This window comes from Microcaecilia unicolor, chromosome 3 (genome assembly GCF_901765095.1).
Source record: "Microcaecilia unicolor chromosome 3, aMicUni1.1, whole genome shotgun sequence".
NCBI lineage: Eukaryota > Metazoa > Chordata > Amphibia > Gymnophiona > Siphonopidae > Microcaecilia > Microcaecilia unicolor.
Genome location: NC_044033.1, coordinates 408,472,641 through 408,760,998, shown reverse-complemented (window position 1 = coordinate 408,760,998; position 288,358 = coordinate 408,472,641). Strand labels below are relative to the sequence as shown.

Sequence of the window (288,358 nt, the reverse complement as noted above, 5' to 3'; positions counted from 1 at the left end):
TGCGTGCTCATTTGTTCCTGTGCTCCGGGTCTCTGAACATTCTGCACAGGTAAATGTGGATGCGTACAGCACTAATGATCTCTAGCATCCACATTTCTTTTGAGCATTGAGGCCCGAGTGCCTTATTGAGCTCTCTGCATGACAAGCTAGAGGGAAATGAAAAAAAAAAAACCACTGTGCACATGGAGCCAGTTTTGCAGTACTAAAAATAATTCTTTACTAGTTGCAAATATGGCAAACGTCAAATTGCTGGACCCTGGAACAGCACTTAACCCTGACAAACAGCTAGATCATACCCACCAGTACCTTTTACCTCTGAAACCTTTGTCAAGTTGCTTTTGAATTGATGTTCTGCTGTGACCATAATAACTAGCAAAACTGGTTACATCTTGCATCATTTCAACACCGAGTAAAAAGTCCCTTCTTTTTTTAAGTGGTGTAATCTATTTCTCTTTAATCTCAGAGAAAGTCCCAAGATTTGTGTGCAGCCACTTCTGTTAATAGATTATCAGGTCCACTAATGTCTGTGTAGTATAACGAAACACCTTCATTCCATTCATTTGCAGATCCAGCCTTATATAATTCATGATAGCATACACTTAGCTTTTTCTGCCTCTGACTGGGCATGTTCAGGTCTTTTTCCTCGGTAGTATAAACAAGCACAATGCTATTCAAAGTATATTGAGGACAGTTCTATAGACAATAATATTTACATGTGTGTTACATGAGTACATGTTTAGAATACAGGCATATATGTGCCATACATAGGTGCAAAAGTGAAACAGCATGGATAACTAAGGACTAGTGCGGAGCCAAAGGAGCCTCTTGACAAACTTTGATAAATGAAAGTAAGTAGCAAACAACTGTTCCCATTTTGTTATTAAAGTCTGTCTGTTTTTTACGTTTTTACATAGGTTATTTTTACATAGGTTCACTGCTACCATTTGTGAGCTAAACCCTACATTGTGCCTGTGATACATACACATTTTGGTATGTTTTCTCTCTCATATTGATATTTGTTCATGTCTTATACAATTTTATTATATTTTATATTTCATGTAACATTCTAGCTTTGAATTGTTTTATTCACATATATTTGTAATTGCATTTTACAGTTATTATTTTATTTGTTTTTACATATTCATGTTCATATTCATACAAATGTGTCATTCTTTTATATATTCTTATGATTTTAATTTGTACTTCTGTTTTAGTCTAGACCTATGTATTGTGCACTCCGGACATAGGTGCTCTAGCTGAAACATGGCCCCATTTATTAAAATTTGTCAGGAGATTCCTTTAGCTCTGTGCTGGTCTTTGGAGCTTCTGCTTCCTACCCATGGAGACAGATCCTTCTTTTGTTTCTCTCCATACATAGATGCATACATGCTAATATTCTACCTAAGTGCTAATCTGTAGATTTGCGCATATCTTGAATAGCATGTATCTGAAAGGGCATACAAACAGGGCGAGACATGGGTGGGACTCCTAGTTATGTACATAACTTATACAATGCTATACTTCTTCACTCAGCATATAATTACATTCTGGAATTTGTTGTCAGAGAATGTGGTAAAAGCAGTTAGCTTAGCAGGGTTTAAGAAAAGGTTTGGATAATTTCCTAAAAGAAAAGTCCATAAGCCATTATTAAGATGGAGTGGAGAAACTCCACAGCTTATTTCTAGGATAAGCAGCATAAAATCTGCTGTACTGTTCTGGGATCTTGCCAGGCACTTGTGACCTGGATACTGGGCTTGATGGACCTTCGGTCTGTCCCAGTATGGCAACGCTTATTTAAGTTCTTATCGCCTAGGTGCGAGCATTTACACCAATTCTATGACTGGAATAAGTGCCAGTGCCTAAATGCTACCCATATATATATACCCAGTTATGCTGGTATTCTATAAAGGAAAACAGGCATCTACTGTACTTTCCTTTATATAAGGGGCTTCCACCAGGTGCCTTCTGGGCAAATAATTTTAAACACCCTGTTACAGAACTGCCCTGTACAACTTGTCAAAGTTGGAAAATGGTGCCAATTTAAATTATTTTTTAAAAATGACAAAGAAAATGAAAGAGCTTTTTCTTATGAAGGGCAATTTGTGGAATTTATCGATGCAGGGCACATGATACTATTTACCATTTACATAGTGCTGCTGGTCGCATGCACCACTATACAGTGGGGATAATTATTAGGGTATAATTTTCCCTTCATCAAGGAGCCTTCAATCTAAGTAGATTAAAGGAGGTGTTATCAACATGGGCTATCGATAAGTTGAGTTATTTTACTGTTAACCACAGTTATTAATAACTAGATCTTATTGTATAAAATTGGACCTGTGATAAAGTAGTAAAATAACACGTGTTATATTAACCCCCCACGGCACCCCCAAAAATGCCTTTTACAACCAAACAGACTTGAAGAAAAAATAAATATATATCACAGAACTTGAAAATGTCGGTACATTTAGACTGACTGGATTTCTGCATGAAGGCAACTCTGCCCTTATTATTAAATACTAGTAAAAAAGGCCCGTTTCTGACACAAATGAAACGGGCGCTAGCAAGGTTTTCCTCGGAGTGTGTATGTTTGGGAGAGTGTATGTGAGAGTGACTGTTTGAGAGTCAGAGTGAAAGTGTGATTGTGTGAGAGAGAGCGTGAGTCTGGGTGTGAGTGTGTTTGTGAGAGAGTGTGTGTGTGAGAATGAGAGTGTGTGCAAGTGTGTATGTGAGACACAGTGTGAGTGAGAGTGTGTGTGTGTGGGCGAGAGAGAGAGTGTGTGTGAGACACAGATTCTCTGTTTGAGTGAGTGTATGAGACCAAGCGAGTGTGTGAGTGACTGTGTGGCACATAGAGAGTGAATGTGATACAGTGTGAGACAGAGTGTGTGAGAGTGAGAGTCAGAAAGACATTGTATATGAGAGAGAGAGTGTTAGCCGTGCCCTCCCAATCCATGGCCATCTGTCCCCTGCCCCCTCCATTCATCCTTTTCCAGCAATTCCCCTCTGTCCCTGAGCCCTGCCCTCCCAATCCATGGCCATCCATGTTTGTCTGTCACCTGCCCCCTCCATTCATCCCTATCCAGCATTTCCCCTCTCTGCCTGAGGCCTGCCCTGCAATCCATATCCATCCATGCCCATCTGTCCCCTCCATTCATCCCTATGCAGCAATTCCCCTCTCCGAGTCCTGCCCTTCCAATCCATGCCCATCCATGCTCCTCTGTCACCTGGCCCCTCCATTTTTCCCTATCCAGCATTTCCCCTCTCTGCCTGAGGCCTGCTCTGCAATCCATATCCATCCATGCCCATCTGTTCCCTCCATTCATCCCTATCCAGCAATTCCCCTCTCCCTGAGTCCTGCCCTTCCAATCCATGCCCATCCATGCTCATCTGTCACCTGGCCCCTCCATTGTTCCCTATCCAGCATTTCCCCTCTCTGCCTGAGGCCTGCTCTGCAATCCATATCCATCCATGCCCATCTGTCCCCTCCATTCATCCCTATCCAGCAATTCCCCTCTCCCTGAGTCCTGCCCTTCCAATCCATGCCCATCCATGCTCATCTGTCACCTGGCCCCTCCATTGTTCCCTATCCAGCATTTCCCCTCTCTGCCTGAGGCCTGCTCTGCAATCCATATCCATCCATGCCCATCTGTCCCCTCCATTCATCCCTATCCAGCAATTCCCCTCTCCCTGAGTCCTGCCCTCCCAATCCATGCCCATCCATGCTCATCTGTCACCTGGCCCCTCCATTTTTCCCTATCCAGCATTTCCCCTCTCTGCCTGAGGCCTGCTCTGCAATCCATATCCATCCATGCCCATCTGTCCCCTCCATTCATCCCTATCCAGCAATTCCCCTCTACCTGTGTCCTGCCCCTTCCAATCCATGCCCATCCATGCTCATCTGTCACCTGGCCCCTCCATTTTTCCCCTATCCAGCAATTTCCCTCTCTCTGCCTGAGGCCTGCTCTGCAATCCATATCCATCCATGCCCATCTGTCCCCTCCATTCATCCCTATCCAGCAATTCCCCTCTCCCTGTGTCCTGCCCCTTCCAATCCATGCCCATCCATGCTCATCTGTCACCTGGCCCCTCCATTTTTCCCTATCCAGCAATTTCCCTCTCTCCCTGAGTCCTGCCCTCCCAATCCATGCCCATCCATGCTCCTCTTTCCCCTGCCCCCTCCATTCATCCATTTCTAGTAATTCCCCTCTCTCCCTGTGCCCTGCCTCCTAATCCATACCCATCCATGCTCCTCTGTCCCCTGCCGCCTCCATTCATCCTTTTCCAGCAAGTCCCCTCTTGCCCTTCCATGACCCCCCCCTCGCATCCATGCTACTCTCTCTCCCATGTCCCAGCCTGGCCCGCCCTCTTCTCCCCCCCCCCTTCGCATCCATGCCTCGCATCCATGCCCCCCCCCTTCGCATCCATGCATCCCCCCCCCCCCCCCCGTTCGCATACATGCATCCCTTTTTTTTTTTTCTTCTTCGTTTTAACTTTACCTCCGTGGCGGTTCGTGCAGCGAAGCGTCAGGGAAGGAGGCGGCGCTCCCGACGTCTAGCTTTCCCTTCGCTGTGTTCCGCCCGAACACAGCGAAGGGAAGGCTAGACGTCGGGAGCGCCGCCTCCTTCCCTGACGCTTCGCTTCCCGATTTGTTTGGTTTGAGGCGAGGGCGGGGCAGAGACGGCTGGCTGGCTTGAAGGCTTCACTGGGAGTGACGTCAGATGGCTTCAAGGCTTCAAGGCTTCAGGGCTTGAAGCTTCCGGCTTCAAGTTTCCGGCTTCACAGAACGTTGTCTTCAGAACGTTCACGGTGCGTTTTATTATATTAGAAGATCTCTTCTTTAAATAGTAGCCTCTTTAACATTGCTTTTGACTCGTAACCACTTGTAACCACTCCCCTCCACCTACCCTCCTCTCCTCCTTCCTGTACACATTAATTGATTTGATTTGCTTACTTTATTGTCTATTAGATTGTAAGATCTTTGAGCAGGGACTGTCTTTCTTCTATGTTTGTGCAGCGCTGCGTACGCCTTGTAGCGCTATAGAAATGCTAAATAGTAGTAGTAGTAGTAGTAGTAGTATTATAATATACCACTGCATTCCACAAAACAAAAGGAGCAAGTTTTCACAAACCATCTTTCTCTTTTGATCTAGGCACAGGAAAAAAAAAGATTTTAAATGTCTCCAGGCTTCAACCTAATTCAAGTTTAATGTGGGATAGAAATGTCATAAATAATTAAATAAATAGAAAGAAACTCTGAATGTTGAGCATCTGATTCTCATAACATGATGTTTGGTTTAGTGGCCCTTTACCAGGAGAAAAATATCTCTGCACCAATATAACACACGCTAGGGTGTCTCTATAACCAGCCCTTCCAAATTACACATTGATTATGACAGGGCTGTGCCTAGGGTCTCTGGCACCCCCCCCCCCCCCTGCAGACTATCAGTTGGTACCCCCCCCCTGCAGAATATCAGTTGGCGGCCCCTTCCCCCCCCCCCCCCCCCATGAAAATGATCGCTCACCATTTGCAACACTGACAGGAATTGTCAGCAATATTCTTAGAAACAAATTGCTATACATTGCAAAATAAGATAGCAGATGTAAATTCTCAAAGTGGACATATTCCAAACACTAAAATGAAAATAAAATGATTTTTCTACCTTTGTTGTCTGGTGACTTTCTTTTTCTGATCATGCTGGCCCAGTATCTGATTCTGCTGCTATCTGTCCTCTTAACTCCGTTTCCAGGGCTTCCTTTCCATTTATTTCTTTCCTTTCATCCTTTCTTCTTCATTTCTGGACCTCAGCTTCTGCCTAATTTCTCCATCCATGTGCAGTTTTTCTCCTCTCTTCCTTTTCCCTCATTTCATCTCCTTCATCTCTCTTCCCTCCCCTCTATGTCCAGCAATTTCTCCTCTCTCCCTGAGCCCTGCCCTCCCATCCATGTTCCTCTGTCCCCTGCCCCCTCCATTCATTCCTATCCAGCAATTCCCCTCTCTCCCTGAGCCCTGCCCTCCCATCCATGCTCCTCTGTCCCCCTCCATTCATCCCTATCCAGCAATTCCCCTCTCTCCCTGAGCCCTGCCCTGCCATCCATGCTCCTCCATCCCCTCCATTCATCCCTAATTTCCTATCCAGCAATTCCCCTCTCTCCCTTCCATGACCCCCCTCGCATCCATGCTCGTCTCTCCCCTGCCCTCCCGCTCCCATGTCCCAGTTGGCCTGGCCTAGCCCGCCCTCTTCTCCCCCCCCCCTTCGCATCCATGCTCTTTTCTCCCCTGCCCTCCCACTCCCATTGTTCAACTGCCCATCCTCTTCTCCCCCCCCAACATCCCTTTTCTTTTTTTTTTTCTGTTTAAATTTACCTCCGTGGCGATCCAGCAGCGCAGCATCAGTGAAGGAGGCGGCGCTCCTGACGTCTCTAGCCTTCCCTTCGCTGTGTTCTGCCTTCTTCTGACGTCATTAAGGACGCAAACAAACTGGGCAACGCAATAATAATGGGTGATTTCAATTACCCCGATATTGACTGGGTAAATGTAACATCGCAGCAAGCTAGGGAGGTAAAATTCCTTGATGAAATCAAGGACTGCTTTATGGAGCAGCTGATACAGGAGCCAACGAGAGAAGGAAAAATTCTAGATCTAGTCCTTAGCGGAGCGCATGATCTAGTGCGGGAGGTAATGGTGCTGGGGCCGCTTGATAACAGTGATCATAATATGATCGGATTTGATATTAGCTTTGAAGTAAGTAAGTATACATAGAGGCATATTTTCAAAGCACTTTGGGAGGCTAAGTTCCATAGGTTTCTATGGAACTTTGGGAGGCTAAGTGCTTTGAAAATGAGCCCCATAGGAAATCAAATGTACATTAGTGTTTAACTTTTAAAAAGGAGACTATGATAAAATGAGGAGAACGGTGAAAAAGAAACTTAGAGGAGTGGCTGTGAGGGTCAAAAATGTACATCAGGCGTGGATGCTGTTCAAAAACACCATCCTGGAAGCCCAGGCCAAATATATTCTGCATATTAAAAAAGGAGGACGGAAGACCAAACGACAGCTAGCATAGTTAAAAAGTGAGGTGAAGGAAGATATTAGAGCTAAAAGAAAATCCTTCAGAAAATGGAAGAAGGAAATGACTGAAAGGTATAAGAAACAGCATAAGGAATGTCAAGTCAATTGCAAAGTGCTGATAAGGAAGGCTAAGAGGGACTTCAAAAAAAAGATTGCGTTGGAGGCCAAAACACATAGTAAATATTTTTTTAGGTATATTAAAAGCAGGAAGCCGGCAAAAGAATCGGTTGCACTGCTAGATGACCGAGGAGTAAAAGGGGCGATCAGGGAAGACAAAGCCGTAGCGGAGAGATTAAATTAATTCTTTGCTTCGGTCTTCACCGAGGAAGATTTGGGTGGGATACCGGTGCCAGAAATGGTATTTGAAGCTGACGAGTTGGAGAAACTGAATGAATTCTCTGTAAACCTGGAGGATGTAATGGGGCAGTTCTATAAACTGAAGAGTAGCAAATCTCCTGGACCGGATGGTATTCATCCCAGAGTACTGATAGAACTGAAAAATGAACTTGTGGAGTTATTGTTAGTAATATGTAATTTATCCATAAAATTGAGCATGGTACCGGAAGATTGGAAGGTGGCCAATGTAACGCCGATTTTTAAAAAAGGTTCCAGAGGAAATCCGGAAAATTATAGACTAGTGAGTCTGACGTCGGTGCTGGGCAAAATGGTAGAGACTATTATAAAGAATAAAATTACGGAGCATATTCAAAAGCATGGATTAATGAGACAAAGTCAACATGGATTTAGTGAAGGGAAATCTTGCTTCACCAATCTACTACATTTCTTTGAAGGGATGAACAAACATGTGGATAAAGGTGAGCCAGTTGATATTGTGTACCTGGATTTCCAGAAGGCATTTGACAAAGTACCTCATGAAAAACTCCAGAGGAAATTGGAGAGTCATGGGATAGGAGGTAGTGTTCTATTGTGAATTAAAAACTGGTTAAAAGAAAACAGAGAGTAGGGTTAAATGGTCAGTATTCTCAATGGAGAAGGGTAGTTAGTGGGGTTCCGCAGGGGACTGTGCTGGGAAATGACCTAGAGATGGGAGTAACTAGTGAGGTAATTAAATTTGCTGATGACACAAAGTTATTCAAAGTCGTTAAATCGCAGGATTGTGAAAAGTTACAAGAGGACATTACAAAACTGGGAGACTGGGCATCTAAATGGCAGATGACGTTTAATGTGAGCAAGTGCAAAGTGATGCATGTGGGAAAGAGGAACCCAAATTATGGCTACGTCATGCAAGGTTACTACTACTACTACTACTATTTAGCATTTCTATAGCACTGCAAGGTGTATGCAGCGCTGCACAAACATAGAAGACAGTCAGTCCCTGCTCAAAGAGCTTACAATCTAATAGACAAAAAATAAATAAAGTAAGCAAATCAAATCAATTAATGTGAACGGGAGGGAAGAGAGGAGGGTAGGTGGAGGCGAGTGGTTACGAGTCAAAAGCAATGTTAAAGAGGTGGGCTTTCAGTCTAGATTTAAAGGTGGCCAAGGATGGGGCAAGACGTAGGGGCTCAGGAAGTTTATTCCAGGTGTAGGGTGCAGCGAGACAGAAGGCGCGAAGTCTGGAGTTGGCAGTAGTGGAGAAGGGAACAGATAAGAAGGATTTATCCATGGAGCGGAGTGCACGGGAAGGGGTGTAGGGAAGGACGAGTGTGGAGAGATACTGGGGAGCAGCAGAGTGAGTACATTTATAGCTTAGTAGAAGAAGTTTGAACAGGATGCGAAAACGGATAGGGAGCCAGTGAAGGGTCTTGAGGAGAGGGGTAGTATGAGTAAAGTGACCCTGGCGGAGGATGAGACGGGCAGCAGAGTTTTGAACCGACTGGAGAGGGGAGAGGTGGCTAAGTGGGAGGCCAGCAAGAAGCAGATTGCAGTAGTCTAAACGAGAGGTGACAAGGGTGTGGATGAGGGTTTTGGTAGAGTGCTCGGAAAGAAAGGGGCGGATTTTACAGATGTTGTAAAGAAAGAAACGACAGGTCTTGGCAATCTGCTGGATATGAGCAGAGAAGGAGAGAGAAGAGTCAAAAATGACCCCAAGGTTTCGAGCTGAGGAGACAGGGAGAATGAGAGAGCCATCAACAGAAATAGAAAACGGGGGGAGTGGGGAGGTAGGTTTGGGGGGTGGAAATGAGAAGCTCGGTTTTGGTCATATTTAAATTCAGGTGGCGTTGAGACATCCAGACAGCAATGTCAGACAAGCACGCTGAAACTTTGGTTTGGATGCAAGGTGAGATATCAGGGGTAGAAAGGTAGATTTGGGAGTCATCAGCATAGAGATGGTAGGAAAAGCCATGGGATGAGATTAATGAACCAAGGGAAAAAGTGTAGATAGAAAAGAGGAGGGGACCAAGAACAGAACCCTGAGGTACGCCGACAGGCAGAGGGATAGAAGTAGAAGAGGATCCACCAGAGTGAACACTAAAGGTGCAGAGGGAGAGGTAGGACGAGAACCAGGAAAGGACAGAGCCCTGGAATCCAAGTGAGGACAGGGTATCGAGAAGTATGCTGTGATCGACAGTGTCAAAAGCAGCGGAAAGATCAAGAAGAATGAGGATGGAATATTGACCTCTGGATTTAGCCAGTAATAGGTCATTGGAGACTTTAGTAAGCGCAGTTTCGGTTGAGTGGAGAGGGCGAAAACCAGATTGTAGTGGGTCAAGAATAGCATGTGAGGAGAGAAAATCAAGGCAGCAGCGGTGAACAGCACGCTCAAGTAATTTGGTTCCACGTTAGAAGTCACAGACCAAGAAAGGGATCTAGGTTTCGTCATTGATGATACGTTGAAATCTTCTGCTCAGTATGCTGCTGCGGCTAAGAAAGCAAATAGAATGTTAGGTATTATTAGGAAAGGAATGAAAAACAAAATTGAGGATGTTATAATGCCTTTGTATCGCACCATGGTGCGACCGCACCTTGAATATTGTGTTCAATTCTGGTTGCCATATCTCAAAAAAGATATTTTGGAATTAGAAAAGGTGCAGAAAAGGGCAATGAAAATGATAAAGGGGATGGGATGACTTTCTTATGAGGAAAGGCTAAAGCTGCTAGGGCTTTTCAGCTTGGAGAAAAGGTGGCTGAGGGGAGATATGATATAGGTCTATAAAATAATGAGTGGAGTGGAACAGGTAGATGTGAAGTGTCTACGCTTTCCAAAAATACTAGGACTAGGAGGCATGCGATGAAGCTACAATGTAGTAAATTTAAAACGAATCGGAGAAAAGTTTTCTTCACTCAATGTGTAATTAAACTCTGGAATTCGTTGCCAGAGAATGTGGTAAAGGCGGTTAGGTTAGCGGAGCTTTAAAAAGGTTTGGACGGTTTCCTAAAGAAAAAGTCCATAGACCATTATTAAATGGACTTGGGGAAAATCCACTGTTTCTGGGATAAGCAGTATAGAAAGTTTTTGTACTTTTTTGGGATTTTGCCAGGTATTTGTGACCTGGATTGGCCACTGTTGGAAACAGGATGCTGGGCTTGATGGACCTTTGGTCTTTCCCAGTATGGCAATACTTATGTACTATGTACTTATGTAAGTTTAGCAACCAGATAGATCCACATAAATAGCAGCTCTATCTTTGGTCGTTATAACTTAACTGTGCAGCCTATGAACATTGGCTTAACCAGCTATGTGCATTGCAGCCCAAAAAAAAAAAACCCTGGAAATTCAATGCCATTTGCCAGATACAGCCCGGCATTGAATTTCTGGGTTTGCTGCTGACCATGAGCAGCAGCCGGCTAACTCCTGCGGTCTGAATATTGGCCTCTAAGAGTTTATGTAAATTTATCCCATTAACTCAGAATGGTAGAATATTTTGAGTGATCATATAGATTTATTTCAAGAAGGACGGACTGGTCCAGGGATTGTTCTTCCCTATTACATGCATACAATTATGGTTCTGATTTCTATTAGAAAAGCAGCCCCCACTGCCATTTGTACATGTTTGCATTCAGCCTATAATTGGTCCTGTAACCTTTACACTCACGTGACCTCTTCTTGAGACCTGCTTTGCTCATACCTCAGCCAGGTGAAACCTCTGACCTATTGGTCCAGAGCTCCTAGCACCTTGAGCAATCCTCCACCTCCCTTCCCCTACAGACAAAATCTCCATCTCGGCTTAAGCAAGCAAGGCAAGTCTCACTAGCCTCTTTTCCTGACCAATTCATCACGCCTTTATATCAATTCAACATTCATCAACTGCAGCATCCATTTTTATCCATAGGCTCTGCCACACTCTGGTACCAATAGTCTTCATACAGTAAGTCTTACATATAAGTAATGCCACACTAGGAAAAGACCAAAGGTCCATCTTGTTTTTATTTATGTATATTAAAGGTTTGAAATTAAGTATTTGAGTCTCCTCTATGAATTTTGAATTGCTTTAGCTGTACGTCTAATATTGCATTAAAAAAGTATATGGACAGAAAATAGTGAGTATTTTTCCTGTCTCCAGTTGGCTTGCAATCTAAATTTATACCTATTGGGGGTTGGGTTTCTTGGAGATCCAAGTTCCTGTTGAGGAGCTTGATTTGGGAAGCCTTGCTCAGGAGAAACGGCCAAAGGGCATGACTGGGGGAGTGGCTCACATTGGGGGATGGGGAAGTTGAAGGTGTACCTATCATGGGCAGTGGCCACAGTAGGTAGCATTGTAGGTAGCATGGTAACACTTAATGTCCCCTCTTCTTCAGTCTCTACTTCCTCTTCTTTCTTCCTTTGCCTCCACCTTGTCTTTGTCCTCCTCCTCTTCCTCCTCTAACTGCTCTTTGTCTTCCTCCTCTCCTTCCTCCAGAAGCTGTTGGTCCACTCCCACTCCCAAAAACATCCCTGGTGGCTCAAGTTAGATCACCAATCCCTCAACTCCAAAAACATTCCTGGTGGCCTGAGTGAGTCCCTCAGACTAGAGAATGACATGGGGATGGGGAAACAAAGTTAACTGTGGGGTCGGGGATGGGGACAAAGCCCGCAGGGACGGGGATGGAAACAGATTTTGTCCTCATGTCATTCTCTAAAAGCTTGATAGTAGCCTCAAAAAGGCTATTCCAACTAGATGGAATAGCATCTATAAAATGCTAGTATCAATAGGTAAGAACTCAACACATCTTAGACATCTGGCAACTGAATTCAATGATAAAAAAACTGCAGAAGCTGCTTTTGGATTTAAATGAAGCATTGTTAAATAACATCATTTGTGTCTTGTCTGCATTTGATATGGTAACAAGAGTCTTGTCTGCTGATCAGACTTCTGCCATTTGCAAAGTCCTTCCATAATGTGCGCAGTTGATCAAGCATCTTACTGTTACTGCAACAGATTCATCCATTGTTACTGACATCTAGGTGCACTTCCAACACTTAACTTACACTTATTTTCCTGTTCATCCACTACACAGTTTTGGTTCTCTTCTACACCCACATCTGAAAGACAATCCAATTATCTTCCCAGATAATGTAAAAGCACAGGCTACTGTATCTATGAGAAGGTTGTACCAAAACCAGATTGAAATGGAAGGCTTGAGATGATCAACATTAACAACTCAGGATCCTCCACAATCCACATTCCCAGAAGGCATCACATCTGGGAAGAGTCCCCCTCCAAAAAAATGAAAATGGATGTTAGCAGTTTTATGAGCAACTTTTATGGAACAATGCCTCCTTTGAAGGCTATTGTTAATGAATTGGACAGTTATTTATGTTGGAGTGATGCAGACAATGTTTTGATTTTTTGGAAAAACAAGCAAAAGTTCTAACTTGCATGGGGGATCCTGTGCATTCCTGCTACCAGCACGTCTTCTGACATTTTCTATTGTGGGAAGGACTGTGGAAGAAAGGAGAGCTAGACTGACTCCTGAGATTGTTGATGACTTATTATTCATCCACAGATTTTTAAAAATCATAACAGTACTTCATAGGACATATTTCTCACCCACTAAGGCATACAGAATAGGTTGTATTTTGTCCTCCTGGACATTTTAACAGGGTGGATTAGGGTTCCTTGAGGTAGTAGAAGTTAGATATTATTAAGGGTTATTTCAGTTGCTCATTGTTATTATTATTTTCTATTTGTGATTTATAAACAGTTGTACAGAATATTGTTCCTTTTTACTGTTTAAGAAAAAGATTTAAATAAAAGTGTTTGAGGCTTGTGCAGGTGGATGTGGGGATGGGGTGGGGATAGGGACAGAGCTGCGGGGAAGGGAACAAACATTGTCCCCATGTTGTTCTCAACCCCAGTCCCTAGACCTTCCTTCCTGACCCCAAAATGACCCTGGTGATCTAAATAGGCCCTCTCCTTGGATCCCTGATACCCCTTTCCTCTCCATGCACATCTTTAAGTTAGGAGGCAGAAGGAATGCAAATATTCAGACTGACCCTGTGTGGTGTGTCTTGGAATGTATCACGTGGAGTCAGAGGCATGACCATTTTTCAAGATGGTAGCACAGAAGCCTCACTCTTGCCTTCCAACTTAAAGGTACATGGGGAGGTGGAGGAGTGTCTGGAGCCCAGAAGGGATGCCATTTTCATTTGTGGTTTTGGGGATGGGAGATCCGGGGGGGGGGGGGGGGCCTACTTGGGCTACCAGTGATGTTTTGAAGGTTGGGGGGTTGGGGTTGGGGTCTGGTGTCCCACTTGGACCAACAGGGATGTTTTGAGGGGATGGGGGTGAGGGAATCCTCTGTGATCTTGTGTTACCTCTTTACACCAGCTTTAAACTGACATGAATATTCAGTGTTACAAAACAAGTCAAAAACTGTATTGGATTATAGAGTAGTTTTTTAAAACTGAAGTATGCTTGCTACTTATCTAGACTTTTGTGAGATTAGCTAACAGCTTCCCAGGCTTATTTGTATAAGCGAACAAGTTATATTTATAATATAATAGGGATTTCTGCACTTGAATGTAAAAGAGCCTCTCCTTGAGTAACTGAGCTTCTAAGCACAAGATTTCCTGTGCCATCAGTTTTTTCTTCTGACTAATCTAAGTGATTTCTCCATGGAACGCCGCCTTAGCAGTGTGCCAAAATAGCACAGGATCATTAGTATGTTGCAGATTTAAGTCACAATAGTCATTCCATTTTGACACCTGAAAGCCCTCATTGTGATACAGATGAGCAGTGAAACCCCAGCCTTCCCTGTACCAGATTAAATGGCTGTTACCATGAAAGATTATGTCACCCTTATGTTTACTGATGGGGACATGAATCATATAATATATTAGTCTCAGATACTTGTGATCTGGATACTGTGCCTGATGGACCTTTCGTCTGTCCCAGTATAGGAAGGCTTACATTTGTACCACCGGGCCTCATCGTACTACCTTCACCATCAACCCATACAAAGGCATGGTCTGATTTCTCCAGTAGGCTGATCTATAGACCCACTATATGTGCCAAAAGGGAATGGCATAAAAATATATAATCTATGTATGACTTAGTACCATGGGTCTGGGATAAGTGAGTGTAGTCACGGTCCAGGGGATACAAGGTGTTCCATATATCTATGAACTCCAAAGCATTACACAGCTGGGGTAGTTCCTTACCATCACTGAGATCACTCTTCCTTCCCCCCATAGACCTGTCAAATTCTGCATACATAACTTGGTTAAAGTCTCCCACTAGCAGCAATGGAGACCCTAGAAATTTTGAATATCCCTGGACTAATGAAAAAATGCACTATCATAAAAAGTAGGCACATATAGAGGGGCATAATTGAAGGAAAACGTCTATCTCCATGGGCGTTTATCTCCGAGAACAGGTCCGTGAAGGGGCGGACCGAACCGTATTTTCGAAAAAAATAGACGTCCATGTTTTATTCGACAATTTGTGAGCTGGGCGTTTTTGTTTTTCAGTGATAATGAAAAATGAAAGCGCCCAGCTCAAAAACGAATAAATCCAAGGCATTTGTTCGTGGGAGGGGCCAGGATTCGTAGTGCACTGGTCCCCCTCACATGCCAGGACACCAACCGGGCACCCTAGGGGGCACTTTTACAAAAACAAAAAAAAAGGTAAAAGAGCTCCCAGGTGCATAGCACCCTTCCCTTGTGTGTTGAGCCCCCCAAATCCCCTTCAAAACCCACTGCCCACAAGTCTACACCATTACTATAGCCCTAAGGGGTGAAGGGGGGCACCTACATGTGGGTACAGTGGGTTTGGGGGGGTTGGACGACTAAGCATTAAGCAGCACAATTGTAACAGGTAGGGGGGGGATGGGCCTGGGTCCACCTGCCTGAAGTCCACTGCACCCCCTAACAACTGCTCCAGGGACCTGCATACTGCTGCCAGGGAGGTGGGTATGACATTTGAGGGTGAAAATAAAAAGTTGTGACACATCATGTTTTGTGGTGGGAGGGGGTTAGTGACCACTGGGGGAGTCAGGGGAGGTCATCCCCGATTCCCTCTGGTGGTCATCTGGTCATTTAGGGCACTTTTTGGGGCCTTATTCGTGAAAAAAACAGGGTCCAGGAAAAGTGCCCTAAATTCTAGCTACAAACGCATACTTTTTTTCCATTATCAGCGAAAGGCGCCCATCTCTCCTTGGCTGATAACCACGCCCCAGTTCCACCTTCGCCATGCCTCCGACATGCCTCCGTCAAGTTTGTACGCTTCCGCGATGGAGTGCAGTTGAAAACGTCCAAAATCGGCTTTCCATTATACCGATTTATTCGTTTTTGGGAGATAAACATCTATCTCCCGATTTGGGTCGAAATCTAGGCGTTTTTCTCTTTCAATTATAAGGTGGATAGTCCACCTACCACTAGTTCATGGCTTGGCATGTCCAGACAGACTGACAAAAATTGCTTACTAGCATCTATATTGTATTTCTATAATTTTATACTGTGAAAAAATACACTTTGCTAACTGCCTCCCCCATCCAATTTTTTTTTTGCAGCATGCTCCTCTGTAATTAGTTTAGTTTCTTGCAGAAAAGCTATATCTGCTTCATGATGCTTAAGCTCAAGTAATATCATAAATTTCTTAACAGGAGCAGTTACTCCAGTTAATATATATGCGTTTTGTTTAACTATAATCGCCATTCCATGAAACAATAATAAAGCAATAGCCATATACATTCTTCTCATAGTTGAGGTGCCCAGCCTCCACCCCAACCACTTGCCCTATACATCATACTATCCACCCACCAGTAACTGTACTCCTCCTCAAATTATCCCCACCCCCATCCTAACAAATAAATCCTTTCACAAAGCGCTTGGTACCCAACCCCACACTGCATATGCTCTACACTGTCCCCTTAATCCCACTACCCCCCACTCACTCAATCAATCCCCCTCCTTCCCCAAACCAACATCATGAGTACAATCATGGGACTCTGCAGAACCATGTGTAGCTAGGGCATGTTTTCCATTTTTATGTTGACCCCACCTCCACTCCCACCACCTTTTACACTCTGACCCACCAACACTACTACTACTACTACTTAACATTTCTAGAGCGCTACTAGGGTTACGCAGCGCTGTACAAATTAATAACTAAGGACGGTCCCTGCTCAACACACTCATATGCACTCATACCTCAAGTTCCAGCTATTCACACTCTACAGGCAGCCATACTAGCTTACACGGTCCACTGGCTCTAACCAGCTTTGCAAACTCACAGCAGCAAAAAACTTAGGCACTGCCTCCAAATCTGGTCCATAACTCAGGGATGCTATCCCATTGAGTGCCAAGGATAGCCCATGTTTCTGCATGACCAGAGTACCCTAAGCTGCAAAATCTCTGTCAGACAGGGGCCTCTTTGGAACCAACAGCTCAAGGCAGTAATAGGGCAAATCTTCACTGCCCAATGAGCACAAGAGCCCCATCTTTCTGAGATGTTCTGAGAGAAGAGGACATTTATCTGGGAATTTGACCACTCTTGCTGATGTCTCAGGACGTTGTTGTCGCCTACCTGACTTGATCACAATACCCTGAATTTGACGACTCTCACTGGTGTCTCAGAATGCTGTTAGAGTGGAATAGAAAGTCTTGTAAATAAACAATAAATAAATACAAACCAAAGCCTTCCAGAGACAGGGAACTCATAAACATTTATGCCTCAAACAAAAACATAATCAAATACACAGCCAAAGTCCAAGGGTTGAGAATACTGTTATACAAATGTAGAGAATCCGGTGCCATTAACAGCAGTACCATGCTCACTCTTCGAAAAACATGGGGGTAACATTGATCCTGAGAATGGCGCTGCACTGAAGGTGCTGCACCATTCCCCGCAGATAATTGTTTTAAAAGTTTCCTCATGGCCTCAATAGAAATCAAACAAAATAAAACATGGAAAAGAAAATAAGATGATACCTTTTTTATTGGACATAACAATACATTTCTTGATTAGCTTTCGAAGGTTGCCCTTCTTCGTCAGATTGGAAATAAGCAAATGTGGTAGCAGATAGTATATATAAGAGAAACATCAATGCATTACTTTGACAGTCTGACAGAGTGGGAGGGTGGGGGTATGCATGGGGACATCAAAGCATTTCATTGATATTCTAACAGAATGGGTGTTGGTAGGTGAGAGGAGGGTAATAAACAGAGAAATAAACAGAGAAATACAGCTTTATGGTTTATAATGAGTTAGAAAACCCAGATCCTTATTAAGTCCTGTTTGTTGTGTTTCAAAATATTCAATCATTCTTATTTCAAAGGTCTTACGTTCCTGTATTGTTTTAAAATTACCTTTCAGTACTCTTACTGCGAAATCACTGGTGCAGTGTTCTGGTCTCGTGAAGTGTTGGCCTACAGGGGTGGGGGCTTGACTGGTACCGGCTATTTTCATGTGATGTCTGTGCAGATTGAATCTTATCTTAAGCATCTGGCCTGTTTCTCCAATATAGCATCCTTCGTTACATTTTTTACACTGAATGATATATACCACATTGGAAGATGAGCATGTAAAATAGTCCTTTATGTTGAATATTTTTCCTTTGTGAATGACTGTGGGGTCTTGTGAAATGTTTTGGCATAGTTTGCAGCTGGCTGTGTTACAGGGAAACGTGCCCTTTTCTTTTTCCGTCTGTGTTGGAAGTTTACTTCTGATCAGCTTGTGTTTTAAATTTGGTGGCTGTCGAAAGGCCAGCACTGGTGGGGATGGGAATATCTCTTTCAGTAATTCATCTTCCTGGAGTAGTGGCTGTAGTTCTCTTATGATTTTCCTCCGTTTTTCCAGCTCTGGGTTGTATGTCACTACAAGGGGAATTCTGTCTGTGGCTTTTTTGTTTTCTTTGTAGCAGATTTTCCCTGGGTGTTTTGAGGGAGGAGGCAATATTCTTGGAGATTATTTTGGGGTTGTAGCCTTTCTGTTTGAAAGATGCAATCAGGGTTTCAAGGTGTCTGTCTCTATCCTCTGGGCCCGAGCAGATAAGGTGGTATCTTGTGGCTTGGCTGTAAATAATGGATCTTTTTGTATGTGAAGGGTGGAAGCTGGAGTTGTGGAGGTAGCTGCATCTGTCTGTGGGTTTCTTGTATATAGATGTTTGTATACAGTCATCACTGATTGAGACTGTGGTGTCCAAAAAATTGAGAATCCATAGTATGGCCTCCATACTATGGCTATGAGGTCCACTTGCTAATGAGATGGACCTAAAGCACCCTCACAACAAAGGTCTTCTCTTTTGACTTAAGACCAGATCTCCATTTTGGGGGGCATAGTAAAGACAAATTAACTCTTGTTTGATTTTTGTCCAGCTGCTGCCCCAGCCAGTGTGCTTGCTCCTCATCTCCACCATCAAGGAAAGTTCCTGTACAAGTCATACGACTAAGGTATTCCCTTGCTTATTCACAGCTATTCTTTCTGTCAGGCCTACAAATTGCAAATTCTTTCACCAGGAGCGATTTTCCAAGTTATAAAGTTTGTCATTTTGAGCTCTGAGCAAGGCCCACAATGATGCCACATTCATTGCTACTCCCTGGAGGCCATTTTATGTCACTACCACTCAAGTTTCCAGTTCATTCATTCATTCACTTGGAACACTCACTGAGGGCCTGCTGCATAACATAGATTTTATCAAATTTTGAGTCAATTGCTTTTACCATAGCTTGTATCAAATCTGTCACCAGGATCTCACCAGGCACAGCAGAAAAACGCTCAGCTCTGCAGCCTCCGCCATCTTGGCCTAATGTGGTCTGTGCTTCGCCTTGTCTTTGTGCAGCTGTTTAGATGCCAAGTCACCTACAGTTTTAGTCACAAACCCATCCATGCATTAATGAATACTAAATAATGAAGAAAGTTTTTGGATTCTCAAAATGAAATTTAAGGATTGAGGCAGATTAGGGTGAGGCCCCAGGAGCACTGTAGATCTGTGTCATGCTCTGCTCACAGCACAGCAACCAATTTTAGTGCAGTTTTTTTTTTACACTGAAGGCAATTTAATATGATGTGATATGCATGTGTTTTGCATGCTCACTGCACTACCCTTTAGTGGGTTTTCACCTGATTTTCCTACATGAATCTCTCTTCCTGTATTGTAAGTAAGATTAGGACAGGAAAATCAAGCATAAAGTTCTGCAGTAATGGGTGGCACAGCTTACTGCATTGGCCTCAGAACAGGGAAAAACATTAATAAATCAGGCCTTATGTTGTTTTTTTTAATCATCTTTATTGTTACAACAAGCAGAGAACAAAGTCAACATGCAGAGTAAATTTTCAATATTATATCTCTCCCCTCATCCTACCCTCCCCCTCCCTCCAAAAGACTCAGAATAATAGTATCTCCAGACCTGGCTGAATCAAGTCCTATGTTTTGGTTAAAGAAAAATAAACTTATCAGGAAGGCAGAACACAGATATCAGTAGTTTTATTCTATACTACATATGTACAATAGTTCGACTGAAAAACAGTTGTTGTTTAGACATAATCTCTCCATTTTTGCCTAAGCCAATCTATAGAGAGCCAGATTCCTCACACCCTAGTTTACCTCAACCAATGACGAAATAATAGGGTGTATTCAAACAGGAACACTAGCAAAGCTGTACTCTGCTTTTAACAATACAGACTTCCTCTAATTGTTCAACAGCAAAGACAGAAATCCCAGAGCTGTCATTAAAGCATATGGAATGTATCATTATAAAACCCTGAGGAGAGGTATGCTCATACCTTTTAATAAAAGCGATAGTATCAACAAATAGGAAGCCAAAATCTAAGGAGCTAGACCTGGGAATCTGGGAAATAGACAGCAAAATGACTTACTTACAAACAAAGCAATAGGAAATCAGACTAGTTATATTCACAGCCTCATTTCCTCCAACAGCTCAGGGGCAGATTCTGTGACAAGAATGTTAAAATACTGTGTGGCAAATTTGATGACAAATCTGGCAATTACGTGGTACGTTTATTTACCATCTATTTATTTACACTTACATACCACTCCGGTCTAGATATATGCTCTACATGCAGTGCATACACAAAGAAATACAGCAAATTTAAAAAGCAATGGAAAACCCATGTCAGGTTACTCACAAAAGAACACCCACATCAACAAAAGCTTGCAACATTCTTCCTTTCCTAGCAACTAAATTCTAAGTTTTGCTAATGTGGCTCTGGTCACTCAACATGCTGGATTTAGAGTTGGGACCCGTTTCTTTATGCTGATGGAGTCATCTCTTACCTTTACAATGTTTTATAGAACAGGAGACAAACAAAAGTAGAGATTAGATTGTAAGCTCTTTGAGCAGGGACTGTCTTTCTTCTATGTTTGTGCAGCGCTGCGTATGCCTTGTAGCGCTATAGAAATGCTAAATAATAGTAGTAGTAGTAGTAGTAAGACAACAAAAGTAACAGCTCTGGGAGTGTATGTAAGAAAATCCCACGCAAGTAGAGGTCCAGGAAAAAAACCACCTTTATTCACACCAATATGGACCTGACATTTTTTTCTCCACTAAGAATAACTGGAAGCAGACTAAGTTCATGTCACCCCTCCCATGGGACTCTCTGAGGATTTGAGACACAGAAAAACAATTAATTATGAAATACTCACATCCAGACGATCTCTTAGAGGACCAGCACTTGTAACAATTAGCAATCTCCTGCATACTCCCAAGAGAAAGCCTCTGTTCAGCACTGCTCCTAATATTGAACCCCAACCAGGCCCCCCCAAGGTGTGCCCCGGTTAGGGTTCAATATTAGGGGGCAGTCCTACCTCTCAAGGCCCTCCGAACCTCCTGATGGTCCCCCATACCTTAACTTTTCCCTGGCATCTAGTGGTTGGGAAGGAGTTACCCCCAGTCATTTTTGTTATCTCCAGTGCCAAGATCCAAAATGGCACTGGCAATCCCTATATAAGGGTGAAGAAACCTTTATATGGAAACACGACCTCCTAGTGGTGGTACTGTGAGACTACCGCTAGGGGTCACTGGTGCCATTTTGGGTTCTGGTGTCGGCGAGGGCAGAGACAATTGAGGATCACTCCTGCTTGCCCACCAGACACAGGGAAATTTAAGGTATGTGGAGCTTTTCAGATGGTGGGGTGGCGTGTGCTAGTGGGGGGCACCTGTCTATATTTGGGGGGAGGTGCATCTTGGTGGGAAGGCACATTTTAGAAGGCTCAGGTTGGGCTTCAATATAGGGGGGCTTGATTGGGGGTGGTGGTCAAAGGTGCTTTTTCTTTTTGTGGGGATGCATGGGGGACTGCTCATTTTTACAAGTATTGTCCCCTTTAAGAGATGTTCCGGAAGAATTGTGCTGTGACTTGGTGGCCTGATACTCCTGAGAGGTGTAAAATAACTAGCTTTTAGCTGGAGTTATTTTACAGGCTATACTGCAGCTTGCACTATATACCTGGTACACATCGCAAGCCCTGGTAAAATATTAACATTCTAATAAGTTGCTTTACATATATTTGCATGTTTTGCATTTCATTACTTGGCAATTTAAATAATGCTGAATTAGGGCAAGACAACATACACTAGTGCCCTTTAAATTATGTTAAGAGGCAAATAACTTGGTTTCTGCCCTAAAGCAGCTTGATAACTTCCCCCCTTGAATATCAATTATATAAATGTGAACGAGTCACTGCTGAAAGATACAAAAGGCTGTATAATTTGGAAAAGAAATGGTCTCAACTATTTTGTTTTGTGAACTGGCCAGGTGTATAAAGTTTCAGTGTTTTTTTTTCCGCAGCAGTTTTTTCTGTTAACTTGTGTTTGTTATTTGATTGGAAATCTCTTATTCTAATAAAAATTATTTTGAATAAAAAAAAAAAAAGGGGAGCATTGAGGGTGTGCTACCAAAGTATTGGCATATTCTATTTTATTTTTCATTTCTTTTGAGTGGAGTGGCCTAGTGGTTAGGGTGGTGGACTTTGGTCCTGGGGAACTGAGGAACTGAGTTCAATTCCCACTTCAGGCACAGGCAGCTCCTTGTGACTCTGGGCAAGTCACTTAACCCTCCATTGCCCCATGTAAGCCACATTGAGCCTGCCATGAGTGGGAAAGCACGGGGTACAAATGTAACAAAACAAAAAGAATTCTTAGCATTCTGTTTTTTTTATTGACCACTGCTTCACACTGAGCAGAGGATTTCAATGTACCATCAATTTATTTATTTTCAAACCTTTATACCTCTTAAACCTAAGCAGTTTACAAAACATAAACACATCAATAAAAAATGGTATAAACAAAATATAAAAAGCATACAAAAATAAAAGAATAAAAATTCTGCTTGTTAATAGTATAATCTGCTATTACACTCAAGTTACATCTGTCCTCTTCCCAAATTACATAAATACTTTAACATACAGGTATGTCTTCAGACAGTGTTTAAATTGTAAAATCAATGTACATGACTGTAGCTGCCCCTTTAAAGAATTCCACATGGGAATCTCATCAACAGAGAAGGCTGAAAGTCAATGATGACACCTTGATCCTTTTCCTGGATGGTGACTCCTAATGCAGAATTTTACATCATGTAGCTGTAGTTTGGGTTCCTCTTCCCTACACGCATCACTTTGCACTTGCTCACATTAAATTTAATTTGCCATTTGAAGCCCAGTCCCCCAGTCTTGTAAGGTCCTCTTGCAATTTCTCACAGTCACCTTTCCCCCCTGTTTACTAAGCTGTGCTATCGTGGCAGCCGCTAGCGTGGCTTAGTAAGCAGGAGGATTTGTGTCATCAGCAAGTTTGATCACCTCACTCATTACTCTTTTTCCCCAAGTCATTTATAAATATGTGAAAAAGAAGCAGTTCCACAACAGATTCCTGAGGAACCCCACTATTTACCCTTCTCCATTGAGAATACTGACCATTCAACCCTACTCTGTTTTCTATCTTTTCACCAGTTTTTAATCCATAATAGGACACTACCTCCTATTGTTTATCGTTTATGCAAACTTAATATACTGCTTTCTATGCGAACAGCCCCACAGCCTTCCCTCTGATGTATTCCCACCTGTGCGGAAACAGGAAGTTGCATCAGAGGGAAGGCTGTGGGGCCAACATGAGCAGTGTGTATTAGTTGCTGCATGCGAGGGAGGGAGGGAGGGAGGGAGGGAGAATGTTTGGGAGACCAAATGGCATGCAGGCGAGCGAGGGAGACACCAAATCACTTGTGGGACAGGGCAAAGTTATTCTGCCCACCCATCCTGGGCCCAGGCCCACCCAAAATTGGCTGTCTGGCTACGCCCCTGATGCGAAGCATGCCAAGGCAGTGAACAATGTATAGAATAAAGTGAAAAGTGAAAAGAACTCCATAAAATCAACAGTAAAGACTACAGTTAAACAAAACTCACACTCTAACAATTTTTGTTCAGGCCATTACATTTCCTCAAAAGTCATGAGGTAATTTGTCAAATGCTTTTTGAAAATCCATATATACAATATCAACCGGTTCACCTTTATCCACATCTTTTATTCATCACTTTGAGGAAAGATTTCCCTTGGCTAAATCCATGTTGGCTTCATCTCATTAATCCATGCTTAAAGTATTCATACATTCAGGGGTCCTTTTGCAAAACCACGGTAAAAAGTGGCCTGCGGTAGTGTGAGCACATCTTTTGGGCATGTGCTGGGCTGCTTTTTTACTATGGCTGGGAAAAAGGCAATTTTTTAATGGGCCAAGAAGTGGGCGTGTGCAAAAATTAAAACTAGCGTGCGCTTATTTACAGCCTGATCCCTTACCACCAGCCATTGACTTAGCGGTAAGGGTTCACGCCTACCCATATGGTAATCATGCAGAGCACGCCAACATGGGCGCACTGCTGATTATTTCCAGAAACGCCCCCCTGCATTAGAAAATAGAAAAATATTTTCTACTACGGGATTCGGCGCATGCCATTGTCGGAATTACTGCCAGATGCACACGCTACCCTGGCAATAGTGTCGATTTGGTGCGCACTACCCATCTGTTAGCCCTCCAGCACCTTTGTAAAAGGGTCCCTTAGTAATTTTTTCTTTATAATAGTCTCTGCTAATTTGCCCAGCATGGATGTCAGGCTCACTGGTCTACAGTTTTCTGGGTTACCTCTGGAACTCTTTTCAAAAATTGGCATTATGCTGGTTACCTTCAAATCTTCAGGTATCACACTTGATTTTAAGGATATGTTACTGAAATTGATCTGCAATTTCATTTTGTAGTTCTCTCAGGGCGTTGAGGTATATCCCATCGGGTTTAGGTGATTTGTTACTGTTTAGTTTGTCAATTTGCTCTATTACTTCTTCCAGGTTTACACAGATTTGGTTCATTTCCTCTGACTCATCACAATTAAATACCATTTCTGGCATGGATATCTCCCCCACATTTTCCTCAGTGAAGACTGAAGCAAAGAGTTCATTTAGGGGTCCTTTTACTAAGGTGCACTAACGATTAGCATGTGCTAAATAGTAAGGCACCCATTATATTCCTACGGGCACCTTATCGTTTAGCACTAATTGTTAGCGTGCGTTAAATCTGTTTCTCCACTACAATCTTGTCCTCCCCCAGTGCCTCTTTCACTCTCAATCATCTAGCAGTCCATTTGATTTATCTTACTGACTTCTTGCTTCCTATACAGTTTTTATTATGTGTTTTGGCCTCTGAGACAAACTTGTTTCAAAGTCTGTTTTTGACTTCAATACTTTGCATTTGCTTACCATTCCTTATGCTGTTTCCTATTATCTTCATTTGGATCCTTCTTCTATTTTCTGAAGGATATATTTTATATATATATTTTTTAGCTCTAATAACTTCCTTCATCTCACATTGTTAACAATGCTGGCTGTCATTTGGCCTTCCTTCTGCCTTTTTCAATAGGTAGAATATATCTAGTGTGGACTACCAGGATGGTATTTTTGAACAGCTTCCACATCTGATGTAAATTTTTGACCTTTGCAGCTGCTCCCCAAAGCTTTTTTTCCCTACCATTTTCCTCATTTTATCTTATTCTTTTTCTTGAAAATTGAATGCTATTGTAGCGGATTTTCCTTTGTGTACTTACTCCAGTTATTACATCAAATCTCATCAGGGGGAGCATGGTGGTACTTTTGACTCCCATTATGCGCTAATTCTGGTGCTAGAAAATATTTTTTAATTTTCTAGTGCTGGAGGCATGCCCAGTGATAATTGGGCAGCACACAGCGCCGCTGTGCACTGAACAGTTACCGCCGGGCTATTGCCAGAGCCCCTATCACCTCTTAAATAGGAGGCAACGAGCTCCCCCATTTCCTTATCTTTTTTTTTTTTTTAAAAGCCTTTCACCAGTGGTGGTAAAAGGAAACCTCGACGTGTGGCAAACCCGCGCACTGATGTCGCCACAGGGCCCCTTTTACTGCCGTTTGGTAAAAGGGGTCCTATCACGTGTTCTACTAAAGACAATCTAGAACTGTTCTTCCTCTTATCAGTTCCTGAACCAGCTGCTCCATATAGCAGTCATTTACTTCATCTAGGAATTTTACCTTTCTAGCAATTCTCTCTGTAGCTCGGTGTGACTACGGGTAAGTCACTCAACCCTCTGTTGCCCCAGGTACAACAGTAGTACCATGTACTACTTAGATTGCGAGCCCACCAAGGACAGATGCAGTACCTGTACAATGAAACTGTAAACTGCTTAGGTCTATGCAGTATATAAATACTTAAATTAATAAAATGAATGAATAAATTGCTTTATCCATTCAGTATATTAGGGTAATTTGTTTATTGAGCACATGCCTTTCCAACGGTAGTTCAAGGTAACTTACATTCAGGTACAGTAGGTATTTTCCTGTTCCCAGAGAGCTTACAGTCTAAGGTCCTCTTTTATCAAACCTTACTAGCGCTCCCAGGTAACGTAGTAATATAGTAAATGACGACAGATAAAGACCTGAACAGTCCATCTAGTCTGCCCAACAGGATAAACTCATTTTACATGGTATGTGATACTTTATATGTATACCCAGGTGCGGTAAGGCCGACAAAGCAGCAAGTTACCTTACCACTTTACCAGGCAGACTGGATAGACTGCAGTAGTCTAGCTCCTTGTGACTCTGGGCAAGTCACTTAACTCTCCATTGCCCCTGGTACAAAATAAGTACCTGAATATATGTAAACCACTTTGAATGTAGTTGCAAAAAAACCTCAGAAAGGTGGTATATCAAGTCCCATTTCCCCTTCCCTTTCCCTTTATCTGCCATCATTTACTCTTACTAATTTCCATCAGGAAACAAAAGATGTCAGTGCTAGAAAATGACTGCTGAAATCAGAGATATAGCAATTTTAACATGTTTCAAAGCAAAATCATAAAAACTTCTTGATCAGATCCAAAGTAAAACTTTGGAATCTTTTACTTGTAAGGGTGCAGGAAGAATAAACCATCTAGCCAAAGCAAAAGTGGGCTCTGGTTTCCTACAAGCTCTTTTCGCTTGTACACAGAAAAAGTGAAGCCTGCTGATAATAATTAGGCCCTAATACATGAAGCTCCAGTATGTTTCTGGAACTTGTCAAGCTGTATGAAATATTTCTGTTCCTGAATACTGGTTGCTAGGTGCAGAAGGCTTTTAAGTTTTGATGTTTTCAAGAAAGCTGCTCCCGTATCAGAAATGGGGGTTAAGTAAACACTGAACTAGACACCTTTTAGACCTCGTGTTTCCTGCAGAGCTGTCCAGAGCCAGGTTCAGCCAGTGTGGTATGTGTTTTATCAGCTCCCTCAGGGGGAGGTACATGGAAACGATAAGGTCAAACTGACAACCAGCAGAAGGCATCCAATCTCAAAATCATTTGGCTTGCTGTTTAAACAAACAACAGCAGTCATATCTCCCTTTAATCAATATATGAGCTCTCTTTTGATGATTTAGTTGCTAGACAGTTTTTCTGGCATTTATTTCTTTATGTTACAATATATTTAGGAGAATCCAATGGGCTATCACTCAAAAATAGTAGATAATTATCCAGTGCTATAATATTTATAAATCAACCATACATTCACTATTAACACTTTTCTTAAATTATAAAGGTACTAGTAAAAAAGGCCCGTTTCTGGAACGAATGAAACGGGCGCTAGCAAGGTTTTCCTGCGAGTGTGTATGTTTGAGAGAGAGAGCCAGAGTGAATGTGCGGGTGTGTGACAGAGTGAGACTGTCTGTGTGACAGTGTGTGTGTGAGAATGAGAGTGTGTGACAGGGCCCCCTCCCCTGTTCCTAATGCCCCTCACCCCGTTCCCTCCCCTCCTTTTCCTCCTCCTTCCCACACTTTGGGTTTCTTAAGGCTTTCAAAAGTCTATGTACCCCCGTGGCCCTAACGCCTAGTATCCGGATACCCCACCGCTTTCCTCCTCACCCCTCCCCCAAGATGTAATACTTTCACGTCCTTCATTATTTTAAAAAAGTGTCCTATCTACCCTGTGTACAAATGCCAGGCATTCAGATTGTGTTCCTCTCGTAAACTTTCATTTCTTTCATTCATTCAGAACTTGCCCCCCCTGAACACTTTTGGTTCCTTCAGTCTTTTAAAACTGTCCTTTTTCGGCAAACTCAGAGTTTAGAGACTGTTCATATGATTTCAGGTTAACACAGTTACTATACTCCCGATAGCAGACGCTGTGATACTACCACGGAGGTTCACGGCTTGGGATTTAACTCCTCTTATTTAAGTTTATCAATCCTTTGCTTTTGTATCTCTGAATGAGCCGTTTTTTAAAGATTCTGTTCATACACTTGCTTTTTCCAAAGCATATTCCGTGCTTGGTAGTGAGGAAACATTTCTCTAGCCCCTGAAGCAGCCCAGTTGGGCGAAACACGGCCTGTGTCGGGCTATCCACTGTATGCATATTTTATTTTGATTTTTACTATATCAATAAATATATTTTTTAATATATTTTTTGGTTTATCTACGATCTGCTTTGTACAGTTTCCATCTTGGAGTTTGCAGATCGTCTGCCCCTTTGTTTTCTTGGACCCTCCCCTGTGTGCTAATGGCCAGCATTGAGATTGTTTTCCTGTCCCAAATTTGCATGTCTTTCAGTCATTCACAACTCCACCCCTCCTTCTCCAGTTTAACACTTTCGTTTCCTTCAGTCTTTTAAAACTCTCCTATCTACCCTGTGTCCTAATGGCCAGCATTCAGATTGTTTTCCTTTCCCAAATGTTCATGTTTTTCAGTCGTTCAGAACTCCCCCCTCCCCCCAATTAACACTTTCGGTTCCTTCAGTCTTTTAAAACTCTCCTATCAACCCTGTGTCCAAATGGCCAGCACTCAGATTGTTTTGCTTTGCCAAATTGTCTGTCACTGATGTCACTGAGGTCAGTGCGTGCCTGCCTAGCAGACCACTTCCGGCAGGCACGGTCCCAAGCACATCCTGTTGGAGGTGAGAATTATTATATAGGATGGACCATCAGATATGCAAAACTTGCTCAGTGATATGAGAACCTATATGGGAGTCAGTCACTGCAGTTCCTCGTCAATCCCTAATTCACTTACAATTCTTTCTCTTGAATATTCACACGCTAATACTAAAGACACCTATATATTCCTATGGGTGTCTCTAGTGTTAGCGTGTGCTAAAATGATGTCTACAGAATGGCTTAGTAAACAGGACCCTAAATGTGGACATAGGGAGAAAATAAAATTGATGAAAGCTGAAAGGAAAAGGAGCAGAGAAACATGACAAACAGGAAATTCTGGCAATAAGAGAAGACAAAAAGTAGAAACCAGAAACTGGGGCCAACACAATTGAAAAGAAATATGTGGCCAGACAACAAAGGAAGAAAAAAGAATTTTATTTTTAGTTTAAGATAAAGTAATGTGGTAGCTGTGTTAATTTATTGTTTTATTTATAGTTGTTAATTTGTAATGTAGTGAATGGAATATTTCACTTTTTGAAATTTACAACTGCTATTTTTATAACAGTACAAGGGAGAAATATTTTTCTTTTTCTGGTGTTATCCTATATGCCAGAGTCTGGTTTTGGGGGATTTCAGCTTAATTATTGTCTACATATTTTATTAGTTTATGGTCACTATTAGAGGTTCTTTTGTTTGACCTAGAGACTTGTGTACTATTTTCAATGATGCCTTTTTATATGCTCCATGGCTGGTAAAATGGGTATGGCTACTCTGGGGGTGTGGCTACTGTAGAGATGGAGCCGTGGAGGGGCATAATCGAATGGGGCACCCAGGTTTTCATGAGGGCATCCTCGCAGGATGGCCCCGCGAAGGGGCGGGGAAACCTGTATTATTGAAACAAGATGGCTGTCCATCTTTCATTTCGATAATACGGTTAGGGACCCCAAAATCTCAACATTTAGGTTGACCTTAGAGATGGCTGACCTAAATATTGAGATGGTCGACCTTAGAGATGGTCATCCCCGATTTTCAGCCATAATGGAAACCGAGGACACCCATCTCAAAAATGACCAAATCCAAGCCCTTTGGTTGTGGGAGGAGCCAGAATTCGTAGTGCACTGGTCCCCCTCACATGCCAGGACACCAACCGGGCACCCTAGGGGGCACTACATTGCTCCCTTACCTTGGGTACTGAGCTCCCTAAAATCCACTACCCACAACTATACACCACTACCATAGCCCTAAGGGGGGAAGGGGGGAAGGGGGGAAGGGGGGCACCTACATGTGGGTACAGTGGGTTTCAGGTAGGTTTTGTAGGGCTCACATTTACCACCACAAGTATAACAGGTAGGGGGGGATGGGCCGGGTCTGCCTGCCTGAAGTGCACTGCACCCACTAAAACTGCTCCAGGGACCTGCATACTGCTGTGATGGAGCTGGGTATGACATTTGAGGCTGGCATAGAGGCTGGCAAAAAATATTTTTAAAGTTTTTTTTAGGGTGGGAGGGGGTTGGTGACCACTGGGGGAGTAAGGGGAGGTCATCCCCGATTCTCTCCGGTGGTCATCTGGTCAGTTCGGGTACCTTTTCACGGCTTGGTCGCAAGAAAAAATGGACCAAGTAAAGTCGGCCAAGTGCCGTCAGGGACGCCCTTCTTTTTTCCATTATTGGCCGAGGACACCCATCTCTTAATCACGCCCCCGTCCCGCCTTCGCTACAGTGCCGACATGCCCCCGTGAACTTTGTTGGTCCCCACGACGGAAAGCAGTTGAGGACCCCCAAAATTGGCTTTCGATTATGCCGATTTGTGTGACCCTGAGAGAAGGATGCCCATCTCACGATTTGTGTCGGAAGATGGGCGCCCTTCTCTTTCGGAAATAAGCCTGATAGTGACCCCGCCATTAAGGTTGGCCCTGTATCAGTACCAGTACCTTTTTTTCCTACAAAAAACCCCACTGCATATATACCTAGTACTTTAACTTATCCTACTTAATGTAACATGGTCCCTTTACCTTACTCACAATAATGTTCAACATCATACTTCATGGCAATGGCATTTTGCTCTCCTATTTAAAACAGCCCTCCGATTTTTCCTGATGCAAGATATTATGCTTGTAAATATGTAAAATTCAATAAATAAATATAAAAAAAAAAAAAAAAAAATTAAACAGCCCGTCGGGATCAGCTGATCTTATTTACCAATAGCAGTCATGGACTAAACCAGTGCCATCCGTTCTATTTCACGACTGAGTCCACCCCGTAATCGGTATATCCTCATCTGTTGCATATAATCTAATTTAATTTACCACCCTCCCATTACACACCATTGTATATCACTCACTGAATGGTTATATTCCCACCAATGTTGTATATCAAGTCTTGATAAACATATTCCCCCCTCCCCAAGGATCCTTACTAAAGGGGATAATTCAAACAAAATTCCTGTTCATCATGATAATTACATTTTTATCTCGACTCCTCTTCCCAAATGACTCCTCTACACTTTAGTTATTTCCAGGCTTGATTACTGCAACACTATAAGTGCTGGCCTACCTCAACATTCCTTTAAGCACATTCAGACTATTCAGGGTACAGCTCTCAGGATTCTATCTCATGCAACTAGATTCGATTGAATTACCTCATTCTTAATACAACACCACTAATTTCCTGTACAATACTGTATTCAGCTCAAAATCCTTACTGTGATCCATAAGGTCTTACATTCTGGTCAGCCAAGTTATCTTTCTTCACTATTATTCCCCACACTTCTGCATGAGTTTTGTGTTCATGACACCATCTTTGTGTTCCCCCTGTCTCATATGCCCGACTAGACTCTACTCACCAAAGTGCTTTCTATTGCCTTGGCCCCATCCTCTGGAAATCTCTTCCTGTTTCACTTCGCAGTGAACTGTTTCTTCCAAGATTTAGATGCTCACTTAAAACACATCTTTTTTTTGTCTAGCATTTGGGGATCAGGTGCAGCTCTAACCAGCTACAACGATGTGGTTCAGCATTTTTAATTTAACCTACTCCTAACTGTATGCTTCTTTTTAATTTTGTTCTTCTGTCCTATTACTATTCTATCTTATTCTGTCCTATTACTTTCTATCTTTGTTTTAATTGTAAACCGTTTCACTGTCCTGTACTAGAGGCAGTCTATCGTTTATTAAACTGTAAACCATAAAGAACTATGTTATCTGAAAATAATCTTATTTAAAAGAATTGCTTTCTTGTGGACATTGACTAGTGGGAAAACTCAAGAGAAAGAAGAAACCCTTGATCCTGTGAGATCTTGCATGTGACTTGTATTAGGGATTGTATTGTATTGTTTATTAGGGATGCCATATTCTAATGGCCAATCTTTACTGTAGAAACATATTAACACCTATATTCCACAGTTCCAAGTAATGAATCTACTGATCTGAGCAGTGTAACTTGCAGGAGGATTGTAAAAAATTACAAGAGGACCTTACGAGACTGGGAGACTGGGCATCTAGATAGCAGATGACGTTTAATGTGAGCAAGTGCAAAGTGATGCATGTGGGAAAGAGCAACCCGAATTATAGCCATGTCATGCAAGGTTCCACATTAGAGTCACGGACCAAGAAATGGATCTAGGTGTCGTCGTTGATGATATGTTGAAACCTTCTGCTCAGTGTGCTGCTGCGGCTAAGAAAGCAAATAGAATGTTAGGTATTATTAAGAAAGGAATGGAAAACAAAAATGAGGATGTTATAATGCCTTTGTATCGCTCCACGGTGCAACCGCACCTTGAATATTGTGTTCAATTCTGGTCGCTGCATCTCAAAAATGATATAGTGGAATTAGAAAAGGTGCAGAGAAGGGCGAAAAAAATGATAAAGGGGATGGGACAACTTCCCTATGAGGAAAGGCTAAAGCTGCTAGGGCTCTTCAGCTTGGAGAAAAGGCGGCTGAGGTAAGATATGATAGAGATCTATAAAATAATGAGTGGAGTTGAACGGGTAGATGTGAAGCGTCTGTTCACGCTTTCCAAAAATACTAGGACTAGGGGGCATGCGATGAAGCTACAATGTAGTAAATTTAAAACGAATCGGAGAAACTTTTTCTTCACTCAACGTGTAATTAAACTCTGGAATTCGTTGCCAGAGAATGTGGTAAAGGTGGTTAGCTTAGCGGAGTTTTAAAAAGGTTTGGACGGCTTCCTAAAGGAAAAGTCCATAGACCGTTATTAAATGAACTTGGGGAAAATCCACTATTTCTGGGATAAGCAGTATAAAATGTTTTGTACATTTTTGGGATCTTGTCAGGTATTTGTGACCTGGATTGGCCACTGTTGGAAACAGGATGCTGGGCTCAATGGACCTTTGGTCTTTCCCAGTATGGCAATACTTATGTACTTATGTACAGGTGTGAAGACTTTACACTGCAAGATTTACAACACCCACCTCTTCATTGACAAGTGGATGTAAACACTTTTTTCTGCTACTTTAAATATTACTTTAGAGTAAACACATATCAAAATCTGCAATGAGGTTGTTATTAGTAATATAGTTATGGAACAATTTAATACTCATCTTAAGTGAGTGTACTGTGCAATGTCGGTTCGGGGACCATTAAACCTTTGACATGATTCATGTTTTGCTAATGCTGTCTCAAGGTTGTGTCCCCTAAAATCAGGGAGAAAACTGATTAGTAAATGCAACTCTGTATCCCATTAAACCTATATATCTCCCTTAGAAGTCAAATCCTACCATTAGTTTAAGCGCCGGCTGTCGGCCCTTCGTCCTCTTCTTCTCTGGCGCACGCAACTCTTCAGCACATGTACCAGGCACCATCCGCCTGATTTACTTCCTCATGTTCGAAGCTAATATCGCACATATTATTTGCATACTATGAGCTTTGAGCATGAGGAAGTAATTCCTCGGTGCTGTTGTTGCAGTATTTTCCAGTGCTGTTTCGTACTGCACTGAAGTTAAGAGCATTTGGGCATGACTGAGTGGGAGGCGGCAAAGGGTGCTGGCAAATGGAGCTCACTCCTAGGATAGGGGTGTCACCAGTGGTCTATTTTTAGTTGATTAATATTAAACTCTGGAATTTGTTGCCAGAGAATGTGGTAAAGGCGGTTAGCTTAGCAGGGTTTAAAAAAGGTTTGGCTGACTTCCTAAAGGAAAAGTCCATAGACCATTATTAAAATGGACTTGAGGAAAGTCCACTTCTTATTTCTAGGATAAGCAGCATAAAATGTATTGTACTTTTTTGAGATCTTGCCAGGTACTTGTGACCTGGATTGGCCACTGTTGGAAACAGGATGCTGGGCTTGATGGACCTTTGGTCTGTCCCAGTATGACAATACTTATGTACTTATGTAATAATAATCTGGCAGATATTCAGTGCTGCACCCACTGCTTTTTGTGCAATCCTATTTGGTCGCTTAACTATGCAGGTGCCGGCACCCGCTCCTCCCCAACTATGTTTCCAGAATGCCCCTCTCCAGTCCACCTAACCATAGCTGCTCAGAGCTGAAATTCAGCAGCACTGCCTGGGTAAGTGCTGCTGAATGTCAATGCCTGGCCTGCTGAGCGTGATGTAAGAGGGCAGGAGCCTCTCCTGCTTGCTTAAATCATTTTGAATAGCAGATGGTATACTTTTATTCTGTTCTCTTGCCATATAGAGATCCTTTATGTCAGGAGTACTCAAAGGGGTCCACAAGCCAGTTGGGTTTTCAGGATATTCCTAATGTATATGCATGAGAGAGATTTGCATATAATGGAGGTGATATTCTGAAAGCCCAACAGACCTATGCACCCTTAAGACGAGTACTCCTGCTCTATGTTTATCTCGCCCCTTTTCAAATTCCATCATTGTTTTTGTCTCCACTGCTTCCCGTGGAAGAGCATTCCAAGCATCCTCCACCCTCTCCATGAAAAACTATTTCCTGATGTTGCTTTTCTCAGTTTCCCTACTTGCAGCTTCATTTCCTATCCTCTTGTTTTATAGCCTCTCCATTAAAAAAAAAAGGTTTATTTGTTTATTAATGTCTTTCACATAGTAATGTCTCTCCAGGGTATACATGTTCAAGTCTAAGTCTCTCCTCATATGTCTTCTGGTGCAGACCCCATACTATTTTGGTTACTTTCCTCTGTACAGCTTTGAGTCATTTTAGGTCCTTGGCAAGATACAGTCTCCAAAACTGACCACAGTAACTCTAAGGGGCCCTTTTACCAAACCAAGATAAAATTTGTAGTTACAGGAGATGCAAATTTAACATGCTAAATGGGGTCATTGCCGGTATTTTCTACTGCAGGTTGTGCATTAACATTCACGTTAATGTGTGGTACCTGCTCCTAGTTAATGCGGAAGCACTTATGGCCAGATTCTATATATGGCACCTAAAAAGTCCACGTGGAAAACATATTCGACTAAGCATATTCTATAAGTGGTGTCTAGATTTAGGTGTGGTATATAGAATATGCTTAGTTGATATCCTGGTGCCTAAAACTACTCGCTCCATTTACACCTCCCCGGGAACTCCGTTCACTGGGTAAATCTCTCTTATCTGCACCCTTCTCCTCCACTGCTAACTCCATACTCCGTTCCTTTTATCTTGCTGCACCATATGCCTTAAATAGACTTCCTGAGCCCATACGTCAAGCTCCATCTCTGGCCGTTTTCAAATCTAGGCTAAAAGCCCACCTTTTTGATGCTGCTTTTAACTCCTAACCCTTATTCACTTGTTCAGAATCCTTATTTTATCATCCTCACTTTAATATTCCCTTATCTCTTGTTTGTCCTGTTTGTTTGTGCTAATTAGATTGTAAGCTCTGTTGAGCAGGGACTGTCTCTTCATGTTCAAGTGTACAGCGCTGCGTACGTCTAGTAGCACTTTAGAAATGATAAGTAGTAGTAGTAGTAGTAGTACACCAGCGAAAATGTGGTGTAAGTCCCTGCACAGAGGACCATAGTCTATAACAGTGCGTGTAAATTTTGGAACACCCACGAAATACCCATTTCTCTGCCCATAACCATGCCTCTTTTTGCCTGCACGCATTAGAATTTAGGCGCATTGCTTTATAGAATACGTTTAGCGAGTTATGTGTGTAAATTCTAATTATTGCCAATTAGTGCTCGTTATTGCTTGTTAAGTGCTGTTAACAATACTGATTAGCTTGTTAAGCCAGTTATGTTACACACATTATTAGAGAATATGCTTGGATTTCAGCGCAGAATGCTAGCCAGCTTATTTTCGAAAGAGAAAGACGCCCATATTTTGACCCAAATCGTGAGATGGGCGTCCGTTTCCCATGGGTGCCCAAATCGGTATAATCGAAACCCGATTTTTGGCGTCCTCAACTGCAGTCCGTCACGGAGACGAACAAAGATCATGGGGGCATGTTGGAGGCGTGGCGAAGGCGGGACTGGGGCGTGGTTATCAGCCGAGGAGAGATGGGCATCTTTAGCTGATAATCGAAACAAGAAGGGCGTTTTTGACGAGAAGTTGGTCCGCTTTATTTGGACCCATTTTTTTCAGGTCCAAGTCCCAAAAAAGTATCCCAACTGACCAGATGACCACCAGAGGGAATCGGGGATCACCTCCCCTGACTCTCCCAGTGGTCACTAACCCCCTCCCACCAAAAAAAACCCACTTTACAAACTTTTTTCCCAGCCTGTATGCCAGCCTCAAATGCCGTACCCACCTCCATGACAGCAGAATATGTTCTATCCCCTGACAGCCTTTTCCTGGTTCTGATGTGGGTCTCGGGTGAGTGTGACACCTTTTCTGTTAAAGGCACTGCAGAGTCACATCAGCAATGCATTGTGGTGGGTGTAGGGTATTGGGCTCCGTGATTCCACTAGCTTGTGGCAAATGCTCACGATGTTGGTAGTTGGTAGGCTCTACTCCCATGGTGCTTTTCCCTCTGCTTACTGGGTCAGTGTGCCCTGTTTTGTTTCTGGTAGTCCATGAGGTAGTGGCCATTTGTGTAAGACACTTTTAGATCCCTTTCGTGTGTTAGCCACGTTACAGCACTTAGTTCTTACCTTGAATGTTGCTGAAAGAGGGCATTGTACACCATTCTGCCAGCTCGGACCTACTGCTAATCTTAGTACCAGTGAGACTCGTTGCCAGTGGGGCACAACCTCCGATCTGCAGTTAACTGTGAGTAAAGGTGCTTATTCAAATAAAGGACGTTTTCAGCGAGATTAGTCTTCAGGTGTCAACTGATGTGCCAAGGTTATACACCAGCAACAAGTCCTGGCCCTGGAGCACTTTTAGTGGGTACTGCAGTACACTTGAGGCAGGCAGACCCAGGCCCACCCCCCCCCCCCCCCACCTGTAACACTTGTGGTGGCAAATGGGAGGCCTCTAAAACCCACTGTACCCACATGTAGTTGCCCCCTTCACCCCTAAGAGCTATGGTAGTGTTGTACATTTGTCCCTCCCACGACCAAATGGCTTGGCTTGGGACGTTTCTGAGCTGGGCATTTTTAGTTTCCATTATCGCAAAAAAAAAAAAAAACGCCCATCTCAGAAGGGACCAAATCCATGGCATTTGGTCCGTCCAAACCGTATTTTTGAAACGAAAGATGGATGCCCATCTTTTTCAATAATACGGTCTGTCCCGCCTCTTCACGTACCCGTTTTCGGACATAGACACCCATGGAGATGGGCGTTCGCGTTCGATTATGCCCCTCTAGGTGTCCTATATAGAATTTGAGGGTTAGTGCCTCCTAATTAGGAGGTGGTAAGTGGTCCCATATTAGCTCTACATTAGTCAGTTATCCCCAGGTTCTGTATAGGTCACCTAGAGTTAGGTGCTCAATTATTGCTGTGGATCACAGATCCACGTGCAAAGTAATTGGCTTCATTGGTGTTAACAAGCATTTAATTGGCAGTATTTATGAGTTACACACAGATCTGCCCTATGCCCTGTTCTATAACATGCACACCTAAAGTTCATAGCATGTAAGTCCAAAGCGGGTGTGGCCATGGGAGGGACATGGGCGGTTCAGGGGCATTTCCTGAAATTAGACACAGTGTTTAGAATACCTGCATTTCTGCGTCTAAATGCTATCAGTTGAGGGCAAGCATCTACAACATCCTTTTGCAGGCATAAATGCTCATGCCCAAAGCTATAAGAACAGCCATACTGAGCCAGATCAATGGTCCATCTAACCCAGTATCCTGCTTCCAGCAGTGGCCAATCCAGGTCACAAGTACCTGGCACAAACCTGATTAGTAGCACCATTCTATACTACCAATCCCAGGGCAAGCAGTTGCTTCCCCATGTCCATCTCAATAACAGACTGTGGATTTTTCCTCCAGGAACTTGTCCAAACATTTTTTAAACCCAGATATACTAACTGCCATTACCACATCTTCCACCAATGAGTTACGGAGCTTAACTATTTTTTGAGTGCAAAATATTTCCTTCTATTTGTTTTAAAAGTATTTCCATGCAATTTCATTGAGTGCCTCCTGGTCTTTGTACTTTTTGAATGAGTGAAAAAATTGATTTCACCTCCACCGCTCCACACCACTCAGAATTTTGTAGACCTCAATCATATCCCCCCTCAGCCATCTCTTTTCCAAGCTGAAGAGCCCTAACCTCTTTAGCCTTTCCTCTTATGGGAGATGTTCCATCCCCTCTATCATTTGAACCTTTTCTAATTCTGCTATTTCTTTTTTGAAATAAACAGCAACCTGAATTGAACACAATACTCAAGGAGCAATACAGAGGCATTATAATATTTTTATTCTTATTTTGCATCCCTCCTAATAATTCCTAGCATCATGTTTACTATTTTTTGGCTGCCGCCACACTCTGGGCAGAAGATTTCAGCGTATTATCTACAATGACACCTCAATCTTTTTCTTGAGTGCTGACTCCTAAAGTGGACCATAGCATCAGGTAATTATGAAATGCATGCTAAACTAGTATCCCGTAAAGGTCATTCCGCGTATAACACATAACACCCATTACAGAATACTAGCTTGCATGCATCATCTCAGCATCTATCTTCGGCCGCAATTTACAGAATCTAGATCTAAGTGCTTAATACAATTTAGTAAAAGGGCCCCTATTATCCCCAACAACTTGTACAGGTTCCTCTCCAGCAATCCAGCGCTAACCCCCCCCCCCCCCCCCCGCCCCCATTTACCTTTATATTCTCTCAGACCTTTTTCATCTCCCCATTCTCAGATACCTCTTCATCTTTCCTCTACCTTAGATTCATCTACATACATCTACCATCTTATGTTTCTTTACATATCTCCCCCTCCCCGCTAAACTCTGGTTCTTTTCCCTCTGTTCTTTCCCTGCCTGTGGGTGGCAGGACTCAGGTTGTAGATTTTCTTTGCAGATGGAGAGTAATGGAGCCAGAAGAATATTCTGAAGGATTATTTCAAGAACTGGACCCATATCATAAAATTAAGTTAAAATAAGAACATTTCAGGACACACAGGAGAGGGGCTGGAAATAGTGAAGTTATGCTCTTTTCTGTTACATGGTCAGAAAGATATTTGTACTGTAAATAAATTGTCATTTGCATTGATATATTGAGTAATTCATCCAGGAAAAGGGGATGAGATTTGATATACTGCTTTTCTGTGGTTACAGTCAAAGCGGTTTACATATTATTTGCGGGTACTTATTTTGTACCTAGGGCGATGGAGGGTTAAGTGACTTGTCCAGAGTCACAAGAAGCTGCAGTGGGAATAGAACCCGGTTTCTCTAATATTATATTCCTCACAACTTTTTAAGTGCTAGCTATATAAATAATTATGTTTTGGGTGAAAGAAATCATGATCTCGCTGGCTTTTTCCTGAAAGAAGCTGGCAAGCAGTTATCAAAGGAAAAAGGAAATCACTCCAGACCCTGAACTGAACTCTGAGTTCATGTTACACACCCTTACTAGTGAGTGAGTTTTTCATCTCTTGTCTCCAACTTTAGTTTGTGTCCTGTCCATCATCCATTGGACACTGATATTGTTATTTTAAATCAACTCTGTCCTCCTGGCTATCATCTGTTTTCTCTGCCTAGATAATATGAAAGGGGGAGGAGGTTTATTGTTTATAGTAAAGAAATCATTTGAGTTTATTCAGAAAGCATTGTCAGTTTTAGAAAACATTGGTGGATCGATAGCCAAAGTGATTTAACCGGTCATAAACAGCTCCTGGTAGGTTAAATCGCTTGTTTGGGCCTAACCGGTCATTTTAATGTACTTTTACTTACTTTATTTGGATTTTAATCCCACACTATCAGAGTTGAGCACTCAGTTCTTATGGTTTACATTAAAATTACTCAGGTATACAAATATAGGTCAGGGAAGCTTGATGAATATAGGATCAGGGAGAGGACCTAATAGGTGGTAGATAGTTTCTTGGAATTGGCATGAAGCACATAGATAAGTTAACCAAGCTAAGGTAAGAAAGGGGGTATACATGATCAAGTGTCTTATAGCACAGATTTTCTCCATGGATAGTGGTCATCCAGCCACACAGCTGAAGTGATGCCCCGGTGACATCACTGACCCGGCCTTTCTAAAGCACAGAAAACTCAAAGTTCTCTATGCATGTCCCTGCCTTCCCACCACTGACAGCCACTATATATACTGCACACTCAGCCCAACACCTTAATTTCTTTTTGTCTGTAGTATGGAACGACCCAAGTTGCTTTTTATCTATCCTGTCAGTTATTGTTGGTTATTCAGTCATCATTAGTGAGTTAATTTATCACCTTTTATTTGCAATGTTGACAACTAAGACAGGTTTTAACCTTAATTATCAATTATAGATTCTCACAGTGTCTGCTTACATTGTTTAGGCAAGCTGCACAGTATACTAAATTATCTGAATGTAGAAGTATGTTTCAGAAGGCTTCTCGTTCGGATTTTTCAGCTACAATGGACCAAACAATACCTGCTCTCCCTCTTGCCTTAGTGTCCGGGAATCAGGTTTCTCCAGTGCCTGCTCTCCTCCTTGTCTAAGTGCCCAGGGACTAGGTTTCTCCAGTGCCTGCTCTCCCCCTTGCTTCAGTGCCCAGGAATCAGGCATCTACTTTTGAAGCAGCACAGTGTTTGCAGGAGACAGAGCCATTCACTAATGTCATAATGGCATCTCAACAGGTAGGTGTAGCTGCCCACCGAATATTGCATCTTTAGCCAGCACCTCTACTACTTGTCCATGGAGAACTTCAGGATTCCTCCTCGATGTCAGCACCAAAGTACTTGATGTCAAATTGCACGACTCCATTCAGGATATACAAAGGCATCCATATGCTATTATCAAGGAGATTTCCAGGTTATCAGCTCCTATGAGAATTCCCTTTTCGATGCCGAAGATCTCCTAGGACCACCTGACACCGACATCAATATGCATAACACAGTTCAGATCATGTGCTGCTACTCATATTCAAATACCGACTCCTATGAAAATTCCAAATCATGTCGGCACCTAAGTACTCACTATCAAATTGCACAACTCCATTCAGGACATGCAAAGAAGTCCATATGCTACTACGTGTTGTGCTTCTCATATGCTGGTCTACTACTACTACTATTTAGCATTTCTATAGCGCTACAAAGCATACGCAGTGCTGCACAAACATAGAAGAAAGACAGTCCCTGCTCAAAGAGCTTACAATCTAATAGACAAAAAATAAATAAAGTAAGCAAATCAAATCAATTAATGTGAACGGGAAGGAAGAGAGGAGGGTAGGTGGAGGCGAATGGTTACAAGTGGTTATGAGTCAAAAGCAATGTTAAAGAGGTGGGCTTTCAGTCTAGATTTAAAGGTGGCCAAGGATGGGGCAAGACGTAGGGGCTCAGGAAGTTTATTCCAGGCGTAGGGTGCAGCGAGACAAAAGGCGCGAAGTCTGGAGTTGGCAGTAGTGGAGAAGGGAACAGATAAGAAGGATTTATCCATGGAGCGGAGTGCACGAGAAGGGGTGTAGGGATGGACGAGTGTGGAGAGATACTGGGGAGCAGCAGAGTGAGTACATTTATAGGTTAGTAGAAGAAGTTTGAACAGGATGCGAAAACAGATAGGGAGCCAGTGAAGGGTCTTGAGGAGAGGGGTAGTATGAGTAAAGCGACCCTGGCGGAAGATGAGATGGGCAGCAGAGTTTTCAACCGACTGGAGAGGGGAGAGGTGACTAAGTGGGAGGCCAGCAAGAAGCAGATTGCAGTAGTCTAAACGAGAGGTGACAAGGGTGTGGATGAGGGTTTTGGTAGAGTGCTCGGAAAGAAAGGGGCGGATTTTACGGATGTTGTAAAGAAAGAAACGACAGGTCTTGGCAATCATAAAGTGCAGTGTACATTTGGAACTTACACACTATTGATATCAAACCTAACGGAGCCATAGAGAATATGAGGCACACTTTGGAGAATGCTGCTGAACTACTAACTAATGGTATCGCTGATATCAACTCAGCATACCAAACAATGCTCGGAGCTTACTGTGATCTGAGTGAAAATGTCCTGCATCCCTCCTGTGATACCGTCTCGGAGTTTAGAGTATGGTCTATCAATGGGCACACTTTAGGTCTGGCGCAGTGCAAGATGTTGATGTCGAAGCTGTCATAGCAATGCAAGAGGTGCAGCAGGCTGGGGAGGATGCCGCTGCCCTGTCTTCTCATGACAATGCGATGCTGATATCAACTTTTCATATCACACATTCTTGGTATCCAGCTTAAGCAGCGTGTGACTTCCGTATTTTTAAGCACACAGCTTACCTTTCACATCTAGGAGCAGATCAGTGGTGTAGCCAAGGGTGGGCCCGGGTGGGCCGAGGCCCACCCACTTTGGGCTCAGGCCCACCCAGTAGCAACACACCTATGATGTGGCTGGCAGGTATCCCCAAGTCCCACCAGCTGAAAACTCCCCAACAGATCTTCGCCTGCAGCGACTGATACATACTGCTCGCACTGGCCCCACAGCCTTCCCTCTGATGTATTCCTGGAAACAGGAGCTGCATCAGAGGGAAGGTTGTGAGGCCAACATGAGCAGGAGTTGCTTCTCGCTGCCAGTGAAAATCTGCTATCTAAAATCTATGCAGGGGAGGGGGGATATTTGAGAGACCATATCGCATGCAGGCGAGAGAGGGAGAGACCAAATCACTTGTGGGACAAGGCAGAGTTCTGCCCACCCATCTTGGGCCCAGGCCCACTCAAAATTGGGTGTCTGGCTATGCCCCTGGAGCAGATCAGTTCACAAAATTTCCATCACATGGTTGTTAATCTCTAAGACACTTACCTTTTCGACTTCGAAATGGTCAGACAGACATAATGGATGTTGAGAGACTCCTTGATGTTGTACACACGGCTCATTGCTACTAGATTCTGCTTTCACTCCCCTGAGGGGTTACTGGGAGATCAAAATAATGTTAGAGTGCCGTTTACAGTTTTCGGTACACTACCAATTATTGCTGTCAATACGCACAACTTCAATAAGAACGTGCAGGGATGTCAGCAGCAATTTATAAGATCTGGTGAATATCTCAAACCTGATAACCATATTGCATTAACTAAGGGTATTCAAACCTAATGCATGTTGTGTTTTTTCTCCATTTGTTGAACTCAATTGCTAAAAGCAGTTTTTCTTTTTAATAGTGTTTTTGAAGCTAACATCAGAGTTTTCAACCTTTTTTGATGTACCTGTATCTGATTTTTAGGAAGTCATCCACCATACTCTGGACTCTTTCTTTTATTCTTGTTATATTTCAGCTGCTTTGCCGATTCATTCATCAACAGCAGCAGCATCAATCTAATTGTATGACCTGGTATTTCAAAGCCTGATGAAAATCATAGCCCTCTGAAGGTTGGCAGATCAGTTCCTACTATCATTTCCCAACTTCCTAGTCTCATAGATGGACATTTTCAAAACACTCTTTTAACCATAGCCTCTTTTCTTTACACAATCAGAGGCTCTCTTTGCGTGCAATTCAAAATCATTACTTCTCTCAACAACTGGCTATGGCTCTGTTTCTTCCTACAGCCTCTTGATCGCTCACAGAGTATACTCAACTTCTATAAGTCTTCGTTCTAACTGCCAACAGATGGCACATTACAAGTTCACCAAATCACTGTCTGCATTTTTTAAATTATTGTATAATAAACCCAACTTGGCAAGACTTCTTCATGTGATGTTCTAGCTATGTTCCCCCATGTTAAACAAAAATCTTCCCATATTCCTCTGTTTTGAATTCAACACTGAGGAACAATACTGGGCTAAAACTGTTCGTGTATCACTCCTTTATATTTTACTGCTTGTATTATGTTTTCACAGCTGTGATTCAGTATCATTCCTCTACCATCATGGATAACCTGTATCAAGTAAAAAATAAAATAATGCCACAGCTGTCCCCACCTTCTTTGAGTCAGTTCTAGACAGTTTTACCTGATTGCTTAACCATCTAATTTGGTCAGCTACTAATAGCATTACGCTACAATTCAAGGACCTATAGTGGCTAATGCCCATCTCATTAATGCATACTAGAGAACTGGTCCTCTGGACATCTTCCAGTGGGAGCTTGTCTTCTCTATGTCTTTAATTTTTAGACGCCAAAAAAGTCAATCCCAAATAAGAAAATGTGAAAGTCTGGCAAAGCAAGAAAAAACAAATGTAAGCAGAGATCTCTACAAAATCAAGTATATAATAATTAAATAATGATAATTCTTGATTTTTGCAAGAGTTCAAAGGAGGGTTCAGTATAGGCTGCACCTACAGCCGAGCCAAACGTCAGTGAGTCAGGCCACTGAAAAGCGGCTCACTTGAAAGCTCTGGTAGGAGAGTACCCTATCATGTATAGAGCTTTCAAGTGAGCTGCTTTTCGGCAGCCTGACTCACTGAAGTTTGGCTCAGCTGTAGGTGCAGCCTATACTGAACCCTCCTTTGAACTCTTTCAAAAATTATAAATTATCATTATTTAATTATTATATATTTAATTGTGTATTGTGGAGATCTCTGTTTACATTTGTTTTTTCTTGCTTGGCCAGACTGTCACATTTTCTTGTTTGGGATTGACTTTTTTTGGCGATTGATTAGTTTTGTCTCTGCCTTGGGATTTTTTCTAGTTGGTATTGATTTAATTTTTAGACAGCAAATTAATACTGCCACATGGATACTAACATGAACCATGTGGGTTTACACAATTCCAGTGAAAATTTTGAATATCAGATAAGAACATACTATCACTTTTTTCTAGTTTCACACAAATATTGCGCCTGAGTACTTCATTCTATTTTCATTGCACAACCACATATGCACACTGGCTGAAGTCACATCAAAGAACCACCTTCTTCAGAGTGAACTACTCGTATTTCCAGATTTCAAATGTGGTTGAATTTTAGGCCAAACATCGACAGATGCCTTTACAGGCCTTCCATGTGGTTGGGCCTGTCTTGCACCCTATGTTTTTCTCATAAACATTAATAGATCCCTTTTTATGACAAATATACAATGATCATATCATCACTATCTTACTTAATGTACAATTACTATTTTTAATACTACAATCTATCATCTTCCTATTAACATATATCTTCAAACTGTTTTTTTTTCCCAAAGACCGCAGTCCTTCTCCTATTGTTTGACCATTTGGCGCATTGCTTTTTCAAATAACACTTACAATAACTTCTCATGTATCATTACCACTTTTCAGCATCTCTTGATAGTTCAGTTACCACTTACATTTCTCCTTCAATGATCACTGAATCGTGATTCCTCCAGGGCAATCTAACAATAGAATTGTTTATTTGTCACCCTTTGTATTTCTACATCTTACTAATGACAGATACCTCTAAACAAGACTGGAGAGCGCTTTGTATTTTACATATACCCAGGCTAATTGGACGAGATGAAGTACATCCTAAGCATCAGTCTCTTGAAACTGAGGGCCTTTTCTTTAGCTCTATGTGATTTTTGTAACATTACACAACTCCTTTGCCAAGTATTATGTCAATACACAGAGGATGACACACACTCTTGTTTACTCTGCAAACAAGCTATTCAACTTCTCAACACTTAACACTCTTCTAGATTCCTTGAGAAGAAAATCGAGGCTTCATCAATCATTCAGACTTAATTTTTCTACCCAGCTTCAAAAGTACAGTTAGCCCTCCATAGATCTGTATTTTCCTTAACATGGCATATCACAGATTTAATTCAAAGATCCTCAATTTAAAGAAAAAAAAAAACCCTGTTGTTTTTTTCATCACCTGGATTTGGAACTTTATACCTACCATACATTTTCCTCTCCCTAGATAAATAAATGTAATGGAATCTAAAAATTTAACTCTTAACATGTACTAACTTTCATAGCTCAGTATCATACCTTTTCTTTGCATTGGTACTGCTTTTCATACCACATACCTAACAGATCCTTCTCTACTCAGGTTTTTTCCAACCTCAACCTAGCAATATGGATCATTACTCATTCATCTCGACTGATGTTCTTTTTTCTTCATAGATTTGACATACTCTTTTGGTAGAACGTCAATACTTCACCACTTTAATACCTACTTCAAATGCTATTAATTATCTTTCTTGTATGTGGAACATCAGCCTCAACCTGACCACATCTATGTGTTTTTTCAGCTATTGAGTACTTTACTTATCTTTCCAATAGTAGTTTTCTATTTCCTTTCTGAGTGGATATTTAGTTACAATTTACACTATTCCATGCTTCCATAGCTGACACTCCTGTAATTCATCAACAGTTTATTCAGTGTTTTTTTGGGACACCTCTTCCTTTTCTGACTACAGTATGTCCTTCATTTGTGGCTTCGAACTTCATTTCCCTTCTCAATATTTCTTATGATTAGGAAACTATTCTTCAATAGCTATTCAGCCACACTGTCATATTGTATACTTCAACAAATATATCATTTTGGCATATTAGGCTGCACCTGCATTTTCTACTTTCAGCTGTTACTTTATTCCATCTTACCCGCCATTGAATATTACCAGTATGCTGTCCATTTCCCACATACTAGTTTGGATTGCAGACAATTTCATACCTCACTCTATACTCATCCTTTTTGTCTATAATTGGCTGGTACTCAGTTCTTTAGCTGCCTGTCTCACGTGGAGGGGCATTTTCAAACGGGGACGCCCATCTCTAAGGGTGCCCATCTCTGAGGACGTCCCTGAGAAGCGGTGGGGCATCCTGTATTATTGAATCAAGATGGGCATCCATCTTTCGTTTCGATAATACGGTTGGGGACGCCCAAATCTCAACATTAAGGTCGACCTAAGAGATGGTCGACCTAAATGTTGAGACTGTTGACATTAGAGATGGACGACCTCGGTTTTTGCCGATAATGGAAACCAAGGGCGCCCATCTCAAAAACGACCAAATGCAAGCCCTTTGGTCATGGGAGGAGCAGCATTTGTAGTGCACTGATCCCCCTCACATGCCAGGACACCAACCGGGCACCCTAGGGGGCACTGCAGTGGACTTCACAAATTGCTCCCAGGTGCATAGCTCCCTTACCTTGGGTGCTGAGCCCCCCAAAACCCACTCTCCACAACTGTACAACACTACCATAGCCCTAAGGAGTGAAGGGGGGCACCTACATGTGGGCACAGTGGGTTTCGGGTGGGTTTTGTAGGGCTCACATTTACCACCACAAGTGTAACAGGTAGGGGGGGATAGGCCTGGGTCTGCCTGCCTGAAGTGCACTGCACCCACTAAAAACTGCTCCAGGGACCTGCATACTGCTGTGATGGAGCTGGGTATGACATTTGAGGCTGGCAGAGAGGCTGGAAAAATGTTTTTTTTTTTATTTTATTTTTTTTTGGGTGGGAGGGGGTTGGTGACTACTGGGGGATTAAGGGGAGGTCATCCCCCATTCTCTCCGGTGGTCATCTGGTCAGTTCAGGCACCTTTTCGAGGCTTGGTCGTGAAAAAAATTGAACCAAGTAAAGTCGGCCAAATGCTCGTCAGGGACACTCTTCTTTTTTCCATTATCGGCCGAGGACGCCCATCTCTTAACCACGCCCCGTCCCGCCTTCGGTACACTGCCGACAGGCCCCCGTGAACTTTGGTCGTCCCCGCGACGGAAAGCAGTTGAGGACGCCCAAACTCAGCTTTTGATTATGCCGATTTGGGTGACCCTGAGAGAAGGACGCCCATCTCCCGATTTGTGTCAGAAGATGGGCGTCCTTCTCTTTCGATTATGCCGCTGAAAGTGTCCTTTCTCTCAGTAGACTGAGCCTTGCACTTTTCCTACTAGGACCGCAGTGGACGTTATCACTCTATTCAAACATTGTATGTCATGACACATGGACAAGGATCTATATGGAGATCAAGATTTCTTCCACAGCACTGCTTTACTACATAGTTGTAAAGCAAACATATTGGAATGTTTGGCTCGTCTTATAAAACACTACTCCATTGTAGATGTCTATTCAGTTGACTCTGCAACTAATGTTTTATTTCATTAATTGGAGGTGTCAATTCACCATCTCCTCCACTTCAAGGAAATAGTCCTACTATTACTATATTTGTATATGTTTAGTGTCCTTGTATGGACTGTTCCTTCTTATAGCTTGTGAGTCTTGAGCTGTGAGCTAGATGATCACTGTTCAGGGAGAAAGAATAGTTACTTACCTGTAACGGTGGCTCTCCATGCAGTAGATCATCTAGCCACACAGACCCACCCTTCCACCCAGACTTGCCACCAGCTTTTTCAATAACTAAGGTGGTTGAGCTGAGTGTGCAGTATATATAGTGGCTGTTAGTGGTGGGAAGGCAAGGACATGTGCAGAGAGCTCTGTTTAAGTTTTCTGTGCTTCAGTAAGGCCAGGTGAGTGATATCACCAGGGCGTCACTTCAGCTGTGTAGCTAGATGATCTACTGTCCATGGAGAACCACTGTTACAGGTAAGTAATTATTCTAAGTCACATCCATCAGCAGAAATTTCCTGTATAAAAATGTTTTCAGTATTTTGCAAAAGTTTTTATAGGAGGTGTCATGTTGTATGTCTATAGTCAGTGTATTCCACCATTTAGCTGCATTATATGGAAAGCCGGCGATATAGGCTGATTTGTAGATCATCCTTTTGCAGCTGGGGAACTGGACAAATAGGTGGTCTCTTAGCATCTCCTTGAGGTTTAGTATAGTATTTTCAGCTGCACTTATCCGGTTAGTGTTGCTGAAAATGTCCAGTCGGCATCTATCGCAAAACTGGTTATTTTAGGGGCATTCCAGGGGTGGAGTCAGCAAAATAGGACCGCATAAATGTCGGTTCTTTCTTTAGCTGGTTAAGTGCTGAATATTGTACTTAACATGCTATGCTTTACCCAGCTCTGCAAACCCGTAAATTCAATGCCAAAGCCTGTACATGGCAGGGGCGTAGCCAGATAGCAGATTTTGGGTGGGCCTAGTCAGGAAGTGGGTGGGCACCAAGTGTTCTCCTCCACCCCCCCCCCCCCACCCCCAATGCAATGAGGCCAGTATCAGCAGCTTAGGAAGCTTAGACTGCTGAAGTGGAAAGCAGTGTTTTCAGCACCATCAGGGGGAGGTCTTCAGCTGGCGAAGCTTGGGATCCCCACTAGCTAGCACTAAATATGTGCTCCTGTTGGGTGGGCCTGAGCCCTAAGTGGATGGGGCCCGGCCCATCCAGGCCCACCTGTGGTACATGGTCTGGCATTGAATTTACGGGCATAATGTCGGCAGTGGTTGATAAAAATGCTAAGCACCCCTGGCTGAATATCACCCCTTGAATCTTTATGGATTTCTTCCTCTCGTGTTAGTTTTTTTCTGGTTTATGGCAAACTGGTATTTTACATTCTGATTTTCATCCATTTTGGGGGGCACAAAGTGTTTCCCCTTCTAATACTATAATCCTAGGAGACTTCAATTTGCACATGGATTGCATACCCTCTGATGATGTGGTTATGCTTTAGGTTGTAGTCAGTTAATAACAGATGTAACACATAAGGCACGACATTCTCTAGATTTATATTTTGTCAATGAGCAATACAGGATAAATCCTGGAACAAAGGTACTAATAGAACCAGTTCCCTGGCCCGATCATAGTTTGGCTACATGTTGGTTTCCTTTAAACATTCTGAGGCAAAGGATAGTTCAGTTTCCATTGGTTCTTAGGATAATGATCTTCTTAAATCTGTTTGGTTTCCACAGTTACATGATTCAGAGTTGCAAGCTCGTGTGGTGGCAATAGATACCTGGTATAATACTTTATTAGATTCTTTAGATCAGATAGCACCATTAAGGACTCAATGTATTAAATGCCTTCATGTAGTGCTCTAGTTTAATGAAGAGTTGAGGGTAAAAAATCAATTATAGAGGAAAGAATGTGTTTGGTGCCATTACCCTGTTTCTTATTCTTTAGAGGTTTATCAGTTATGTTATGATCTTATGAGGAAGCTACTAAAGAGTCAGGGTTTTGGGCCCATCATAGCACCAAGACCATATTGACTACCCTCCTGAATGATGCACAGTGTTTTTGATAATGGGGACATCTGTCTGGTGGTTTCGCTGGGGCCTTAGCGTTGCATTCGATCTAGTGGACCACTAGACTGTATTCTCTTGGAACTCAAGGCACAGTTCTTGCCTTTTTTTTCTTCATTCTTATCTTAAATAACATTTTCAGTAGTCAATCATTCTACAATCTCATCTCAATATCCTCTTACCTGCGATATCCACTATGCTTGCTCCACTACTATTTAACATTTTTCTTGGCGCATTCACTACCCTTATCCTTTGGAATCGATGTAATGTCCTTAGGAATCAATGCATTCTAAGATTGCTTTTTAAGATTATGCTGATGACATCCTCTCACTTGAAACTATGGATCCTCATAACATTGACCTCACAAGAATACAGACAGGCCTTAACCCTACCACTATTTGTTTATTTGATAATTATCCAGTTATAAACCCTACAAAAACAGCAGCAATCTGGTTTACAAATGGACAATCTGCTCCTACCCTGTTGCCTAATCTTAATAATGCACCCATCTGTTTGGTATCTCAATTTAAATACCTGAGGGTTTTCACTGTTACTATTTAGATATCCCCTCACAAAACAGTTTACACATTGATAACATTTCGTCTAGACTATTGTAATATAGTTTGTGCAGTTTCACCAAATTATGGGCTTCTTTTACAAATCCATGCTACTGATTATTGGTGTGGCAAATGAGAGGAAGCCCATTCAGTTTCTTTGGCTTCCTCTCATTTGCCACATGGGAATCGCTAGTGCATTTTTGTAAAAGAAGCCCCACATCATTTGCCACTTGCAGACTATACAAAACACTGCCATCAGAATCTTCACTAATGCTACTTGTCATGATCATGTCACTCCCTTGCTTTGTGACCAACACTGGTTTCTGATTCAATCTTGTATTCAATTTAAGATCTTAACTATGTCTCATAAGGTACTTTACCATAATGAACCTCTTTATCTTGCTTCAAAAGTCATTTCAAGTTTCACCTAGGGCCTTAAGATCTCTACATGATGGCCGACTGAATCTGCTTCAGTCCAGTCTATACACCTAGATTTCACATGACAGCATGCATTTTTTGTGCAACTCTCCTGTTGTAGAACTCATTATCCTATTCATTACACACTGAACTTTCTTTCTGAGATTTAAATCAGTCCTAAAAAAACACTTTTTCCAATTAGCTTTTCAACCTAATAATACATGGGCAGTCTGCTCCTGATGGTGGTTTTGTACTGGGGCTTTTTCTTTTTAGTTTCCTTGTGTTAATCTATTAATGTCCTTTTAAACCTTTTAATATGAATTTTGGAATTCCTATTTCCTCTATTGTTAAATTGGATTTGCAAATTTTTTTCTACTATCTTAACTGAAATGTAAACCACCTTGTAGTAAAAGTACCACAACTATAATGAATACAACTATTGTTAATGTTTTTATCCTAATAACATTTTATGCTGGGATAAGCAGCAAAAAATGTATTGAACTTTTTCGGGATCTTGCCAGGTATTTGTGACCTGGATTGGCCACTGTTGGAAACAGGATGCTTGGGCTTGATGGATCTTTCCTGGATTGGCCATTGTTGGAAACAGGATGCTGGGCTTGATGGATCTTTGGTCTGTCCCAGTGTGGCAATACTTATCTCTCTATATAAAAGGCAAAACCAATGTTCTATGAAGCCTCCAGCCGGAAGTGTGAAGGGGGCGAGATATCCGGTTTCCCTATGAGTGTCTGCCCCGCCCTCTCTGTAACACAGTCAGTGAAGGAAAACAGCAGAGCATGAAATCAAATCGCTGGCTCTGTAACAGTGAAGGACTCAGAGGGGGGAGGGGAGAGAGGCCAGAGGGCAGGGACACACACACTCCCACATGCACACAGAAGAAAACATTGCTAGCCCCCGTTTCATTTGCATCAGAAACGGGGCTTTTTTACTAGTGTACTTATGTAACTTTATTTGTTATGTTATGTTAAGTTATGTTATATGGTTCTTCTATTCCGCAATAATCAATAATAGTTCTATGCAGGTTACATAAAATAATAAAAAAGAAGAAAGAGAACAATCATCCTCAATTACAATAACATAATCTAAATTCAATATGTTAAAAAAATATTTTACAAATAAGTACATTTTAAGATTCTTCCAAAAGGTAAGATAATGTGATATACCTCAAATCAACATTGGCAACAAATGCCATACATGGACAGCTTGATAATATATAGAGGTGTTAAATACCTTTAATTTTTTGATCGATTTAGGCAATGGAAAACTAAGTAATATTTGATTATGAGTCTTACTATGAACACCATTAAAACAATTTCACTGCTAGTATTCAGAAATCCGCCATTGGTCAAACACAGATTAAATCAAGTAGTTAAAACTAAAACTCATCATCCATATTATTCAATAAGAATTCTGAGCAATTAGACTTAGAAAATCTTTTTATCAACAATTTAACTTCAGCAGAAGTCATGAGTGAAAAATCACTCCGAAACCTATCTGCTGGAATTCCATTTTCACCAATCATTTGCATAGGTTCTTCAAAAATAACAGAATGCAATTGATTTCGAATGGTTGTCACCTTTTCTTCAAAATAAGAAGCCAATGAAGAAGCAGATGGTGGAATAGAATCACTTTGAGAAGTTTGTGAACATCTAAATTACCATCCCCTATTTGCTTAGAATAAAAATCCCATTTCTTTTTAGTAATCAATTGTTTGTATAATGAAATCTTAGAGCGTCAATTCTTTTTATGTTCTGGAGACATAGATTTTCTCCTAACTCGTTCAATTTTCCTACAATCTCTCTTTAAAAGTAAAAGTTCTTCATCGAACCATTTCACTGATTCACGTAGGATCTTAACCTTTGTTTTGTAGGGTGCTATATCATCTAATATTTTTGAAACATAATCATGCCAGTTATTGAAAAGCTCACTTGGAGAGATAGCATTCAACAAAGTTTGTAACTTAATCTGAAATAAATCAACATCTATCTTATGTCTAGTTTTCCTCAACACTTTAGAACTACATTTCTTAGAACATGATTCCCGCCAATTAATAGTAAAACCAAAGACAAAATGATTTGTCCATGGAAGCTGGGAGCAATCATTAAAACTTAAATTAAGATCCCGCGACTTAACATAAGACATCACAAGAACATCAAGGGTATGACCCTTTATATATGAGAACTGGGAATATTAGGCCAATCAAATCCAAGAATATTTAAAAATCCAAGAAACTCTTGAACCTGAAAATCTGATAGATCTTTGAGATGCAAATTAACATCTCCAACAAGTAGAGATGCTGAATGTCGTAACAAATATTTAGTTATAAGTTCATATAAAGAATCCCGACAACTTGCTCATTGACCTAAAGGACTGTAAATGACAACACAACGTGGAGGGGCATAATCAAAAGGGACGTCCTCGCAAAACGTCCCCATCCAGGGGTGGGGAAACCTGTATTTTCGAAACAAAATGGATGTCCATCTTTCATTTTGATAATACGGTCAGGGACACCCAAATCTTGAAATTTAGGTCGTCCTTATAGATGGTCGTCCCTAGACTTGGTCGTTTCTGATTTTCGCCAATAATGGAAACTAAGGACGCCCATCTCAGAAACAACCAAATGCAAGCCCTTTGGTCATGGGAGGAGCCAGCATTCGTAGTGCACTGGTCCCACTGACATGCCAGGACACCCACCGGGCACCCTAGGGGGCACTGCAGTGGACTTCAGAAATTGCTCCCAGGAACATAGCTCCCTTTACCTTGTGTGCTGAGACCCCCAAAACCCACTACCCACCACTGTACACCATTACCATAGCCCTTATGGGTGAAGGGGGGCACCTAGATGTGGGTACAATGGGTTTCTGGTGGGTTTTGGAGGGCTCACATTTACCACCACAAGTGTAACAGGTAGGGGGTGGGGATGGACCTGGGTCTGCCTGCCTGAAATGCATTGCTGCCACTAAAACTGCTCCAGGGACCTGGAACTGAGTATGACATTTGAGGCTGGCATTGAGGCTGGCAAAAATATTTTTAAAGATGTTTGTTTTGAGGGGGGTGGGTTAGTGACCACTGGAGGAGTAAGGGGAGGTCATCCCTGATTCTCTCAGGTGGTCATCTGGTCAGTTTGGGCACCTTTTTGTGGCTTAGTTGTAAGAAAAACAGGACCAGGTAAAGTCGTCCAAGTGCTCATCAGGGATGCCCTTTTTTTTTTCATTATGGGTCGAGGATGCCCACATGTTAGGCACACCAAGTCCTGCCTTCGCTAAGCCTTTGACACGCCCCCGTGAACTTTGGTCTTCCCCGAGACAGAACGCAGTTGGGGACGCCCAAAATTGGCTTTTGATTATGCCGATTTGGGCGACCCTGTGAGAAGGACACCCATCTTCTGATTTGTGTCGAAAGATGGGTGTCATTTAAGGGTAATTTTAGAATGGGGCACCTACCTTGTGCAACATAAATGGGTCTAACCTGCTTATTTTCTAAGGATAAGGGCGCCCATCTTCCGACACAAATCTGGAGATGGGCATCCTTCTCCTAAGGTCGCCCAAATCGGCATAGTTGAAAGCCGATTTTGGGCGTCCTCATCTGCTTTCCGTCGCAGGGATGACCAAAGTTCAAGGGGGCATGTCAGCAGTGTACCAAAGGCGGGACGGGGGCGTGGTTAAGAGATGGGCGTCCTCGGCCGATAATGGAAAAAAGAAGGGCGTCCCTGACGAGCATCTGGCCGACTTTACTTGGTCCCTTTGTTTTCACGACCAAGCATCAAAAAGGTGCCCAAACTGACCAGATGACCACAGGAGGGCATCGAGGATGACCTCGCCTTACTCCTCCATTGGTCACCAACCCCCTCCCACCCCACCCCTCCAAAAAATTAAAACACATTTTTTCCAGCCTCTATGCTAGCCTCAAATGTCATACCCAGCTCCATGACAGCAGTATGCAGGTCCCTGGAGCAGTTTTTAGTGGGTGCAGTGCACTTCAGACAGGCGGACCCAGGCCCATCCCCCCCACCTGTTACACTTTTGGTGGTAAATGGGAGCCCTCCAAAACCCACCTGAAACCCACTGTACCCACATGTAGGTGCCCCCCTTCATCCCTAAGGGCTATGGTAGTGGTGTACAGTTCTGAGGAGTGGGTTGGGGGGAGGGGTTGGGGGGCTCAGCACACAAGGTAAGGAAGTTATGTACCTGGGAGCAATTTATGAAATCCACTGCAATGCCCCCTAGGGTGCCCGGTTGGTGTCCTGGCATGTGAGGGGGACCAGTGCACTATGAATGCTGGCTCCTCCCATGACCAAATGCCTTGGATTTGGTCGTTTTTGAGATGGACGTCCTCGGTTTCCATTATTGGTGAAAACTGAGGTCGCCCATCTCTAAGGCTGACCTAAATGTCAAGATGGTCGACCTAAATGTCAAGATTTGGGCGTCCCCGGCCGTATTATCGAAACGAAAGATGGACGCCCATCTTGTTTCGATAATACGGGATGCCCCACCCCTTTGCTGGGGCATCCTTAGAGATGGGCGCCCTTAAAGATGGGCACCCAGTTCGTTTATGCCCCTCTAAGTTACTCCTATTTCATAAAGAGAATTTATGCAGATATCATCTACCTTTATAAAATCCTTGGAAAGTAGGCTCCAACAGTTATACCTGCTCTAAGGCTTGCACAAATGTCCCATTTTACGTTATAGGCATCTGTATGTATTTTCTAACATAGATGGGTAAGTCCAAACTCTGCCCAGTCTCCTGACCTGAGAATGCCTATGCTTTTATGCATAATGTCTGCATGTGATTTTATAAATACTCCGTCCGATATTCAAAGTGATTTAAATGGCCCAGAGAGGCTCCTGAAAGTTTAAATCGCTTCTCTGGGGCTAACTGCAATTATTCAGTGGCACTTAACCAGTGCTTAGACACGGCCTGGCAATCAAATATCCAGGGGAATATAGCCCATAGTGGACATAAAAACACTGCCTGCTGCCTGTTGAATACTGGCCAGACTTATTTTTACATGCACAGCGCTATTTTACCCACAGGCAAAGCTTATAAAATTGCCCTCAAAGTTTGAAGCCTGTTTAAAGGTTAATTGGCTGTGGAATTTCCTCCCCTTTATGTGACTCAAGGTCATATGTTTGCACAGTGGAAATTTCTAGTACTGGTGGGGGGGGGGGGGGGGGGGGGGGGGAATAGCAAAAGCGGCAGCAGGTACAGCAAAACTTTCCCACAAATTTAAAGCACTGCCAGTGCTTCAAATCCTGTTTTAAATCACATAGGTATGCCTAGGTACCCAGCTCTACCATGGTTTCACTATGGCTTTATTTTTAAGTTTTAGGTTAGTTTTAGGTTTTATGATTTTTTGATTTGTTTGATTCATGCTGGATTTTTCTGCATCTGCAGCACCCTAGTGCCATTCCTCGTTCTTGTTTTCATTTCCAAACTGTGCAAGGAAATGAACTAGCAAAGCTATGTGCAGGCATGTGTGCTCTGGGTCTTCCTGAAACTGGAATCTTGCTGCATTGTGTTCAAGTCACATTTTCTAATCTCTATGCGGAAATTATAATCTAAATACAGGTCTTTCCTGGGGTCCATTTCCCTTTGTTAAAATTAAGACATGGGTTCCTGAAACAGTACTTGGAAAAAAGACTTCTTATTGCACAGATAATAACTGACACTGTTTTACATTTCCCTCATTCCTGATCTCATATGACACAGAGGGGCATAATCGAGCAGCGCCCCGACCATATTATCGAAAAAAGATAGCCGGCTATCTTTTGTTTCAATAATATGGTTGGAGCCGGTCAAATCTCAGCATTTGGGCCGGCTTTAGAGATGGCCGGCATTGTTTTCCGGCGAGAATGGAAACTAATGCCGGCGATCTCAAACCTGGCCAAATCCAAGATATTTGGTCGTGGGAGGAGCCAGCATTTGTAGTGCACTGGTCCCCCTCACATGTCAGGACACCAACCAGGCACCCTAGAGGGCACTGCAGTGGACTTCAGAAATTGCTCCCAGGTGCATAGGTCCCTTACCTTGGGTGCTGAGCCCCCCAAAACCGACTCTCCACAACTCTACACCACTACCATAGCCCTAAGGGGTGAAGGGGGGCACCTACATATGGGTACAGTGGGTTTCAGGTAGGTTTTGGAGGGCTCCCATTTACCACCAAAAGTGTAACAGGTGGGGGGGGATGGGCCTGGGTCCGCCTGCCTGAAGTGCACTGCACCCACTAAAAACTGCTCCAGGGACCTGCATACTGCTGTCATGGAGCTGGGTATGACATTTGAGGCTGGCATAGAGGCTGGCAAAAAAATGTTTTTTAATTTTTTTGGGGGGGGGAGGTGGGAGGGGGTTGGTGACCACTGGGGGAGTAAGGGGAGGTGATCCCCGATTCCTTCCGGTGATCATCTGGTCAATTGGGGCCCTTTTTTGAGGCTTGGCCCTAAAAATAAATGGACCAAGTGAAACCGGCAAAATGCTTGTCAGAGCCGGCCTTCTTTTTTCCATTATCGGCCGAAATAACTACGCCCCCATCCCGCCTTCCATACCCTTCCGAAACGCCCCCTTTAACTTTGACCTGCTATGCGATGGAAAGCAGTTGGAGCCGGCCAAAATCGGCTTTCCATTATACCGATTTGTCTGGGTTCAGGAGATGGCCGGCCATCTCCCGATTTGTGTCGGAAGGTGGCCAGCGATCTCTTTCGAAAATAAGCAGGACAGTAGCCAAAGGTCTAAATTAAGGGCCTTCAAGTAAAACATGGGAGAGAGCCCCCAGAGCAGTTGGGATCCACCTCAGAAGATATCGGTGAAATTTACACCGCTGCGATTACATCATTATAACAACATTGTGGAACAAAAGAGAATCATGATCCAGGGACCTCTGTCATGTACTGTGCAGCCATATCAGAAATTATTTGGCTAGCCTCAGTCAGCAGAGCAGCAGTGATGCAACACTAACAGATTCTACTGTTTTTTATTTTGGGCTTTCCCACTGCAGGGGTGTATCTGGACTTCAGCAGTAGGGGGGACCAGAGCCAAGGTGAGGGGGCACATTTTAGCTCCCCCCCCCCCCCCGGTGCCGTCGACCCCCCTGCCGCCGTCGCCGAACCCCCCCCCCCCCCGCCCCACCATTGCCGACACCCCCTGCCGCCGCCAGCACCACCTCCACGGCATTATTTCAACTGATGAGTTGATTTTGAATTTGGCGGTTTCGTGGAGATCCTATTCCCGGAAAAAGTTTTCAGCTACTTATGTGATTATAATATGGATAATCAATAATTATACCAACAACAGTGGATTCGCTACATCCAGTATGATAAGAGACTTTTTGACATTTGAATTAACTTTATTTTCCAGTGCAAGTCAAGGTTGCCTGAGATCTGAAGGAAGTGGGTTGATTTCATATAAAAAAAACACTGCATTAGACAATGAACTATTCACGGATATTTAAGGCAATCAATATGACTTATGGATAAAAGCCTGGTTAACAAAATACTGTATGCATGTTAAGCTGCTGGTTGTTAGGTGATAAGGGAAGAAGTGATGTTCTCAAAAGTGATAGTGGGTTCAAGTATACAGTATAAAATGTTTTGACATTCAACTTGTTTAAATTGATAAAAATATACGTTTTTCTAATATTGAGTGGAGTACATTTGTTAGTGGATTGCGTTTAGTTAGTATTCTGCTAGTAACTATCTCCCCTACATTTGTAAAATGTTTATGAGGAGCCAGTTCAGCTAAAGTGAAATTAGAGGGTGGATTTTTGAATGGTTCAAATGGAAGCACTCTTCAAGCTGCATGGAGCCATTTAAATTGGTCTATCTTGGGATCTTACAAACAATTGATTTATTTTCAACACATGATCATTGTTGTCAAAATTGACAAGTTAAGATGTCAACAGGAGAGAACTAATCTTTTGGTCAACAAATTGGTCTGTGAGAAATATCTGGCACACAGGGAGTGTGTTCAATATACATTTAATATAAGAGACATTCATATATATGTATATCATATGATGTATATAGGCTACTGGATGAATGGCGAAGTGAAAGGCATGAATGAGTGAGTTCCTTTGAAGTTAGGAAATGTTTGTAATGTATTGATGTTAATCACAAATGTAGGATTAAAGGATCATTGATACTGTATAGTAAAAGGGAGTACCTTTATTTGTATGTATGAGTTGTACTCTGATTTAATCAAAGTTCCCCCTATTTGTATAGAATATTATTTAATTGCCAGACCCTTGACCATTCTTCTAACATTCGGAGATCCCTTCTCAACGTTTCTACTCCCTCCAGGGTATCCACTCTATTGGCTATTTTCTTGTTATCCGCAAAAAGGCACACCTTTCCTTCCAACCCTTCAGCAATATCTCCCACAAATATATTAAACAGAATAGGCCCCAGCAGCGACCCCTGAGGAACTCCACTGCTCACCTTCCTTTCCTCCAAGCGGATTCCATTTACTACCACCCTCTGCCACCTGTCAGTCAACCAGTTTCTTATCCAGTTCACCACTTTCGGTCCTAAGTTCAACCCTTTCAGCTTATTCATGAGTCTTCTGTGGGTGACCGTATCAAAGGCTTTGCTGAAGTCCAAGTAGATTACATCTAGCGCACGCCCCTCATCCAGTTCTTTGGTCACCCAGTCAAAAACGTCAATAAGATTCATTTGGCAGGATTTTCCTTTGGTAAAGCCATGTTGCTCATAAAGTGGGTGCCTAAATTTTGGTATTCAGTTATAGATTTGACCCCCATAGGACACAGCTTTAGTAACATCAATTATGTACACCTGACTGTCCATGGAACAGGTAGTGCTCACCTGCAAGATTTTCTTTATCTATCTCCACAATATTGCTTTGCACTTCATTCTACCGCACTATGCTAGGTGGCTGGGGCACAGGGCAGACACATCCTACTCCCTTTTATATTTAATCGTCACAGTATTTGTAGCGCTCCCTTGAGAGTACTCCTGAATGCAGGGCCTGACCTAGCTGGAGCCTCCCAAAGGCAGTCACTGTCGGTTCCTTACTCTGCATTCGGTGACTCGGCCTAGGGAAGAAAAGTGTTAGTGGGTGGGATTACCCTTTTCTTCCCCCAGGAAAAATCCAAAAAGATTGTTGTTAATAAAGCTGGCTAATAAATTAAACAGGATTTATTGAACTATTTACATAGGCCTCTAAATACACTATCTTATGCACCTAAGAAATGAGGATTTCTTAAACCAGTTACCATAAACAAACACCAACAGTCTTGGTACTGAACCTCTTAAACCAGTATATCAAATACCTTCCAACTTGTGCACTTAAACCAACAGCATTAGTCTGTAACCCAGATCTTCAGAACCAGTAACTTATACCTGTCATACCCTTTCAAATCTCTTTTGTCCCCTCCCTACCCATCTTCAAATCCTTGCTCAAAGCCCACCTCTTCAATGTTGCCTTCGGCACCTAACCTTTATACCTATTCATGAAATCTAGACTGCCCCAATTTGACTGACTGTACATTTGTCCTTGAGCAGGGACTGTCCTTCTATGTTAAACTGTACAGCACTGCGTAACCCTAGTAGCGCTTTATAAATGTTAAGTAGTAGTAGTAGTAGTAGTCTTGATTCCCAAGGTAGTAGCTGTAAGCCCTTCCCAATTTCTATGTGTGGGCATGGCTGTATTGCCTAGGTTTCTCCTCTCTTTTCCTTGCAGTCCATCCTCTCTCAGTCCCCTCAGATCTCACCCCATCGTTGGAGACTTCTTGGACCAATGGCTGCTGGGCTTTCAGGCTGGCCTGACCTATCCCTGCTGCAGCTTCCTGGAAGGTTTCCTTGGGCTCTGAGGATTGCCTGTCCTCCCAAGAGCTATCCTCCGCTGGCCACACCCAGATACCCTTGCCCCTCACTGGGCCCCTAGGCTTCCACATCAGCTGCAGCAAAGCGCTGGCCCGGAGACCGGCTAAAGAGGACTTTGGCTGGCAGGAGCTGGGGATTTGTTTCTGTGTGAGTTGTGATTTGTTTCTGTGTGAACGTGCAGGACGTGAGGACGACTCACACAGAAGAAACAGAATCCTAGGCTTCCACATCAGCTTCAGCAACGCGCCGACCCGGAGACCCTCTGAGGAGGACTTCGGCTGGCGGGGGTTGGGGACCCTCGCCAGCACAGGTACCTGATGGCGGCGGCGGGAGACTCGGGGGAGGGTTGGCGGCAGCGGGAAGGGGGAGTCAAAAGGGGAGGGGCACCGGGGGAGGTCAAAGGTGGCTGGGGGTCTGCGGTGCCGGGAGGGCTAAAATGTGCCCCCTCACCTCAGGCTCTGGACCCCCCTCCCGCCAAAGTCTGGCTACGCCACTGGGGCCAACCAGGCCAACCATACCACAGAAGCCTTTGTCCCTCACTGGTTCTCTCTAAAAGAAGCCTCTGGGGTTTCTCCCTGCTGAGGTTCAGGTTTACCAGCCTTTTCCAGGAATCTTCAACCACCAATAACAGAGTTTTCAACTAGAGGGCTACCTCTGCTCTTCTCAGCCATAAGCACCAATAATGGCTCCACAGGACATTTCTGCAGACCATTTTCTTCTACCATGAGCTGCTCCCAAAGGCTCTCATACCTTGAGCACTGTTCCCAAGGTCTATTGTTTTTCATGTCTTCAGGAGAGCCTCTATAAGTTACCTGCTGGGATTCAGATTTACTTGCCATTAACAGAGCCTCTATACTTACCTGCCATTAACAGAGCTCTACAACCACCAGCAAACGGTTTCTCTCTTAAAAGACTATCACCCACCTCAGCCAAAAGTTAAAATATCAGAGATAGCTTAACAAGAGACAAACTGCTTGCTAAAGGCATTTTTTTCAAGTCCCCCAGAGCTCTCTAAAAAGGCCACCATTCTCCCCCTCCCCTGAACTCATGGGGAGCAGGTTTTCTAATTCTCTTATTTTGATTCAGCTCACTCCATTTAGTGTGTGCACATCATTTATTCTACAAGCTTTATTCCCTTTACTGAATTAACTCCCTCAAAATATGTGGAAGTGCTCCCATCATCCTACCTGTCTGCTTTCATTTGCATGCAGGCAGAGCTGTGGAGCCTATTCTCCCTCCTGCAGTGTAACAATGTTGAATCAGCTATATTCTTGTGCAGTTCTATCAAGGCAAGCCAAACTGGCAGTTATAAACTCCCCAGTACACCACGGAAAGGATAGACCTGTCTACGTTTTATAAGCACTTTTCCAAGATTTCTTCTCTCTCCTTAGTCTTAATAAACCCATCCACAAAGGGGGGTGGGTTCTTATTTCTTTACCTCTCATCCAGTCCTGCCACACAGAATGATTGAGGAATCAATTTCTCCATGCACCTAACATGTGTTCTCACTCTCACTCTTCTTTCAGTGAATCCAGTCTAATCCTTTCGCTATCTTGGAGTCAATCTAGATTCCCAGTTATCTTTACAGCAAATTTCTCAAGTCGTTAGAGCCATTTTCCTTTGGTCGTGTTGCCTACACTCAATTAGTAAGCTTTTGGATTTTCCTTCAATGCATACTCTTCAGGGCCACCGAGAGACTGAGCTAGGCCCGGGGCAAGGCCAGGCCCGGGCCCCCCCCCCCCGAGGTCGTCGTCATCGTCGCCACCCCCCCCCCCTCCGTCCACCACCGGGCCGAGCCTCCCTGAACTCAAATCATAGCGCCTCACCTTGACCTCGCTCCGTTTGAAAGAGGCGCAGCAGCGGCAGTCTGCAGATTGCCTCCCTTCGGGCCTACCCTCCCTGTGTCCCGCCCTCGAGCAAGTTACGTCAGACAAGGGCGGGACACAGGGAAGGAAAGCCCGAAGGGATGCGATCTGCAGACTGCCGTTGCTGCCCTTCTTTCACACAGAGTGAGGTCGAGGTGAGGTGCTATGATTTGAATTCAGCGGGGCCCGGCCCAGTGGTGGACGGAGGGGGGCGGGTGGAGGCAGTGGTGTGCTGGTAAATGTTTAACAACAGGCTCTTTCCCCGGTCCACCTCAGCGCCCCCCCATCCACCTCTGCGCCCCCCCCCCCCCAAATTGCAGAGCTGGCTATAGCCGGGGACAGAGCCTGGGGGGGGGGCAATGCATTACTCCAGGAAAAAAAAATTAAATGATCCCAGGTTCCAATCTAATTCATGTTTAATGTGGGATAAAATGCTATAAATAAGTAAATAAATAAATATAAACTTTTAATGTTGAGCACCTGATTCTCAAAGTGGACATATTCCAAACACTATAATGAAAATAAAATGATTTTTTCTACCTTTGTTGTCTGGTGACTTTATTTTTCTGATCATGCTGGCCCAGTGTCCGATTCTGCTGCTATATGTCCTCTTAACTCCGTTTCTAGGGCTTCCTTTCCATTTATTTCTTTACTTTCCGCCTCTCTTCTTTATTTCTTGCCCTACATCCGTAAGTAAAAGCTGGGTCCTCCGCAGACTTGACTGTCCAGTGGATCCAGCTTCTGCCTATTTTCTTCATCCATGTGCAGTTATTCTCCCCTCTTCCTTTTCCCTCATCTGATCTCCTTCCTCACTCTTCCCTCTCCTCCATCCACCCATGTCCAGCAACCCTCTTCTCCCCTCCCCTCCATCCATCCATGTCCAACAACCCTCCTCTCCCCCTGCCCTCCCCTCCATCCACCCATGTCCAGCAACCCTCCTCTCCCCCCTGCCCTCCCCTCCATCTACCCACCCATGTCCAGCGATTCTCTTTTCTCCCCCTGCCCTCCCCTCCATCCACCCATGTCCAGAGATTCTCTTCTCTCCCCCTGCCCCCTCCAGTCACCCATACCCAGTGATTCTCCTCTCTCCCCTGCCCCCCCAGCCACTCACGCCCAGCGATTCTCCTCTCTCCTATGCCCCTCCTCCAGCCACCCATACCCAGCGATTCTCCTCTCTCCCCTGCCCCCTCCAGCCACCCATACCCAGCAATTCTCCTCTCTCCCCTGCCCCCCTCCAGCTACCCATACCCAGTGATTCTCCTCTCCCCCTGCCCCCCTCCAGCCACCCATGCCCAGCGATTCTCCTTGCTCCCTGCCCCCCCTCCAGCCATCCATACCCAGTGATTCTCCTCACTCCCCTGCCCCCCTCCAGCTACCCAGGTTGTCCAGTGGAGTCTTCAGGGCAGGCAGGAAAGATCCCCAGTCTTTCCTGCCCGCTGCCGGTGCTGACTCTCCCGCGGCGCTACTGCATCACTATTCAAAATGGCCGCTGAGACTTACAAGGGCGGCCTCCAAGACTTCAGCAGAAGTCTCGGCGGCCATTTTTAAAAAGCGATTCGGCAGTGGGGGGAGGGTCAGCGCCGGCAGCGGGCAGGCAAGAGTGGGCATCTTTCCTGCCTGCCCCGAAGAATGCCTTCTTCAGGTACTTGGAGGGACCCTGTAGCTCGGGGGAGGGAGGGAGGAGAGCCGGCTCACCCTCAAGAACAACTGGCTCTTGCGAGCCGGTGCGAGCCGGCTCCAGCACACCACTGGGTGGAGGGGACTGCGGTGCCGGGCCCCCCTTGGAGACCCGGGCATGGGGAATTTTGTCCCCCCTGCCCCCCCCCCCCCTCTGCGGCCCTGAAACTCTTATTCACACATTTATCATTTCATGACTCGACTACTGCAATTCCATTTATGCCAGTCTTCCCCGTAATCAGCTTCACCACCTCCAAACTTTACAGAACTCCGCAGCTTGACTTTTATTGAAAGCCAAAAAGTTTGACCACATCACTCCTTTATACATGGAGCTACACTGGTTACCTGTTCCCTACAGATCCTGGTTTAAAACCTTGATCCTGACCCATGAAACTCTGTACTGTGGTTCTCCCCCCTACTTAGCTTCAGTCATCATCTCCTACACACCAGCATGTGCTCTTCACTCTCTGGATGCACACCGTCTAGTTTTTCCCTCCACAAGATCATCCCACTATGAAACCACTAGATCTGCTTTTAATTCTTGCTCCTAAGTTATGGAATGACCTGCCCCTCTCTCTAACATCAGAACTCTTTCTTCCCAGATACAAATCCTGCCTAAAAACTCATTTTTTTCAATCTGTCCTTTAATGTAACCACAGACAGTGTAATACAGGGGTAGGTTATTTTTTTTACCTGGGAGGACGGTCTCTGGGGAGTTCCGGTGGGGTTCCTGGAAGCTGTCGTGGTTTCTGTGGGACGGGTGTGGCCAATGGTGGTCAAACGCCGCGGGAGATGTTGCCGCCAAAGTTGATGTCCCGGGGGACATTCAAGCCCGTTTTTGTTCCAGCAGGCCTGGGTCCTTCAGGAATCTTCAGGCCACTATTGGGCCTGTTCGTGGCAGGTGGTGGTGACCAGGCTGGGGCTGTTGATTTGGCCAGATCTGGGTGTTGCGGCTGGTTTGGGGCCGTATTGTGGGCTTTTTGGCTGTTTTTGGGCTCATTTTGGGTTGAGTTTTGGTGGGGATTAGGCAAGGGGCTCAGGAGTGCTTTGGGTGCCTGAGCAGTGTCGGGCCGCATATGTTTGCGGAGGCGAACTGGGTGCAAGTAGGAGCACGCAGTTTGGGACTCGGCGAGATAGCGCCGGTTGGGGGGTGGCCTGCCGGGAGAGGCAGAGGACGCAGTGTGCATGTATGTGTTATATGCAGCGTCCATCTCTGGAGCTCCGGTAGGCCTCGCTGAGGCCTGAGACTACATTTTTAAGTAGTCCAAGCTGGAGTCCCAGGGATTTTGCGACTTTTGGGTTTTTTTTGTTGTTGTTGTTATAGCTCCGTTTTTGGAAGAGGACTCTCGGGACAGGTTTTGTTGGTGGTCATCGCATTAGGGGACTCTCAGGAACCAGGTAAGGGGTCTGGTGGCCCAAAGTTTTATTTAGGTTTTTTTTAATTTGTGAGTTTTGGGGGTTTTGGTTATGGGAATTAAGGGGTTAAATGGATTTTAATTTTTTTTTAGTTTTGGGTTCCGGGAATTTTGTTAACATTTTCTGGGGGGTTAAAATTGTAAAATAAGATGTTAAATAGTAGTTTCATTGAGGGGGGCTAAAAAGGGGTCTCCTTGGGGGTTTAAAATAATAATTTTGACGGATCAGGTGTAGAAAGTGTTAATTTAATTTTTGATAGGTATTTACATTTATTTTGGATTTTTGAAAAGGGTTTTAGGTGAGAAAATTCAGGGGCGTCTATCAAAAATAGTTAAATCTGAGAAGTAAGGCCATAATTCCATGGAGAGTGTGATGCTTGACGGTATTAGTGAATTTGGTAGAGTTCGGGGTATGTTTGACTTTAATTTTCAAAAAGATACTATTTTTATATTGATTCCTATGAAAAAATAAATAAGTAAAATGGAGATTTAGCTTGATCAGTTGCAATTCCAAATTGACAGAGAAAAAAAATAGGGTTCTAAAAAGTCATTTTTATTGACTGAGAGTCCTCAAGTGCCCAAGCCAAGCTTCCGTTGGCTTAGCAACAGCTGAGCTGACAGTTGGGGAGTGGAGTTGAAGCTGCTGGTGAGAGAGGGTGTGCAGGGCTGAATGGCAGTGACTAAAAGGAGAGAAGTAATGATTAAAACTACTGAATGAAAGTTTTGAGAGCTGAAAGTACATGAGTGGCTGTACACTAAGAGTAGTGCTCTGGATAGGGAGATTACCTTATGTTATTTGATGAGAGAGTTACAGTGTAACATACATAACATAGTAGATGACGGCAGAAAAAGACCTGCACGCTCCATCCAGTCTGCCCAACACGATAAACTCATATGTGCTACTTTTATCTTGGCTATTCTAAATAGAGAGAAAAATAGCAACAAACATTGTTTCAGTCTTGTCTCCCGCTTATTTGGGAAGGCGATTGGTAACTTTAATTCAGTTGTTTGAAAGGAATCTTGTTGTTAGGCGGTGTAAAAAGAGGAATCAGGCATAAATCATAAGGTGTTCTGTGCCATGGAATGTTGGGTGTTGTGCTGACTATGAATGGCTGAATGAGAGGCAGTGCAGCAGTGTGAAGTTCTGGAACTCCTGAGAAGTTAGAGAAACTAAAATAAAGTGTAGGCCAGGAAGATAGGACAATTTAATTTAATTTTATTTTAAATAGTTTGCTGGGCCAAAGTATTTTCATAAATAATGAAATGTTCACTAGTAGAAGATACCCTGCTAGAATAGGAAGTTAGGGTTTTGCCTTCTAGTTTATTTTATTTAAGTGAGGTTTAGGAAGAAGATTGCTACAAGACAGATTCCTGTGATTGTTTTCCTGGACCCCACGCAAGCAAGACAGCATCATCATCTAACTTCAGAGGAACATACAAGAGAAACAAACTTATCTTCAGTTAAGTAACCCTCTTGGAGCGATTCTTATGAAGCTAACTTAAAAGAAGTCCTTGCAAGATACATACTTACCTGGGTATTTATTGAAGTGAAGCTCTTACTCTGTGAAAACATAAATGGTTCACAAAGGATCAAATTCTTTATAATTATAGAGAGAAGGAAAATACGATTAAAAGGAAGAAGGAGATTTTAACTTTTGGAGTGTCATATTCTAATAAAAAGGGATACTTATTCAGGGGTGTTGCCAAAGAACAGATTTTGGGTGGGCACCAAGTGTTCTCTCCCCCCTCCCCCAACCACCACCAAAAAAAAAATCTCAGCTGGCAGGAAAATGCTTCTTTCCACCTTGGCAGTCTGCAGCACGCATGCGCTGAAAACTAAGCATGTGAAATTGCTGGTATCATGGAGAGTAGCATTTTCATTTCCATCAGGTTTAAGTCTTCAGCTGGTGGAGCTTGGGATCCCACTAGCTACCGCTAAATGTGTGCTACTGTTGGGTGAGCCTGAGCCCTAATTAGGTGGGCCCTGGCCCATCCAGACCCACCTGTGGCTACGCCACTGACTTATCTGATGAAAAAAAAAATCTTCCGATATTTATGGTAATCCTATGTATATAAAAAAAAGTGAATTGTAGTATTTGCATCACTTATATGGTTATTTTTGGTTGTTTTTGTAAATGAATATATTGATAATAAAAGTATATATGTTATAGTTAAATATACTTCATGAACGTAAAAAAAATAAAATTGTTTTTGTGAATTTTGAGTTGTATCCTTTTAAATTCGGGTTATATCCTGAAACTAGTTTTATTTCCTCTTTCGCTCTTCGAGGGCGAGAGACGAGGTTAGTATATTGCACCTCCTCCCTAGTTAGGCTGTGTGTTCCCGGATACTGGTCACGATTGCATACAACCATCTGGCAGCTGAGATCACACACCATACAGCCTTTAGAGGGGGGGGGGGGTACAATAGCTCCCATTGATTGGTGGACCGTGAGGGGACCCTGAGCTCACATGTTTCTGGACTTTTTACTATATAAACTCAAATGACTGTGTTCTTGTATGTCTGCTTTTTGTTCTATCAATACCTGGAGCTCCCTTTCTGATTCCCTTGTTTAACTAGTTTTGTGAACCACTTTGACCTCTTTGGCCACTGTTGGAAACAGGATGCTGGGCTTGATGGACCTTTGGTCTGTCCTAGTATGGCAATATTTATATCAAATAAAAAATAAACATACATAGTTTTTAAGGGGGTGTGTCCTGGCCAGAATGGGTGTTCCTGTGTTATCCAGCTAGGGCATTCACATTAGTGTGTGCTAAGAACATACCAGATAAGTGCTGCCATACTGGGACAGTATAAAGGGGATGGAACTCCTCTCGTATGAGGAAAGGCTAAAGAGGTTAGGGCTCTTCAGCTTGGAAAAAGAGACAACTGAGGAGGGATATGATTGTGGTCTATAAAAACTTGAATGGTGTAGAACGAGTAGAAGTGAATCAATTTTTTACTCATTCCAAAAGTACAAAGACTAGGTGACACTCAAGGAAGTTACATGGAAATACTTTTAAAGCAAGTTGGAGGAAATATTTTTTCACTCGACAAATAGTTAAACTCTGGAATTCTTTGCTGGAGGATGTAGTAACAGTGGTTAGCTTATCTGAGTTCAAAAAAGGTTTAGACAAGTTTCTGGAGGAAAAGTCCATGGTCTACTACTACTACTACTTATCATTTCTATATTGAGTCAGACTAGGGGAAGCTACTGCTTGCCCTGGAATTGGTAGCATGCAATGTTGCCACTAATTGCATTTCTTCCAAGTACTTGTGACCTGGATTGGCCACTGCTGGAAACAGGATACTGGCTAGATGAACCATTGGTCTCACCCAATATAGCTATTCTTATGTTCTTACGACAGACCGAAGGTCCATCAAGCCCAGTATCCTGTTTCCAACAATGGCCAATCCAGGTCACAAGTACCTGGCAAGATCCCAGAAAAGTAAAACAGACTTTACGCTACATATTCTAGAAATAAGCAGTGGATTTTCCCAAGTCCATCTTAATAATGGCTTATGGACTTTTCTGGTAGGAATTATCCAAACCTTTTTTTAAACCCTGCTAAGCTAACTGCTTTTACCACATTCTCTGCAACAAATTCCAAAGTTTAAGAGCTTAATTACACGTTGAGCAGCATGAAAACTGCTTCCTTGAATTTTAAAATATTTTTTATTACATACTACTTTTGTTGTAAATCGCTTTAAAACATATAAAAAGCGGCATATCAAATCAATAAATCAAATCAAATCAAAAAGGATAACAATAAAAAGGAGGTGGTAAGTGTTCCCATGTCATTTTTTTTTTTGCAGGTGTTGGGTGCTGATGGGAACATTAGCACACAACTTGCAAAAGAAAACAAAACAAAAAGAAAATGCCCGCGTTTAATACTGTGTTAAATCTGGATTTACCACCCAGGAAAGTTCCATGTTAGAACATGCTACACCCTAATTTCACCGCCTCTTAGTAAAAGGGCCCCTTAATTACTATCAGCCTAGTATTGGCATTTGCTAGACAATGCTGATGAAAATCTCTATAAACCACCCCGGAATTATTCAGATAGTGTCAGGGCAGTTTGGAGCGGAACCTGAGTGCAGCTGGGAGTTACCTGGAGACTAGCGATATTCAGATAACAGCAAATACACTGTGCTAAGTTATCTGGATGGTTATCTGGGTAATGGCGTTGAATATTTCCATTATTTGGGTAACACCTGGCTTTGACTATTCTGCCTTGATTTTCAGGATTAGCAAATATCCACTTATTGGTGCTGAATGTCTGTGTATACTTTGACTGTGGTGACATTTAAATCAAATGCTGACCACCAAGGCTCAATGTCGAGCCACATATTTTCTAAGCCCACTCATCTTTTATGATCATAACACATACCTCTAATTTTCCTACTTGTACTGAAATCATATTACTCAGCTACCCAAATAAGGATGTGCAGGAATAAAAAAAATTGTGATTCATTTTTGGAACATTTGCATTTTTTCTCAGATTTTCATAGATTTTTTTCTGATCGTTAAGGTGGTTATTTTAGAAACTCTATTCTTGTTTTGGACATCTGAAACCTGGCATATAGTTGTCCATATTGTATGGATGTCCAAATGCCAATTTTACAAAGACAGGATATGGATATTTAACACTGCAGTACATCCATTTGGCAAGGGGGTGTAGTCTGGGTGTGTTCTTGGTGGGACTAGGGGAGGGCCCAATATATGGATGTCTAACTATGGTCACAGAAAGGGAAGGGACATCCATGTCTAAACTGGAGGGATTATGGCACGACACCTCCTTAATCCCCTAGTGGTTGCTGTCTCCCTCCCTTTCCCCCAGGCCAAAGTATCAGCCTGCCTGTTTGACATTGCTGCCTGGATGTCTCACCGCCATCTGAAACGAAACATGACCAAGACTGAGCTTCTTATCTTTCCCCCTAAACCAACCTCTCCTCTTCCCCCATTCTCTGTCTCCATGGATAACACTTCTCATCTTCCCTGTCTCATCAGCTCGTAACCTTGGGGTCATCTTTGACTCCTCTCTCTCCTTCTCTGCACATATTCAACAGACTGCTAAAACCTGTCGTTTCTTTCTCTATAATATCACCAAAATTCACCCTTTCCTTTTTGAGCATACTACCAGAACCCTTATCCACACTCTTATCACTTCTCACTTGGACTATTGCAACTTGCTTCTCACAGGTCTCCCACTTAACCATCTCTCTCCTCTTCAATCTGTTCAAAATTCTGCTGCATGATATATATTCCGCCAGTGTTGCTATGCTCATATTAGCCCTCTCCTCAAGTCACTTCACTGGCTCCCTATCCAGTTCTGCATACAGTTCAAACTCCTCTTATTGACTTATACGTGCATTCACTCTGCAGCTCCTCAGTATCTTTCATCTCTCCCTACACTCCTCCCCGGGAACTCCGTTCACTGGGTAAATCTCTCTTATCTGCACCCTTCTCCTCCACTGCTAACTCCAGACTCTGTTCCTTTTATCTTGCTGCACCATATGCCTGGAATAGACTTCCTGAGCCCGTACATCAAGCTCCATCCCTGGCCGTCTTCAAATCTAGGCTAAAAGCCCACCTTTTTGATGCTGTATTAACTCCTAACCCTTACTCACTTGTTCAGAACCCTTATTTTATCATCCCCACCTTAGTAATTCCCTTATCTCTTATTTGTCCTGTTTGTCTGTCCTAATTAGATTGTAAGCTCTGTCCAGCAGGGACTGTCTCTTCATGTTCAAGTGTACAGCGCTGCATATGTCTAATAGCGCTATAGAAAAGATAAGTAGTAGTAATGTGATAACGACAAGGGATACCAGGCTGTATGAAAACTTCAAGTATTATAGACATTCTTAATAGAACAACTTGCAGGTCTGAGCAGTAGTCTAACAGTGCAGTGGACTGGGAGCCAAGGGATCCAGGTTTAAATCCCAGTTCAGCTGCTAATTTATTTTTTTAATTGTGAGCCCTACTGTACCTGAACATAAAAGACAGTGCAAGTCTGAAGTCTAGTGAAATGGTGTACGTTCAGGCATAGTAGGTATTTTTCTGTCTCTTAAGGGCTCACAATTTAGAAAAAAAAAAAATCACTGAAATGTGATCTGAACTGATTCTCAGTTGACCCGCTCAAACCATTAGGCTACGCTATCTGCTCTGTACAGACGCCTACTACTACTACTACTATTTAGCATTTCTATAGCACTACAAAGCGTACGCAGCGCTGCGCAAACATAGAAGAAAGACAGTCCCTGCTCAAAGAGCTTACAATCTAGTAGACAAAAAATAAAGCAAGCAAATCAATTAATGTGTAGAGGAAAGAGGAGAGGAGGGTAGGTGGAGGCGAGTGGATACATGTGGTTACAAGTCAAAAGCAATGTTAAAGAGGTGGGCTTTCAGTCTAGATTTAAAGGTGGTCAAGGATGGAGCATCCTGTGTGGAAATCGAATAAGATGAACATTCCTTTGCTGCCACACAGGCATTCTTGCCCCTTGTTTTTCCTGTTTACAATCTGGATGTATATTCCAATTAGCACTAAATGGCTACTATCTAGCCATGTGATTAGATCTACACTTCTGTTTACTTTGCTATTGAGTTAACAAGGAATTGCGCCTCCTTCTAGAATAGTTACTATCAGGCTTATTTTTGAAAGAGAAGGGCGCCCATCTTTCGACACAAATCGGGAGATGGGCGTCCTTCTCCCAGGGTCGCCCAAATCAGCATAATCGAAAGCCGATTTTGGGTGTCCTCAGCTGCTTTCTGTTACGGGGATGACCAAAGTTCACGGGGGCATGTCAGAAGCATAGCTAAGACGGGACTGGGGCTTACTTAACACATGGGTGTCCTCGGCCGATAATGGAAAAAAGAAGGGCATCCCTGACAAACACTTGGCCGACTTTACTTGGTCCTTTTTTTTTTATGACCAAGCAACAAAAATGTGCCCTAAATGACCAGATGACCATCGGAGGGAATCGGGGATGACCTCCCCCTACTCACCCAGTGGTTACTAACCCCCTCCCACCCTAAAAAAAAAATTAATATTTTTTACAGCCTCTATGCCAGCCTCAAATATCATACCCAGCTCCATGACAGCAGTATGCAGGTCCCTGGATCAGTTTTAGTGGGTACTGCAGTGCACTTCAGGCAGGCGGACCCAGGCCCATCCCCCTACCTGTTATACTTGTGGTGGTAAATGTGAGCCCTCCCAAAACCACCACAAACCCACTGTACCCACATGTAGGTGCCCCCCTTCATCCCTAAGGGCTATGGTAGTGTTGTACAGTTGTGGGGAGTGGGTTTTGGGGGGCTCAGCACACAAAGCATAGGCAGTTTGTGGCCCAACTATTTGGGGAGGTTAAAGGGGGCGAGGTTAGGGGTGGTGCCTGGGGTGGAGCTTACATCCATAATTGTCTGACAACAGACAGAAAAAAAATAAGTAAAAGTAAAACAGTCACAATTAATACCTTTTATTAAATTTAGATATTAGATATGTATCATATGTCAAAGGATAAAGTGGTTGCTTAAAGCATCTATTAACCAATGTATACTATTCAAAAACATTATCAATTATTAAACACTGTTATTTCCATCCATTTCAAGCACTTACCAACACTAAACCACATACACATCTATGGAACAATTCAGATCCTCCAAAATCTTCTAAAACCATGTCTAATGTTATGACAAACAAACTAAAATTAAATTAAAATGTTGATGTCACCTCAGTAAGGCCAACACACAATCCCTCAACTGCAAACACTATGCACAAACTTGTGCAAAAACACACTCAGAACCGTACTGTATCATAACAGCGCTAACTCCAAGGATCATAATATCACAATTCCTCATGTACAGCCTCAAAAATACCTTTAAGGTTGGTAGTGTTCACAATGAGCTCCTTTTATTAACGACCAGATAGAGATAAGAGTTTTCAATTATGGCACAGTATAAGTCATCACAAGAACAAAATATAAGAAAACCAGTGGACTGCATTAAGGGCTTATAGCCCATTTAGTTATGTTTAAACAAAAGACATCTGCATGAAACAAAATATTTATTTTTACTTTGACTTATTAAACTCTCTCTCTCTCTCTCTCTCTCTCTCTCTCTCTCTCTCTCTCTCTCTCTCTCTCACTCTCTCTCTCTCTCTCTGCCCCAATCCAACATTGCCCCACTGTCTTGCCCCCCACCACTATCCAACATGTCGCCCCATCTATCTCTCCTCCCTTCATCATCCACTGCATCATCACCCCCTCTGTCTTTCCTCCCTCACCAGTCTCTTTCCAAGTTCTGTTCATTTCCTATTTCACAAAAAAAGTCTTAAGAATTGCTAAAAGAAACATCTATATGTTTTCATAACCGGGTGACCAGGCAGTACCATACGTTAATGCATGGCTAAATCTCCTCCTAGGACTCTTGTTTACAACCACCCTCTCTTGTTCAGCAAAGCAATGAGTCCCAAATACTCCTCTCACTCACCCCCCCACAACACATACCTGCTTGCTTGATCCGCTACCTCCCTCCTTGGCTCGGTCGGTGACTGACTAAAAAGAACCGCGTGCTGCAACACTCAGGCTCACAGTCACAGCCCCAGGCTCTGCCGCCGGAACGGACAGTGCAGGAAGTGTGTCACAGGGAGAGGTTCCGACAGAGCCGGAACCGCTGGGGAAGAAGTTGCCTTAGGGAGATAGCGCACAGACAGCTGGTAAGAAAGAAGTGAGCAAGCTTAGCAGGGGGTGAGCACCGTCGGAAGATGCAATTTTGTTCCTGACTGCCCCGGGGCCGAATTCAAGAAGAAGGCAGGCGGGGAAGGTTACGGTTGGGCTGGGGAGGCTTAGCCTCCCCAAGCCTCTTATATGGGGCGCCTATGACACAAGGTAAGGGAGCTATGCACCTGGGAGCTTTTTCTGAAGTCCACTGCAGTGCCCGGTTGGTGTCCTGGCATGTTAGAGGGACCAGTGCACTACTAATGCTGGCTCCTCCCATGACCACATGGCTTGGATTTGGTCGTTTCTGAGATGGGCATCCTCAGTTTCCATTATCGCCGAAAATCAGGGGCGACCATCTCTAGGGACGACCATCTCTAAGGTTGACCTAAATGTTGAGATTTGGGCATCCCTGACCTTATTATCAAAACGAAAGATGACCGCCCATCTTGTTTCGATAATACGGGTTTCTCAGCCCCTTCTGCGAGGACGTCCTCAGGAAAACATGGGTGCCCCGTTCAATTATGCCCCTCCACGTTTTTCTGTAACCACAGAACCAGAGTTATGATTATCCTCATTGTAATTTTTTGTTGTTACTCTGTAAGTCATATTGTATGTCTGTTATTCTGTAAGCCATGTCGAACCAAGCTTGTTTTGAAAATGTGGAATATAAAAACAAATAAATGGAAATGGATGCTTCAGTTTGTAAAATGGATGTTCATGCTGGGTGTTTCCAGCACCTGGACGTCCAACTCACATTGACGTACTGACTTAGACGTCCATATTCTGAAATGGACTTCTTTCTAAAATGCTATTCTATGGGATCCTTTAAATGTGACAAAGGCTATAGGAACTCAATGGGTTTCATCGCATTTGGAATCACTTCCGCGACTTAGTAAAAGGAGCCCTATATGGATTTGTGTTAATAAATGAATTTTAATATGCATTAGAACTTTTTAACACTCGCAAATCAATTGTAGGAGGGTTAATTCATACGTTAGCATGTGTTAAATAAATTTTGCGTGCACTGAATGTATAGCCCTATCGTTCATAGCTGTGGACTGAGCCTTAGGAAAAGGAAGGTAATCAGCCCATCCCTCACCCCCCCCCCTACACCCGCTCTAAGGGGTCCTTTTACTAAGCCACGAAGGTGCCTATGCATGCCCAATGCGCATCAATTTGGAACTACTGCCCAGCTAATGCACATCTGCTACATTACCGCCTAGTTAACATGCGAGACCTTACCGCTAAGTAAGGTCTCAGACCCAAAATGGACATGCGCCAATTTTTATTTGGCTACACGTCCATTTTTGGCAAAAAAGGCCTTTTTTTACAGGCGCGCTGAAAAATGGATCTGAACGTGTACAAAACACACGCCTATATTAGCGCAGGCCATTTTTCAGTGCACCTTAGTAAAAGGACCCCCAAATTTGCTGATGAGACACTATACTCTAGCTCTTAATAATTGTTCTTTAAAATTCTCTGCAGTAACCAAACATCTGCACCTAAATACCTTTATAAAATTACCCCAGGCAAAGAAGGTACACACATGTACACCAGCTCCTAAGCCGGTGTAATTTTGTGTACGTATATACCAGTAAGAATTAGGTGCACATATACTTTCACCCATTCTCCTCCTCTGGGAATGCTTACGCATAATATCATGTAAAAATAGCCATTATGACTTCATTGTATGCGCACACATACACATGAGTTCCTCATAAAAACATCTCCAAACTATTCAAGGTCATAAATCTGAGCAAAACAGCTTCTCAGTTTGTAGAAATATTTAGATAAATATCTATCTAACTTGCAGAGGGGTACCATATGTTCATATTTCTCCTTTTCAGAGGACTGTCGAGGGTCCGGACATTTTTTTCCAGCCAGCCCGTTTGTCCAGGTCTCTGGGCTGGCAGGCTGGTTAGCTGGTGGGTTGGTGGGTGGGTGGGTGCTCAGACGAACGGGCTTGTGGTAAAATAACCCATTTTAATAGTAGCCCATATTGATAACTTCCCCTCTAAATGTTCCATGGGGGTCCTGGGACATGATTCCATGATGGACCGCTATGTAGTTAGAACAGGCCCCCCCTCCCCATCTTACACATGATTTTCTTAATCATTTGAAAATGTCATTTCCATTGCACTGTAAGTAAAACTTGGCCCAGCAATTTACATTTTAACTCCACAAAGTTCTTCGAGTAAAACCTGTTTTTTCTTTGAGACTGTTCCAGATTGCTCAGGCACAGCAGACCAATACTAAGAGGCTTAATCTGGTAGTTCACATATATATGTCAGGATGTGCTGGGGAATGCGGAACAGGCATTGTGGAAATGCAGTACTGAAACTGTTAAATGGCAAGAGGAAATAACTTGGTGAAAAAATAGAAGGTCTGCTGCTTAAGTTTTGAATACTGCCAACTAAAGAGGTTCGGATAGCAATCGCTGACCCTGTAACAGACATGCTCCACCAGGTCTCTGCATTTATTACTTTATTGAACATACTGGAATACTGACACAAACTAAGATGGTTTCCTTTCAGGACAGCAAATAAAGCAGCACTGCAAAATGAAGCTCGATTTTTAAATTGTTTCTATATTTCACTTCTACAACATTAAACAGGTAACGTTATTTTTTTTTTAACTCTATGCTCACCTGTATGCATTCAATAACCACTGGACAGAATGCACAATAGCAATTATTAACAAATTTCCACATGATTTTGAGACTGGTGTGTGGCCAATGTTTTGTTTCATTATTTGAGAATAGCATGTTGTCATTTTATGTTCACACTTAGATGGAAGGGCAACAAAAATGATAATGGGACAACTTCACTATGAAGAAAAGTTAAAGCTTTTCAGCTTGGAGAAGAGACGGCTGAGGAGAGATATGATAGAGGTCTATAAAATACTGAGTGTAATGAAATGGGTAGACCTGAATTGCTTGTTTACTCTTTCCAAAAATACTAGGACTAGGGGGCACGCAATGAAGCTACTAAGTAGTACAATTTAAAACAAACTAGAGAAAATACTTCTTCACTCAGCGTGCAATTAAACTCTGGAATTCATTGCCAGAAAATGTGGTAAAAGCAATTAGCTTACCAGCAATGTTCCCTCTAAGCAGAGCGTGTGAGCGATTGCTCATACATTTTAGGAACGTCCTCACAGATTTTACATGGTCACTCCCAAAAATACCAACCCGACTTTCAAATAAAAATAAACTATAAAACTTAAATAAACCTTAAACTAAATCAATTACCAATCCAATTTAAATGAGTTAGTGCCTAATGGTTAGTGAGGTGGGTTGCAGACCTGGGGAGGTGGGTTGAGTGTTGAGGTCCTGGGGAACTGGGTTCAATTCTTTCTGCAGCTCTGTATGACCCTGGGCAAATAGCCCTCCATTGCCCCAGGAGCAATATAATACTAGATTGTGAGCCCATTAGGGACAGTACCAGTACCTGAAATACCTGAAAAAGAAAATTCTAAACTGCTGAGGTCTAGGTGGTATATAAATACTGGAAATAAATAAATATATGAAACGGACTATGCTGTTGCTTCTTTGTCACTTTCAGTCTCATGAAATGCATTGCTAATACTGGTGCTCAAAGATTGTTGGTTTTTAAACCTTGTTGCTCACATGAAAAAAAATTTGCATGCACCAGGCCACTCCTTAGAGAGAACATTGCTTAGCAGGGTTTAGAAAAGGTTTGGATAATTTCCTTAAAGAAAAGTCCATTAGCCATTATTAAGATGGGCTTGGGGAAAATCCACTGCTTATTTCTAGGATAAGCAGCATAAAATCTGCTTTTTGGAATCTTGCCAGGTACTTGTGACCTAGATTGGCCATTGTTAGAAACAGGATACTGGACTTGATGGATATTCAGTCTGTAACAGTATAGCACCGCTTATGTTCTTATGGATAAGAAATACTTGTAACAGTGTATTCCAGTTTCTGTTTATTTATGTACCTACATTGATATTTATTAATGTTTTATTTGGGAGTGTCAGGACTCATTTAGCTCAATTGTTAGCTTTGTCAGTTTGGTTGGTTTATACTTGCAACCATACGTGGTAGTAACATTCACTCAGAGGATTTCTACCACCCTGTTTATTCAGAGGTCTTTTTACTAAGCTGTGAGAAAAGCTGGCCTTAGCGTGCCCTTATGCGGGTTTATCCCACACACTAAGGCCATTTTTACTGCAGCCAGAAAATGGCCAATTTTCTATTTTTCAAATTAATGGTCATGTGTTAATGTTTTTTTTACCCATGTTCATTATGCACAATACCACAATGCAGAGACAAAGCTAAAGTGAAAATTAAACAATAAAATGGTGGGAAATGGGACTTGATATACTGCCTTCCTGAGGTTTTTGCAACTACATTCAAAGTGGTTTACATATATTCAGGTACTTATTTTGTACCAGGGGCAATGGAGGGTTAAGTGACTTGCCCAAAGTCACAAGGAGCTGCAGTGGGAATTGAACTCAGTTCCCCTGAATCAAAGTCCACTGCACTAAACACTAGGCTTCTCCTCTGGAGAGCTTCAGAACTCCACCTCCAGCAGTAAATTTTTAATTTTAGTGAGACTTTATGGGCAATTACTTCATAGGTATAATTCCACCCCCCCCCCCCCTTAAATAATTCACAGTCAGCTCTGTACAATGAAGAAATTATAATGGAAAAAGCATTAGAAACAGAAATATAACTTATCTGTTTGGATTGAAGACTTGGTGCTATCAATGGTGGCCAGCTAGATTGGTCCCTGTAATTCCTGAAGCAGCAGTTCAGTGAAACACTGGCCACCATTGGTGGGACCAAATCTTAAGTTAAAACAGATAAGTTATATTGTCTGAGGACAAGTAGACCAGACAATTCTCACAAGTGGGTGACGTCATCCACATCGCCTGGTGCGGAACATTTTTACAGTGTGTTATAACTTTAAGAGCGTGTGACAGCATCCCCACTGCACATGAGCGAGTGCCTGTTGTGAGAGCGCTGTACCATCAGTCTCTCTTCATCCACCGTGAGGGGAGAACGTGCTGTTTGTGGCTCCTCACATCATCTGGTGCATAGCTGTACTTTTTTGAGTGTTTTTCTGCCTTCCCTTTGGGTTTGTTTGTTTGTTTTTTGCCCTGTCTTGATTTTTCCTCTTTGGGACTATTTTCTTACATTCCCTTACAGTTTTAGTTGCTTTCCTCCAATTTTAAGTTTCCTTAATTTTTCTCATTCTCACAAGGCCCTCTTAGACCTGAGCCTCAGTTGAGGTATTTTCCCCACTTTTTTCTCGGTGATTTGCCCCTTTTTCAAACATCATCAAGTCGTTTGATTTTGCTATGGCTGTTTTCCCTTCCATGTCATCGAAGGTTCCTAGTGGCTTCAAGCACTGTGATGAGTGCAACCAGACCATCGCTGGGACTGACACCTATTCCTGGTGTCTCCAGTGTTTGAGGCCAGACCACAACTTTACTAACTGTATTCTTTGCTTGTGTATGCAAAAAAAGAACACAGTTATCCAGAGAGGCTCAGAAACAGAAAATGTTTGGAGCCAGGTCCGGTTCATCCACATTGGCATTGGCATTGGCGCTTGCACCAGCATCAGGTACATCAGTCTCCATGGCTGCTAGACCCATGTCCAATACTGGGAGTGGGTATGCATCAAGCAGGTCTCCACCTACCTCAGAGCCATCCACTATGCAGAGCCCCTGGAGCCGGTCATTATCAGACCCAACACCAAGGAGGCATCGAGGCATCGGGCGAAGACCAAGCATCAATTCCCCTCGACGCATGGTGCCAGGAGCACTGGGGCACCAAGGGAGCTAGTACCTGAGAAGCATCAGCACCAGGAGGCACTCCTATGAAGTAATTGCCCATAAAGTCTCACTAACATTTAAAATTTACAGCTAGAGGTGGGCTCTGAGGCTTTTTTTTCTCCATTTTTATTGTTTAATGTTCATTTTAGCTCTGTCTCTGCATTGTGGTACTAAGCATAATGAATGTGGGTACATTAATAGGCCCTGTCATAAGAACATAAGAAAATAAGTATTACCATACTGGGAGAGACTGAAGGTCCATCAAGCCCAGCATCCTGTTTCGAACAGTGTCCAATCCAGGTTACAAGACCTGGCAAGATCTAGAACAGTACAATACATTTTATGCTGCTTATCCTAGAAATAAGCAGTGGATTTTCCCCAAGTCCATTTTAATCATGACTTATAGACTTTTCTTTTAGGAAGCTAGCCAAACCGTTTTTAAACCCTGCTAAGCTAACTGCTTTTACTACATTCTCTGGCAGTGAATTCCAGAGTTTAATTACATGTTGAGTGAAGAAATATTTTCTACAAATTGTTTTAAATTTACTACTTTTTATCTTCATTGCATGCCCCCTAATCCTAGTATTTTTGGAAAAGCAAGTGATTCATGTCTACTCGTTCCTCTCCGCTCATTATTTTATAGACCTCTATCGTATCTCTCCTCAGCCGTCTTTTCTCCAAGCTGAAGAGCACTAGTCGCTTTAGCCTTTCCTCATAGGGAAGTTGTCCCATCCCTCTGTCTAGCTTTCTTTTTGATGACATTGGTAGAGTTTTGTTGGTAGATAGTTAAATTATTCTTTCCCTTCCTCTTTAGTTGTTATTTATTATATGCACTAATAAAGCCGTTAGCATGCAGCCCTTAACAAAAATTAGTGTGTGAGCACTTACTACCATCCATTGTGTAGGCAGTAAAGACTCATGCGCTAATCCTGCGCTAATCAGTTAACACGCGGTAATGTAGCTGCAGTAACTGATTAATTCATAACTGGCCCCACCCCTGACATACCCCCTCCATGGAAAAAAATTAAAACATTTTTTAGCACACAGTAAGTGCTTTCAGATTGGAATCTTACTACAGGATGCCTTAGCATGTCCGATGGTAAGCCCTAGCGCTAGTGCTTACCATAGCTTAGTAAAAGGACCCCTTAATAAATTAATTTCACCATTGCATTAACCACGTAGAAAAAGAACTGCTTTGTCAAGCTGTGGGTCTTCATTGTACATTATCGCTGCAGCATTCACCATGTTCATTGTCCTGTGTTACTATGTGGACAATACTGGATCGTTTCACAAATGTAGAGTCCAGAATGAAAGTTGTGGCAAATAAATACTCTGAAATATCAGCAATAAATAGGGGGATTGTGACTGTGTGTTTAAAATGAGGCTGTGAGGAGAGGTCAAACAGTGGCAAACTGCCAACTAATAAGCATGTAGTAATGGACTTGAGGTGGGGCAGGCTCTGCAGTGCAGAATGTGTACTGGGGCAGACTACATTTAAATGAATCTCTTTACATCTGTGAAGTAGCTCCAATATAAAAGCAAACTCGTGGGTATTGCATTGATCACTACAGGCCATGACAGTAGTACAAACTAAAGGCAAGAAACCATAACATAGGCATTTGCCAAATTACAATCTGAAAAAATACAAAAAGACTTACCAAAGCATGTCAATAACACTACAATATCCCACTGGGTTACAGGGTCATACATTAATCTGGTTAATATCATATAATCCCAGGCATAACCTGCGGTATTGTCAAGTCATGCTCATTCTCAGGATCCTTCCCCCCTCCTCCACTGGTTCCAGAATCATTTTATAACCCCATAAAACATCTCTAACTAAGGATGGCAAAGCCACTCCACTGCGACATCACTTCCCTTCATAACCCCAATTTCTGAAACAGATTCCAAACTGTTATCAAACCCAAATCCCTATAATGATGGGCAGAAGGGATGAAGCCCATCTTCACCCAACCTCCCTCACAAACACCCCTAGAACCTACCAAAACCCTTCTTTTCTTACAGCATTTCCTGATCCAGGTCATCTTGCTGACCACTTCTTGCTGTACAAACGCCTAGAGAATACAGTAGATAGGTATGTGGGCTGAGATGTGAAGCCATGTTAAGACACCGTGGTTTGCTCACATTTTAATCAGTAGCTTTCCTCAACTGTATATTCTTTCCATCACTTATTCAACCTCACTCCATAGAATTCTATAGGGAAAATCCAAGCAGTCTCACACACATGCACCCCCCCCCCCCCCCCCCCCCCACACACACACACACAAACTGGATATTCAATGCTGGGCGATGTACGAGCACTGACATTGAATATCCAAGCATTAGCAGCCAGGAGCTCACCATCAGCACTTATGTGGTCCTAGGCGATATTCAGCCGGGATCTAGATAAGACACTTACATGGGTTCCAGTTGTATATAGCCCATGCATAAAAGGGTCTTTCATGTGGCTGGTCCCCAAACTCCCCTGTTCCAATCCTCTATGATCTCTCTTTCAAATTACCTCCTTCTGGTTCTGATCTCCCCCATATACCACCCCCCCCCCCCCATTACAATCCCCCCAAATTTTCCTCATGTAGAAGGCTGAACCCTAGTGGTAGAACTGAAAGACTACTGCTAGGGGTCAACACCACCATTTTGAACATGGAGCCAGATGGGGCCGGAATGGATGAGGATCACTTCTGCTCCTTCCACTAGACTAACAGGGATCATGTCCATGTAAGTCTTGGGAGTCACAAAAGATCTGAAGGGGGGCATCATGATCAGACCCAAAGAGAGATTGGAAAGCAGGATCAGAACTAGGGGGTATGGAGGGAGGTTCAACTCAAGAGGGAATTGGAGGGGGATCAGGTCTGGGGTGGGGTGGAATGGGATATATGTGCCAACAACACCACTGTGTCCATAAACTTAAATAGTGAATTTATATGAAGGCACTTATCTACTTCTTTGTCGCTTGCTGCACTAATGTTCACTGCTCAGTATGTTAGCCGTTCCTCCTCACAGCTAACTTCTGATTTCCCTCTTATTTCAAGAATGCTCAACCATGGGTTTTGTTCAAAAGCACTTCCTCAAGGACTTGGGTAACAACCTTTATGGCTCAAAGTGTGAATACAGCTTCAGAGCACCCACCAAGACTGGAAGGCCTAGGCAGTCAGAGCAGATATTCAGCGGCACTGCCCAGTTAAGTGTCACTGAATATTGGCGACTGGTTCACTCAGTGTGATTTAAGCTGATAGGAGCCTCTCCTGCCCACTTAAACCACACTGAACATTGAACCCCATATGTTTATCCAGTTTACCCACTGCTCAGCTGCAATACCCTCTTCTTCTTCTGACATCCTTTATCCCCGCCTACTTAAATTTAGATATAGTCCTTGTCTCCAGCACCTTCACTGAGAGTCTGTTCCAAGCATTCACTACCCTTTCTGTAAAGAAATATTTCCTTAGAATTCTCTTAAGCTTATCCCCTTTCACTGTCATCCTATGACCCCTTCATTCCAGAGCTTCATATCCTTTGAAAGAAGCCCGCCTTCTGTGCATTTACATCTAGGGCTTCAGATTTTAGGTTTCAACTAATAAACACCAATAAAACACCCTGATGCAAAAATAAATACATTTTAAAAAATATTTAAACACCAGAAAAACACCACATCCCCTTGTAGTCTCTCATCCTTCTCCTGTCTTGTCCTATATCCTCCACTTAGTTTTTGCACCTTTTCTGCACTGATGCAATCTAAGTGACATGTGTACATATTTTATGAGTAAAGATATCCATCAGTAGCCCCTGAGGTGCAAAAACACTGATAAACATAGATTTTTGTACCCTCAAAGAACCCCTAATTAGCTGGAACATAAACACCTAAATTTACAATATATAAACACCTAAGAATAGAAGTCCTCTATTTAGTATCAGTTACCCAGTGAAACTATCATTATCATCAATAGCATCATTCACCTATTTCATCTGTATAGGAGTGAAGTCTAGATTTTAAAGAAGACTGGACAGAATCCTAGTATAAAATATGCACTTCTAGTTCTGTAGCACACAAAGTTGGCACTTTCATTAATTGAATTAGGTGGTTGCCTGAAGTGTGGACATTTTGGGGACTGCAAAAGAGTGGTGAGATCAACGCGAGTGCTTAAAATTGCATCAGTTTTCTCTGTGGCACTTGTGTGGGGTCAGTCTTACGCTATAAGCCATGAGATTCCAGATCTTGTGACTCTTGTGGTAAGACTGACCACACATGGGTCATGCCTCAGGAAACTAAGAATATACAAAAAAAAAAAAAAAAGCCCAAAAGTAGAAAAAGGGGAGGTTGAATAGATTAAAACTCTGACAAACCTGCCCCCCTAAAAAGAAGATACGGGACTGAAGCTTTTTCAAATGAATCCTAAAAAAAGGACGGTATTCAGTAGGGACTGAATCACAGTCTGAAAGCTGTAAATTTGAAATGGCCTATAGTCAACAGGCTGTAGGCTAAAATTCTCTTCTCACGTCATAAAAACTTTCCCAAATGTGCATGTACTTATATATCCCATACAACACATTCAACAAAAAGATGCACTGAACCACATGTTAATTTTAATGGCCACTGATTAACGGACTTAAGAACCGTTAGCTCCAGATAACATCATTGAGCTAACCCGTTGTTTGGCAGTAGATTGGCCCAATTTTGTTTGTACCGGCTTCATTAGGTGCCACAGAGATCTGAATTTCACATTGTCACCTGTTTTGGAGCGAGTTTTCACAGGGAGCAACTTGCCATCATTGCTCATCGCCGGCGTATCAGTAAACCGGCTGACAGCCTGATTGCATCATCGGCACAGTTGCAGGTGCTGGAGTGTGAAGACCAGCTTAACCTTAGTTCCAGGCACACTACTGTCCCTGTACTTTGGAAGTGTTGCTGTCGGGTCTATTCGCGCCCAGGGCCCTGCCTACATTGAGAGCCGCTCAGCTGTGCGGCCGGGCGTGATCTCTCCTGGCATTGTCGACCTCCAGCTGCTGAGGGCCTGCTGGCCTCCGTTAGCCTCCGGTATCCTCTTCCACTTGGATCTGGCATGATGGCACACGTTGTCGGAGCTGAGCTCACTGCTGCACCTGCGGCTGCTTTGTGTTTGGTGTGTGCTGCACATTGCAGGGGCCCTGTTTCCTCTTGGTCCACCGATTCCAGCCATTGGTCTTTGCCAGCCTTCCTGTCCTGCTGGTGCGATCAGCTTGCTGGTCAGCTGTTTTCGACGAAGATCGCGAGTGGCCGGATGTCGAGATCTGATTATCTGCCATAATATGTCTCAGCGAGTTAAGACCTAATTTTGGACTCCTTAATTTCTATTCTTTTTGCTCTCTTTTCTCTGCCTACTTGTTTGTTTACTTATTTGTTTAAACATTGTATTTGTATTCCACTGGTCTGGTGATCGCCATTCCAGTCTAATGTAAGCCACTTTGAGCCCGCATCCTGTGGGAAAAGGTGGGGTAAAAATGCACTAAATAAATAAATAGTCACACGGAAATGTCATATTCACAACATATATCAAATATGAAAAGGGCCAACAATTATCGTTATCTTTAACCTGCAACTACAAAAAAGGCAGCTGCTCGACAGAGTCACCATTTCAATAGATCTCGTCCTCAGGATCAGTCCACCATAATTCAAGCGCATTTCATGCAGCCAAAGACTGTGGACAATTTCAAATTTATGGCTCTCGGACTAGGATTCAGTCCTTACTGCATACCTTCCCTTTCACTTAATAATATTTTTTTAGGATTCATTTGAAAAAGGTTCAGTCCCATATTTATTTTGAGAGGGCAGGTACTTCAGGGTTTTAGAGAACATAAGAGTAGCCATACTGGATCAGACCAATGGTCCATATAGGCCAGTATCCTGTTTTCCAAACAGTGGTCAAGCCAGGTCACAAGTACCTGGCAGAAACCCAAATCTTGGCAACATTCCATAGTACAAATCCCAGGGTAAGCAGTTGCTTCCTCATGTCTGTCTCAATAACAGACTATGGACTTTTCCTCCAGGAACTTGTCTAAACCTTTTTAAACCCAGATACGCTGACCGCTGTTACCAAATCCTCCGGCAAAGAGTTCCAGAGCTTAACTATTTGTTGAGTGAAAAATTATTTCCTCCTATTTGTTTTAAAAGTATTTCCATGTAACTTCCTTGAGTGTCCCCTAACCTTTGTACTTTTGGAACAAGTAAAAAAATCGATTTACTTCTACTCGTTCTACACCACTCAGGATTTTGTAGACCTCAATCATATCTCCCCTCATCTTTCTCTTTTCCAAGCTGAGGAGCCCTAAACTGTTTAGCCTTTCTTCATACGAGAGGAGTTCTATCCCCTTTATCATTTTGGTCGTTCTTCTTTGAACCTTTTCTAATTCCGCTATATCTTTTTTGAGAAACGGCAATCAGAACTGAACTCAATACTCAAGGTGCAGACACACCATGGAGCAATACAAAGGCAGTATTTTCGGTCTTATTCACCATCCTTTTCCTAATAATTCCTAACATCCTGTTTGCTTTTTAGACCACTGCCACAAACTGAGCAGAAGATTTCAGCGTATTCTCTACAACGACACCAAGATAAGATCTTTTTCTTGAGTGCTGACCCCCAAGGTGGACCCTAGCATCAGGTAAATATGATTCGGATTATTCTTTCCAATGTGCATCATCTTGCATTTGTCCATATTAAATTTTATCTGCCATTTGGATGCCCAGTCTTCCAGTTTCTTAAGGTCTTCCTGCAATATTTCACATTCCACATGTGTTTTAACAACCTTGAATAGTTTTGTGTCATCTGCAAATTTAATCACTTCACTTGTCATTCCAATTTCCATATCATTTATGAATATGTTAAACAGCACTGGTCCCAGTACAGATCCCTGCGGCACTCCACTGTTCACCCTCCTCCACTGAGAGAAATGCCTGTTTAACCCTACCTTCTGTTTTCTGTCCAATAACCAATTCCTAATCCACACCAAAACCTTGCCTCATATCCCATGACTCTTTAATTTTCTCAGGAATCTCTCATGAGGAACTTTAGCAAAAGCTTTCTGAAAATCTAGATATACTACACCAACCGGCTCACCTTTATCCACATGTTTATTCAAGCCTTCAAAGAAATGAAGCAAATTGGTGAGGCAAGACTTACATATTTCTAACAGCAGATCAGTAATTTCATGCTTGAGTTCTTTGAGTACCCTCCTTGGATGTATGCCATTCAGTCCAGGTGATTTACTACTCTTTAATTTGTCAGTTTGGCTCAGTACATCTTCCAAGTTCACCGAGATTTCTTTCAATTCCTCCACATCATCACCCTTGAAAACCATTTCTGGTACAGGCAGATCTCTTACATCTTCTTCTGTAAAGACCAAAGCAAATAATTCATTCAGTTTCTCCACTATGGCCTTGTGCTCCCTATGCACCCCTTTTGCTCCTTCATGATCTAATGGTCCCATGCAGTGCCAGCCAAAGGCAAGATGCCGCCTGAGGTGGAGCTAAGATAATGGCCCCCCAGGATGAGATGCCTCCCCTCTGGGCTGAGATGCTGCCCCCCTCCCATTTGAGGCATTTACCCTTTTTGTCACATTCCAAACCCTGCAGTGGCAATGATTCCCATATCCTACCCTGCCGCGGGCACCCGCCTCTTCCCTTTACTGTGGCTGCCTGAGCCTCTGATAAAACAAGATAGCACCCCTCTTGCTGCTGGACTGCTGTCTCTATCTTAGTCATTTTGAGTTTTTCAATAATTTAAAACTTGCTAAGGTATTAAGGATATTAGTCTAATATAAAAATGTCTTTAGCTTATATGGTATATTGTGTGATTTATTTAGTGTTTTCTTCCACAGGCAGGAAATGAGATAACCCTCTGCTGTCTGATTGAGAATGATTAGTAGGTCAGCAGCTTACAACTCATTCATCTCTGCATGAAGAGCTATGCATTCTGTTTTTCATGATTATAGTAATTTCTGAAGAACTGTTATTGATAAGTCACAGATAGACAGACTGGGAATAATTCTATGTAATCCCCCATTATAATGGACTGAAGAAGCTGTACATAAATACCAAGTGACTTAAGCTACAAATGTAAATACGAGTTGGTGGGAGAATGTGACAGGGATTCATCCTGAAGGGATAACTGACTTATTGGAAGTGGTTGGAGTTTGAAGTCACCAAAATCTGTTTGACTTTCTGAAAACATAAAATGTTTGCCTGCCTGTCGCTGAAGTTCCAGTAAAGTTGATTTTGCATAGAAAAAATCCTTGGAGTGGCATATGGTTCTTTGGAGCGGGAGTGAGGATTCTTGCTCCCTGGACTGGCAGAGAACCCCTGAGAAACATGACTTTATTCCCCAATGCCACATGATCTCTATTCCGGACCTTGACACACTCCCAAGCTCGCCTGGAAAGGACTGTACTGTATGGGAAGTGTGGAGTGAGCGAGAGTGTGGTGAATTAGAATTTTTGCTGTGACCCGGGTCAGACAGTGGGAACTGAGCTAATGGTGGCGGTGAGGCCCAGGTTATGTATAAAGTGGGTACCAACCTTTAGGTGGCAAATAGCATAAATGACCAGTATTCTGGCATATACATGTGTATGTGTGAACACACATATAAATGCCAATATTCCAACTATGTACTATTCTATAAAAAGGCATACACATGGACAGAGTGAACACTGCCTAATTTATGAAATACTATAAGTAATGTGTGTATCTCCGGAATTTAGGCTGAGGCATTTCCACCAAGTCTATGGCTGAGGCAATTCCACCAGGTTTATGGTGACCACATCTTGAATACTGTGTGCAATTCTGGTCACCACATCTCAAAAAGGATATAGCGGAATTAGAAAAGATACAGAGAAGGACGACGAAAATGATAAAGGGGATGGAACAACTTCCCTATGAGGAAAGGCTAAAGCGGCTAGGGCTCTTCAGCTTGGAGAAGAAATTACTGAGGGGAGATATGATAGATGCCTATCATGGGCATCTTTTTGGGGAAGCAAGGGGGGCAGTGCCCCCCAAATGAGCTTCTACCCCATACTCCAATCCCCTGAGTCGTTGGTAGCCTCTGCGAGAAAGCAGCATGCATGTTGCTTTAGACCTGTCCCCGGAAGCCTTTCTTTCTCCTTCAACTTCCTGTTCCTGCGTAAGCGGGAAGCTGTAGGAGAGAGAAGGGCCTCCGGTGCAGGTCCAGTGTGCGTGCTGCTTTCGCTGAGGCTGCTGGCGGTTCGGGGGATTGGAAGACGAGGGTGATACCAGGCGCCACTGGAAGACTCCAGTGCTGCGGTGACAGCGGTGGCGGGGGGGGGGGGGCTCGAAGGAGATCAAGAGAAACACACTCCACCCTTTCCCCCCCCCCCCCCAAATGAAACTGTCAAACTATGCCCATGATGTCTATAAAATACTGAGTGGAGTGGAATGGATAGATGTGAATCGTGTGTTTACTTTTTCCAAAAATACTAGGACTAGGGGGAACGCAATGACGCTATTAAGTAGTAATTTTATAACAAACTGGAAAAAATATTTCTTCACTAACATGTAATTAAACTGTGGAATTTGTTGCTAGAGGATGTGGTAAATGTAGTTAGCTTAACAGGGGTTAAAAAAGGCTTGGATAATTTCCTAAAAGAAAAGTCCATAAGCCATTTCTAGGATAAGCAGCATAAAATCTGTTTTTATGTTCAGGATCTTGCCAGGTACTTGTGACCTGGATTGGCTACTGTTGGAAACAGGATACTGGGCTTGATGGCCCTTTGGTCTGTCCCAGTATGGCAACACTTATGTTCTTATATATCCATATATACTAGGTTATGCTGGTATTCTGTATAGATTAGGTTCAAATTATGTGCCCTCTAAGGGAGGGGGAGGCAATTCTATAACAGGGAGCTCCATTTTACGCACTCCCATACAGTGCAGGGATCACCTATTGTGTAATGGTGTCTGGGCACACCAATTCAGTGATAGAATGCTATCACAAACCTGCATTGGTGTGCCTAAATTTAGGCATGAGCACTTAAGTCAGGTCGAGGAAGGTGTAAATGGGTACGAATAATTTAGACACAGAAGTGGGAGATACGCCCATGCCCCTCCTGTGCTCTGCCCATATGTACACCCCCTTGCAGCTGTTATTTGCCGGCAACCTCCTTCCTGTCAGCTGATCGCTGCTGCGGTTTCGGCGCCTGGGAACTGAGGAAAGCGATCCAGGAGGCCGGTCATTGCTGAGCGGGCGCCATGGCGTGCGATGGGGCCGTTGGTAAAGTGGAGCTGCCAGGCTACGTGTGCCGGAGCATACCAGAGTTGCAGGCCCGGCTGGTGGACATCGCGGCCCGGTGCTCTCCATCTTCATCTTCATCCTCGGCACTGCCGGTTCAACGCGATGCCAATCTGCAAGGTGGATGTTTGACGGCACTCAATCAGTACTTCCCTGGCACCTTTGTGTCCCAATTCTTCACCAGCCTTTCCAATGTCTCCCGCAGGCCACGGTCGTCACCCACACTGCTTGTCTCAGGCATCTGTCACTACCTTCTCGGCTTTGCTGTCCTGTTCGCCTGCCTTAATGAGTCTCAGTGAGTCGAGACCTGATTTTGGCCTTTTCCTTCCTTCCTCTGCATACTTAATTATTTGTTTTAAGATTGTATTTATATTCCCTTCCTTCCTTCCTTCCTCTCTCTGTTCCTTCTACCCTCTCAATTTTCATTGTAATTATTTCATTAGTTTATTGTAAGCTGCTTTGGGGCTGCTAAAATGCGGCAAAAGGTGGGGTATAAATGACCTAAATAAATAAGTCTTACCGCCAATTATTTTGGCGCTTATGTGCCTAGTTATAGAATTGCCCTCCTACGTGATTCAGAGAAGTCAAACTACTTTCCCACAGTGCGTATGACTATCCCAGTACAGAGTACAGGCTAGGGTTCAGGAGTTCTAAAGCTCTGAACTCAGATCTCTCTGTCTAAACATTAAGGGGGTGTTTTACTAAGGCGCGCTGGTGTTTTTTTAGCGTGCGTTACAAATTGGCGTGTGCTAAATGCTAAAGACGCCCATAGGAATGCATTGGTGTCTTTAGCATTTAGTCCACGCCTATTTTTAATGCACACTAAAAACGCCAGCGTGCCTTGGTAAAAGACTCCCTATATCAGCTTTCCCTCACATATAATAGCAGTACATTTCAGAAAACGTTCTCTAATCTGTTGCTTTATGTATCTACTTTACAGACAAAAAAAAATGGAAGCACACTGGATTCTTTTCTGTTCTGCATTTTTTCTGCCAACACCTTATCAAGATGTGTTCAGTCAGGAATCTGAATCATGGGTCTATTCATTGGTGAGTATTTGTTTTACTGATTTCAGAAATTGTAAAGCAGGTCAGAAGAGGTTTAGAACAATGTGAACTGGCAACATAAAATTGCACATAGCTGAAAGTTTAATAAACATGAACAGTGTCATACAGTAAGCCATTGGGTAATTATTGTTAAACAGTATTCTTGGCTCAGTCATATGGTGAGTGTTTGAATTGATGTTTGTGAAGCACTAGTCAAACACTGTCACATGATTTGGCGTATGTTGAGTGCATCCTGGCAGCTCTGTCCTGCTCGCTCTTTGCTGGCTGGAAGGCAACTTGTTGCTAACTCTGTATAATATTTTACTGGGAGAAGTAGCTGCTGTTTTATGTGATTCCAGTCTCACAGTAGGCTGAAGAGAGGAATGCTTGCAGGATTAAAATCATCTCCAGGACCAGGGCTTTTTTTGAGGGGATACTTGGTGGTACTGAGTACTGGCACCTTTTCCATTGTCTGTTAAAATTGACCCATGGTCCCCAAGTTTTAATGAAAGAGCTCAGGCTCTACACACCAATTCTGCCTTGTCATAGATTCTGTGATTGGTTGCTATTGTGGGCGGGTCCCTCAGTGATTACCCCACCCCTGAAGGGTGGCCTGGCATTTGAGTACCAGCACCTTTTTTACTAGAAAAATCACACTGTCCAGGACCCACACTAGATACTGACAGCTATCAGATAAACACATACATCATTATCTACTGTATCTATCTATCTATCTATCTATCTATCTATCTATCTATCTATCTATCTATCTATCTATCTATCTATCTATCTATCTATCTATCTATCTAACTAGCTATCTCTATCTCTATATAAATATACATATATATATCTATCTATCTGTCTATCTAAATATAGAAATCTAAATAACGTCTTTTCCAGTTTCAGGAAATTACATTGGTCATTGGCATGTCAGTAAAGTATTTATCAAATATATAGGGCTCAATATTGAGCGGGTAGTGGGACAGCATGTTTGCTATCCACTGCCAGTGTTAAACCCAGATATTCAATGCTGGGCTACATCTGGCGACCCTGCATTGATATCTGAGTTTATTTTGGTCGCTAAAAAGTTAACCAGCTACGCCAATATTCAGCACTAACCAGTTAACTTTTTTAGCGATCAAAGATAGGCTTTTGTTTAAGTGGCCTATTTTGACCGCTCAACATAGCCAGTTTGTTGATGAATATCCACGCCTCACTGGCTATGTCATGCAATATAGCCGCTTAGGGGAAGATTCTATATATGGCATCTAACAAATTGGTGCTGAAATCAGTGCCGGCTAAGCGTATTCTATCATCGGTGCCTAGGTTTAGGTGCCAATTATAGAATATGCTAAGTTGATATTTCATTGCCTAAATCTATGCGCATCCATTTACACCAATGAAAATGTGGTGTAAATTCCAGCACGTAGATTTAGGACCATATTCTATAACTAGGTGCGTAAATTTTGGAACACCCATGAAATGCCCATTTCCCTGCCCATAACCACGCTCCCTTTTGCCTGCACATTGTTAAAGAATACGCTTAGTGAGTTGTGTGCCTAAATTCTAATCAGTGCAAATTAGGGCTCATTATTGCTTGTTAAGTGCTATTATCAGCTCTCATTAGCTTGTTAAATTATGCACATTGTTATTTCAGCACCAATCTTTAGGCGCACTATATAGAATCTGGGGGTTAGTGGCTAGCCACTAACCAGGATATTCAGTGAAAGATAATCAGTTATCTCCCACTGAATATCCATGGTTAGGCTCTTTAACGCTATTTAACCGGCCATTCCTGGCCAGTTAAATAGTTTTGAATATCGGGGGAGGGGGATACTGTATATGTCAATATACATATTGATATACTGTACATATACAATATGATAAAGAGTTTTATATTCCATTACAGACCACTTGATTCAGTGCAGATTACAATGATAAAAACAACTAGCAATATCTAGGGCCTAGATTCTCAGAATTACAAAATCATACTTCTAACAGAATCGAACTAGATTAACTATATGTTATGTAAGTTAAGTGGCTTTTTGCCAAATAGCACTTAGGCAGCACGTGCACATGCATATACTAATATACTAAACATTTATGAGCATAATATGTGCATAAATGTTAGCACATAATTTACAGAATTCTATAACTGGGTGACTCAATTTAGGTGCCCTGAGGGTGCACGGTAGGAGCATACTCTAGAAAAGAATTTAGGGGCCCCTTTACTAAGGCATGCCAAAAAATGGCCTGTGCTGGTGTTGCATGACTATTGTATGTTTTTTTAGACTCCTGAGGCAGGTGAACAAGCGCCGAAACATGGCTGCTGTGTCGAGTCATTTGATGACCATTAATAAAGACTTTGTAACTACATACGTCTCCCTGGGTTACTGAAAGAGCCAGACCATCCTACTCCTTTTTGCTGCACTACTGTTTCGTAGGTTTTGAGGGTCCCTCCACCTTTGGTGGTCACACCTCATCAACCTCACCTGCGCTGGTGTAGGCGCATATATTGGATGCGTGCAGGTCCATGTTTCAGCATGTCTGCAAAAAAGGCCTTTTTTTGGCCGAAAATGGATGTGCGGCAAAATAAAAATCAGTGTGCGTCCATTTTGGGCCTGAGACCTTACCGCCACCCATTGATTTAGCAGTAAGGTCCCACGCATTAATCGGGTGGTAATTGTCAGTGTGCGTACACTGCCGAGTACTGCTCAGATAGCGCCACATGGTAGAAAATAGAAATTATTTTCTGCCGCGCGTTTTGGGCGTGCATCAAAATTAGAATTACCACCCAGGGCACATGGTAGCCGTGCGATATTTCTAATTTGACACACCTTGTACACACGTAGGTGCCTACGCGTCTTAGCAAAAGGGCCCTTTAGGTGCTTAGGTTCCAAGACGTATGAGGAGAGGCTTGCTGAACTAAACATGTATACTCTGGAGGAAAGAAGAAACAGGGGTGATATGATACAGACGTTCAAATATTTGAAAGGTATTAATCCGCAAACGAACCTTTTCCGGAGATGGGAAGGTGGTAGAATGAGAGGACATGAAATGAGATTGAAGGGGGGCAGACTCAAGAAAAATGTCAGGAAGTATTTTTTCACGGAGAGAGTGGTGGATGCTTGGAATGCCCTCCCGCGGGAGGTGGTGGAAATGAAAACAGTAACGGAATTCAAACATGTGTGGGATAAGCATAAAGGAATCCTGTGCCGAAGGAATGGATCCTCAGGAGCTTAGTCAAGATCGGGAGGCGGGGCTGGTGGTTGGGAGGCGGGGATAGTGCTGGGCAGACTTATATGGTCTGTGCCAGAGCCGGTGCTGGGCAGCGGGACTAGTGGTTGGGAGGCGGGGATAGTGCTGGACAGACTTGTACGGTCTGTGCCAGAGCCGGTGGTTGGGAGGCAGGGCTGGTGGTTGGGAGGTGAGGATAGTGCTGGGCAGACTTATACGGTCTGTGCCAGAGCCGGTGGTTGGGAGGAGGGGCTGGTGGTTGGGAGGCGGGGATAGTGCCCTGAAGAGCACAGGTACAAATCAAAGTAGGGTATACACAAAAAGCAGCAAATATGAGTTATCTTGTTGGGCAGACTGGATGGACCATGCAGGTCTTTTTCTGCCGTCATCTACTATGTTACTATGTTACTATTATAGAGCACTATCATAATTTGCTATCGATATGTCTAATATTTAGGCACGCACACTTGTGCCAGCCATAGAGCTAGTATAAGTGTGAGCACCTAAGTGCATCAGCTACCCATGTAACTTGCAGTATTCTGTAAGCAACACATGTAAGTGCGAGCCTTGCCTATGTCCCACCCATGTTCACCTTTGTGTACACCTCCCCTTCCAAATACACACTATATATGCTAAGCAGAGATTTGCAGAATAGTGCTTGGGTGTCATCTTAGCATTTATCTGTACCTCATTATACAAAGTGATACTTGCCAGCAAGCCTTCTCAGGAGTAGCCCCCACGCTCTGGAATTTACTCCCAGAGGTGCTACGTATAACTCGAGACTACCTCTACTTCAGGAAGCAGGTAAAAGCCTGACTCTTCTCCCAAGCCTTTAATACATTTGGGGCTAAATTAAGAAATGAGTTCTAGGGCGCTAGCAAGCTGCGGAGGAAATGGCAGCCTAATCAAAAACATCCTAATTTTTGGGTCATGCACTCGTGCTCTGTGTGTTATTCTTCAATTGCAATGTCAGCAAGGAAAGGAAACAAAAGACCGAAATTGGATCCAATCTTTCCTTCCAAACAGATGCCAGGTAAATCTGAAGAGAACTGTTCTCAAACAATACTAGAAGAGATCCGCTCCCTGAAAAACTTACTAACGGATACCAGAGAGTGGAGGAGTGCCTAGTGGTTAGGGTGGTGGACTTTGGTCCTGAGGAACTGAGTTTGATTCCCACTTCAGGCACAGGCAGCTCCTTGTGACTCTGAGCAAGTCACTTAACCCTCCATTGCACCATGTAAGCCGCATTGAGCCTGCCATGAGTGGGAAAGCGTGGGGTACAAATGAAACAAAAATAAATAAATAAATAAAAATCTTGCTGTAGTCGAAACTGAAATTGCTTAGTTTAAAAACAGATTCTTTGCAGTAGAAACCAAACAAGCAGTGGAAGATAACATTGGTGACCACAGATGCCATGTTAAATGCGTGGTTGTACTAGAGCGAGAACTTGAGGAGGTGCATAATTGGTGTGAAAAATTAACTTTCACTTAATTGACCTACCCGTTGAAAGAGGAGGCAATAATATCTTTTCTTCGTAAATTTATTCCTGCATTGCTGTGTAGTTTGTTTGATCTGCCTTTTGAGGTTGAATCCGCAAGACACATATCATCAAACAGGACCTCAAAGGACAAGTTTCCTAGACCAATACTTGTCCACCTCCGCTCCACACAAATGGTTGAGATACTGCAAAAGGTTTAGATGCATGCTCCGCAAAAAACATGAAGGGGATAATATATTCTTTGCACCAGACCTGAGTAAGTATGCAGCCCAACTCCAAAAACAACTTCTGGCATACAGATCTAGAATGAAAGAAATCAATGCAAGATGTGGCCTCCTATATCCTGCATCACAATCAATAATAATACAAAAGACTTCACTGATCCTGAACTCCTTGGAAATTACTTAGAAGAAATCTGTCCATCTACTATCAATCATACATAATTTTCTACTTGCTGTATCATGTGTTATTTTTGCATAATTGCAGTCTTATTCCTGATGCCTCTGATATGGCTTTAGTAGAAAATGCACATTTGAAATTGCAATGCTGTGTGTATATGTGTTTGTGAAAATGTGTATGCTTGTATACCTATTGCATACTGCTCTCCTTCACTTTGCTACAGATATATATATATATATTTTTTTCTTATTTTAATTTACATATTTACATGAGTGAGTTTTCTTGTGTGAATGTGTGCTTGTGGTTTACTCACTACTCCCGGGATTCTATATATCGCGCCTTAATTTCCACATGGAAATTGAAGCATATTCTGTAACAATGCGTGTAACTTAATTGTTTAACTCACTAATTAGCACTGTTAATTGGACGTTAGCAAGCAATTATCAGCACTAATTGCCATTAAGATCTACACACACAATTCGCTAAGTGTATTCTGTGTGTAAATTCTCTAATTTGCATAGTTGAAAAGGGGGTGTGGCCATGGGCATGGAATAGGCAGGTTGTGGGCATTTCTAAAATCTATGTGCATTGTTATAGAATACACCCACTTTGCGCCTAATTTAGGTGTCGGGATTTACTAAATTTGGTTACGTGGAGAGGCGTTTGATGTAATTCTATATACTTTGCGGAAATTTAAACCTATTCTTTAAAATTTAGGCATAATTTTTTCCTTGCGGAATTTTCAGGCCCTTATATAGAATCTAGCCCTATATGTGTGTTTAACTCCTAACCAATGCGGTTAGTAATTTGCTAGAACTTAAATTGCCAGCACAGTGTGTCTGATTGCTGAGAAATCATTGCAGGTCAGCATGTATAAATGAGCCCCTAAACACCTGCTTTGCAACTGCGCCCCATGGTCCTCTCCTTACAGTTGCATGTTAACTTTGAGTATCTGCTTTTGACTTTTAAACATGAACATTATAGTAACACGACTGGAGTGTGTGAGTGTAGTTCAGCCTGTATGAGTGAAAGATTGAATTTATCTGCATATTATTAGGCGCTTATATTCTGTAATTACAGGCTTGTTCTCGAGTATGATTGGTTAACTATGTGTGAAAAAGACTGTAAGAGTGCGGACTTTAGTATATACACTAACAATGTGAAGTGATATTTTTCTTCTTTACAGCATTAAGTCTCTGTAATCTAATACACCACACTACTATTTACCCATTAGCATACATGCTAGTTTAATATATAAATGGAATGGTTGATACTGTGCTTCCTGACTAATCTGAAAACTAGTTCTTCTTGTTTGATGCAATATTAGACACAGGATGTTAATTCATGATGTTAAACATTGTTGGATGACATTTTGGTCTCTCTGTTTCAGTTCTTCCTATGTCTGCATTCACTGCACTTGTTGACTCCTATTTCTCAGTTTTCTATGCTGTTGATTATTAGCATGGAAATACTGAATTCCATGAGTGTTCTTCAATATATTTTCCCTTCTTTATTGAATTAATGCATTTAGATTCATGTGTGAATAATACTAATTACCTTGGCTCTTAAATGGTTGTCATTGAATGTCAAGGGAACTAAACTATTATCATATATAAAAAAAAAGTTCTCTCCTGACCTGGTTCTACTGCAAGAAACACACCTTTCTGCTTTTGAATCTGCTAAAGTAAAATGTAATTGGGTTCACACTCCTTTTTATACTCCAGTAATTGTAAAAAAAAAATGGTGTACTTATTTTAGTAAGAGACTGAATATACAAGCAATTTCCCATTAATCGGACACCCAAAGTCGCTGGATTAAACTCATCTTCTCCATCAATCACACTAAATTTCTTCTCAATTTATATGTGCCAAATTTAGATTCACTTGCATTCCTTGATGAGATTGCTGATGTAATTACATATGAAGGTGATGTCCTCTGCATAATTGGGGGGACTTTAACCTACTCTTAATTCAGAAAATCTACTGTGCCTTATAAAAAATGCAAAGCCTGGTATAAATTGTGAGATATATTACATCAACTGAATCTGGTTGATCCTTGGAGAGCTCTTAACCCCAACATGAGTCAATTCACCTTCTTCTCGCCTCTGCATTCTAAATACACACGTGGAGGGGCATAATCGAACGTCGCCGGCCAAATAGTTCGCCGACAATCTATTGTGGCGGCGGCGCTACAGCTGGCCAGAACTGTATTATCGAAAAGATGGCCGGACATCTTTTCTTTCGATAATACGGTTTAGCCTGGCCAAATGCCAGAGTTCGCCGGATTTGAGATCGCCGGTTTTGTTTTTCAATGATAATGGAAACTTAAAGCGGCCAACTCAAACCCAGCAAAATCCAAGGCATTTGGTCATGGGAGGAGCCAGCATTTGTAGTGCACTGGTCCCCCTCACATGCCAGAACACCAACTGGGCACCCTAGGGGGCACTTCTAAAAATTAAAAAAAGCCTCCCAGGTGCATAGCTCCCTTCCCTTGGGTGCCGGATGAATACGGGGAGGAGAGAGAGCGAGCAAGCAAGCTGTAGGTAGACACAGTCAAAAGAGGGAAATTGAAGATTGGATAGAAAGAAGGAACTAAATGTGGATAAAGGCAGAAAATAAAATTGAAGAAAAGGAACTCGGAGTCATTATTGATGATACGTTGAAATCCTCTGCTCAGTGTGCTGCTGCGGCTAAGAAAGCAAATAGAATGTTAGGTATCATTAGGAAAGGAATGGAAAACAAAAGTGAAGATGTTATAATGCCTTTGTATCGGTCCATGGTCTGACCACACCTCAAATATTGTGCTCAATTTTGGTCGCCACATCTCAAAAAATGGAATTAGAAAAGGTACAGAGAAGGGCAATGAAAATGATAAAGGGGATGGGATGACTTCCCTTTGAGGAAATGCTGAGTGGCTAGGGCTCTTCAGCTTGGAGAAGAGACGGCTGAGGGGGGATATGATAGAGGTCTATAAAATAATGAGTGGAGTTGAATGGGTAGACGTGAATCGTTTGTTTACTCTTTCCAAAAATACTAGGACTAGGGGGCATGCGATGAAGCTACAAAGTAGTAAATTTAATACGAATCAGAGAAAAGTTTTCTTCACTCAACGTGTAATTAAACTCTGGAATTCATTTCCAGAGAATGTGGTAAAGGTGGTTAGTTTAGTGGGATTTTAAAAGGGTCTGGATGGCTTCCTAAATGAAAAGTTCATAGACCATTATTAAAATGACTTGGGGAAAATCCACTGCTTATTTCTGGAATAAGCAGCAAAAAATGTATTGAGCTTTTTTGGGATCTTGCCAGGTATTTGTGACCTGGATTGGCCACTGTTGGAAACAGGATGCTGGGCTTGATGGACCTTTGGTCTGTCCCAGTGTGGCAATACTTATGTATTTATGAAAGGAAAAGGATGAGAGAAAAATGACAAACAGGAAATCCTGGCAATAGAGTTAAGAGAAGATGAGGAAAGTAGAAACCAGAGACTGGGACTTAAATTCAGCAATTTTCCCTCCATCCATATCCAGCATTTCTCCTCACTTCCCTCCCTTCTATCCATGTGCATCTACTTCCTCTGTCTTCCCTCCCCTCCATCCATGTCCAGCATTTCTCCTCTCTCCCTTCCACTCCATCCGTGTGCATCTCCTTCCTTTGTCTTTCCTTCTCTCCATCCTTGTCCAACATTTCTCCTCTCTTCCCTGCCCTCCACTCCATCCATGTCCAGCATTTCTCCTCTCTTCCCTCCCCTCCATCCATGTGCATCTCCTTCCTGACTTCCCTCCCCTCCATCCATCCATGTCCAACAACTCTCCATTCTCCCCTGCCCTCTCCTCCATCCATCCATATCCAGCAAATTTCCTCTCTCCCCTGCCCCCTCCATCCATCCATGTCCAGCAATTCTCCTCTCTCTCCTCCCCTCCATCCATGTCCAAGAACTCTCCATTCTCCCCTGCCCTCTCCTTCATCCACCCATATCCTGCAAATTTCCTCTCTCCACTGCCCCCATTCATCCATCCATGTCCAGCAATTCTCCATTCTCCTCTTCCCTTCCCCTCCATCCATCCATGTCCAGCAACTCTCCATTCTCCCCTGCCCTCTCCTCCATCCATCCATGTCCAGCAATTCTCCTCTCTCCCCTGCCCTCCCCTCCATCCATGTCCAGGAACTCTCCATTCTTCCCTGCCCTCTCCTCCATCCACCCATATCCAGCAAATTTCCTCTCTCCCCTACCCCCATTCATCCATCCATGTCCAGCAATTCTCCTCTCTCCCCTGCCCTCCCCTCCTCTCCTGTCCAGCAATCACTTCTCTCCCCCTGCTCTCCCCTCCATCTATCCATGTCCAGCAATTCTCCTCTCTCCCCTGCCCTCCCCTCCATCCATCCATGGCCAACAATTCTCCTCTCTCCCCCCTGCACTCCCCTCCTCTCCTGTCCAGCAATCTCCTCTCCCCCTGCCCTCCCCTCCTCTCCAGCAATCTCTTCTCTCCCCCTGCCCTCCCCTTCTCTCCATGTCCAGCGATTCTCTCTGTCCTCCCTCAGCTCCCTGACAAACCTACTCTCCGTTCCTTCCTGCCCCCCCCCCAAGCATTTAACCCTTTTACTCTCCGTGGCAGCGACGTCAGTGAAGATGAAGGCACTGCAGGCTCGCCTCCAGGTTCTCCCTTCCCTCTTGAGACAGTGTCCTGCCCTCGCCGAAACAGGAAATGCATCATCGCAGAAGGCGGGACACTGTGTGAAAAGGGAAGGGAGAAGCTGGAGCCAGAGGTGAGCCCGCAGTGCCTTCTTCGTCACTGACGTCGCTGCCACGGAAAGTAAAAGAGTTAAAGCACACGGAGGAGGAGGAGGGTCGCCAGTTGGGGAGCCGAGAGTGGGAAGGAAGGAGAGACCGTCGGAGAGGTGCCTGGCTGCAGCGCTGCACCAGCCCTGCGTTTGTCGGGGCAGCAGCCAGGGGAAGGTCACGGTTGGGCTGGGAAGGTAAATTAGCAGATGAAAACCCCAGAATTTCTATCAAATATCTCTTTTATCATATCAATAGAAGACAATAATGGTGACCTAGGAACGTTCAGAAGTCTTAAATTGTTCTTCCTAGACTGGTTTTCCAGATATTCCAATGGAGGGTTAAGTGACTTGCCTAGAGTCACCAGGAACTGCAGCAGGAATTCAACCCAGTTCTCCCGGGTCTCAGGCCACTGCACTAACCAATAGGCTACTCCTCCACTAAGCTCACGATCTTCAATCATTCACTGAACCATTTGGGGTAAAGGCTTGGGCACCAAGGTCCAAGTTTTCTCTTCCCCATAATTGCCAGTATATCGCTTCTCGAACACAGAACTCAGATACCTGCACCTCGTTCGGATGCCATTTTGTCCCCCTTGAGAGCTTATTCTGTATGGACACTTGCAGGCTTATTTTCTCCAAGGGTCGCCCAAATCGGCATAATCGAAAGCCGATTTTGGGCGTCCTCAACTGCTTTCCGTCACGGGGATGACCAAAGTTCACGGGGGCCTGTCGGAAACATAGCGAAGGCGGGACTGGGGTGTGCTTAACACATGGGTGTCCTCGGCCGATAATGGGAAAAAGAAGGGTGTCCCTGATGAACACTTGGCCGACTAAACTTGGTCCTTTTTTTTATGACCAAGCCACAAAAATGTGCTCTAAATGACCAGATGACCACCGGAGGGAATCGGGGATGACCTCCCCTTACTCCCCCAGTGGCCACTAACCCCCTCCCAGCTGAAAAATGTTTTAAAATATTTTTTCCAGCCTGTATGCCAGCCTCAAATATCATACTCAGCTCTATGACAGCAGTATGCAGGCCCCTGGAGCAGTTTTAGTGGGTACTGCAGTGTACTTCAGGCAGGCAGACCCAGGCCCATCCCCCCCACTTGTTATACTTGTGGTATATGTGGTAAATGTGGTAAATGTGAGCCCTCCAAAACCCATCACAAACCCACTGAACCCACATGTAGGTGCCCCCCCCTTCATCTCTAAGGGCTATGGTAGTGGTGTAAGTTGTGGGGAGTGGGGTTTGGGGGAGCTCAGCACACAAGGTAAGGGAGCTATGCACCTGGGAGCTTTTTCTGAAGTCCATTAGAGTTCCCCTAGGGTGCCCGGTTGGTGTCCTGGCATGTGAGGGGGACCAGTGCCCTATGAATGCTGGCTCCTCCCACGACCAAATGGCTTGGATTTGGTCATTTCTGAGATGGGCGTCCTCGGTTTCCATTATCGCTGAAAATCGGGGACGACCATCTCTAAGGACGACCATCTCTAAGGTCAACCTAAATTTCGTGATTTTATTTTTTTTGTTACATTTGTACCCCGCACTTTCCCACTCATGGCAAGCTCAATGCGGCTTACATGGGGCAATGGAGGGTTAAGTGACTTGCCCAGAGTCACAAGGAGCTGCCTGTGCCTGAAGTGGGAATCGAACTCAGTTCCTCAGTTCCCCAGGACCAAAGTCCACCACCCTAACCACTAGGTGTCCCCGACCGTATTATCAAAATGAAAGATGGCCGCCCATTTTGTTTTGATAATACAGGTTTCCCCGCCCCTTCACAGGACATCCTGCAAGGACGTCCTCAGGAAAACTTGGGCGCCCCATTTGATAATGCCCCTCTTGGGCACCCAAGTAACATTTGTATGTCTGAACTTAGTTCACTATAGAATATACTTTTGTAAGAGCAGAGAATCAGATTTATCTCACCATAACGCTTTTTTACTATATGACTCTTTCTTTCTGTACATTGATTGTTTGCTGGTTGCTTTTGTAATACCATGTTAGCTAATTCAGGGGGTGTTTATATATTAATGTTTGCTAAAAGGGATAGCGGGTGGGTGATGAGTGAAGCCATGCTGTTGTTGCAGCGCAGGCCTGGGAACTGCGAGGTTGGCAAGAGGCGGGTGGTTGTGGGATTTGTTTTAATGAAGGGATGGATGGGCAGGTTAGGGGGAGGGGGGGATTTTGGTCTAGCAATTTTAATGCGCAAGTCTGTTACCACTGATGGCACCAGTTGTACGAGGCCTAGTGAAGATGTGGGAACGCTGAATTTGTGTGGAGCTGGTATGTAGAAAGATATGAAAACCCATGTCTTGTCTCTGGTTAAGCTAAAATTATATTCATTGAAAACAGCAGAATGCAGACCTTAGCCTTTTGCAGGAGACTCATCTTAATGGTGGGGAATCCTGTAAACTGCTGGGAGGATATGATTATAATAATGAAACTTAATTTCTAATCCGCTGTATCTAGCACAGTCTAAGTGGGGTACAAAAATACAAACATAATATAATAATCCAATACAATAAATAACAAAAGCACTATTACAAAATCATTAATTATGACATATAATACAAATTATGCACATATAAATTTGATGTTCACCCAATCTACTGAATGTCGATGCGTCCAGCTCCCTATATATAACATCTAAGTGGAAGGCGGTGACCTCAGTGATGCTGCTCAGCGACTAAACTCAAACGCTGAGACTTACACATCTGTGTCGTCATTGGACATCCACCTCCACCCTAACGTTCTATATTTTTTAAAAATTTTGTGCATTACTTATATTCTTTATGTTGCTTAGTATCAAATTAACAAATACTCATCTTATGTCTGTCGACCATAGGGGTACAGTGCTCCGACTCGGCACGTGTTTCGCAATAGCTTCCTCAAGGAGGTCCCCTAGAATTAATCTCCACACGGCCTGCCGACATAATGACCGCGGGGCATTATGTCGGTGTTACAAGAAATGATTTATTTTGGGGAAAATAGCTCTAGAGCAACTCGCCTCTCTTTATAATTTAAAAGCAGGTGCTGTATTTATAAGTTTTAGGATATTAATTTCTCCACCAATCACCAAAGGTGATAATTGCAATAAATTAAATAAATTAAGTATATATATATTCAGAACACAAGGAGACCGTATTTTTAGCTTCAAAAAAGGTTGATTTAATATACAATTGCACACAAGAGGTAGGTTTTAAGAGGATCTTAGAACAGATAATCTGTGCATAAAATAGAACAAAGTAGCAGGTAGGTTAACTTACAAGTCCTTGTTACAAGCATGCTGTGGTCCAGCTGATTGATGAGCACATGTTGAGGAGCAAGGCATCAGGGCTTCTGCAGTGAGTGAATCTGAGTTGCTTGCAGCTGAAGAGAATCTGAGTTGCTGGCAGTTGATGAGAATCTGTCTCTTGGGAAACAGCTTGTCCTTTTATATCTTGCAAGCTGCAGGAGGATATGCCATGTGGATCTTTGTCCTGATTTCCACACGACCCTTGGGCATTTGCAAAGCATTGTGGTATCTTGGTCTCATGTCTGCACACGACCCCTGAGTTGGTCTCATGTCTTATGACATCACTAGACTTGTTGTCTGGATTCCTGCTCAGTCTCTGGGGGCAGATACACATTACAAGTCCTTCCTTTCTGCACATGTCTGAAAGCTGATGGGAGGGGCAGGTATACCTTTGACAAGCAAATGTCCTGTTTATGCTTCCTCTGAGTTCTTTGTTTTATTCAGGTGCCCACCTTAGTCCATCTTTTGTTAGGTGGGAGGGCAGAGGAAGCTCTTTTGTGTTTGTTAAGTGTTTGTAATTAACTATCCCTGCTCTCAGAAGTTCCCAGAAAAAGGAATGGAGAGAGAGGGGCTTGAAATGAAACTATTCTCTCTGCTGCCGTGTCAAATATATATTTTTAAAAGATACACAAATATATTGGTGTATATATAATCCAGCAAATATGCTACATATTTCAGTAATAAACTGATACCATTACATCGGCAGGCTGTGTGGAGATTAATTCTAGGGGACCTCCTTGAGGAAGCTATTGCGAAACACGTGCCGTGTCGGAGCACTGTACCCCTATGGCCGACAGACATAAGATGAGTATTTGTTAATTTGACACTAAGCAACATAAGTAATATAAGTAATGCACAAAATATTTAAAAAATATAGAACGTTAGGGTGGAAGTGGATGTCCAATGACGACACAGATGTGTAAGTCTCAGCATTTGAATTTAGTCGCTGAGCGGCATCACTGAGGTCACTGCCTTCCACTTAGGTGTTATATAGGAAGCTGGACTCATCAACATTCAGTAGATTGGGTGAATATCAAATTTATATGTGCCTATTGGGATCCAGTTGAAGATTTTTTGCCATTTGGAAGTAGATTCATCGGACGTATATAATACAAATTACCATAAAACTACAATGACAGTAGATGTCTACATGACATATAGCTGAAAAAAACAATCACTGCTATTCATCAAAGACCCATATGCTTGAATAAATATATGGGTTTTTAATTCACTCTTAAACTGGACAATATTTTGCACAGTATGAAGTTCTAAGAGCAAAGCACTCCATAATTTAGGGTCCTTAACATAAAATAGGAAGACCTGCATTCTTCTAAATGAACCTGCCAAAAAGTTAGAACTTCAAGCAACTGTTTTTGAGAAGATCTCAGAGAGCGAAAGGGCTGATAACATCTCAGAGTGTCACTGTGTGTAGGGGAAATACAAACATTCAAAATTTTGAATGGTTAAGCAGTGTGTTTATGCTGCTGCACGTATGAAAAAAAAAGAAGGGTAGCCATATTGATCAATCACCTTACTAATGTACTGATAGAAGAACAACAAACAGACCCTCAGAGCAGATGTCTTTTTTAGAAAGAGATTGAGTACTGTATGTATGGCATTGCTTAACATATATGCTCCTAACCAAATTGGAATATATACATTTTTTCAGTCATTGCAGACATTGGTTATCAAACAGGGGGATCTTCCCATGGTAATTGTGGGTGGTTTCAATCAAGTGCTGGATCCAGTGTTGGATTGATCCCCTTGTTTGAGGACTCACTAGTGTAAACTCCGATCTGAAAGCTTTGTTTAGGGGGATTGGTTAATATCTGGTGGCTTTTCCACCCTCAAGGTAGAGACTATACTTTTTGTTCCCAAGTGCATCAATCCTTCTCTTAAATTGATTACTATCTAGTCTTTAAAACTTTAATTCCTGGTGTGGTGGAATTATCTTACCCTACCACAAGATGGGATGCCTTTAAAGTGACAATAAGAGGAGCTATTATGGGCTTTTCGGCTCAGCAGAATAAAGAAGGAAGAGAGGAACTGAAAATGTTAGATACTAAAAAAGGACTGCTTGAACTGCAACTAATAACTAACTGGGATAATAGCATTTTGGATACACTTGTTAAGGAAAAATTTCAATATAACCTTGTGTTAAGTCAAAGAGCCAGAGCGTAGATTTTTGTGCAGCAAACTTCCTACTATGTGGCTAATAATAGACCTGGGAACATTTTGGCAGCCTACTTAAAGGGAAATAGAATAGGGTAACTTACACACTGAACAAGATGCCATCTCTCACCAGTTTACCCGATTTTATGAGAATCTGTATAGTACTGAGGGGCCTGATACTTTAGAGCCTTGCGAGGTATTCTTAAAAGATCTGAAAATGCTTACGCTGGAGGAAAGTGAGCACTTGGAGATGGACAGGGACATCACTGTAGAAATTTTAAAAGAGTTAAGTATGCTTCAGAATAGGAAAACACTAGGCATAGATGGCATTACGGTATAATTGTAGAAAGCGTCAGGAAACAAGTGAAAGCTTGGCTCTTCAACCAGGCCTTTAACTAACTTGTTAGTCTCACTCACACACACAAGGAGTGACACGGGCTGCACATACTGCATCAGGACATGTTTACCCACTCCTACCCTAGCTGAGATAATATTTTACCATCTCTATGACCTCATGTGCAACTTTCTTTAAATTAGTCACCTTGCTTTCTAACTCTTCTTATTCTGTTACCTATCTATATGTTCCATCTTTGCTTATACCCTTCACTATCAATTAAAATATTCTATTACATATTATGTTGACATTGTAGGTAGTGTGCACTTTGGTATCACACTTACTAGCTATGTAACAGTCTATGACCAAGGAAGGTGCAATAACTGATACAATGGTGAAGGCACTTCTTATAGTACTGCTCAAACTTGGTAGAGACCTGCTAGAAGTGTCCAACTATAGATCTTTGTCATTAATCAATGTTGATGGGAAAATTTATGTGAAAGTACCGGCTGTGCAACTGTCTAAGTATTTGCATAAACTGATCAATATGGATCAATTGAGTTTTGTGGCCTGTAGACATTCAGCGAATAATACCAGACTATTGGGCTAATTTTCAAAACAGAAAAACGTCTAAAAAGTGGCATAAAGCAGCATTTGGATGTTTTTCTCACAAAAATGTCCAAATCAGTATTTTTTAAGCCTATTTTTAGACGTTTTTCTTTGAAGTCCGTCAGAAGTGCGCCCAAATATCAAGGGGGCGTATCAGGGGCATGTTCAGGGCGGGACTTGGGCGTTCCTGAGACTTAGACGTTTTTCAGCCATAATGGAAGAAAACAAAAACACCCAGGACTAAAACTAAGACGTTTTGAGCTAGACCTGTTTTTATAATGAATAAGACACAAAAAGGTGCCCTAAATAGCCAGGTGACCACTGGAGGGAATTAGGGATGACCTCCCCTTATTCTCCCAGTGGTCACTAACATCCTCCTACCCCCCCCCCCAAAAGAAAATGTGAAGAAAAACATTACTTGCCAGCCTCAGATGTTATACTCAGGTCCGTCAAAACAGCATGAAGGTCCCTGGAGTAGTCTAGTGGCGGGACAGGTGGACTCAAGCTTCTACCTCCCCCTACCTCTTACACTTGTGGAGGAAACTGTGAGCCCTCCAAAACTCACCAGAAACCCACAGTATCCTTCACCTGTAAGGGCTATGGTAGTGGTGTACAATTGGGGGTAGTGGGTTTTGGGTGGGTTTTGGGGGGCTCAGCAGACAAGGTAAGGGAGCAATGGTCAGATGTGTACCTGGGAGCATTTTATGAAGTCCACTGCAGTGCCCCCTAGGGTGCCCTATTGCTTTCCTGGGATGTCAGGGGGAACCAGTGTACTAAAAATTCTGGTTCCTCCTACATCCCAACGGCTTGATTTTGTGCGTTTTGAACTTGGACTTTTTTTTTTTCGAAAATGGACCAAAAAAATAAAACGTCCAAATCATAAAACCTTCTATTTTCAAAAACAAAAGATAGACATTTTCTTTTTTGAAAATGACCTTCTTTTCTATTCAGATTTTAGACGTTTTTTGTAAAACGTTCAAAGTCGGACTTGGACGTCATATCGAAAATGCCTCTCCACGTCTACAAATAATGCAGATAGCCAATAACATGGACAAACCTGCCTTCTCAGTATCCTTGGATGCTGAGAAGGTATTCAATCATGTGGAGTCAAAGTACATGCTCTATGTACTTGAGTGGTTTGGAATAGTGCCACACTACTGTAATATAGTTAGGGATCTTTACCATGACCCCAGGGCAAGATTATACATTAATAATGTATTGTCTGAACCATTTCACTTGCAAGGAGGCACTAGACAAGGGAGCCTGTTATTGCCTTTGTTGCTTGATCTTGCTCTGGAGCCATTGCTGCTAGCTATCAGACAGCATGTTGATATTGTGGGTATTCCTGTGGGTGAGCGAGAATATAAAACGTCTGCATACGCCGATAATGTGTTGTACTTACCAAACCTGAAAAATCTAATCCAACTCTGCTGTCGCTCATCAACCCATTTGAAGTATTTTCTGGGTATAAAATCAACTGGATGAAATTGGACCTACTCCCACTAAAATGTTTATTGTACTGAGAATCTGATGGAATCCTACCCATTCACATGTCAGTTGAGTGTCATTAAATATCTGGGGGTGCAGCGTTGCTCAAACTTGCAAGATACCTTGGAGGCCAACTCTGCTGCACTGCTATCTAAAGTAAAAGATCTCTGCCTGGGCTCCTAAATAGCTCTCTTGGTGGGATCATATAGAAACTGTTAAAATGTTCATAGTTCCAGTGGTGACATGCTACTTAAGCATGATACCTGTGTTTTTCTCTTCTACAGTGTATAAGTCGATTAATAGATTAATTTCATGCTTTATTTAATAAGGGAAGCAATCTAGAATAGTGTTACGTAAATTGCTACTCCCTAAGGAGTTGGGTGGAATCAATATGCCACATTTCTACAATTACCATTGAGTATATGTTTTGTGACAGGGCATGGCATGGATTTTAGAGACTTCACAAAAAGACATGTCTTCATGGTTTCTTCTGGAGCGTGATCTAGTTGGCAACCCATTTACCGATACATATTTGGCTGAACTGTATAATGTCATCCACTCAGCGCTTAAAATGTTACTCTAAACTGCCATTTTTGTATTGATGGGAACTGCCTATGTTGGTCTTCTTGGATGGAAATATAAATCAAAAAGGAAGAAGTAGGAGAATACCAAAAAGTGAACACTTAAAATACAAAAAATGGTCTCGCTCAACAAAATGTAAGTAAAAAAATTATTAACATATTTATTGTACAATTGTTCTTAAAAATCATTCAGTCCCAGATACAAAATTGTTCAACAATACAGACCCAACACTAACGCATGAAGGAGTTTGTTAATCCTTTTGATGGTAAAAAATACATTTACAACACTTTGTTACCTGTCAAACAGATTATGTTGCATATGTGGTTTCGTGTCCATATATCAAGATTTACGTGGGCATGACCAGTAGAAGTCTGAAGAATAGAATGTTGGAACACAAATCCAATATAAAAACAGCAAGAAATCCTACCCCATTGGTTGAACATTGTAGAGAATTTCAACATAAATTTTCACATCTGAAATGTTTTTCTATCAATCATGAACCAGTTTGGTTGAGGGAGGTAATAGATTTGGAAGGTTACAGTTAAGAGAGGTGAAATGGATCAACATGCCTTGGAACCTAATGGATTAAATCATGAAATAAATTGGACTGTGGTCTGGTGAACGTTTTTCTTTATGATGAGTACTATGTCAATTTGTGAGCTGCATTTCTTATGAACCAGTTGAAGCTGTAGGGGTTTCTGTATAATTGTATAATTATATATGCGTTAGTGTTGGGTCTGTATTGTTGAGCAAGATAGTATTGTTGATAAAATTATTGTAATTCAGTGCTGAGCTTTAAAGTGCATGTCTCAGCGTCTTAGAAGTGCCATTTTTTGAATGATGAGTCTTAATCACAGCCACTTGCAGTATTTGTAAGTATACTTTTCAGATAGTTATTTTGATAAATTTTTAATGTTTATTCTTGGCCTTCATTTCAGCCCTCTTTTTTCTATTTATTGTAGCATTATGCTGTTTTTTCCCTCCTTGACCCTGATGAAGCCTGAATGAAAGGCAGAACAGAGTGGAAGAGTAGCCTAATGGTTAGTTCAGCAGGCTTTAGCCCTGGTAACCTGAGTTCAATTCCCACTGCAGCTCCTTGTTACCTTGGGCAAGTCATGTAGGGGTCCTTTTACTAAGGTGCGCTGAAAAATGGCCTGTGGTAGTGTAGATGTGTGTTTTGGGCAAGCGCAGAATTATTTTTCAGCACACCTACAAAAAATGGCTTTTTAAAATTTTTGACAAAAATGGACATGCGGCAAAATGAAAATTGCTGTGTGCCCATTTTGGGTCTCAGCCCTTACCACCAGCCATTGACTTAGCAGTAAGGTCTCACACTGTAACCGGGTGGTAATAACCTATGTGTGTCAAATGCCACTTGACGCGTGTAGCTAAAACACGCCAGAAATTTAAAAATATTTTGCGGAAGCGCACCAAAATTGAAATTACCGCAAGGGCCACGTGGTAACCGGGCAGTAACTCCAATTTGGCGCGCGTTGGTCACGCATAGGTGCCTACGCAGCTTAGTAAAAGGTCCCCTTAACCCTGCATTGCCCCAGGTACAAAAAAAACTTAAATTGTGAGCCCCCTAGCGACAGAGAAAAGTACCTGTATATAATGTGTACAGTGCTGCATATGTCTAGTAGCACTACAGAAATGATTAGTAGTAGTAGTAGTAGGGTCCTGTCAGCCAAGGGAGTGTTCACTTTAGGAGCAACACAAATTTGTGACTGAAAGCACTTTAAAGCCTATAGCTGACTTAAAGTTGGTTATGAAGACTGAGTTCAGTTTGCTTTGGAATTATCCTTTTTGGTGGATGGAATTTATCGAATACCAGTATGCCATTTCAGTCTTTTTTGTATTTTGTATCTGGGACTGAATGATTTTAAAGAACAATTGTACAATAAACATTTGAATAATTTTTTTACTTACATTTTGTTGAGAGAGAGAGACCATTTTTTGTATTTTGGGTCTTCTTGGATGGACAGAAATATATATACAGTGGGAGACCTCTTAGATCATTCTACACTTCTCTCACATACACAATTGAAAAATAAATTTTGACTGCCCTTTAATCACTGTTTTAGATGGACGCAGCTGTGTCACATGATTCATAACTGGTCTAAGTCACTTGAGCAGCTTCAGGACTCTTCTAGTATTTGTGACCTGGCTATTCAAATCTATAGTATGGGGCATTAAGTGTCCTATTGGTACAAAGTCATAGTGAAGAAACCTATATCTAAGCTCAAAGGAAGAAGCATGTATGATATCTGGTCTAGAGAGCTGAACGAGAACAGGGATAGTGGGTTCCCATGGAAGTGTAGGTGAGTTGAGCTTTGCATTCCCTCCTCCGAGCCTCAGGGTGCCCTGCCCAAATGTACCTCAATACACCCTGGTGGTCTAGTGGCCTTTTCGTGGCAGGAAAGATCCCCACTCTTTCCTGCCCGCTGCTGCTGATCCTCTCACTACTGTCGCTTCTGCCCAAGTCATGGGTGTCGTCGTCGATGATACACTGAAACCTTCTGCTCAGTGTGCTGCTGCGGCTAGGAAAGCGAATAGAATGTTGGGTGTTATTAGGAAGGGTATGGAGTCCAGGTGTGCGGATGTTATAATGCCGTTGTATCGCTCCATGGTGCGACCGCACCTGGAGTATTGTGTTCAGTACTGGTCTCCGTATCTCAAAAAAGATATAGTAGAATTGGAAAAGGTACAGCGAAGGGCGACGAAAATGATAGTGGGGATGGGACGACTTTCCTATGAAGAGAGGCTGAGAAGGCTAGGGCTTTTCAGCTTGGAGAAGAGACGGCTGAGGGGAGATATGATAGAAGTGTATAAAATAATGAGTGGAATGGATCGGGTGGATGTGAAGCGACTGTTCACGCTATCCAAAAATACTAGGACTAGAGGGCATGAGTTGAAGCTACAGTGTGGTAAATTTAAAACGAATCGGAGAAAATTTTTCTTCACCCAACGTGTAATTAGACTCTGGAATTCGTTGCCGGAGAACGTGGTACGGGCAGTTAGCTTGACGGAGTTTAAAAAGGGGTTAGATAGATTCCTAAAGGACAAGTCCATAGACCGCTATTAAATGGACTTGGAAAAATTCCACATTTTTAGGTATAACTTGTCTGGAATGTTTTTACGTTTGGGGAGCGTGCCAGGTGCCCTTGACCTGGATTGGCCACTGTCGGTGACAGGATGCTGGGCTAGATGGACCTTTGGTCTTTCCCAGTATGGCACTACTTATGTACTTATGTACTTATGACTGCTGAGACTTCAAGTGGCGGCCTTGCGAGACTTCCCTCCTCCCCCTCTCTGCAGCCCATCAATTTGCCATTACCTCCAATGATCATGGCAAGGGAAGCAATTTCAAATGCTACCTCTAGCAGACTTCAGATCCTTTCCCTTGCTCCATCCTGTCCCAATTCAACTTTCTATTTCCAGCATAGTGTCAGATGTGGAAGAGAGAAGGCTCTGGGGTTGGCTAGAGGTAGCATTTGTAAATTGCTGCAGTGATCGCTGGTGGTAAAAGTCGAAAGACCACAGATGGAGAGAGAGACGCTGGACTTGGGGAGGAGGGTATAGGTGAGGCAACCAGGGAGTGAGGCAGTGGTAGTGTGGGCTGGAAACAGTTAGGCCTAGAGAGCACCAAGTGAGCAGAAGTAGTGGGTCTGAGGGCTAGTTATGGAGGTGGGCCAGTTTGAAACATTTAAATAGTTGATATTTAAAAGGTTTGTCACGATAAACCCAACCTGTTCTACACGGGCCCTGTTTGCTAAGCCGCGTTATAGGTGCGTTAGCATTTTTAATGTGCATTAACCATGTACGCATGTTAACCATTTACGCGCCTACAATATCCCTATAGGTGCCTACACGGTTAGCAAATGCAGTAATTATAGGCACTTTAAAAATGCTAACACACCTTAGTAAACAGGGCCCTTTGTCTGCTCATCACATTTTATGTGGGCAAATTGTTGCCCACACGAAACTTGTACAGATAAAAAAGGCAATAGTGGAGGCATGCCCAAGTCATGATTACATTTTGCCACCTAGCACTAGTATTCAGACCTGACCGGGTACATTTACACAGGTAACTCTGGTCAGATTTACAATTGTTCTGAGGTTATTCAAATTACTTTCTCGCGTTGCAGCTTTTTAAAATATGAACCTCAAAATGTCTGTTTTGATATTTTTTCTCTTTTAGATAAGTACTGAAAAAGTGAGCAGCACAAATCTCTCAAGACAGAAACGTGCAGGTAAATCAACATTTTCAGAGCATTTTATTTTTGCAGTTTCAGTACTGCCCATTATTTGGATTTGAGGTTTACTTTCTTGTATTTTCCAAATCTAAACTCAAGGTGGTATAAGCAGGTACATAAATTATATACAAAATTATTAAACCAAAATTGGAGACTCAGTGGAATTAAAATAAATAAATAAATAATCACAATAGAAAAACGCAGCTATACTCATACATATGACTCGTATATGAATAAAAAATGAGGAAAAGACCTCAAATACCCAAACACTTATTCTTTCAATGTCTTTCACTGGGGTGGAAGGTTTCATCATTGATCAGAAACCTCATATATTGTCATTTTTCTTGTTCTTTATTGATTCATTACAATAAAATACAAACAAAATCACCAACTACCAACCAGTAGCATCAATCCCACTGGTAATCAAATTGATGGAAAGTATGGTAACCAAGCAACTTACTGATTATCTAAACAAATTCTCAATATTACATGAATCACAATCAGGATTTCGCCCCCTTCATAGCACTGAAACAGTACTAATTAGTCTCTTAGCAAAATTCAAGCAAGAAATAGCAACAGGAAAAAGCATACTTCTTCTCCAATTCGACATGTCCAGTGCATTCGACATGGTAAACCATAATAAACTACTAAGACTCCTAGACTACTTCGGGGTCAGAGGAAAAATACTCAGTTGGATCAAGGGTTTCCTAACCAGTAGAACATATCAAGTGAAATCAAACTCAAACATATCATCACCGTGGAAAGAGGACTGCGGAGTACCTCAAGGATCACCACTATCACCGATCCTCTTCAACCTAATGATGACCTCACTAGCCAAGTCCTTATCCGACCAAGGTCTTAACCCTTTCATCTATGCAGACAATGTCACAATATACATTCCTTACAAACACGATCCGACAGAAATCACCAACAAAATTAAGCTCGGCTTGAACATCATGGACTCATGGGCAAATGCATTTCAACTAAAACTCAATACAGAAAAAACACACTGTCTCATCCTCTCATCCCAATACAATGTGAACAACCCATAAATATAAACACCCCAGACTACACCCTCCCCATCTCAGACAGCCTGAAACTCCTCGGCGTTACAATCGACCGCAAACTAAGAGTAGAGAGCCAAGTGAAATCCACAACTATGAAAATGTTCCACTCAATGTGGAAACTCAAACGCATGAAACCATTCTTCCCAAGAGAAACATTCCAGAACCTGATACAATCAATGGTACTAAGCCCCCTAGATTACTGCAATAGAATTTATGCGGGATGCAAAGAACATCTCATAAAGAAACGTCAAACCGCTCAAAACATGGCAGCCAGGCTTATATTTGGAAAAACGCGATTCGAAAGTGCCAAGCCCCTCTGTGAACATTTGCACTGGCTCCCAATCAAAGAATGTATTGCAGTGGCGTTCCTAGGGGGGGCTGACACCCGGGGCGGATCGCCGATGCGCCCTGCCCCCGGGTGCAGCGCCACCCACCCGGATGCAGCGTGGACCCCCCCCCCCCGGTGAAAAAACACCCCCCACGAAGGAACCCCCCCTGGGTGCACGCCGCTGGGGGGGTGCCATGCGCGCCTGTCCTCCGTTGTTCCATGCTTCTTCTCTGCCCCGGAACAGGAAGTAACCTGTTCCGGGGCAGAGAAGAAGCATGGAACAACGGAAGACAGGCACGCACGGCACCCCCCCCCCCCCCCAGCGGCGTGCACCCAGGGCGGACTGCACCTACCGCCCCCCCCCCCACCAGGAACACCACTGATGTATTGCTTTCAAAATCTGCACCCTGGTTCATAAGATTATCTACAGCGAGGCCCCGGCATACATGACAGACGTCATTAACCTACCAATCAGAAATACAACCGGATCAACATGAACATATCTAAACCTCCACTACCCAAGCTGCAAAGGACTCAAATACAAATCAACTTATGCATCCAGCTTTTCCTATATATGCATACAACTTTGGAACGCACTACCAAAAGCCGTGAAAACAACATATAACCACCTAAACTTCCGTAAATCACTAAAAACTTACCTGTTCAAAAAGGCATACCCTACTGACCCTACTTAAATACCTGAACCCAGATACACGACGAAACCAAAGAATATAATGGACATAACGTAACTCTTCCTCTATATGATTCCCTAATATGTTTGTTTGTTCCACATGAACCCTATTCTACCATAGCATCACTGTGTAACTGTTTATACCGGAATTGGCGAACACCTCTACAGTACTATTGTAAGCCACATTGAGCCTGTAAATAGGTGGGAAAATGTGGGATACAAATGTAACAAATAAATAAATATTTCAGCATTTTTCAAATACTGCACTTTCATCATAAAAATCATTCTGTGTATTTTAACTGCACACACAGCACTTTTCATGTGCTCAATATTTCTGCAGTAGCTTCAAAAAGATGTTTGAGCACTTATCTTATTCCTGACGGTGGCCCAGCCATTTCACCTAAAGGCTTCTTCAGGGGTTATGCTTGAACATTTTTTGTGTAGTCAAAATGGCACCCGACTTTTAACAAAAACGACAATATTTGTTTCAACCAATCGCATGAGGTTACTGCAAGAAGCCAGCAATGATTGGCGCTCAAATTCCTTCATTCAGCACTTAAATTAAGGCAGACACTTAGCAATGAACACTTTTTCATTGTTGCCAATCCTAAATGAATGCTCTCCGTTCAATGCAATTATTAAGCCCCACAGGTTCCAAAGAATTGAAGCAATGGATCCATTTTTGTTCATGTTGTAATAACAATCTGGCTCTATCTCCCCCATGAATGCCGATTTGTATTATTTCTATGACTTCATGCTGGAAGAAATTAATGCAGTCTTGAAATAAGCACAACAGCAAGCAATTTTGAGAAAGTACTAAGGTTTGTTGTGTGAGAGAAATTAAATAAATATGACTGTTTGAGGACTTTTATCCATAAAAATAATAACTATTATACAATGTTATTTTGCTTTTTACTCATTCATGGTCAGTGTGTTTTTTCTAGTAAAAAGGTGCAGGTACTCAAATTCCAGGCCACCCTTCAGGGGTGGGGTGATCACTGAGGGACCCATCCCACAATAGCCAGGCCCCCTGCAACCAGTCACAAAATCTATGACAAGGCAGAATTGGTGTGTAGAGCCTGAGCTGTTTCATTCAAACTTGGGGACCATGGGCCAATTTTAGCAGACAATGGAAAAGGTGCCGGTACTCAGTATTATTATTATTATTAACATTTGTATAGCGCTACCAGACGCATGCAGCACTGAACACCTGACACAGAGAGACAGTCCCTGCTCGATGGAGCTTACAATCTAAAAATACAGACAGACAAGACAATTAAGGGCGAGGAAAGTACTGGGTGAGAAGGAACAAGGATAGGGGAATTGAGTAGTGGTAGGAGCCAAAAGCAGTGGTGAAAAGGTGGATTTTCAGCATAGATTTGAAAACAGGTAGAGATGGAGCTAGGCGCACAGGCTCAGGAAGTCCATTCCAGGCATAAGGTGCCGCGAGGGAAAAGGATGGGCTTTTCAGTCTGAGTCATTGTCTGAGAATAGGTGGAGTTTCACTGTCTTTGGTTAACTCCAGTCTCTGTGATTGCTGTCCATCTTCAGAGTTTTGTTCTTTGGAGATGTGTTGATGGGCTTAGGTATCCACCCAGCTAGTTTTTTTATCAGTAGTTTCCAGGAGGAAGGGGAACGTAAAGTCTTTGCATCTGTATATATTTTACATATACATTTGTATGTGATCCAGCAAAATCAATAACTCTGACAATTACACTCATATCATGCTACAATGCAATGCAGAAGTCTGAAGGGGAAGTTATCAAGCTGCACTAGGGCTCTACATAATGTTACTTGCCCCTTAACACATGTTAAAGGACACTGATGTGACTTAATTTACTGTAATGCAGCAATAACTAAATCACTGCAAGCTACATAGTAATGAAATGCAAAAAAAAAATGCAAATGTATGAAAAGCAGCACATTACTAGGTAAAATCTATAATGTGGCTTGCGGTAAATGCTGCATGCTCTGTTATAGCTGGAAAAATAGCCCCAACTAAAAGATGGGGTTATTTTACCATCTCAAGAACTTCGGGCCTCAAAGTTTAGCTTGATGCTCCCTGGCCTCTTCTTAAAGGGGCTGCAATGCTGTTCCCCACCCCCCAGTAGCACCCATACCCCTTGATCAAAGCCCCCAAGTTGTACCTTCACTCTCCACCCAATCAAAACCCCTCACCAGAACACCCCCCCCCCACCCAATCCAAAGACCCCTTGCCCTTATATGGAAACATGATGCCCTAGCGGTAGTATCATGATAGTACCACTAGGGGCACCATTTTGAGTGCAGAGGTTTGCAAGGGCACAAGCAACTAGTTATCACTCCTGCCCAAGAATCTACTAGACCATCACATAAGGCTGTTAGGCCCCCAGGGTTAGCAGGGATTGTTTGGGGTGTGGGAATCTCATGGGGGAACTTCGATTGGAGGGGTCTTTGGATCGGGGGCTTTGAATCAGATGAGTGATCAGGGATGTGAGTTCTACTTAGGATGTTCTGATTAGGGGTGTGGGTGCTACTCAAGGGGGATCTGATTGGGGGGCTGTGGGTGCTACTCAGCAGGGGAAAAGCACTGCAGCTTGTTGCTGTAAGATGTAACCCAGGAGCATGGGGCAGTGGCTTGGTGGCCTGATGCTCCCAGGCTGATGAACTAACACTGCATGTGAGGTGGCTCATAGACAGTATTAGTTCTTTACCACAGCAGTCAGCAACCTGTGGTACAGATACTGCTGATTAGTGATTCGCTTGGTAAATCAAGGTGCGGTAAAAACTCTCCTTTTACTGCATCTTGATAAGTGCTCTCCCCCCCCCCCCTCCCCAACTGAAACATTTTTTTTGCTATGTTTATACTAGTTGTGAAGTTGCTTTTTTTTTTCTTTTTATTACCTAACCTTTTCTACATCTGAGCATAGAATCCTGAATATAGTTACTGTTCTGTTCTTTCAATGCCTGGCATGAATGGCATGCAGCTAAACCAGAGTATAGATAGAACATCACTATGAGAAGACTCAGAACTCTTAAACCAAAATCTTTAACGTAGTAATCAAACAAGGAAAAAATAACTTACAGTTCAGATGTGCTGGACAAGAGTTTTTGCCTTGCAAACTGGGAGTCTGTTCTCAGCTAGCTGTCTCTCCCTGCAAGACAGAAGCTGGGAGGAATTCAGCAACACACTGAGTAGCGCACCTGAAAAATGGCCTCTGGTAATGTAGACGCGAGTTTTGGGCGCGCACAGAATAATTTTTCAGCGTACCTGTAAAAAAGGCCTTTTTTTGCCGAAATGGACGTGCGGCAAAATCAAAATTGCAGTGTGTCCATTTTGGGTCTGAGATCTTACAGCCAGCCATAGGCCTAATGGTGAAGAATTTGGGCGGTAAGGACCTACACACGTCAGATGCCACTTGGTGCATGTCCGCTATGCATGCCAGAAAATAAAAATACTTTCCAGACGCGCGTAGCGGACGTGCACCAAAACTGAAATTACCACAAGGGCCATGCAGTAACCGGGTGGTAACTTCAATTTGGCAGATGTTGGACACGCATAGGCACTTACGTGGCCTAGTAAAAGGGGCCCTATGTTTCTTTTCTTTTTAACACCATTTTATTGTAAACCACTTAGATGTCTTTACAGATTTTGCAGTATATAGGCTTTCCTGAGCACATGTCCCAGATCCCTATGTCTTATGAGACTCTTCCTATTGGTTTGCCTTGATCTCTGTGCATGCATCCACCAACACATGCACGGGCTATAAAGGAAAACAGGCAGACCACTAATCAGGGGGATATCTCTAGGTGAAGTAAGATTTCAGCGCTGATTTAAATTTACTATAGGCGCTCTCAATGCGAATGTATTTTGGAAGACCATGCACTACTTCCTCAGTATGTAAATCTATCTCATGCATATTCATTGTGAATTTCCAGAAAACCTGACTGGCTGGGAGTGCCCCTATGACTGAGTTGAGAAGCACTGCCATAAAAGTGTTTGATGATATTCTTTTTCTGCCCATTTTTCTTGCACAATTAAGATATTTATGCTCCTAATTTATGTTTCTGTAGTGACAAGTAACACCCTGGAATATGTTGCTGATTTGGAAATAAGTTTCTCAGATCCACAGTTTTTGGTGCTTTTCAGAAATTTCTTAAGTGGTCTAGAACTCCCCATCGCAGATTCATCAGGCGTCACTATTCAGAACATCAGCATTACAACTGGTGAGTACCTTGTAATTCTGGATTGTGGGGAATGTTGAGGTACTTCCCCTGAGGCAGCTACTATATTTGGCAAAATAGGGGGCCCTGTTGGGACTTTGAAAGATCTACGGAAGCCTTATGGTGATATACTGACTGCTTCGGATAAGTTGTGATCTTCTGTATTTTAACTGGGTAAACGTTACATTAGTTCAAAGCACACAAGTGAATAATACAGTCAACCCTCACAATTTATGCAAAAATGAAGGAGGAAAAAGACCTCATAATACTGTGACAATTCTCAAAAAAGAACCCCCGCTTCAGCTTCAGTGGTTGTATTTGCACACAGTAAAAAATTATTAATCATGGGTCTCAAAAAAACCTCCTTCAATTTAACAGTCTCAATAAACACGCACTTATCTAGCAAAATATTTATGAAACTTATCTTTGAAGTGCCATGTGTATAATCAGTGGTTTAATTTCAGTGGAACCGCACTGCTGTTTGCTTTCCCGCTGAAATTGAGCCGCTAATTATACACATGGCATTTCAAAGATAAGTTTCTGACTCACCTACCCACACCCATCCTGTTAGAATATCAATGATATGCTTTGATGTCCCCATGCATACCTCAGACCCACACCCCCATCCTCCCACCCTGTCAGACTGTCATAGTAATGCTTGAATGTTTTCACTTATATACACTGTCAGCTAGCACATTTGCTTATTTCCAATCTGACGAAGAAGGGCAACCTTCGAAAGCTAATCAAGAAATGTATTAAGTTATGTCCAATAAAAAAGGTATCATCTTATCCATGTTTTATTTTGTTTGATTTCTATTGATAAAGATAAGTTTCAAAATTTTAGCCGAAAATGGATGTGCGGCAAAATCAAAATTGCCACGTGTCTATTTTGGGTCTGCGACCTTGCCGCCAGCCATTGACTTAGCGGTAAAGTCTCACATGGTAACCTGGCGGTAATGGCCGTGCATCGAATGCCACTTGGCGCATGCCTGATATGCGCGTCTGAAAAGAACATTTCTTTTTCAGCCGCGCATATTTGGCACGCACCAAAAATGAAATTACCACAAGAGCCACGCGGTACCCAGGTGGTAACTCCATTTTGGCGCATGTTGGGCACGTATAGATGCTTACACGGCTTAGTAAAAGGGCCCCTTAAGCAGTTAAGTACTGACTATCTGAACTTAACCACATACGTGCTGACTTTGCCCCCAGACCACCCACAAAATAGCAATCTTTCAATTTCGCAGTCAGTGCTGATATTCAGAGGCACAAACTAGTAAGCACATAATCCCGCACATATTATTTAAGCACTAGGAGACTCTCTTGGCTGCTTAAATCATTTGGAATATGGACCAGCAGTCATGAACATTTTTTTTCCTTCTATCGTGGAAGATCACGTACTCCATGTATTAAAAAAGGCAGAAGGAAGGCCAAACAAGCACTGCCATGGCTAATATATGAGTTGAAAGAGGTTATTACAACCCAAAGAACATCTTTCTTAAATGGAAAGTGGATCTAACTAAAGAAAACTGGAAAACGCATAAGAGCTAGTGTTAGATGCTAAGGGGGGGAAAAAGTATTTAATAAGAAGTTTTCTTCCTATAGATGCAAAAACTGAAAATAAGAATGCCCCACCCATGGCCATATCCCTTTTTGAGATACACACTATTACAGTTAGGCACCATGCCTTATAGAATAGTGCAGTCAGAAGCGCATGCAAATTCAAATTGGTGCCAATTGATTGTTAGCACCCAATTATTGCTGTCAATTGGCTTGTTAACCAATTAAGTTGCACGTGCATCTCAGGATCAAACCCAAATTTTGGCATTCAGGTTTGGGTAACCCAGGGGCGTAGCCAGTGGCGTAGGAAGGAGGGGCGGTGGGGCGGTCCGCCCCGGGTGCACGCCACTGGGGGGTGTCGGCGCCTCGCTGGTTCCTTGCTCTCTCTGCCCAGGAACAGGTTACTTCCTGTTCCGGGGCAGAGAGAGCAAGGAACCAGCAAGGCGCCGACACCCCCCCAGTGGCGTGCACTCGGTGGATTGGCCCTCCCGCCCGCCCCGCCTTCCAGGTATGTTCTCGCGGGGGGGGGGTTGCGCTACGGAGGGGGGAGGGTGCGTCGCACTGCACCCGGGGGGGGTGCGCAGCGGCGACCCGCCCCGGGTGTCAGCTGCCCTCGCAACGCCACTGGGCGTAGCCATGGGGGGCCTGGGCCCCTGCAAATTTCATCCGGGCCCCTGGTTTGACTGGTGGGGGTCCCCAACCCTCGCCAGTTGAAGCCTTCTTCAGCACGATCTCCGGCACAGCCGCGTTCGTGCCTGCCCCCTGCTCTTCTTTCTTCTTGCTCCTCCTGTGCACGCTGACGCTCAGCGGTCTCCGACACAGCTGTGTTCGTGCCTGCTTGCTCTTCTTTCTTCTTGCTCCTCCTGTGCATGCTTATGCTCAGCGGTCTCCGGTACAGCTGTGTTCGTGTCTGCCCCTGCTCTTCTTTCTTCTTGCTCCTCCTGTGCACGCTGACGCTCAGCGGTCTCCGACACAGCTGCGTTCGTGCCTGTCCCCTGCTCTTCTTTCTTCTTGCTCCTCCTGTGCACGCTGACGCTCAGCGGTCTCCGACACAGCTGCGTTCGTGCCTGCCCCCTGCTCTTCTTTCTTCTTGCTCCTCCTGTGCACGCTGACGCTCAGCGGTCTCCGACACAGCTGCGTTCGTTCCTGTCCCCTGCTCTTCTTTCTTCTTGCTCCTCCTGTGCACGCTGATGCTCAGCGGTCTCCGGTACAGCTGTGTTCGTGCCTGCTTGCTCTTCTTTCTTCTTGCTCCTCCTGTGCATGCTTATGCTCAGCGGTCTCCGGTACAGCTGTGTTCGTGTCTGCCCCTGCTCTTCTTTCTTCTTGCTCCTCCTGTGCACGCTGACGCTCAGCGGTCTCCGACACAGCTGCGTTCGTGCCTGTCCCCTGCTCTTCTTTCTTCTTGCTCCTCCTGTGCATGCTTATGCTCAGCGGTCTCCGGTACAGCTGTGTTCGTGTCTGCCCCTGCTCTTCTTTCTTCTTGCTCCTCCTGTGCACGCTGACGCTCAACGGTCTCCGACACAGCTGTGTTCGTGCCTGCTTGCTCTTCTTTCTTCTTGCTCCTCCTGTGCATGCTTATGCTCAGCGGTCTCCGGTACAGCTGTGTTCGTGTCTGCCCCTGCTCTTCTTTCTTCTTGCTCCTCCTGTGCAAGCTGACGCTCAGCGGTCTCCGACACAGCTGCGTTCGTGCCTGTCCCCTGCTCTTCTTTCTTCTTGCTCCTCCTGTGCACGCTGACGCTCAGCGGTCTCCGACACAGCTGCGTTCGTGCCTGCCCCCTGCTCTTCTTTCTTCTTGCTCCTCCTGTGCATGCTTATGCTCAGCGGTCTCCGGTACAGCTATGTTCGTGTCTGCCCCTGCTCTTCTTTCTTCTTGCTCCTCCTGTGCAAGCTGACGCTCAGCGGTCTCCGACACAGCTGCGTTCGTTCCTGTCCCCTGCTCTTCTTTCTTCTTGCTCCTCCTGTGCACGCTGATGCTCAGCGGTCTCCAGTACAGCTGTGTTCGTGCCTGCTTGCTCTTCTTTCTTCTTGCTCCTCCTGTGCATGCTTATGCTCAGCGGTCTCCAGTACAGCTGTGTTCGTGTCTGCCCCTGCTCTTCTTTCTTCTTGCTCCTCCTGTGCACGCTGACGCTCAGCGGTATCCGACACAGCTGCGTTCGTGCCTGTCCCCTGCTCTTCTTTCTTCTTGCTCCTCCTGTGCACGCTGACGCTCAGCGGTCTCCGACACAGCTGCGTTCGTGCCTGCCCCCTGCTCTTCTTTCTTCTTGCTCCTCCTGTGCACGCTGATGCTCAGCGGTCTCCGACACAGCTGCGTTCGTTCCTGTCCCCTGCTCTTCTTTCTTCTTGCTCCTCCTGTGCACGCTGATGCTCAGCGGTCTCCGGTACAGCTGTGTTCGTGCCTGCTTGCTCTTCTTTCTTCTTGCTCCTCCTGTGCATGCTTATGCTCAGCGGTCTCCGGTACAGCTGTGTTCGTGTCTGCCCCTGCTCTTCTTTCTTCTTGCTCCTCCTGTGCACGCTGACGCTCAGTGGTCTCCGACACAGCTGCGTTCGTGCCTGTCCCCTGCTCTTCTTTCTTCTTGCTCCTCCTGTGCACGCTGACGCTCAGCGGTCTCCGACACAGCTGCGTTCGTGCCTGCCCCCTACTCTTCTTTCTTCTTGCTCCTCCTGTGCACGCTGACGCTCAGCGGTCTCCGACACAGCTGCGTTCGTTCCTGTCCCCTGCTCTTCTTTCTTCTTGCTCCTCCTGTGCACGCTGATGCTCAGCGGTCTCCGGTACAGCTGTGTTCGTGCCTGCTTGCTCTTCTTTCTTCTTGCTCCTCCTGTGCATGCTTATGCTCAGCGGTCTCCGGTACAGCTGTGTTCGTGTCTGCCCCTGCTCTTCTTTCTTCTTGCTCCTCCTGTGCACGCTGACGCTCAGCGGTCTCCGACACAGCTGCGTTCGTGCCTGTCCCCTGCTCTTCTTTCTTCTTGCTCCTCCTGTGCACGCTGACGCTCAGCGGTCTCCGACACAGCTGCGTTCGTGCCTGCCCCCTGCTCTTCTTTCTTCTTGCTCCTCCTGTGCACGCTGACGCTCAGCGGTCTCCGACACAGCTGCGTTCGTTCCTGTCCCCTGCTCTTCTTTCTTCTTGCTCCTCCTGTGCACGCTGATTCTCAGCGGTCTCCGGTACAGCTGTGTTCGTGCCTGCTTGCTCTTCTTTCTTCTTGCTCCTCCTGTGCATGCTTATGCTCAGCGGTCTCCGGTACAGCTGTGTTCGTGTCTGCCCCTGCTCTTCTTTCTTCTTGCTCCTCCTGTGCACGCTGACGCTCAGCGGTCTCCGACACAGCTGCGTTCGTGCCTGTCCCCTGCTCTTCTTTCTTCTTGCTCCTCCTGTGCACGCTGACGCTCAGCGGTCTCCGACACAGCTGCGTTCGTGCCTGCCCCCTGCTCTTCTTTCTTCTTGCTCCTCCTGTGCACGCTGACGCTCAGTGGTCTCTGACACAGCTGCGTTCGTTCCTGTCCCCTGCTCTTCTTTCTTCTTGCTCCTCCTGTGCACGCTGATGCTCAGCGGTCTCCGGTACAGCTGTGTTTGTGCCTGCTTGCTCTTCTTTCTTCTTGCTCCTCCTGTGCATGCTTATGCTCAGCGGTCTCCGGTACAGCTGTGTTCGTGTCTGCCCCTGCTCTTCTTTCTTCTTGCTCCTCCTGTGCACGCTGACGCTCAGCGGTCTCCGACACAGCTGCGTTCGTGCCTGTCCCCTGCTCTTCTTTCTTCTTGCTCCTCCTGTGCACGCTGACGCTCAGCGGTCTCCGACACAGCTGCGTTCGTGCCTGCCCCCTGCTCTTCTTTCTTCTTGCTCCTCCTGTGCACGCTGATGCTCAGCGGTCTCCGACACAGCTGCGTTCATGCCTGCCCCCTGCTCTTCTTTCTTCTTGATCCTCCTGTGCACGCTGACGCTCAGCGGTCTCCGACACAGCTGCGTTCGTTCCTGTCCCCTGCTCTTCTTTCTTCTTGCTCCTCCTGTGCACGCTGATGCTCAGCGGTCTTCGGTACAGCTGTGTTCGTGCCTGCTTGCTCTTCTTTCTTCTTGCTCCTCCTGTGCATGCTTATGCTCAGCGGTCTCCGGTATAGCTGTGTTCGTGTCTGCCCCTGCTCTTCTTTCTTCTTGCTCCTCCTGTGCACGCTGACGCTCAGCGGTCTCCGACACAGCTGCGTTCGTTCCTGTCCCCTGCTCTTCTTTCTTCTTGCTCCTCCTGTGCACGCTGATGCTCAGCGGTCTCCGGTACAGCTGTGTTCGTGCCTGCTTGCTCTTCTTTCTTCTTGCTCCTCCTGTGCATGCTTATGCTCAGCGGTCTCCGGTACAGCTGTGTTCGTGTCTGCCCCTGCTCTTCTTTCTTCTTGCTCCTCCTGTGCACGCTGACGCTCAGCGGTCTCCGACACAGCTGCGTTCGTGCCTGTCCCCTGCTCTTCTTTCTTCTTGCTCCTCCTGTGCACGCTGACGCTCAGCGGTCTCCGACACAGCTGCGTTCGTTCCTGTCCCCTGCTCTTCTTTCTTCTTGCTCCACCTGTGCACGCTGATGCTCAGCGGTCTCCTGTACAGCTGTGTTCGTGCCTGCTTGCTCTTCTTTCTTCTTGCTCCTCCTGTGCATGCTTATGCTCAGCGGTCTCCGGTACAGCTGTGTTCGTGTCTGCCCCTGCTCTTCTTTCTTCTTGCTCCTCCTGTGCACGCTGACGCTCAGCGGTCTCCGACACAGCTGCGTTCGTTCCTGTCCCCTGCTCTTCTTTCTTCTTGCTCCTCCTGTGCACGCTGATGCTCAGCGGTCTCCGGTACAGCTGTGTTCGTGCCTGCTTGCTCTTCTTTCTTCTTGCTCCTCCTGTGCATGCTTATGCTCAGCGGTCTCCGGTACAGCTGTGTTCGTGTCTGCCCCTGCTCTTCTTTCTTCTTGCTCCTCCTGTGCACGCTGACGCTCAGCGGTCTCCGACACAGCTGCGTTCGTGCCTGTCCCCTGCTCTTCTTTCTTCTTGCTCCTCCTGTGCATGCTGACACTCAGCATCAGCGTGCACAGGAGGAGCAAGAAGAAAGAAGAGCAGGGGTCAGGCAGCGAACACAGCTGCGCCGGAGACCGCACTGAAGAAGGTTTCAGCTGTCGGGGACCTCCGCCAGCAAAGGTATTTGTTTGTGAGGGGGCGAGGCGTGGTGGTGGGGGGGGGTGGCACTCAAAATGTGCCCCAGACTCAGGCTCTGGCCCCCTTCCACCGTGAGGTCTGGCTACGCCCCTGGGGTAACCTGTATAGAATCCAGAGAATAGTGCACACTATTTGCAAAGGCAGCCCTCTCTTAATGACCTTGTAAGTTATGCATGTAAATGGGAACCCTGCCTATGTCACACCCCTGTGAACGCCCCTTTGCACTTACAAGCTATGCCGCTTATGCACACCCTTACAGGATATCCCTGAGTCACTCTGCCGTCACTTTCACGTGTATGTGTACACTTATCACAACACTGCTGGCATTCTTGCATTTATGTATGCTAAACATGGTTGCAAATTATATTGAAATGTATTTAAATGATGTAAATCAGGTTAGTTAGGTATTCCTTGCCAATGCTCAGATGACAGCAATGCCATGCGCAGAAGCAAATGATGACCTTTAACGCTGAAAACTTACCACGAGTTCAGGAGGTTTTCAGGAGATCTGTTACATTAAACTGTGGGGTTTGTCCTCTTTTGCAAGCACTGAACGTGAGAAACAAGCAAATGTGTGAGTCTAAGTGAAACTGAAAGTGAAAGCACACAATGGCACTTGTTGCTCTGCGCTTAATTATGAGCATTTCAAACAAGGACAGTGCTTACCCCAAAACCTTTGTGTGCATGTGCCAGGCACGTTCCTTCCCCTACTTTCAGTTCATTAGTGCAAATTAAGCATTCATATCATTTGCATACTGATTCTTTCGAGCATCCCTGAGCTATTTTTTGGCAGTGTTGTTGCGTTGTGGGCTTTGGTGCCCAGCTTTGAGAATCGGCCCCTCAGTTAGCAAGGCAGTTTGACTTATAAACTAATTCTTGCATTAATTGCTTTAAATACAAAACAACTTAAGCATCTAGTTTTTTCTACATAAGCACACAACTGTGGAACGCATTACAAATAGCCTTGAAAACGACGTACAACCACCTAAACTTCCGGAAATCACTAAAAACCAACCTGTTTAAAAAGGCATACCCTACCGATCCAACTTAAATGCCTAATCTCTGCAATACAACCAAACTAACACAACTCTTCCGTTCTCCGATTCCCTAATGTGGCTGTACCACATGAACTTGATCTTACCACAACATCGCCCTGTATTTGTTCACACCGGTGCCTACAAATAGGTGGGAAAATGTGGGATACAAATGTAACAAATAAATAAATAAATAAATAATATGGAACGGGAAGGGTAATGGGCAGGGAATGTACCTTACAGTTAACACCGTCTTCATGCGTTAACAGTTAATGACAGATGAAGAAATCCCAAAGGAGAGACAAAAACTAATCAGTCAACAAAGAGTCAATCCCGACAATGTGAAAGTCTGGCAACGCTATCAAACGGACAGTAGTTGAGAACTATCCAACTAAATACAATACAATAAGTTTCTAAATAACTTTTTAAAGAGTCCGAAGGAGTGTTCAATATAGGCTGTACATACAGCCAAGCAGTACTTTAGTGAGTCAGGCTGCCCCAAAAGCGGCTCACTTGAAAAGCTCTATACATCATGGAACACTCCCCAAACGGTACTCCAATTTTTGATTAAGTGCTTAAATACACAGTGCAATGTGAAATCAAAACCAAATGAAAATAATAATAATGTGCTCTGCTAATGTCCTGCATCACCAGAGTTCACCTTATGGAGGAGAAAAACAAGCTTCTGAATTGTTGAGTGAACATAATCTTTACACTTTATTAACTCAAGTCCACACTGGAAAATAGAGAAACAAACAGGAGCAGACTTGAGCAGTTACTGAGGCAGTTAATAAGGCTGAGTAGTAAACGCCACCTCAGTAGATGTAGCTAATGGCATTGCATTATCTGCAATGAAGTTAACGCATTTAGGGGTTCTTTTACTAAGCTGCAGGGAAAAGGGCCCTGTGGTAGCGGCAGGGGCCATTTTTCCCACACACCAGGGCCCTTTTTACCGCAGCAGGTAAGAAGCCCCTTAAAAAATGGCCGTGTAGGTGGAGCTCTTACCGCCACCCATTGAGGTGGTGATAAGGGCTCCCGCGATAACCCAATGAAAAACCAGGCAGCATGCAGCGATGCCCAATTACCGCTGGGTTAGTGCTGCGCTATTAAATTTTAAAATATTTTCCGGTGCACCAGAAATGGCATGAACTTAAGCTGGAACTACCACTGGCGGCCACTTTGGGCCGGCGGTATTTCCAAGATAGAGTGTGGTAAGCTAGCGTTGGTCTTATTGACGCAAATACGTATTGTCTGTTTGTTAACAATATGGTAAAATTCTGGGTGTGTCCCAACAATTAATAGAGAAGTTTTGCAGTTACCAGGCAGTAATTTTGCTAATTACCATACAGTGAGTGCAAAACCTTATTGCATGTTAGTAAATGGTACCTATAGTTTCACCGAGGACAAGCAGGCTGCTTGTTCTCAAGATTGGGTCGACGTCTGTGGCGGCCCAGGAAACTGGCAAAATTTTGACAGCAAAATAAAAATCTTTTGAGAACGCTCCGGCACGCGGGCAGAGCGCACTACCCATGCATGAACAGCTTCCCGCCCGCGGCACGAGCATATCATCCTCAGTTTCCTTTTTTCCGCGTCTGAGGTGGCACGGTTTTCGCTGTGTTCCTCTAACAAGGCCCAGCAGACTTCCTCTGTTACCGCTTCTTTTTGTTTGTTTCAACAAAATTTAAAAAAATAAACTTTTTTGTTTCTAGAGTAGTTCCCTTATTTCATTAGTTTTTGTCACAAAGTTTAAGTTTTCTTTTCGCTACGGCTGTCTCTTAGGCCACGCGGCCAGATTTTATTTTCCCTTTTTGTGTCTTTTTGATTGGCACAATCACGTCCTTCAATTTCGCAGCCGCCGTTTTTCCGTCCATGTCATCGAGGACACCCAGCAGCTTCAAGCATTGTACTTGGTGCAACCGGACCATCTCAGGTACCGACCCCCATGCATGGTGTCTCCAGTGCCTTGGGCCCGATCATCTACCAGCTGCTTGTAAGCTGTGTCCTTTGATGATAAAACGTACCCAAGTGTCTCGGGAGGCTCAGTGAGAAAAACGTTTTGCGGATCGGTCCGGTCCTTCAACGTCGGCATTGGTACCGAGGTCAGCGACATCGACGTCGAGGGAAGCATCGACTTTGAGAGCACAGGTAATGGCTGCCAAACGACCACATCGTGCTGGGAGCAGGGAGGCATCAGGTAGGTCTCCACCTGTCTCGAGGCCTACTGCTAAGCAGGCCCCCCGGGACCGCCCTTCGTCGGACCCTGCCTCGAGGAGGCGTGAGGATTCCACGTCCTCCTCTCTGGTACCGAGGAGTCTCAATGACAGGCATCAAGCGAAGGCTAAGAAGCACCGTCATCGATCTCCTTCCATGCGCGGTACCGAGAGCTCCGGGGAGCCAAGAGATTCAGCACCCGAGAAGCGTCGGCACCAAGAGGACCACTCACCCTCTATACAGGAGGTGCCGATGCGTCTTCTGGCAGCCTGGTACCGGCTCTCAAGCCCCCACAGATTCTGCCACCGGCCCCTGCACCGGTCCTGCAGTCTTTTCCGATGGAGGCTCTCGACGAGCGCATCAGGGCCCTTCTTCCAGAACTCATGGAGGGATTGCTGCGCCAGTCTTCTTCAGTGCCAGGAGTGCTTGCGCCTTCTGCACCATCTGTTGAAGCGGCATCTGGTCCTTCGCTCGTGGTGAGGTCCCTGACCTCGGTACCGCTTGCGCATCGGCGTCGGCTGCTACCCGGGGCAACTCTTCTTTGACATCGGCGGAGGAAGCTTTGCCACAGTCCAAGCAGGGGTCAACTTCTCGACATCACCCTCAAGGTTCTCGTTCCTCGACGTCAAGACAGGCTCGGGTTCGGGCTGCTCTTAGAGAGCTTTTGTCCGATACCAAAGATGAGCGTTCATGGGAGGATGAGGAAGATCCTAGATACTTTTCTGAAGAAGAGTCCTATAGGGTCCCCTCTGATCCTACTCTGCCCATTTAGAGAAGGTTGTCTCCGCCTGAGAGTCTTTCTTTTTTCTCCTTTGTTCGGGAAATGTCTAAGGATATTCCCTTCCCTATGGAGGTTGTGGATGAGCCTAGGGCCGAGATGCTCAAGGTCTTGGATTATCCTTCTCCACCTACAGAGGTTGCAACGGCTCCCTTGCATAACACACTCAGGGAAGTTCTTATGCGAAACTGGTCGTTCCCTCTCTCTAATCCAGTGGTCCTCAAAAAAGCTGAGTCCCAATACAGAGTCCACGGAGAGCCGGTTATGGTGAAGTCTCAGCTACCTCATGATTCCATGGTGGTGGATTCTGCTCTCAAGAGAGTCAAGAGTACTAGGGACTATGCCTCGGCGCCCCCAGGCAGAGAGTCTAGGACCTTGGATTCTTTTGGGAGGAAAACGTATCAGGCCGCTATGCTCGCAGCCAAGATTCAAACATACCAGCTCTACATGAGCATCCACTTGCGGAACTCGGTGAGTCAACTGTCTAGTTTGGTCGAAGCTCTTCCTCCGGAGCTGGTCGAACCTTTTCACCAGGTGGTCAGGCAGCAGAAGGTGTGTCGAAAATTCCTGGCCAGGGGTACTTAAAACACTTTTGATGTGACATCCAGAATAGCTGCTCAAGGTATAGTGATGTGCAGACTCTCATGGCTGCATGTCTCTGACCTAGATCATAAGATCCAGCAGCGAATGGCGGATGTTCCTTGCTGGGGGGATAACCTTTTTGGCGAAAAAGTAGAGGATGTGGTCGATCAGATCAAAAAGGACAATGATGCTATGGATTCTCTCTCCAGTAGGCGTCTTCTGCTACCACCTCCTCATCCAGGAGGTTTTTTGGAGGGAAGAGGAGTGCTCCCTATTCCTATAACAGGAGTAGGTACAGTCCTGCTTCTCGGCAGCCTACCCAGGCTCAGTCCCAGCGCGCTCGTTCTCGTCAACAGAATGCGCCTAAGGTCTCTTCGGCTCCCCAGCAAAAGTAAGGGACGGGCTTTTGACTGGCTCCAGTGCAGCATAGCCACAGTGAAAGTGTCCATTCCAGACGACTTACCGGATGGGGGGAGGTCAATATTTTTTCACCAAAGGTGGCCTCTTCTAACGTCCGACCGGTGGGTTCTTCAAATAGTCCAGTTAGGATACACTCTCAATGTGGAATCCAAGCCAGTGCGGTCGAACCCGTTCCACCAGGGGAAGAAGGGCTGGGATTCTATTCCAGGTACTTCCTTGTGCAAAAGAAAACATGGGGGATGCGTCCCATCCTAGATCTAAGGGCCCTGAACAAATTCCTAGTTCGAGAAAAGTTCAGGATGGTTTCCCTCGGCACCCTTCTTCCCATGATTCAGGAAAACTATTGGCTATGCTCTCTGGACTTAAAGGATGCCTATACCCACATCTCGATACTCCCAGCTCACAGGAAATATCTTCGATTTCGTTTGGGAACTCAGCACTTTCAGTACTGTGTACTGCCCTTTGGCCTCGCGTCTGTGCCCAGGGTTTTCACAAAGTGCCTGGCTGTTGTCGCAGCATCGCTACGCAGACTGGGAGTGCATGTGTTCCCTTATCTCGACGATTGGCTGGTGAAGAGCACCTTGGAGGCAGGCGCTTTACAGTCCATGCGGATGACTATTCGAATGCTAGAGCTACTGGGGTTCATGATCAATTATCCCAAGTCCCATCTCGTCCTGGTTCAAAAATTGGAGTTCATTGGAGCTCTGTTGGACACATGGACGTCTCAAGCTTATCTTCCCCAGGCAAGGGCAGGCAATCTCCTAGCCCTCATGTCCATGGCTCGAGCGTCTCAACAGATCACAGCTCGGCAGATGTTGAGAATCTTAGGACACATGGCCTCCACAGTTCATGTAACTCCCATGGCACGCCTACATATGAGATCAGCTCAATGGACCCTAGCTTCCCAGTAGTGCCAGGCCACAGGGGATTTAGAGGATTTGATCCATCTCTCCACCGACTTTTGCAGTTCCCTTCAGTGGTGGACCATTTGATGCAATTTGACCTTGGGACGTCCATTCCAAATTCCTCAGCCACAAAAATTGCTGACAACGGATGCATCCCTCCTAGGATGGGGAGCTCATGTAGATGGGCTTTACATTCAAGGAGCTTGGTCTTTTCCAGAAAGGAGTCTTCAGATCAACCTCCTGGAATTACAAGAGATCTTGAACGCTCTCAAGGCTTTCAGAGATCGGCTGTCCAACCAAGTCATTCTGATTCAGACAGACAATCAGGTTGCTATGTATTACATCAACAAGCAGGGTGGCACCAGATCTCGCCCTCTGTGCCAGGAAGCCGTCCGGATGTAGCTTTGGGCGCGCCGTCAAGGCATGTTTCTCCAAGCCACATATCTGGCAGGCGTAAAAAACAGTCTGGCCGACAGGCTGAGCAGGATCATGCAACCTCACGAGTAGTCACTAAACTTGGGCATTGTCCACAAGATCATCTGAGCATGGGGCACCCCCTCGGTGGATCTTTTTGCTACTTAGATCAATCACAAAGTCCCTCAATTCTGTTCCAGACTTCAGGCCCATGACAGACTAGCATCAGATGTCTTTCTCCTGCATTGGGGGTCAGGCCTTCTGTATGCGTATCCTCCCATACCTCTAGTAGGGAAGACTTTGCTGAAACTCAAGCAAGACTGAGGAACAATGATCCTGATTGCTCCCTTCTGGCCTCGTCAGATCTGGTTTCCTCTTCTTCTGGAGTTGTCCTCCGAAGAACCATGGAGATTGGACTGTTTTCCGACCCTCATCACCCAGAACGAGGGGTCGTTTCTACATCCCAACCTCCAGTCTCTGGCTCTCACAGCATGGATGTTGAGAGCTTAGAAGTTGCCTCTTTAGGGCTTTCAGAAGGTGTCTCCCGAGTCTTGCTTGCTTCCAGGAAATGGAGGAGGTTTTCCGTCTGGTGTGACAGCAAGGCCCTAGATCCTTTTTCTTGTCCTACATGGACCCTGCTTGAATACCTTCTACACTTGTCAGAGTCTGGTCTCAAGACCAACTCCGTAAGAGTTCACCTCAGTGCAATTAGTGCTTATCATCAATGTGTAGAGGGTAAGCCTATCTCTGGACAGCCTTTGGTTGTTCGCTTCATGAGAGGTTTGCTTTTGTCAAAGTCCCCTGTCAAACCTCCACCAGTGTCATGGGATCTCAACGTTGTTCTCACCCAGTTGATGAAAGCTCCTTTTGAGCCACTGAATTCCTGCCATCTGAAGTACTTGACCAGGATGGTCATTTTCTTGGCTGTGACTTCAGCTCGTAGGGTCAGTGATCTCCAAGCCCTGGTAGTGCATGCACCTTATATCGTTTCATAATAACAGAGTAGTCCTCCGCACTCACCGTATGTTCTTGCTGAAGGTGGTGTCGGAGTTCCATCTGAACCAGTCAATTGTCTTGTCAACATTTTTTCCCCGTCCACATACCCACCCTGGTGAAGACAAGTTGCACACCTTGGACTGTAAGAGAACATTGGCCTTTTACGTGGAGCGGACAAAGCCCTATAAACAGTCCACCCAGTTGTTTGTTTCTTTCGATCCCAACAGGAGGGGAGTCGCCATCGGAAAATGCACAATCTCAAATTGGCTAGTTGATTGCATATCTTTTACTTATGCCCAAGCTGGGCTGAATCTAGAAGTCCATGTCACGGCTCATAATGTCAGAGCCATGGCTGCGTCAGTGGCTCACTTGAAGTCAGTTTCTATTGAAGAGATTTGCAAGGCTGCAACATGGTCATCAGTCCACACATTCACATCTCACTACTGCCTTCAGCAGGATACCCGACGCGACAGTCGGTTTGGGCAGTCGGTGCTGCAGAATCTGTTCGGGGTTTAGAATCCATCTTCACCCTCCTAGGCCCATTTCTGTTCTGTTCCAGGCTGCACTCTCACTTAGTTGTGTTTTTTTCAGGTCAATCTATGTTATGTCCTCGCCGTTGCGAGGCCCAATTGACCTCTTTTCATTGTTTTGAGTGAGCCTGGGTGCTAGGGATACCCCAATCATGAGAACAAGCAGCCTGTTTGTCCTCGGAGAAAGTGAGGATACATACCTTTAGCAGGTATTCTCCGAGGACAGCAGGCTGATTGTTCTCACAAACCCACCCTCCTCCCCTTTGGAGTTGTTCTAGTTCTCTGTTTTGCTTTTTATTAAACTGAGGATGACATGCTCGTGCTGCTTACGGGAAGCCGTTTGCGCATGCGCGGTGTGCTGGAGCGTTCTCGAAAGATTTTTATTTTGCTTGCAAACTTTTGCTGGTTTCCTGGGCCGCCGCACATGTCGACCCAATCATGAGAACAGTCAGCCTGCTGTCCTCGGAAAATACCTGCTACAGGTATGTATTCTCACTTTATTTGCTACGGCCTTGGCCTATCTTACCCTTCACTCAGCTCTTTCATAGGCTTCTTGCACTGAGTGTGCTTGAAAAAGATTTTGGCACCATTTCTTTAAACAGCAGTAAGTTTTGGTACCTAGCATCATATATATTTAGCTAGCATCATATATGTTAACACATGGTAAATGCAAAGGCTGTACAGAAATTGTTGGAGGAGTGCTCACTGAATTCTCTGCAGTTACCAAACTGAAATGTTATTTACCATATGTTTATACTATTTGCAATTAATGTGGAGGCATTCTGAGCTTTACAAGTAATATGTCTTCTGATGGTACTTTTTACAAGTATGTAATACCAGTGGGGATAAGACACAATGTTCCTGTGGAAGTGGATATGCATGGCCTACTGATATATGTACTGCGAATCCACCCTGCTCCAGTATAGTATCACAAGACTGTTCCTGTATCAGCAAGCTTCCTTTGGAAGGACAATACTGTCAGTTAACTTCATCTAAAGGTAAGTGGATATAGTTTTTCCTCATTACAAGTGATAGGTAATCATTTATTTTAAAAAGAAAATGTAATGAGCGAATTAGAATAGTATCATACAGAAGAGGTCCCCAGGATGGAGCTCATGTTTCTTGTGCTAACGTAACTGACTCGAGATGACCAATATCACCCAGACATGAAGGCAATGGAACCTTACAATATTTCCATGCATTTGTACTTAAAATGTATAGCAAAATCATGTCATAGTAAAATGCAAATGACAAAGGACTGATTTTGGTAAAATAAAGTACCGTCTCCTCATGACTGATAAAGGCCACAAACTGAAATACCAGTATTAGTGTACTATGGAGCTCATTTTCAAAAGTGAAAAACATACAAAAAGTGTCATAAACCTGCATTTGGACGTTTGTCATCACAAAAAAAACCAAAATTGGTATTTTTGAAACTAATTTTTAAACGTATTTCTATGAAGTCCGTCAGAAGTGCATTCAAATCACAAGGGGGCATATCAGGGGCATGTTAAGAGTGGGATATGGGCGTTTCTAACACTTAGATATTTTTCTGCCATAATAGAACAAACAAAAACATCCAGGGCTGTAAGTTTGGACGTTTTGGTCTAGACCTATCTTATTAACGAATAAGCCACAAAAAGTGCCCTAAATGACCACATGACCACTGAAGGGAATCAGGGATAATCTCCCCTTACTAACCCCCTCCCACCACCCCCACCCCCAAATATGTGATTAAAAACATTAATTACCAGCCTCTATGCCGGTCTCAGATGTTACATTCAGGTACATTAGAGCAGCATGCAAGATTCCTGGAGTAGTCTAGTGGTGGGAGCAGTGCACAGTAGACAGGTGGACCCAGGCCTATACCTCACCCTACCTGTTACACTTGTGGAGGAAACTGTGAGACCTCCAAAATTCACCAGAAACCCACTGTACCCACATATAGGTGCCCCCCTTCACCCATAAGGGCTGTTTTAGTGGTATACAGTTGGTGGTAGTGGGTTTTTCAGTGGGTTTTTTGGGGGGCTCAGCAGACAAGATAAGGGAGCAATGGTGAGATGTGTACCTGGAAGCATTTATTTTAAGTCCACTGCAGTGCACCCACCCTAGGGTGCTCCATTGCTCTCCTGGGATGTCTGTGTGGCCAGTCTACTAAGAATGCTGGCTCCTCCTACATCTCAATAGTTTGATTCTGTGCGTTTTTCACCTCAATGTTTTTGTTTTGAAAATGGACCATAAAGACACATGCACAGAGCACAAAAACATCTAGCAATTAGTCATTTAAAAAAAAACCCCAAGATACATGGTTTTCAATTTTGAAAATGGCTATATTCCCCACTTGAATTTTGGACGTTTTTAGTAAAACGTCCAAAGTTGGACTTAGATGTCATATCAAAAATGCCCCTCCACAGTTTTGCTGGTATGAGCCATGTGAGTGTCATATGCTTGCCTTGGATTCTGAGAAGACTGTGGTACCATCTATAGGACCAAGAAAAACATGCTGTGGTACGTAAGTTTTTCAGTTTGCAAAGAGGGCACATTTTTTCAGAAAGAGTGTATACCCTTACTGTTTAATGCATACATGTTTGAACCATTACATGGGTGTATTAATGTGCGCAAGCATTTAATATTGGGAAAGAATGTATACTCTTTCTGTGTGAGTTCACCCTCTTTGCAAATAAAGGGGAAGGCTATAAATGGTGCTCAAAATTCGGCACCAGAAACCAATAATTTGACATCAGCTTATGTCGAAGCTCATTGGCTCCCCATTTCTGCCAGATTTTTTTTTTATTTTTTTTGCATCTTATATAAGTTTCTATTTGGTCTTATTCCTAAGTATTTTCTGGATCTTTTTCAATTTCCAGCTTTAACGAAATCAATGGGAAAGCTGTGCCCGATTGCTTTCCTACCTTTAAAGGGTAAATAAAAGGATTAAATTATTGGAAAACCTATTATCTTTTCAGGCAGCAAGATTAGATAAAGATGTAATTAATTTTTTATTATTTGCTAGGGATTACAGGCATTTTAGGACTAAATTTCTTATTAGGGAAATGGATTATGACCATGGTATTAGCAGTTTTTAGTATGTTTTTAGTTTAGCATTATTATTGTATTTTTCTTTGTTGTAACTGTTTATTTTTTTCTCTGATTATTGTATTTCCTGGTATTGACCGGTTTCTTAGATTGTGATCCGTGTAGAACTACAAGGTCATCGGCAGAATATAAGACATTATGTTATGTTATAAAGGGTGTGCACTCTTTATAGATTCATACATAGTACTGATTCCTGTGCCTCACTTTGGATTCCAGATTATGCCCGTTGAAACCTGCTATAAATGCTGGTGCCTAAGTTAGGCGTACTGAAGCAGTATTCTGTAACAATATGCGTAACTTTTTGGAATGCCCCTGACATGCCTGTGCCCCACCCATGGCCATACCCTCTTTTGAGTTACGCACTATTACAGTTAGGCACCATGACTTATAGAATAGCACAGCCAGATGCACATGCAAATACAAATTGGTGCCAATTGATATCAATAATTGATTCTTAGAACCCAATTATTTCTGTTAATTGGGTTTGTTAACCAATTAAGTTGCACGCACATCTCAGGATCGAGCAATCAGATTTGGGTAACCTGTATAGAATCCGGAGAATAGTGCACACTATTTGCAAAGAGAGCCCGCTCTTAATGACCTTGTAAGCTGTGTATGTAAATGGAACACTGCCTTGGTCATACCCCTGTGAACGCCTCTTTGCATTGTTGACTGCATTCATTATTGAATGAAAAGTTAAATTTTAGTTAGGGATTAGTGAAAATAAAGTTGTAATGTTTTCTCATTCAAATTTACAGACACCTTGAAATTTTCAGGTCTGTTGAACCCAGGTTAAGAAAACATATCTAATGGTTGTGACAGCAAGTTTATTCACCTTCTCAGCTACTGCCAATTCATATTTACTAATGAGGCATAAAATATTCCTCCAGAAGTGGAAGTTTGAGATCCAATTGATTAGGATTGCTTGTAGTGCTGAGGAACAACATATATCAATTTTGAAAGATTCTCCGCTTACATTAAGGACTTAAAAATCATTAAACTGAAGGAGATAGTACTATTGAGTTTAAGAATCTCCTGGATTTAGTTTAAGAGTTTCCTGGCTTACTGCCAAAAGACATTGATTACATTTCATTCAAAAATCATGTGAGGTAAAGTTCCAATGTAACATTTGCAATTCCAGCAAATATTATTGTTTATGATTCCATCTTTACAGAGTTTCCAGGGAATCCAATACGCCCTATGAATAACAAAAATATATTAAGACTTGCTGAAGAAGTGGCTTTATTGATCTTAGACCAAAAATAAGGCCATTTTAAGTTATCCATTTCAGTCCCAACATCCACACTTCCTCTAGGTTTCATTTATTAAGTTAAATAGCGTAGATTCAGACAGCGTATTAGTTGAAGCAGTTTGAAAAAATGTAAGGTAGGGAGATAATATTTATTAAACAGTTTGAAGAATGATAGGAGGTTCCCTTCCCATAAAGCTGTGCTATGGTCCAAAAACCATGTTATTGCTTTCTTTATCTTGATTAAAGAATTGAACCATATAAGAGTTTTCCGAGTATTACCCCGCTGTTTATCAATGGTTTATCAAGGAATTTAATAGCTTTGTAGGTTGCCCCTATAGGGAGCTTGGAATTTAACTGGCTAGGAAGTCTAAAACAAGGGAGAACATTGATACGGATGAGAGCAATCCATTCTTTCTCTATTATATACCAGCTGGAAAGATATGGCTCATTGTCGCTAATTAATATGCACACTGCTCTATACCGTAAGTATAGCCTTATAGTAAAAGCCTTATGGTTAAAGTAAAAATCTGGAAATCCAACCTCACATCTATCTTTGGAAACTTTTAAAGTTTTAAGGGCTATTTTGTTATAGCTTGACCTTTCTATAAAAATCTATCTAGCGATCTCTCCAATTTTGTATAAAAAGCCTTGGGATGTAGTATAGGGAGCATACTGGGAATGCAATTGATCTGTGGGGTAATTATCATTTTGATGATCTCTACTGTGTCCCACCACAAGAGAGCATGGGGTTTCCATTTTTAACCACTCCAGGTGTTATAGGCATTTTTCTTTCCAGAATCTGTTTTGTGTCATTATTAAACAAGACATTTAAGTACTTTAATTCCAAAAAGGCCCATTTAAACCCAAGGTTCCCTATATTATGATCAGCACAAATTTCATTCATGGGCATTGCTTCAGATTTACCCCAATTTATTTAATAGCCTGAATAAAAAAAAGAAAAATGTTGGACCTCCTTCATAAACTTTTCAATAGATTTTCTAGGAAGGGTCAAAAGTATGGGGAGGTCATCAGAATTATAAGTGATTTTAATGTGATACAGTTTGACCACAAATATCTTGGTTATTTCTGATGACTCTTAGGAGGGGTCCTAATGATAAATTAAATAATAATGGGGATAGAGAGCAATCTTGCCTAGTGTTTCTCCCCAAGTGTAAGGGGTCTGATAGTAAGGTGTTCACAATTAACCTAGAAAAAGGTTGTCTGTAAAAGGGCTTCCACCATTCTAATAAAAATTGTTTCCCAACCTTAAACAGAAATGAACCAATGCAGTCAGAAGCCTTTTCACATCGAAAGACAAGGCTAATGCAGCAGTTCATTCAGTTGTAGAAAGCACCAGAAGGTCATGAAATATTTATGCATTATCATATATGCATTGTTCTTTCATAAAACCTACTTGGTCTTTCCTTATGAATTGCTGGATGTGGCCCAAAACCTTTCTGCAACCTTATAGCCAATATTTTTGCAAAGATCTTATAATCCATAGAAATATCATTCTGTAATGTTGCCCTTTAGGCAGAAGAGCTATCAAGGCCTTTGAAAATGATCCAGGTTGAGTTTGTAATATGGTATGATAGTGAAAGACTCAGTAAATGCAGGGAAATGCATTTTTTTTAATCAGTAGGGAATCAATCACAGCTTCTATTTCTTGTTCAGTAATAGGCTTATTGAGAAGGACTCTTTATGCTGGAGTCATCCATCCTGAACAACCATTTTAAAACATTTAAATTATAAACAGGGATATCAAGGCACAGGGACATCTGTCTGGCAACATTCTTATGAAAATGGCCATACAGACACCTTTGCAGAACAGAGGAGTAGCCTAGTGGTTAATGCAGTAGACTATGCACCAAGGGGTACAGGTTCAAATCCCAGTTTAGCTTTTTTTTTTTTTTGTAAATGTGGGCCCTCCAGGAACAGGGAAATACTTACTGTACCTGAATGTACACCACTACAATAGCCTTCGGGCTTGCAGGTGTCTTATTTCTTTAGGTAATAGTATTTTTCTGTTCCTGGAAGGATCCCATTCCCCAGAAAAAAAAATAGCTTTACAGTAGGACTTGAACATGCATCCATTGGTTTACAGTCTACTGCATTAACCACTAGGCTTCTCCACTAACCTGTCTGCTGCTTTCTCCAGAATGGTCATAGTACCTGCAGCTGAAGCTGACTTAGCGCCTGGTTTTCCTCTCCAGTTTCACTTTCAGGAGAAAGGGAGGGCGACAGCAACCAGTAGGGGATTAAGGAGGGGTCATGCCTTAATCCCTTCAGTGTTCAGCTGCTCAATCAGAGCACCTTTTTGTAACTTGGATGTGACTGAAACAGGTATAGATAAAAACATTCTTTTTAGACATGGGCATTTCTTCCCGTTTGAAAATTATTGTTGGATGTCCTCAGGGGCGTAATCAGACACACAATTTTGGGTGGGCCTGAGCCCAAAATGGGTGAGCATGACAACCCTGCCACCCCCCCCCCCAACATTTCTCCCTCCCCCCAGGCAATCTAGGGGGGTCACTTGATTCTACTCCTCTGCCCCCGATACCTTTAAATTCTTTAGGTCTTCGCCAGCAGGGAACAGCAACTCATTTCTCTTGCTTGCACTGGCTCTGAGCATTCCCTCTAATGCAACTTCCTGGTCCCACAAACAGGAAGTTGTGTCAGAGGGAAGGCTCGGAGCCAGTGTGAGCATAGGAAATGTGTTGCTGCTTGATGCTGGTGAAGAACTAAAGGATTTAAAGGTAAAAAGGGGAAGGGTCAAGGGAGTGGAGTTAAGTGACCCCCCCCCCCCCCCCCCCCCCCCACGATCTCCTAGAGGAAGAGATGCCAGGAATCTTCAGCTGCCAGGGCTTGGGGATCCCCACCAGCCACATCACTACTGTACCACTCCTGGGTGGGCCTGAGTCCAAAGTGGGTGGGCCTATACCCACCCGGGACCACCCATGGCTACGCCACTGGATGTCCTATTTTTGGGCCCTCCCTAGTCCTGCCCAAAACACATACACAACACACTCCCTTCCTATTTGAATGAACCGCAGTGTGAAATGTCCAATATTTGACTTTTCAACATTGGGCTTGAACATTTTTAGCAAATGGTCGGGTTTTTTAGGCATCCATCTGCTTTGAAAATGAGCGCCATAGTCTATCCAGTCTGCCCATCTGTGCCATTTACTATCCCTTCCTCTCTCTTAGAGATTCTATATACTTATCCCAAGCTTTGTCTCCATCACCTCCACCAGGAGGCCGTTCCACAAATTCACCACCTTTTCATGCGATATAACCAGCTATCTGCTAAGCGCTAACCGACAATATTCAGTGGGAGATAGCCGGCTATTTCCCACTGAATATTATCAGATAGCTGGCCAGGAGCCGTCTCTGGCCAGTTAAATGATAACCTGCACATGTATTTTGTGAAATACTTACTTGCAAGTGTACATGTTTAAGTTGCCAAGTTCCTCCATTCAGTTTTTTAAACATGTAGCTTTGGCGTTGAAGGTTTGGAGAGAGCAATTCTTCAGAATTCCTCACTTTAAACTGCTGGTTTTATCGTCTTTCAGAAGCGGAAGGAAGCCCATGCAGCCTATAAGTGCTGATAGTGAGAAACAACTGCGTGCGAGTCCAAGCAAAACAGAAAGTGCAAGCACACATTAGCGCCGTTCTTCTGTGCTTAAATATAAGCTTTTCAAGTGAAACCATTTTGAGATGCTTATATTTAAAGGCATAGAAAATTGATGCCGATGTGCACTTGCACTTCCAGTCTTGCCTGGGCATGCGCACAAGAGCTGCTCTTATTACTATGACTCTTGTGTGCATGTACCAGGCATGTTCCTCCCCCTCGCTTTTGGTTTCATCGCATGCATATAATGTGGATATCATTTCTTTTGAGCATTGGAGAGCTTTGTTTCTGCGCTGTTTTTGCGCTATTGGCTTTAGCTGCGGCCCTTTGAGCATCGGCACCTCAGAATGCAGCAGTGATCCAGGCTCAGGCAGAATGAGCCTTGCAGTCACCGTGTAGTTTCCTTCAAATGATGAATTACAGGCAAGCTGTAAATTATGTGGCAACAGGTTCATTATATAATTTTTCCAACGGCGCCGCACAATTGGGAGAGCCTGGGAGCAGTGATTATAATTGTAGTCTTATTAAAATTGTAGTCTTATTAAAATATCATGCTGTCCTAAATCTTTTCTGCTTCCTAGTGCATTGTGCTAGGGAAATTCGTAAGGCATATTAGAAAAGCACTGCTATACTGCTGATACTTTGTAATAAGCACTGGCAGAAATAGTAGTAATAGATTTCCATAAGATCTTTTCAGGGCACAAATTGTAGTTTGGTGCTTTGATCCATCACAGACTCTAGCTATTAACACCCACGTATCCATTTACAAAGGGGCCAATATTCAGACTACAGGAGGTAGCCGGGCTGCCTCCCAGGGCCAGCGGTGAGCTCGGATATTCAGTACCGGGCCATTTCCGATGACCGGCATTGAATATCCGGTTTATTTTTGCCTGGTTCGAACTTAACCGGACAAGCCACTATTCAGCGCTGACTGATTAAGTTTGAACCAGCCAAAGATATTCTAGTTATTGACGTGGCCAGATTTGGCTGCAAAACTTAGCCAGCGATGCGCTGAGTATCGGTGGATAGCCGGTTATATCACACGATATAATTGGCTATCCACTAAGCACTAACTGGCAATATTCAGTGGAAGATAGCCGCTAAGTACCAGTATATTTTCTTACATATTTCCATTATTCATGATGTATTTTAAGCCACATTGAGCCTGCAAAGAGGTGGGAAAATGTGGGATACAAATGCAATATATAAATAAATAAATTTAACCGGCATGTAACTGGTTTTGAATATCTGCTGGAAATAGCTGAGACAGTCTCTTCAATCATCTATCCTTTGTTTCCATTAGATTTTATTTCAGCAAAGGTTTTTATATAGAGTGAGTGCCAATTTATAATAAAAGATTGACTCCTAGGACTGATAAGCCCCTTCTACTTGATCCTACTTAGATAAAATGCAACAAATAAAAAAAAGAACTTCAATCAGTACTAAAAAAAAATACAAATTAAACCCAAAACAAGAGACAAGTGGCAAACAATCCAATGGCATTTTGCACAGATGGAGCAGCAGAACTGCTATGGTTGGTCTTCTAATTTGTATTGAATGCAGCTTTTGAATTGAATTCACAGCTCTATTTCTGCTTATTATATGGGTTACAATTTGTGGTCTGTTTCACTAAAGGTTTACGATAGCTCCTGGCACGGTATGAAGGAAACATGGCATGTTCTTATAGGGCCTGGATTGTTGTCTTTTCTATTCTATGAGCAACCTGCAAACTATGGGGCCCTTTTACTAAGGTCGCTGAAAAATGGGCTGCGCTAGTGTAGGCGCGTGTTTTGGGTACGTGCAGATCCATTTTTCAGCGTGCCTGTAAAAAAGGCCTTTTAAAAATTTTTGCCAAAAATGGACATGCGGCAAAATAAAAATTGGCACATGTACATTTTGGGTTTAAGACTGTACCTCCAGCCATTGACTTAGCGGTAAGGTCTCATGTGTTAACTGTGCGGTTATTGTCTACGCATGTAGAATGATGATTGCCGCCCGGTTTCTGCCACGTGCCAGAAAATAAAAATTATTTTCCGGTGTGCGTAGCGGACTCCTTGTCAAAAATGAAATTACCACAAGGGCCATGTGGTAGCCGGGCGGTAAGTCCAAATAGACACACGTTGGGTGCGCGTGGAGGGGCATTTTCGAATGGGGCCGGCCATCTCTAAGGGTGCCCATCTCCGAGGACGGCGCCGCAAAGGGGCGGGGCCAACTATTTTCGAATGAGATGGTCGGCCAAATGTCAGAGATGACCGGGTTTCAGATAGCCAGCCTCGGTTTTTGCCGATAATGGAAATGCACTGGTCCCCCTGACATGCCAGGACACCAACCAGGCACCCTAGGGGGCACTTCTAAAAATAAAAAAAAACATTAAAATAGTTCCCAGGTGCATAGATCCCTTACCTTGTGTGCTGAGCCCCCCCAAATCCCCCCCAAAACCCACTCCCCACAACTCTACACCATTACCATAGACCTTATGGGTGAAGGGGGGCACCTACATGTGGGTACAGTGGGTTTTGGGGGGGGTTGGAGGGCTCCCATTTACCACCACAAATGTAACAGGTAGGGGGGGGGGGATGGGCCTGGGTCCACCTGCCTGAAGTGCACTGCACCCACTAAAAACTGCTCCAGGGACCTGCATACTGCTCTCAGGGAGCTGGGTATGACATTTGAGGCTGGCATAGAGGCTGGCAAAAAAAGTTTTTAAAGTTGTTTTTCTGAGGGTGGGAGGGGGTTAGTGACCACTGGGGGAGTCAGGGGAGGTCATCCCCAATTCCCTCCGGTGGTCATCTGGTCAGTTTGGGCACTTTTTGGGGACTTGGACCTGAAAAAAAAGGGACCAAGTAAAGTCGGCCAAATGCTTGTCAGGGCCGACTTTCTTTTTTTCATTATCGGGCGAAGCCGGCCATCTCGTACCACGCCCCCGTCCCGCCTTCTATACCCTGCCAACATGCCCCCTTGAAGTTTGGCCGGCTCCGCGACGGACTGCAGTTGAGGCCAGCCAAAATCGGCTTTCTATTATGCCGATTTTGCTGGCCTTGAGAGATGGCCGGCCATCTTCCGAATTGTGTCGGAAGATGGCCAGCCTTCTCTTTCGAAAATAAGCTGGATAGGCACCTACATGGCTTAGTAAAAGGGCACTTATGTGCTCTTTCATCTATAGCCAGACACACCCTTGCCCTCTCTTACAGTTCTTCATAAACTGCTTCACACCCCTGTTCCCTTTAGCTATCACTACTCAGTGTATTCCAGGTTGCTTCATCCATGCACAAATCAGCTGTAAAGTTACTGCAGCAATATTATTCTGAATAGTTGTTAAATAATCAATGCCAAATGTCAGAAATTAATTTTCTTCTCTTTTTCTGTTGACAGTCATCACAGTGAACATGTCCATCACAATTCAGAGTACTTTTACAGAGGATTTTAAAAATCCTTCCTCTAGGAATTATATGGACTATAAAATTAGGCTGGAAGCTGTGGTATGTATTTAATCATAATTTTTATTCTGAAGAATTCAGTCCCTATGCCTGCATTTGGAATCCTTTTCCTAGCTGAGCTAGCAAAGAACTTCTCCCCGATATTCAAAACCATTTAACTGGCGTCGAATGACAACTGGCTGGTTAAATGGTACTTAGCCAGCTAAGCACTAATATTCAGTGTTAGATAGCTGGTTATCTCGGCTGAATATTAGCACTAAGGGCCTTATTCTAAAAAGGTTATGCTCCTAAATTAGGAGCTCTTCAGCTTGGAGAAAAGGCGGCTGAGGGGTGATATGATAGAAGTCTACAAGATAATGAGCGGAATAGAGCGGGCAGATGTGAAGCATTTGTTTACATTTTCAAACAACAACAAAACCAGGGGACACAAGATGAAGCTAGAATATGGTAGATTTAAAACAAATAGGAGAAAGGTTTTCTTTACTCAGCGTGTAGTTAGACTCTGGAACTTGTTGCCGGAGAATGTAGTGACAGCAGCTGGCCTTACGGAATTTAAAGGGGGTTTGGACAGATTCCTGAGGGAAAAATCCATTGAACATTATTAATTTTTTTTTTTTTTTTTGTGGGGGGGGGGGGGGTTGCCGGGTTCTTGAAGCCTGGATTGGCCGCTGTCGGAGACAGGATGCCGAGCTTGATGGACCCTTGGTCTTTTCCCAGTATGGCGGTGCTTATGTACTTATGATCATAATCTATGTTGGAGCATAAAGTATGCTCCTAATTTAGGTGCATAACCTTTATAGAATAAGGCCCTTAGTGGCTAGCTGGATGACCGGCTATGTTGTGTGACATAGCTGGTCAGCACCGATATTCAGCAACTGGCCAGCTATGTTTGACGGCCAAATATGGCTACATCAGTAGATGGAATATCTTTGGCCAGTTCCAACTTGACCGGCCAGCATTGAATATCGGCTTGGCCGATTAAGTTCAAACTGGCCAAAAATAAACCAGATCTTCAATGTTGGTCACTGGAAATGGCCCAGCATTGAATATCTGGGCTCAGGCTAACTCCTTGGTCTGAATATCGGGCCCTTAAGGGTGGATATTCAGCAGATAATTGGGTAGGAGAGTCTCATACCTGGTTATCACCCGCTGACCTGGCCTTGACAGGATCTTCAATGGCACATAACTGGATAAAGGCTGCTGAATATCCTGTCTGACACCTGCAACACTAGCTGGTTAGTGCTGGGACGGTCTGGAGGCAAAGCCAGGAGTTACTTGGGTACTGCCAATTTTCAGTGGCGGTACCTGGATAATTAACCAGTTAATTTAGGACAGCAAAAAGGCCCCCTTAAGTTAAGCTGGTAACTATCCAGGTACCACTGTTGAATATCCTTTCTTTGCTGCTGTAGCAATACTGCATTTGTGAGTGAGTGCGTATTTTGAAGAACTTCAACACAGATCCTAGTGTCGCTTGTTTCTTTTCAGCACTATTTTTGTGCTCATCTTAACCATTGGACTCCTGATGAAGGCATAGGCCGAAACACAGAAAGTGTTGAGTCCATTCTCAGATGGAGCCTATTCTCTTTTAATGTGTTGTCTTCAAGCAAAACACTGGTGTATATATTTATTTATTTTTGATTTTGCTCACACCTTTTTCAGTAGTAGCTCAAGGTGAGATACATTCAGGTACACTGGGTATTATATATTGGGTATACATGAATAAAGGATTTGCATTTTTATCCTGACCTATCACAATGGTCATTCCCACTCCCCTTTTTTTCATTTGGAATATCGGTAGCTCGGGGGTGCACACCTTCTCAGGGCCGCCGAGAGGGGGGGGCAGGGAGGACAAAATTCACCGAGCCTGGGCCTCCAAGGGTGCCTGGCGCCGGGGTCAGGCCGCCGGCGCTGCAATCCCCAGTCTCACCTGCCTGTCTCCTCAGCTCTGGGCCCCTTGCATTCGAAGCGGCAATCGCAGATCGCCTCTCTTCTGGCCTTCCCTCCCTGTGTCCCACCCTCACGGAAACCAGAAGTTACATCAGATGAGGGCGGGATCCAGGGAGGGAAGGCCAGAAGAGAGGCGATCTGCGACTGCCGCTTCGAATGCAGGTGGCCTGGAGCCGTAGAAACAGGCAGGTGAGACCGTGGACTGCAGCGACAGGGGGGAGGGACAAGGGACGGTAGCGGCAGGGGGAGCGACGGGGGCAGGTGCGGGAGCGGTGGGGCAGCTTTGTCCCGTGCCCGGCCTAGTCTCTCGGTGGCCCTGCACCTTGTGCCTAGATATGCAGTGCTGATACCCAGATAGGACCCAGAATTGAATATCTGGGCATAATTCAGCCAGTGTTAGTTGGCGTGTAACACACTGACTGCTACTGGCTGAATACAGACAGGTAAATCTTTTTTAGTCCAAAGGTGAATTAGTTTAGTCCACAGGTGAATTAGCTGAGTTTACTTTAACTTAGTTTACTCATTTAGGCATGAATCCCGTTTATCCCATATCCTTTCCTGATCTACTCGTGCATATACTCTTCCTCACTCGTTACTTTGATCCATACGGACTCACCAGATCTCCACACGGAATTTACCAAGGTCTGGTTTAGATGCAGCTCAAGTTTCAGTACTGGGTTTTACCTAATTTTGGCAAGTCGCCACTTGAAAGTGAGTCTCTCAACTTTATTCAATAAATACTTTCCACGGAGTGAGAAAAAGCTCTTTCTAAACGATGCCGTATGAAGCCTATATACAAAAAGTACAGTAAAATTGGCCATTATGCATTCCTTTTACTGGGTTATTTTATAATTAATTGGTTCATTTATTGATTGTTATTTCTACCTCCTTCCCAGTCAAAGACCATTCAAGACAGTATACAATGAATACATAATGCTGTGACTTGATGTGAATTTCTGGGGCTTCCCTGCCACTTTACCTCTCACCCACCTACCCATTCTTGAGAATTGATGTAAACTTTGGCCAGTTCCCTAAGTAGATACCTAAGGACCCCTTTTATGAAAATGCAGAAGGGATAGCATGGGATTGGCACATGGCAAATTGGGTCTACCCTCAGGCTCCCCCAGGAGCCCAGCAGTAGTCCCGTCTTTGCTGCACGCCACTTCCGGCACTAGAAAATACAATTTTTATTTTCTAGTACCGGGGATGTGCCCGGCGGTAATCAGGCAGTATCACACGCTGGCTGGTTACCGCCAGATTAGCACCAGAGCCCTCACCGCCTCCTAAATAGGTGGCAATAAGGGCTCCAGCTATAAATGGCCATGTGACAATATTTTACTTACCACACGACCATTTACCAGTCCTCCTGAAAAAAGGCGCTTTTACCAAAAGCAATAAAATGTAACCTCGGCGCGTGGCATACGCATGTTGACGCAACTGAGGGTCACTTTTTACTAACGTTTGGTAAAAGGGCCCCTAATTTCCTTATAGCTTTTCTCAAGAAAGGCTGCCTCCCCCCTCAATTATTTTCAGCTGCTTAGTATCTATTGCAGTGATTCCCAAACCTGTCCTGGGGGCACCCCAGTCAGTCAGATTTTCAGGGTAGCCACAATTAATTTTCATGAGATCAGTTTGAATACACTGCCTTCTTGCTATGCAGATCTATCTCACACATATTCATTGTGGATATCCTGGAATCCTGATTTAATTGGGTTCCCCTAGGACAGGTTTGGGAATCAGTGATCTACTGTTTGCAATTGGAGAAGTAATGAAATCCCCAAACACCTATGTGAGAGCTATTCATGATAACTGAGTATGTCTTTTGAAGTAAACTGGTCCATAATCATGTTGTGATATATATTTAGGGCTCATTATCGAAAGAGAAAAACTTCAAAAAAAATGTCATTGTGCAGCATTTGGGTGGATTTCTTCTGAAATTGTCCAAATCGGTATTTTCAAAACCTATTTTGCAAGTGTTTATCTATGCAATTCATCTGCAGTGCGTCCAAATCACAAGGAGACGTGTTGAGGGCATTTTGAAGGCAGGATTAGGGTGTGCCTAACACTCTGACATTTCACAGCCATAATGGAACAAAACCAAAATGTCTAGGGCAAAAACTTCAACGTTTGGTCTATACCTGTTTGACTAATGAATAAAATACAACAAGGTGCCCTAAATGACCAGATAACCACTTGAGGAATTCAGGGATGACCCCCCCCCCCCCCTTACTCCTCCAATGATCAGTGATCCCCTCCCACCCACCCCCAATAATATGAATAAAAATAGTACTCACCAGCCTCTATGACAGCCTCAGATGTTATAGCCAGGTCCATGAAAGCAGCATACAGGTCCCTGGAGTAGTCTAGTGAAGGGTACAGAGCACTGTAAACAGATGGAGCCAGGCCCAACCTCCCCTACCTGTTACGCTTGTGGTGGAAGCTGTGAGCCCTCCAAAACTCACCAGAAACCCACTGTACCCACATATAGATACCCCCTTCACCTATAAGGGCTATTATAGTGGTGTACAGTTGGGGGTAATGGATTTTGTGTCATTTTTGGAGGGCTCAGTAGAAAAGATAGAGGAGCAATGGTGAGATGTGTACCTGGGAGAATTTATATGAAGTTCATAGCAGTGCCCCTTATGGTGCCCTATCACTCTCCTGGGATGTATGTAGGACCAGTCTGCTAAAAATGCTGGTTCCTCCTACATCCCAATGACTCGATTTTATGCATTTTTAACTTGTGCAGGGGTTTTTTTCCCCACAAAAATGGCCTAAAATCATAAACGCACAAAGCACAAAACCTTGTTTGAAATGGCATTTTTGAAAAAAGAGATAGGCTTTTTCCTTTTTTTAAATGGTTACATTAGCTATTTGGATTTGGCACATTTAGCACAGAACGTCCAAAGTCTGACTTAGATATCATATCAAAAATGCCCTTCATTTATGTCCCATACTGTCCTAACAACAGTAGATGAATCTATGCCAACATATGTAACTAGAGCTGTCCTTAAGGGAAAGGGAAATGGGACTTGATATACCGCCTTTCTGAGGTTTTTTTGCAATTACATTCAAAGCGGTTTACATATATTCAGGTACTTATTTTGTACCAGGGGCAATGGAGGGTTAAGTGACTTAAGATTTTACTACTTCTAATCATTTCTATAGGTTTCAAGTTTATTGAGTACTTGCTATCCCACCTATCAGCAATGCCAACTAGGTGGCTTACAGACTAAAAAAGAAGAGAAAGAAAGAAAAAAAAAGAGAGAGAGAGGTAAAAGACAACAGGAGAAGGAGGGAAAACTACAATGTCTCGATAGCAAAAGAGGAGGAAGGAAAATACACATGGAAGGGGAGCCTTGTGATACCAAGGCCTATGCATGGGTTGATTGTTGTGAACAGATGAAGACCTCTAAAAATAGGTGGGGCTTTAGGTCAGTTTTAAACCATTGGAGGGAGGATTGAGATCTGAGATGTTCCAGAAGTTGGTTCCAGAGCTCTGGGTCTTGACAGAAAAAACATAACACCTGTAATCCTAGTGTGCGTAATGTCTCGAACAGTGGGGACTAGCATGCGTGTTGAGAGGAGGAGTGGAGAGATTGAGTGGGAACATAGGGAGACAGTAGACACGCAAGAAATGAGGGATCAACAGTGAGATTGTATTTTAAATATCAGGAGCAGGATTTTATATGTAAAGCGATAAGAGACTGGGAACCAGTGAGAGGTGTAACATGATCTTATTTCCATGCTCCATGAATAAGGCACCATTAAATGTAGGCACTTTCTCTGTCCCTAGTGAGCTCACAATCTAAGAGTTTTGGTTGTTTTTTTTTTTTAATTTTGGTACTTGGTGAAGTGACTTGCCCATGGTTACAAGGAGCTGCAGTAGGAATTGAACCCAGTTCCCCAGGCTCTCAGCCCACTGCATTAACCATTAGGCTGCTACTCCACTACTCCAGTTTACAGCCCCTTCATTATATTTGATGATAATCAAAATCCATCATTTGACTGTACCAGGGGTTCTCAACTCAGTCCTCTAGATACACCAAGCCAGTCTGGTTTTCAAGAACTCAACAACGAATATGCATGAGATAAATGAGTATGCACTGCCCCCACTGTTTGCAAATCTGTCATGCATATTCATTGTGGGTATCCTGAAAACCTGACTGGCTGAGTGTGTCCCAATGAGTGGGTTGAGAACTCCTGTACTACACTATCATGTTAATTGGTTTTCATGTTGTGTCCTGTCTGTCCATCTTGTCTAGACTGTAAGTTCCAATGAGTAGGAATTATCCACAATGTGCTTCTGTAAAGTCCATTATACAAATCATGAAAACAATAATAATCATAATTATTTAGCGTGGATATGTCCAAAGCTAATAATCTGCACAGGACATGGGCACTCAAAAGGCCACAATAAAGTGAGGGTGGCCCTTTGATCTTTAAAAAGTCATATAATACATTTGAATTGTGCTCCCATGCTACTATTTATAAACGGTTACCACACCTTTATGTTTGTGTGTGAGGAGGGGGGGCTGAGTGTATGTGCCTCTGTGTGTGTGTGAGCCTGTGTGTGTGTTTGTGTGCATATGTGTCTGTTTTATTTTTTAACAGTGGATCTGTGTTAGTTCTGTGTGTGTTTGTGACCAAGAGGGGAAATGCAATGAAAGGAGCAGCTCCCTAACTGCTATGTTTCAGTGCATTGATGTTTCTGTGCTTCAGAAGGTAACATAGTAACATAGTAGATGACGGCAGAAAAAGACCTGCATGGTCCATCCAGTCTGCCCAAGATAGGTGAAACTGCTTGTCCCACAGAAATGCCTTGGGCCATTTTTTTTTTTTGTGATACTTTTATTTCTCTAGAACCCACACAACTGTCTTTTGACCCTTTTTCTCTCCATGCCAAATTTGGTCCTGTTCTGTTCAATTTTGGACAGTTATTTTGACCCCAGACACAGAGAGAGAGAGAGACATTCTCAGCCTCTTATGTATAATTTCTTTCAAAGTTGTCATTGGGCTAGAAATACAAAAAAAATCATATGAGACTATCACATACTCACATGCATTTATTTTCTGAATAATAAATGATGGTTCTAATACAATGCGGCTGGGATAAAGCAGTTTACTTTGACTCCCTTTTGGAAGAGTTAGGTGAAAAGACTATTTCATCAAAGGTTGAACCTTATTTTTTACCTATTTTTAACATACTGTAGATGACATGACAAATTAGTACACCAGCAATGTCATCAAAGTGTATAGCATTTATTTATTAGGATTTTTTAAAGAATTCACTCAAGGCAGTGTACAGTAAGAATAAATCAATCATTAGCAATAGACAATTACAGCAGTAAAAATATTCAAATAACAATACAAAGTATCTGAAGGACCATTGTGTTTGTTTCAAAATTAAGTAAGTTTAGCTGCAGAATACATCAAGCAGAGAGGGAAATTATTAACACTGATTAACCTATCCCCACTGCCTCATTATAAATGAAGGGACAGTATAAGCCAGCCATGGCATCTTCTTCTAGGTGCAAAATAAATGACATCTGAGAAGTATGTAATCTCATTTACTAACTCTTCAACATTAATGTCCAGTCAAAAATAAACTAGCACCTGGTCGCACTCTCTGGCTTCTGTTTGGTAAAATATGAACACTGCCTTTAAATTGCATTAGGAAAAATGCCCACCGCAAGAAAAGTTGGAATAATTTCTAATTCTGCTCATGTATTACAGCATTCTGAGTAAAAAGTGCATTAAGAACTGGGTCAGACCAAAGGTACATCAAGTCCATTGGTCTGTTTCAATAGTGGCCAATCCAGGTCCAAGTACTTGGTAGATTTCCAGAAAGTAGATAGTTTCCATACTATTTATCTCTAGGGATAAGCAGTAGCTTTCTCCGGTCTACTTTATAACAGTCTATAAACTTAACCTCCAGGAATTTGTTCAAACGTATTTTAAATCCAGTTATGCTAACTTCTCTTACCACGCCATCCAGCAATGAGTTCCATAGACCAAATGTGCATTAAGTAAAAATTATTTTCTCCTATTTGCTTTAAATATTCTACCTTGTAACCTCATGGTGTGTTTGCTAGCAGCGTAGTAATGTAGAGGGGCATTTTCGAAAGACCATTCAAGTCAGAATTGGGACCCCAGCTCAAAAAAATCATCCATCTCACAGCAATTTTTGAACAGGAAAGAAATTCAGATTTCCTGTTCAAAAATACATATGAAGGATGTGATGGAGACATCCATCCTGAACAAGCATTTTATAAACTGGAACATTTAAATTATAAACAGGGGAAAGCAAGGTATTGTTCCTTCAGTGTGGAATGCACTGTTGATTACCTTCCAGAAATCAATGTTCAGTGTAGCTGGTCCGACACAGTGGAATACCCTTCCGCTATCAATACACTTAGAAGGCTCTCTCCCCATGTTCAAAACTAAGTTGATGCATATTTGTTTTTTTGTATAGAACATAAATATTGCCATACTGGGACAGACTGGAGGTCCATCAAGCCCAGCATCCTGTTTCCAGCAGTGGCCAATCCAGGTTAAAATTACCTGGCAAGATCCCCAAACAGTACTTATACATTTTATACTGCTTATCCTAGACATAAACAGTGGATTTTCCCGAAGTCCATTTTAATAATGACTTATAGACTTTTCTTTTAGGAAGCTATCCAAACCTTTTTTTAAACCCCGCTAAGTTATCTGCTTTTACCACATTCTCTGGCAACAAATTCCAGAGTTTAATTAAATGTTGAGTGAAGAAATATTTTCTCTGATTCAACCTACTCTTTGTGATGACTTCCTCAATGGACAGTTGAATATGTAGGTATACAACCCCACTCTTTGAGAGTGTCAAATAGGCCTGGTTTTCTGGATAGCCAAGCTTAGTAGTCAGACCAAGGGCCTTTACACTAAGGGCTCCTTTTTACTAAGGTGTGCTAATGGATTCAGGGGCCCTTTTACAAATCGATGGGAAGCCCAACGTGGTCTTACTGCACACTAATTTTGAGCTACCGCCGGCCCAATGCAGGCACTGGTGGTAGTTCCAGCTGCAGCATGAGCCATTTCCCATGCTAGGGGATATTAGCCTGCATTCTTTAGCATGGCACTAACCTGGTGGTAATCAGGCAGCACTGCGTGCTTCCTGGTTAAAACTAGGTTAGTGCTCCCCCCGCATGGCCATGTGGTAAGAGCAATCTTACCACATGACCATGTCTTTTTTTCAGCCTTTTTACCTGTTGAAGTAAAAAAGGCCTCAGCTTGCAGCAAAAATGGCCCCCCCCCCACCACTAGCGCAGGGTCCTTTTTACCGCAGCTTGGTAAAAGGACCTCTTAGCACAATCTAATGATTAACATGTGCTAAATACTAAGAAGCCCATTTTATTCCTATAGGCTTCTTAGTATTTAGCATATGCTAATCGTTTGACTGTGTTAAATCCATTAATGCATCTTAGTAAAAGTAGCCCTAAGGCTTTTCTTCCATTTTGGGTCTATAGGAAAAGTCATTGATGAATCAGGCCCCCCATGAACAGAAACCCTTGTGTATGTCCTGAAATTCAGATCAGTCACGTGACTCTCAAGGACCAGGGTTAGTGCACCTCTGCACCACAGTGTAATCATCTATTGAAATATTTTCTTTGCTATTTGTTTTATCTTTCAGTTTAACAAGAATTATAAAATCCTACCTGGCTTTATATCTGCAACTGTTACAGGTTTCAGGTAAGCAAACAAAAAATATTTTAAAGATTAGTCTCCATTTCCTAGTACAGGCTGGGATATCAAGAGAGTAATTGTATAAAGAGAATGCTACTACTACTACTATTTAGCATTTCTATAGCGCTACAAGGTGTACGCAGCGCTGCACAAACATAGAAGAAAGACAGTCCCTGCTCAAAGAGCTTACAATCTAATAGACAAAAAAAATAAAGCAAACAAATCAATTAATGTGTAGAGGAAAGAAGAGAGGAGGGTAGGTGGAGGCGAGTGGATACAAGTGGTTACGAGTCAAAAGCAATGTTAAAGAGGTGGGCTTTCAATCTAGATTTAAAGGTGGCCAAGGATGGGGCAAGATGTAGGGGCTCAGGAAGTTTATTCCAGGCATAGGGTGCAGCGAGACAGAAGGCGCGAAGTCTGGTGTTGGCAGTAGTGGAGAAGGGAACAGATAAGAAGGATTTATCCATGGAGTGGAGTGCACGGGAAGGGGTGTAGGGAAGGACGAGTGTGGAGAGATACTGGGGAGCAGCAGAGTGAGTACATTTATAGGTTAGTAGAAGAAGTTTGAAGAGGATACGAAAACGGATAGGGAGCCAGTGAAGCGACTTGAGGAGAGGGGTAGTATGAGTAAAGCGACCCTGGCGGAAGACGAGACAGGCAGCAGAGTTTTGAACTGATTGGAGAGGGGAAAGATGACTAAGTGGGAGGCCAGCAAGAAGCAGATTGCAGTAGTCTAAATGAGAGGTGACAAGGGTGTGGATGAGGGTTTTGGTAGAGTGCTCGGAAAGAAAGGGGTGGATTTTACGGATGTTGTAAAGAAAGAAACGACAGGTCTTGGCGATCTGCTGGATATGATCAGAGAAGGAGAGAGAAGAGTCAAAGATGACCCCAAGGTTTCGAGCTGAGGAGACAGGGAGAATGAGAGAGCCATCAACAGAAATAGAAAACGGGGGGAGTGGGGAGGTGGGTTTGGAGGGAAAAATGAGAAGCTCGGTTTTGGTCATGTTTAATTTCAGGTGGCGTTGAGACATCCAGACAGCAATGTCAGACAAAGCACGCTGAACTTTGGGTTTGGATGCAAGGTGAGATATCAGGGGTGAAAGGTAGATTTGGGAGTCATCAGCATAGAGATGGTAGGAAAAGCCATGGGATGAGATTAATGAACCAAGGGAAGAAGTGTAGATAGAAAGAGGGAGGGACCAAGGAACAGAACCTTGAGGTACGCCGACAGCAGAGGGATAGAAGTAGAAGAGGATCCACCAGAGTGAACCTGAAGGTGCGGAGGGAGAGGTAGGAAGAGAACCAGGAAAGGACAGAGCCCTGGAATCCAAGTGAGGACAGGGTATCGAGGAGTATGCTGTGATCGACAGTGTCAAAAAGCAGCGGAAAGATCAGAAGAATGAGGATGGAATAGAGACCTCTGGATTTAGCCAGTAATAGGTCATTGGAGACTTTAGTAAGTGCAGTTTCGGTTGAGTGGAGAGGGCGAAAACCAGATGTAGTGGGTCAAGAATAGCATGTGAGGACAGAAAATCAAGGCAGCGGCGGTGAACAGCACGCTCAAGTAATTTGGAGAGAAAGGGAAGGAGGGAGATGGGTCGGTAATTAGAGGGACAAGTAGGGTCGAGTGAAGGCTTCTTAAGGAGAGGTGTGACCACAGCATGTTTACAGGCAGCAGGGACAGTCGCAGTGGAAAGTGAGAGGTTGAGAATGTGACAGATAAAGGAATAAGAGCAGAGAGATGGCATTAAGAAGGTGGGTGGGAATGGGATCAGAGGAACAGGTGGTACATTTTGAGGAAGAAAGGAGAAGTGTAGTTTCCTCAATAGTAACTTCAGGAAATGAGGAAAGGGAATGAGGGGAAGGAGAGAGAGGGGAACGGACTAGTGGAGGGAGAGGTGGCGAAGTAGAGAATGCAAGGTTTATCTTTTGACCTTGTCGTGAAAGAATTCAGCAAGGGTCTGAGGAGATAATGAAGGGGAGTTGGGGGAGGGGGCACCTTGAGGAGAGAGTTCAATGTGGTGAAGAGAAGTCGAGGGTTAGAGCCAAGAGAGTTGGTCAGTTGGATATAATAATCCTGTTTGGCGCGTAAAAGAGCAGATTGGAAGGAGGTCAGCATGAACTTAAAGTTGAAGAAATCAGCAAGGGCCCGAGATTTCCACCAGAGGCGTTCGGCAGAGCGGGTACAGGAACGTAGGTAGCGGATATTAGAAGTCAGCCAAGGCTGGGGTTTTGTACGCCTTATAGGGCGAGTCATCAAAGGTGCAAGAGTGTCTAAGGCAGAGGATAGAGTATTGTTGTAAGAAGAAACAGCCTCGTTGACAGACGTGGATGGTGCCACAGTAGAGAGGAGGTTTGAAACATGGGAGGATAGAGATGAAGGGTCAATGTCATGAAGATTCCTAGATAAATTAGATAAGATAGGACGGGACTGGGAGGGAGGAGATTTAAGTGTGAAAGTTATAAGATGGTGATCAGAGAGGGGAAGATCAGAGGCAAGGAAACTAGAGGGTGAACAGTTGGAGGAGAAGATGAGATCAAGACAGTGACCATTTTGATGAGTGGGGGAGGTGGAGCATAGTTGGAGATTAAAGGAGGATGTTAAAGCGAGTAACTTGGAAATATAAGAGTTGGAAGGATCATTAGCAGGAATATTAAAGTCACCAAGGATGAGAGAGGTGTAGCCGCCAAAACCACAACTATTTGGTGCCTATTCTATACGGAAAATATGTGCCTACTTTTCTTTACAGACTAATAATTATAATAGTACTAATACAGTTTTATTTCTAGCCCACTGTATCTCAATCATTCTAAATGGGGAACAAAAATTGCATACAAAGTAAAAAAATCACAATACAAGACAAAAATACATAATATAAAACCAATACAAAACCATATCTAACTACAGCTTAACAATATACAATACAGTATTAAACTAATGATCCATATGCTTGAATGAGCATGTGTGTTTTTAATTCTTTAATGTACTAGGTGGAGTGCACTAATGGTTAGTGCAGCGGGCTTTGATCCTGGTGACCTGGGTTTAATTCCCACTGCAGCTCCTTGTGTAGGGACAGAGAAAGTACCTGTATATAATGTGTACAGTGCTGCATACATCTAGTAGTGCCATAGAAATGATTAGTAGTAGGTCAAATATGCACACATATTTAGAGATAGTGTAAATGTTTGTGCGTAGAATGTTTTTAAAAATGCACATAGATTGTAGTATTGTATAATCTATGCACTCTACCCATGCAAACACCTACCTGCAAAGTCCACACCATTATATATTCGCACATACCTACAGAATAGCACATATGTGTTCAAATTTGCACATAAATGACTAGAATAATGGCATTTACACATTAAAACTAGGCTTTTGATAGAATTATCCTCCAAGTGTGACTGATGTCTACTGTTATTCTTCCAAAGAAACAGAAGACAAATAACGTGGAAAGCAAATATATTAGTTGAAGATTTCCTTGATGTCTTATGGACTTTTAGGAAGTTAACCAAAACCTTTTTTAAACCCTGCTAAGCTAACTCCCTTTAACCACTTTCTCTGGCAACAAATTCCAGCGTTTAATTACACATTGAGTGAAGAAATATTTTCTCCAATTTGTTTAAATTTACTACTTTGTAGCTTCTTTGCGTCCCCTAGTCGTAGTAATTTTGGAAAGAGTAAACAAGCGATTCATGTCTACCCGTTCCACTCCAACCATTATTTTATAGACCTCTATCATATCTCCTTTAGCCACCTTTTCTCCAAGCTGAAGAGCCCTAAGCCACTTTAGCCTTTCCTAATAGGGAAGTCGCACCATCCCCTTTATCATTTTCATCACCCTCTCTGTACCTTTCTAATTCCACTATCAGGCTTATTTTCGAAAGAGAAAGACGCCCATCTTTCGACACAATCGTAAGATGGGCGTCCTTCTCACAGGGTCGCCCAAATCGGTATAGTGGAAAGCCCAATTTTGGGCGTTCCCCAACGGCTTCTTTCTGTCATGGGGACGACCAAAGTTCCCGGGGGCGTGTCGGAGGCATAGCGAAGGCGAGACTTGGGCGTGCCTAACACATGATCATCCTTGACGCATAATGGAAAAAAAAGGGCGTCCCTGACGAACACTTGGACGACTTTACCTGGTTCTTTTTTCTTACGTCAAGCCACAAAAAAGGTGCCCGAACTGACCAGATGACCACCGAAGGGAATCGGGGATGATCTCCCCTTACTCCCCCAGTGGTCACTAACCCCCTCCCACCCTAAAAAAAGTTAAAATATTGTTTGCCAGCCTCTATGCCAGCCTCAAATATCATACCCAGCTCCATGACAGCAGAGCAGTGCACGTCAGGCAGGCGGACCCAGGCCCATCCCCCTACCTGTTACACTTGTGGTGGTAATGTGAGCCCTTCAAATCCCACCAGAACCCACTGTATCCACATCTAGGTACCACCCCTTCACTCGTAAGGGCTAATGGTAGTGTTGTGCAGTGGTGGGTATGGGTTTTGGGGGGCTCAGCACACAAGATAAGGGAGCTATATACCTGGGAGCAATTTCTGAAGTCCACTGCAGTGCCCCCTAGGGTGCCAAGTTGGTGTCCTGGCATGTGAGGGGGCCAGTGCACTACGAATGTTGGCTCCTCCCACAACCAAAGGGCTTGCATTTGGTCATTCCTGAGATGGCGTCCTTAGTTCCATTATCGCCGAAAATCAAAACAACCAAGTCTAAAGATGAACATCTCTAGGGATGACCTAAATGTCAAGATTTGGGCGTCCCTGACCGTATTATCGAAACGAAAGATGGACACCCATCTTAAGTGCGGTCGCACCATGGAGCGATACAAAAGCATTATACATCCTCACTTTTGTTTTCCATTCCTTTCCTAATAATACCTAACATTCTATTTGCTTTCTTAGTCACCACCATACACCGAGCAGAGGGCTTCAATATATCATCAACAATGACACCTAGATCCCTTTCCTGGTCGGTGACTCCTAATGTGGAACCTTGCATCGCTTAACTATAGTTTGGGTTCCTCTTTCCCACATACATCACTTTGCACTTACATTAAATGTCAACTGCCATTTGGTACCCAGCCTCCAAGTCTCATAAGGTCCTCTTACAATTTTCACAATCCTCTTGTGATTTAACAACTTTGGATAACTTTGTGTCGTCAGCAATTTAATTACCTCACTAGTTACTCCCATCTCTAGATCATTTATAAATATGTTAAAAGCAGTGGTCCCAGCACAGACATGTGAGGAATCCCACTATCCACCCTTCTCCATTGATATTCTGACCATTTAACCCCTGCTCTCTGTTTTCTATCTTTTAAACCATTTTTTAAATCCACTATAGAACACTACCTCCTATCCCATGACTCTCCAATTGCCTCTGAAGTCTTCATGGGGTACTTTTTCAAATGCATTAACCAGCCCTCTCAGGCAAGAGAGGCTGGGGATCCAGCTACATAGCTGGCTGGTAGTGTTGTAAATACCTATTGGTAAAAACAGGATGAATTCACAAGGACTGGGAAAGCTGAGCAGCCAGATCACAGCATAGGGAGATTCTGATTAAGTGAACATGCTACTTCTCTCAGATACCATGGCGTAGGGGACAGAGGGTCTCTGCCTAGCATGCTTGGGAACAAGGCAAGCCAATAAGAAAAGCCCACAAGGCACTGGGAACAGAGCACATGTGCTCAAAAAGGCCAATTACCTAAAATTTACAAATGTACAGGAACTTGTAATCCACAATACAACAGGGCTTAAGTATATAAACTGCTTCTTATGCAAATGGGGGGGGGGGAGGGGGGGGGGCAAAGACAATTATAACCTATTTGTGCAAGTCATCAACATGTAGCAATTGAATTAATACTGTAGCAAAAGTATATACAAAAGTCTCTCCAGCAATTCACTTCTGTATTTCAGTCGTGCTTTACTCCTATAAGTTCCTATGTCCTACCATGAGAGTGGCAGGATCAAACACAGTTCTCCCAGTTTTTCTCCCACTGCAGGGTGCAGATAGAATTATCAATTCCCTTAGCATGATTATCATGCATGTTAGCAGTCCATTATCATTGACAGTTGGTTGACACTCTTGATGGAAACCCAGGGAGACTGAGGGGAAGGGGCACTAAAACAATCATCAATGCCCTTCCCTTACCGATTCCTTAGCGAATCGGTAAGCAACTGGAATGCATCAAGGAAATTGCATGCAAATGAGCATGGTCGCTGCTAGCTCATTTGCATGGGATTTCCTTCCAAGCCAGTTAGCCAGCTGAGCATGCACAGAGCAGCCAAGCGTTATGCTGGCTGCTCTGCGCATGCCAAGGATGTCCTTTACGACTCCTTCACTGAAAGGAAAAACAAAGTCGTCCCCATAATCGGAGGGAGATCAAAGGGCTACAAGGAGGCTCCCAATGCTGCTGGATGCTATCGGTGGCTTCTGCTCCGGCCGCCTTGCTCCTTTCTGTCTGCCCCGGGTGTTAGCAGCACGTCCGATGCCCCTCCTCCAGGTCTCTCTCTCAGCCATCACCAGCGCGTTTAGCTGTCACTGTGTCAGCTAAATGCGCTGTGATTGACTGAGAGAGACCTGGAGGAGGAGCATAATCGAAGAGACGTCCAAATAGTTTTTTGATTTGGACGTCCTCGCACGTCTCTGTTCGGCGTGGTCATTACAGAAGGACACCCATCACAAAAAAAAAAATCTCTGGGGGAAAACTTCCAAGTGCTCATCAGGGATGTCCTTTTTTTTTTTGTTAGTGAAGTAGTCCATGTTAGGCACTTTAGAAGGACAGCCCTGACGAGTACTTGGACGTGGCTAGGCAAAGGTTTCCGGCTGGTTGATTTTTTTGTTGTTGTTTTGAATGAAGGACATCCATAAACGACGTCCCTGACAAGCACTTGGATGTTTTTTTCCCGATTTTTGGGGGGTTAAATTTATAGAAGTTTTTAGAGGCGAATAAATCCCGTGCAGCCCCAACGAGAGGTACAGACCTCCCGTTAGATTTTCCACGGTTAGGCAATCGGAAAACGGTAGTGCATCTCATTACAATACGATTTATACACATTATAATACTAATTTGCTCATCTGCATTCCATTTTCTTAAGCTGCTACCGTGATAGGACAATGCCCTTTTGTGCAGGTCCGGGTTTACTACTTGCACGTCTAACTGGCTAGAACCAGTTTAAACCCCATATTAATGGCTTGTTAAGTTTAGTGCATCTGGCCCTGAGCTCAAAATGGTGACTCTCTGGTTTGGATTCCTCTAACTGTGCTGGAACCCATAAACTCTCCTGCAGAGGTGATGAATACTTTAATCCTTCAGCCTTGAGATGTTCCTGGCACACAAAGGATTGTGACCAGCTGAGATTACCCTTCCCTTTTCTGAGATTAGAAGGGATACAGCAGGGCTTCCAAACCCTCTTGCAGTCCTGACAGGGCAGTGGATCTGATACCTACACACTTTCACTCCTTTAGCCTAATAATTTACTAGTCTGGGTGACTGGTAAAGGCTTAGTATTTCTGAGTTCTACATTTGATAAGGCTTGGCTTGAAGTTCTTCCTTACAGCTGAAGGGTTAGAGATGGGAGATATGAACCTAAGATATGATTTCAATCTCAGTTTTATAGTCAGAGGAGGATTCTGCTGCCACCAGAGCCTTCCCTGATTATACTGGTCACTCCTTTTGTTCTACAAGGTTCTTGCATCTTCTATCTCTTTCTGGAAAGTCAGAAAGTTAGAAAGTTCACCTACAAGACACCAGTCTGCCTGCCTACCTGTGAGGTCAGCAGGTTTTATTCTGTTGGCGGATTGAAGAGATGCACAGACGAGTCAGGAAATACTGTTTATTTCTGAATTCCTCAGACGGTATCCCTATATCTCTGGTGGTCCAGTAGAGGTATCCTGGGCAGGAGTGATCCCCATTGCTGTTGCCCCTAGAAACTCCATGTGCTAAAATGGCTGCTATGAGCTCTAGTGACAGTCTCACGGTACTACAACTAGAGCTAAGCAACAGCCATTTTAGCACATGAAACAACTAGGAGCATAAGCAAGTGGGGATTGTTTCTGCTCGAGATACTCCCACTAGACCATAAGGAAATAGGTAGGTCCTAGGGGGGGATAGTATCAGGTAGGGTGGCCAGTCTCAGGGGGGTTAATCTCAGGGGGGAGCTGATAACAGGGGAATTCTGGGAGAGGGGTCAAAATCAGCAGGGGATGGTTTGGGAGGGGGTGTCTGAATAGACAGAGAGTGGGGGGTGGGAGAGAAACTGACAGAGGCACTTATGCAGGTTCCAGCCAATTTTCAGCCAGGACCTACATAAGTATTTTATGTGGGCCCTGGCTCAATATTAGCTGGGACCCGCAAAAGTGCCAACAACCAGCAAATGTCTGGTCAGACCCAGATATTCAATACCGATGCCTGGTCACAATCCAGAAAGGTCTGATCATGGGGGGGGGGGGGGGGGGGGGGGGGGGGGGGGGGGGGTCATGAGGGGGGATCTAGTCATGGGGGAGGCAGGAAGGAGGAAATGTCAGCCACTACCCAGAAATTATATGTTACTGGATGATATTCAGTGTCAGACCCACATAGCTAAATGACCAATGGTCATATTTGGTCAATTATCTATGCAGGCACAGCACTGAATATTGCTGCTACCCACAAAATTGCCAGCTCCTCTTCAATTGCATCCTCAGAATGCCCTCTCTCCGGTCCACATTATAAACGCTGGCCTGCTATTGGTGGCCAGTCGTAGAGTGCAATTTAGGCAGGTAGGATCCTTTCTTTGAATATTGGATGGTATGTTATATTGCTGTCTATGCTGTTTTAATGTTGCATAAGAATTATCACACACTGAATTTACCATAATGAAAAAAGACTTAAAAAAATAAAGAAATGTTTCTTTTAGAATTCTCTAGCTTTTAAGTAATAATTTTAACATTTTAGGAATGGAAGCATAATTGCTGATTACAGCATTTTAACAGAGAGCTTCAAAATTCAAGACATCGAGGATGCAAACAGCGAGTAGTAGCAAATCTGTCTGAATATTTGAGCTTGGGGATTCACCGATTACAGCAGTACTTTCCCGTAAGATTCCTCTTCTAATGTTTACTTCAGTTTACTCATGTTTAGTGTAGAGGTGTGGAGGTCAAAATTTTTCATTTTCCTTAGTTTTTCATGTTATCTATGGGATTTTCTTAAGGGGGGTGGTGTATTTTTGTTTCAGGAAAATATTGTCAACAGTACACGCTATTGTGAAATAGTATGCTCTTTTGCTCAAATACAGAACAGAACTGACATAGAAACAAACCTCAAAATGTTGGGGTTTTCCCATGTCTATTCAAAGAATGTTCATCCTTAATTTAGTGCAATAACAAAACAAAAGTATTAGAATATCAACATTTGTACAATTAAATTGTAGATACTTGTGCAAAAAAATCTTTGTAGCATGTAAAAGCCCATGTGTGCCTAAAAAGAGCACGCTGTGCAGAAAAACTTTAATGTGGGTAATTCTATCACAGGGTGCTTAATAAAGGTGCTGAGTATGGTGCCTATTCTATAAAGAAAAGTAGGCATCTACTTTTCTTTATAGCATACTAATGCAAGTGGCTAAAAACTTGTTTACATTTAGGCATGATCACTTACATCAACCCTATAGCTGTTAGTATGAATGCCTGTAAATTTATTTATAAGTTCAAGTTTATTAGTAATGTGATATACCGCTAAAAGGAAATCCGTCTAAATGCTGTACAATAAAAGAATTGGAAGGGAAAGTTGGAAAAGAACTACAATATAGATATAATAGAAAAAAAGTTGAGAGGAAGAGGGAAGCAAGGCAACAGAGATGAGGAAAGATAATTGAGGAAGCTCTCCAGAGAATGATGCTGTCAACCCACGTACCTGACGTATGAATCAAGGAGGAGTAGGGCCGAAGGTTTCAACAAAGAGATGAGTCTTCAATTTGGTCTTAAATGTGGATAGGTTAGTTTCTTGATGTAGGGACATGGGGAAAGTATTCCAAAGACAAGGGCCTGTTACACTAAAGATTTTATTGCTTATAGTGGTAAGGTGAATGGAGGAGAGCGAAGGTGTACAGTAAGTTGAGATGATTGATAAGAGCACAGGTCGCTGGGGGCGGGGGCAGTATGGGAGCAAGTATTGAGAAAGGTATACAGGAGATTCTGAACAGATGATCCTATGGGTAAGCAACAGCAGTTTGTAAGTAATCTGGTGCTCAACTGGAAGCCAGTGTGCTTCACGGTTGTAATGGCCAGTATTTCTGAGGAGCATATAGCCACGTTTTGCACCATTTGCAGGTGGTTAAATCTCCTTAGCAGGCTGTTGCAGTAGTCTAAATTAGAGAGTACTAGTGAATGCAGAAGAACCCAAAGGGCAGAGGGTAGAAAGAGGCGATGGACTGAGTACAACAGACAAAGCTTGAAAAAGCAGGATTGAACTAGTTTAGAAATGTAAAGCCTGAAAGAGAGGGTGTTATCAAGGATCCAGACAAAGTGAGAGAGAGGGAAGTGTTGGCTATAAGAAGAGGGAGCAGCTAATGAACGAGTATGATCAAAGATCAAAGCACTGTATTCCCAGAATTAGCAAGAGCATACGATGAGCAAACCAACCAGCTATCTGGGTCAATTTGTCATTGAGAGGAGAGATAGAAGATATATCATCAGGGTCCAGGGGAGCCAGGTCCTAGATATCATCTGTATATGCAAACACAGAAAGATTAAATGATACTACAAAGAACAGTAATGGGGCTTAAAAAGGTTAAAAAGTAAGGGTGCTAAAATTGACCTTGAGGCATGCTGCATGAAGGCATAAATTGTGGGAAAACTGATTTTTCCAGTGGACAGAACAAGTTCTATTAGTCAAGAAATGAACGTAAACAGGCCAGGGCAGTTCCCTGGACCCCTATATCAAACAAGCGGTGGAGAAGTACAGCATGATCCACTAGATCGAAGGCTGTGGATAAGTCTAAAGAAATCAGAACTATAGAATTCTTGCGGTCAAAATGGTGCAGTAGGAGTGTAACGAGATCATATATAATATGATCTCAGTGCTTTGGGTTCGGTGAAAGCTGATCTGCTGGTGGTGAAGAGCCTGACAGAGTTCAAAATGATCCTCTAGTTAATGGTATACAATTCGTTCAGTGAGTTTGGACACAAATAGCAGATGGACAATAGAGCAATAATTTGTAACTGAGGTGGCAGGAATTTTGGGATCCTTAATCTTCAGAATTATACATGCTTGCCTCCAGGCTTCGGGAAAGAGTACTTGAGATAGGGAGTAAATGACCATACTATGTAAGAAGGGCAGCAATGTGGAAGAGAAGTGTTTAACCAAAACTGATGAGGAGCTGGGTGGAGGACAGAAAAGTAGTGAGCTGTTGTAAGGAAGGGAGAGGGGGTAAAGGAAGTCAGGAAGTGCTCAGGTTTACAGTAATACTATAATTTACACAATACTGTATTCTCTACTCATCTTCTGCCTAGACTCCACCCATGCTCATTCATTCCCACTGGAACGGTGCAGGCCATCAAATCATGGCACATCCTTTTCCACTAGTCAGTAATCTATAAGAGATCATTTTTTTTTACTATCCAGATATGCTCTGCCTTCCTCCCTTGTAAACTAAATGGCTCCTTAAAGAATTACCCCCAACATTACCATTAAAGGAGCCTTAGAAGGTATTAGTATGACATGCAAAATTTTGTGTCTGTGCATGCAAATGAGGGGACTACATGGGGATAGTTCTTTAAGAACTGCATAGTCTCATGTGGCAGGAATGCATGTAATGGTAGTATATTAGTCATTTACACAATAAGTAGCTACCAGAGGCATAGCCAGACCTCGATTTTCGGGGGGGGGGGGGGGGCTGAGCACAAATTGGGAGGGGGCACATTTTACCACACCTCCCCACTCCTCTCCACCCCACCATAACCCCATATACCTGGGCTGGTGGGGGTCCCCAAGCCCCGCCAGCAGAAACCTTCCTATGGCGATATTCGGCATTTTCTGCCACTTGCAATACTATTCTATGCAGAAAAGTATTCACCTACTTCTTTTCTGATTATAATAACAGCATTCAACAAGCCAAAGTCTTTGTGTAAGAAGTAAAACAGCAGGGCAGACTTTAAAACACTGTTTCCCTCACCACATAACTTTTACACAGATAGACTTCACTTGGTAAAGCATTCCAGTAAGAGGTGACTACTACAGAAAACATTTTTTCCTTCTCCCCAAGTCTGGGATACTAACTGCTATGAAGCATGCAAGGAAAGCATTAGACAGGAAACCATTAAGGGCCTTACTCTATAATGTTATTCTTCTAAATTTATGCTCCTAAAATTTATGTTCCTAAATTTATGAGCATAATTTATACTCCTTAATTTACGCTCCTAAATTACAAGCCTAATCTATTTTGGAGAATAGATTAGGCTCTGCATTTTAGGAGCATCAATTTAGCAAGCATAAATTCTGCTCATAAATTTAGGAGCATAACCTTACAGAATAAGGCGCTAAGGGGTAAATTCTATAACTTGACACCTCCAGTTAGGCACACTGATGTCGCACGCATCGTTGCGAATTCCATAACTGCATCTGTGCACCAAGATGCCATTATGAAATACCAGCGTAAACCTAAATTGTTGCAACATTTATGCCAGGTGAATGGAAGGCATGAATGGGAGAGCCTAATAAGTGCACTGTGAAATTGTGTATAGCTTATAGCATTTTGTAAAGTTATGCCTGTATGTTGGAGACATGTCCATGCGCCTTCCATGATCCACTCACATGTACACATCTCTTGCTGTTATGCACTTAGGGGCCCTTTTACACAAGCGCGGTAGGGCTACTTCGTGGGTAGCACGTGCCAATCAGCATAACCGCCAGGCTAGTGCAGGAACCCAGCAGTAGTTCTGAAGTTGGCGTGCACAGTTTCCCGCAGTAGAAAATAATTTTCTCTTTCTACTACGGGGAACGTTCCCGACGGTAATCAGCAGCGCACCCGCATTGCCACTCACTGTCCTATTACCGCGGGGTTAGTGCGTGAGCCCATACCGCCTACTTAATGGGTGGCAGTAAGGGCTCAGGCAGTAAATAGCTGAGCGCTAATTTTAATAATAGTGCATGGCCATTTACCGCCCCATTTTTTAAAGGCTTTCGCCCTGCCACACTAAAAGTAGCTTAGCAAGTGCTAATTTCAAGTGCCAAAACTAGCGCAGGCCACTTTTTAGCGCAGCTTAGTAAAGGACCCCTAAGACCCTTATGCTACCTTATAGAAAAGTGTGTAGTCTAAAATAGACTTGGCGCCCAATTACAGATTGCCTTTTAACTATATACAGAAAGATGCAAACCTTACCTCCCAATCCCCATTTCCTATAAATAAATGCATCAAATTACATGGTTCACTGTATCAAAAATACTATTTTATTTATTTTATTTTATTTTTTATTTCAGCGTATTTGATATACCGCTATAGCCTACAAAAGTATAAAGCGGTTAACAATGTATAAAAACAAAGATACAGGTAAAGGAAAGAAATAATCCTTAGATCAGGGAGAAAAAATGGTCAAGGAAGAGGGTGGGAAAGACATAGAAAACAGATAGGCTTTCAGGGCTTGTTTGAAGGCAGGAAATGAGGACTGGTTACGTACAGTGAGTGGGAGGGTGTTCCATAGTTTGGGCCTAGATAGCTGAAAGCTGAATCATGGGTGGTAGTCAGACAGATCTGCAAGGGAGTGGGAAGGGTCAAAAGGTTGTGGTCTGCAGAGTGAAGGAAACTTAGAGGGCGTGTAGGGAATGAGAAGGTTGTGAAAACAGTACCATGCTTACTCTTAAGCCCTTATCCAACCACAGATAGCAGTCATCTAAGAGGGACACTAAGGGCCATGTTTACTGAAGCTTAGCACATGCTATTGGTTCTAAAACAGTTTCTGTTCTATGAAAAATCCTGAAGCCTAGCTGAAAATGGTCTCAGAAAGAACATTCACTTAAACTCCTGTAATACAACATAAACAGCATGCTCTGTTATGTCCCTCAACATAGGAGATTAGATACAGGTCTAAAATTCCCTACCGCTTATGTCAGTGAAATAAGTTTATTTAGCATTGCTGTAATCAATACTCATTTAGTATACCTGGAAATGATCTTACTTGCAAAGACCTATTTACCAAGTGGCTAACTCAAACTACCAAATTCTCCTTAACATGCATCTAACTTGCATGTTATGGGATGAACAGTAGATTGGTCAATATTCAAAAGCCCAGTGAGTGGCAGCATATCCTGATAAAAACAACGAAACAAAAATGGCCTAGAATTTACAACTTTTAATCTGGACAATGGCTGAAAATGCCCAAATAACTACTCAAGATATTGGTGTATTAAAGCCATTAACCAGTGCCATTAAAAATTACATTGGCCAGCTCAGTAACTATATACCTATAAATCTGGTATTGACTGTCCAGCATCCAATACCATGATATAGAATAGATGCAGAACTCTGAATATCTGGATAATGATAAAGGATATAAATGGTGGAGGATACTTGAATAACTGGGTAATGGGCATGGCGTGCCCAGATAATGGTGAAGTATACGCGTATAAATAGCAGCGTATACCTGAGTAATGGAGAGGTATACCAGGTATGGTGGAACACACCTGGATATTCAAGAAGGCTCCTGATTGGTTCCTTCTGTGGACTAGCTCCTTCTGCTACTAAAGTTCATATTCATCCAGAAAGCGCCTCCAAAGAAGAAGAAAAAGCAGAAAGGCTGGTACAGATTATTCTCAAACATGAGGCTGTACTGCATCCTGAAGGGAGACAGAAGGCCAGCATGGTACAATCTACTTCTATATGGAAGTCCATCCAGAGGTGGCTGAAAAGGTAAGAGGTATTTTCCTAAGTTATATGATTATGTTAAAGTTAAAGTTATGTGATTCTCTTACCTTGGTTGTATATGGGATATTTGCTGTTATAGAAAATTTGTCACATGTTGCCTATATTGGAAGGCAATGTCATGTATAGTACAGAGTAAAGAGCAATGGTGTGCACTACTTTTGATAATTACCACGAACTGCCGTGAGAGCACTGAATATAGCCCAGCATTGAATATTGGCAAATACTTTAGCCGGTGACGATCAGCATTTTTAAAAATGCTGATTGCTGATGGATGAATATCAGGAGGAATGAGTTCTAGTCATTCATTGATCACATCTAACTCTGTCTAATTAATCCATTAACTTTACTCCTCAGTCACACACAGGCAATCTTGCAGACTGTTAACCCCATCATAGTACACCTGTTCATACCCATTTCAACCAATCAGGATGATTCTTATTCTCTGTAATAATTGTGGTGCTTTAGTTTCAAGGCCAATCATCTGGAAAGACTTGTCCTATCTGTCATCAGCTTGCTAGTTTAAAACAGGAGCTCAGTAAAATAAAGCAGGAATTGGATGCACTTAAAAGAGCTTCTAGGACTGCACAAAATCATACCAAATTCTCACCACTGCCTCAAAGGATAAAACCACCTAAGAATAGATGGTTGACGGTAGGCTCAGGCAGACTTTGTTATGTGACACAGAAGCATCCGCCCTCACAAGTGTTGCCCCTACAGAATTCTTTTGCTCTATTACAGCACTGTGATGTTCCTGAAAATAGAACTGAGGTGGAAGAAAAAGAAAAAGCAATGAAGGTGGAAGAAAAAGATAAGAAGGTACCCAAAGAGAAAAGACAGCCCAAATCACTAATGTTGAAATACATACCAGGAAATGTAGATGGAAAGCAATGACCACAAAATGCTCACAGTCTAAGCAATAAAGTTCATGACCTTCAAGCCTGATGTTGGAGGCAGACGTAGACGTTGTTGCAATCACGGAGACGTGGCTCAATGGTTCCCTTGAATGGGATGCAAACATACCAGGCTATAATCTTTTTAGGAAGGATAGAGATGGCCGTAAAGGTAGAGGAGTATCTCTGTATGTGAGAAATGATATCGCAGCGACTGAAATGACAGGGACCTGGGGAAAGGAAGAAGTGATATGGATCATCTTAAAAAGAGATGATAGAACCTCTGTCCACATGGGTGTTGTCTACAGACCCCTGACACAATTGGAGGAACTAGATAAAGATCTGATCGCAGATATTCAAAAGTTGGGAAAGAAGAGAGAGGTGCTGTTGCTGGGAGATTTCAATCTGCCGGATGTAGATTGGAAGGTTCCATATGCGGAATTGGAAAGAAGCATGCCTCCTGTTGCTTATAATGAACACACATCACTAATAAATGGCCCTTTAAAATATTTTGGCTGGGTTTGGAGGGTGGCACCTGGCAGAACCATTTACTTCTTGTGAGATGCCCCTACTGGAATGTCTGTTACCATGTGCACACTTCTTTGTAATCCAACAACTCCCTAACCATAATGCCTGTTATAAGTAGTCAAGCACATAAAATAGAAATCTTCAAAAAAATTGTGGATGCTGCCTGTAAGAATTGCAAGAAGTGCTCTTCTGCCAGAGTACTGAGAAAGCATACAAATATGGAATCCCCCACAAACGGTAGGGAAGCACAGCAAGGGAATGGACTTGGAGGGGAGGACATAGGAAAAAGGACAGATGACCCTGAACTGTTTTGGCAAACCCTGTGTGTTCAAATTGTCACATACATTTTCCTGGTTCATATAGGGCGTTCCATGTCCACCATGAAGTAGAGGCCTTAAAGGTCTGAAGCCAGCCTTGCCCAGAATTCATGCAGCCAGGCATCCATGAGTAGTCCTATGGCACATTCAGGACTCATTCTGGACTGAGACAGCACAAAGTGTCACAGCTTGAACCACACATCTATGATGATGAGCCTGGCATTGCAGACCACCTGCATATTTTTTGAGTGATACTACCTGTGGTTCCTATAGGCCCTCTCATCCTGCTCTGGTGATCTCAGAGCTGCATGTGTACAATCAATGACCTCCAATACCGAAGGGAACTTGGCTATGCCAATAAATTCCATCATTGTTCACCCTCCTCTCAGCTGTGTTGGAAGAACTTGCAGGAAGGTGCAGTTGCAGGTGGCCAACTGTCTGATGCCTGTGCTGTCCTCAGTGACATGCTGGAAATTGCTGTTAGAAGGAAAGCCAGGACTGTGATGACCTACATATAAAAGGTAACACATGGGACAGCTCTGGAGTATATCCTCCTTTGTGAGCTGTAAGAAAACTCACTCAGGACATGTATATTCTATGCGGCCTGTTCTTCTATCTTCTGTGTTGGGCCTGGGGCTGTAGCTGGGCCTGCACTTGGCCTGCTCCTGTATTCTCTGCCTCCTTCTCATCAGCACTCTTCAACTCTCCATTTGTTCAAATAATACCACCACATGCTTAGCACAGATGGCTATGGGAACTGCCGAACTAAGCAAAGTGAGAGCTGTGCTTCGACCTGCCAAAGCTATTCCTAGATATCAGGGGCAGACTAACAGTGGTCTGGGCCCTCAGGCAATAAGGGTCATGGGCCCCTAACCACCCTTCAAAGTGATTAAATTAAATGAAGGCTAGGGGAGAATGAACCCCCACTACTGCTGTGGGCCCTTGGGCTCAGTTCTATGGTCCCAGTGGTCAGTCTGCCCCTGCTGGATATCCAGAGCACTGCAAGAAAAACACTGAATATTTCCAGATAAACGCCATCAACTGATCACCATGGTGACACTGAAAATTGTTGTTATCTGGATACCCTCTAGCCACACCCCTGTTATGCTCCAAAGCAGCCCTGTGATTACCCAAGTACCTACCAGCCATCAGAGGAAATATTTTGTGAACCACTGTGGGCTAAAAACTGCATATGATGCAGTGATCGGGATAAGTAGACTTTATCAGGATAGCTGCCACCAAAGGTTTTGAACATCAACCAGAATATTTTAAATATTGGTTCTTCATCACTCATTTTGAGTCCTCTGGAACAAGCTTTCCATATTCTTACAGAGCCCTTCAAGATCTCAAATTTCCCCTTCCACCTAATATGCCCAGATAATTCCTGCTGAGCTATCAACAAATCATTCAATATTCAAACGACAACAATCAACATTTTTTTTAACATGCTGGTCACTGCCAGCTGATTTAGACCCAGATATTTACTGCTGGCCCCTATCTGGGTACCAGCATTGGATCTCTGGGTACTAGGCAGTCATCAGGACTTACTCACGGGCCACCAGTAATTAACGGCAGTACCAGAAAAATACCTGGTTAATTTAGGACAGCCTTTTTTCTAAGTTAACTGGGTAGCTGTCCAAGTACTAACTATGCGCCCAGACTGTCCCGGCACTACAGTGATAGCGGTGAGGCAGTCTACCTGGATTTTCAGCCATAGTATTTGGGTAGGTGCTGCTGAAAATCCAGGTTGGACCTGGTCAGTGTTGATTAACTAGAGTAACCCTGTTAACTAGCTCTGAATGTCAACTAATGAACTTCATAAACCAATGGAACTTCAGAACAGCACAAGCAGTCTCATTGCACACAAAAGGACACCAATTAGACATACTAGCCCACAGATTCTCAACGAGTGACAACCACATATTTACAAACCATACATGGGATGTGGTATCATGGTCAGACCAAAGGAAGCTCACTTTCACACTACAATGGAAAGAAGATGGAGAGAAAAGAGAGTCAAGAACCCAACACACATTCACAACTAGAGGAAAAGTAGACAACCACACATTCTGGACAACAACAATAAATGAACTAAATGGCATACCACCCGAGGATAAACACTTCATGAGAAACTGGGACGAAACAAGTGAAAACACACTAAACAAAACAGCACCACTCAACACAAAAACAAAAATCACAAAACAACCACGACCCTGGTTTAATGACAAACTACTACACATGAAGATACTCTGTAGGAAAACTCAAATGAGCATGGGCCAAAAATAAAACAGACGCAAACAAAACCATATGGAGAAAAGCCATAAGAACAAACACAAACAGCATAAAGAAAGTGAAAGCAGTACACTACAGTACATATATGAACCTCGACCAGACCAATACAAAAAAATATTCAAACTCATGAAAACTACTGACAAACCCAGAACATATTGGCAACAACTGAACACCACCAACTATAGACGAACTTGCACAATACTTCAAAACAAAATAACAAACACAAGATCAAACCTTGCAAAAGCACAAATAAATGTCACAGACTACCTACAGGGCTGCTGTTTTTAGGCCCTTGTACCCCTTCCCAAATTAGCATGTACCAGTCACCCACAATTTGGGGGGGATAAAAGAAACCAGGGCTACGTGCATATGATAAAGTCAATTTTTATTTACTTACCAAGTACAGATACAATTAATAGTTTCTCATGAGAGATCAGTACAGTTACATAAAGAGATGTTCACTGTGACTGCGTCTCTAAAATACTGTTCTGATACGGCTGCTTATATCGTTTGTTTGAGACAATGATTTACATGAGTTTTTCTGCAAATTATCCTTCTCATAGATTATTATCTGGTTCTCACCATCTGCTTTCCTTAACATGTTAAACCACATTTTTCATGTTGTTTATACTAGTTTCTTTCCAAAGCCTGCTTGCCCATAAGGGTATCATAATAGATCATAAATTCCAGAGTCATGCAGGCTCATCAATCTCTGGCCCTTTGGCCTATTCCAAAGTGCATGACTGTGCTCATAGTTCCACACTACGAAACACACAACAACCACACCACAGCAGACAGAATATGGACCACGTTCAAACCACCCCAATTAGACATAGTAAAGATACTATTGCCTACTTGACAAATGCCTCAACTACATGATAAAAAAAACCACCAGACTGGTTCATCAAGTACCTCATCAAACACATCACATATATGTTCGAAAGAGGTCAGTTTCCAACAGACAAAGGCGACATAGTACTCACACCTATCCCGAAAACCACTACCAGTGAGATCAGTGATAACACAAACTACAGACCAATAGCCTCAATACCACTACTGGCCAAACCAATAGAAGGTCTAGTAACAGAGTAACTAAGGGAATACTTGACAAAATTTGGGATTTTATTTATTTATTTATGCATTCTTGTATCCCACTATTATCCAAAAACAAGTTTCGGTTCAAAGTGGCTTAGAATTTACATTTTGGTGGAGAGTGTTGTGCAAAGTGTATTTTGTGTACCTAAATTCTAGAATCCTGACTAGGGGCATTTATACACATAACTGCTAATTAGTGCTAATTAGCACCAATTAACAGCAATTATAGCCAATTATTACTTGTTGACACCAAATAGCAACTCTTTATTAAATTGAGTTACACATAACTGCCTCTATTCCATAACTTGTGCATGCAACTTTATAGAATTTGGGAATTATGTATGTTAACTTGGTATCCCAAACACCAATGAGGGGAATATTATGCAAAACTCTGGGGATAATGAGAAGAACACAATGCATATAATGTAAAAATATCTTCAGCATAAGTACATAAGTAATGCCACACTGGGAAAAGACCAAAGGTCCATCGAGCCCAGCATCCTGTCCACGACAGCGGCCAATCTAGGCAAAGGGCACCTGGTGAGCTTCCCAAACATACAAACATTCTATACATGCTATTCCTGGAATTGTGGATTTTTCCCAAGTCCATTTAGTAGTGGTTTATGGACTTGTCCTTTAGGAAACCGTCTAACCCCTTTCTAAACTCTGCTAAGCTAACCGCCTTCACCACGTTCTCCGGCAACGAATTCCAGCGTTTAATTATACGTTGGGTGAAGAAATATTTTCTCCGATTTGTTTTAAATTTACTACACTGTAGTTTCATCGCATGCCCCCTAGTCCTAGTATTTTTGGAAAGCGTGAATAGACGCTTCACATCCACCTGTTCCACTCCACTCAATATTTTATATACCTCTATCATGTCTCCCCTCAGCCGTCTCTTCTCCAAGCTGAAAAGCCCTAGCCTCCTTAGTCTTTCTTCATAGGTAAGTCGTCCCATCCCCGCTATCATTTTAGTCGCCCTTCACTGCACCTTTTTCAATTCTACTATATCTTTCTTGAGATGCGGTGACCAGAATTGAACACAGTACTCAAGGTGCGGTCGCACCATGGAGCGATACAACGGCATTATAACATCCTCACACCTGTTTTCCATACCTTACCTAATAATACCCAACATTCTATTCGCTTTCCTAGCCACAGCAGCACACTGAGCAGAAGGTTCAGTGTATTATCGATGACGACACCCAGATCCCTTTCTTGGCCCGTAACTCCTAACGCGGAACCTTGCATGACGTAGCTATAATTTGGGTTCTTTTTTCCCACATGCATCACCTTGCACTTGCTCACATTAAACATCATCTGCCATTTAGCCGCCCAGTCTCCCAGTCTCGTAAGGTCCTTCTGTAATTTTTTACAATCCTGTCGCGTGTTAACAACTTTGAATAACTTTGTGTCATCAGCAAATTTAATTACCTCGCTAGTTACTCCCATCTCTAAATCATTTATAAATATGTTAAAAAGCAGTGGTCCTAGCACAGACCCCTGAGGAACCCCACTAACTACCCTTCTCCATTGTGAATACTGCCCATTTAACCCCACTCTCTGTTTCCTATCCTTCAACCAGTTTTTAATCCACAATAGGACATTTCCTCCTATCCCATGACCCTCCAATTTCCTCTGTAGCCTTTCATGAGGTACCTTGTCAAACGCCTTTTGAAAATCCAGATACACAATATCAACCAGCTCCCCTTTGTCCACATGTTTGTTTACTCCTTCAAAGAATTGAAGTAAATTGGTCAGGCAAGATTTCCCCACACAAAAGCCGTGCTGACTTGGTCTCAGTAATCCATGTCCTTGGATGTGCTCTGTAATTTTGTTTTTGATAATAGTCTCTACCATTTTCCCCGGCACCGACATCAGACTCACCGGTCTATAATTTCCTGGATCTCCCCTGGAACCTTTTTAAAAAATGGGTGTTACATTGGCCACCTTCCAATCTTCCGGTACCACGTTCGATTTTAAGGATAAATTACATATCACTAACAGTAGCTCCGCAAGCTCATTTTTCAGTTCTATTAGTACTCTAGGATGAATACCATCCGGTCCAGGAGATTTGCTACTCTTCAGTTTGCTGAACTGCCCCATTATGTCCTCCAGGTTCTACTTAGTGTAACTAACTTTCACTTCAAATAAATTTAGTTGTATGCTCAGAAATGTGAAAGAGATCAGCATGGTATGCAACCCAGGACATCAATGTTTCAATCATTGCACACTGCACTTTCAGCTTCAATGCTTCAGTTTTTCAAAAACATCAACTTGGTATCATTTATCACAAATATTTATTTATTTATTTATTTATTTATTTATTTATTTATTACGTTTGTATCCCACATTTTCACACCTATTTGTAGGCTCAATGTGCCTTACATAGTGCCGGAGGGCTGTTTGCAAACTCCAGAGTAAACAAATACAAGGTGATGTTGTGGAAGGATAATTCAGTCTGCCAACTTATCTTTAAGCAGGTCTTGGGTTCCAACATGGACCACGTTTCACCTATAGCTGCTTCAGGGAATCCAACTTAATATAGTGTTCATTGGATCTTTAAACTGAACACATTGGTCTCTAAAAGTAAAAAACAACATTTAAATACTATTGGGCTCATTTTTGAAAGAGAAGGATGCCCACCTTTCGACACAAATCGGAAGATGGAAATGCTTCTCCCAGGGTCGTCCAAATCGGTATAATCGAAAGCCGATTTTGGACGTCCCCAACTGCTTTCCATCGCAGGGACAGCCAAAGTTCAAGGGGGCGTGTTGGAGGCGAAGGCGGGACTTGGGCGTGCCTAACACTTGAACGTCCTCGACCCATAATCGAAAGAAACAAGGATGTCCCTGACGAACACTTGGACGCTTTACCTGCTCGTGTTTTTCTTACGACCAAGGCACAAAAAGGTGCCCAAAATAACCAGATGACCACCGGAGATGACCTCCCCTTATTCCCCCAGTGGTCACTAACCCCCTCCCACCCTCAAAAAATATCTTTCAAAATATTGATTGCCAGCCTCTATGCCAGCCTCAGATGTCATACTGAGCTCCATGACAGCAGTATGCAGGTCCCAGGAGCAGTTTTAGTGGGTGCAGTGCACATCAGGCAGGCGGACCCAGGCCCATACCCCCCTACCTGTTACATTTGTGGAGGAAACAGCGAGCCCTCCAAAACCCACCAGAAACCCACTGTACCCACATCTAGGTGCCCTCCTTCAGCTGTAAGGGCTATGGTAGTGGTGTACAGTTGTGGGTAATGGGGTTTGGGGGGTTTGGGAGGCTCAGCACACAGTTAAGGGAGCTATTTACCTGGGAGCAATTTTTGAAGTCCACTGCAGTGCCCCCTAGGGTGCCCGGTTGCTGTCCTGGCATGTGAGGGGGACCAGTGCACTACGAATGCTGGCCCCTCCCATGACCAAATGGCTTGCATTTGGTCGTTTCTGAGATGGACGTCCTTGGTTTCAAAAATCGCTGAAAATCAGAAATGTCCATGCCTAGGGATGACCGTCTTGTTTCGAAAATATGGGTTTCCCCGCCCCTGGATCGGGACATTTTGTGAGGACGTCCAAATCGAAACGTGGATGTCCCTCTCGAAAAAGCCCCTCCACGTATGGTAATAAAACATTATTAACTGTTACTACTTAACAATAACTTCTGGCTGTTCCAGAGGTTACCTTGCTCTTCCATTCTATAACAGTCTTTTGAATGTGAACAGACTGCTCACTGACTCTAAAGAGACTGCAAGTGACATTACACATAGATTTAAATTCTGAGTGATATAATAAAAATCTTGTGTCCTTATGAAATTTACTTATTGCATAACGAAATAATGGGAAAAATGTTTAAAGAAATTTTAAAAAACTAATTTAGGCCCTGATGCTCAAAAGTCTGGTGCTGTACAGAACAGTGCTGGAGAATACTACCACAACAGCACCCAAAAAGAACTCCCTAATTTTCAACGCTAAAAGTATACAAATGATATGCGCACTGTTAGCATCGAACATTAGGAAGTTAAGTGTCAGGATTGTGCTGGGGCATGCACACAAGAACTGCACGTAAACAAAGCTCTTTTGCTCATGCCCAGCCCAGCGGAGGGAGAGAGAAGTGTGGCAAAGGCAGAGAACTGGCCCGGTGAGAGCGAGGGGCAGTGACATAGGAGCTAGAGACTGCATCAGCCTAGGTGTCCTCTCTCCTCTCCCACGGCCTCTCTGCGGCACCCTCACATTTCCGCAGCACGGTTGCCATGGGGAAGAGGATTCCCTTGGGAAGCTGTGGGTCTACCAACCCATCCGTCCCTCCAAGTTTCAGCCCCACAGATCCAGCAGAAGAGTTTTCAGGATGGCCGGGCAGTTTCACAGACCTAATGCCAGTTCCAAGCTGGTGTAGGTTTTTGCACAGTAAGGGCGCCCTTCTTCAGGGTGCTTCTTTCTGAGCATCAGAAGGAATGCGCTAGAAACCCTTTGCCTACATTATCATGCAATTAGCTCTAATCACTGACAAGCTCTTGTTTGCCACGATAAGAGCCTTCTAAACATTATGCACTTGCAAACCCGGATACTAGTCTGGCGCTAATGGCCTCTAGTACCTGTGTGTGCTTCTAAACATCGGGGCCTTAGCACAGAAAAACCCACTATTCAACTTCCCGATTTAAACCTTTAGGCATAACAGCCTACCATTGATTGATTCACCATCGTTCTTTCTTCCATATTAACATTGATAAATTCCACCCTCCCCGGTAATTTGGGAGTTTCAAAAACAATAAAAGTCAAATCAGCCAAAACATGGCCCTTATCCATCCAATTTTGAACAAGGGGTCTTCTACTACTCCCACCCCCCAATTGTATGTGACTCAAATGTTCAGTAATCCTTGTATGGATCTGTCTTGTAGTGTGACCGATGTATAACAATGGGCACTGCCCAAACAGTGTCACAATATGCATGCTGAAACAAATGGAATTTATACAAGTTAGTAGTACTGGCATGCAAACAAATCGAACAGTGGCCACATGCGGAGTGCCCAAATGGCAAACTCTGAAGTGAAGTCAAGTTATCTTGAAAATATAAACATGTCAGAAGTTCTCGCAGCATTCGTCCTTTTGAAAAAGGTGAATCTGGGCAATTGCTGGAAAACTGTATGATACGTCACCACATGTCAATGCTGCTTATTTACATGTTTAATCTGGAAAGCCCAATGAGAATAAGGTAACACACAAACCAAAGACAATTTCTGATGTCTTTGTGTAGGCTGTAATAACAATGAATGTGGTGCATATAAGGCTCTTTTGTAAGCTCACTTGATAACAGACTTACGGTATCCTCTCTCTTCCAGCCGCTGCCATATATTATCAAGACTCTTGAGGCTTGTTAACTTAAGGCCCCAAAATCTTGGAGTATAACTTTGGCACACAGTCACACCTAGAGTCTCTATTATTTTTATGAAGTCTCTTTTATTGAATAAATCACAGATAATTTACTCACAGTCAGATGTTCAGAGGTATGGCCCCAGGTCACAGAGACTCCGTAGTGCTGAGGGTTGTATCAATGGTTGGAGATAGAGATATGAGAGAAGGCAGTTCTATTGCAGAAGTGAGAAGTGGTTGAAGCCAGGTAGAAATAGTTCAGCGCTGGGTGACTGGAGTGTGCAATATCTCATTAGGGAGGAGATATATTCAAGGTAAGAACCCAAGTTCGTTCCAGGGAGTCGGGAGCAGGACAAGTACTGGCCTGAAGCGAGATGGTGAAAATGCCTCGTGGCCAGAGAGACAGGGGGATCAAGAGGGCTCACAAGCCCAGAGAGGAGGTGTTAGAGACCAATCGGTACAGAGCCTGCAGTAGGGTGTCAAGGGTGGTCCAACAGGACGGCCCCCGATTAGAGGGAAAGGTAGTGCTTAGCTGACCTCTCAGGACAGAGTTAGTAAGAATGATCAGGAAATAACAGTAGTTAGACAATGGGGCCAAGCTTGGCTGAGAAAGAGAGGAGGTCTAGGTGGAAACCCAAACCAATGGTGACCGTCCTTATACAAACAGGAGAGTGTGGCTGCGTTTACCTGTAAACTACATTACCCACAATGCGTTGCTCACGTAACCTTGCAATGAGAACTGCAACCATGAAAGTCCTTAGACATGAGAGTAGCAGTAAAGGCATTAAACACATTTTAGGATCACATTACGAACTAGTGCAAGGCTATCGGAGGACAGAACATATATCATCTGCCTGTGTTTTAAACTCAGGGGTATCTGTGCACAGCTGCCGCAGTCTCAAAAACTGCCCTACAGGGATGTTCATTCTGAGATGTTTCAGATGAAAACTATGAAATTGAAGCAGTTTGTTCCGAATATGGCGCATGCCAAAAACACGCGGTAGAAAATATTTTCTATTTTCTACCATGTGATGCTTACCCGGCGGTAAATGGCAGTGGATGTGCACTGCATGCCTACCACCCGGGTAGTTTGTGAGACCTTACCTCTAAGTCAATGGGTGGCAGTAAGGTCTCAGGCCGAAAATGGACACGCTCTGGTTTTTATTTTGCCACACTTCCATTTTCAAGCCCCTTAAAAAAGGCCATTTTTCCAGGAGTTCGCAAAAACTGGCCCAGCACACGCCCAAAAGATGCGCTCGCATTGCCGCAGAAGAGATCAGTAAAGAATATTATAGGAGACTGTTGAAGAGATATTGAAGAGTGTATTAACATCATTGTGTGACCAAATCTGTTACTTTTATTTTCAGATCTAACCAATTTCACAGTTTCTCCTGATGCATTTTTTGATGGAGACGATTTGATCCTGAGGTGTGAAACGGAAACTAAGTCAGTCAATATTAATTGGTTTAAGGGTTCTACACATATTAGTGGAAACAGTACCAACTACACCATATATCTTCCAAAAATTCAGAATGGAGTTTCAGTGTCTGTTCTAAAAATAAACCACATCACTTCCTTTGATCAAGGTATGTTTGTATTCCTTATATTACACTTAAATAAACAAATAGAGAGAGTAGGACAATAGAAAGGAGTAATGCAGTTTTGTGAACTATGTTTACTATGATACTCATTTTTCCCCCAGCTGGTTCATTTGGCTGCATTTTTCTGGAACTTGTACTTTGCTGTGGCTTTTCTATGTCTCTTTTTTTCCTTTGGATGCAAATTACCACTGCATTAAAAAGAGTGCCCTGTCATTAAAAAAACAGTACCTACTACCTCAGCAGTAAGACGCAGCCATTGCTACATCACAACTAAATATCTCCTTTCCTGTCAGGCATGGAGAATGGAGATTGGCTCTTACAGTGACAGGAAGGGATATACACACACAGACACAGACACACAGACACAGACACAAACATATACACACACAGAGAGACACACACAAGGCTGGCCTCCTTTCCCGGTCTATGCTCAGCTCTGGTTTCCCCATTCCCAACTCCAAAAATGATCCTCCTGGCTCCCCGGTAGCACCCACCTCCCTCCCCACTGCATGCACTTCTAAGATGACAAGCAGCAGGAGCATTACTCATTTGTTCCTGCATCCGTACCACCATCTTGAAAAAATGGTGATACCTGCTGATTCCTGCAATATAGGCATGATTTCTGCCACTTATGCTACTATTTTATAAAACCACGTGGAGGGGCATTTTCAAACAGGGCCGGCCATCTCTAAGGGCGCCCATCTCCGAGGACTGCACCGCGAAGGGGCGGGGCCGATTGTATTTTCGAAACGAGATGGGCATCCATCTTTCGTTTCGATAATATGGTTGGGGACGGCCAAATCTCAACATTTGGGTCGATATTAGAGATGGTTGACCTAAATGCTGAGATCGCTGGATATAGAGATGGGCGCCCTCGGTTTTCAGCCATAATGGAAACCAAGGCCGGCCTTCTCAAACCCGGCAAAATGCAAGCCATTTGGTCATGGGAGGGGCAAGGATTCGTAGTGCACTGGTCCCCCTCACATGCCAGGACACCAACCGGGCACCCTAGAGGGCACTGCAGTGGACTTCACAAATTGCTCCCAGGTACTTAGCTCCCTTACCTTCGGTGCTGAGCCCCCCAAAACCCATTTCCAACAACTATCCACCACTACCATAGCCCTAAGGGGTGAAGCGGGGGCACCTACATGTAAGTACAGTGGGTTTCGGGTGGGTTTTGAAGGGCTCACATTTTCCACCACAAGTGTAACAGGTAGGGGAGGGATGGTCCTGGGTCCACCTGCCTGAAGTCCACTGCAGCCACTAAAACTGCGCCAGGGACCTGCATACTGCTGCGATGGACCTGAGTATGACATTTGAGGCTAGCATAGAGGCTGGCAAACAAGTTTTTAAAGTGTTTTTTGAGGGTGGGAGGGGGTTAGTGACCACTGGGGGAGTCAGGGGAGGTCATCCCCAATAACCTCCGGTGGTCATCTGGGCAGTTCGGGCACTTTTTTGGGACTTGGACCTGAAAAAAAAAAGGGGCCATGTAAAGTCGGCCAAATACTCGTCAGAGCCGGCCTTTTTTTTCCCATTATTGGCCGACGGCGGACATGTGTTAACCACACCCCCGTCCCACCTTCGCTACACCTCTAACACGCCCCCTTTCATTTTAGCCACCCCTGCGATGGACTGCAGTTGAGGCCGGCAAAAATCGTCTTTCAATTATGCCGATTTCGCCGGCCTTGAGAGATGGGTGACCATCTTCCGATTTATGTCGGAAGATGGCCGCCCTTCTCTTTCGAAAATAAGCTGGGTAGACACCTCTGCTTTGTGAAATAGTGCTTATGTAAGCACCTTTGTGCCCCCTTAAAATAGATTCCCCAGTGATTGGCCACTGTTGGAAACAGGATACTGGACTTGATGGACCTTTGGTCTGTCCCAGTATGGCAACTCTTATGTTCCCATGTAAAATTATCTTTGATAAGCTTTCCTAACAGAGTTCAAATCGGATCTTTGTCATAGTCTTTCAGGTTTCTATGAGTTATATGAAATTTTCTAAGTTCATCAATAAACCATGGAGAATGCTTATTAGTTCCAAGCAAACACGTCTTTATGGGGACAATGATGTCATCTCTTAATACCACATGATCTACAAGAGATTGTATCATGTCTGGGATGGGTTCTCTATATAATGCTTCTTTTAGCCTATAGAAAAAAATGTTCTTAATTCATTCTGTTTTATTTACAGGTATTTACACCTGCAAACTACAAGAAAATGGCATAATATATGAGAAATCATATAATATTTCAGTTCCACTAATGACATTTAATAAATCAATCGATGTTGACATAGTGTGCAATGGTATTGACGTTAAAGTGTTGAAATGTTGCAGAGAAGGTGGAAGTATTGACTCTCTTAATGCCACCTGGATCACTGGATCGTCAGCCATTTTAGGTAAGAAACAAATATGTTGGCAATATCTAAAGTGCAACACTGAGAGTAAGGCATCCCTGTTGGGGCATGCTAAATGGGGCATGCCTCTGTATATACCCCTATAACACCAAGCTCAACAAATGTAATATATAATTAGAGGAATATACAAAGTCCCAAAAATCAGGCAGGTCAATATTCAGGGAGTCATACCCAGATTTTCAGTGCACTTACCCATAAATTACTTTTTAATGGAATTAAAAGACGGGGAACTACTTTTGTCCATACTAGAATGCAGAATCTGGCGTCTGTGAAATATTGCAGGAAGACCTTAGGAAATTTGAAGACTGAGCATCCAAATGGCAGATTAAATTTAATGTGGACAAATGCAAAGTGATGCACATTGGGAAGAATAATCTCAATCATAGTTACCTGATGCTAGGGTCCACCTTAAGAATCAGCACTTAAGAAAAAGATCTAGGTGTTATTGTAGACAATACGCTGAAATCTTCTGCCCAATGTACAGTGGCAGCCAAAAAAGCAAACAGGATGCTAGGAATTATTAGGAATGGGATGGTAAATAAGACCAAGATTGACTCTCATATGAGGAAAGGCTAAAATAATTAGGGCTCTTCAGCTTGGAAAAGAGATGTCTGAGGGGGGATATGATTGAGGTCTACAAAATCCTGAGTGGTATAGAACAGGTAAAAGTGAATCCATTTTTTACTCTTTCAAAAAGTGCAAAAAGACTAGAGGACACTCAAGTTACATGGAAATATATTTTTTCACTCAATGAATAGTTAAGCTCTGGAATTTGTTGTCAGAGGATGTGGTAATGGCAATTAGCATCTCTGGGTTTAAAAAAGGTTTAGACAAGTTCCTGGAGGAAAAGTCCATAGTTTGCTATTGAGATACACATAGGGGAAGCCACTGCTTGCCCCGGGATTGCTAGCATGGAATGTTGCTGCTATTTGGGTTTCTGCGAGGAACATGTGACCTGGATTGGCCACTGTTGGAAGCAGGATACTGGGCTAGATGGACCATTGGTATGACCCAGTATGGCTATTCTCATGTTCTAATAGAAAATAGAAATCAACAAAGGGGACAGCACTTTATAAATGCTACTTCTGGCTTCACTACACAGTAATTTGTTTATTCTTAAACAAAATGATGCATGTGTGAAAGCTAGATACTGAAGAAGGAACAGCAGTTGGGATTTCCTAACACCTTGGGCATCAGACCTGATTACGTACATTTCATACCTAACACTTATATCATTCCAGGAACCCCAGGTAATACATCAAGCTGTTTTACATACACACTTCGTGCTTCTGAGCAGCAATGCCGACCTGAGAGATCTGGTGAAGAAACAACTTATAAATGTGAGATTAAAGCAGGAAATGTTATAAGAACCTTTAAAGAAATTAAAGTGAAATTTTACCGAAATGGTAAGAATTTAAGACTTGTTTTGCACTTTGTATGATGATAAGTATTTATTTATTTATTTATTTATTTATTAGGATTTATTAATGCCTTTTTGAAGAAATTCATCCAAGACAGTGTACAGCAGTAATAAACTGGACATAGAGAATAGATAATTACAGTAGTAAAAATATTCAAATATCACTAAACGTTTTGGCTTATGCTACCTACAATGCTAACACAATAGCATAGGACATAAGTGAAGGAAATAGAACATACATATACTATTGGATAGAATTGCAGGCATTACAAGAAAGGATGACTAATTTAAAGAAAATTTGCATGTGGCGTCAGAAAAGATGCAGGAAAGTGATATCAACTAGAGTAGAAGTGGACAATATGTACAGTTGGTGTTAGACCTTGTATATGTGTCTAGCAACAGAAATTGTACACACAGCTTCTAGAATAACCACTACAGTCTGTTGTATGCGTAACTGCCAATTGGTGCCAATTAACACCTATTAACACCAATTTAAGCCAATAAGTGGCTAAATTAACAGCCGATTATTAAATTAAGTTGTGTGTGCAACTGAACTTAGGGGGTCTTTTACTAAGGATCGCTGGCATTTTTAGCATGCACTAAAAATAGGCTTGTGCTAAATGCTAAGGGCACCAATGTATTCCTATGGGCGTCTTTAGCGTTTAGCACATGCCTATTTTTAACTCTAAAAACATTAGTGTGCCTTAGTAAAGGACCCCCTTATTCTATAAATTTAGCACCCAACTTTGCATGCTAAGCATAATGTTGGTCACCTAGGTTTATAGAATTAGGGGGTATCCCCCAGATTCTATAAATGGCGACTAAAGCTGCACACATAGCTGATTTGTGCATGCAACTTAATTCCTTAACAAGCTAATCAGTGATGATAATTGGTCACTAATAAGCAACTATCTGCACTAATTGGCACTAATTAGAATTTATGTGTGCAGCTTTCTAAGCGTATTCTGTAAAGTGGTGCATGTAAATTCTAATGCACAGATCACAAAAGGTGTATAGCCATGGGAGGGGCTTTGGACGGTCATGGGCATTCCTAAAAATCACGCGCACTGTTATACAATACGCCCGATATACTACTAAATTAGGTGCAGGCATTTACACCAGGTTTTTATTGGTATAAATGGTCATGCCTAAATTTTAGTCATGGAGTCAGGTGCTACGCGTATTCTATAAACTGTGCCTAACTTTAGGTAAGGTTTATAGAACAGCACTAAGCACAGTGTTTTTTCGGTGCCAATCTTCCGGATTCTATATTTCACGCCTAGCATTCCACACTGAAATCTAAGCATTTTCCATAACAATGTTCATAACTTAATTGGCTTTACAAACTAATCAGCATTGATAACAGCACCTAACAAGCGATAAAGAGCACTAATTGGTGATAATTATAATTTATGCGCACAACTCACTAAGCGTATTCTGTAATGATCTGTGCCTAAACTCTGATATGCACAGTTCAAAGGGGGCATGTTTATGGACATGGAAATGGGTGTTTTGTGGGCATTTCATAATTTACAAGCGTAGTTATAGAATATGGTCCAGTGCGTGTAAATCTACGCACAGAGATTTAAGTCACGTTTTTGTTGGTGTAAATGAAGGCATGTACTTTTAGGCTCTGGGATATCAACTAAGCATACTCTATTTACGCTTAGCCTAAATCTAGGTGCCGCTTATAGAATACGCTTAGCTGGAAATATTTACCTTACAGATTTTTTAGGCACCTTATATAGAATTTTGCCCTATATCTATATTTGTGAACAACATTGCTGAAGGGTTAGATTTTAAAGTTTGCTTTTTTTGTGGGTGATACCAAGATTTGCAATAGACACCCCAGAGGGAGTGGACAACATGAAAAGTGATCTGCAAAAGTTAGAACAGTCTAATGTTTGACAGTTAAAGTTTAATATGAAGAAGTGCAGAGTGATGCTGTATGTGTTATTAGGTGAGAGGCTGATATGCACAGACAGAGAGGGCTCTTGGAGTGATAGTGTCTGAGGATCTCAAGGTGATGAAATAGTGTGACAAAGCGGTGACCATAGCCAGAAGAATGCTAGGTTGCATAGAGAGAGGCGTTACCAGCAGAAAAAAGGAGATATTGATGCCACTGTACAAGTCATTGGTGAGGAGTATTGTGTTCAATTTTAGAGGCTGTATCTTACTAAGGATGTAAAAAGACTTGAAACGGTTCAGAGGAAGGTGATGAAAACAGTATGGGGTTTGTGCCAAACGACATATGAGAGTGGAAGACCTAAATATGTATACCCTGGAGGAAAGGAGAGACATGATACAGATGTTAAAATACTTGAAGGGTAAATACAAACAGATCTTTTCCAGAAACAGGGAAACAGTAAAACTAGAGGACATGAATTGAGGTTGTGGTGTGGTAGACTTAGAATGAATGTCAGAAAATACTTTTCATGGAGAAGGTGGTTGATGCCTAGAATGCCCTCCTGAGGGAGGTGATGGAAACAAAAATGGTGACAGAATTCAAAATGGCACAGGATAAACACCGAGGATCCCTAATTAGATAAGGGAAGATATAAAAACAAAATCTAAATGACTGCAGGTATTTTGATGTGTTGAGTGGTACTTAGACAGCAGTTCCAGTGATGGGTGGACTGCTACGGTCTGTGTCCCATATATGGCAATATGGTTTAGGATGGACTGGAGAGGGCTTCGATGGCAACTCTAGTAGTTGAAATGTAAGGACAATATCAGGCAGACTTTTATGGTCTGGGTCCCATATGTGGCAAGGTGGATCGGGATAGGCCAGAAACTCCAGTATTTGGGATGTAAGGACAGCACCAGGCAGATTTCTGCAGTCTGTGTCCTAAAAATGGCAAATAAAGATCAGGCTCAAGTATATGTATTTTATACCACATTCATTATTGGTTTAATTATGAATTGATAATTCATGTGCTGTTGGATGAACCATTCAGGTCTTTTTTCCCCATCATCTAGTATGTTACTATTGGGCTCATTTTTGAAAGATTAAACTCTGGTGGATCCTCTTCCGCTTCTATCCCTCTACCAATCAGTGTACCTCAGGGTTCTGTTCTCAGTCCTCTCCTGTTCTCCATCTACACTTCTTCCCTTGGCTCTCTGATATCATCCCATGGCTTTCAATACCATCTCTATGTTGATGACTCCCAAATCTACCTCTCCACCCCCGAAATCTCAAACAGCATCCAGACCAAAGTTTCAGCCTGCCTGGATGTCTCAACGTCACCTGAAACTTAACATGGCCAAAACCGAGCTTCTCATCTTTCCCCCTAAGCCTACCTCTCCTCTCCCCCCTTTCTCTATTTCTGTGGATGGCACTCTCATTCTCCCTGTCTCATCTGCTCGTAACCTTGGAGTCATCTTTGACTCCTCTCTCTCCTTCTTTGCTCACATTCAGCAGATTGCCAAAACCTGTCGTTTCTTTCTCTATAAGATCAACAAAATCCATCCCTTCATCTCTGAGCACTCTACCAGAACCCTTATCCACACTCTTATCACCTCTCGTCTTGATTATTGTAACCTGCTTCTCACCGGCCTCCCTCTTAGCCATCTCTCTCCTCTTCAATCAGTCCAAAACTCTGCTGCGTGACACATTTTCCGCCAAAGTTGTTATGCTCACATTAGCCCTCTCCTCAAGTCACTTCACTGGCTCTCTATCTGTTTCCGCATTCAGTTCAAACTTCTCTTATTGACCTATAAGTGCATTCACTCTGCCGCTCCCCAGTACCTCTCCACTCTTGTCTATCTCTACGCTCCCCCTCGGGTACTCCGTTCTGTTGATAAATCTCCCTCTTAGCCATCTCTCTCCTCTTCAATCAGTCCAAAACTCTGCTGTGTGACTCATTTTCTGCCAAAGTTGTTATGCTCACATTAGCCCTCTGAAGTCACTTCACTGGCTCTCTATCTGTTTCCGCATTCAGTTCAAACTTCTCTTATTGACCTATAAGTGCATTCACTCTGCCGCTCCCCAGTACCTCCCCACTCTTGTCTATCCCTACGCTCCCCCTCGGGTACTCCTTTCTGTTGATAAATCTCTCTTATCTGTCCCCTTCTCCTCTACTGCTAATTCCAGACTCCGTTCCTTTTATCTTGCTGCACCTCACGCCTGGAATAAACTTCCCGAGCCTTTACGTCTAGCCCCCTCTTTGGCTGTTTTCAAGTCCAGACTTAAAGCCCACCTTTTTACCACTGCTTTTGACTCCTAACCACTGCTCATTTTCCCTGTCCTTTTTATCCTCACCTCTTTATTCCCTTACCCTTAATTGTTCTGTCTGTCTGCCTGTCTTATCTAGATTGTAAGCTCTTTGAGCAGGGACTGCCTTTTTGTGTATGGTCTACAGCAGCGCTGTGTATGCCTTGTAGCGCTGTAGAAATGATAAGTAGTAGTAGTAGATGGACGTCCAAAAAGTGACATAAATCGGCATTTGGACGTCCATCTCACAGAAACGTCCAAATCGTTATAATCAAAATCGCATTTTGGACGTCTTTCTCAGAAGTCTGTCGGAAGGACGTCCAAATCTCAAGAGGGTGTATCGGAGGCGTGTTTAAGGCGGGACTTGGACGTTCCTAAGACTTGGACATCTTTGAGCCATAATGGAACAAAGCAAAAACGTCCAGCTCTAAAACTTCGACGTTTTGAGCTGACCTGTTTTTATTATCAATAAGGCCAAAAAGGTGCCCCAAATGACCAGATGACCACTGGAGGGAATCAGGGATGACCTCCCATTACTCCCCCAGTGGTCACTAACCCCCTCCCACCCCCAAAAAATGTGTTAAAGAACATTACTTGCCAGCCTCAGATGTCATACTCAGGTCCATGACAGCACCTAACCTTTATACCTTTCAGGAAATCTAGACTGCCCCTATTTGACTGACTGTACATTTTTTTAATTATTTATTTATTCATTTCAAAATAAATTCAAGCATTATATCTTGATTACAGATAAAGACGATTTAGTATCTTGGTAAATTCTTAAAAAATACATCAAAGAAAAGAAAAAAATATTATAACAAGAAGATCATTACTCGTCTATAGTCCACAATATAGGGGGAGAATTTCACAATTTTTAGGCAAATATTCCAATTTTTGAAGCTAACTTCAAAATTTAACAAATGGAGGCTGATATAAGGATACCAAGCAATATACAATTATTATGGAGTTGAAGTTATTAATGTTCCTGATAATGGAGGATGTAAGTCTCTCAACTTTGTCTCCAAAAAAGAGTTTAATTGATTAGTCTCAAAAAATACATACTTAATTGAATTAAGTTTTATCACGCACTTGCAGGGAAAGTTCAGCCAAAATAAGGCACCAAGTTGTATTGCCTTAGGTCTCAGTTTCAGAAATTCCTGTCTTTTCTTTTGAGTGTTTCTAGAGACATCCGGATACATTCTTATCTTGCAATTTAGGAAATCAGGTCTCTTATTTAGGAAAAATTGTTTGAGGATCCAGTCTCTATCCGGTTGGAGTATGAAAATCACTTTAAGTGTTGCTGTTGTTAAACCCTCATTGTCTCCTTCAATAATCTGAGTCAAATTTAAGTCCAATGATTGGGTTTTAACTTCCTCCCTTTGTGAAGAATCTTTCTTGCGAAACGGTTCTATATAGAAAATCTTTGAAATAGGTGGATGTGTTTTTTCTGGTATTTTTAAAGCTTCTGTTAAATATTGCTTAAAGGTTATCAATGGGGAAATAGCAACTTGTTTAGGAAAATTTATCAGTCTGAGAGCATTTGAGCGTTGATAGTTCTCCAGTACTTCAATCCTATTTTGAAGGTACATATTCTCTTTTATTAAATTTATTTGTATTTGTTGAGAGTTTTTAATTACAGAATTAGTTTCAACTTCCTTGCCCACAGATTTTAACTTCATATCCATTTCAGTGATCCTTTCATTATCTAGTGTGGATTTCTGATTTAACTGAGTAAATTGTTGAGTGAATGAGGCTTCTAAACCTACAAGCGCCTCCCATATGTTATCCAAAGTTATTTGTTGGGGCTTTTCAGGTAGAAACGACTTACTTGAAAAATCAATCGTTGAGGTTGCAGGCAAAGTTGACTGACCTCCTACCACTCCAAGCTCTTCCACAGGAACAATCTCTCCTCTCTGCACTTCTGCGTCCTCCACAGAAGGAATCCTCGGCTTCTCAAACGCCGACTCAGGGCCCGTGCCAGAAAACCCCGTCGCGACTTGCGCATCAAGGGGTCTCTGGACTGAAATCGACGTTGTAGCCGGCATAGGAGGAGGAAGCCTCGTCTCGGGGCTAAAGGATATTTCATGTTCAAGCTGGGGGAACGGGAGACCTCTCCCTAAACCCTCCAGCAGCGAAGCAGTCCCCGACGCTGTGCCCGGTAAAAGAAAGTGCTCCATCGTTCCAGCTCTAGGTAAGGAGGGAGTAACGGGGCTTGCTCGCGCTTTACCTCTCCTTTTAGGCATAATGTTTAAAATTTCAAGGTAGTTGAGGCAAAAATGTTGCAGGAGTAGAGCGAAAAACAGCGGAGCTTTCTTCCCAACATCTTACTCGGCCGCCATCTTGGAATTCTCCTCGACTGACTGTACATTTGTCCTTTAGATTGTAAGCTCCTTTGAGCAGGGACTGTCCTCTGTTAAATTGTACAGTGCTGCGTAACACTAGTAGCACTTTAGAAATGTCAAGTAGTAGTAGTAGTAGTAGCATGAGGTCCCTGGAGTAGTTTAGTGGACGTCAGACAGGTGGACCCATGCCCATACCCCCACTACCTGTTACACTTGTGTAGGAAACTGTGAGCCCTCCAAAACCCACCAGAAACTCACTGTAGTCACATATAGGTGCCCCCTTCACCCATAAGGGCTATGGTAGTGGTGTACAGTTGGGGGTAGTGGGTTTTGGGGGGGTTGGGGGGCTCTGCACACAATGTAAGGGAGCTGTGTACCTGGGAGCATTTTATGAAGTCCACTGCAGTGCCCCCTAGGGTGCCCGACTGCTATCCTGGCATGTCAGGGGGACCAGTTTACTAAAAATATTGGCTCCTCTTACGTCCAAACAGCTTGAATTTGGACATTTTTGACTTGGACATTTTTTTTTTCCGAAAATGAAAGACGTCCAAATCGCAAACCGTCCAAATCCAAGGATGTTCATGGTATTTTCGAACACAAAAGATGGACATCCATCTTTTTTGAAAGTGTCTTTCTCCCCACTTCGGAATTTCGATGTCTTTGTAAAATGTCCAAATTCTGACTTAGACGTTTCTTTCGAAAATGCCCCTCTATGTCACCACAACTCAAGTCGCACTATATAGAATCTGGGGGAATATGTTCACCAAATAGAAGACTTCTATTTGGTGAACATTTGCCCCCAGATTCTATATAGTGCGACTTGAGTTGCATGCGCAATTCTGGTCATATTCTGTATTGCACATGCAACTTAATTATCTTAAGAAACCAATCAATACCGATAATTGCCAATAAACAAGCAATTATTGACAGTAATTGGCTTTAATTAGAATTTACGCACACAACTCACTAAATATATTCTATAAAGTGATGCACGTAAATTCTAATGCGCGCTGGAATGGGCGGATCATGGGCACGTCTAAAAATTATGCACGCTGTTGTAGAATAAACCTGCTCCACGCCTAACTTAGTTGCTGGCATTTACACCAAGATTTACCTAGCGTAAATTCACGCAACTAGATTTCGTCTTGCAGAAAGGGCCCTAGGCGTATTATATAACTTTAGGCATGGTTTAGAGAATACACCTAGACGTATTTTATTTCGGTGCTTATTTTTATGGCACCTTATATAGAATCTAGCACTTTGCCTTTACAAAAGGCAGAAAGCTTACACATTACACAATATCTCACAAGTCTCAATCATTTCCTTTCCCACTGAAACATTTGAGTGACCACTATTCCCTCTAACAAGCTTCATCTCTCAAACAGTGGTTTCCATGTCTGCTCTTAGGTAAAGGGATATACCTGGAGGTATGCCATTGATCCTTCCTTTTACTTAGTCACAAAACCCTAGTGTAGAGAATGACACGGAGATGGAGACCTGCGGTAACCACGGGAATGGGGACAGAGCCCGCGGGGACAAGGACAGATCCCACAGGGATAGGGCCGGGATGGGGACAGAGCCCGTGGGGACGGGGACAAATTTTGTCATTTTCTACTTTGAAGCCTGTTAATGAACTGGACTGTTGTTTCTGTTTGAGTGATGCAGACAATGGTATTTTGATTTTTTGGAAAAACAAGCAAACATGCTATCCACAACTAGCAAAATTTGCATTGGGAGATCCTGTACATTCCTGCTACCAGCACATCTTCTAAGAAGACATTTTCTGTTGCAAGAAAGAATGTGGCAGACAGGAGAGCTAGACTGAATCCTGAGATTGTTGATGATTTATTAATCCACAGATTTAAAAAATCATAACAATGCTTCATAGGGCATATTTCTCCCCTGCAAAGGCTTACAGAACGGGTTGTATTTTGTACCCCTGGACATTTTAACAGGGTGGATTAGGATTCCTTGGGGTAGTAGAAATCAGCTATTGTTGGTATTAGAATAGTAGAGGGTGGTGGTGGTGGAGTTATTATAGTTGCTCATTGTTATTATTGTTTTCTATTTGTGATTTATAAACAACAGTTGCACAGCATATTGTTCCTTTTTATACTCTAATAAAAAGATTTAAATATAAAATAATAAGTGTTCAAGACTTCTGCAGGTGAGGGCAGAGCCCACAGGGATGAGGCGGGGACGGGGACAGAACCTGTGGGGATGGGGTGGGGACGGAGACAGAACCCACGGGGATGGGGCAGGAATGGGAACAAACTTTGTCCCCATGTCATTCTCTACCCTAGAGTATTTTTAAGTTGCCTCCTACTGGCAGCTCCCCACCTCCATAAATAAGGGCGCCCAAAGTTTCCATACCTAGATGACTGGCTTCTCATGGAGCACAGTCACAAGCTGTAACTCTCCTAAGTGAAGCTATTGCTTTTCCTCAGTCCCTACATTTCTTATCAATTTTCTAGCTTCATCCATATCTAACCACTGGTTTACACTTGTAGCAACAATCTTAAGCAATTTGCACTCCAAGCCTTTTCTTTGTGAAAACAAGATTCAGCCTCTTGTTCTGCATTGTTCTACCATTCACTCAGTGCTCATTGGCATAGCCACAGAGTGTTTGCAGATGCTGGGTCACAGCACAGCAGTGATTCATATTGTTTAAGAATCAGACCTACACATTAGTGGCTTAAATCCCACTGGATTCTTTCTTTCTTTGATTCTGTTCTCCTATGCGGTGCCTGTTTGCAAGGGTAATCACACAATCCCCACTTATTGGTTTGCGTGTTCCTGCTTACTTTGATGTATAGATTCCTCAAACTGAGCAAACTAAGTTCATTGTAGTTATCATCATTCTTGGAATATGTAGTCAGAATCTTATAACATTATTAAAAAACACAGATGAGCCCTAGCTGGGGAACTACTTATAGAGAAGAATATGAACACACAGCATTTTACTCTCAGGTCCAAGATCAAGTCTTATTCAATTAGATTACCACAGCAATGTTGCTTTCTTACGTTTTGCCTCGCTACTTTTCATTCCAGCAACAGCTCCATGGCCATTCCTTCATGCTTCTGCTACCCATTATTGTTTGCACCCAACATAGGCCTTTTTGTCAATCAGTGCTGCTGCCCAATAAGTCACTAAGGAATGACCACCTTCATGCTTAAACGCCTAACACAATTCAAGACTGAGTGGCCCTAAGTTTGGGAATTACCCACTTGTGTGTCTAACTCAATCCTGTTTGTTGACAGAAAAAGCAATGTCACTCTCCTGTAATAGATGTTTTCCATAGACGGTAGGATTGATAAAGCATGCAACCTTTCTCATTTCCTCAGGAGATGTCATACTGTTTTGATTTTGGGAACTAACTAAGGAATTGAAGAGACCACTGCATGCAAGAAGGGCTGGACATGCTCATAACTTTACACTAACTGCTTCATTATAGATAGAACATAGAAATCGAAATTGATGCATCCAGGTCAGAGGATGTATAATTTCAGTACTATTTTAGAAAAGGATCTACTGACATAGAGCCTTTTTTTAAAATACATGCAGGGATGCACATGTATTTGCCGGTATGTGCAACAGCAACAACCATTTTACAAAAATGTACAAGTTGATATATTGAATGGAGGAACCTTGGCAACTAACATGTGCTGGCATTTACACATTTAAATTAGCATTTCACAACATATTTGTCTAGGTGTCATCACTTACATGTGAATGCCTGCCATTTTACAATCTTACACATGGACATGTAGGTAATTATCAACAGACACCACAATCCTTAATTATATACAGTTTGGATGGGGAAATTAGCAACTGGGGATTAAAGGGGAGAACTCTCTTAATCTCTCCTGTAAAGGGCCAGGCAAGATGAACACTTTTGCAGAACAACCCAGTTCAATTCCCACAGCTGCTCCTTATGATCTTGGCCAAACCATTTAACCTTCCATTGCCTCAGGTGCAAACTTAGACTGTGATCCCTCCGGGGTCAAGGAAATACCTAGTGTACCTGAATGTAACTCACCTTGAGCTACTACTTCAAGGTGTGAACTAAATTCATATCCAAACATATACATGTGAAGGAGCACCTCTAAATCTTGACACTGAAATATTGGGATCTATGTGTGTGTTCCTTTTCTGAAATGGGGAATACATGTGCAGATTTTGGTCCCACCCTGGCCGTGCCCAAACTACATTCCCTTGCTCTCTATTGTTATTCATTTCACGTTTCTTAAAACTTGATATACTACCAAATCACAACATGTCAAGGCAGGTCACAAATCCCAAAATAAAAGAAAAAAGAACTACAAAGACCAATAACCAACAAAAGAACCCCCTAACCAGTAACAAAATTGTAATGCACGTGTAAACACTGGTTTTCTAGAATTGTGTAAATGCTAGTATTTACAGGTGTAATCTGGCAATAGAGCTTCAAAAATAATGACATCTGGGAGAGCACTTTCATCCTGTCACTGTTGGATGAGCTCACCCAGTTGTGTTCTTTATCAACATTGCTTTTCATTCCTTCTTTGAGGAATTTGAACTGACTTGAGTTTATTGAAATGTTCTATTCCTTCTCGCACATTACACAGCAAACGTAACAATAAGTTCAAAAAATCGGCATCAGTTTTCTGTGGGAGAACCGTTTTCCTTAACATGCACCAGTGATACCAATGCTGTCAGTATCAGCTGGGAAATCATAGATGAAACTACAAAAGAAGTGAAACTGGTACATCAGAAATACTACAATTCAACCAACAAGACTTCTGTGCTTAATGTAACTGCATCAATGGACTGGAAAGGTGAGCAAATCTGTATCCATTTTATAGCTGTCAGGATAATGTATTGTAGGTAGATGTCAAATAGCATGCCTTTTGAACATGTCAACAAGCCTCAGCTAGACTTCATGAATTAGGTCATTCTGTGATCATCAATATATCCTCTATAATAATTCTCACCTCCAACGTTCTGTCTTGCTGCCAGTGTCCGTGGCTTGGTCTGCTAGGCTCCGAAGCCAGGCTGACATCACTGTCCCCAGTATGCCGTCAACACGGCGAGACGGCTGCCTCTCAGCTCTGTCTCTGGTCCTGCTCTCCTCTGAGTTCCAGGCCGCCCTCCCTCCCTCACTCACTCCGAGTTCCAGACCCCCTCCCTCCCTCCCTTCCTCCCTCTTGCTCTCTCGCTCTCCGAGTTCCAGGCCCCACCTCCCTCCCTCCCTCCGAGTTCCTGACCCCTGGACCCCCCTGCTGCTACCCTCTCGAGCCCCCTTCCCGCTGCCAACCCTCCTCTGCCGCCGTCGCATACCTCTGCTGGCGGGGGACCCCAACCCCCGCCAGTCGAAGTCCTCTTCTCGGCTGTGCGGCGTTGCTTGCTGAATGATCTGATCAAGCTTCTGTGCGTGCGTCTAACGTCCTGCATGGCAGGATGTCAGACGCACACACACAAACAGATTCAAATTTGATCAGATCATTCGTCAATGCCGCGCGTCCAAGAAGAGGACTTCGGGTGGTAGGGGTTGGGTTCCCCCGCCAGCAAAGGTACGTGATGGCAGCGGGGGAGGTTTGGCGGCAGGAAAGGAGGGTCGAGAGGGTCGCGGCAGGGGGGTCCAGGGGTCAGGAACTCAGAGGGGAGGTCTAGAACAGAGGGAGGGAGGTGGGATCTGGAACTCAGAGAGCAAGAGGGAGGGAGGGAGGGGGGTCTGGAACTCGGAGGGAGATAGGGAAGGAAGGGGTCTGGAACTCAGAGGACAGAGAGAGGGAGGGGGGCCTGGAACTCAGAGGGGAGGGAGGGAGAGGGCCTTGAACTCAGAGGGGAGGGGGGCCTGGAACTCAGAGGGAGGGAGGCCCCAATCTATCCACCCTATCAGATTAACTGTTCACTCGTCCTCTAGATTGTTCTCTTGTCTTTAGATTGTAAGCTCTTTGAGCAGAGACCGTCCTTCTATGTTTAAATTGTACAGCGCTGCGTAACCCTAGTAGCGCTTTAGAAATGCTAGTTAGTAGTAGTAGTAGGCCTGGAACTCAGAGGATGGAGGGAGGGAGGGGGCCTGGAACTCAGAGGAGGGAGGCCTGGAACTCAGAGGAGGGAGGGAGGGGGCCTGGAACTCAGAGGAGAGAGAGAGGGAGGGAGAGAGAAAGGGAGGGAAAGAGAAAGGGAGGGAGGGGGGATGACGACCCTGGAACACGGAGGAAGGGGGGACACTGGAACTGGGAGGGAGGGGACGCGGGCAGGCGGTCCCCCTGGCACACACTCTGAATCTCACACACACACTCTCTCTCTCTCTCTCTCTCACAGACACACTCGCACCCAGACTCACTCTCTCTCTCTCTGTCACACACACACACTTGCACATTCACTCTCTCTCTCTCACACACACAATCACTCTCACACACACTCTCAAACATACACACTCCGAGGAAAACCTTGCTAGCGCCCATTTCATTTGTGTCAGAAACGGGCCTTTTTTACTAGTCTCCAATAAACGATATATACAATAGTGCAAGTCATTTGTCCATTGTCCATTTGTTCTGTGGAAAGTACAATACGTCCTACATCCCGTCATCTACATCAGCTATACATCACCCATTTACCCATCCACACCTCATACCTTACAACACCCCAGTCATCACACATTCCACACTCCTTCCCTTACCCAGTGGCGTACCAAGGGGGGGGCGGTGGGGGCAGTCCGCCCTGGGTGCACGCCGCTGGGGGGTGCCGCTGCGCGCGCCTGTCAGCTCCGAGTTCGCTAACTTCACTCATTCGCTGCAGCTCCCTCTGCCCCGGAACAGGTTACTTCCTGTTCCAGGGCAGAGGGAGCTGCAACGAACGAGCGAAGTTAGCGAACTCGGAGCTGACAGGCGCGCGCCGTGGCACCCCCCCCAGTGGCGTGCACCCGGGGGAGGTGTCATTTCGCAGGGGGGGGGCGCTGCACCCGGGGGGGGGGGCGCATCAGCGATCCGCCTCAGGTGTCATCCAGGCTAGGAACGCCACTGCCCTTACCTGCCTCTTACCTTTTCACCAGCCAAACCCACTCACCTAGACATATATACATATATATCTGACCCGATGCAAAAAAGTACCAAAAATGAGATACGTGACTTATTTATAGCACAAGATACAGGGATATTGATTGCATAATCCTGCAAAATTTCAGCCTCAGGTATGGACTAATTACGTTTTAAAAATATAAGAAACATTTATCAATTAAAAAAAAGTACTTAAGTACCTTTTAGGTACTTGCAGTTTTAAGCTGTAGAACATGAAAAAATCAAAGTTATGAGAAAAATTGCATAGTCCCTTTCTACTGACCTTATAGTTCACAAAACTGTAAAAATGAAATTTTCCCAAATTTACCCCTCCATATTTTTATAGCCTCTATAACTGATATTTGCAACTTCATTTTTGGTACCTATTCACTAAGTGGATCATCTCTTCCTTCCTTTTATGTATATGTATGCAGGTATGGATAGACATAGACATAGATACATAGAGGGAGGGAAGGAGGGAGGGAGGGAGGGAGGGAGAGAGATCATACATACCATACACACTATGCAGACAGGCAAACCTGCACCCCATACCCTGCCTTTAGATTAAGACACAATGACCGGGAATATTCAGTGGGAGACTATCGGTTATCTCCCGCTGAATATTCATAGATAGCCAGTTAAGCACTATTTAACCGGCCAGGAGTCGCTCCTGGCCAGTTAAATAGCTCTGCAATTGGAGTGGGGGGGGGGGGGGGGTACTGCTTTGTGGAGAATACTTAGCTAAAACAAGTCAGTCTGTTGCACTTATATGGGCATACCACATTCTTCCGTTAATCCAGAATTTTCCGTAGTGTGTGTTTGCCTTCTGGCCTTCTAGAAAGGACTCCAACTATGACACTGCAGCACAGTCACTCACTTCCAGACTTTTGTAGCGAAGGAGGGAGTTCTGGCACTAGAAATTAGACATTAAAAAAAGGAGTGGAAAATAGACCAGGCTAACCAGAGACAAACGAGGAGACTTCAGTCGATTGTAGATAATTTATTGGTGAAGACTTGACACAGTGCCGTGTTTCGGCTGGTAGCCTGCATCAGAGGTCTGTGGGATGAAGTACATGAACACCATCTAATGGTCAATAAATATAAACACAAGAGGATAGAAGAATGTGGTCTTTAAAAAGACTTTTAGATAAAAAATGCGTGAGTTCCAAAAATGAGCTGTCAAATATTCAAGAAATTAGGCACCAGATTTCTGCATGCTATTCTATAAAAACACTTAACTGCATAAGTTTTTTTTATAGAATATTAGTGTAAGCTGGCAGAAAAGTGCCTATTTAGGTGCTAACACTTATGTCATATCTATGACAGGTGTAAAGTTTAGCACCTAAATGCGAGACTTAAATGCATAACTTACAATATTCTGTAATCTGTGTACATAAATAGGAGACTCACCCATGTTCCGCTCATATGCTGCCTATCCAGCTTATAATTGAAAAAGAAAAACGCCTATATTGCGACCCAAATCGGGAGATAGACGTTTATCTCACAAAAACGAATAAAGCGGTATAATCGAAAGCCGAATTTGGACGTTTTCAACTGCACTCCGTCGCGGATGCGGACAAAGTTGATGGGGGCGTGTCGAAGGCGTGGTGAAGGCGGAACAGGGGCGTGGTTATCGGGCGATCAGAGATGGGCACCTTTCGCCGATAATGGAAGAAAAATATGCGTTTTTAGCGAGAATTTAGGGCACTTTTCCTGGACCCTGTTTTTCCACGAATAAGGCCCCAAAAATTGCCCTAAATGACCAGATGACCACTGGAGGGAATCGGGGATGACCTCCCCTGACTCCCCCAGTGGTCACAAACCCCCTCCCACCACAAAATATGCCGTTTCACAACTTTTTTTTGTCACCCTCAAATGTCATACCCACCTCCCTGGCAGCAGTATGCAGGTCACTGGAGCAGTTATTAGGGGGTGCAGTGGACTTCAGGCAGGTGGACCCAGGCCCATCCCCCCCCCACCTGTTACACTTGTGCTGGTAAATGGGAGCCCTCCAAACCGCCCCCCAAACCCACTGTACCCACATGTAGGTGCCCCCCTTCACCCCTTAGGGCTATAGTAATGGTGTAGAATTGTGGGCGGTGGGTTTTGAGGGGGATTTGGGGGGCTCAACACCCAAGGGAAGAGTGCTATGCACCTGGGAGCTCTTTTACCTTTTTTTTTTGTTTTTGTAAAAGTGCCCCCTAGGGTGCCCAGTTGGTGTCCTGGCATGTGAGGGGGACCAGTGCACTACGACTCCTGGCCCCTGCCACGAACAAATGCCTTGGATTTATTCGTTTTTGAGCTGGGCGCTTTCATTTTCCATTATCACTGAAAAACAAAAACGCCCAGCTCACAAATTGTCGAATAAAACATGGACATCTATTTTTTTCGAAAATACGGTTCGGTCCGCCCCTTCACGGACCCGTTCTCGGAGCTAAATGCCCATGGAGATAGACGTTTTTGTTCAATTATGCCCCTCTATGTGTACACCCCCTTGCTAAGGCATGTAAATGTGGACGCCACTCCGAGATGGGCACTGTGTGTAGAATAGCGCATAGCACCAGGATCTGCGCCCACCTTTTGGCATGAGGATTTACACGTAAATCCAAAGTGTTGCCAATTACCGCCAATAATTGATTGTTAGTACTCAATTATTGGCGCTATTTGGCTCTTTATTCAATTAAACTGTGCACACAAATTGGGTGCATGCCCAAATTTGTGTGTGCAATTTTGAGCTCCATATAAGAATCCTGGGACACAGGCACATATGTGGCAATATTCTATAACATACATGCACAAATAGCACCTAATCTAAAGCAAAAGATTCATCAGCCGATATTGAGCGCTATTTAACTGGCCAGAAATGGCTCCTGGCTGGTTAAATGGCACTTAACTGGCTAAACACTAAAATTCACTATGAGGTAGCTGTCTATCTCCTGCTGAATATTCGCAGTTAGCGCACAGCGACTAACCAGCTATATTACGCAATATAGCCAGCTAGCTGCAAATATTTAGTACATCGCTAGCTAAGTTTGGTGGCTAAATAAGACCGCCCAAACAGCAGGCCACTATAAACTTATCCAGCCAGTGCTGAATATTACATAGCCAGTTAAGTTTAAGCCAGCCCAAAATAACCCAGATATTCAATGCCAGTCACCAGAAATGACCCGACATTAAATATCTGGGTTTAGCGCCGGTGCCAGTTGAATATCGTCTGGACAGAGTCTATTGTGCCCACTATCCTGCCTAGTAAAAATGCTGTGACACAGGCACAGCCTCTCACTTTTGTACACCCATATAGGGTACTTCACTAGCCAAGTCACTGTCATGCCCTCAAAGACCATATGGGATAAATTCAGTAAATGGTGCCTAAAGATAGGTGCAGGGATACAGGGCGCTAAGCATGAATTCCATAACAGCAGTTCCACATGGAATTGCCATTATGGAATACCAGCTAAAGTCCGCATTCTGACTCCTAACTTTAGGCATAAGCATTTGCATCAGCCAAAGGCCTACCCACTGGCATTTAGGCACAATAACGCAAGTATTCTATAAAATCACGCCTCAATGCTGAGCCTGGCTCTGACCTGCCCATGCTCCTCCCATGGCCACACCCACTTAGGAGATGCATGCTGTCTATGAATAGGGGTGTAGTCCAATTAATGATAGTTATTTCCAATTAAATGCCAATTAAGCCAATTAGTTTACATGTACAAGTGGCTCTTTTCAACAACTGTGTGCCCATTTGTGTGCCTATCTTTGGGCACCATTTATAGAATCAGGGGGTATGTATGTGCCCTTTGCCCTGCCTTCCCCTACCCTCTGCTAGACTTCTGTTCATTCACAAGATTACAGGCTGGCATTGAAGTACAAGCCATGCCCACCAGATACAGCAAATTCACAGGTTTTGGATAACGCTAGCATAGTTCATTAGGCTGCGATTTGCCCCAGGTCACAATGAGCCACGGTGGGATTTGGACCAGGTTTCACTGGTTCTCAGCTCACTGCTCTAACCATTAGCCTACTCTTCCACTCCATCCCCCAAATACTATAAAAGTCTCTAAAAATTGTGCATGCAAATTAATTGAATAATGAGTCAATTAGTGTTGATAATTGGGCCCTATTTATCAGTGCTAATTGGCTTCAATTAGAAATTATCACCAGGATTCTATATATTGGAAGCTAATTAACGCTGATAATGAAATGTTAACAACCAGTTATTAGCACTAATTGGTTTTCATTAAAATTTATGTGCAGCACTGTCTAAAGCAGTGTGCATAAATTCTAAGTTGCGTAGTTGAAAAGTGGGCATGGAATGGGCAGGTCATAGGTGTTTCTAGAATCTATGCACGTTGTTATAAATACTCCCAGTCCACGCTTAATTTAGATGTCAGGATTTACACCAAGTTTTACTTGGTGTAACTGCCCATAACTAAATTTAGTCTCATGGAGCACTGCTCAGCGTATTTTACATACCATGTGGAAATTTAAGCTTATTCTATAAACTACCTCTAAATTAAGGTGTACTTTATAGAATACACTTAGGTGAATTTCATTTTGGCACCAATTTTTTAGGCATGATATATAGAATCTAGTCCTATGTGTGTAAATTTAGGTGCCGAGATCCACATGTAAAAATTATGTAAGGTCCAAAAAGGGGACGCAGCCATGGGAGGGTATGGGTGGACCAAGGGCATTCTAAGGGGCTTAGGATTAGACTACATTTCACAGAAGACCTAGCCTTATTCCCTGGGTTCTAGCTGCTGTGGAGTTCAGGAAACCTATTCGCCCCTCCCCCATTGTTATTACATGAGCACTCCCTAGCTGTTATCCCAGGCAGGAATCCTTGTACCTGGGCTCCAGCCAGGCTGACCCCACTCTTCGTTCACCTCATGGTCACTCCTGTGACCATTAGGTGTCACAGCACATAACTGGTGTGTTCATGTTAGTGCCTCCCATTATAGAATTACCCCTTAAAAGGACTTTTCTATAAACTAGGCACTAATATTTATGAGCTCATTAAGCCTGTAAATGTTTAGAATACTAGCACATATGCATGTATGTATGAACTTTTACATATGTACATACCACTGTGCTGCCCCAGCGCTATTCTGCAAATATCCGCTTGATTTACATAGTGCATATCTGCAAGGGGGGGGGGCAAACAGATGGGCAGGACAAAGAGTAAGTTATGGACATCACTGCTTTAAGGCTTTAAGGGCCCTTTTACAGAGCAGCGGTAAGCCCAACGCGGACTTACCACTTGCTCTTTCAGGACTGTCGCCAGTCCAACATGGCCACCTTCAGCGCGCACCATTTCCAGGGGAAAAAGAAAACACCCAGAAATGGCTTGTGTGGTTGTAATGCGGCGATAACCTGGCAGTAATTGGACATCACCATATGCTACCCGGTTACCGCCGGGCTAGCGTGGGAGTCCATATCGCCACCTCAATGGGCGTTGGGTGCTTTTTTACCCACTGAAGTAAAAAGGGCCCTGGCACATGGGAAAAACAGCCCTCGCTGCCCGCTCTGGGCCCTTTTTCCTGCAGCTTGGTAAAAGGGCCCCATAGTTAGGGGCTTGAAATTATACCAGCTCTATGGCTGTGCAACCACCTAAATATTAGGCGTGTCACTAACGTGCTACTCTAACATTCTATTTTTAAAATTTTCTATTCCGCACAATCCTTCAACTCGTGGTGGATAGCAACATTACTTACACAATAAATAATAGAAACAAAACATACACATACTCTACACAACAAATGGACTCTTGCATAGTACAGGAGTGTCAATAAAATATCAGCATAATAAGAACTCGTCACTAAAAAACAGTAAAAACTTGAGTAAAAAGAAATGCTTTCAAATGTTTACAAAATTGAAGAAGCAAAATCATACTTCATAAATTACAAGGTAACAGATTCCACTGTTTCACACCCTCAATGCAAAAAATAGACGAACAGTATTCAATTTGGTTGCAAGAAGGAATGTCAAGTAAAAGTTTATCTAACAACGGTATTCAATTAGTTTAATTTGGTGAAAAGAAGGAACACCAAGTAAAAGTTTATCCGATGAATGCAAGGCTCAATAGTGTAAATAAATTCTCAGAGAACTAACAACAGAAACCGGGACATCGTTGGTCAGAGCTTATATCAGAACCTAGATTCCATTCTAGAACGGACTCCTACCACGTGTCCTTGGGAAGTGCCTAAATGGAGGTGCACTAAGCACCTTCTTATGCATTTCAATCAGTTTTCTTCTCTTTCCTTCCTTTTGACCATAGACAGGACAGACACAAATTCTGGCCTTGGGCATTATTTCCTACATACCCATATTTTTCAGGATGACTTTATGGCATGAGTACTTAAATGCCACCTTACAATAAATATATCTGTTTTTCTGTTTTAATATTTATTTAGATTTCTGCTTTATATCTTCCAGGTATATATCGCTGCAATGTGTCACAAGCCATAGTAAGCAATTTTGCCAACACAAAAATTATGGTGTTTCCATTGCCATTGCAAAACGAAATCATAGTTTACCCACGCAACGGCACGTTTAAATGTACTGAACCAACAACAATCAAATGTTGTGCCATCGGAGGAGACTATGATGTTAAAATAAATATTGACAATATACCACATAATATGGGTAAGGATAATATAGAATATATGATTGTTTGAATATACAGATCTTGTGACATACTGATAAGTTAGTAAAGTTATTAAAGACAAGTCATATTCTCACTCGGTGTATATGAATCAAAATCTTCCATATACAGCGATCTGGCCATGGCATTTTTAACATAGATTATGTTCTGCAGGTACTGTATATACATTCTCCAACTTAATTTGATTTCATGTGATCCTTAAAGTTGGTCTGAAGAGCCTACCAAAAATATGAAAATCAAGTAGATATTCTTGTACTTTTTTTTTCGCTAGTGTGCCACTGTGTAGAAATGGAAGGGAAATGGACTAGATTTGCTCTGCTGCACCTGCTCTGCAGGGGTCAGTTGCTTGTCAGAGTGGAAAGATTCACATGCAGGAACATTTCCTGGGATTTGTAACCAGCATCATCCCAATTCAGGGGGGGGGGGGGGGGGGATTTGGAAACTACTACACTAAGAGGTAGATTCACTAAAAGGTGCCTAAAGTTAAGCACCAGGATACAGGGCGCGAAATGTGAATTCTATGACAGCAGTTCCGCACAGAATACTAACTTAAGTCTGCATTTTTGTGCCTACATTTAGGTGTGAACATGTATTTATTTATTTATTAAAATTTATTTACCGCCTTTTTGAAGGAATTCACTCAAGGCGGTATACAGTAAGAATAGATCGAACATGGGCAAAAGGCAATTACAGCAGTAAAAATATTGAAATAACAATACAAAGTATGGCATGGAGGGGCATAATCGAAAGGGACGTCCTTGTTTTGATTTGGACGTCCTCGCAAAACATCCCCATCCAGGGGCGGGGAAACCTGTATTTTCAAAACAAGATGGACGTCCATCTTTCATTTCAATAATGCAGTCAGGGATGCCCAAATCCTGAAATTTGGTCATCCTTAGAGATGGTTGTCCCTAGATTTGGTCGTTTTTGATTTTCAGCAATAATGGAAACCAAGGATGTCCATCTCAGAAATGACCAAATGCAAGCCATTTGGTCATGGAAGGAGCCAGCATTGTAGTGCACTGGTCCCCCTGTCATGCCAGGACACCAACCGGACACCCTAGGGGGCACTGCAGTGGACTTCATAAATTGCTCCCAGGTACATAGCTCTCTTACCTTGTGTGCTGAGCCCCCAAAATCCAGTACCCCCAACTGTACACCATTACCAATAAGTGGGGGTGGGGGGGTGGGCCTGGGTCCACCTGCCTGAAGTGCACTGCACCCAATAACACTGCTCCAGGTACCTGCATACTGCTGTGATGGACCTGAATATGACATCTGAGATCTGATTTTTGGCAATTTTCGAAACCAAAGACGTCCATGTCAGAAACAACCAAATGCAAGCCGCTTGGTCATGGAAGGAGTCAGCATTTGTAGTGCACTGGTCCCCCTGACATGCCAGAACACCAACTGGGCACCCTAGGGGGCACTGCAGTGGACTTCATAAATTGCTCCCAGGAACATAGCTCCCTTACCTTGTGTGCTGAGCCCCCCCCAACACCCCTAAAACCCACTACCCCCAACTGTACACCACTACCATAGCCATTATGGGTGAAAGGGGGCACCTAGATGTGGGTACAGTGGGTTTCTGGTGAGTTTTGAAGGGCTCGCTATTTCCTCCACAAACGTAACAGGTAGGGGGGGTGGGGCTGGGTCCGCCTGTCTGAAGTGCACTGCACCCACTAAAACTGCTCCAGGGACCTGCATACTGCTATCATAGACCTGAGTATGACATCTGAGGCTGGCACGACATATTTTTAAAGATGTTTTTGAGGGTGGGAGGGGGTTAGTGACCACTGGGGGAGTAAGGGGAGGTCATCCCCGATTCTCTCCGGTGGTCATCTGGTCATTTAGGGCACCTTTTGCCTTTATCTGCCATCATGTTTCTATGTTTCTATGACATACATAATTAATATTAATCCCATATAATCCCTATAACACAGCTGTCCTACACTCATACCAGATATAACACCAGGTTTTTCAGCAGCTCAATAACGAATTTATATGGCAGATCTCAACAAGACAATGATGAGTCTCTATCAGCCCATCATCTACCATCTGTCCATGCTCCAGTAACCCATTCTATACCCAAATCCCCACCCCATATCCAGACCCACTGAACTTTCCCCCTCCGCCCCAACAGTATCTCTTAATCAGCACCTGAAACCAGGATAAACAAGAGGTTCCTAAAGATCTAAGAAAACCAATTTCTTCTGAGAATCAGATAGCTTTGTTTCAGTCTGAAATCACTGTTATTGGAAATGCAATCGCAAGTAACATTTTTAAATATATTTCTTTATAGATAACAATACGTCAAGTGGAAGCCAAGTGTGTTACATTAAAAATTACACGCCAAAGCCCTGCCCCCCAGACACTGGCAATTTCATTGCATACTGTCGTTTTAATAACAAAAATATAAAAGAATTTGAAGTCAACAGTTCTATCATAACGATGACAAAAATATCTGGTAAGAATATTTGTTGTTATGAATTATCAAATAAATTACAGGCGCTGATATTCAGCAGGACTTATGCAGGTAGGGGAGGCTCTGATATTCAGTGGCACTTACCCGAATAGTGCCATTGAATATCTTGGGAGACCGCTGTAGCACTATTCACTAAGGGCTTCTTTTACTAAGGTGCGCTCATGTTTTTAGCGCGCGCTAAAATTGTAGATGCGCTAAATGTTAGAGACACCCATAGGAATGCATTGGCATCTCTAACGTTTAGCACACCCACAATTTTAGCGCGCGCCAAAAATGTGAGCGTGCCTTAGTAACAGAATCTCTAAGGGTCTTATTCTATAAAGGCTATGCTCCTAAATTTCTGCTCATAAAATTTATGCTCTTAAATTTATGAGCATAATTTATGCTCCTAAATTTATACTTGTAAATTACGAGCATAATCTAGGCTCCAAAATAGATTATGCTCATATAATTTAGGCTCATAAATTAGGAGCATAAATTTTAGGAACATAAATTTAGGAGCATAACTTTTATAGAATAAGGCCGTTAGTGCCAGGGCAGTCCAGGGGTAGAGTTTGGGCAGACAACTCCTTCTTTTCTGAACTAAGGTGGGTTTTCAATTAATATAGAACAGCCTAAGAGTCGATTTGTTAGTTTCTCTCCCTGACATGCACTGTAAAGCACACTGCAGAGCTCCCTCTACCAAAATCTTTTAATATCTGAGCTGAATTTCTCCATTCATTACAAGACTCACCCCATATACCCAAACATTTCCATTGATGACATCATAAGATCTTAAATTTATAGGATCATAACATATGCCTGGTTTTAATATAGTGATCATGGTTCACAATTTATGGGTCAGGAGCCGTATAGTAATATGATGTTTTGTAACTCTTGTTTACTTGATGAGCCTCAGGATGGGTTACTTTTAATCATTTTCATCATATTTGTATATCTTTTAAAGAAGAATCCTTCCAGTGGGTCGTTAAAGTCTATTGTCACTACAATAAGAAAATCAAAGAGAGAGATATCTCCTAAAGAGAGCTTAGTTATCAATGCAAGGGACTTCCTAATTATAATCTTAATAGTAAGATCCTCCTCAATAGGTAAAATTTTGGCAAACTTACTCTAGACAGCACCCGAGAAAACCTGTAGATCTGAACAGTAATGTAATAGATATGTATAGGTACTCCTCTGTTTGTGGGATCAGGGCTGGGACCAGCAAGAGCTGGGAGGCTGAAGGCACAGCAGATCCACTCACTCAGCACTCTCCTTTCTTCCAATAAGTTAGTGCAAGCCAGATACTGCAATTCTGAACCAAAAGACTTACTTAAACTTGGATGATGGCAAAGGCAACTTTTTACACGCAGATTCAAAATGAGAACATAATCTCAACCCCTATAGTCTCATGTCAGCTGAAAAAAGAACTTTCATATTGAGTAGAGGTTCCTTACTGAAGTCCTTTGCAGCTTTTCTCTCTCTGGACCCCTCCTCAAGAGGAAAGATGATCTGTGAGTCTCTTTTAGGTACTAGGGCTCTCTGATCATTCAAGTTCAAAGCTCTTGGTAGTTGTTTCCTTCTCTAATGAAATCTCAACAATTGGGGTTTTTTGTCCTGAGGTTTCTCTTGAGTCTTTCCTCTGGTCCCTACCTGTTCTTTCAGGATACATCTTGTTACTCTTTCTCCCTTTTCTCCTTGTTGAAATGTATGCTGAGCTGGTTCCCCATTCCAGTCCTCACTAGGTGTTACAGCAAACTGTAGGAGCTCTGTTAGATGCACTCCCCTCCTACTCTCTCCAAATGCAGTGGTTTAACTAGCCAGAAGCCCTCTTTTGCTTAAGTCTGAAGGGCATTTGCTAGGGAAGTTAGAAGCAAGCCTCTTCCCTTGTAGTAAAAATGCAATGGCCGGGGAAGCTAGAGCCAAAGACAAAAAAAAAAACCTGCTACTGGGTTGGTATTTATACCAACCCAGTTTCCCTCCAAAAAGTGTCTTCTCCTACCACTATCAATTACAGTCTGGAGAAACAAGCCCCTTTCCAGAAACTGGGGAAATATTCCAGTCAAAAGTCACAAAGCAGCTCTCTGGTAGAGTCACTGGGGACTCTGCTGTGCAATTACAGGGAAGAACCTGAGTGACTCTGCATTTCTGTAGTTGGAAATATTAATTATTGCAAAAAGGGATTGTAATAGCTGGTATAATCACAGAGCACTGGGACACTCAGGGTCTCCAGGGTCTCCAGGTGATATGGTTTCCATCAGGATATTTTGTTGTACTTGTTGCTATGGCTATAAGGTATCACAATGGAGGGTACATTTATTTATGTATAGTTATTAGGATTCATTTACCATCTTTTGAAAAAAATCCACCCAAGGCAGCATACAATAAAATAAACCTAACACAGGCAACAGACAATCACAACAGGAACAATATTCAAACAACAGTACACATTATAGCATAGTATGCTCCTTATAGTGTTAATCCAATATACATGAAAATATCAAAATAGACAGCCTAGGATGTAAGTGGAGATGTAACATATAGACAGATAAGATGGATGGAAGTAACAGGAGTTAGTTTATAGTTTATTTAAATTTGATATACCACCTATACAATGTAAGTTGGTCAAAGCGGTTAACAAAAAATAAAAAGTTCAAGCAATAAAGTCCTTGTCCTTAGTTCTCAGTCTCTCCTGTTATTGTCCTCAAAGTCTCTTCTGGCATTAGCCTAGCAGTTTGTGCAAATTTATGGCCTTGTAGTCTCTGCCCATCTGGACCTAGAAGCCCTTACTGGTGTTTACCTGTACAGTCTCGGATGCTTCTTTCTTTCTTTCTTGATGATGATCTTAACCTTGACTTCTCCTCAGAAGTCATGGTGGGCCTTGGCTTCTCTGATGAACCTGAGTTTGCTATCTCTAGCTTGGACGGCTTTCTCTTCTCAGACTCAATTGACCCTGGAAGACAGTTGAGTTTTATTTTTATAATTTCTTTTCTTATCTTCCTCTCATTATATAAAGCCATGTTATCTATCCTTAGTCTCACACATTGACTGGGATGCTTAACATCACAATCTCTAGAAAATAAGGGTGACTACCTTAAAGAAAAATCACACATAATTTCACAAAAGGTGCATGAAAAAGATCTTAGCTGGAATGTGTTGCCGGCGAACGTGGTGAAGGCGGTTAGCTTAGGAGAGTTTAAAAAGGGGTTAGACGGTTTCCTAAAGGACAAGTCCATAAACCACTACTAAATGGACTTGGGAAAAATCCACAATTCCGGGAATAACATGTATAGAATGTTTGTACGTTTTTGGAGCTTACCAGGTGCCCTTGGCCTGGATTGGCCGCTGTCGTGGACAGGATGCTGGGCTCGATGGACCCTTGGTCTTTTCCCAGTGTGGCATTACTTATGTACTTATAGTAAGAATGGATAGGCACATTCTGCTACAGTATGTGCAGCTCATGTTAGTCCTTGTGTATTTGACTATCTAGTTAGTTGCTTCTTCCATTAAGGGCTTGGGAGAAGAGCCAAGCTTTCACCTGCTTCCTAAAGTAGAGAGAGCCTTGCATTAATGGGGAGCTGGGGGTGAGGAGGGGGCAATGGCCATAGGCAGATGGAACAAAATAACAAAAGTGGTGAGAACTGATCTCCAAAGAGATGACAGCAATAACTAGGAGGGGGAGGGAGAAGGTGAGGATGAGGTAGGAGTTTGCCAATTTATAGGTTGGAGAGAGATGCCAGAAACTCTAGCACCTGCTCTGGATGGGAATAAGGACAAAGGATTCAGGGGATGAAAAGGGAGCAGAATGGCAGAGGGGCACAGGAAGGGAAAGAGGGCTGAAGGTAGATATGTCAGTGTTCTACACAGAGGATGGAAAAAAAAGGAGGATAAAGAGAAGCTGGAGAGGGAAAGATCAGACTGTAGGAGAATAATAACCTAAGAGAAAGTGAAGGCAGGCAGGCAATTAAAGTGTTCTGATATGAGTGATAACACCAAAAGTTGCTGCTTAGCACCAGTTCCCCAGGTCAATGGATTGATCTTTCTCCATCTCATCTGGTGGTGGTAGCAGGATGCACTTATACGTTAGAATATTAATATAAAAGTGGAATTGAAATGCTGTAAAAACAGTGACATATTCATTGTCTATATGTATTCATGTATTTTTGCCCAAAACAGCTAATGAAGTTCAATGTGATGAGTCCCCGATGGGAATTGGAAAGCAAGGAGGTGTAATTAATGTGCCTTGTCAGCTCATAGACAGTGTGAAAACAATGGGAGGAAATCTGACATATACTTGTATCAACAAATGGCAACTCACTGCAAACAACTGCATACCTGCATCAGTCAATACACTACTTTCTACTGCACAGGTAAACCATTTTACAATTTGATGTTTACCTAAAAATTCACACGTCAAGACATCTAGTTTCATAATGAATAAAAACGTTCAATCAAAGATTCATTTAAAAGGGTAAACAAATCAAACTTTTCAAATCAGCAGTTTCCTCTGTGTTGGAGAGGAGCATTAAATGATTAAAAATTATGGGGCCCTTTTACTGAAGGGTGTTGGAAACTAGGCTTAGCAAGTCCTAAATTAGGATTTCCCATGCGCTAAAGGCTTCTTTTACAAAGGCGTGCTAACGATTCCCATGCAGCAAATGAGAGGAAGCCCATAGGAAGTGAATGGGCTTCCTCTCATTTAACGAGCAGGAATCACTAGTGTGGCTTTGTAAAGGAAGCCCTAAACTCAGATTCAACATGACACTCTTTAAAAATATTTTCCATTTTTTTAGCACGCACTACCTGCACACAGTTAATGCAGGAGCACTTTCCACCTCATGGGTTAACCAGTTAGCATATGCTAATTCTAATGCACTAGCTGGTTAACATTTCCTTGCCCATTCTCCACCCATGACACGTCCCCTCTAAAAGATTATTTTGAAAAATAGGCAACAAGTAGGTTACTATTGGGCTCATTTTCGAAAGAGAAGGACGCCCATCTTTCGGCATAAATCAGAAGATGGACGTCCTTCTCCCAGGGATGTCCAAATCGGTATAATCGAAACCCGATTTAGTATGTCTCCAACTGCACTCCATCGCAAGGACGGCCAAAGTTCAAGGGGACATGTCGGAGGCGTAGCGAAGGCAGGACTTGGGCGTGCCTAACACTTGGACGTCCTTGACCCATAATTTAAAAAAACAAGGACGTCCCTGACGAGCACTTGGACGTTTTCATTTCGGGTATAAAAAGGTGCCCGAAATGACCAAATGACCACCGGAGGGAATCGAGGATGACCTCCCCTTACTCCCCCAGTGGTCAATAACCCCCTCCCACCCTCAAAAACATCTTTAAAAATATGTCGTGCCAGCCTCAGATGTCATACTCAGGTCTATGATAGCAGTATGCAGGTCCCTGGAGCAGTTTTAGTGGGTGCAGTGCACTTCAGACAGGCGGACCCAGCCCCACCCCCCCTACCTGTTACGTTTGTGGAGGAAATAGCGAGCCCTTCAAAACTCACCAGAAACCCACTGTACCCACATCTAGGTGCCCCCTTTCACCCATAATGGCTATGGTAGTGGTGTACAGTTGGGGGTAGTGGGTTTTAGGGGTGTTGGGGGGGGCTCAGCACACAAGGTAAGGGAGCTATGTTCCTGGGAGCAATTTATGAAGTCCACTGCAGTGCCCCCTAGGGTGCCCAGTTGGTGTTCTGGCATGTCAGGGGGACCAGTGCACTACAAATGCTGACTCCTTCCATGACCAAGCGGCTTGCATTTGGTTGTTTCTGACATGGACGTCTTTGGTTTCGAAAATTGCCAAAAATCAGAAACATCCATGTCTAGGGACGTCCAAATCTAGGAACGGTAAAATTTAAGGATTTGGACGTCCCTGACGGTATTTTTGAAACGAAAGATGGACATCCATCTTATTTCAAAAATACGGGTTTCCCTGCCCCTAGATTTCGCCATTTTGCAAGGACGTCCAAATCGAAACTTGGATGTCCCTTTTGAAAATGCTTTAACATGTTTTGCAGTAGCCTGTTGGCATACTCTAACCTCATGATAAGGGCTTAATGCCCTTTAGTAAAAGGGTCCCTGTAAGCTCCTTCGAGCAGGGACTGTCTTTCTTTGTTAAACTGTACAGCGCTGCGTAACCCTAGTAGCGCTCTAGAAATGTTAAGTAGTAGTATTAGAGTGTCTGTATGTTAATCTGCATTCAAATAGAGCTCTCTGATTGGATGAGCAGCTCCTGTTTGAAAATCTGCCCGGGAACAGAGAGGACAGGAGAGAATCAATGGGTGAGTATGGATGGCTAGAGGGGGGGCAGGGGAGCGAGGACAAGAAATGAAGAAGAAAGGCAGAAAGTAAAGAAATAAATGGAAAGGAAGCCCTGGAAACAGAGTTAAGAGGACAGATAGCAGCAGAATCAGATACTGGGCCAGCATGATCAGAAAAACAAAGTCACCAGACAACAAAGGTAGAAAAGATCATTTTATTTTCATTATAGTGTTTGGAATATGTCCACTTTGAGAATCGGGTGCTCAACATTAAATGTTTATATTTATTTACTTATGTATGGCATTTTATCCCACATTAAACATGAATTAGGATGTTTTGTGGCTCTACATGAGAATTGTGATATTATGATCCTTGTTTCATATTGTTGACGGTCTGCATTTTCTGTATGGGTGGTATATTGGTGTATTAGGTTCTGCCCAGTGTAATATTTATGGTACAGTAAGGTTCTGAGTGTGTTTTTGCACAAAGTTGTGCATAGTGTTTTGTAGTTGAGCGATTGTGGTTAGTATATGCTTTGAGCCACCACTTTATTCTTTGACATATGATACATATCTAATACCTAAATTTAATAAAAAGTATTAATTGTGACTTTTATTTTTTTTTTTTCTGTGTGTTATCAGACAATTATGGATTTAAGCACCACCCCTGGCCCCACCCCTAACCCTGCCCCCTTTAGCCTCCCCAAACAGTTGGGCCACCGACCGCCTATGGTATAGCACTTCATATAGACAACAGAACCCTTCACAATAGTGCAATATTAATGAAAAAAAAAGCTTTTCCAGCTCCTGGCAACATGCCCACGTGAATAATCACGTTGTTAGGAGCTTAAAAACTTATAACTATTTGTGGAAGTCTGGATATTTTACACAAAGCCTTTTATATTGATGAACTTGAACAAAGCACTGATTGAGCCTTAAAGTTAGGCACAGTTTATAGAATAACACTTATGCCTTGAAATCGCGCTTAACTTTAGGCGTGGACGTTTGCACCAAATGAAAAGTGGTAAAAATCCTTGCACCTCAATTAGTCATGTATCCCCCTTATTCTATAACTACACATGTAAATCCTAGGAATGCCCCCGATCTGCCCATGACCCTTCCATTTCCGTGCCCCCTTTTTGTACGCGGATATGGTTCCTAAATATATGTGCATAACTGCTAATTAAATCCAATTATCACTAATAAATGCTTGTTAGGATGCCAATTATTAATCTGCACCTAGAAAAACAGAACGACACCAACAACAGAGCGCTGATGAACTTCCAAGACCAATGGGATTTCACAACAGCACAAGGAACCTCATCCCACACAAAAGGCCATCTCCTGGACATACTAGTTCACAAGTTTTTAGCAAACAACAATCACACACTAGAAAACTACAAATGGGAGGAGGTGGTCTGGTGAGACCACAACAAGCTCAATTTCACATTAAACTGGAAAAAGAACAGAAATAACAGAACACCAAAACCACCTCTTGTGATTTAACAACTTTGAATAACTGTGTGTCATCAGTAAATTTAATTACCTCACTAGGTACTCCCATCTACATTTACATTTACAAATATGTTAACAAGCAGCAGTCCCAGCATAGACCCTTGGGGAACCCAACTATCTACCCTTCTCCATTGAGAATACTGACCATTTAACCCTACTCTGCTTTCTATCTTTTAACCAGTTTTTAAGCCACAATAGAACACTACCTCCTATCCCATGACTCTCCAATTTCCCCTGGAGTCCTTCATGAGGCACTTTGTCAAATGCCTTTTGAAAATCCAGATATACAATATTGACTGGCTCACCTTTATCCACATGTTTGTTCACCCCTTCAAAGAAATGTAGTAAATTGGTGACGCAAGATTTCTCTTCACTAAATCCATGTTGGCTTTGTCTCATTAATCCATGCTTTTGAATATGCTCTGTAAATTTGCTCTTTATAATGATCTCTACCATTTTTGCCCGGCACCAAAGTCAGGCTCACTGGTCTATAATTTCCCGGATCACCTCTGGAACTTTTTTTTTTTTTTTTTTTTTTTTTTAAATCGACATTTATTTATTTATTTATTATTTATTTATTTATTACATTTGTATCCCACATTATCCCACCTTTTTGCAGGCTCAATGTGGCTTACAATTCATCGTGGATACTGGAAATAGAAAAGAATGTACATTTGGTTTTACAGCAAGTACATGATGGTGAAATACATAGTTCTGGAAATAGAAAAGAGTATACATTTGTTTTAGCAGAAGTTTTGGGTACGTGATGGTGAGATATATGCTAGTGTTAAAGCCATAGACATTAGGTACATGATAGTGTGAAAGCAAAAGACATTAGAGAACATTCCTGGATATCTTAAAGAATGTAGAGTTACACGTGTTGTTCTTTATGATATATTTTGTCGAAGAGATATCGTTTTCAGGAGTTTGCGGAAATTGGTCATTTCGTAGGCTGTTTTCAGGTTACGTGGCAGTGTGTTCCACAGCTGTGTGCTTGTATAGGAAAAGGTTGATGCAGGCATTGATTTGTATTTCAAGCCTTTACATTTGGGAAGATGAAGGTTGAGGAATGTGCGGGAGGATTTTTTTGCATTTCTGGGTGGTAGTTCTATTAGGTCTGACATGTAGGCTGGGGTGTCACCATGGATGATTTTATGGACCAAGGTACAGAGTTTGAACGTGATGCATTCTTTGAGTGGGAGCCAGTGTAGTTTTTCGCGAAGGGGTGTTGCGCTTTTGTATTTTGGTTTGCCGAATATAAGTCTGGCTGCCGTGTTCTGGGCTGTCTGGAGTTTTTTGAGTATTTGCTCTTTGCAGCCGGCGTAGATTGAGTTACAATGGTCCAGATGACTAAGTACCAGTGATTGTACCAGGTAGCGGAAGACATTCCTTGGGAAAAATGGTCTGACTCTTTTTAGTTTCCACATTGAATGGAACATCTTTTTAGCTATGTTTTTTGCATGATTCTCAAGTGTTAGGTGTCGATCAATGGTGACTCCAAGGATTTTTAGGGTGTCTGAGACTGGTAGACTTAGATTAGGTGTGCTGATGGTGGTAAATTCTTTCTTGTTGTATTGCGAGGTGAGAACTAGGCATTGGGTTTTTTCAGCATTTAGTTTCAGTTGAAATGCATCTGCCCAGGAGTTCATTATGTGTAGGCTTTGGTTGATTTTGTCGGAAATTTCTCTTAGATCGTGTTTGAATGGGATAATGATTGTTACATCGTCAGTATATATATATGGGTTTAGATTCTGATTCGATAGTAGCTTAGCCAAGGGTGTCATCATTAGGTTGAATATGGTCGGTGAGAGGGGGGATCCCTGTGGAACTCCGCATTCAGGTGTCCATGTGGCTGATGTAGTCAAGTTTGATGTCACTTGATATGAGCGGGTGGTTAGGAAACCCTTGAACCATTGACATTACATTGACCACCATCCAGTCTTCCAGTACCATCCTTGATTTTAAAGATAAATTACATATTACTAACAATTGTTCTCTCTACCACTGTTGTTGCTGCTTGCAAAGCTCCTGAAGTATCTAAACTATCTATAGAGCCAAATGAGACTGTTCTTTGTTTCTTTGGCAGACTAGGAATCGTAATAAACTGTCCTCAAATGATAGGATTGAACCCCAATTTCTCACCATCACAAGCCATGTGCTCAGCAGGATCTCTGGATGACAGACAGGATTCTTCTCTTTGGCTGAAGCTGCATTCACAGCGAGCCAACCAGTAAGCATCTGGTTAGTGTAGAAATAAGATACAGATCCAGCCAGCACTAGTAGCCGGTCTCTCGCACAAGGTTGGAAGTAGTAATTATCAGCATGCACTTTTTTGTAATGTTATACAGAAAGGCTCAGAAGGCACAAGGAGACAGTCTCTCTCTCAAGAGCTATCAGCTGTTCGTCTTCTCTAGTGCCGCACCAAAACTCTTCTCTTTTGTTCTTCACCAACTCTGGTACCAGACTTCTGTCCACTGTCCTCAGGTGACTGTTTTGGCTCAATCAGATCACTCACTCCTCCTTTCCAGCAGACAAAATGCAGGCCTGGAGAACAATGACACACTCTCTGCAAGTGCTGGTGCCAACCAAGGAGGCCCACAAGTCTTATCTCATACTTGTGTCAGTGTTGTTTTGTTACCAACATCACACTCAGAGATGAAGTGCAGATGCTCTCTAGAATGCCAGTGTGTCCTTGAGCAAGCAGGCAGCGTAGAAACATAGGAAACATTCAGGCAACCATGACAGTATTGTCCTAAAAAAGATGGTTCCTGGCCTAGTCAGAATTGGCTTACAGGCCTTGGTTGAACAAAAGGTGATACATCGGGAACACCCCTACATGCCAAATTTTGTAAAATCCTGCACTTACATATCTATGCACATGGGCTGCACAATTGGCACCTACACAGGTAAATGGTGGTACTGCTATGTTTAAACACCAAGTGAGACCATTCTTTTTGTAAATGTATGTTTTACTAAAATAGTTGTTCCTGCTGACCATGCTGGAACTTACATATGTAGTTCCATGTTTCCTTATACATATTTTATAAAAGTTCCACATTCAGTAGAGCCTTTTCTAAAATATACAGGAAATTGTGAACATCCTAACTGGATACCCTATGTAAAATGGGATTTCACATGTTCTTTACACAGGTGTACACAAAAGAAAAACTCTTTTGAAGTTCAGAGTAGTCAACTTGTGTCTTCTCTTGAGTTCGTTAAGTTAGGAAGACAGGTACTTTTCAAGAGTCAAAAACATCCCGAGAGGAGCTATGAGAAAGCTATGCCTGTATTAGGAGGGACCAATGAAGTACTGAGCTCACCATTTGCACCCTCAATTTTATATACATATTGGAACAGTCAATACATTCCAATGATACTGAATAAAGAGAATTTCTAGAAAAGATTGTAGATTCCAGAAAGAGTTCTGAAGTTAAAAATTGTAGTGCAAAAGTTAAATTTGTTCTTTTGCTGTACAGATACCTAGGTAGGTTCAAAATCCTAACTGAAATGTGTTCTGTGTCATTCTAATCAGCTCAAAGTGAATAAAAATATTGTATATTTCTCTCTAACCAGCTCAAAGTAAATGAAAATATTGTCAGCGTATATTTCTCTCTGTGATTGCTGAATTATAATTTTGAATGCAGTTCCATTTTTTATCTCTGTTTGAATACACTGTAAATAAAGCTGCATTTGTTTTGTTTCTATCCAAGCCTCATATCTTACTATGTTGTAACCAGGTGGGATAGGTAAATAGGTCAAGGTGTGGGATTGTGAGAGTGTAGGCCTTCCTCCACCACTTCCATGTCTTTTTTTTTCCTTAGGTGAGAACAGCCACAATAACATCTTTTCTGAAAGCCAGTTCAGACCCCAAAGCCACAGTAGCGATTCCGGCGTGGTAAATGCGACAAGGCTCATAGGAATTGAATGGGCTTTGTTGCATTTGCTGCACCAGCATCACTAGTATGGCTATGTACAAGGAGCCCTATGAGCGGATTGAAAATATTCTGGTTTGCTACAATCTATGGGAATTTTTAGTCAAAAACACTAGCTAAACCCTTCATTTTTTGGATCAAACTTTACATTTTTGATCAGAGCCATGCCCAAACATTAAGGCTGTAAACATTTCCAACAATTTTTACCCATAAATATGCAAATGAGAACCTCCCAAAAATGGACTAATTTGCATATGGCTTGAGCAAATGTGAGTACATGGCATACCAATCCCACTTCCTAGCACCTAAATTCTGCAATTAAATTTAATGCAAATACTTTTAAAACTTATTTTTAGCTCTTTTAAAATTTCAGGGGTCAGTGGAAGTCTCTTTGGTATGAACTGCTCATGTGCAGGAATTCATCCTAGTTAAATATCTCCCTGGCAACCCAGGACACCTCCAACCAACCCCACTGCTCTGCTCTCCCAGCAGTAAGGTTATCAAATTACAACTGGTTATACACAAGGCTAGAGACGGCTTTCACTGTAGCTGCTGCTATTTAAACCCCCCCAGAGCAGCGGGAGAACTACTACTACTACTATTTAGCATTTCTATAGAAACAGCTGATCCATCCTGCTGTGTCTTATACCGGGTGCCTATGTGCTATACTTTGAAAGGTGGATATATTATGAGTCACAATAAATATGTGATTTGCTGACTGATTGATCCCCTCCTCGGTGGGCCCTCCTGGGACCTATCTTCGCATGCCCTGGTGATCTAGTGACCTCTTTCCTGCCCACTCCCACCGCTCTCTGGCCGGTGCCTGGTGTGCTTCCTTCAAAATGGCCACCAAAACTTCAAGTGGTAATCTTGGATGAGCAGCTGCAACAGGCAGGAAAGAGTGGGATTCTTTCCTGCCCTGAAGAGGACCAATGCAGTTCCTCATCAACTGGTGAGTATGTATGGATGCTGGATGTGGGTGCGGGTGCAGGAAAAACAATAGGGGGGGCAGGGAAAAATAAATGGATGGTGTGTGGGTGCAGGGGGGCTGAAAACAAAATAATGGATGGTGTGTGGGTGCAGGGAAGCTGGAAAAAACTAATGGATGGTATGTGGGTACAGGGACTGCAAAAAAATAATAATGGTATGTGGGTGCAGGGGTGATTAGAAACAAAATAATGGATGTTGTGTGAGTGCAGGGGGGCTGGAAAAAAATAATTTAATGAAAATACTGGATTGAACTGAAATTCTGGATAATAATTAGCAAACTGGATTGTATATGGGTGCAGTGGGGATGGGAAAACTAATGGATGATGTGTGGGTGCAGAGGGGCTGGAAAAAACTAATGGATGGTATGTGGGTATGGGGGGCTAGAAAAATAAGTTAATGAAAATACTGGATTGTACTGAAATTCTGGATAATAATTAGCTAAAATTTAGGACCTATTTTATCAAGCCACACTAGTGGTTCCAGCACAGTAATGTCAATGGAACCCATTCAAAGTGAATGGGCTTTGTCAGCATTACCACACCAGAGCCGCTAGCATGGGTTGAAAAAAAGAGGCCCTTAATGAAAATATTACTACTACTACTACTTATCATTTCTAAAGCGCTACTAGATACTGGATTGTACTGAAATTCTGGAGTAATTCTAAGAGTAATTAGCAAAAATATTGTTTAAATTGTGACAAACTTTCAGAATTTTGCAAAATTTGCAAATTTCGTGCACAGAATTTTGATATTTTTTGGCGCAAAATTCCACCAGAGTATTTTATATTGATGAAGTTGAATAAACTACTGTTTGAGTCTTTCTAAGCTGCCACATTGCTTCTTTTTACTGTCCGGGTAATACCGGGGTAGTCTGGGGACAGAGATAAGGTGGAGCTGAAGTTATCCCAGTGCTACCAATTTTCAGCTGCCCTAGGCCTCTGTTTACAAAACCATGCTAGCGGCTGGCGATGCAGTACTACCGACACAGCCCATTCTTTGAATGGGCTGTGTCAGCAATGCCGTGCAGCTTTGTAAATGGGAGGTTAATTTGTCCAAATAGTTTATCCAGTACCGGTGCCAGTTATCTGGTGGTATTCAGGTAACTTCTGGCAGCAGAACTATACCTAGATTTTCAGCCCTGGTTTCCACATCCCAGCCATGGCCAGCATTTTAAAGCAACGCTAGCTGCAGATTTTAAATATCGGGGAGTTAAAATATTTGTTGAATAGTGTTTCCTTTCTCTTGTAGCGTCTGATTATTAGCCCTCAACCAAGCAAAGAATTAGAAGCTTACCTTAAGGAGCTGCGTAATACAACACAACAAGAGCAAAATGTAATACAGAATTCAACTGGAACTCTGGGAGCTGTGGTTGAAATACTGAGTACAGTTTCACAAGTTTCGGATGTAAATGTGACTGAAAATATGATGGAAGTAAGTTAGTTAAGCATCTTTTTAAAATTGTGTTTTCAAGGAATGCCTCCTTTACTGAGTCTCATTGAGGGGTCCTTTTACTAAGCTGCGAAAAGCATCTACGCTCCCAACACGTGCCAAAATGGAGTTACCGCCTGACTACCCCTTGGCTCTTGAGGTAATTTCATTTTTGGCATGCATCCGCTACATGCATCTGAAAAATATTTTTTTATTTTCTGGCACGCATAGCGGAAGCGCGCCAAGTAGCATCTGACACGCGTAGGTCATTACCGCCCAAATTCTTTACTGCTAGGTCTATGGCTGGTGGTAAGGTCTCAGACCCAAAATGGACACGTGGCAATTTTGATTTTGCCGCACATCCATTTTCAGCAAAAAATAAAGCCTTTTTTTTACAGGTGCACTGAAAAATGATTCTGCGTGTGCACAAAACCTGCGCCTACACTACAGCAGGCCATTTTTCAGCGCGCCTTTGTAAAAGGACCCCTAAGCAATGATTCGGGCCAATATTCAAAGGGATTTGTGCATTGACCTCTGAGCAGCCAATGCATAAACTACTTATTTGTGTATTGTCAACAAATATACTGATATCATCCGGCCATTTAACGTGCTAAACAGCCTGATCCTAGTCATATATTTGGGAGGGCAAAAATTGCCCATTTATCCATATTCAGCTCCTAAATGGATAATTTATACGTTTAGTTTGGGCTAAGCAGATAGTGTTGGCATGGTGACCACATTTACCTGTATATACATCGCTGTTACTTATATGCATAACAGTGCTAAATATATGGATTAAGATGAACATCATAATTGGCATTTAAATTAAGCCAGTCACCACACTAGTTCAGAACTGATCCCATTATATATTCTGCTCATCATATCCTTGATTTTTACATCATCAACAACTGTAGACAGAGTCTAGGCTTAGCATTTTTGTGTTTTTTTTCAGCCCCAGTGGTTTTGGCATGCCAGAGACTAATAATGGTCAAATGGGTTTTCTGGAATATATAGTGTTATGAAAGGAAGAGGAGTGGTCTAGTGGTTAGAGCACTGGTCTTGACATCCAGAGGTGGCCAAATCCCATTACATAAGTACATAAGTAATGCCACACTGGGAAAAGACCAAGGGTCCACGACAGCAGCCAATCCAGGCCAAGGGCACCTGACAAGCTTCCCAAACGTACAAACATTCTATACATGTTATTCCTGGAATTGTGGATTTTTCCCAAGTCCATTTAGTAGTGGTTTATGGACTTGTTCTTTAGGAAACCGTCTAACCCCTTTTTAAACTCTGTCAAGCTAACCGCCTTCACCACGTTCTCCGGCAACGAATTCCAGAGTTTAATTATGCATTGGGTGAAGAAAAAGTTTCTACGATTTGTTTTAAATTTACTACACTGTAGTTTCATTGAATGCCCCCTAGTCCTAGTATTTTTGGAAAGCGTGAACAGACGATTTACATCCACCTGTTCCACTCCATTCATTATTTTATATACCTCTATCATGTCTCCCCTCAGCTGTCTCTTCTCCAAGCTGAAAAGCCCTAGCCTCCTTAGTCTTTCTTCATAGGGAAGTCGTCCCATCCCCGCTATCATTTTAGTCGCCCTTCGCTGCACCTTTTCCAATTCTGCTATATCTTTTTTGAGATGCAGTGACCAGATTTGAACACAATTCTCAAGTTGCGGTTGCACCATGGAGTGATATAACGGCATTATGACATCCTCACACCTGTTTTCCATACCTTTCCTAATAATACTCAACATTCTATTTGCTTTCCTGGCCGCAGCAGCACACTGAGCAGAAGGTTTCAGTGTATTATCGACGACGACACCCAGATCCCTTTCTTGGTCCGTAACTCCTAACGTGGAACCTTGCATGACGTAGCTATAATTCAGGGTTCTTTTTTCCTACATGCATCACCTTGCATTGCTGCACCTTGTGATCCTGGGCAAGTCACTTAACCCTCTATTGCCTCAGGTACAGACTAGGGGGTCCTTTTACTAAGGTGCGCTGAAAAATGGGCTGCGGTTATGTAGGCATGTGTTTTGGGCACACGCAGAATCATTTTTCAGTACACCTGTAAAAAATGCCTTTTTAAAAATTTTGACCGAAAATGGACGTGCGGCACAATGAACATTGGCGTGCATCCACTGTGAGTCTGAGACCTTACCACCAGCCATTGATTTAGCGGTAAAGACTCGCACAGTAACAGGGCGGTAATGGTCTATGTGTGCCCAAATGCCGATTACCACCCGCACTCCAGAAAATAAAAATATTTCTGACGCGCATATTGGACGCACAGCAAAAATGAAATTACCACATGGGCCACGCGGTAGCTGGGTGGCAACTCAGAATCGACACACGTTGGGCATGCATAGACGCTTATGTGGCTTAGTAAAAGGGCCCCTAGGGGCCTGCTAGAGATATGTTAACATTTTTAGCACACGCTAACTGTGTAGGCACCCACAATATTCCTATGGGTGCCTATACAGTTAGTGCTCACTTATTTTGTGCACGCTCTAAAAATGCTAGTGCACCTTAGTAAACAGGACCCTTCCATTGTGAGCCCTCCAGAGACAGGGAAATATCCAGTGTAACTGACTATCCTGCTTATTTTCGAAAGAGAAGGCCGGCCATCTTCTGATACAAATCGGGAGATGGCCGGCCACTTCTCAAGTCTGGCCAAATCGCATAATCGAAAGCCGATTTTGGCCGGCCTCAACTGCAGTCCGTCGTAAGAGCGGCTAAAGTTTAAGGGGGCATGTTGGAGGCATAGCGAAGGCGGGATGGGGCGTGGTTAACACATGGCCGCCTTCGGCCGATAATGAAAAAAAGAAGGCTGGCCCTGACAAGCATTTGGCCGGTTTTACTTGGTCCATTTATTTTTAGGACCAAGCCTCAAAAAGGTGCCCCAACTCACCAGATGACCACCGGAGGGAATCGAGGATGATCTCTCCGTACTCCCCCAGTGGTCACCAATGTTGGATTATTTGTAGTAAATAATTAGCAGATTTTAGTACACACAGCTTCAGCTTTAGAAATGTTAATTTCTTTCTTCATCTCTCTCTCATTCACCCCTGAATAATTCACTGCTGAGTCACTTTAAAGTTGAAGTAACAAAACATCTGTTTACTCACAGTTTGTAGTTAGATTATAATCAGACAGGCTTATATATACATATTACTATACATTTGTATTATCAGCTCCTTCCATGTGCTTAGATGGTAATGGATGCTCACACCACCATAGATCCTCTCAGGTTAGGAGAGATCATGAGCTCCATGTGCTCCATGTGCTGCATGTGCTGCATCTGCTGTGTCTAACCCCCACAGGAAGTTGCATAGCAGTGTGACCTCTCTAAGTAATTCACATCAGAGGTCACAGAGTAATCACAGAGAAATAATAGGTGACAGGCAATGCATGTAAAAATACAATTACATTCCAACAAACCCCTTCTCATGCATAACTGTCATGCAATTATTTATTCATACAAAGTCCAAGCTTTATACGCAGATTCACAAAATGTTCTCTGGGTAACGGTTTGGTCATGATGTCAGCTGTCATCTCACTGGTGTGACAATAGTGTAGACTGATGACCCCTTCTTTTGCCAACTCTCGCACGTTGTGGTATTTCGTTGCGATGTGCTTGGTGCGTGACTGAACCTTGTCATTCTGTGACAGTCGGATGCAGCTCTGATTATCTTCCATTATCTGGATTGGTCTCTGTTCAGCTATTCCAAAATCCAGCAAAAGTTTTTCAATCCACATCAGTTCTCTGCACGCTTCCGATACGGCCACATATTCAGCTTCTGTAGAAGACAAACTCACAATACTTTGTTTATGACTGGCCCATGAAATTTGTACATTTCCATACATAAACACATATCCACTTGTGGATTTATAATCAGAATGATCCCCTGCCCAATCTGAATCACAGTAACATATTAGTTTTGGATTACTATTGGCTGAAATCTTTAATTTACAATCAATGGTACCCTTTAAATACCTTACCATCCTTTTAACTGCAGTCCAATCTGATTTGGTAGGTGAGCTGACCCTTCTGCTCAAAATTCCTACTGCATTTGCTATATCAGCCCTGTATGTGGTAGCTAGATATAAAAGCTTACCTATGGCTGATCTATATTGGATGTTATCTGGTAAAGGTTCTCTTACTGTTTCATCCTTCAGAAAATCAGTGATCATGGGAGTGCTTACAACTTGGGCATCTTGCATACCTAAACTTTCAATAAGCTCATTTATTTTCTGCTTCTGGCTTAGAAGATAAGAACCATCATTTTGTTTCTCAATTTCTATACCAAGATAGTATGACACATTACCAAGTTCTTTTATCTCAACATTCTGGTTTAAACACTTTACAATGTCCTTGTACTCTTGCTCACTTTTGCTTGCAATGAGCAGATCATCAACAAAAGCTAAAATGTATGCATATTGTCCATTTGTGCACCTAGTGTACAAACATTTATCTGCTTCACCTTGCTTAAATCCTAAATTTGTCAATATTTCATGCAATTTATCATTCCAACATTCTGCACTTTGCTTTAATCCATAAAGACCTTTGTTTAATTTACACACTAGCTGTCTTTGTTTTGTATTTATGAAACCTGTTGGCTGTTCCATGTACAAGTCTTCAGTTATATCTCCGTGAAGAAACGCTGTTTTCACATCAATGTGGTTGACTTGCATGCCTTTTGAGACTGCAATGCTCAGAAGTGTTCTTATTGTCGTGTGTTTCACTACAGGTGCAAACACTTCATCAAAATCTTCTCCATATTTTTGAAGATATCCCTTTGCCACTAATCTGGCTTTATACCTTTCCACTTTTCCTTGTGCATTCCTTTTTAACTTGAATACCCATTTGCATCCTATAGCTTTCTTGCCAGGAGGTAATTTTGTAAGAATCCAAGTATTATTTTTATCCAATGCATCAATTTCTTCTTGTGCAGCTTTATGCCATTCAGCAGCTTCTTCTGCTGGCATTTTCTCAATCTCATCCCATGTTAAGGGCTCTTGAGCTTCTGCTGACTTTGTTAGGTAAGACAGTCTTGGGGGTGGAACATCTTTGTTTTCCCTGGATGAGCGTCTGACAACAGGTTGGTCTGACCTTTCCGCATCCTCAAAATCTGAGAGTCCTTCTCCAATTGATTCCCCTTCTCCAACTGTACTGTCTTCTTCAATGATCCTTTCTGTGTCTGCTTCCTCTGCCTGTTCCTCGTTAGATACAGATGAGTTGCTTTCAGACATCTGCCTTGGTATGGCATTTATATACACTGGCATGTCTATTATGGTTCTAGTTTCATATTCTGGATGATAAGGCTCATCTGGGATAATCCAGCCTTTATCAACCCTTTTGTTTTCATCAAAATATGTAACATGTCTTATGCCAACAATGCCAGTTTTCAGATTCAAAATTCTATATCCTTTGTGTCCTGGAGTATAGCCAACTAAAATGCCCCTTTCTGTTGTGGAATCCAGCTTATGCCTTCTTTGCTTTGGTACATGAGCATATGCTGTACTTCCAAATGTTCTTATGTGTGACAGGTTTGGCTTCCTACCATGCCATGTCTCATGTGGTGTGCGCTCAGCGCCTTTAGTTGGCATTCTGTTTTGTAGGTACACTGCTGTGAGAATGGCTTCCCCCCATAGTCTTTTAGGGAGATTGCTATCTGACAGCATACATCTGGTCATTTCCACAAGTGACCTAAATTTTCTCTCTGCAACAGAATTTTGCTCTGGTGTATAAGCTACTGTTGTGATATGTTGAATGCCTTCTTGTTCTAGAAATGTGCGCATGCTTTGTGAAGTGAACTCACCACCATTGTCGGTCTGAAGAACCTTTGGTTTTCTTTCAAATTTATTGCTCACCATGGCTACGTATTTCTTCAGCATGTCTGTGACTTGACTTTTCTCTTTCAGCAAATAGGCCACACAGTATCTAGAGAAATCATCCAAGAATATTAGCACAAATCTGTTATTTCCCAATGATGGGATATTAAACGGTCCACATAAGTCACTGTGTATTAAGTCCAGCACTTTATTACTCCTATTTCCTGTGTATGCAGGAAATGAGGGTCTCACACCTTTTTGAGTAACACAGTCTATGCATTTCTCCATTTTACCAGCATCTGCACTTATCTGAATGCCGGTGGCCAGTTGCTTACTGTAAAGATCCTGGATCACCTTAGAATCACGATGTCCCAGGCGGCGGTGCCAGATTTCCAGACTACATTTACCATCATTCTTCCTTACTTGCGCCATATGTGAGGCTTCACCTGAAATGCTCAGTTTATAAACATCATTATGCATAAAAGCTTCAGCATACACTTCATCATTTTTAGAGATTGTGCACTTACTGTTTTCAAAATGAATCACAAATCCCTTCTTATCTAATGTAGATACACTAAGCATATTGCAAACTGCTTGGGGAATATACAAGACATCACTTACAGGAATTTCTTTAACTTCATTAGACACTTTGCATTTTAAGAATCCAATACCTTTTGCTTGGATCTTAGCAGTCCCTGCGTTTGCAGTTTTAAGAATACCTTCCTCTGGACACATTTCCTGAAAGAAATCCTTACAATTGGTTAAATGGCATGTGCTCCCCGAATCCAAAATCCAAGTACTTTCATTTGAATTATTATTTACCATAGTCAAAGATTTTTCTGCCATTAGAAAGCCCTTGTGTTTTTCTTTGTCCTTCATACATTTCCTGGTTTGAAAATTCTTTAGTTCCATTGGCTTAGGTGAGCTAGAGGGAGTGTTTTGTGTTTCCTTACACCATTTAGATACATGTCCCTCCTTTCCACATGAGTAGCAAATCAGCTTGCCCTTGGGTGGAGTTTTCCCATAGCTCCGCCTTCCTCTGTTCTTTGCCAAGAAATTTGTTTCATTTCTCTCTGACTTGCTTTGAGAACACATCTCCTCAGAATCATTTATTATGCATTCCTGCCTTAGTTTTGATGTTGCCTGTTCAAAAGATTGCCCTTCAATGGCCTCATTTACAGACCTAAAAACATCAAACTTCTTTGATAGTGAGGTAAAAAGAAATGCTCTTTTCAATGCATCACACATGGGAATTCCAGAAAGTTCTAACTTTTGTAATGAAGACATAAGATGCATAATGTGATCATTACATTTACTTTTATCCCTTAATTTGGTTTCATTCAACTCTGCCAGCCAAATTGGTTGCTGCTTTGCATATGTAGTTGCATACATAGTTCTCAGTTTATATAAAATGTCCTTTGGTGTATCTTTTCCCTCCACTAATATGGCTTGTTTCTCTGAGAGAGCTTCCAAAAGCATGCACTTCACATAATAGTTTGCATTGTCCCATTCAGCCATATTTTCAGCTGTTCTGTCTTGGTCTAAGCATATATTTAATCTTTTTGCTCGAAGGAGACATATGAATCTTAGTTCCCACTGCTGATAATTAAACTCAGTTAATCTAGGCACCTTGAGAGAATAGAAAAATGGTGAATTTCTTCCCTCAGCCATTTTCTTAGCCTTCTGTCTGCTGTGTGGGGGGAGAGAGAGACAGACTGAATCTTTCCTTTAAAACTTAAGAGAAAAATGTGGCCTTTTTTTCTGCCTGGTAATATTTCTCTTCTTTTTCAATTCCTGGCCCTGGGCCCATAACCCTTTTGTTGGATTATTTGTAGTAAATAATTAGCAGATTTTAGTACACACAGCTTCAGCTTTAGAAATGTTAATTTCTTTCTTCATCTCTCTCTCATTCACCCCTGAATAATTCACTGCTGAGTCACTTTAAAGTTGAAGTAACAAAACATCTGTTTACTCACAGTTTGTAGTTAGATTATAATCAGACAGGCTTATATATACATATTACTATACATTTGTATTATCAGCTCCTTCCATGTGCTTAGATGGTAATGGATGCTCACACCACCATAGATCCTCTCAGGTTAGGAGAGATCATGAGCTCCATGTGCTCCATGTGCTGCATGTGCTGCATCTGCTGTGTCTAACCCCCACAGGAAGTTGCATAGCAGTGTGACCTCTCTAAGTAATTCACATCAGAGGTCACAGAGTAATCACAGAGAAATAATAGGTGACAGGCAATGCATGTAAAAATACAATTACATTCCAACAACCAACCCCCTCCTACCCTAAAAAAAAATAAAAATTGGCAGCCCCTATGCCAGCCATTTTGTTTCAATAATATGGTCCGGACCCCTCTTTACGGGGCCGGCCTTAGAGCTGGCCGCCCATATAGATGGCCATCCCCGTTCGATTATGGCCCTCTATAACTCACCTTGAGCTACTACTGAAAAAGGTGTGAACAAAATCCAAATAAATAAATAATCTGAAGCCATTCACAAGGCAGTAACATATGAACAGCATGAGGTCCATATTCTTTTGGCCATGAAAATACTGCCAGCCCCAAGACAGCAAGATGTCCACGAGAGGGCAGTGCTTTTGTCTTTTAGGCTTTTGGGGCCAATGTATTCACATTTATTAATTTATTCACTATTATAATGTACGGCCAACCTAGCAAAATGCAGTAGAATGCCGATTATCTAGACTAACCTCTGCAGAGAGCAATCCAGATAATGGAAAATCCAGATAATTGGACATACCTTTTTGAAAGGAGCACACACTTTGAGCATTACATGTTGAGCATCACTTTTTGTTTTCAATAATAAGTTGGGAAAAATACCAAATTATTTGTGATGTTAATACAATTTTTTACTATATATCAAGTATAATGTGATAACTAATACAAAGATTACAATTTTAAAAAATTTAAAATAAAGAACAGAAGCAGTCTAGATAATTGGACATCTGAATAATCGGAGTTTGGATAATCGGCGCGTACTGTATAATCAAGGCAGATTCCATCAATACATTTATAAATTGAATTAATATAGCCATTTTCAAGACAGAAAAAAGTCACTCTTTTTTTTCAAAAATGGATATTTGCTAGATGTTTTTATGCTCTCTGCGTTTATCTTTTTGGTCCATTTTCGGAAAAAAAAAAGTCCAGTGAAAAATGCACAAAATCAAGCCGTTGGGATTTAGGAGGAACCAGCCTTTTTACTAGGCTAGCCACACAAGCATCCCAGCAGAACAATGGGGCACCCTAGGGGCCCTGCAGTGGACTTCAAATAAATGCTTCCGGATACACATCTCGCCATTGCTTCCTTATCTTGTCTGCTGAGCCCACCAAAACCCACTAACTCCAATTGTACACCACTTCAATAGCCCTTATGGGTGAAGGAGGCACCTATATATGGGTACAGTGGGTTCCTGGTGAGTTTGGGAGGGGTCTCAGTTTCCACCACAAGTGGAGCAGGTAAGAGGAAGTATGGTCCTGGGCCCACCTGACTGCAGTGCACTGCACCCACCACTAGACTACTCCAGGGACCTGTATGCTGCTCAAATGGACCTGAGTTTACCTTCTGAGGCTGGCATACAGGCTGGTAATTAATGCTTTTAATCACATTTTTGGGAGGTGGGAGGGGGTTAGTGACCACTAGGGGAGTAAGGGGAGGTCATCCCTGATTCCCTCCAGTGGTCATTTAGGACACCATTTTGTTCCTTATTCGTTTTAAAAACAGGTGTAGCTCAAAATGTCATAGTTTTAGCCCTGGATGGTTTTATTTTGTTTCATTATGACTGAGGAACACCCAAATCACGCCCTTAACACGCCAAGACAACCCCCCTCACCCCCCCACCCCCCCCCCCCCCCCGTGTGAAAAACATCTGAAAATAGGTTTTGAAAATACCGATTTGGACACATTTGTGAGAAAAACATCCAAATGCTACTTTATGCTGCTTTTTAGACATTTTTCTTTTTCAAAATGAGCCTCATAGTGGAACTAGAAAATGTAGAGAGAAGAGCATCCAAAATGATAAAGAGAATGGACTGACTGCCCTACAATATGTAAAAAGGCGTAAACAGGTTAGATGTCTGATAGAAATCTGTAAAATCCTGATCGGCATAGAACAGGAAAATAGAGAACGGTCGTTTACTCTTACAGATAGCAGAAAGGTAAGAGGACACTCCATGAAACTAATAGCACATTTAAAATTAATCAAAGATTGTACATTGAATGAAAAAATACTATTAAGCTGTAGAATTTGTTGCCAAAAGATGTGATCAAGGCAGTTAGCTTAGCCGAGTTTAAAGAGGCTTTAGAGACGTTACTGGAGAAAAATTTAATAAAGTATTATTAACCATGTAGGCTTGGGAAGGTATCTCAGAAGAATTTATTCCTTGCACATCTTTATATTCCAACTTCTGCACTTGGGACTAGATTTTATATATGGCACCTGAACAATCTGCATGGAAAAGAAATATGCCTAGGCATATTCTATAAAGTACACCTAAATTTGGGCGTACTTTATAGAACAGGCTTAAATTTCCATTCGGTGTATAGAATACACCAAGCGGCCATCCATGCAACTACATTTAGTCACGTCCATTTATGCCAAATAAAACTTGGCATAAAAGCTGACTCCTAAATTAGGCATGGAGAAGGTGTATTCTATATTAAAGTGCATAGAGTTTAGTAATGCCCACAACCCACCATTCCACACCCATGGCCATGACCACTTTTTGACACCATGCATTAGAATTTACATGGACTGAATACACTTAGCAAATAATGCACTTAAATTCTAATCAGTGTCAATTAATGCTAATTGCTTGTTAAATGGCAAATATCAGCACTGATTTATTTATTTATTTTATTGCATTTGTATCCCACATTTCCCCACCTCTTTGCAGGCTCAATGTGACTTACAATACATCTTGAGTGGTGGAAATACATTAGTAAATAGACATTTAGTGTTATAGAAGAATCTTGGGTAACATGATAATGACAAAACATGATAGTTATATAACAAGCAGATATTATAAGACAGTTCTGAATATATGTGGAGGAGTGGTGTATGTTCACATTTGTTGTTCTTTGTGGTATGCCTTATTAAAGAGATGGGTCTTCAGTAGTTTGCGGAAGTTGGTTAGTTCGTAGATTGTTTTTAAGTTGCGCGACAGTGCGTTCCATAACTGTGTGCTCAAATAGGTAAAGCTTGACGCATGTACTAGTTTGTACTTTAGACCTTTGCAGTTGGGGAAGTGCAGGTTAAGGAATGTGCAGGATGATCTTTTAGCATTCCTGGGTGGTAAGTCTATCAGGTCTGACATGTAGGCTGGTGCATCTCCGTGAATGATTTTGTGAACTAGGGAACATATTTTGAACATGATGCGTTCTTTAAGTGGGAGCCAGTGTAGCTTTTCTCGTAGGGGTTTAGCACTTTCATATTTTGTTTTACCGAATATGAGTCTAGCTGCAGTGTTCTGGCTTGTTAACTAATTAAGTTATGCGCAGAAATATAGAATACGCCTGGATTTCTGCACATAACCTAAGTCGTGCTGTATATAATCCAGGGTTAATGCTGAAAAAATGCCCTAATGCAAGACGCTGGTCGACCTGCCACCCAGGAATGCAAAAAGATCATCCCGCACATTCCTTAACCTTCACTTCCCTAGCTGTAAAGGGCTAAAATACAGACTAACACATGCGTCCAGCTTTCCCTACATATGTACGAAGCTGTGGAATGCATTACCGTTTAACCTAAAAACAATTTACGAATTAATCAATTTTCGTAAATCTCTGAAGACCTACCTCTTCAACAAGGCATACCACAATGACCAAGAACTGTAAATTTAACGCATCATCACTTTACCTTAAATGCTGAACCGTTTCTTCCTATATCTGTTTAACTAATTCTATTATGTCATCCATGATCTTTGTGTAACACCAACTGTTATCTTCTACTCTGGAATGGCGAAAGCCATAACGGAACATGTAAGCCACATTCAGCCTGCAATAGGTGGGAAAATGTGGGATACAAATGCAATAAATAAATAAATTAATTAATTAAAGCATTTTGCATTAGTTTTGCCATTTGCATCCGCTAACTGTGCAGTATTTTTTTGTTGTTGTTTGACAGCGGGCATATCAGGAGTGAAAAATGGGTGTGGACATGCTACTCAGCTAGCACACTGACATTTGCACATGCTAACTGAATAACACATGGGTAACGCGGGAGCCCTTAGCACCTCCTAAATAGGAGATGGTAAGTTCTCCCATGTTAATTTTTTTCATGACTGCATCCTATTGTTTACATTAGAGCAGTAGCCAATTTAGGGGTGCACTAGAAATGGGCTCCGCACATGGGAAAGCCCCACAGTAGCACGCACTATGTCAATTTACTAGCACCTGTTAATAACAGGGTCCCAGAATAAACACTATTCCAAAGTTCTCCTCCCGCACTGTCCTCTTTAGCAGAACTTCCTCAGCTGCAGGCACCTGGAACTTGCCCTGTTCCCAAATGTCTCTTCTAATTGTTCAAAAACTAGAAAAAATGAATCCCAATAGAGCTGAGACCTGAAGCCACTGTAGAAGAAAGAACCCAGAACCTTGTGTTCCTTTCCTTTTATTATTCCTAACAAACATTTAGAAACTATCTATACTCCAAAGAAATCTTGCTCACCTCGTTTCTCTAGTGAAGACATATGCTTGCAGAGTAAGTGATGTCGTAGGTGAGCCTCGCCTGCAGAGGAGGGGCACTGACCAAGGTAGAGTAAGAGGGAACCTTATTGGGGGAGAAATTAGTAGGGGACAAGGCAGGTCAGGTGAAGAGGAAGAGAGCAAAGAAGTATAGAATGAGAGATTAGGGTAGGTGCGGGGGGCATTAAACATCCTACCCAGAAACAAAAGCCAAACTGCATTGGGAGAAAGAAGTGAGGGAAAAATAGAAAAAGATGAGAGAAGGAAGAAGACATTGGGGGGCCCTTTTACTAAGCTGCAAAGGCGCCTACGCATGCTCAATGCACGCCAATTTGGAGTTACTGCCCAGCTACCGTGTGGCTCTTGCAGTAATTTTATTTTTGGTGTGTGTCCGCTATGCTGTCTGAAAAATAATTTTTATTTCTGATGTACGTCTGCTACGCACGTCAAATGACATTTGATGCATGTAGGTCATTACTGCCCGATTACTGTGTGAGACCTTACCGCTAAGGCAATGGCTGGTGGTAAGGTCTCAGACCAAAAATGGATGTGCGCCAATTTTTATTTTGCCGCACATCCATTTTCAGAAAAAATTTTAAAAAGCCTGTTTTACAGGCATGCTGAAAAATGGATCTGCGTGCACCGAAAACCCACACCTACACTACCGCAGGCCATTTTTCAGCCCACCTTAGTAAAATGACCCCTGAGGTGGGGAGAGACTGAGAAAGAAGTGGGGATGGTCTGAGAGAAAAGAAAGCGTATGGTGTGCACATGTTAGGGACTATTGAGGACTAGATGGGAGGGAGAGAATATGGATTGTAGACATGAGCCTGGGTGGACTGGAAGACATAGCATGAGTTTGGTGTAGATCTGCTGGGAGTAGGAGATGGTATAGTGATGGGTTAGGGAGGAAGATAGACTGGTGGGACTTGCACTGTTACCTCTAACATTTCTTTTACCCATAAGTTCCCCCTGTGTTTGAACCACCTGCTGTGCTCTTGCCTGACAAGTTGTGTTCACAACCCATTATTTCCTTTATATGGACTTGGTAATTTATGCCGTTGACCACACCCAATCATTTTGAACAGTTGGCTCCTATGGTGACATGTGGGTATACTTATTCTATTTAAAAATAAACTGTTATTTTTGCACATACCCCCAATTTTAACTTCCTTATGTCTTAAATCTTCCCCCAACATTTTTAACGAGCTATAAATGCGACAGGGGCTTTGTTGTTGATTCAAACATGACAGCAAAAAAGAAAAACCCTCAAAACATCTGGTGATTCGAGCAATGATTCAAGGTATGTGCACAACTAAACTGGCTCACAGGCCAATCAGTGCCAATAATTGGGTGCTAATTGGCCCCAATTTGGATTTCCATGCAGATCTTGCTATGCGCTATTCTATAACAACCTGCGCCTAAACCCTATTGCGTGCAACTGGGGCTGTGGTCATGGGAAGTATATGGGCGGATACAAACAAAAAAAGCAACACTGGGCCTTTAAGACTGGGACAAATAGAGTTCTTTATTAATGACCCGACATGGGCCGTGTTTCGGCGCTAAACAGCACCTGCTTCAGGGGTCTAACAATAAAATACAAGAATAAACACAACCACATAAATATACATAAACATCTATCTAAAGTAAAAATTAAAAATTAAAAATCAAGGAACGGACAGGCAGTTTCTGCTTGATCAACCAAGGGCTTTTGCCCCGCTACGTGCCCCCGCTATAAAACTATGCAGGAAGCTGAGTTTGGTAGCTCGGTAGTGCATTATGCAATATTGGACCTCTCCAGATGAGCCGGCTTACTGGCACTGGCGAAATCAAGTGCACCTTTTGGCCTCTTGGGAAGCTAGAGATTCAAAACGATTGCCCAAACGTAGAGCACAATTTCTCCTGATCTGGATGCCGTATCTGCAAGCTCTTAGCCCAAGGGGACGTAGCTTGCATCTCAATGCCTGATAAAGCCGAAGAGAAGCGGTGGGGGAAAGGAAGATGCCTGGAGCTGGAGAGTGAGACAGGACCGTTTGCTGCTTGCTGGGGGGGGGGGGGGGAGGCAGATGGGGGGTAGGAGAGAAAGTAGTTAGGGGGTAGGCTCGGGAGGGGACTGGAAGGCTTGGGGGTTAGTGTGTTATGGTAGAGGTATGGATCTGGTAATATGTCACTGTTGCAGGGAACCATGAACATGATCTGACATTCCTAGGTCAATGAGAAGTCCCTTTTGATGGAGCTTGGATATTGAGTAGATGGGTGATTTTTCAGACACATGGAGAGTTATAAACGGACACATGTTTCAGCCCATCCTGTACATCACCACTATGCTCCCGCAACTGCGAAGTACAACGGGGGGGGGGGGGTGGAGGCCGGGGGGGGGGGGGGGAAGAGTGGAGGGATAAACAATAAAAGTTTGACCCTGTTTAAATGTTGGGAGATCTACGCACTGTACGTTAGAAACATTCTGTAATACTGCCATTATTATTGTGATGTACCATATTGAGGTGTCAATAAAACAGTTGAAACATAAATATATATATTTTTAAAAACAGTTAATCATCAAACATAAATATATAATTAATGTAGACTGATAATTATAAAGGAAACAAATTTAAATTTCCGTACTCATTACAGACTAATAATAATGGTAATGAATTTATTAAAACATATTGCATCCCATAAGTAAATAAAAAAATCCAAAGAAATATATATATTTAGTATATATTAATAAATTTCAAACATTATTGATATGCAAATTGATAAATGAATTATAAAATGATTAAATAATTCACTATAATTGCTAGAGAATATCTATATAAAAAATGATATTTAAGTGATTATAATAGGTGATATTTGGTGATAGGTAATCTTATCGTTATTGATCTTATTAGGATAATTTTAAGATATTAGAAGTATAGTTCTCACCAAGAATGAGCACAGTAGGATGTACTGGAAATCAATTCAAAGCCTGTGCAAGAAAAACAGAGTATATCTTTAATTGATAAGTCTGTATGATGTGTGAGGAGAAGGAATCATTAAGATGCTATCAAATGAGCTAGGAATTGAATACGATAAGGGGACATTCCTCTAGATTGTAAATAGCGAGGGGTAGTGGCGAAAATGCAGCGCTGTAGATTCTTTCTTTATATGCTGGGGTAAGCAGATACTTTTATTTTTACCAACTTTTTACGCTTTTAATGTCAGCACGAACTAGAAATGTCTTTCACTTTTAACGTTGGCTATATCACTGCGATGTTCTGCGGTTTTTATTACTATTTTTTTCATGTGCTGGGTTGAGCTGCTATTTTGTATGCGTTGAATATGATTTTGAGCCAAGTACATTACCCCTCACCATTTAAAATCAAGAGTAAGGTCCCCCTGCCGTTCTTTGGCTTTAAAACACACCAGAGGGCTCTCTACAGGACTGTATCTACGCCATTACGGCGGTTTTCTTACCACACGTGGGGGCAAGCAGACTTTTTTGTTTCTATTATTTTTTATTTTTCATTATTATCACTACCTCAGGTTATTCATGCTAGCAGAAACATCACCACGTGATGTTCTTCATCCTTAAAGCTGGCAACCTCACTGCGGTGTATGGCGATTTTTATTCTATGCGCTGGGCGAGTGGGTATTATTATGCCTCTAATATGACTTTGAGCCAAGTACACTACCCCTCGCTATTTACACTCTAGAGGAATGTCCCCTTATCGTATTCAATTCATTGCTCATTTGATAGCATCTTAATGATTCCTTCTCCTCACACATCATACAGACTTATCAATTAAAGATATACTCGGTTTTTCTTGCAAAGGCTTTGAATTGATTTCCAGTACATCCTACTGTGCTCATTCTTGGTGAGAACAATACTTTTAATATCTTAGAATTATCCTAATAAGATCAATAACGATAAGATTACCTATCACCAAATATCACCTATTATAATCAATTAAATATCATTTTTTATATAGATATTCTCTAGCAATTATACAGTGAATTATTTAATCATGAATCATTTTATAATTCATTTATCAATTTGCATATCAATAATGTTTGAAATTTATTAATATATACTAAATACATATATTTCATTGGATTTTTTATTTACTTATGGGATGCAATATGTTTCAATAAATTCATTACCATTATTATTAGTCTGTAATGAGTACGGAAATTTAAATTTGTTTCCTTTATAATTATCAGTCTACATTAATTATATATTTATGTTTGATGATTAACTGTTTTTAAAAAAAAAATTTAATTTTTACTTTAGATAGATGTTTATGTATATTTATGTGGTTGTGTTTATTCTTGTATTTTATTGTTAGACCCCTGAAGCAGGCGCTGTTTAGCACCAAAACACGGCCCATGTCGGGTCATTAATAAAGAACTCTATTTGTCCCAGTCTTGAAGGTCCAGTGTGTTGCTTTTTTTTCTTTGTATACTTTCTGTGTACGCTGTATTACCCTCTCTATTTGTGTTATAAGTATATGGGCGGATCAAGGCTGTTCCTAAAATTTGTCCACACTGTTGTAGAATGCCAGGGATGTGTGCCCAAATTAGGGGGCCCTTTTACTAGGCTGTGGTAAAAAGGGCCTTGCGCTAGCAGCAGCAGCCGTTTTTGCTGCGCACTGAGGTCCTATATACTGCAGCGGGTAAAAAGGCCAAAAAACAAAATGGCCACGTAGCAAAATTGAACTTACCGCGTGGCCATGCGAGGAGGGGGAACACCTACTGACACCCATTGAGATGGCGATAAGGGCTCCTGCGATACCCGATTACTGCCAGGCAACCCCCTGTGGAAATATGTTTTCAAATATTTCCGCTAGCACCAGAAATGCCACGTGCTGGGGATGGAACTATCGCCAGCGCAGGCATTGGGCTGGCGGTCTTTCCGTATTGCCGTGCTGTAAGCCTGCAGTGGGCTCACCGTCGCTTAGTAAAAGGGCCCCTAGGTGCTGTGAATTACACCTGGTTGCAGCAGATGTCATTTTTGATGCCTAAATTTGAGCGTCAAACTCAAAACTCAACACTAATCTATAATGGGCACTCATCTTTGAGTATCCATATAGAATAGCGTTGAATACCAGTTTTTTTCTTTGCCAGTTTTTGAGTACCATTTACTGAATCTATCCCTAAATGGTGAATCAGTCAAATCTCTCAGGATTTGCCTTGCAGTACCATGCTAATTAGGCCAGTAATTTATGTGCTGATATTGATATATTCCTCTGTATGCTATAACTATTTTTATTGACTGATATGTATGGTTTTATCTTGTCTGTTACAGAATTTCCTCTCTACAGTTAACACTATTGTAGAAAATAATACAATAAATACTTGGAACAATTTGAATAACGCTACTAGCTCTTTATTGCTGAAATCAGTGGAAAATTTTGCAAGAGAACTTCACATAGTCAATAGCAGCATTAGCATCACTGGCAATGAAAATGTTCAGTTGCAAGGTATTACTGTTGGAAACAATACGAGCGAGGACTATAATAAATCTTTCCATTTTAGCAATTCAACTGGCAATGTATTCATAGAACTTGTTCACTTACAACCAAACTTAAGGATTGTCAGCATAGCGTATTCCACACTAAAGGACATTTTGCCAAAAGCCAATAATACAAATGACTTTGTGAATGGACTGGTTATGTCAACAGTAGTGGCTGGTGGTGGTGGCTCAGGTCCGGATGTTTCAATATCAATGACTTTTTCCATCAGCAATCCCTTACTTCACGATCCAAAGTGTGTTTTCTGGAACTTCAACCTCTCCAATAAATTGGCAGGATGGGATAAAACTGGATGCCAACTTATACTATGGCATGGTGACAATGTAAATTGTGTTTGCAATCACTCAACCCCCTTCTCAATTCTTATGTCACCAGTAGATGACCCATCACCATTTGATGACCTGTTGTCCATTATTACCTATATTGGTTTGGGCATTTCTTTGGGATGCTTAGTGCTCTGCATTATAATTGAAGCCCTTGTTTGGAAATCTGTGACAAAAAATAGAACTTCCTACATGCGACATGTATGTTTCGTGAACATAGCAGTATCTCTTCTGGTTGCAGATATATGGTTCATCATTGGTGCTATCCCTGATATATATAAATATTCTGATGTCTGTGTGGCAATTACATTTTTCAGTCACTTATTCTACCTTTCCTTGTTTTTCTGGATGCTGACCATGGCACTTAAGCTCCTGTATCTCCTGATTTATGTTTTTCAAGATATGAGTAAATCAACCATGATGACAATAGCATTTTCTTTAGGCTACGGATGTCCCCTCATTATTTCTGTAATCACCATAGCTGTTACTCAACCAGCAAAAGGCTATATGAAACCAAAAATCTGTTGGCTCAAAGTAAATGACACCAAAGCATTTCTTGCTTTTGTAGCACCTGCATTGACTATTGTTGCTGTGAATTTTATCATCTCCTTAATAACCATAATTAAAATCCTGAGGCCTTCCATTGGAGATAAGCCAAGAAGAGAAGAAAAGAGCACCCTTGTCCAGATTGCTAAAAGTATCGCTATCCTAACACCACTGTTAGGTCTTACGTGGGGCTTTGGATTAGGAGTAACTTTAAATGATGGCAAAGTACTCCGTGCAATATTTGCTGCTCTCAACTCACTTCAAGTAAGTATCAATCATATTATCTATTTTATGTTTTATCATTCTCTGTTGAGAAAGCATCACCACTGAAAATAAGACTAGGTTGGCCCAGCAGTAGTGCTGTATGTTACCATGTGGCTTAGTGAGAACTAGCTTCTTCTTCTTGGACCAGCAGAGCCTAAAGATACTATAGAGGCAGCGTTCACAGGTCCCAGGAGTGGAGTGCCAGCTATTATTCAAAGAGTACATCCACTTGCATGTGAATGTATGTGACGGCAGAGAAAGACCTATACGGTCCATCCAGTCTGCCCAACAAGATAAACTCATTTTACTTGATATGTGATACTTTATATGTATACCCGAGTTTGATTTGTCCTTGACATTCTCCGGGCACAGACCATATAAGTCTGTTCAGCACTCTTCTTGTACTAAAAGTTTCTGAAGCTAACGTTGAAGCCCCTTAAAATTGACACTCAAGCCCATCCCTATCTATTCAGTCACGATCAGGGTGTAGACCTTAGAAGTCTGCCCAGCACCAGCTTTGCTTCCCATTTACCAGCGTCACCACCCAATCTCCACTAAGATTCCCTGGATCCATTTCTTCTAAACAGGATTCCTTTGTATTTATCCCACACATGTTTGAATTCCATTACTGTTTTCATCTCCACCGCCTCCCATGGGAGGGCATTCCACATATCCACCACCCTCTCATGTCTCCCCTGTTTCTCCTTTCCTCCAAAGTATACATGTTCAGGTTGGCAAGTCTCTCCTCGTATGGTTTGCAATGTAAATCCCATACCATTTTCGTAGCTTTTCTTTGTACCGCTTCCAGTATTTTTACATCCTTAACTAGATACGGCCTCCAAAACTGAACACAATACTCCAAGTGGGGCCTCATCAATGACTTTTAGAGGGCATTAACACCTCCTTTCTTCTGTGGGTTATACTCCTCTCTATGCAGCCTAGCATCCTTCTGGCCATGGCCGTCACCTTGTCACATTGTTTCTTCACCTTCAGATTCTCGGACACCAACACCCCAAGGTGTCTCTCCTGAGTCGAGCTTACTTACTTACTCAAGGATACTTTTTTTTTCCAGATTAAAATGGGTTCTGTGGTCCATTCTTCTGAGCCAGACGACAACCAGTACATTTTGGTGGCAATTAGGAATGAAAGCTTATGGCACCATAGCTCCAGTTGAGACAGGTCCCAAATTAACTGAAGTCTCTTAAAGTAGGAGAAGGCTGCCTAAAAGATAAATCAACAGATCTCAATGAAAAACCTTTTTTAAAAGAGAGAGAGAGAGAGAGAGAGAGAGTGAGATCTACAAATAGGGGGCTATGCACTAAAATGAGGGGCCTTTGAATGGATACTCCAAGTAATCTTCCAAAATTACCACACTTTAATTTACTTGTTTGTTTATAAAATCTTATATACCTCCAAATTAACCACAAGTTTTCAGTGCTATCTTTATACTGATAGCTCACATGTCTATCTCTCTATGCAAGAAATTTCACCATGAACTAGGTCCCAAAACTCAGCTTGCTTGTCTTACATTTTTGGCTGAAGGTAAGACCACCACCTCTAATTTAAGAGCCAATATTCAACCATGGAATAGTCCTAGACTGTAAGCCATTTGGACAGGGAAATAACATGTGTATCTTTTTGTACCTTGCCTTGAACTCCGATTTTCTAAGGCAAGTAACTACTCAAATCCAAATCCACTTAAGCTAGCCAAAGTGATTATCTAGTTTCCTTTAACTGGAAATTCATCGCTTTAACTGGTTAAATCAGTGACATTGAAAATCAGTGTCCTAAGGTTAACCCAATATGTTATCTAGCAAATTTTAGTATAGTGATTTTACTGAAAAGACTTAGAGGGGCATAATCGAACGCAAACACCCATGTGTAAGAACGTCCATCACCGAGAATGGGTCCGTGAAGGGGTGGGCCAAATCGTATTTTAGAAAAAGATGGACGTTTATCTTTAGTTTCGCAAATACGGTTTGTGCTAGGCAAATGCATTGGATGTGGGCGTTTTTGAGATGTGGGCGTTTGTTTGAGCTAGGCATTTTCATTTTTCAGCGATAATCGAAACCAAAGCGTCCCAGCTCAAAAACGACCAAATCCAAGGCTTTGGGTCGTGGGAAGGGCCAGGATTCATAGTGCACTGGTTCCCCTCACATGCCAGGACACCAACCGGGCACCCTAGGGGGCACTTTTAAAAAACAGGAAAAAACAGTGATCTAAAATGGACTTACAAAAATGGCCACTACCTTGTGGACTACCGGAAACAAAACAGGGCACACTCTGACCCAGTAAGCAGAGGGAAAAGCACCATGGGAGAAGAGCCTACCAACTACCAACATCGTGAGACTGTAACACAAGCTAGTGAAATCACGGAGCCCAATACCCTACACCCATCACAATGCAATGCTGATGTGACCCTGCAGTGCACCCGAGAGCCACATCTGACCCAGGGAAAGGCTGTTAGAGGATCGAACACATTCTGCTGTCATGGAGGTGGGTACGGAATTTGAGGGTGGCATACAGGCTGGGAAATAAGGTTTTTGCAAGTGGGGTTTTTTTGATGGGAGGGGGTTAGTGACCACTGGGGGAGTCAGGGGAGGTGATTCCCGATTCCCTTCAGTGGTCATCTGGTCATTTAGGGCACTTTTTTGGGACCTGTTCGTGAGAAAAAAGGGTCCAAAAAAAGTGTCCTAAATTCTCGCTAACAACGCCTTTCTTTTTTCCATTATCGGCCGAGCGCACTCATCTCTGCTCGGCCGATAACCATGCCCCAGTCCCGCCTTCACCACGCCTCCGACACGCCCCGTCAACTTTATTCGTTCCCGCGATGGAGTGCAGTTCAAGACGACCAAAATCGGCTTTCGATTATACCGATTTGGCCGCCCACGGGAAACGGACGCCCATCTCCCGAACATGGGCGTTTTTCTCCTTTTGAAAATAAGCAGGATAACCAACTAGCTTTAATCAGCCCAGCTAAATTTTTGTCCTGCCTCTGATATACCTCTGACTCCTCTTTCATCTATTGAACATCAAGTTGTCCAGACAAAAGTTATCCAGCCATTGGGGTTGCAAATTGGAAAGTAAAAATGTGTCCATTAATGTCCAAAGTCCCAACATAACCAATATACCACTATTTTTCTTTCCTCCAAAAACCCACTTTTCCTTTCTCCTCTTCTCATATCTCCTTGAACAACACTGGCATCCCCTAGTACCATTAACCTGCACCCTTGAAGTCACCTTCTCTATACACATTCAAGCCACTCCTAAAATAGTTTGTTCCTTTCTCCATAACACCACAACAATTCATCCTTTTTTAAAACAGTCTACTAAAATCCTTATCTGCTTCTTCTTTACCTTCCAGGTAGACTATCACTTGAATACTCAGAAGCGCGTGTAGCAGTTTGACGAAACCACGCGATTATTTTCACAACAGTCTTTTTCAAGACTACTAAATCACCTTTGAAGAATCATCCTCGTCATCATCCAGTTATATCCTGTGCAAGAGACTGTTCTGACATCTTCAAAAAATTCTCATCATCACTTTTCTGCAAACATCTTGCACAGCAGACTCCTGATGCAGGCCTAACGGCCGAAACACGACGTTGTGTCGAGTCTTCAAACCTTCAATAAACTTTTAATCAAAGAACATCCTCCAGTTTCTGGTATCCTTGGTCGCTCTCCCACTTTTTGTGTTCTATTGTCTTTACCGTGGGGCGTTTGAGTTCTCCGCTTGCTGGCGGATTTCCTCTCAGACTATCACAATTTGCATCTTACAGTTCCCACACTGACCCATCTTTCTCCACTATTCTCCATTCAAAATTCAAGTGCATGGCTTATCTTCCTGCAAGGATGTTAGAACTGTGTAACAAGCTACAACATAAGAACATAAGCATTGCCATACTGGGACAGACCAAAGGTCCATTAAGTCCAGTATCCTGTTTCCAACAGTGGCCAATCCAGGTAACAAATACTTGGTAATATCCCAGAACAGTAAAACAGATTTTATGTTGCTTATCCTAGAAATAAGCAGTGGATTTTCCCAAATCCATCTTAATAATGGCTTATGGAGGTTCCTTTTAGGAAATTATCCAAATCTTTTTTCAACCCTGCTATGCTAACTTGTTTTACCACATTCTCTGGCAATGAATTCCAGAGTTCAATTACATGTTGAATGAAGAAATATTTCTCTGATTTATTTTAAATTCACTATTTAGTAGCTTTATTGCGTGCCCCTTAATCCTAATATTATTGGAAAGAGTGAACAAGCAATTCACATCTACCCACTCCACTCCACTCAGTATTTTATAGACGTCTATCATATCTCCCCTCAACCGTCTCTTCTACAAGCTCTAAAGCCCTAGCCGATTTAGCCTTTCCTCATAGGGAAGTAGTTCCATCCCCTTTATCATTTTTGCCGCCCTTATCTGTACCTTTTCTAATTCCGCTACATCTTTTTTGAAATGTGGTGACCAGAATTGCACACAATATTCAAGGTACATTCACACTATTGAGCAATACAAGGGCATTATAACGTTCTCATTTATGTTTCCATTTCTTTCCTAATAATTCTTAACATTCTATTTGCTTTCTTAGATGCCACTGCACACTGAGTAAAGGGTTTCAATGTATCAATGATGACACCTAGATCCTTTTCCTGGGTGGTAATTCCTAATGTGGAACCTTTCATCACATACCTGTAACATACATAGTAACATAGTAAATGATGGCAGAAAAAGACCTGCACGGTCCATCCAGTCTGCCCAACAAAATAAACTCATATGTGCCTGTAGTTTGGGTTCCTCTCTCCCACATGCATCGTTTTGCACTGGCTCACATCAAATGTCATCTGCCATTTCGATGCCCTGTCTCCCAGTCTCATAAGGTCCTCTTGCAATTTTTCACAATCCTCTTGCAATTTAACAACTTCGTCATCAGCAAATTTAATTACCTCACTAGTTATTCCCATCTCTATATCATTTATAAATATGTTAAAATCAGTAGTCCCAGCACAGGCCCCTGGGGAATCCCACTATCTACCCTTCTTCGTTTGGAATACTGACAATTTAACCCTTCTCTCTTTTAACCAGTTTTTAATACACAAATAGGACATTACCTCCTATCCCATGACTTTCTAACTTCCTCAGGAGTCTTTCATGAGGTACTTTTTCAAATGCCTTTTGAAAATCCTGATACACAATATTGATTGGTTCACCTTTAACCACATTTATTCATCTCTTCAAAACAAAGTAGTAAATTAGTGAGGCAAGATTTTACTTGACTAAATCCATGTTGGCTTTGTCTCATTAATCCATGCATGCTTATGCATATGCTCTGTAATTTTGTTCTTTATAATAGTCTATACACAGCAATGACATCAGGCTCACTGGACTATAATTTCCCGGATCAGCTCTGGAACCCTTTTTAAAAATCAGTGTTGCATTGGCCACCCTCCAATCTTCTAGTACCATGCTTGATTTTAAAAATAAATTAGAAATTACTAACAATAGCTCTGCAAGTTCATTGTTCAATTCTGTCAGTACTCTGGGATGTATGCCATCCAGTCCAGGTGATTTGCTACTCTTCAATTTGTCAAATTGCCCCATTACATCTTCCAGGTTTACAGATATTTGTTTCAGGGTCTCTAACTCATCTGCGTTGAATACCAGCATCTTATTCAATAACTCACTTTTCCATGAAATATATTTCTTATGTATTATTTATATCTTGTGAGATATTTAAATTTGTGCCTAATAGTGTTATCTTTTTGTGTCTATCAAGTGAGTGTTTTATGATCTGTATTAGAGAAAAATCTGTGCTTGTATAAATATTTTTTCTTATTCAGTGACTGAAATAATGCTATTAATAAGATGAGTGACCAAAAAGGTAAAATGTGACTTGAATACTTAAGACTAAGGGACAAATTATCAACATGGACAACCATTAATAAGTGTTATTTTACCACTAATTTCGGTGATTCAGCGCTGCGTGCATCTGGTAGCGCTATACAAATGCTAATAATAATAAAATAATTACTCTTAACAGTAGTCCATGTTGATAACTTACCCCCTATGTCAGAAAAACCTTCCAGCAGAAAAAAAGAAAGAACAGAAGGAGCCAGACCCATACTTATTTTATTCCTTTTTTTTTTTTAGAAACTTTTTTCCAACAATTCATATTACATATTTTTAGGGATGACCAGATACCTCCAGTTGTTAAAATATTTAAAAATGTGCTAAAAAGGAATACAGTTTGGTTTTCTTTGCAAAAATAGTACCACAGCAACCAGTTTCACTGTTTTAAGGCTGTTGGATTCAGAGGTCCATATTCAAAGGGTGTAGCATACTAACATTGATTCTTGGCTTTCAAACTCAACAGCTGGATTTTATTCCCAGTCAGCATATGAAGCATAGGCAATGGTGATAGAGTAGGCCACTAGGGTCATGATCCAACCAATATTTTGCCCAACATAGCATCAGCAACTAGGGAGCCTGAGGGGGCAGGTCAGAGACTAGTTTCTTTGGCACCTGTAACCAAAAATGTATTCCACTCCCCCCTCCCCCGATATAAAGTATGTCTGGGCAACTTGATGCTCAAGTAGAATTTATTCAGCCAAACATTAGTGGCTCTCAGGGTATTACTGGGCTACAGGTTCACTTAAGCTGGTCAGTAGTGAAGGTAGACATAGTCAACATTGAGTTGGAGATTGATTATAAGTTTTTTTGAAGGAATTAAGGGCCCTGTTTACTAAGCCACATTTTTAGCACATGCTAACAATTAGCGCGCTCTCTAATGCTAGAGACACCCACAGGAATATATGGGTGTCTCTAGCATTTAGCGCGTGCTAATTTTAGTGTGCACTAAAAATGCTAGCGCACCTTAGTAAACAGGAACCTAAAATCTTTTTTATTTTCTCAGTTTCTGTGGGAAACTGTAAACTTTTAATTTCTTAATTTCTGAAGTTAGGCTTTGTTTTTAACATTTATGTTACGTCCCAATTATTGGCTGGTCTTATTTGTAATTCACAATGATCAGATTTATTTTAATTGCGGACTATAAGTACTGTATGGTATTGTATTGTGTAAATATCAGACCTAAGTTAACTGGAAAAATTTGTCTGGTTAACTTTACACAATAAATTTATCTGAGCAGATTCAGACTACATTTCCTATATAATTTTTTTTATTTTTTATTTATACAATTTTCAAATTATCATACACCCAAGTATCAACTTGTAAAGAAACAGAGAGTACAATAAAGAAAATTTTAAAGTATAATATAATAGGAAATACAAAAATAATACTCTATTTTAAAGTCCACAATACAGAGAAAGAGCCTGCGGTGCTTATTTTCAAAGCACATGGACTTACAAAGTTACATGGAGGGGTATTTTCGATATGACGTCTAAATCGGACTTGGGATGTTTTGTGCTGCTGGATTCTACATACCATGCCTTAATTTCTGCATTGACATTGAAGCATATTCTATAACAATGCATGTAACTTAATTGGTTAACTAGCTAATCAGCGCTGTCAATTGGATGTTAACAAGCAATTATCAACACTAATTGGCATTAATTAAGATTTACGCACACAACTTGCTAAGCGTATTCTGTAATGTGGTGAGCACAAATTCTAAGTTGCATAGTTGAAAAGGAGGTGTGGCCATGGGTGGGGCATGGGGGTTTTGAAAATCTTTGCATGTTGTTATAGAATACTCCTGCTCTGTACCTAATTTACATGTTGGGATTTAAACCAAGAAAAATGTGGCGTAAATGGCCATGAAGAAATTTGATCGCATGGAGAGGTGCTCGGTGTATTCTATATACCACACAGAAATGTAAGCCTATTCTATAAAATTTAGGTGTACTTTAGAAAATACACCAGGTGTATTTTTTTCCATGCAAAACTTTCAGGCACCATATATAGAATCTAGCCCTAAATGTCCCAAATCTGAATAAAAAACATGGCTATTTTCAAAACCACAAAACTTCTATCTTATTTTTTCAAAAATACAGCTTATAACAAGCTTTTGTGCTCTGTGCGTTTATCTTTATAGGCCATTTAAAAAAAAGTCCAAATGCAAAATGTAGAAAATCAAGCCATTGGGATGTAGGAGGGGCCACCATTTTTGGTAGACTGGTCCTCCTGGACATCCTAGGAGAGCAATAGGGCACCCTAGAGGGCACTGCAATGGACTTCATGTAAATGCTCCCATCTCACCATTGCTCCCTTATCTTGTCTGCTGAGCTCTCCAAAACCCACCCAAAACCCACTGCCCCCAACTGTACACCACTACAATAGCCCTTATGGTTAAAGGGGGTACTTATATGTGGGTACAGTAGGTTTATGGTGAGTTTTGGAGGGCTCACACTTTCCACCACAAGTGTGACAGGTAGGAGAGATTTGGGCATGAGTCCTCTTTTCACCACTGGATTACTCCAAGTACCTGCATGCTGCTCTAATAGACCTGGCTATAACATCTGAGGCTGTTATAGAGGCTGGTAAGTAATGTTTTTATTCACATTTTTGGGGGTGGGTGGGAGAAGGTCACTGATCACTGGAGGAGTGGGGGGGTCATCCCCGATTCCCTCAAGTGGTCATTTAGGGCACCTTTCTGTGTCTTATTAGTTCTAAAAACAGGTCTTACCAAAACGTTTAGATTTTCACCCTGGACGTTTTTGTTTTGTTCCATTATGGCTGTAAAACTTCCAACACACCCTAACCCCGCCCTCAGCTTGCCTTCAACATGCCCCCTTGTGATTTGGATGAATTGCATAGACAGACGTTTGCAAAACAGGTTTCGAAAATACTGATCTGGATGTTTTGAGAAGATTTTTGTCCAAATGCTGCTTTATGACACTTTTTAAATGGTTTTCCCTTTTGAAAATGGCCCAATAGTAACCAATGTAACTTTATAAGTTTGTGTACTTTGAAAATGAGCCTCCACACCTTAGGGAGAAAAAAAGAAAAGAAATTCAAATTAAAAGATAAGTTAACAGGGTATGTCTACCAAAGGGTGCTAACGCATACTTAGCACATGTGAAAATGCTTACCAGAAAGTGCATTAAAAAACATTCTTTGCACGTACTAAGCATGCATCATCCATATTTTTGTATTTATTTTTAAAGAGGACATATCAGGAGCAGAAAATAGGCATGGACATGCTATTTAGCTAGTATGTCAACAGATGCTAACTGGTTAGCAGGTCCATAACATGGGAGACCTTACTACTTTCTATATAGGAGATGGTAAGTGCTGTCATGTCAATTGTTTTTCAGCGCACGAGTTGAAAAAGAAACACCTAAAAATTCCCTATTTCCTAGTTGCACTGGAAATGGGCTTAGCATGTGGGAACATTCCATGTTAGCACCCACTAAGCCTGTTTTCTATCGCCCTGTAGTAGACATACCCCAAAATTGTCCAACTAACTTTGAGGCTCTTTTACTAAACAGTACTATGAAATGGGCTTAGCATACCCTTACATGGGTCTTTCCTACACATTAACTCCTGCATTCAGAAACACGTGCTTTGAAAATCCAGTGTAAATTTATGAATTCCTCATTAGGTTTCTCTAAAAAGGTTCACTCAGCCAATCTGATGTTTATTAAATGAAGCAAATAGAACAGGCTCTACTATTATGGATTATTATAGTAAAATATTAAAATATTATCAATATAAAACTGAATCAAATTGTTTTAAATACATTTCTAGGGATTTTTCATCTTTGCCTTCGTAACTCTTTGGGACAGGAAGGTAAGACTATTTGCACTTTCTTATATTTGGAAGAGTACGTGGTCATTAATTTGAAACCACTATTTCAGCATTTGATTTCGCACATGCCATCTCATTCCAATCACCACTGCCACAGCAATAATAATCTGAGAGTCTGATTCACTAAGGAGCCCTTTTACTAAGCTGTGGTAAAAGCAGGGCTTTTTTGAGGGGGTACTTGGAGGTACTGAGTACCGGCACCTTTTCCACTGTCTGCTAAAATTGACCCATGGAACCCAAGTTTTAATGAAAGAGCTCAGACTCTACACACCAAGTCTGTCTTGTCATAGATTCTGTGACTGGTTGCAGGGGGCCTGGCTATGATGGGGTGGGTCTCTGAGTGATCACCCCACTCCTGAAGGGTGGCCTAGCGTTTGAGTACCGGTACCTTTTTTGCTAGAAAAAACACACTGGGTAAAAAGGACCCAGTGCTAGCAGCAGCGGCCGTGTTTGCTGCACACCAGGGCCCCTTTTACCACAGTGGGTGAAAATAGTGAAAACTGAAATGGCCATGCTGTAAGTTCACACTTGCTATGCAGCCATTTCGGGAAGAGCACTTTTCCAATATTTCCACTAGTGCCGGAAATAACGCGCTGGGGGCTGAACAACTGCCACCACCTGCATTGGGCCAGCGTTGCCACACGACAACCCTTTAGTAAAAGGGCCCCTATTTTGTTTCCCTATAGACATGGAATGAGCCAAAAGTCTTAATTAATCAGGCCTGCCTGGTAAAGGACGAAGACTTGCCCTTCCTGCTGAGCAAAACAAACCTCTTAACACCAACAAGAATGCACAAGGTTGCTATGCAAAAGGATATTATGCGGATCATTTTCGAAGTTAGAGATACAAACCCCAAGGTTTGAATTTCTCACTTTCACACTGTCTAAATTATATGCAGATGACTCATAATATTTAGCTGCATAAGTAGAGGCCAAACTGGAGGCATTTCTGGACGTTTGTAACTTTATGCCCTCAAGGCCAAATCCTTTTTGTGGCACTACGAGTTATGCATGTTAGTTGGGCACACGCCCAATGTAACGTGTGTACCTTAATTGAATAATGAGCCAATCAGTGATAATGTGGGTGATAACCAATTATCAGCACTAATTGACGATAATTATGATTTATGTGCATATCATATTCTATAACAATGTGTGTATAAATCCTAACACATGTACATATTTGGGGGCATGGATAGGGGTGTTTCTGGGGGCATTCCCAAATGTTATGTGCTTTGATATATAATATGACCAAACTGTGCCTACGTATAGGTGCTGACATTAAGTCTGCTCATAGCAGGCCTAATTGCATGCGCCAACAGTTAGGCGCAGCTTATGCCTAAGCTTGGTTCTATAGAGGACACATACAATTTAAAGAATTGCGTTAAACATGTTAAATTTTCAGCTCTGATTTCTAGCCACTACTTATAGAATATACCCCTCACTGCTTACATTCAATGCTGACCATATAAAATTGTTCACATAAGTCTTATCATAGTAAAAGGCTGTTCTAAGTTAACCAGGTAAAGTTATGCACATAACTTAACCCAGAGATATTCAGTGCCAGAGCAATGCACATGTGAGTGAGGATGAAGGGGAGGGAGTAAGAATGAGAGGGAAGGAAGGGGAGGAGATGATAGAAGTGAACAGATGGGAGCTGAGGAAAAGGAAGAGAGCAAGAGAAGAGAGATGAGAGGAAAGGGAGCAGTGAGGGTGAGAGAAGTGACAAAAAGTGAAGGGAAAGAATTGGAGAGAGCAGAAAGGAATGGAAGGGAGGATAGAGGTAAAAGGAAGGAATGCGAGGAAAAGGGGAGGGGAGTAAATGAGAGAGAAGGGGAAGGAATGTGACACACACTCCTATACCTCAGTAGGAAGATACAGGGGCAGGGCTCCTGTGGTTTGTCGAGATATTCATGATTAAATTATCTTACAAAGTAAATTGATTCATTGATCTCATGCTTGGGTTAAAAAGAAGAGCTGGGTATATTGGCACTGATCTATTGAAGGACTAGCATTAGGAAATTTAAATATCTAAAAGGAAAGTAGGTCTACAGTTAACCATGGCCCCTACAAAGTAAAGAGATGAAAGAACCCCCTTCTTAGCATGACAAGAATCCCAGCCATTGCCTTCTAAATTATTAATTCCTTGCATTTATATATTTGTCTATCTAAGCGAATAAAAAAAAAGCATAAAACAAAAATGCAATAAACACAAACATGACCAAACAATAAATCAATAGATAAAACCAGTTAACACATAAATCCACGGGTCAAAGTTTGAGGTGGCAAAGCTATTATGCTATTGAGAATCAGTGAAGCTGCTGGAGCAAGATCAGCCACTTTTCCCCATTACTGCCTTTTCCCCATTACTGTGAGGAGGAGTATTGGAGACTTCCACATGGGTGGGGCGATCAGAGAATTCCATGTGAGTGTATATATAAAACTTCCATGGATGTATGGGGATGTTTACATAACCTAAGACATAAGATACTGCTTTACCCTTACTTTTAACTGCTAGCATGCCAACACTTCTCAGATATGGTATCAGTGATTCAACAGTGCATACGTGACATGGATTTTAACATGTAAACACACACACTACCCATAACACATTTCAGTACATCCAACTTTTTATTCTTCTTAGTAGATGTGAACTAAGTTGATGCTACTTTGTAAGGAAATAATGAAGATACCATATTTGGTTTGAGAAAAGTATAGTTACTATGGGAGACAGGGTAGTGAAGGGTTGAGGTTGTTATGTTTATTTTCTTTTATTTTCCTTCTATTTCATATTTTCATTTCCCATTACATTTCTTTCCATTCTATGTTTCTATTTTTTTTTATACTTTTGTGGCTAAAGAATTGTTACCATGTTACTTCATTTGGATATGTGGAGAAAAGGATCAACAAACAGGCTGTAGAGGATACCTTTTTATTGGACTAACAAATATATCTGTGACACACTTTTGAAAGTTATTCCCTCTTCATTATGTTAGAGAGGAAGTAGCACAGTTACTCTGGCTATAAATAATACAGAATCAGCTAGGTCTTTGTCTGCATATGCCATTAGCACTCAGAAAAAAGAGGGTGGAGTAGACAGAGATGATGAAACATTATCACTTTATAGTTAAAATGGTCTTTATCAGAAAAAGGGTGAGAAAGTCAGTATCTCTATTGACTCGTTTTATATTACCTTCAAAGTGTTTGATCATCCTAGTTTCAAATGGTATCCATTCTTGTGTACATCTGAAGTTTCTTCTAAGTACACTGATTGAATAGTAAATGAGTTAGCAAAGGCATCAAAAAGAGTCCATAACATTGCCTTCTGCTTTGGCAATTTCCCAAATCCTCACAAGTCTGTTTGAAGAGGGTAGTGGTAGACATGGCAGCAGTTCAAATAAAGTATAATTGGTAGATGAGACATTAAAGAAAGAGCAGCACAAACAGCCATTGAAGTGGTAAAGTTGTTGGATATAACTTTGGAGAAGACAGAGAGAGAGGGGGGGCAGGTAAATGATCTGGTAAATGACTAGGCTTTTCTTGCAGTGAAGTTTGCTATCTCAGTAGCTGCTGCTTACGATGCACCTTTCGCTGCTACTGAGATGACAAGAAAAGCACAGCAATGTGGCAGATCTTCTACTTGCCTCTTTCTGTCTTTCTATGTTCCATTCAAAGTATTTACTTTATCAAAACTCATTCCATTATAATAATCTGGCAAATGGTACATTTAAATGCAGACGATTCTCTTTCTTCCATTTCACACTCACAGATCACACAATCAGGATTCTCTTGCTTTTCCAATGCAAGATCTCGTTCAACAGGGCTTCCCAAACCTGTCCTGAGGATCCCACATCAAGTTGGATTTTCTAAATACTCACAATGAATAAGTATGACATCAATTTGCACATATTGAAGACCTAGGGCCAAATTCTATAAATGGTGCCTTAAAAATCATCACCAAAAAAACACGCAGTTAGCGTGATTCTATAAACTATGCTCAAAGTTACATGTAGTTTATAGAATGAGCTCACGTGCCATTCTTGTAACAAAAATTTAAGTGCAATTATTTAGATCATCTAAAACCAGGCCTAAATATCTGTGTGTAAGTTAGGCGCAGATTAGGCATATATATTCCATAATAGTGCACATAGAGGGGCATAATTGAACGAAAACGTCTATCTCCATGGGCGTTTATCTCCGAGAACGGGTCCATGGGCGGACCGAACCATATTTTCGAAAAAAATAGACGTCCATGTTTTATTCGACAATTTGTGAGCTGGGCGTTTTTGTTTTTCAGTGATAATGGAAAATGAAAGCGCCCAGCTCAAAAACGAATAAATCCAAGGCATTTGTTCGTGGGAGGGGCCAGGAGTCGTAGTGCACTGGTCCCCCTCACATGCCAGGACATCAACCGGGCACCCTAGGGGGCACTTTTACAAAAACAAAAAAAAAAGGTAAAAGAACTCCCAGGTGCATAGCACCCTTCCCTTGTGTGTTGAGCCCCCCAAATCCCCCTCAAAACCCACTGCCCACAAGTCTACACCATTACTATAGCCCTAAGGGGTGAAGGGGGGCACCTACATGTGGGTACAGTGGGTTTGGGGAGGTTGGACGACTAAGCATTAAGCAGCACAATTGTAACAGGTAGGGGGGGATGGGCCTGGGTCCACCTGCCTGTAGTCCACTGCACCCCCTAACAACTGCTCCAGGGACCTGCATACTGCTGCCAGGGAGGTGGGTATGACATTTGAGGGTGAAAATAAAAAGTTGTGAAACATCATTTTTTGTGGTGGGAGGGGGTTAGTGACCACTGGGGGAGTCAGGGGAGGCCATCCCCGATTCCCTCTGGTGGTAATCTGGTCATTTAGGCCACTTTTTGGGGCCTTATTCATGAAAAAACAGGGTCCAGGAAAAGTGCCCTAAATTCTAGCTACAAACACATACTTTTTTTCCATTATCGGCGAAAGGCGCCCATCTCTGTTCGGGTGATAACCACGCCCCAGTCCCGCCTTCACCACGCCTCCGACACGCCCCCGTCCACTTTGTACGCTTCCGCGATGGAGTGCAGTTGAAAATGTCCAAGTTCGGCTTTTCGATTATACCGCGTTATTCGTTTTTGGGAGATAAACGCCTATCTCCCGATTTAGGTCGCAATATAGGCGTTTTTGTCTTTCAATTATAAGCTGGATAGGGGCTCTTTTACTAAGCTGCAGTAAAAAGGGCCCTGCGCTAGTGGTGGAGTCACTCTTGCTGTACGCTGAGGCCCTTTTTACTGCAGCGGTTAAAAGACTGAAAAAAAACAAATGGCCATGCAGTAAGATTGAACGTACCACATGGACATTTAAGGGGGAGCACTTACCAATATCCACTGAGGTGGCAGTAAGGGCTCCCACGCTAACCTGGCAATAACCAGGCATCGCTGATTACCACCAGGTAACCCCCCTGCGGAAATATTTTTCAAATATTTCCACTAATGCCGAAAATGCCACGCACTGGGGGAATGGTGAGCGGTAAGTCTGTGTTGGGCTTACCACCACTTAGTAATAGGGCCCCATAGCTTTTTTTAAATAACCACAACCCACCCGTTCCATGTCCATGACCACGCCCCCTTTTCAACTGCATGCATGAGAATTTACATGCACTGTGTTATGGAATATGCCTAGAAAGTTGTGCGTGTAAATTCTAATTAAAGTCAATTAGTGCTGCTAATTGGTTGTTAAAAAGTGCTAATTATCAGCACTGATTGGCTTGTTAATAAATTAAGTTGTGTGCACAATTTGACCATGTGGTCAAATTAGCGCACACAACTTAAGGCACCATAATTAGAATTCAGGAGGTAGTGCACGGAAATTGAACTCATCGTGCATATTCAGTGCAAAGATCCTGAAAGTTTGATAGGCTGAGGGCTTACCAGGACAGATCTGGTTATATAGTTATTGATGGAAGAGTCAGAATGAAACTCCTCTCCCTTCAAGAAAATCACAAATCCCTTTTTTAAAAAAAGGCAACTGGACTTTTTTCATGCCAGACTAGGATTCTTTCTACTCTGGAAAACCCTAAGAGCAGGAACTATTGTACAGATATGGGAAACTGTCACTCCTCCTATCCATGACCTTGGGACTATAAAAAGAAGAATATAGGAATGGAGCTCTTCAGATTTTCTTTCTCCTTTTTAACTCCCATGACCTAGGCAGCACCTGTCCCCTGTTTACAAAGGCTTCATCTGCTATTTTGTCTACATGTTTTATGTGATTGTAATCCACTTTGTTCAAGTTTGTTCTTGTGAAATATAATACATTTGCTGTTTGGACTGCAGAGAAAGAAAGACTAACCTCTCCCCTTATCACAATAACACAGAACTATGTCTGGCAAACTCTAGCGGTTCTTATACTATTCCTTCTAGCACAAAAACATGTCCTGTCTCTCAAGGGAACATGTTAGTTTGGTCGAGAATCCAAGTGGTCCCTTCAGTTAGAAGTAGAGGGATGAGAATATCAATGTTGGTATCATTTAGGCATTAGAAATAGGAAAAACCAACAAAAAGAGAAATATATGATTCAGTGATAGTTTAATTCTGTATGCAGTAAGATTGATGATTTAAATGTATTTACATTGTCTACTGTCTTTAACAAACAACTAGGTACGAGAAGCATTGATGAACAAGTTTAGACTGTCAAAATGGCCGTCCCTGCAAACAAAGGTAACATTCTAGACAGAATCTACATTTTACTTTTGTGAGAAGTTTTATAAGAAGACCAATTCTGAAATGGGCTCCTTGTTCTATAGATTGAAGTTTACAGCAATGCGGTTTTTCCATCATAGTTTAGTTCTTTTTTAGTATCTCCTGATTTGCTATCAAACATTTCAAGGGGGCAATTTTATAACTGGGCACCAAAAATTAGGTGGCTAGATGCAGCATGCTAAATGCTATTTATACAATGGCATTTGGGTCTAAGTCAACATCTATACACCTACATTTAGACACATCCACTTAGGCCATGTGACTAGAAGGTATAAATATAGCACTTTAGCGAGTAACTTACAGAATTCTGTAAGTTATGCATGTAAATATTGGACACCCCATGCCCAGCCCATGCTTTTCCCCTTGTGAACTCCCCCACGCATTTAATCACTAACCCCCGGATTCTGTATATTGCATCGAGATTTCCGCACAGAAACCGAAGCATATTCCATAACAATGTGCATAACCTAATTGGTTGTTAAGCCTATCAGCATTGATAATTGACAATTAACAAGCAATTATTGACACTAATTGGCATTAATTAGAATGTATGTGTAGAACTGTCTAGGCGTATTCTATGATGTGCTGCATGTAAATTCTAAGTCGCATGGTTGAAAAGGGGGCATGGCCATGGGCATGGAATGGGCAGGTTGTGGGCATTTCTAAACTTTATGTGTGTTGTTATAGAATGCACCTGATCTGCGTCTAATTTAGGCATCAGCATTTGCACCAGGTTTTACTTGCATAACTTACCGCCACTAAATTTAGTTGTGCATACAGGTGCTCGGTGTATTCTATAACCATGTGGAAATTTATGCTTATTCTATAAAGTATGCCTAAATTGAGGTGTACTTTGTACAATGTGCTTAGGCAAATTTCATTTTGGCGCCAAATTTTGAGGCATGATATATAGAAGCTAGTCCTAAGGGGCTCATTTTCATACCACTTAGACTTGTAAATCTAAATTCTTTGAAAACACGCCTCCAGGTGTCTGCCTAGGGCAGTGGTGGGACTGGAGTGGTTCATCTTATCTCCCCTCTTTTCCCTTACTTAACTTTTGTCGGAGGCAGATGGAGTGGGACATGACAGGGAATGAGAGCTGGCCTGTTCTTCTAGGCCCTACATCAGTGCTAAATCTACTTTGCTCTTCACTTCTGGAAGGGGAAGGTTGGAGGTGGCAGTGACAACAGCAGCAGTAGGCCCAGTAGAAAAAAAGGGAAAAAGAGAAGATGCTGGATAAAGAGGGAGAGGAAGGGAAGGGGGAGAGATGCTGGACTGGGGGTTAGAAAGGGAAATGACTGATCTCAGTAAGGAAGAAAAAAATGACATTACAACTAGTGGTAAGAGCTAGAGTTTGAAGAGGGGCTTAGGGTGGAGCATAGGGCGGGGCTTGGCCCCACAAACCACAGAGGTGTTCCTCTGCCCTGATAGGATGTACTAAATTATTTCTCTAACCCTAAGAGGCCTATTTTCTAAACCTAGTTAAGGTTTTGTAATCAATGTGTATTAACCGCAAATGTTAAATCATAGCAGCTATGAAACTGCTGCAGTAATTGTAAAGGGTGTTCTGGGAACTTGAAGGAAGGGAGCCCTGCTACTAAGCCAAGGCAGTGGTCAGTACCACATGTTGACTGTTTCAGTTTCATCCTCTTCTTGAGTTTTTCTGTATTTTATGAAAGACAACTCTTTTGCCTTTATTTTCTCAGCCACTTGGTTGGAGAACAATATCGGTTTCTTTTTTTCTCTTGTTTTTATTTACTCTCTTTACATAAAAGTTAGTAGCCATATTTATAGATCCTTTCAGCCTGGACCACTGCCTTTCTACTTTTCATATGTCCTCCTATCCCATCAGCTCTTTCTTAAGGTATTCCCCCATTTTACTAAAGTCAGCATGTTTGAAATCCAGGACTTTGAGTGGCTGCCCTCCACTTTAGCTGTTATATCAAACCAAACTGTTTGATGATCGCTGCTGCACAGGTGGGCACCCACTCGGACATTAGACAAACTCAGGCCCTACTAAGCCCACCCATGGCTATGTCCCTGATTTGCAAGTTTAGCTCTCTAGGAATTTAGGATTCCCAGTCAGGACCAGTAAAATCTGAGATTATTGGCTCTAAAATCCACTCACTCTACACCATCTCCTTCCCTAGTAAATCAATCAAGACCAGATATTGTTCTAAACCAAGGGTTTTCAACCCAATCCTCAGGACACACTCAATCAGTCAGATTGTCAGGATACCCACAATGAATATGTGTGAGATAAAATTTGCATTGCATATAATGGAGGTAGTGCGTGCAGGTCAGTCTCATGCATATTTGTTGTGTATATCCTGAAAACCTGATTGGCTTGGTGTGTCCAGAGGACTGAGTTGAGAACCCCATTCTAAAGCAGGAATTTACTGAAATTCTTAAAGGGTTGTGGACAAAATTCAAATAATGCAGCGTAGGAAAAATATTAAATAGTCTCTCAGGTTACGCTTGGATTCTCCCTTACAGGTGGAGAACTCCTCCTCTCTGTCTCTTTTCCCCAGAATACCTTGTAGATCTGGTCTGAACTCAGATGTGCTTGCAGGTTGCCTTGTTGCCTTCTGACCCTCCTTGCCTAAATCTGCCTTATCCTCGCCTTCTTTTCCAAGATCAGAGGCTTCCTGCTGCTCTTCAGTGTTCCAGAAATGCTTACTTTCTTCTTTTCTCCTTCACTTCTCTCTTAACAGAGGGACACCTGTTTATTCAGGTCAGTGGTGTTCCTAGGGGGGCTGACACCCGGGGCGGATCACCGATGCACCCCGCCCTCCCCCAGATGCAGCGCGGACCCCCCCGTGAAGGAAAGCCCCCCTGGGTGCACGCCGCTGGGGGGGTGCCGCGCGCGCCTGTCCTCCGTTGTTCCATGCTTCTTCTCTGCCCCGTTCCGGGGCAGAGAAGAAGCATGGAACAACGGAGGACAGGCGCGCGCGGCACCCCCCCCAGCGGCGTGCACCCGGGGCGGACTGCACCTACCGCCCCCCCCCCCTAGGAACGCCACTGATTCAGGTACCATTCCCTCTTCCTCAGGAGTGATGGGTCAGTTATCCCTCAATATGCAATTATGCGGTATAATGGCTTGGCCAGCCAAAGACTGTTTCCTCCTCTTTTATAGTACTTGGATCAAGGGAGCCAAAGGCAAAGATTGCAGTGGGGCTTTATACCAGACCCAGTTTCTTTCTAAAATGGAACAATTTCTACCATTACCTCACTGCTCAGTAGAACATTCCCCCCCCCCCCCCCCTCCCATTCTGGAAAGTACAAAGGTCAAAACACAATACTTTTGTAGAACCAGTAGAGATCATTGCTATCTAAGCAAGGCAGAACCTAGGGAGTCTCTACACATTTGTTTGTTTTCTTTTTATAATATCCTTACTATCTTCTCCAGATGTATTGAACACAAGCATGAGGGATAGGGAAAAGATCTTTTTTTGTGGGCAATGGTATTTTTAGTAGAGCTACCTCAAGACAGTGCATTTGATAATCTGCAAAAAAAATAACCCACAATAAAAACTGATGATTTGTGCTATTTAAAATACGCATTTTAAATTTTACTTCAGAATTTTAACAAGTACTTTTTCCAATTTTACAGTCAACATCAGAAAGTTCTGCTGAAAACCCAAAGACACTCTCTAGAGCAATAAACGCATTATTTGGTAAAACAGGTATGTAAAACTTTATACATGTGTACCACTATATATTGGATAGCTTATTAGGCTCTAGTAGTTCCTAGCAGCAATTGATGCACTGAAAATCAGTTATTTTTGTTATCACCTTAAAAGAAAAATATGCACAAAAAAATAGTGTTTTTGACCACAGCAATTAGATATATTTTTTTAGAACTGTGGTACCAGGGTTTTTTTTGCCTATGATGAAGAGAGGACCATTGTGTCTGGTTTTAGCTCTGTGAGATCTAGTTCTGGTCTCTGAGCTCTTTGAGGCTTTTTCCCTGTGAGTCATTTTGCATCGAGTGGATTTTTTGATTTCTGTTTGAATTTTGTCTTGTATCCACACCACAAATTTAATTATTTAGTGGATTATCAAGGTATCTTTAAGCATATTTTAAATCAAACTATCCTTTAAAGTTGTATAGATGAATATGGAGTTCTAAACATGACCAGATAACATTGGTCATTTAAATTACTAAACAGGCAAAGTTATCTGTTGTAAAATGGGCTGTGGTTTGGGACAGGCTGGGGCTGGCATTCAGTACCAAATTCAGCCTCTACATCCCTGATAGGTATTTGGAAATGCTACCTAGCTCCACAGTTGCTCCTCAGGTGAACATGAAGAGGTTGCCTCCTTGTTGTGTGCCACCAGCAGAGTAACACTTCCAGTGCAAATTTTCCTTGGTCCCTTGGGTCAGATGTCTTCTCTTCTTTGGACTGGTAAACCTGTCAATTGACTAGCATCTACTGTAAAACTTGGGTAAAGTAACTGAAAGTGATCCGTATTACTTTTGAGCTATGCAGTAAATCCTAAAGTTGGGCATTGTGCAACAGATAACATACAGATTTTCCAGTCTAAATGGGATCCTGAGGCAATTGGTCACTTGCCTAAGCTCATTGCTTAACCCATTACTGTAACCATTAGGCCACTCTATATCTGATAAGCACAGAGGACCAGATTCCATATATGGTGCTTAAAAAATCCGTGCAGAAAACATTTCCACTTAAGTGTATTCTATAAGATTTAGGCACAATATATAGAATACGTTTAGTTGATATCCCAGTGCCTAAAAGTATGTGCCTCCATTTACACCAATGAAAACATGGCATAAATCTCTGTGTGTAGATTTACGCAAACTGGGTCATATTCTATAATTTCAAGTGTAAATTTGGGAACGCCCATGAAATATCCATTTCTCCACCCATGCCCATGCCCCTTTTGAACTGCACACTTTAAAATTTACGTGCAGTTCATTACAGAATAGGCTTAGTGAGTTAAGCATGTAAATTCTAATTATTGCCAATTAGTGCTCATTATTGCTTGTTAAGTGCTATTTAAAACACTGATTGGCTTATTGATACAGAATACACTTAGATTTCAGTGTAGAATACTAGGCGCGATATATAGAATCTACAGATAGAGGGCAATTCTATAACTGGGCCCCTCTGATTAGGCACCTAGAGGGCGCACAGTAGGAGCCTATACTATAAAGAAAAGTAGGTGCTTACTTTCCTTTATAGAATATTAGCATACCTGGGCATTAACACACTTCACATTTAGGTACCCACACTTATGCCAGCCATAGAGTTGGTTTAAGTAGGAGCATCTAAGTGCAGCAGGTATACACGTAACTTACAATATTCTGGAAGTTATGGACTAAATTCAGTAAATGCCGCCCAAATTTGGTCGCTGAAAAAAATTAGAACTAAGCACTATTCTATAAAAGGCATTTTTAATTGGGCACTGTTTATAGACTAGCACATAGGACCGAGATCCACACCCAATTTTGGGAGCAAAGATTTTCACCAACTGAAACCTGGTATAAATCCTCGTGCCTAAATTAGGTGTAGATCTACCATATTCTATAACACTACACTCACAAATTCTAGGAACACCCCTGAGCAGCCCTGCCCCTCCCATAGCTATACCCCCTTTTCAGATTCCCACATAAAAATTTACATGTGTATCTTTATAGAATTCAGTTTATTGATAAGTAGCACCAATAATTCATTGTTAGCAGCTAATTATTGCTGTTAACTGGCTTGTTGCTCAATTAAATTATGCATGCAGATTGGGTGCACACACAATTCTGAGCACCATATATAGAATTTGGGAGCATATGCATACATTTGAACTCTGCCTATTTCCTGTTTATGCTCCACCCCTGTGTACACCCCCTTGCAAATATGCACTATGTAAGTTAAGTGGGTATTTGCAGAATAGCATTTAGGTACCCTGCTACCACATATGTGTGTAAATGTCAGTACTCTAAACATTTCTGCACATGTCTATATGATATAAAATTGATATGGCTTTGTGTTATAAATCCCACAATCTCTTGTGATGTAGAGGAAATCAAATCATTGCAGGCTCTAATTGTACCTATTTCTCCATGGTTTCTTCCTCATTTTTTTATAGGGATGTACAAAATTTCTTCTGCTCCATCAACCTCATTGACTGGAACATCTTCAGATTCTCACTCTTTGCTTAAATAATGAAAACTCAGGATCTTAATCACAACAGGAGCAGTCCAGTAGCATTTCATTATGTCTGCAAGACAAACCTTGTGATAGGCAAGTCACTGCACGCCCCAGCCTAGCAATTTTGGGGGGCTAAATCCAAGCTAGCCAATGGTTGCCCTCTACTATCCTTACTTGCGAGTTTTTGTTAATTCAGATGATGATCTGAAGTAAAATGTCATGCCACTGAGATATCTGTGTTTTTCGGGGTTGAGACAGAAGGACTTATTTTTATGGTGCACATAATTTGTTTAGTTTTTATATTAAATCTGAGCCAAGTGTAGAAAGGAACCTTTACAAAAAATGTTAAATAGAATCATAGTTATCTAAAGGAAGATGACATGTCTACATCACGCAGTCATTTTGATTTTCTATGCAACTGTAGCACTTTATTTCTAGTAACACATTAATCATGAAATGCGTACATTTTCAAAGACATTTCCACAGGTAAAACAGTGGTTTACTCATGGAAATGGGATTTTTAAAAAATTGTACAACTGACTTGCATATAAAAGTATGTGCATACAGCCTATATTTGTTCACTCTTATGTACAGTGAGCAGAGATGTAACCAGCAGCACGGTCAGGCAGGGTTCGCACTTACTCAGATACGGGGTAATCTAGAGGGACCTACCTAGTTTTAGGTGGTAAGAATGCACATAAATGGCAGTGTTCTAGTCATCAATTTAAAAAGGTGACCACTAAACAAATTGTTACTTCTATTTGCCTTGACCACACATATAACGTTTTTTGTTATATTTTGATTTTATAAATGTATTAGAGGGGTATCATATTCATACTATTCTGGTATTTGTGAAAAGTACCAGTCTGTAGTTTTAATGCAAGGTAAATACATGCTTGTTCAGACCATTTAAGTCGTTGTGGGTTAAAAGGTAATGAGATGCAAAACATGTTTTACATCTCATTACTATGCAAATATCCTATGTGTGCCCTTTCTCTAGGTATCTAGTCAACCAATCAAAGTATTTAATCAGATTCTTTTCACAGAATCTACATCTGGTAACCCAATAGACTATAGATCATTAACTATCAATTCCTTTAGTAGCATGCAGTTATGTATACATTTTAATACTGCCTTCCATGGTCACAGTCTAATTCAAAGTAGTTTACAAGACACAAAAATAATACAATAGCTATATGTCAAAAAAATAATAGTTCTCAGGCAGTGGCTGTCGGACTAACCCCAATGGTTTTGAACCTGTGCCTCAAGAGCCAGTCAGATTGTCAGTACATCCAGACTGAATATGGATGTGATTGTTTTGCATGCACTGTCTCTATTGTCTGCAAAGAAGCACGATGCATATTCAGTGTAGATGTCCTGAAAAAGCAACTGACTGAGTGTGTCCTGAGGGCCAAATTGAGAAGCACTAGACTAACCTCATCTCAAAGCACGCATTCCCCCATGGTAACACGGGGATCCATCCACTAAATACTAATTCAGCTGTGGTTCTTGAGGACTGGAGTACCAACCCTGTCAGAATATCGCAGTTTAAACCAGAGTATAGAACATCACTATGAGAAGACTCAGAACTCTTGAACCAAATTTTTCTTTAATGCAGTAATCAAACAAAGAAAAATAACTTACAGTTCGGATGTGCTGGACAAGAGTTTTGCCTTGCAAACTGTTAGTCTGTTCTCCACCACCTCTCTCTCTCTCCATGCTAGAGAGAAGCTGGGAGCAATTCAACAACATACTGAGTAGTGATGCTGTTTATACTTTTATACTAGTAAAATCTTGATAGCATCATAGTAGCTTGAAGGGGGTCATACAGCAAAATACAGCATAGGCAATTTCAGTTCACAGAGGAGATATGCTACATACTAACTTTTACAGATCCATGGCGAGAGAGAGGCAGGGGGCAAATTGCCCAGCATGCACAGAGAACAAGGCAAGCCAATAGAGTCCCATAAGCCACAGGAAACATGACATGTGCTCTGAAATAACTACAGGATTACAAGGATTTATAGTTCAAGGGCATGACCCAGTGTTTTAGTTTTTATTTTGTTGTTCCAGTTTATGAAAAGTGTTGACAAGTTACAGGGATGTGTTTGTTGATTATTTGTTCAAGAAGAGGTCTCTAAGCTCATGTACTCTACCTTCTTTGTCATTTTAAAAGGCATCACACTCTACAAAGACCTCTTGTTATGGTTATCTTATTTGTACTGTAATGCAATTGCTTGCTTGCATGAGTGAATCTAAAGTGTAGGGAATCTATTAGTTAAAAATGAATAGTCCTTTGAAAATCAGTTACTCATCCACTGACATCTGTGAACCTGCAAATTCCGCTGCCTCTTTTAAAATTTCCCTCCCCATGTTTAGCAAAAATGAAAAGAAAAATGGAACTTTAAATTGAATTTCAAAGCAACATACTACCAGAACATAATCTAACAGACTACAAGGGACCTAGCTCACCACTTAGGGGTAAATTTTATAAAGTCAGTTTAATGTAATGTGGCCACATAGCTTAAAAGTACGGGCAATGACATGATGGCATAAGCTTTACCAGCATGCGTGTGCAAGGATGGACTTTGGGTTGGAGTGTAGGTGGAATTCACTGCATGGACCCACAGTTCTGATGCCCACATTCTACAATGGCCAAATCATGTGCCAAAGCTGTTATTGAATACTAGCTTAATTCAACAAAAAACACACATAATTGAAGACGCAACCACGTATGCCTGCTCTCTGTCAATATTCTGCAAAGTGCATGCTAAATTAGTCATCATGCCCCTGACCCAATCATGTGTATACCCGTTTTGCAGCTGCACATTACAGGATTTAGGCACTGACTTTATACAATAGGGATATACCTCACTAACACATGTAGCTGACAATTGGTGGCACTTAAGTGATAATGTAAGTCCACTCAAACAAATTATGGCCCTCTTTTACAAATCCGCGCTAGCGATTCCCGCACAGCAAATGAGAGGAAGCCCATTGGAATTGAATGGGCTTTCCTCTCATTTTCCACGCAGGAATTGCTAGCATAGCTAGATAAAAGAGGCCCCATGTGCATAAGTGAGGTATTCTATAAAGTGTGTGCTCATTTTCGTGCGCACACTTGGGTGCCGTTTATATAATTAGGAGGATAGTTTATGAAATATGCTAATTTACACATGTACTTAAACTAGGCATGGACATTTACATCTGCTCTGAATCAAGAGTAAATATCCACGCCTGCAATGTATGCATGATTGCTATCACTTATGCTTGTATTTTATAAAGACAGGTAAGCACCTACTTATTTTTATAAAACAGACTTATAATAGACACCTGAAAACAGGCCCACATTTTGTATCTCCTTTTAAAATTACCCTTCACAAGTGCAGAATTATCTGTGCAGATGTGCTAAGGTGGGTGGCCTGCCCACTCACTGACATAATAGACCAGTCACTTCTGCCCCAGGACCGGCCTCACTGCAGTTTCCTCTAGCCACTTCACATGCAGTAAGCTGGAAGAGCCAGCCACAGGATGACATTAAGCCTGGTATGGAGTAGATGTGAATGTGTGGAACTGGGTGCCATGGGTGGGTAGAACTCAGGAATGAGTGTGCACAAGTCATGGTGTGGGGGAAGGAACTCTCTTAGAATAGGATAGTCATGGGGTAGGCTGCAGCAAATCTAACACTAAAAAAATCATCTTTTGAGTCTTTTTAAGTAGAGGAGTGTGGTAGCCGTGTTAGTCCACTCTTAAGGTTATCAATAGAAATCAAGCAAAATAAAACATGGAAAAGAAAATAAGATGATACCTTTTTTATTGGACATAACTTAATACATTTCTTGATTAGCTTTCGAAGGTTGCCCTTCTTCATCAGATCGGAAATAAGCAAATGTGCTAGCTGACAGTGTATATAAGTGAAAACATTCAAGCATTACTATGACAGTCTGACAGGGTGGGAGGATGGGGGTGGGTCGGAGGTATGCATGGGGACATCAAAGCCTATCATTGATATGCTAACAGGATGGGTGTGGATAGGTGAGGGGTGGGGTGATCAACAGAGACATACAGCTTTATGGTTTATAATGGGCTAGGAACCCCAGGTCCTTGTTAAGTCCTTTCTGTTGGGTGTTAAAATATTCAATCATTCTGACTTCAAAGGTCTTATGTTCTTGTATGGTTTTAAAGTTACCTTTCAGTATTCTCACTGTGAAATCACTGGTACAGTGTCCTGGTTCTGTGAAGTGTTGTCCCACCGTGGTGGGGGCCCTACTGGCTGTATTGTTCATGTGATGTCTATGTAAATTGAATCTTGTCTTAAGCATCTGGCCTGTTTCTCCAATATAGCATCCTTCGTTACATTTTTTACACTGAATGATATATACCACATTGGAAGATGAGCAAGTGAAAAGGAACAGAAGGGCACACGTCCCTGTAATTTATCCAGTTGCAAACTATGCCAAAATATTTCACAGGACCCCACAGTTACCCACAAAGGAAAGATATTCAACATAAAGGGATCTTTCACTTGCTCATCTTCCAATGTGGTATATATCATTCAGTGTAAAAAATGTAACGAAGGATGCTATATTGGAGAAACAGGCCAGATGCTTAAGACAAGATTCAATTTACATAGACATCACATGAACAATACAGCCAGTAGGGCCCCCACCACGGTGGGACAACACTTCACAGAACCAGGACACTGTACCAGTGATTTCACAGTGAGAATACTGAAAGGTAACTTTAAAACCATACAAGAACGTAAGACCTTTGAAGTCAGAATGATTGAATATTTTAACACCCAACAGAAAGAACTTAACAAGGACCTGGGGTTCCTAGCCCATTATAAACCATAAAGCTGTATATCTCTGTTGATCACCCCACCCCTCACCTATCCACACCCATCCTGTTAGCATATCAATGATATGCTTTGATGTCCCCATGCATACCTCCGACCCACCCCCATCCTCCCACCCTGTCAGACTGTCATAGTAATGCTTGAATGTTTTCACTTATATACACTGTCAGCTAGCACATTTGCTTATTTCCGATCTGACGAAGAAGGGCAACCTTCGAAAGCTAATCAAGAAATGTATTAAGTTATGTCCAATAAAAAAGGTATCATCTTATTTTCTTTTCCATGTTTTATTTTGCTTGATTTCTATTGAGTCTTTTTAAAAATTTTAACATCTGATTCTTTTAATCACATCCTTGTTGGGTTTAATCTTCCCCTAAATAAATAAATCTCCCAAAGTCTCTTTGAACTTTATGTTAGTGTTGGCTAGACTGTAGGTTCTCGTGATCAGGGACTCTCTCATATATGTTTCTGTATACCACTGTGTACATCTACTAGCAATATAGAAATGATAAGTAGTAGTAGTAATAGTGATAACAGGTCATAGAAAATCTATGTGCGCCGAGATCTTTTCTTACCAGAACAAAGCACTTGGGAAGAGGTCATTTACTAATGATTATCATGTGTTAATGCTGTTATCACACATTATCCCCCAAATTCTAGAAATGGCACTTTAAATTGTGTGCGCCGATAACTGGACCCTAACAATCAATTATCGGTGCTAATTGGCACTAATTAAAATCTACACATGGATCCAAAAAGGGGGCACAGCCATGGGAGGGTCATGGGCGGATCAAGAGTGTTCCTGCGATTTAAGTGTGTTGTTATAGAATAAGGAGGGATCCACCCGGGGATTTACACTAGGGTTTCGTTGATGTAAATGGCCACACCTAAATGTAGTTGTGGCTCCTGGTGCTTAGTGCTGTTTTATAAACAGCACCTAACTTTGAGCGCCATTTATAGAATAGCACTTACCACTTATTTTCGACACCAATTTTTCGGTGCTACTTACAGAATTTAGTCCTATATGCTCCAAAGACCACTGCATAAGATGAGCCTTGCAGCATATACCCCCAAGTTCTATCAACTTGTGCGTCAAACTGTATGCATAGCACACAAAGTTGCATGCAGAAGTTACAGAATAAGGTCAGTTGCATGCTTAATGTAATGTAATAATTAGCTGATAATTGATATTAACTAACAATAATTGGCACTAAATAGTGCTAGTTGGCACTAATTGACATAAAATAGAAGTTAAGCACACAACTGACCTTTGTTGGTATTCTATTACATGTGCACACAAAATCTATAGTGCACAATTGTACTGGGGGCATGGACTGGGGTGGAGTATGGGTGGGTCACAAGTGTGCCCATATCTTGCACACACATGTTATAGAATATATGCAGTTGCTCGATTAACTGCTAGATTTGGGTGTGGACACTTACACCAGCATAAGAACATAAGTGTTGCCATATTGGAACAGACTGAAGGTCCATCAAGCCCAGTATCCTGTTTCCAACAGTGGCCAATCCAGGACACAAATGGCAAGATCCCAGACCAGTAAAACAGATTTTATGCTGCTTATTCTAGAAATAAGCAGTGGATTTTCCCAAGTCCAGCTTAATTATGGTTTATGGACTTTTCTTTTAGGAAATTATCCAACCCTTTTTTAAATCCTTCTAAGCTAACTGCTTTTACCACATTCTCTGGCAACAAATTCCAGAGTTAAGTACTCATTGAGTGAAGAAATATTTTCTCTGACTTGTTTTACATTTACTACTTAGTAGCTTCTTTGAGTTTGTGTGGGTGCTCATGCTTAAAGTTAGGCATGCCAATATAGACGTACGCTAGTATTCTATAACTTCAGTTCCACATGGAATGGCCATGATAGGAAACTTGGGTACCAAAAAAATTCAGCACTAACCCCGGGATTCTATATATCACACCTCAATTTGTGCATGGAAATCGAAGCGTATTGCATAACAATGCATGTAACAATTAGTTAACAAGCTAATCAGTGCTGATAATTGGATGTTAGCAAGCAATTATCAGCATTAATTGGCATTAATTAGAATATTCTGAAACGCGGTGCGTGTAAATTCTAAATCGCATAGTTGAAAAGTGGGTGTGGTTATGGGTAGGGAATGGGTGAGTTGTATGTGTTTCTACAATCTATGCGTGTTGTTATAGAGTACACCTGCTCCGCAACTAATTTAAGCATTGGGATTTATACCAGGTTTTTGTTGGCGTAATTGACCGTTACTAAATTTAGTCACGTGGACCAGCACTTAGCATATTCAATAATGTATGCCTAATTAAAGAGCACTTTATAGAATATGCTTCGATTTCTGCATGGAAGTCGAGGCACAATATATAGAATCTAGTCCTAAGTGCTAGTCTATAAAGGGCGTGAACCTTTTATAGAATTTCATTTAGAGCAAATCCCGCACCCAACTTTTGGGCACCAGACTTACTCTTGCTAAAACCTGGTGTAAATTCTGGCACCCAAGTTAGGTGCAGTTAGGCAGTACACTATAATTCCGCATGCAACTTTTCACAATGCCACCAACACACCCCTGGCCATGCCTCCTTTTCAGATATGCACTATGAGAGTTAGATGCTAAGCCTTATAGAATAATGTGCAGCCCGTGGCATGCACAAATCCTAATTGGTGCCAATTAACTGCAATAATTAGTTGTTAGTGCCCAATTATTGCTAGTTAAGAGCTTGTTTATCAATTATATTGTGTGCGCAACTTGAGCACATGAACAAATGTTTGGCACCCAAATTTTGGTAATCTTTCTTGAAATTACTCCATAGTGTGCAATAACAGTTTTAGCATGTTATAACTATGAGTAAAGTATCTCTTGATACGGTACAATTTTAATATTTAAAAATATGTACGTAATTTTAAAAGATTTATTGCTGCAGATTTTATTTGAAACTTGTTTTATATTTTTACTTTTTCCTATTTTTTATCAAATCATCCAGTGTAGTATTGATAATACTAACGATGTACAGTCTAAACATATTTTATATTTAACCATCATAAAAAATATTTTGCAAGTGTGTCTCTGAAATATTTTCTATTGTTACTTACCTATGAAATCTAGAAATTGTAAAGATATAAAAGAATATATATGTTTTTACCATAATGTGATCATTAATAAAACTTCTATGCCCTGGTTTCCAGCAGTCAATTGTTTTATTTTATTTGCTTTCTTTTATAGTGTAGTTTATAATAAGAAACCTTTTATTATTTGCAACTCAAGGGAAGAGGTCGAGAATGTCTGACTGAGAGGCCAAATTTCTCTCATAAAACTTAATGGAAGGGGACCAAATTTATCATGGGAAGGAAAACGGGTACAAAACATATCGAGTGCAAAAATGGTACAAACTGGACTATAGATTCCAGTAAAAAAAACATTCCCAAAATTGTCCCAATACATTTCTTTGGGAGATGCAGTCCCAAGAACTGCGAAACAGAAAATTTTGCACATTGAAACATAGGGGTTAGGGAATTGTCTCTTTCAAACTCTTCCCACAAAGCAAAAATAAATACATAGACACAAGCACATACAAGTACATGCATATGTGCATGCACACACACACACACACACACACACACAAAAGAAATATCTACAGTTATACACATGTGCATGCACACACAGACATACTCATATACACATGCATGCGTACACAGACCATTAGCTTGTTATCTGCAGCAGGGCCCATAGGAATAATATGGGATCTGCTGTAGATAACTCGAACTAATCTTTAGTAAAAGATCCACTAAAGTTCTTAAACAACCTATATATACAATCTTGCAGTGATCTACTCTAGACAAAACCAAAGCCTGAACTAACAATCTAAGGGATTCTTTTTCAAAGCTGCAGGAAAAAGGGCCCTGCGCTAGCAGCGGAATCTCTTTGTCTCGCGCTAGTGCCCTTTTTACCACAGTGGGTAAAAAGTCACCAGACAAACATGGCCATGCAGTAAGAGAACTCTTACTGCATGGCCATGTGGCAGGGAACCCTTTCTGCCACCCACTGAGGTGGTAATAAGGGTTCCCGTGGTAACCCGGCGGTAACCGGGCAGCGTGTGGTGATGCCCGATTACCTCCAGGTTACCGCCACGCAAGCCATTTCTGGGGTTTTCTTTTTTCCCTGGAAATGGCGTATGCTAGGGCAGAACTACCACCGGTGCCCGCATTGTGCGAACAGTACTCCCGATTCAGTGTTTGGTAAGCCCGCTTTGGGCTTACCAACACTTTATAAAAGACCCTAAATTCAGCAAACCTGAAAAATGTATGAATTGCCATTAACGTTTGCATCACATGTTTTATATCTCCAGAAAAAGTCAGTAAAATATCAACCTCAACTCCTAAAATTCTTGATGAATTCTCAAAAACAAAATTATCTGAACCAATAGAAAATCTCTGTGGAAATTCAGGTTTCAGAGATCCTAACCATAAAAACTTGGGGCCGCTTTTACTAAGCCACGAAGGTGCCTATGCGTACCCAACTTGCGCCAAATTGAATTTACTGCCTGCTTACTGCGTGGCCCTTGTGGTAATTTCAATTTTGGCGCACATCTGCTACGCACATCTGAAAAAACATTTTCTGGCACGCGTGGAGGGGCATAATCGAATGCGAACGCCTATCTCCATGGGCGTCTATGTCCGAAAACGGGTACGTGAAGAGGCGGGAAAGACCGTATTTTCAAAAAAATGTACGTTTTTTAGCTGGGCGTTTGTTTTTTTTAGCGATAATGGAAAGTAAAAACGCCCAGCTCAAAAACGTCCTAATCCGAGTCATTTGGTCGTGGGAGGGGCCACGATTCATAGTACACTTGCCCCCCTGACATGCCAGGACACCAACTGGGCACCCTAGAGGTCAGTGCGGTGGACTTCAGACAATGCTCCCACATGCATAGCTCCCTTACCACGGGTGCTGAGCACCCAACCCCCGTCCCCCAAAACCCACTACCCACAAATGTACAACACTACCATAGCTCTTAGGGGTGAAGGGGGCACCTACATGTGGGTACAGTGGGTTTTGGAGACCTCCCATTTACCAGCACAAGTGTTACAGGTAGGGGGGATGGGCCTGGGTCCACCTGGCTGAAGTGAACTGCGGTACCCACTAAAAGTGCTCCAGGGACCTGCATACACGCAGGCCTCTAGGACTTGTTGCTGCTGTATAACATTGGCACACCAGTTGACACCTGTAGACTAATCTCTCCGAAAACGTCCTTTATTGGAATAAGCACGCTTACTTACAGTTAACTGCAGATCAGAGGTTGTGCCCCACTGGCAAAGAATCTCCCTGGTTCTGAGATTAGCAGTAGGTCCGAGCTGGCAGAATGGTGTACAATGCCCTCTTTCAGCCATATTCAAGGTAAGAACTAAGTTCTGTAACGTGGCTAACACGTGAAAGGGATCTAAAACTGGCTTACAAAAATGGCCACTACCTCATGGACTACCGTTACAAAACAGGGCACACTCTGACCCAGTAAGCAGGGGGAAAAGCACCATGAGAATACAGCCTACCAACTACCAACATCGTGAGTATTTGCCACAAGCTAGTGGAATCACGGACCCCAATACCCTACACCCACCACAATGCATTGCTGATGTGACTCTGCAGTGCGCATAACAGAAAAGGTGTCACACTCACCCGAGAGCCACATCAGAACCAGGGAAAGGCTGTCACAGGATAGAACACATTCTGCTGTCATGGAGGTGGGTATGGCATTTGAGGCTGGCATAGAGGCTGGAAAAAAAGTTTTTAAAGTGTTTTTTTTTTGTGGGAGGGGGTTAGTGACCACTGGGGGAGTCTGGGGAGGTCATCCCCGTTTCCCTCCAGTGGTCATCTGGTCAGTTGGGGCACTTTGTTGAGACCTGTTCGTGAAAAAAAAGGTCCAAAAAAAGTGACCCAAAATAGCGATAAAAACGCCTTTTTTTCGATTATCAGCTAAAGACGCCCATCTCTCCTCGGCCGGTAACCATGCCCCAGTTCCGCCTTCACCATGCCTCCGACATGCCCCCGTCAACTTTACCCGTTTCCGCGACGGATTGCAGTTGAAAACGCCCAAAATCGGCTTTTGATTATACCGATTTGGGCGCCCACGGGAGAAAGACGCCCATCTCCCGATTTGGGTCGCAATATAGGCGTTTTTCTCTTTCGATTATAAGCAGGATAGTGGACATGCACAGGTTATTACTGCCAAATTCTTTACCACTAGGTCTATGACTGGCAGTAAGGTCTCAGACCCAAAATGGACGCACAGCAATTATGAGTTTGCCGCATGTCCATTTTTCGGAAAAAATCTTTAAAAGGCCTTTTTACAGATGCATTGAAAAATGATTCTGCATGTGTCCCAAACCCGCGCCTACACTACCGCAAGCCATTTCAGCTCACCTTTGTAAAAGGACCCCTAAATTTTTTCACCAGAGCAGTAGTCTGGTCATCAAAAGTTAATCTTGAGTCCAATATTACCCCCAAGACTTCGGATTTATTTGTGATCTTTAGAGTTTCACCAGTGGCAAGTTGTAAAAATGTTTGAGGTAAAGAGTCAAAATTCCCAAACCAAACAATATAAACATTTTGCCTATACAGCTTCAAAATATTAATCACAGAGAGATTTTTAATTAACATTTCTCTAGTACCTTCAAAAGCGTCGAAAGGAGGACACATATTCTTTCTTTCTTGCCATACTACTCTATTATTCTCATTTGTATCTGTTATCGCCCAGTTCTCTTTCTGGCTAATGTAAGCCACATTGAGCCTGCTTGATTGTGGGGATAATGTGGGGTATAAATACACTAATAAATAAATAATAAAAATATATAATCTGTAATACACCAGCGGTCTCATATAAACGTTAAAAAACAAAGGGAACAGGAGTGACCCCTGGGGGATGCCACACCCAGGCAACCAAGACTCAGAAACAATTTCATTCTTGTGAACCATATATGTTCTCGTCCTCAGAAATTCTCCAAACCATTTAATCACTTTTCCACATATCCAATTCTGCTAGCCAATGAAGCATCAGAGAATGATCTATGTCAAATTGCAGAAAAGCAGCCTGATAGCCCCTACTCAGGACATCCTTTACTTCATACGTTAAAGTAAGGAGTAAGGTTTCTGTACTATGTAGAGGGCAGAAGCCATACAGTGAAATGTGTAAACCATTATTAGGAAAAATGAATTCCAGAAATTGATGATATACCAACAACTCCATGAGTTTGGCAATCCAAGGAGTGCCCACTTGATGTGCCTTGATGTGAGCTATATATATTGTATAATAGCATTTTCCGCTTTTTAATGTTGGTTGTCTTTACCTGTTGTAGTTTATTTATTTATTGAGATTTAAGAAGAGATTCGCCCATTACTCTATAGAAGGTACAGTTTAATATAAAACTTACAATTTTTTAACAGCATAACAATAGTAAAATGTCTAAATATAAGCATAAACACAATCAATGAGGTAAACTTGGAAATGGCAAATTGAATTCTAGTAATTGGACTAACATTTAACAGCACTGTAGAACATTAATATAACAGAAATAGGATAAATGTCAGTACAATACAAACAATACTACTTAACATTTCTAGAGCGCTACTAGGGTTACGCAGCGCTGTACAAATTAACAAAGAAGGACGGTCCCTGCTCAAAGGAGCTTACACACCTTAATAGACAGCATGGAAGAACATTCTAATAACATAAATATGATACGATGTCAGCCCAATATCAATGAAATGCCTAGAATGAATATTCTAATACATTCTAATAAAGATATGAAGCTAATTCTCCTTGTACAGTACAATGAAACATCTAAACATGAAACCAAAGGAGCAAGTGCAGTTGATAAATATAGATAGGACAAGATGGGTTGTACAAAGTCAATTGGGATAAATAGATGGATGGGTAAACTGAAAACAGATGATATGTATGGTTAAACAAGATATAAGGAACTGGTCTAAGTTACTGGGTGTGTAGCAAGCTAGTCCAGGTGCAGAGTGAGTGGATAGTCAGTCACCATATGTATTAAAGGCTTGGGAGAACAGCAAGGTTTGCACTTGCTTTGTGAAGTTCAGGTTGTCTTGAGTTAGACATAGCCCCTCTGGGAATAGGTTCTAGAGTGTGGGGGCAACGCCCGAGAAGGCTCACTGGTGGGTGTCACATCATGCCTTTTCTTTTGATGAGGGTACACAAAGTGATGTTCCTTGACAGGACCTTAGAGGACTAAAAGTGGAGGAGTGGCCTAGTGGTTAGGGTGGTGGACTTTGGTCCTGAAGAACTGAGTTTGATTCCCGACACAGGCAGCTTCTTGTGACTCTGGGCAAGTCACTTAACCCTCCATTGCCCCATGTAAGCCACATTGAGCCTGCCATGAGTGGGAAAGCGTGGGGTACAAATGCAACAAAAATAAATAATTCAGTGGTTTCCAAAGCTGATCTTGAAGGCACCCCAGATATTCAGGTTTTCAGGATATCCACAATGAATATTCATTTAATAGTACATAAGTATTTATTACATATTACAAAATAACCTAAATAATATAACCTAAGATCATTAAAACAATCTGTCCACAAGAATGACTCCCACTGTACTCCCCCAAGCACTGGTACTCTCAAAGTTAATTCATATAATTGACTCTAAAAACACATTTCTCTGGAGGTAGAACAGTCAGCATTTAGCAAGCCGTAACTGTAAAATGTTTAAAAAAAAGATATTTGAAAATAGATGAAAAATCTTCACCTGTTTACAATACGTAGTGCTCTCAAAGTCCACCAACCAATACATGTTAACCACTTGACAATCAACGATTCTCAATAAGCTGACTTGTTTCAATAAGAGTCGACTTGCTTGAAGAGTCAACCCCCACTCAACTATAGGGTTTTGGAGATGAAGATCACTGCTGCAAACCAGCAACACAACCTCCTACAGCCCAAAAAGAGGACCTCTGCACCCAGAATGGGAGCGCCCATGGCAGGATCACAACAGCCCCCCAGCTGCAGGTGTCACTGGAGGCTTCATATTGCTTATGGGACACCCTCCCCCCTCCAGATTTTAAAAAAAAAACTAAATTTTAACCAAGGGTTACATAAAGAAATACTGCCCAGTCTATATTTTGATTCAGACCAACTGGCCCTAAAGAGTTTAGCTATTTATCCAGTGGCTTCCCTTTGCTGCAGTCTCTTCAAGTGGCTCCCCCTTAATTCCATAGGGGCCCATGATCAATTACAAAACATCTTATATCATAAACTTTAAGTAATGAAGCAATACAGTGGTCAACAAAAGGTGCATTTTTCTTACAGATCTTCAAATTTGATTTATGTTCAAGTATATGAGTTCCTAAACACCTACTCGTCATACCTATATAAACTTTAGAATTGATTACCACCAGCTCAGCACACTGTGGGGACTAGTATTCAAAATAATGCTAAATGTCCCAAACATCAAGTTAGTAGGTAGGATATTCGAGCACACCGTCTGGTGCTAGGGGATAATCAGACTAGTTGCCTCACACAACCATACGAACAGTATTGTTCTCTCGCTACAAGCAAAATGGTGTGGTGCAAATCCTCATTTAATCCCCTTATTCCTTTTTTATTTATTCTCACATTTTTTATAACCCAAAACTGTGCAAATTCGCAAAAATAAATAAATATATTGCTTTTAAATATGTTGCTTTTAAACATTAACTTATCTTTAAAAGGCAGCAACACAGGGAACCCCCGCCGACATGGCCAAGTTTCGCATAGTGCTTTATCAAGGAAGAGGCTCTCTGAAACATAAAACATATCGAAATTAATCTCCATCCTTATAAGAAAGCAAACATTCACTTACTAGAGCTCCAATGACATCCTACCATTTCATCCTGCATAAATTCCTGCATATCAAAAAATGGCCGCAGCGTTTCTGCGCGAGCCTTGCATTTAAATGAGCTACAGCTGATCAAAGAGAGCCAATCTGATTGGTTACTCAATCTAAACTAGGTCAGCCAATGGGTCTGCAGTAGGTCCGATTACATCAGCGACCACCAATCTATTTCCGAATTAAGCCCATCAGGAAATAGAGTTTTTAATTTAAATATCCATCTTTGCTCCCTAAAGTTAAGGCATTGGGCAATATTGCACCACACCATTTCGCTTGTAGCGAGAGAACAATACTGTTCGTATGGTTGTGTGAGGCAACTAGTCTGATTATCCCCTAGCACCAGACGGTGTGCTCGAATATCCTACCTACTAACTTGATGTTTGGGACATTTAGCATTATTTTGAATACTAGTCCCCACAGTGTGCTGAGCTGGTGGTAATCAATTAAGAGTATCTTTGGTGTTTCACCTGAGTGAAAGTGATCAATATGACTACAGCAGAACTTGAAATGTTTGGATACTCGGATGAACAGATGTCTAAATTAATTCAACGAGCGAATATTTTGGGGAGTGAATCATCTGCCCAAGGGGGAAGTACCTGGTTTGAACTTGAATCGATGAATAAACGCCTTATACAGGCTGAATTGCATGGAGATACGATGGCGCAATATATTAAAAGCCACATGATCCCTAGAGGATTAAGGATGCAAAAAGCACCATCTCTATTTACATATGACGAAGGTTTCGTAAAGAAATGGAATGCGATATTAAACAAATGTAGTAGGGATTTAATGCTGCTGATTGTTGAAACAACAGCAACAGTAGAACAGGAATTAAAGCTTAAAGTAGCTGGAATGACAGAGCAACTTCAACAAAGTACTCCGGTTGAGGAATATTCTAAATCTTTGTCTGACTTGACTGCAAAATTAAAATCAGCCCGAGAATCGATTCGTCAATTTAAAATAAAAAAATTTAAACGTGATGAAAGAGATTATGCCTCTAACTAAATTTATTTTTGGATGAACAAAGATCGCCCTTTAAAAACTTCGGCAGACACGGTGTTTACAGGCAATATGAGTGATAGCGATTCGAGTGGTAAAGATAGAAGATCTGGCCAATAAGGAAGAACTCAAGGGGCCTTTGAAAATCGTCGCCCTTTTTTCAGGGGACGTCGAGGACGACAAACACGAGTCCAAATACAAGGAAGCCATGGGGATCCTCCAGGCCCAGGCATATATTATCAAACCCGAGCGTGGACCAATCAAAATCAATAATAATTAATATTTCCTCGTTTGAGCTACAGTGGGGGAAATAAGTATTTGATCCCTTGCTGATTTTGTAAGTTTGCCCACTGACAAAGACATGAGCAGCCCATAATTGAAGGGTAGGTTATTGGTAACAGTGAGAGATAGCACATCACAAATTAAATCCGGAAAATCACATTGTGGAAAGTATATGAATTTATTTGCATTCTGCAGAGGGAAATAAGTATTTAATCCCTCTGGCAAACAAGACCTAATACTTGGTGGCAAAACCCTTGTTGGCAAGCACAGCGGTCAGACGTCTTCTGTAGTTGATGATGAGGTTTGCACACATGTCAGGAGGAATTTTGGTCCACTCCTCTTTGCAGATCATCTCTAAATCATTAAGAGTTCTGGGCTGTCGCTTGGCAACTCGCAGCTTCAGCTCCCTCCATAAGTTTTCAATGGGATTAAGGTCTGGTGACTGGCTAGGCCACTCCATGACCCTAATGTGCTTCTTCCTGAGCCACTCCTTTGTTGCCTTGGCTGTATGTTTTGGGTCATTGTCGTGCTGGAAGACCCAGCCACGACCCATTTTTAAGGCCCTGGCGGAGGGAAGGAGGTTGTCACTCAGAATTGTACGGTACATGGCCCCATCCATTCTCCCATTGATGCGGTGAAGTAGTCCTGTGCCCTTAGCAGAGAAACACCCCCAAAACATAACATTTCCACCTCCATGCTTGACAGTGGGGATGGTGTTCTTTGGGTCATAGGCAGCATTTCTCTTCCTCCAAACACGGCGAGTTGAGTTCATGCCAAAGAGCTCAATTTTTGTCTCATCTGACCACAGCACCTTCTCCCAATCACTCTCGGCATCATCCAGGTGTTCACTGGCAAACTTCAGACGGGCCGTCACATGTGCCTTCCGGAGCAGGGGGACCTTGCGGGCACTGCAGGATTGCAATCCGTTATGTCGTAATGTGTTACCAATGGTTTTCGTGGTGACAGTGGTCCCAGCTGCCTTGAGATCATTGACAAGTTCCCCCCTTGTAGTTGTAGGCTGATTTCTAACCTTCCTCATGATCAAGGATACCCCACGAGGTGAGATTTTGCGTGGAGCCCCAGATCTTTGTCGATTGACAGTCATTTTGTACTTCTTCCATTTTCTTACTATGGCACCAACAGTTGTCTCCTTCTCGCCCAGCGTCTTACTGATGGTTTTGTAGCCCATTCCAGCCTTGTGCAGGTGTATGATCTTGTCCCTGACATCCTTAGACAGCTCCTTGCTCTTGGCCATTTTGTAGAGGTTAGAGTCTGACTGATTCACTGAGTCTGTGGACAGGTGTCTTTCATACAGGTGACCATTGCCGACAGCTGTCTGTCATGCAGGTAACGAGTTGATTTGGAGCATCTACCTGGTCTGTAGGGGCCAGATCTCTTACTGGTTGGTGGGGGATCAAATACTTATTTCCCTCTGCAGAATGCAAATAAATTCATATACTTTCCACAATGTGATTTTCCGGATTTAATTTGTGATGTGCTATCTCTCACTGTTACCAATAACCTACCCTTCAATTATGGGCTGCTCATGTCTTTGTCAGTGGGCAAACTTACAAAATCAGCAAGGGATCAAATACTTATTTCCCCCACTGTATCTGCACCTCAAGAACAATTATTAAATTTGGGATTGGGATTTGTTCCTTCAACGAAATATGATCCTTTTGCTATGCGAGTTTCCTTATTCAAATTTTTTAGAAAGCTACATTTGAAAAAGTTCTTTTTGGTGAATCCACCACTCCCTGATAATTCTCTTGTTCATCCGAAATCGGTTTGGATGCCTTTTGAAAATCTAGATTCGTCTGTAGTAGCGTTCCAGAAGTGTATTTTACATTATTTAGAATGCATGGAAAAACAAGAGGAAGATCATTTTCAGATGTGGAATCTTTCTAAACAACAGCATGAAGCGTTGATTCAATTACAAAAACAACGGGACATCCTAATTACACGAGCTGACAAAGGAGGAGCAGTGGCTCTTTGGGATGTTAATAAATATGCACAGGAATGCCATCGCCAGCTTGATGATGACCTTACCTATAAAAAATTAATAGGGGATCCTGTAGTGGACCTCCAAAAGAACATCAAAGTGATTATTGAAGAAGGTACTGGCACTGGCATGCTGACCCCTCGGGAAGCACGCTTTCTGTATGTTGAATATCCTAAAATTCCACGGATATATTTTCTCCCGAAAGTGCATAAAGATATTTCTACACCACCTGGCCGCCCGATTGTGACACTATGTAATACCGTACTAGAACCATTATCTATACTACTGGACATTTTTTGAAGCCTTTTGCTCAACAGGTAAAATCTTATAAGTATAAATATTAGGTACATAAATTATTTAAGCACATTCAATTTTACAAAACACTAGATTCCTTAAAGTTTCTTTTCTCCTGTCTTTCAGATTTCCAGAGACCTTCAAGGATCTCAACATGTAAGTTTTCCTCTATTCTCCCCCCCCCCCCCCCCCCCCCCCCCCCGCCTTTTAGTTATCTCTCACTTATTGTTCAGGTTTCCTTTACTATTTTCTCTTATGTGCACTTTTTTAATAGTTTTGGAGGGGCATAATCGAACGTCGCCGGCCAAATAGATCGCCGGCGATCTATGTTGGCAGCGGCGCTACAGCTGGCTGGAACCGTATTATCAAAAAAGATGGCCGGCCATCTTTTTTTTTCGATAATACGGTTTAGCCCTGGCCAAATGCCTTGGAGTTTGCCGGGTTTGAGATGGCCGGGTTTGTTTTTCAGCGATAATGGAAAGTTATGTCGGCCATCTCAAACCCCGGCCAAATTCAAGGCATTTGGCCGTGGGAGGAGCCAGCATTTTTAGTGCACTGGCCCCCTTGACATGCCAGGACACCAACCAGCCACTCTAGGGGTCACTGCGGTGGACTTCAGAAAAGCTCCCACGTGCATAGCTTCCTTACTTTGGGAGCTGAGCCCCCCAAATCCCCCCCCCCCAACCCACTACCCACAAATGTACTGCACCCACTAAAATTGCTCCAGGGACCTGCATACAGCCTCTAGGACTCATTGCTGCTGTATAACTTTTGCACACCAGTTCACACCTGAAGACTAATCTCTCTGAAAAAGTCCTTTCTTGAAATAACCACGTTTACTCACAGTTAACTGCAGATCAGAGTCCTCTGGTACTAAGATTAGCGGTAGGTCAGAGCTGGCACAGTGGTGTACAATGCCCTCTTACAGCACCATTCAAGGTAAGAACTATGTTCTCTAACGTGGGTAACACAGGAAAGGGAACTAAAACTGGCTTACAAAAATGGCCATTACTGCATGGACTACAACAGGAAACAAAACAGGGCACACTCTGACCCAGTTAGCAGGGGGGAAAAGCACCATGGGAGTAGAGCCCAGTACCTTACACCCACCACAATGCATTGCTAATGTGACTCTGCAGGGCACCTAACAGAAAAGGTGTCACACTCACCCGAGAGCCACATTGCAACCAGGGAAAGGCTGTCGGAGGATAGCACACATTCTGCTGTCATGGAGGTGGGTACAGCAATTGAGGCTGGCATACAGGCTGGCAAAAAAGGTTTTTAGTTTTATTTTTTTAGTATGGAAGGGGGTTGGTGACCACTGGGCATTCCCTCCAGAGGTCATCTGGTCAGTTGGGGCACCTTTTTGAGGCTTGGTCGTGAAAATAAAAGGACCAAGTAAACCCAGCGAAATACTGCTTAACGCCGCTTTTTTTTTTTTCATTATCAGCGAAAGCTGGCCATCTGGTAGCCACGCCCATGCCCGCCCATGTCCCGCCTTCGCTAATCTACCAACACGCCCCCTTGAACTTTCGCCAGTGAAGCGACAGGAAGGCGGCGATGCTGTCTAAAATGCCGCTTTCGATTATACCGATTTCGCCGCTTTTACGAAATCGCTGGCCATCTCCCGATTTGTGTTGGAAGATAGCCGGCGAGCACTTTCAATTATAAGCTGGTTAGTCACTTAGCTGTTCTCTTTGTTTTCTCTCTGGCTCTCTTAAACAGTGGGTGCCTTTTCTTTCAGGTGATGATCTCCAGCATGAACTTTCTTCCAGTCTTTTCCCAGTAACATGTTCTCACCAATACAGCTCCCTCCCAACTGCCAGCCTGAGCCGTTTCTCACTCTCCTGAGAGTTCCCAGTGGCGTTCCTAGGGCGGGGGGCGGTGGGTGTGGTCCGCTTCGGGTGCTCGCCGCTGGGGGGGGTGCCATGCGCCTGTCAGCGCCGCTCGTTCCATGCTCCCTCTGCCCCGGAACAGGTTACTTCCTGTTCCGGGGCAGATGGAGCATGGAATGAGCGACGCTGACAGGCGCGCGGCACCCCCCCCCCCCCCCCCAGCAGGTAAAAATGCACCCGGGGGGTGTCGTTTCGCCGGGGGGGGCGCATCAGCAATCCGCCCTGGGTGTCAGCCGCCCTAGGAACGCTACTGAGAGTTCCATCAGCATGCGGAACACTCAGCACATGCACACAGACTACTCAGCTTCACTGCACTGCTCACTCTCTACACCAGATCTAGAAGGAGCCAGGTAATCTTTTAAAATTTACATTAGGGAAGCTCAGCTGAAGTGAACAAGGGAGGGAGTCATTTTGTTGTTGTTGTTGTTGTTGTTGCTACTGTTTTATTGTTTGGTTATTTACGTATTCATTTTATAGCTCCAAGATTCTGGAATGGTTTTCTATCTGAGACCAGGTCAATAAAAGATTATTGGCTTGTTCAGGAAAAGATTGAAAACCTGGCTGCTGTAGTTTTTGTCTACATGTAGAATAAACAAACAGGTGTGCTGAATTTTTGGGGGTCATGTCAGTTTGGAAGAGTCAAAAGTACCATGTGAAAAGACCATTAGTAACATACATATTGTGTCACTTTTAGAGAAATGTTCCTGTATGCAAATCATAGCAAATATTTATCATTTTTGTTCGATAACTATAATTTGCCATTCAAATCTGGCTCTACTTAAAAGAGGTAAAAAGTAAACTCAAATAAGGAGCGAAAGTGCTTTCATTATGTTAGTACTTTTCCTATGGGTATTTGCTCAGTTGTTTATTGCTCTGCTTTTTTTTTTCTTTCTGCCTCTTCATTTAATTTTTTAATTTTCATACTAGAAGACAGCCAGTGCAGTCCAAGTTCCCGAGTTTATTAGGGACTTATATCCTGCCCCTCAAAGCTGTCTGAGCGGTTTAATATAAAATAATTTAAAACTGGGAGGAGTGCATTGATAAGCGACTGAGGAAAAAGAGGGAGGGACTGCAATCATAATGGAAAACAAGAAGAGAGGGAAACACTAGAGGGAGGGGAATTTGTATCTTCCAGAACGTTGCCCAGGTCAGGTGCATAAAAAGTAACTAGTCCTATGCATCCAAAAATAAAAATGTTTTTATATATGTCTTAAATTTGATTAAAAAGGGCGATAAACATAGGTGAGATGGTAATTTATTCCAACGTTTAGGACCTTGGACTGAAAAGATAGACTGTCTTGTAATGTCCAAACAAATTTCACAAAAAGATGGAATTACCAATTGATTTTGTTGGGCTGATCGAAGTATTTGTGAAGGAAAATATGGAGTTATAAATCAAGAGAGATAAGCTGGTTCACCTGAGGAATGGATTTTGTAAACAAGGAGCACTACTCCTTCATATTTTGGACACATCACCTCCATCTCATGTGGACTCCATCCGCTCACACATTTTTTCCCCACTCCATTAGCTAGCAGGAATCCTGGAACAGCCTACTGACCATGTCCAGCACCTCTGGCTACATTGAGTCAATTATTTTACTATCGGGGAAACTTTTAATTAACCGGAGTACCAATTTTACAAATAGTAAACCATCAAGTACTCACACTACAATTACCTTATTATTTTTTAATAATAATTACTTTTTATTGTGTTATATCAGTAAATCCACTTACCCTATCCCACAACAGGTGACCCCAGAACTCCTTGCATACTAGCCCAACAGATGCTCACATTCACTCACAACTACCATATTCATACATTCAAGCCTAAATAATAATGCTCACAATGATGCTAACAACATATATTCAGAGCTGTAACATTCGATCTTAATGTAGTAACTTTAAATCCCTATAGAGTCAAACAAGACTCCATAGCTTGTGTTCCAACATGTCCTCTGAATGTCACTGATCACAATACTTTCAATGTAATGACCAGTACAATGAGATACTGAATGAAGAAGACGTTACAAGCCT

At 42.6% G+C, this 288,358-nt stretch overlaps 1 protein-coding gene across 1 annotated transcript; it reads left to right on the top strand.

The window, feature by feature from the left end:
* Window positions 1-87,209: 87,209 nt before the first annotated feature.
* ADGRF5 (adhesion G protein-coupled receptor F5) lies at window positions 87,210-267,721 on the top strand. The gene is made up of 22 exons (XM_030195136.1): window positions 87,210-87,220; window positions 88,436-88,483; window positions 91,799-91,907; window positions 114,496-114,547; window positions 120,690-120,842; window positions 136,256-136,426; window positions 146,780-146,886; window positions 156,464-156,522; window positions 165,465-165,538; window positions 183,278-183,496; window positions 185,703-185,909; window positions 187,169-187,333; window positions 198,511-198,720; window positions 207,385-207,594; window positions 209,916-210,080; window positions 214,254-214,447; window positions 224,037-224,219; window positions 242,066-243,424; window positions 253,138-253,179; window positions 259,837-259,896; window positions 263,552-263,624; window positions 266,047-267,721. The coding sequence occupies exons 2-22, from the start codon at window positions 88,473-88,475 to the stop codon at window positions 266,121-266,123; spliced, it is 3,900 nt and encodes a 1,299-aa protein (XP_030050996.1). The 5' UTR covers window positions 87,210-87,220; window positions 88,436-88,472; the 3' UTR covers window positions 266,124-267,721.
* The last annotated feature ends 20,637 nt before the right edge of the window (window positions 267,722-288,358 follow it).

Coding starts and splice junctions, on each gene's coding strand:
- ADGRF5 (XM_030195136.1), top strand. Junction 187,334..198,510: donor AGTGAAATTTTACCGAAATG/GTAAGAATTTAA, acceptor CACATTACACAG/CAAACGTAACAATAAGTTCA. Junction 259,897..263,551: donor GGCCGTCCCTGCAAACAAAG/GTAACATTCTAG, acceptor CCAATTTTACAG/TCAACATCAGAAAGTTCTGC.